The following is a 288358-nucleotide window of genomic DNA, read 5'->3' as shown; positions in this document are numbered from 1 at the left end:
GAAATCAAAGATATGATTTCTACATCGTAAACTGCAATGTACTGCATTGTCGTACTGTACGTTGAACAATCATACTTTAAAACACATCTGTAAGCCGTTTTCAAAAAACTAATTTCCTTTCTCTATGGTGTGCACTAAAAGTGCAACTGTTAAATTGCCACTAATGAAGAGGAGACCGAGTGGTACATCATCAATGTCTGGTTCAACAGAATGTTCTACCTGAAGACAAGAACAGAGAACTGTTACTCTTAACTTCCAAAGGAGGACAGCTAATAAGTGACATATATTTACATCTATTCTATTCCAAACCATTCTATCCCATACAATAACTACAATTATAAAAAATAATATATTAAAAACCTGGAACTAGAACCAGGATGAGATCTGAATGGCAAGTGAGATTGTTGGTAACCAAACAGTGCAACACTTACATCCCATGTCTTGAAAAAGTTGGAGTTGCAGATAGGTGGGGAGAGCACGGAGGATGGCAGCTCGTCATACATGGATGTCTACGTTTTCCTTCATTGTGAGAATAAGAGACTTGAGTATGAGAATCTTGATTTAACAGGGAATATAATCCGCACAGCCACACGATACTATGCATCACCCTAAAATGTCCGTAAATACAACCAAAATATTTCAAAATCCACTGCAGTTTCTATATCAGGCATCAAGAAGTGTAACCAACTGACCTGGTCATATATCCTAAAGAGCTGACTCAGTACTTCAGACCACTGTGCGAGCAGCTTTCTTTCTGAACAAGCTCTGAAGACGGGGAGCATGCTGGTCCAACACGTCCAATAAGTGGTTCTTCAGGTTGACATAGTAAATTTTATCAGATCTGCACAAATTAATAAGTGATTAAGCCAAGGTATATGTACACAGTGTACATTTGTGATCCTGTAGAAAAAAAAACTTGTACTGCAAAATAACATTTTATGTAAAGTTTAGAGTGTAAACCTGACACTAAAAAAGAACCAAAAATAGAGTCAGTTTACTCACCCTTCAGCCATCCAACATGTAGGTTACTTACTTTCTTCAGTAGAACACTAAAAACTTATTCTTTAGTTTAACCTGTGGTCCTTGGTGATTTATAAAATGCAAGTCAACGGGTGCTACCACTTTGTGAGTCAAAAAGCAGATATAGACAACAGATTATAACATTACCAGGAAAACAAGAGTCTGAAGCTCAAGATTTCTGTCTCACAGGTATTAATTTTGTGTTGCTTGTTTATGTTTTTTGACTCGTAAAGTGATGGCACCCGTTGACCTGCATTTTATGAATCACCAAGGACCATTAGTTCAGCTAAAAATCATCTTCAGTGTTCTACTGAAGAAAGAATGTCACCTACATCTAGCATGGCCCAAGAGAGAGTAAATTAACGGCAAATGTTCAGTTTTGGGTCAACTATTCCTTTAACTATAAAACATTTTCAAGTGGACTAAGAAAAATATTTTTTACCTGTGACTCCATTTTAAAGGCAGGCCAGCGTTTCAGGATCTCACCAAAAGGTTAGGTTATCAGTGATGACCTCTTTGTGCTGTCTTCATTAACTCCTTTTAACAAAGATAGCAACAAATAATTTTTAATAAACTTGTGCACCAAATAATATGAATTCACTTTTTTTTTATTATGCAATGAAAGTGTATTAAATCAAAAATTGGACATAAACATACCAAACTTGCCAGCTGCTTCACTTTTTGCCTGAAAAGAGAGAGATTGAGAAGTTAGTCAGGTTGTAATATTTGCCAAAATACTAGGAAAAATATATGTGAATACACATGTAACTTAATAGGCATTATGCTCAGTCTGATCACATAAAACAGACCTTAAACGTTTAAATTTTTTATAGCCTACTGTACAATTAGCTTTTTGAAATGTTACATTTTAAGTAAGAACAACATAAATGTCTCTCCTAAATAACACAAGCTTTAACGTTTAGGTATGGCTTGAGCAAACTATTTTAATACATTTTATAAATATTCGTCCTTACAAAAATGTACAACATGTGGAACAAATTGCATCAAATTATTGTCAAACCTCTACTGTAGGGCTGTGCAATTAATTTAATTTCAATTTCAATTTCGATTTTTGCTCCCAACGATCACCAAAATAGTATAATCGAGTAAAAACGATTATTTTGCCATTTTCTGTCTTGAAGGAACGCTCTTATTTTGTCTTGTGTTCTGAATTACGCGCGCACGCGCACATCCGCCCTTCCCGATGCCGTAAACTCTCTCAGCTTGAATGTTTAAACTGATAAGACTTAAAAAGAAGTGAAAATGATAAACTTTAGTTACGATGCAATGCTGGCCCGATTGTACAAGTGACAATTCCATCATGTCCCGACTCATAAACGCGAATGTGTAGTTTCGACGCTTGCTTTGTCCAGCGCATTTTGAGAGACAGAGAGAGAGAGAGAGACGCATCACCGCTGAACACTCACGCGGTTTGTGAAATTGCGTCTTGGAGAAAGTTTTAAAATTATTGATTTGATTTTATAATCTGTGTGGATTCATTTAAGATACTCATACAATCTACATGCTAAAGTGAATCAATGTTTGTGGGGAATTTCCCGCATTATAAGTGGTAGACCTGCGGGAATTATTAAAATACTCATTGAAGTATTATCTGTTAGCCTACATTATTTATTTTAATAGTTCAAAAAGTACAATGTTCACATTTCGATTTTTAAGAATTGTTGAAAGGTGTCTTTGGTAACACTTTACAATAAGGTTCATTAATTGGCATTATAACTAACTTACCTTTGTTAAGAACTAATAATGAACAATAATTCTACAGCATCTTAGTTAATATTAATTTCACCATTTACTAATAGGTTATTAAAATGAAAGGTTGTATTTGTTAACATTAGTTAATGCACTGTAACTAACATGAACAAACAATGAACAGCTGTATTTTTATTAACTAGCATTAAAAAAGATTAATAAATACTGTAACAAATGTTTTTCTCATTGTTAGTTCATGTTAGTTAATACATTAACTATGTTAACTAATTAACATTATTGTAGAGTGTTACCGTGTCTTTTTAATAAATGCAACACGTTCCCAGTCATGTGAAATAATCGTGTTACATAATCGTGATTTCAATATTGACCAAAATAATCGTGATTATGATTTTTCCCATAATCGAGCAGCCCTACTCTACTGTTACTTTACGTGCATGTAGGCTATAAGTCACAGCCCGCCATTTTGAGGTCACTCAAATTGTTGCCCGAAAACTTGTTAATGTGTGCACAACCGATGCAAAAACACAGACTTTAATAACTAACAGTTAAATACAGTTGCTTTATCAAGTCAATCCACATTAATGTTACCTTTAGTGAGGAAGGATAAAATGACTCAAATCCTTATTCGCTTTGCAAATGCATAAAATACATTACGAAGACACAAAACTATTTGCAGAAAATAAAACAGGGAATTTACCAGATTAGTTCGCCCAAGGAGAAGAGGAATATAATGGAGGGCAGCACAATGAAGAAAAGCTTGTCACCAGCATGTTCAGAAAGCAGTTTCCTCACAGACAACACCGATCGAATTCAAATTCCCGATCGAAAAATATCATATCCAACGCTCTTTTTATTAAATACGAGCAAGGTTTTCGAGCGTTGCAAACTTATTTTCATCCGAGGCGAGCAGCAAAAACATGGCGTCTTCGCGAACTTGCAACTAGTTTAAGGAGGAGGAGCACGCACGTGCGTGACATCATACGGGATTATAGTAAAACTATTTGAGTGAACTGAAAAAAACAAATTAAAGAAATTGAGTGCTGTATACTTAAAATTTCACTTTCGTTCTAATTACACAGAAAATTAAAGGCGAATTAACTTTTTAATTATTTTGAGTAATTTGAACCCATTTTATTTATCAAAGTTGTACTGGTTTTACAGTGTACTGTAGGATCCACATTCGACCGTTCCAGACACGTCGGTGTGACCGCCACCTCGGAACGATTAACATGAGGTTGTTCATCACTCACACTAAAAAATCAATGAATCTTCACTGAAAATGTCACATTATTGACCAGCCTGTGGCTATAAAAACCACTAAACTATAAATTCCAGATGAAATGGGATAACTTTTTAGAGGTGAGAATGTAACTCATTACTCAATATACATATGCAGAATAATCACATTCATGAAAAAATATTGCAGATATAGATATGTGTGCATGTGGCTTATAACAGGCCATAGAAACAGACACTATGTGATGACTTATCAATGAAAGCCTATTTCAGCCATGGGCTTAATAACAGGTAATTGTGATTTTTATCTCGCAATTACAAGTGTATACTGTATCTCACAATTCTGAGTTTATAACTTGCAATTTTCACTGTTTCCCCCCTCAGAATTGTGAGATACAGTATACATTTACTCTGTTGACTTAAAATTGACTTTATTTCTCACAATTCTGAGTTTATAACTTGCAATTTTCACTGTTTTCCCCCTCAGAATTGTGAGAAATAAAGTCAATTTTAAGTCAACATAGTAAATAAAAAAAGCTGCAGTTACCTTTTTGATTTTTTTTATTCAGAAACAAGCTTCCATACTTATCCGTGTTTGACAAATTATAGTCTACCCTATACTAAATTTCTAAGTAACGTGATGTGTACCTTATGAATTTAAGCTTTCCATCGATAAAAAATGTCAAGCAGTGTTTATGTCCCAGTGCAACAGACCTCCATTGTACAAGAAAAGTACATTTTTAACATGATAGAACTGTTAGCAACAAATGTAAGCTCTAAGCACAGAACTCAAACTCACATTCTTTCACTTTCGGCATCTTGCACAAAACTTTTCTTTGGCTAAGTGGAAGGGGGATGTGATGACTGCTTATGTAAGTACAGTCTCGCTTGAGACTGAAGCTGAGAAGCAGGAGGCGAGTGCTGGAGGAGGGAGCCGCCATGCGTGCATTACTTCATCAGACCACACAGGCAAGTCCACACTGATACTTCCACAATTAGAGGCGGGAAACCGCGCTGTGGAGACGGCACGTACCTGAGGTAAGCTTAAGAAGGCGCTCAGACGTTACTGTAGCGCAGCGTGTAACGAGCCGGCGAGTCCCCCTTGCTCTCCGCTGGCCCGTCTCAAAGAGAGAGGGGATTAAATGCTTCAAGAGCAACAAACAAACTCTCCGTGGTGGAGAGGCACTGAAGCAGGATGAGTTAGAGCTCAGAGAGAGAGAGAGAGAGATCAGGAGTTCAGAATGAGTGCCTGAAGCATGAATAACCAAAATAAGTTACTGAAATAACATCTATATATAAAATATAGCATGCAATTCAGGTTCAAGGACAAAATCTTTAAAATTTCAGGTAGGGATGCACGATTAACGATTAATCGTAAAATTGACATTGTGATATGGCTCAGTGCAATTATCAAATCTCTCTCTCTCTCTCTCTCTCTCTCTCTCTCTCTCTCTCTCTCTCTCTCTCTCTCTCTCTCTCTTTAACTATCACATTTTTTTTTTTATAATCATAATAATTAAACAAAAATCACAGGACCCAGACACATTAAAAATGCACATTATAATAAACATTTAAAACATGCACCAATAAAAAGTGACTACTTTCCCCAATCTCACATTTATTAAAAAAAAATACCCTTGTCCTGAGAATAATGTTTTAACTTTTTTAGTTAAAATCAACTTTCATTGTTTAGTTGACTTTTAATATACAGTATGTCTGTGTGGTTTTATAGCCACTTGTTTATCCATCTAAACTAAAAATATAAAAAATATGATATTAGTGTTTTTGAAATGCTTGAAAGAAAAAAAAAAGAAAAAAAAAACGAATGCATTTAGAATAAATACCTAAATAAAGCCTTATATGTAGGCTATCAACTTTCCCATGTGTCATTCATATGTGTTTATTTTATGCTCTTCCATCTTAAACACTGATTCTGCTATGGCCTGATATGCTGTTCAGAAATATATCAGCCCCTATTTTAATCATAATATTTCTCAACCGTCTCAATATTGACATGCCCCGGTTTGGTTCAGTGATTTTCTTGCTCTGCTAGACATTAGCCCTGTCTCATAGCAGACTTTCTCCCTTGGCGACACTTTAACCATTACATTGCACTCTGGAATTAGGCCATATATGTATATATATATATATATATATATATATATTTGAGAGAATTTTGGCCACAATGTTTCAGAATTTTTAGTTCATGTTTCAGTAATCCCACAATACACTATGTTTTATCTTCACCTCTGTTCTCTCTTCCAATTGTAATGTATAACGTTTACACACATACACCAACAGTTCAATATCATTTATTTTCTATGGCATAAATTTGCACGGAAACTGGGTTTTTTTTCTAAAGAAAATGCAAACTGTTTTTGCAGTATTATCTTCTACATTCTGGGCCGCCCAAGTGGTCAAAGACCCCGAGATATTTCCCGTTGGATTCTCTGAGCTTGTTTATTGTAAAGCAGGAAGATGATTTACTGCTCCCTGGCCAAAACACACTAAGTAATGAAAGGTCTGTTAAATTTCCACCCGCTTATAATATTTCATAAAAGCCTTTGCTTATTAAAAAGACAAAGGGGAGGTGGGCTTTATTTTTCATAATCAGGCTGATCCCAAACCTGCAGGAATGCGATTAAATTTGTTTTCTGCATACTGTTCAAGGATTCCCACAGACATAACACACACAGAAAACAAAGGAACACACTCAGAAAAACTGCAAAACAGGGATGTATTACTGAGGTTAGACTATGTCACATCTGTTGGCACGGCATCATGTGTTTAATGCAACGTCCCCAAAGTATCAGTGTCCCAATAAAACAGCCCAGTGGTAAGTGATGCCGTAAGACTTGTGACCTTGACCAGATGGTAAGATTACTCAGGGATCCTGCGTAGACAAAATAACATATTCTGAAACAGACGAACGCACAAATGCACTTCATCATTCAGTAATGCAAGCGCTTTGCACAAATTTAGCCCTGCAATCAAAGTGTTTAGAGTTGCAATAGATCAAAGCTTTCTTTTTTTGGATTGAACAATCAATGTTTGGGGTGCAGAAACAGCACAATGAAAAAAAACCTCGCCTCAAGAAGCTTTGTCAAATCACTCTTGTTAAATCTTAGAAATGTAGACCCTTACAGGAGATTATGCGGGACGTGGTACAAGGATCTTTCCTATTGTATGTATTCCCAGGGTGACACATGTGTAGGTGAAAAGACACAAGCGCTGTACTTCACATGGTTCAGCACTCTTAACTTCCAGATGGCTGTGGAAATGATGCTATTGTACACCTGCTATAAAGAGAGTGCAGTCTGGCTTAAAACTACAAGAAAATGTTGGATGTTTTTTCTTTTTCTTTTTCATTTATTCTTTTTCACAAGAAAACTTTGGTTTTGGTTTCCAAGGTTGCATAGAAAGATAAAATAGATAAAAAAAATAGCAATGATACGTTATCACTATTTCAGTACATGTCTCAGATGACAACCTGACATTTATAATATTTAAAGGAGAATTCCGGTCAATTTTAACATTGAGCAAATTTTTTTGTAAATTTGGAGTGCTGTCAGTACAGAGAACAACGACAAAAATCAGTGTTGCCTACACCGTGTTATCCTCTTTTTAAAATGTGCACCCTGTTGACTTCAATGGGGCAAGTTTAAAACCTGCTTTTAGCCTCTAAACATCCTTGATGTGTCATTACAAGTGCACAGGTCATGTGAGTGATTCCTTCAGAGTGAACACGGTGAATCTGACTGCAGTAGATGTGCAAGATATGAATAAAAGTGATGTTAATTCAGCCAGCGCACAAACCTGTATTTTCTTCCTGTTTTCGGTCGAAGTCCACAGTAATCGATTGTCGAGTTCACGCGCGTGATCATAGGTAACTAAACCTATGCGCGTGAACTCGACAATGTAAATGTAAGATGTAAATTGTGAGTTATATATATCAGTCACCTGAGGCTGTTTATTTGTTGATTTAGTATTGATAACGAGGTACCAGAGGCTCGTATTCGGCCGAAGCCAAATTTCCCATGTGATCCACGTTCAAACCCTGAGTGATAAGTATCATTATCATCTGACCTCTTCTAAAGAATAAGGCCTATCGCAGAACTTAAGATCTGTCACAGCTGTTTTTTGGGTTGTCAAGTTACACAAATTAAATTTGGCTTGGGCATATGGTGGATATGGACGAGGACATTGTGAGAACAGTCTTAACCTTACTCATTTTGTCAGTAATTAAGGGAATGGGCTTAAATCAAACAGTCTGTGCAAATTCTTACCATCTGTAGAGCAAAGTTTCCTCAAACAGACATTTGTAGTCATTTATTGATAGCTGGTTGCATTTTTGTTTGGTGATTGAGTACTTCACGGTGAGTGTGTGTAGTGTGTGTGTGTGTGTGTGTGTGTGTGTGTGTGTGTGTGTGTATAGAAGCTCAATTTCACTGTTAGATGGAGTCATTAGGAAGGAGGTCTGAAATCTAGAGGAACACCACTCATCTTCCAGATGGAACTTCCTGCTCACGTCTCCGGCAAAGTCAGACGGATCACCCTGGTGAGGGCGTCACATGCATTCTGAATCATAAGTGTAGCACAATCATACTCTAAAATGTACGAATGCTGTTTTGACAAATAACAGATTCACAATAGCTTTTCACGTTGTGCATTTGAACGGCGGTGTGTTTGCATCATCAACACGTGTGTGGCTTCCGGCTGCTGTTTACCAGGCAGAACTTGATTTTACCATGTGCAACATGTTCCTGGATCAACACCTTCAACCTGGAACAACATTGCAATCAGCCAATCAGATTTGAGGGACGTTTACAGTTTATGTCAAGTTTAGGCTTAAAACCAGGGTTAGATGCTTCTACATCAGTGTTATTCACCTATCATTTCCTTCTGATTTTAGGGATAAGTTATGGTATAGGGATAGGTTTATGGGGAAGGGATATGGTTAGGTCTACATTTTCGGATAGGTATGTTGTTCCAGGATCAACAAAATATGCAAAATACGCGTCTTAACTGCAAAACCAGGACGTGCGTTTACCAGTGTGACAGTTGATATGTGAGTCATGAGCATTTGCTATAGTCTGTGCACAAATGTGTTTTTCTTATGTATTCTAGAGATTATACAGTATAGCGGGAACTGGATGAATTATCTCACTCAAACACATCCTATAGACCTCATGCGCCAGAGACACAAGCGCTGCCATGTTCAGAATGTTGTCTTTGAGCTTCTGTTTTTGCAGTAGCTCTGTATATTTATATGGCATCGCTGTCGAAGAGTAATTAGCTGGTGAAGTGGATTTACCTATTGTGGAGTTTACGAAAGTTTCATGAGCATTGAAGCGGATGTAATAACACATGTCAGTAAACCGGGTTTTAAAAAGATTTTAAAATGAGTGGTTCATTCATAAATCTTTAAGATCTTACCGTCATGCTGTGGAAATACAAAACTGAAGACAGAACACAACGAGTGGGAAAAAGGGCGAGCTACAGAAGGTCTATGTAATGTACACACAATATAAACATAATAAGCTCACATTTGTGCAGTCAGATTAAGTAAATATGCTTAAAGTATACAGTATGCTAGTCCAAATGTGCAGCATACTCTTTAAATTACTAAATGTTTATACTTTTTAAACATTATACATTGCATACATTTCTGAAATGTGTTTTAAATTCAACACAAAATATTTGTTTTGCATTCCATTTAAGTCAGAGTAAAATGGACATGACTATAATGTCAATTTAAAAAAGACAGAAACGGTGATTAAAAAAATCTGCAAAAGCTAACACTCTTTTTCCGAGCACGTACATGTGATAATGTGTAGACCATTTGAGTGAGAACGTATGACTTGGAGACAAACTGATGGAAAATGATCCTCTCTTCAGTCTCTCTCTGTCTCTGTCTTCTTCAGTCCCCCAGCGAGAGCCCTGGAGAGAGAGGCAAGAATCTGTTTGGCTGTGATAAAGAGCTGATCAGCGGCTCCCCAGAGCCCAGGCAGCGCTGGACCCCTCACACCAGCATTACGCTCATGCAACCTGGCACTGAGGAGACGGAGAAAGACACACAGAGACATGGAGAGGTGGAGCCACTGGGAAGAAGCAGGAAACACATGGGAGAAAAGTAGCAGGGATGAGGACGATGATGACAGGAATAGAGTAAAAGAGTTTAGATGACATAAAAAGAGTAGACGAAAAACAAGCTCAATGACTCTGGCTCACTTACAAAATGAGGTAGGAAGAACGACAGAAAGCCAATACTGTAGTTGATGCACCTTAACTGTTGGCCAGAGTTAAAAGAGTTCAGTTCTGTTGCGAAATACAAAGGCCGTGCTAAAGAAATCCTCTTCAATTGCTTGACTCCCAGTCATAAAAACAAAAAGCTTCACATATATTTCTTATGAAAACCAATGTGAGCACATGCAGCTGGACTCTGAAAAAGCAAAAATAAAAGATAGATAATTTGATTGATTTTTTTTTTTGGTCATTAAATAATTCCCATATTTCCATTTGTGTTAAAACAAGTGGTAAAAAGCCGTATCCCGGTGTTCTATGGGTGTAGGGATAATTAGACTAAAAATTAGAATAAAACAAGAATAAAAATGAATCAAGCTAGCGCACTCGAGAATTTAAGTAAATATAAATAAAAAGCCTTTATTTAGTCATGGCTTAGGCAATTAAAATCAGCGTACAGATAACTGTACACCGACACATTGTAGCTAATAAGCCTTCATCAGGTTGAATAGCAAACACAGAGTCCAAAACAAAAATTAGTTAGTCATGTGACAATCACCTGATTATGTAATGTAGAATAGTCACAAGAGAGAATTAATTGTTAGATAATTAATGATGTAGAGAGGACAGATCTCACCAAAACATAATTAAGCCCAACATAATATGTTTTTTTTTTTTTTTTTTTTTTTTAAAGTGTATAACAAATCAGAATCAACAATTATTAGGTGTATTCCAAAACATACATTTTTATTATATTTAAAAATGGGTGACATTTCTTTCCCCAGGACATTATTAAAATGCATGACAATGAATTCTAAAATACATTTTATTATTAAGCAAAGTGTCTCCCACATTAAGCTAACTGCAAAACCCAATCTCTATAATTTACCATGACATATAGTGAATAAAATCCATCTGAAATATTTTTTTTGTGTGTTGCATTGTCGTGTGACTTCATATCCAATCTATGCTTTAATGTTTAAAATATCTAATATGTTAGGTAAAATACACATTTCAGTCGTGTCCCCGGGTTTTCACTCAGTCCTGTAACCCTAAAACACCCCCCCCCCCCCCCCCCCCAAAAAAGTAAGTCCTCTCATTTTAATTTCTGACTGAGAAGGTCAATCTCAACATACTGTCCTGTTACCTAAATTATTTATTAGGTATTATTTGTTTATTTAAAAAAAATATTATCTTTGCGTCACTAGAATTTGCTCAGTGTCCTCATGGTACTAGCATGTATTATGTGGCCATATGTCATGTTTTTGATAATTTTTGCTTAACTCAATCCTGTTACTTTCAGTTCTATTACTCATAAAAATAACAGGAGTGAGTTAAAGTAACAGGACTGAGTAGAATCCTCTGTTTTGTTGATTTATTACTGTGAATATTAGTTGATATAATACTATTCACTTGATTTACAAGTTTTTTCAGTTGCAATTACTTAGATTGTAGACATTAGTATTAGTTTTACAATTTGAATGCCATACTTCCTGGGAGCCAGTCCACCACGACGTGACTTACAATTTTTGTCTTCGTCTTTCTTATAGGTTCTCTCCATCTTCTACAAAATATATTATACAGGTGCCAGAAACTCCCACCCATGGAGCAAGACACATCCGCAACCCTCAATGTCTAGTTGTGTAGACATGGTAATCTAAATTGTCAGAGCAGCGGTCACACAAGATACAATAAATAATATATTTTGATTGAGACCTGATCCCCATCTGGGCCCTTGGATCCAGAGATGCCTGTGGTTTAAACTAAAGCCTGTAACTGTTTGCTTCTTCTGTTTTGGCTGCGCTCGGATGCATGTGAGCGACACATGTGCAATACAATTGCTTTCTGAAGTCGTGTCATGTACAGGATATTCGCTCGGAAGGATAGCAGAAGAAAAGTATTCATGCAAAGTTTAGAAGAACCAAAACAAAAATGATGGAGAATGAAATGCTGCTTTGTTTACTGTCCTTGAAAAAGTCTTTTGTTTTGTGTTGCTCTTTTCACTCTTTTCTTTGACTACTGCACAATACATCACAACTGCGTATTGCCACCTAGTGAACTCTTCTGTGTCAACATTCACCTTGTGCATGCACTGTTGTACACACACTGTCTGCGCAGACACTACATGTACATTTGGGCTGCACAGTGTGCGCTGACGTCCACGGACACTTCTGATGACAAAATGAAGTCGCACGGACTGTTGCGGACAGCCAAAGTATACTATGGGCTTTAACACACATTTAGCATTTAACACACATGCTCCAGACATGTTGAGCTTGTCCCACTTATTGTCATGTCCCACTTTGTCCCGCATAGTATTACCCAGAAAAACACAAAACACATTCATGGTGTGACAAAATAATAATGGTGAAACATTAAAATACAATCAAGTGATGTGTCACACAGGGATGTCTGAGTTTTCACCATTAATTAAAAGGTGAACCATATTGTTTTACTTTCAACAATTGTTATGTGCAATGGATATTATGAGCAAATATATTGAACACCTAAAGCTTAGAAATGAATGGTATTAAAAACCAAGTCAAGCATATCTGACTTCAAAGCTACTAACCCAGTACATAATTTATACTTAGTCAATACATCAGGTGAGCTTTTTTTTTTATGCTTTTACAGTATACAGTTCACATCTTTGGATATTGATCCTACAGTTTAACTGCTGCTTGTTCCAGGTGACTTCACATGCACCCACTAGCAAATGTGCAAAAAGCACACCTTTACTAAAGGAGAATCAAAAAGCTATGTTCACCTACATATGCAGGGGGGACACAGCGGTCACACAAGAAACAAGAAATGTTATATTTTGATCAAGACCTGATCCCCATCTGGGCCCTTGGATCCAAAGCTGCTTGTGGTTTAAACTAAAGCCTGTTTCTGTTAGCTTCTGCTGTTTTGTCACAGTCCTAGAGAGTCAACACATTGTTTTTCGCTACAGAACCAAATAATTATTTGCGTAATTTTGCAGTTGTTGTCCAGAAAGCAGCTGATATATGGTTAACCTTCTGTCTAACATAGTACATCATATTTTTGGCTTATTGTAATGCATCTCAGAAACGCATGCACACACATATACACTGCGGTTGCCCACAGAGATTATGGCTCAATATCACAGAGTGCTTGATCTCTAGATTCAGACACTGCTGTTTTTCGTTTCCCTAGTGAGAACTGTCCGAGTTGCCTCACCATGGGGCATATCAATTACCGGCTATAGTGTAAGCAAAATCGATACAGCTGAATACATAAGTACAAATCTTTCCCTTGACCATGAGAGGTCTTTGCGCTCTAAGGCAATAATACAGACTACTAGGGTTAGGTGCCATATGTTTTATTGACGAGGGCCACATAACCCATATTTGAGAGCAACAATCCCAAGACTCCGATTCTAAGAAGTTAGACATTACATGGATCTCTGAAATACCTGCAGCTTTACGTGATCAATAATTTTGACTAAGTTGTCCCTTGCAACCTTGCAAGTCTCTATCTTTACGCATAATAAAGTACATTCTTACTTTGTAAAAGTTCCGTCAGGCGCTTCATATATAGAACTTTTAGGGATTCCCACCATGGGATGATTTGATAGAATTAGTTTTAATTAAATTGTTAAATTTATTTTTCATTCTAAATAAATTGTATGAATTAAACAGCTTGTAAACATATTTGATCAGTAGAATAAATACATAACCCATTATACATTAAATAATAATGCAACCATTTAAGATATTTCTCCTTTATAGAACCTTTTTGGTTGAGTCAAGAACCCTATGGTTCCCTTTTTTCTGAGAGTGTAATTTCAACTCAAATCAATATTTAATGGCCATTTATTTGGCCATTTATATATATATATATACTGTATATATATATATATATATATATATATATATATATATATATATATATATATATATATATATATATATATATATGCAAATTTAAAGTTTTAAAAGTCATAATATAACATACATTTTAAGTTCTTCTTCTAATTCTAATTCTAGATATAATCTAAATTCAAATTCTAAATCGACCTATTCACGTAATGAAATATTTAATTCCACAACTCATGGTTCATGGATGTAGCTTTGGCTTATAACCTTGAAGAAATGTCCAGTCGATACATGAGGTTACAAACCTAACCCCATTGATCTGTGTCTACTTCATAGATGGCTGAAATGCTACTGATATCCTATTTCATGAATTATTTCTGAATCTATCGTTCCATCTGGATGGTTCACACACTGAACTTCTGATTTAGTTGATCAGTGTATATTTTCCTTGATTCAGATTTGCAAAAGTTATATCATGCATGGCTGCTTTTTATATTCAAGGTCAAGAAACAAATAGCCATAATCTCTGCTGTTTTTATGGCAACCACAGCTTTACTTGACTGTCTGACTTTGTTTTATAACTGTCTAGAACTCTGCCAGTGCGTGTGTGTGTGTTTGTGTGTGTGTGCGTGTGTGTGTGCGCGTGTGTGTTTTCTTATGACTTAGAAGAAATATTACATATTACTTTGTGGCAAACCATCGAGAGCAGCATTATTACTCAAGTGTCCACATTTAATAGATAAAGTTTTATATTTAGCAGAACTGTGAGACACGCTAAGGTCCAGAGCAATGAGCTATAAGAGACATATCCCAAAGCTAATTATTGATTTGAGAGCAAAAAGAAACACAGAAAGAGAAGGAACGAAATAATAATAATAATAAAAAAATGTGTCTGATTTTCTTGCTCTCTGTTTTAAAGTCAATTTTACTGATGTTTAATGAAAAATAACATTTTTATTTTCAATCAGTTGCTCAGCAAATTTCACTTATGTTATGTTGAAAGTTATGGTAATTCTCAGTGAACTTTTCAGAACCTTTCTTTTTCTTTTTTCTTTTACATCTCCGTGGTCATCTCTGAAAAGTGGCATTGGGAATGTTAATGAGATCCATTTTCCTGAGCAGAATCACTGAACCAACAAGCATGAATCATTTCATTAAACTACTGGCAACTTAATGACTCAAGTTAACAGCTGATATCATTGTGATTATGGCACTTATTGATATACTCTATGGAACGTGTCGGGAACACCACTGTCACACATCTCCGGGGCTTCTTTCACTCTTTTCTTTCTTTAAACACACTTACAAAATGAGGCTAACAAGGTCCTTAATTCAATTTCATCCAATGCCTGAGCCAACAGACAGCAATAATCATCAGCGGAATACAGTCAGATCTTAATTTAAAATACTATGGAAATGGCAACGTGGAAGTCACACTGACAGTTTAACAATTAAAAGAGTGAGATTAATATTTTACAGATTAAAATTATATGAAGTGATACTTTCTCAAAAAAAAAAAAAAAAAAAAAAAAAAAATTCAGTAGAACCATGATAATAATTTCTAATCACCCTGATTGCACATGTCCAAAAAAAAAAAAAAAAAAACAGTGATTTTATGCTTGTTCTGTTGGCTGTGATTGATTACAACTAGGGTAGTGTGTGTGTGTGTGTGTGTGTGTGTGTGTGTGTGTGTGTGTGTGTGTGTGTGTGTGTGTGTGTGTGTGTGACAGTCAATACTTCAATAATTTAGATCAACTCCTCAGAGCACTAGTTGTTTCAATTGTGAATGAAGTAGATCAAACAAGTAATGATATATACACATCATGGCATCAATCCTGATTCTCAAGGTGAGAGGTTTGTACAGGTCATCTCTGAAGAAGGTTCATTGGAAAAGCGTGACTACATCCTGGCTACATTTCTGCAAAACCGTGCCTATACATAAATTCACTGCATTTCCCAAATGAAATGAACAACAGACGCAGTAAAACACCAACCACATTTTATTTATATTTTTTTTTTCAAACAAATGATTATTACAGGGGCTGCAGATTATTGATTATTAAAAACTTCATTTTTGCACAATTCCTTGCACATTACTATCTTAGCATCCCAAAACACTTTTACCATAGTGCATGATTTGTAAACTAATACATTTTGACGTTTGCATCAAATAACCAACTTCATATATTTGGCTTTTCTGACATATAATCTTTCTCGGTAGCTCACCTGGTCCAGCATTGCACTTGTGATGCGGAGCGCTCAGGTACGAGTCCTGTGACGATAAAAGATCTCAAATACTATAGAAGCAAGCTAAAATGGCATGGTTGCTTCAGCAAATGAGTCTTTGTTTCATGTTTATTTTTATTAAGGCTACAATATGTATTTTTTTTTCGCCGCTAGGGGTCGCTAACCTCTCACAATAACAAAGGTGTAGGTTGATGACGCATAAGCGGAATAATGGAACTTGCCATCATGCCAATGGATCTAATAATGTTTATGGATGTGTGAATACATTCATGTTTTTTAACATGACTGTGATATGAAGCAGGGCGCGATTGCTAATGAGAGACAGATATCAGCGCCACGAGTCCCGCTGACATTTAATTCTACCGAACTACTCGAAAGTGCTGAATAATACTCACACAGGTCAGTTTATTTGACGAATTAAACCTGTGAGGTAACGCAGCGCTGTTTCACTTGCTCTACACTATCACAGTAAACTGCATTTGAGTGTGTTGAAAGTTATAATGTTATTCTATGTGTTAGTTTGTCTGTATGAGACTAGCATTCAGCTAGATAAACATTAGAATAACATACTGATCATATTCGAACATTTCATCATGCTGAGCTACATAACATTGATTCGTTTTATGTATATTTGCTCACCTGTCTAATAAAGTATATCTGTCAAGTCCAAGTTAGCCGCGGACGCTAGAGATCCGAGATGCGCATCTCGAAAACGCCACACTGATATTGATCCTTGTTTTAGTTCTCCTTTTGTCCCAAAGTCTGCTTGCCATGGTCCATAATGTTTGAACGAAACAGCGTGAGCATGCCGCTAGATGTAACGCAGTTGTCCACGTCTGTCGCCATGGTTACTATGGCAGTACAAACGGAAACCAGGGATAACGCGAATATTACGTCACTGACAGGCGACAAGTGGGATAGGTTGACTATTATTTAATGACCATTATTTCAAATTGGAATTTCTCTGAAATTAAAAATATTTTGAGGATATTGTAAGTACACAACTGCAGGATATATATTTCCTTACAAAAATCTTACATATTGTAGCTTTAACACTATCAGTTTTAGGGTCATGTTTAGTCTAGGTGGTACGCTAGAGCATTAGCCTTTCAGAACCCATCACCGGACATTTCATTTCCGAATTAACCAGCATAATACAATGTCAACTTGGTCAAATTTATCCGTTTCGGAGAACACTGCAATGTCATAAACAGGCTATTTATCGCCAATCATTTCACTTTTAAACTGTGCTACAAGCAATATGATTTCACAAAAATGCACCTGCGGGTACTTTTTTTTTCTTCCGTGACACTGTTTAATAAACTAACATCTGCAATGGAGAGCAAATGATATTGCACATAGTGCCTCTTGTGGATGTGTCACCTGAAAAAAATGCAGCGAAATGTTCCCGGAGCGACGTATTTCAGGTTTTGCAGAAACGTAGTCACGTATGTCCAATAAGCCTGGGTTGGAAGAACATGCACCACTCAGAAGCGCTGGGGAAATCAGGAAATCAACTCAACTGATGCTATCAGTTTGCTAAGTGAAGGCTGACATTTGAATGCTAGACAATTAATCTCATCAGCAAACGTGGGGCTGCGGAGCTACTATGCACACTGATGAGCCGTCCCCTTTTCTCTTAGTCCGTTTTGAATAGTTTTCGGAGGGGTGATTTAGCTTGCTAATCATGATGAGGTAGCTTTCTCACAGTTCTGACCTAATTGGCAAGAACCCCCAGTGCTGTAGCAGCCGTCGAATGAAGCACAATGCCGCCATTGTGTTCCTCTGAAGCCTTGGGTTTGTTGTCATTCAGCAGAACTGGGCAATTCTCACGTCTGGGACGGAGCACAAAAAAAATTCCCATCCATCCCTGTCCAAGCGTCTGCACCCACTCGGATTGTGGAGCCGAGGGATCGCAGTGGAGCACACGGGCAACTAAGCATTCTGTTTGTATTTATGCACAATGTACGCTCTGAATGCAGGCCTAATTAGGGCTCAGAAGGATCCTTGCTGGGACGGGATCTTAAACAGGAGCAAGCGGTTTGCTAGTATCGCACACAGCATGATTTTGAACAAGATGAGATGATTTTTATAAATAGATGCTCGAGCTGAATGCTTATCTCTTTGCTGATTCTGCCACTTTTAGTTCAGTCTATAGCCCTAAATAGACCGACTAAGGAGCATATCGTTGCAAGACGTTTGGAAGTGTTCTACTGCGAAGTTGGAGAAAGAAAAGCTGCTTTTCAAATGAGATCAAATGGAGTAGGGAAAAAAGTTGCCGAAAAAGAAAAAGAAAAGAGTAACTCCGAATTTTATGAAACTTATCCAAACTGACCAGTGAGACTTCATTTATTAGCAATCATAATAGCAGTAGCTACAGTATTTTGTCAACACTTTGCAATAAGGCTCCATTTGTGAACATTAGTTAACATGAGCTACAGTACAATGAAACATGTTCACACATTTATTCACATAATCTTTTTTTAATGTTAATTTCATGCTAAATTAATATTCAGTGGGGAACTATTATGCCCTTTTACAAATTCTTGATTTTGTTTTTGAGGTCTAGGTTTTAAATATGATAAAACACATTATTTTGTTTTACAAATTTTACATTGTTGGAGCTCCTCTCTTCCCAGTCTGTTCGTATCGCTATATCTCACTTTATATTCAGTTGCATTGAACAGACGACTATTAAAAACAATAAAATTCACCTCCCTATCTAAGGTTTATTCAGGAATGTTAGTATGCAAACAGGTGAAAATCTACTCCTAAACAAACAAGTTATAAGAGAAGAGTTTAGGTTTGTGTTGATGACAACTATAATTAAAGTGGAAAGACATTGAATGATATTGCATAGTTCATCATCATACATGGTCAAAATGCACAATATCCAAAATCAACCCTTTTATTAGTATTAGCATTCAAAAACAATGATATTCAGTGATACAATAGATTGACTGATTCATTTAAATTAAATGTCCTTGGTTTTAATTTAAGAAATCTGGTCAACGTATACTTCACTGCTCAGCAATATGAGTGTTCCCATGTAAATGAATAATTCAATGCTAAGCATAAATACAAAGTGAACAAAAATACTGTTTATTGAATATCACAAAAGTGAAACTATTGTGCAGTGAAGAGTTATCAACAAATTAAATGCAGTTTTTCTTTCCCCCGGTGTTAGCCCGACTAAAGATGGATGGATTAATATTGAGTTTCGGCTCCTGCTGTGTTCAATAAGTCACCTCCACAGGCTGACCGGGTCATTCTTCCATAGACAGAGCGCATTTCAGGTCTTCACAGCACTGAAATCTCTTTAGATTTACGATTTCATGGTTATAATGTGTAAAGAAGTGTGAGTGTTTATGTGAGTCTGAATGCAAATTATTTTGCTTGCTTGTAAATTTAGATTCTCGTTTCTTCAGGGTCATCAGTTTACTACCGCATGAGAAACCCTTTTTATATAGGTTTTTAACTCATTATAAAACAGTGTGAGTGACTGCTTTTAATCCTTTCACATACAATGTATTTATAAAACACATTGATACACTGCAAAAAAATAATTTTCTTAAACAAGATAAACTGACTTGAGAAACAAAATTACAAAAATATATTAAGACTTACATTTATTTTTCGTATCCCAGTAGCTTTTTTCCCTTCTTTTTTTTAGCATAAACCTAATTACTTTAATTTAGATTGGTGCTTACAATGAGAAAGAATAACAAACTTAATTGAATTTATATGCACTCTGATAAATATTAATATGGCAAATTTGTTTAAGGATGTCTAGATATTACTGAAAACAACACCAAACTATTGGTTAAGATGTATTTATTTATTTATTTTCTGGCACGTTAACCAAATATAACCCAATACTGCATATAGTTATGCCCCATTTATTTCCGCCCCAGTGGATGAAATCTTATACATGCTTATGCAGAGCATGCATCTAAATGTGTGCAGAATCTGCAATGCTTTGAGACTCAGTGATAATGTCTTCAGATATCCGAGTAGACACATCATTATGGTGAACTGTGATCTTCCCTTCTCATCAGAATTCCTCACATGTCACTCACTGATATGCAGTAATGACTGATTTGATCAGAGCTCAGTGGGAACCTATTCGGTAATGAGGACGAAAGCTAATTATGAGACCCTCAGGTTTCATCCTGCTGGGACGCTGAGGTTACCGCTGACCTGTGAGGAGAGGTAAGGGGGCACGCAGTTTCTTTTGGTAACTGACCTTAGTCAAGGTAGATGTCATATTGATGATAATGAGGATAGTATGATTCATTTGATAGGTCATACTCTTTAGGAATACCTTAATACATTATTTTTGTTATTTATTATTATTCATGTCAACTAACTCTCATTAATTTGCAACTACACTTCAGATAACTCTCGTTATAGTTTTAGTAGACTGTTAGGTTAGGGTTACGGTTAGTAGAATAAGTTGACATGTACTTGCAAAGTTACTCAGTAGAATCCGTTGAGGAGCATCAACAAAGTTTTAGCAGATATTAAGCTTTCAGCAATGTTGGGGGTAACGCATTACAAGTAATGCAAGTTACATAATCTGGGCTGCGTTCTCCGAAACTACCTTAACGCTACGTCGTTCTTAAGTTGTACCTTAAGAAGTACCTTATCGTTAATACGTGGTTTCCGAAACGTTCTTAGTTAAGTACACCTTCTGTAAGTCATACTTTCGTAAGGTTGGTCTGGACCACTCTTAGCTTTACCTTATCACTGTTGCAGGTCTATATGAATATAATTCTGAAGTTTTAATACACCCAGACAGTGTTCAGTTAGGCTAATTCAAGTGTTTTCATGCAAAGAATAAAATTGTCATTACAATGATTGTTGTTAGAATTTTAATTATATTATTATATAATACAATTTTATAAATGTATTTTAATTAAAGAGCGCTTTTAAAGGCCAGTGAAATAGGCTACTGTCAGTCAAGTCCTATTCGGACGCTAATATTGTTTCTCATGGGCTCGTACAGTATTTTAAACATTTACAGGGGTAAGTCTGTGATTTTAGTGCCGTCCGAATCCACATCAGTGTTTTTTCTCACCCAACCCGCGTAAAAATCCCTGGCCAAATTAATACCTACTGTTTTTTGACAAACAGGTCGTGTGGTGATTTAATTGCCGTCTGAATCCACATCTCTGAGTTTACAAAAAGAGATTCAAAATCCACTGTTTAAATCCTTTTTGATCACTGCCGATCACCGTACGTGACGTACACTTTTATTTACTGAAATGCTGGAAAGTATTTATAAGAACAATATTTCATCGCAGCTCCACCTCAGCAAACAAAAATGGGAAAGAGAAGAAAGCACATAAAAAATTAAAATGGTTATTATGGCAGCAATATATGATAGCCTACAATTTTAAAATATGTAGGCAAGGCTAATATAGGCTAGTATAGTTTGGATTATTTTTTTAAATATCCCATGAGTCCTAATAAATGCAATTTAAACTATTTCTGAAGTGCTTATTTTATAAAAAAAAAAAAAACACCGCTTTCTCATATAAACAGCCCCTGCACGAGAGAATAATTGATTCTCGAGCCATCGATATAAACATTCAGCACCATCGCCACGGACAGCTCCGGGTAACGTCGCACGTAAGAAGGTATATCTTAAGCAGCTTCCTAAGGTATAGTTCGGGGAACACACCTAGAAATGGTATACCTTCAGTTAAGTTATACCTTAAGAGTCTTCGTAGCGCGCTAAGAGACAACGTTATCGGAGAACGCACCCCAGATTACTTTTTAGTGACTATTAAAGTAACACATTACTTTTAAATTTACAACAAAATAACATAAGAGTTACTTTTTCAAATAAGTTACTTTGCTGTCCTATGTATTGACAGACATATTCATACATTTTTACATACACTGTAAATACAGTTTTATTATTCTAAATGAATGTTATTTTACATTTTAGCACGCATGTTGTAGTGCTCTTGCAGTTAATAAATTGTTCATGAAATACATGTACAGCAAGCTCAAGCCTTTGAATGCAGTGTTCTTTTTTTTCTGGACAGAGACTTGGCCTAGTTGTGGGATAGAATGATTGTCAAGGGAGCCTCAATCTGATGCTGTGATTTATGTTGAAGGCTGAAACGCTTCTTCCTTTGCGTTGTCACTTTCATAATTCAATCGAATGTATGCGTTTATTCTAGACTACAGCAATAATACATTTTTTATTAACATATATCAAAGCAAATACTATGAGATAAAGTGAATTGGAAATGTTCCCAGAGCCTGTTTCCATTAAGACAAATGCATGGATCAGATTACGAACAGGATCTCTAATGTAGATTTGTTCCAGCGGCTGCTATGATTGGATCTGACCAAATACTGGAAATCACATTGGAACCCAAACAACTCAGCCAAATTGCTTTGCCTCCTCAACAAAACAAAGTAAATTGTTTAGAGGATAATTTATGCGTCACATTACCCCTTTAAAGAGTTATCAATATGCATACTCCATCTGAGTGTGCATGCTTCTCAGTGGGTTGGATAAATTTCTGCTCTCTTTGTTGCGTTCCTCACTGTTAAATGGGCTCACGGTGAATTAGACTACCTGCAGGTTGAATCAGGGGTTGACACAGCATCACCTTCTAGTGTTGTGCATCCTGCAAACCATTTAAAGTGCTCACATCAAATCAAATTTCCAGTTATCTTTCGATATAAAACAGTTCACTGTATTATGAAAACATGCTGCAACTTTCAGAATTCAAAGCCTCCTATCTAATGAAAAAAGACCACATGGATTCATAAACAACCGAGCTTCTACCAGGCCGGTGCTGTATTATTTGTAACTGATAAGGCATTTTGAGTATGAGAAAGGGTGTATTACAAAAAAAAAAAAAAAAAAAAAAAAACTTTTATTTGTCAGGTGTTATTTGTCACACACTAGAAGATTTGTTTGGACCGTGAGATCACGGAGACATGGAGGAGAAAAACAAATGGAGGACGATAGACGTCGTCAGCTAGTTCACTGTGTGAGTTTTGTTTTACGGGAAGAAACACAAAGGAGGGGAAAAAAAGAATATGGGTGATCTTCTTTCTCTACACTCCACTCTCATGGCATGTTTGTGGCTGCCAAGTTTCAGTTATAGAAGTCCACAACGTCTGGTTGGTGAAGCTTGCTCGCTCTCATTGGCTATCACAGGTATAACGTCAGCGGCAGCCCGATCAAGAGTCGGAACAATCAAACGTGTTTGATATTTACGATTTGGGATCGTGTGGGCTCTGACGCGATTGGTAGCATTACAAATATTGTAATGACACCACACAGTTGTGGATTTTTTGGAGAAAAACCGGCCAGGGGTGCGTTTCCCGAAAGCATCGTTGGCCAACTATGGTCGCAAGTTCATCGCAATGTCCATTGAACTCTATTGGTAACGACGGAACTTAGTAACGACCATAGTTGGCCAACGATGCTTTCGGGAAACCCACCCCAGATCATTGGTGGTTGAAAATCGGGCCCAAAATCTGGCTAAAAAAAGTTTGGTTCTCCCTGTGCCCGTTTGCCAGTGTTCTTGATCCTTCCCAGCAAACACAGAACGTTGGCACAACGTACCCGACCTTCTAACAACGTTTTAACAACATGGCCAAAAGGTTAAGGCTTAAGGTTTTGCCAAGGGTGTCTTGACAACCACTGGATTCGTCACTGCCCTAAAGTGCGAAAATCAGCCTTGTAAATTTCAACCTCCCGTTGGTCTCATTCATTGTGTTGTCTCATTCTTCATCGAGCGAGCAAGGATACATGAGTATTGCGTTTAATTTAGCCTACCTCAGCAAAATAAGATACGTAATTATTCAAACACAACTTCATTTTCTAATGTGACTAATGTAGCCTCGCTCGCACTGTTTAGTTTTTCATTTGGTCTGCTATTTAGTCTCATTTGTTTCTTTGCTCCTCTGGATTTGTGGATGTTTCCTGGACTGATTCCGTCACCGACCTTTATCGACGCCCGGCTTTCGACTACGCTCCCCTGTCTGCCATGTACAGAACCAGGTTTTGTTCATTAAAAGTTCTGATCTGCCTTTGCTTTTTATGTTTTATGTATTATACTTAAAATAAATTTGTAAATTCTTCTATCTAGTTTTTTTTTTTTTTTTTCTCACAAATGTAGCCTATGACTTTTGGAAGCGCAATTTGATTTGCAGTTTTAATAAAGTTGAATTAACGTAACCTTCTGTCATTTTTACTCTTCAAAGTGTACACTTGCAGGTGTTGATTATAATTAGGCTAATTTACTGATAGCCCCATTAACTAATAAGGATAAAAAATATTTAAAAAGTATAGAATTATCTAACATCTGACTAATTAAAAATGAACCTCAAATCATAAAATGCTAAATGGGGGATATCTAGGCCTATCTAGCATAAAAAAGAAAAAAAGAAAAAATGGTCAGAACGTCGTTTCTCAGTTGCTGAATGTCGCGCAACAACGTTGCTACAGCCCTGTCGCATCTTACAATTCTACGTTGTTACAATGTTGCGAGCACGTAGACAGCGACGTTGCCATAGCAGAAATGCAACGTGCCACAGATGTTGCCACAACGTAAATGTTTTTGCTGGGTTGTTTGTTTCTACATTACTGATTACCTTCACCTGACGTTCATTTAGTTGCCTCATTACTCCCTATGTATTTAAACCCTTGGATTCAGTTTTTGGTTCTGTGTTGTTTATGATTGTGTTTCTCTAGTATATTCCTTTGAGTCTCCAGCATGTTCCCTGTTAGCTTATTATTAAAGACTGTTTCTGTTTCTACTCTTGCGTCTTGCGATTCACCACTACAGCCACTGTAACATCACACAGCATCACAGCAGTGCTTTCTTAAAGTGTCATGAAACCCCCGTTTTAGCACTAGTCCTTCACACCTCAGATTTTAAAAAGACTCTAGGGTCTTAAATACTATGTAATGATAGCAAGAACAATCCATATTTCTTCAGCAAATGCATGGATCAGATTAGAAATGTAGATTTGTTCCAACAGCTGCTATGATTAGATTTGACCAGTACTGGTGAATCACACTGAAACCCAAACAATTAAACCCAAATTGCTTTGCTTCCTCTACAAAACAAAGTAAACTGTTTAGAGGATAATTTATGCGTCACATTCCTTCCTACAAAGAGTTATCAATATGCATCCTCCTTCAGAGTGTGCGTGCTTCTCAGTGGGCTGTATGAATTTCAGCTCTCTTTGTTACATAACTGTTTAAATATTAGTTCTGGGATCATTTTCATAATTCAGCCTGCCATTCTAATGCCTGCAGAGTCTATTCTACACTGACAACTAAAGCAAAGACTCAAACTGGGCCAAGTGAAGAGGAGGAGAAGAGGAAAATAAGGGTGAGAGTAAAATAAATGGTGCGGAATATGAGGAAATGGATGTGATTATTTCACTTATTGGAAGGAAATTGAAAATTGCATCATGCAGCGGGATTGTCTACAAAGTTTTGCGAGGCGCACGTTTTCTCTCTGTGTGCGGAGTGTTTGAGAGATGGAGAAAGGCTTTACTAAACAAACAAACAAACAAACATAAAAAATGACACCTAATATTCCCAATTATGTTTAGCATGAAACAGTTTCAATAAATAACTAAATAAGCCACAGTCTAAGATGAATCAATAGCAATATCAGTCATGATAGCTAAACTGTCAATAAAATATGAGTCACAATGTATTTGTAAATTAGTTGCTGTATAATGAGCCGCAGGGCAGCCCACATTCTTATTTGTTAAAAAGTTATTATTTTGTATATATAAGCAGAAAACTATTTTGTGAATGTGCAGATAAGCATGTTTTAGGTGACATGGATAATTGAATGAGCAGCGGTGGGTGTCTGCTATACTGGACGAATTACCAACATACTGTAACATATAAAAGTGTCGTTTCATATAAAACTTAGCATTGCAACCAAATGCAACATAGTTGAGTTAGTTTTCCTAAGAGGATAATATAATTTACTACTATGAATATTCACACCCAGTGTGTGTCCTTGAATAAAGCTGCAAAGAAGCCGACTAAAGCAGGTGCTATATACAGTATAAGGAACATATAGTGCTGTAGTTTCCTGTTAGACGGCTGTCTGTTGTGCGACTGATGACAGTGTTAGCAGCTTTGCCAAAATGCATAATGGTAATGGGCACCTAATGCAATGCAGTGTGTGCTTTATATGAGGAAATGGATTGGAAGTGGAGGGGAGGGTTTTATCAGAGGCATGTAGGGAGGAACGGGGATGAGCTCCATTCATCACACGGTGTCAGATGTCTGTTCACTCTGTTGTCTAGAGCAACACCCACACACACACACATCGTTACGAGGACATTTCATAGGTGTAATGATTTTTAAACCGTACAAACTGTATATTCTATCCCCTAAACCTATGCCCATCACAGAAAACATTCTGCATTTTTACATTTTTAATAAAACATTGTTTAGAATGTTTTTTAGGGCATTTTAATTCATTTGACTGAGGAAATGTCCTCATACAACGTTTATACTTTGTAATACCGGTGTAATACCCATGTCATTATACAAATTTGTGTCCTCATAAATCACACACACACACAGGGATTCATATCTTTATGAGGACATTTCATAGGCATAATGATTTTTATACTGTACAAACTGTATGTTCTCTCTCCTTACACTAACCCTACCCCTCGCACTAAACTTTCTGTATTTTTACATTTTCCAAAACATCGTGATTTGTCCAAAATAATGTCCTGTTTGTGAGGTATACCTGAACCGCACACACACAATGCATTTCATTTCAAAATAGTAAACTTTAAATAGTAATACTTCTCACACATAACAACAAAACTGTATTAACAACTATAGTTATTTAAAATACATTTTTTTTAATTTTTTTTCACAAATATTTTGAATGTTTTTATTTTATTTTTGTGGCACTAGCAACGCCAAAATCATCCTTTCAATTCCCAGCGAAATCAAAATTCTGGGATGGAAAAGCCAGAAGAGGAGGGCTGGATGGAACAAAGTATTCACTTTGCAGGCATGTTCATTATCCTAAATGAGAAATTGTCACAAATTAAATTAAAAATTAAAATCCCAGTTTAATCAGCATTTCCAACAACTGAATTTAGTGTTGCGAGTCAAATAGACCAAAACATTCAAAAGACGCATATACAAAAATGCAAACATAATTCCAGTAAATAAATAAACAGTAAATATAAAGTAATAGTAAGTCCAACAAACAAACTGTAACGACTGGTCCACTGAAGGCAAGTTGAGGTGAGAACCCAAACGCAACTCATTCACAATAAAACATCAAACAAAAACATGGCAAGGCATGAAAACTCAGGAACACAAACATAGACTTAGGAAACAAGACTATCGGAGACTGGGCATGGAACAAACAGTACTCAAGTACTCAGGACACAGGGCAAACATGAGGGCTGAAATACATACAGGACTAACGACGAGACAAGGGACACCTGTGAACATTTAAACCAATGACAACACAAGGCAGGATCACATGACTAAAACGGGGGATCACATGACAGACCAGAACCCAGGAACAAGAAACAAACACCCAAAACGTGACACAAACAACCAAATAAACAAATACATGCATACATACATACATACATATGTTAATAAAATTATAGTAATATGATATCCTACCACAAATGCTTTTCACGATCCAATCAAATCTTTCAGTTTTGTTCAATATCTGTTTAACTTGAAACTATATTACAAATATGAATGGATCCAAACATGCTTCTAAATGTTCTCGTCTCATTTATTTTCAACTTAACTTGTTAAAATAATGTTTTAAATATTGACGTCTAATTCCAAGGATGCATGTAAAGTAAATATAATTTGATTCTATCTGTTATTTATGCGCACCAGACGCAATCCTGAGATAAAACTGGAAGGAGGGAAATCAATAAGCATCGTGCTGCAGTCCTGAATGATGGAAAGTGCATGAGAAAAGCTTCTATTGTGTTTTATTACTAGGATGAGAATATGTAAGATCCAGCCCTGTAGCTCAAGGGAATTGCTTGTGTGCAGTTTCAACTCAGATCAGATGAAGTCAGGATCTCCTCAACAAATTGAAACTACTCTCAATGATTATAAACCGATAAAATAATTCCGATCGGCTGCGCCAGAATCAAATCAACTTGACCCCTGTGGCGAACCATATTGATCTCTAGGCTGGAGGAGAGGAAATGAACCCTGGCCACACAAGACAAAGGATTTATATTAGTATTAATGCACTCCTGCTTAATTAGACCTCACATTTCCAAATGTCTTCAGGAGCTCCTTCTTTATGGTTTGTGGTTCTGTACATTCAGTTCCAACAAAATGATTAGTAAATGAGAAATGCAGTACAATATGAAACAGAAAGTCAGCTTAGTCTCTGTTAAAAAGGTCAAATTGAAAATTTATTTAAAGAATCTACTTTAAAACATGCACCAAGTTCTTATAATTGCACCCTTAGTACTTGTGTTGAATTCATATGGTTTTGGAAAACTTTTATACTATTTGCACTTGAATGTCTCTAAATGTCACGTGGTTTAACCATCAAGGGAAAAGTAATAGCATACTGTACGTGCTTAACAGACTGAATATATGTGAATACACACATCATTGTTTTTATTTGCTATTTTTTTTAAGTATTAATAACAAAATTAAAAAGTATTATGTATATTCTTACTACTAATTTTATTACTATTTATTTAATGTTATTTAATTAATTTATTTTGTTTTTATTCATTCATGCATTCATTCATTCATTCATTCATTCACTCATTCATTCATTCATTCACTCATTCATTCATTCACTCATTCATTCATTCAATAATGCATAATTAATTATTAATTCATAAAATCATTCGTATCAACGTTTTTTGAATAGTTGCACCACATGACATTTACAACTTGAACAGGACATATGTATCACCCACACTTTTTTTGCTCCCTCAAAATTCTAAAAGTTTGTTTTAATACTGAAATTAAAACATGCTCATTATAGAAGAGATGTATTTAAGTGATTCTATGCATTAATAGCATTTTTCCCCAGCATTTTTGATTGGCTACAGAGGATAAGCGTTTTGGATGGATAGACGTATCTTTGAATTATTTAACAGCAATGTCATTAGCTATGTTCCCATTCACAGTTACAAATTTGACTTATGTAAAAAATTGGAATATTGCATAAAACATTTGCGGATAAACTTTATCCGATAAAGTGTTTCCTTCCCATGTGCTCAAGAGAACAAAACTGTCACTTCCTGGATTTTGGCGCAAAATGAAATTGAGGAACTGTGGCTCTTTATTCCTACATCATAAATGACTTGCGCCTCAGAGCGCACAGACGAAACACAATAAACGCTGTTGTGTTTGGGTGCTGGTGTTTGGGAACGCAATCGTGTGAGACGCTTCTGGAGGGAATTAAACCAAATCATTCTGATTACAGACTTTGGCTCAGATGTTTCAGAACCACCAAACCAACATTTGAGATGCTGTGATACGATTGGTCCGCTGGTTAGTCCAGTTATACAATCACATCCTCTGTTGAGGCAAAGTCATGTGAGTTTTTTGTTTTGCGCATCAAGGAATTTATTTGGTAAATGTGTTTCCATCGTAGTTTATGTGCATGTCTTCTTAACGGATAAAAAAAATGTATCTGACTCAGTTGAGTGCATACATTTTTTATGTGCATTTTTAGAATTCAGGAGCATCTTGGCTTTTCCATCCAGAGTTTTTATTTTTTTTCTACTTTTTTATTTTTATGCGATATACTGTACCAAAATGCACATAAAAATAGGTGGATGGAAACGTAGCTATTGAACCAAAAGGCTATCAATGCATTATATATGCGATTTTAAGTTGAGTCAGTGGTTGAGAAAAACTCTCTTCTTGCTTGTACATCCTGCAAAAGATTTAAACTGCTCAGTCAGAAATACCTACAGTAATTTACTTCAGGCAAGTATTGCGGGAGTCCACATATTTATAATTCACTGAACCGTGTAAAAGAAAATAAAAGCCCATATAAGTTATAAGCTAAAGGTTAATGAATAGAAGCAGGCATAAGAGGTGTGAGGGGCTCTGCCATTTTCAAAGGATGTGGGTAGAGAACCGACTCTTTATGGGTAGAGGCTTGAATTGAAGCAATTTTTCTTTTTTTAAACCTAACCTTTGGGCTTCTCGGTTAAGCTTGGTTAATTATATAGCTGTCATACTTTTAAGAAGCCAATAATTCTGAAGATCAGTTCACAGGTCATTGATTCCTGACAGCTTTAGCCAGCGGAGTTCACTTGCATGCATTTCAACTGCCTTCTCCATCAGTATGTTCCCTATAATGAATCACTTTGAGAGAGGAGGAATATTCTACAGTAAGACTAGTCTCAACCTCAGACAGAACGCCCACAGACCGCCAACAGCCCACTCACTGATCATCTGATGCATAGGGCACCCAAAAAAATGACAAGTGCTGCCTGAAATCGCAAGATCCAACCTGACTGGCTGTCTTTAAGGCAACTACCTTGTTAATTATAGAAATGTAAGTGATAAAACCAAATACAACAACAACAACAAAAACCTCGATAATTAAAGTAATAATAAAAGTAATACTAATAATAGAGGTCAATAGAATTGTTTTTTTATTATTTTTATTTTTTGTAAGCCTGTTCAGGGTTGGGATTTGAGATCTAATCATTGGATTAGCCAAATATAGGTGGAGTCATGGGTTCGGAGGTCTGAGTTGGAGCTGGGGGATCCTCTGGGAACCGAACAGCCCAAGCAGAGCAGGGGAGCCAGGCAAAGCCAGAAGAGGAGGGCTGGATGGAACAAAGTATTCACGAAGGAGGGATTGGGAGGTTGGGCGGGACCAGAAGAGGCGAAGGAGGTTGGCGGCTGGCTGGAACCAGAAGGAGGTTAGCTGCTGAGCAGAACCAGTGGAGATGAAGGAGCTCAGCTGCTGAGCAGAACCAATGGAGACGAACTGGACTGGAGACTGAGTGGAACCAGCGGGGGGCGGAACGTCCAGGGGAGTGATCAGGAGTGGGGAGTCCATAAGGGCGGGCGAGACTGGCGGAGAAGGAGATACATCAGGGGTTGGAGAGAGTCTGGGAACCAATTCCAGGCAGTCCAACTCCACCAAAATTCCCGCTCGGACGGACATGGGTGCCAGCTCTCGCTCCTGGTCAGTCTCTGCTACTGGCTCGGGCTCCGGGACGAGTGTGGCTGCAGGCTCTAGCCGGTGGGTGTGGGCTCTGGGCCTGTAGTGGGCTCTGGTTCTGGGTCCATGGAGAGAGTGGATGTGGACATCAACAGTGGGTTAGCAAACTCCAAGCAGAGGGGGGTGGCTTCCTTCCATGTAAGATTCCCAATATCTGGTGAATCCAAAGAGCCATAATAGTTTGCTCCCAAGCAAAAAAAATTACTTTAGTGTGGCATCATCTAGGTAGGAGAACTTGGCCAACTCACAGAACCGGCAGAGTATTCAAACAAGTAACATTATAATGAATGAAAGAAGCACATAAACAAATAAATAAATAAAAACTAGTATGATTTATAAGCTGTTTTCTTAATGGGGAACAAAAAATGTCCACACAAGGACAAGAATTTCAGATATTGCCATCTTTATGGGGACATTTTGTCTCCATAACGTAGGGTTTACCAGGACAACGCACGCACGCGCGCACACACACACACACACACACACACACAGAAAACAACCCTGGCTCATTAGAAGAAAAAAAAAAATGGAAAAACACTCTTGGATGGCAATATTTTTGCTAGATATTTCTTGCACTTTCTTGCGCAGTGTCCAGTGAGTTGCACGTAAAGTGCGTTCAGTTTTTAACAGATGGACATGAATCATATGGAGCTGCTTACGTGATGCAAACACCAAAATGTATTAGTTTACAAATTCTGCACTATGGTAAAAGTCTTTTCCATTTCACAACAGGCACAATGCAAGGAACAATACAAAGCTAGAAACTGAAGTGGATTGTCTGTCTATTGTGTGTACATTTTTGGAGTTTTGCAAAATTGTAGGTAGAGGCATGTTTTTATGTTGCTTATGTTGGAGAGAAAAAAAAAGTGATTGGTCACTTAACATGTCATGGTCACTACCTGTCTAAGTGGGCAGTTCCTTTCCAGAATAAGCTGCAAAGTGGACTAGACTTCAAGTGGCGAGTTAAAAGAATGACTATGCATGCCTCAAGCAAGAATTCAAACAGAAATTCAGAGTGGGATGCATGTCATGTTTGGCCATAGATAATAGAAGATCCTTCCTACATGACTGGATTGTTAAGGGAAGTCTTTGAAGATAACAACGGCTTCCTGGTGTCCTTTAGTGAACTAAGCGCAAACTGTCCTGCTGAAGAAGTTGAGATTCAGTGTTTGAAGCACAGCGGTTTGTTCTAGGCAGGAGGAATGGATGTCATCAGAGCTTTTGTTGTTGTTGTTTTCTTTTCCCTTCATTCTCCAGTATCTCTTCGCTCCACATTAGCATCCAAAGCGAACATTTCCAAGGAATAAGCATTCCTAAATTAACCTTCTCGCCCGGTTTTCCTCTTAAAGCAGGTGAAATCTGTTAAGACCTTAAAAAAAAAAAAAAAAAAAAAAATTTTGTTTGCGAATTTCTAAAGCAGGGGCTATGCAAGGCGTAATCCCTCTTATTCCCGGCAGGATGAGATGTGACATTTAGATAACACATTAAGCTCAGCGGGTCGCTGCATTGCCTGGGCTCTCAGTGCATGGATGTCATAAACAATGACCATTATATTTCACCAGTGCCAACGAACTGAAGAGACTGTTCCTACATATTCTCAACCTCCTTGGAGTAAGCCTGGTGCTTTCTGTTTTATTTAAGAAGAGATGAAGATCCCAAAGGAGCAGAATGTTTTAAGAATCTCTGATTAATGAAACATTGATCATAAATTTTGTACGGGAACAGGAAGACTTGTCACTTTCTATTTAGACCCAAGAGGAGGAGAGGAGAGGGCGGGGGAGGACAGGAACGAAGGATAGAAGGTTGAGCTGGTAAAAAGGGGGGACGTTGGGGGTGGATGTCAGGGGAGGTTTGGAAGGAAGAGATGTGGGCCTTTGGAATTCATAAGATGTTGACTCCGGGAAGAGAAGAGCTTTGAAGCTTTGAGGGGCCTTTATTTTGCAGCAATCTGGGTTTTCTTCTTCTTTTTCGCCCCCGAGTTTGAGGACGCCAGGTGTGGATGTCTTTGCACCTCCTGTCACTGACACTGGACACTGCAATGTAACAGGAACTAATAACACAGTTCTTAGAAGTCTTTCACATGGGTAGTCAAGTGGACACACATTGAGAGAAAGCGCAGCACACAGAAAACTTGATGAAGGGTTTGCTGGGGTTATGAAAAGCTTTCTATGGAGCTTTTGCTTTGTGCGACTGCCAACTAACACTGGTACACTCAGCGGCCATACAAAGAGTATTTATATCAAATCTGAATGTATAGCTATATATATCTACAGTGACTATTGATACAAACCATGCATGCATTATTTTTTTTCAATAACATTGATATTTCATTCATTATGCCCACAGATTTTTTTGACCATTAATTATTAAAAGACTGCATGGAATATGTGCATTTATTTGTCACACTACAGGACCATTTAAAATGAACTACTGAATGTGTTTTAAACCCAATTATACTTCCCTTTATAAATTAGTTTCAATTTTAACCTAAAATCTTGATGTTAAATAGTCCATTGACACGTTGTGTAAACTAGCCATATTTAACTTTAACTTTTATATTTTCCAGATATATAAATATGTATTCAGAATTACAACTATTATATATTCAGATTTCATAGAATTATTTAGGGTGGAAAGTTTAAGTTACATTATTATGAAAAAAAAAAAAAAAAACATTAACCCTTAAACGCATACCTCAGGTCTTTAGTGACCTGGGACGTCATTCACTACACTCTCCCTCATTCATTTTTTAAAGTTAGACATCAACTTAGTATTCCCCAAGCTATTCATTATAAACAATATAAGAATATAACAAGAAAAAAAAAAAAAGAAAAAAAAAAAATATATATATATATATATATTTTTTTTTTTTTTTTTTTGTGTAAAAAATGTATGAGGTCGCTAGCGACACGAGGTATGTAATAGTGTACTTTTATTCTTTTTTCAACTTTTTTATTGAATATCTCTGGTGACTCAATAAGTGCAAATCACCTTTATTCTTCAAGGTGGCAATGTCTGATTCACAATGATGCTGTGATTTCACTCATAATTATCGCAGGTATAACACAAAAGAATACACAAGTATCATCAGCAAAACTTGAAACGGCTCAGTGATTTACAGAATATGTAATAATGAAACATTCATGCATTTAAGTCACCACAATCAATTATACCATCTGGCCTGAAATAAGGAATTATCTAACCATCAAAGCAATTTAACTTTGAAGTGCCTCCTTCATATTTCCATGTGTTCTGCAGATGCTGCTACAGACAATGTGCCTCCCGAACCACAATTGCCAAGAGCAGGCAGCACAGAATGAATGAGGTGCTGCTGAAAGACAGCTGGACAGAATAGAACATTTGTATCTGATATAATCTTTATTTCTCAGCAAATGTTGATATGTAAGGGTAAAAAAAAAAAAAAAAAAAAAAATCACCTTTTTTCCAGTCCACAATTCATTTTACAAAAGATTGTGTCAAACCCTGGACTTTTTGTATTGCTAGCCAATGTTGCATAAGCACTATTGTTGGTATTTGATTTATTTTTAAATATATCTTATGGGATTTTTTTTTTCTTTTTCTGAGAAACAATAACATTTTGCTTGCAATGACAGCCCTGAGCTTTCTGGTGTTTTAGCACAACACAAATATTGAAAGAAAGACACTGGGAGCAGGAGACCTGCACAGTATTGATGCCTTTGGGCAAAACACTTGTGTTTTGAATGGGTCTGGAAGGAGGAGAGAAGAATCCAATAAAGTAAACATGGCAGCTGCGAGTGCTGTGAACTTCGAGTGATTTCACAGCACCAGAGATTTGACAGTGTTGGCACCATTGAGTGACTGTTGATAACATAGCAGCAGCTTTGAGCGAGCAACAAAACTAGCAAACGCCAGCTCAGAATACTAATTCAGAGCACAGACACAGAGCAGAGCACAACAGTGTTCTCCATGTTTCAGCACACACACACACACACACACACTTTTCCTCTACTGTATCCTCCTTATCCTGTATGTCACTGATTGAGGCTTGTGTAGTTGTTTTTGGCCCTAGCAAAACGTGAATGCATACATCAACACACACAGACAAAGTAGTTGAAAGTCGACTCATGTCCGTAGCAGAGTTTTACCCCCGAGGCAATTTTAAATCTATTGACGCACTAAGCGCTAATGAAAAAAAAAAAAAAATAAAAAAAATAAAAATAAAGAGAGAGAGCAAGAGGATTGAGTTGAAGAGGGAAGGAAGCAGAGGAGCATAGACAAAAAATAAATAAATAAATAAATAGAGAGAGCGAAAAACTGGGAGTAGAGGGTCTAGTTCTAGTTTCGTCAGCAGTGACTCCTGATGCAAGCGCCTTTGAGACAGGGCGCAAGCCCGGAGCTACTTTTGATGAAGTAAGATAGCCATCAAATGACTTCCAGTGACTGGCAGGGAAATGGAAATAGAAGCAACCAGCTGGTGTGGGGTATTGTTGGGCAAATCTACCTCTTGCCATCCGCGATCTCTGCCTCTTCCGTCCAACCTCTGGGACACTAGAACAAAGGCATGGCAGCACCGATACCAAAGGTCACTCCCTTCCAATGCCAGTTCAGCAATTTGGCATGGGTTTGCTTATCCATTCTGCATCAGCACCAGACCCTACATGGCGTCAGAAACATAGGGCAGCCATTTCCATAGTCCCAGCTGCACTTCTGAGCCTGTGCAAAGTGGATCAGTCTTGCCTAGTTGGGTGCATAACATCAAAAGACCAAGGTCAGGAAATTGCATTTCACCCTTTTTACCAAAGCACAACTACCAACATCCACTTTGCAGGGAGATAAGAGAAACTGCACTCACTTACATCAAGGTCATGAGTTCAATTCCCAGGGAATGCATTAAAGAAAACTCCAGGTCACATCACATAAGTTAGAAAAAAAGCATAGGATCTTGCAACTTAACTGACTGTCAATAAGATGATGCACAGATATTGAAGTGAGTCGGTATTCGCTTGCTGCTTCTGATACTGTGGTAAGACTGGTCTTTTTGTGTCTTTTAATCTTATTATCCTTAGTACTCTTGATATCCTGACTTGGAAGCTATGCACTGACTACCCAACGATCCGCTAGTCTATCACATCACTAATCCAATGTTTTATTACTAAGCAACACAGCCAGACACTGACCCTCATAACACTGTTCTCGTTGTATCAAAAGAATAAAATAATGTGGCTGGGATTTGTTTTCTTATTCAGAAGCCCAGCTTAATTTACACAACAGAGGCGGCGATGCTGGATCTGGCATTGATTTCTTTTGATTTATCTATCCAGAGCATTACTCGGAGTTCGTGTTCATCGAGCCCTGCACATGCTCACCTACTGTTTGTGAAGGAAGGGCTCTGATCCCTAATGAAACACCAGCAAATCAGCGTCCTCAGTTTCTCCCCAAACGTTCATTTAGGGATTTACAGGCTCGATAACATCAAGCCTCAGTCTTCGTTTGTTAAAAGAATGCTTTTCTGTTCTCTTGCAACACCAAGTTCGCTTCAGGTCCTCGACTACAGTGCTGGAAGCAAGTGCACAATCAGTCCGCAAGACGGGACTTTCTGTCGATGGAGGAAAATGTAACTTCTACCTGTCAAACAAAGTGCGGGTGCAATTGGATCCAAGCTACAGGGCCAGATTTACTAAACAGGGCACGTTAGCGTGAGAGCACAATTCCACAAAAGTGCCAATGCTCTGCGCGTGATCTACTGATGACATGCAAATTAAAGAACACAGACAGATCATTTCCGTGACCAACGCAATCTACCAAGAACAGCGCAAAATACTGTCTGGTTTAAGACATGCTTTTTTATTGTTAAATAATGGCACAAATATCAGTAAATCACGTTGCGTGATTAATTTAAATACCCTCAACCCATAATTTTTGCATCTGAAAGGGAAATTCCTACAAATGCAATAAGGTCAGCCACAAAAATAACCCTGTCCACGCATTTTCAGCGGTCGTTTTTCACTTCATGCCTTTAGTAAATCCTGTTTTTTAATGCCAAAAGAGGGAGTGCGGTGGCGCAAGCTGTTAGTAAATCTGGCCCACGGAAATTTAGCCTACTTAAGGAGGTGATGCATATTGTATTGCAACAGGTTGACACCTGATTAAAACTCTGGACGGAACTGGAGACATTAGGGAGAATTACTGCAAGGCTTTTTGATTAGCAGTCACATCTCGTCAGGAGGCACAAATGCGTTTTAGATAAGGAAGCATTGCTGCGGCCATATCAGAGAATCTAAGCAGCACTTTTGCTGTGTGTGCAAAACTGCTGACAAACTGGGATCTGATTTAAGCAGCATTGACATTTTAGTGGAGCAATAAAAAATAGGCATTTTTAGAGATTTGCAAGTTGGATCCAACAATGGTAGTGCAGGGGAAGATGCCAGACATGCACTACCCATACCCATACCAGACCTGGCTACAGTTCCATCTCAATTAGACCATGAGAAAGGCACAGAAATGGAATTGTTCCCTCAAAACATAACATTTGTGACCATTTACCCACATTGTTTCAAGCATTTATGCTTTTCCATGGATCACGACACCATCAAAAGCTGTCAGGCTCCAAAAGGTAGAGAAAAGCACCATCAAAGTATCATAAAAGTAGTTCATATAACTTCCAAATCTTTGGTTGCCACATGATATATTTATGTGATGAACAAGCCAAAATCTAAATCAAATATGGTGTTTGGCACGGTCCGTCCATCCATCTTTCAAACCGCTTGTCACATCAACGACAATAACCTGAAACATAATTTGTTCTCAGGTGTCTCTGAAATGTCATGATATAAAACCTAAGCCATTTTTGATTTGAGATCTGGGGACAGAAATGTTACCAGTGAATAATGACTTTGGTCTTTTCTTCTTACAAAAATGTTGTGTACAAGTCGTATAGACTTTTTTTCTGGTGCTTTTAGTGCTTTTTTGTAATTTTTGGAGTTCGCAAGTGCATTGTCACTATGACCTCTTGTTGTATGAAAAAAAAAAAATAATAATAACAAGGAAAAAATAGAATGGTTCTCGAACGACCTGAAAATTCACATTCTTGTTAGAATTGTTATTTTAAAATGTAACTGACTATGGCATGCACAGGCATGTACAGGCAAAAATAAAACATTACAATGTACAGTGTTTGGAAAGTTAGGGAAAAAAAGGGTTTTAAAAGTAATGCATTACAATATTGCATTATTCCATAAAAAAGTTGCAAATTGCATTACTTAATTACTTGTTATGGAAAGTAATGTGTTACATTATTTTGTGCTACTTTTTATTTCCTGGGCTGGGCTTTCTGGTTTCTTTAACAAAATAATAAATAAAACAATAAAAAAAAACAATTATAAGCTCTTTCACACCAAAAGTGAAATGAATAAAGCTCAGGCTGAAAGAAATGCAAATGCACGCCTGTAAAATAGTTGTACATTTTAAAGTAATGCATTACTTTAGTTAATTGGAAAAAAAAAAAAAAATCTGATTACGTTAACCCCAACGCTATATGAGGATAACATACACAGGTTAAGCCTTATTTCTAAGTCTGGATAAAGATAAAATAAAACCCTTTTAAAATTAATAAGGTTTATTTTGTTTGTTTGTTTGTTTTCCCCAATACATGTTGTCTGATCTTTACAAAGGTCTGCACCTGGAAATGAGAACCTCCTCTACTTTAACAAGCTTTTCCTGATCCAACCTCACCGTGTGACACAGAAGTGAATGTTAAGACTACAGAAATATATGTCTCTGTGTTCAGGTAGTATAAATAGGAAACAAAGTTTGCAAAGAAACAGAAAAGATCTTTTCATCTTTCTGAATCACAAGCAGTGCACTGGTTTTACTTATGTTCAAAGATAAAACTTTACGTCTTCTGTGACTGCCAGACTACTTTCCATAAGACTTGCATGCTCATGTTTCTAGACAAAACATTCACTATTCTCACTGGCTTCTCTCAATAATTTGACTGCTAATTTGGTAAGCATATGAAACCAAGATTTGTTTGCTTGTGTCCATGTGTGTTTGGCTTGCATTAGCATAATTAATGCTTATGTTTTGCATAGACTCATGCAGGCTGCGCTGTATCCCTTAGACACATTGGCTATGTTGGAATCAGCAGAATTATTCACATCATACAGATATGAGAATTCATGAGATCCCATCTGGTTATGAAGATGTCCTACTTCTAATAGTAGATCCAACACGAGTACATTAAATAAATAGTTTCCAAAAAATTAAAATGCATTATTTACTCACCCTCATGTCATTCCAAGACTTGGAATACACTGTATATATATATATATATATATATATATATATATATATATATATATATATATATATATATATATATATATATATATATGATATATAACTGTCAAAAGAGATGCACATTCTTCACAATTTCTCCTTTTTGTATTCTACAGAAAAATAATAACAGTATACAGGCTTAGAATTGCTTGAGGGTTAGTATTGCAAAATAAAACCTGTTCTCAAAGTTTTATCTGATCTGAGTCCAGGCATTTAAGATTCTCAAGCTCAACTAAAGTAGTCTTTGATTGAACCTCTGGTCCTGCTTGAAGTCTAAAAGTGATTGTTCTATAGCCTTGATCCAGTATCAGAGAGTATCAGTCAATTTACCTCAGGACTCTTTTCTGTTTTACCCTTCATGCCGGGTTCAGACTACATAACGTTCTTGTAGATAATATTTATGATAGTCACCAGGTGCATCTGAAATCGCGTACTGTCTGAGTATTACATTTGAATTTGAACTTACTTTGCGACTGTTAAAAAAGTATGTTCAATATAATATGAATGTGGGTAGTGTGAATGTAATCCGGACGTACTACATCCTCCATGTTGTCGCTGTCACGTGACCTACCAGCATCAGTTACATCACTTCACTGTCATTCACAAACCTCCTCCTGTGGCCTCATGGTATACTAAAAGTGTCCATTGAATGCACACTTCAGAATCTCGCCGGGAGTAGGTCATCTGGAGACTTTTCGCCTACTGTTTTTCAAATACTATGTATTCACATTTGCAATTCGTATTCTATATAGTAGGGAAGTATTTGATTTCGGATGCACAATTTTGACTCCTACATTCTTGTTCTGTCGTGGACAAGAAACATGTCAGACTACTTGATGGTTGCTGATGATTGGTGATGATTGGTTGTTGACTTCCAGAAACAAGAGTTTAAACAAACTACCGAAGCGCCTTGTTAGCTTAATGCTAATTCCAGTGCTCATCGGGTTGCTGAAGAGCCTCCGCTATAGTTCGTCAGCATTTATCTTGTCGTGTTACTCCCTCAAGGAAACATCATAAAGGCAGGAGTATTTGTAGGAGTGTTTATGATTTGTTTAGTCTATTTCACTGTAGTGAACATTCGTGGTTTTTAAAATATAGTCTTTACTAGAATCATGCACTATGTTCCAAATATTTTGAAGCCTTAAAATATCTTTGTGTGAGAGACTGATTGATTGGTTGATTGGTTGGTTGGTTGGTTGATTGATTGATTGATTGATTGATTGGTTTTTATTAAATACACAAACTATAAAAAATGCAAAAGTAAAAATCATGTGCACATGAATCTCATTCTAAAGCCGTTTCTACACTGTAAGCCTGGTTAACGTTTGCTCTTCATTTATTTTATGATTGAATGTGCAATTTGAGAAATCATTAGATGAGCTTTGGTTTTTGTTTAAGGTCTGCTTGGATCAAAAGCATATTTTGCTAATTTTTGTCTTCTTCCGGTCGTGTCTTTTTGTCTCTACGTAACATTTCCACCTCACTGCTGAGCGTCATCTATAATTTGTGTCACAGCGATTCTTCCATGCTTAAGCGAACATTAAATGTGTTTGTATTTAAGTGTGGTGAGTGATGAGGGTCATTAGGTGAGTCTGATGAATGGTGCCATCCTCTGGTGCCACTCTGGCCATTGGATTGACAGTTCAGGATCAGAGATTTAGCCAGTGAACCCTGAATCGATTTGATTCAACTGCTCTATTCCCCACAGCACTAGGGTTACACATCCCACAAAGCAACTGTGAGGGTGAGATTGCGGTGAGAGGACACACATGAGATAGTGTGTGTATGTCAGGACACAAAAAGGGGAACAAAGGTTTTCATTCCCTTTTTCTTTTGCTGTGTGCAAATAGTATAAATGTTAAACTGAAGCGTGTAAATAAATAGGCATTTAATCTAAATGAGACGGCACAAAAATCTATCCTTACACTAAACATTCATTAAAACAAACTATGCAATGGGTTTCTCAATTATATATTTTTTAACTAAATATTGTATTAATAGCTAATTAATGTATTATAAATTATGATTGATTTATTATAATATTATTCATTATTACATGTAGGCCAACATATGGGGAAAAAAGTCCCAGTGTTGACTATAAAGGGGGGAATTTTAATCTTTCTTCTAAAATAAATCAAACTGTGATTTGAAAAACATAACTGTTTAACAATTTAAAATTGATCAAATACAAATTCTGATTTCAAAATAATATATATAAAAAAATTGAATTATGGTGTAGGCCACTCAAAACACTTACAAATATAGCATAAATATTCACCAGCTACTATGCAGCTCAGTACAGATCAGGATACTGACTGCGTGGACCAGCCATGTTTACTGTGCTGCCACTAATATTAATAGCCAGAACAAGGTTGTCTTTGCACTTTATTTTCCTTAATTAAGGAAATCAAAAAACTTAGACGGCATAAGTAATTAACATTTCAGGAGTCAGTGCCTGGTCATCACAAAAAATTTCCAATAAACACCAGCCATCCTTGTTCCCTGACAAGCTCGCATTGTTTCCAAAGCACCAGAGACAGGAGGCTTTGTTCCATAGTTATTGGCTTCTTATTAATTAAAGCGCTGGCGGTGTTTAGCTGACCGGGAATGAGAGAGGGAGACGGAGGAGAGAGTATGTGTGTGTGTGTGTGCTTTTTTCTCAGGAAAAGAGTCACTTATAAACACCAGTACAGCTCTCGGCAGCCTCTGTTCTCAGATGGGATGTCTGAAGCAGGAGTTCACGGTGATGGACTGGCCCGTGGGAGTCCATTAACAGGTCAGGAGGTGGTGAAAGGAGCATGGGCTAAATTCATTAGCACTCTGCAGCTTCCATCCGAGTGTATCGAACGCTGGAACGGAGAGCAATGCTGCAGATGTGTGTGTCTGTATGTGTGTGTGTGTGTGTGCTTCCACCATTTGTCATCGGATTGGTTCTTAATTCAAGCAGATTTGTCATCCTATGTCTTTTATTCTCATTCCTTTCATTGTCTTGCCCTCTAGCTTTCACATTAAAACACATTGCATGCCATTTTAGCACATTTTTTAATTATATATTGATTAGCTCAGTTTTTCAGCACTGTCCAACCTGATCTCACGGGAATACGTAACTATGTTACGAAGTGCCATTTTTTTTTTTTTTTTTTTTTTTTATGAATTTGCACGATGTGAATCGTACAAAAATGTACAATTAATAGAAATAAAGAAAAAAAAAGCATGAAGGTCCATCCCTAACCGCACCCCGAAACATACCCATCAGTGGAGCATCAGCAGATCGTATGAAAACGTACAAATGAGATTGTACAAATTCATAGGAATTAGCCAACAAATTGCCAACACATAAAATAGTTACGAATTGCCAAGGGATTGTGTTGTATTGACTGCCCTAGGGCTGCACGATTTGGGGAAACAAATCTAATTAAACCATTTTTCTGATTATATATATGTGACTATATATCAATATTACTACAAAATAAATAATAATAATAATTTAATTGTACATGACAACCCGAAAATGACCAAACTAATATTTTTTGGCTGTCTTAATTTTTTTTTTTTTTTTTTAAATATACACCATCAAACCTTTAGTTTGACCTTTAAGCTTCTCTTGTGTTGTTTTGTTGCTTTTCATTACAAGTATGTGAAGATGGTGGACTCATGTAGTGTTCCCAAATGCACATTAAAACGAGCCAAACTCAGAGCAGATGCAGAGATGGAGTTTGTGTGGAGAAGTATTTACTGTGAACTGAGTTGATCTGAGACACTGAAAACACGGGGAGATCGTGAACTGCTCATGTACAGTATATGAACACAGGGCTGTGCTTTACTTTGAAACAGGCAGTGCATATTGAGGGAAAGTTTTATCTTGATTAATCATGCAGCCCTATTCTTTAATACACTGATTGGCATTTGTTATGAGATTGGCTAAAAACACCAAGGACTTGCGAGCACAGATTTCTTTCCCGTGAGGATGTATTTCCTATTGAAACTAGACGTTCAGACTGCACGTAACGAAGGACTCTTTTTGAAAAAGAAAAACAGCCTTCAGTTCATGTCACAGCCATGAATGATGATTAGCCACTGCCAGCATTTGATTGGACAAACATTTGGACGCACCCATGAAGTCAAGATGAGTCATCAATAATTTAGGTCTGCTTTCCCAAAACAACTTTCCTGAATTTTAAATGTGCATATAAAGGTTTATTTCGTCAGATGTGGGAGTTCACTAGCATATTGATTGGCCTCAAAGCTAATAGACATGGAATAAAATCTCATTTTCATGGGATTTTTATACTGTATTTACAACAGTATTTACTCCTTCAGGTGTTTTGAAAGGCAAGTATTAGTTTTGTATTGGTTTTAGTTCTTTTAGTTCTTTTTTTTTTTTTCTCCCTGCCCTTAAACCTGATTACTTGGGTGACAACACCACCTGATGCAATAAAGCCAATATAATCCATATATTATCAAGAGATTGACCTGGGAAACAACTTTAAATCGTTATGGATTCAGTCATACTGTATCAGTATGTAAGAAAAAAAATACTCTAAACATCTAATCAATTATTTTACCACAGCATACCTCGTTATTTAGAACAACACAGTCTGACGCCTCTGTTTTTCACGATAAGATAATGAGCTTATGAGTATGATGATTAATGAAAGTTAAATGAAACACCTCATTACAATGGCAATTAATCACAATCCTTATATCAGTATGTGAGATAATCACGCCAGAACAATGTGTACTTAAGAATTACCAGCAAGTTAAGTTAAATTTCCCCCAATAGTGTTACTGAACAATATTTTTATATTTTTTGATAACAACTTTTAGTGGTCATAGGATAACAAAGTGTTTTTTTTTTTTTGTTGTTGTTTTTTTTTTTACACCAAAAACAATATCTGAGCTTTTTGTCTGATGGGTTGTTGATTATTTCCCTGTTCAAAGCCTTCATACACGAGGAGACAATTTGGAGCAAATTCATTCATCATTAGCAAAGATATACAATAATTATCCATATTTTATGCTGTAAATCAGAAGAGGGTTAATAAACTTCTTACATTGGGGTATGTGACCTGTAGGTCTCACAAATTAAGCCCCTTTGGGTTCGAGGAACTATGTGTGAACTCTTTGTGCTTTGTTGTTGACCCAATTAGTGTGGTTTAGCCTTTAACTTTTTCACCCTTTGAAACATAGTACACAAAGGGGGGTGAGAGAAAACATCAGTCTTTTGCTGGTACACAGACGGATACGGGGTCTCGTAGGAAAACAGGAAATTACAGCACAGAATGCTTTAGAAAATATGGACAACATTTTCCTGTCACCCCTGATTGAACCCTATTTGAACACTGAAATAAACTCAGTTTTATCACTTATTTTGGCCGTTCTAGAGGACCTTGACTTGTCTTTTCATTTACATGATGTACAAAACTTTGCACAATTGTACGATTTTAGAAGACTGTGAATCATACTCACATCTGACAGCTTGATGAGTTATGAGAGTCGTTTATGAATTATGCATAAGTTAACTTATGCATACATTAGCAAGCAAACACTGACAGAGTCAACACTGAACACGGATTACTAAAAAAGGAAAAGTTGACCAGTCGTTGCTTTATGCAGTAGCATAAGTTCTTCTGACCGTAACATCAATAGCAAAGTAACTTTACACTAAAGAGGCCGATGCTTGGAAATTATATAATCTACCATTAACAAATGTAATCTTTGGCCTGTTTTGCAAAATACAGTATGTCTGAGTCTCCATTCGCTGTGGAACCAAAACAAGTTAAACGTGAATCTTCATTTGATGGTGGACTGGGTGGTAAGAGGCTGTATGTGCATGTTGAAGGAGACAGTTCAAGTGTTGTTTGCATCCAATGAAGAGTATGTTTTTGTTCAATTTTAAAATTACAGTTAATTAGAGGCTGCACTTGTGTTTGGAAATATCGGCGAGAACATCACTTACCCTGCATCCTCTGTGTCTTCCAGTCATTGATTTAGCAGAGCCCAATTAGTGGGAAGGCCTTTGAAAATTCATAACTTGGCAAGAATGGATTTTTCAGTCAGCCGGTTTCCAATGAAGCGCTCACAATATAGCACATCATTACAGAGTATTGAACGACGTCAAAGTGTTTTTTAAATTAGTCTTCTGTTCTACTTTAGTAGATTAACGCTTAGTGCGTTTTCCTGAATTATAAATCCTCTGACATACATATTTTGCAACTGGCAAACTTTAATGAATATTTTGGATTCAATTCAAGTTAAGCTGAGACAACAGCATTTGTGGCACAAGTCAATCCATGCCTTGTTTTCTAAAAAAGCAAAAATCGACAAAAATCGAGATTACGACAATGGAAGTGAATGGGGCCAATTTTTGGAGGATTTAAAACCAGAAATGTGAAGTTTATAAATTAATGGAAAACACATGAATTATTCAAGTTGAACAAGTTAACAGTTGTGTATTATTTGAGCTGTACAGCTTTCATTTATATAGCCATTTTAAAGTTTTAGGGTTTGTGACAAATCAATCTTCCCCGGGTGTTTTATTGACAGTCGCTCTGACCAATAATAATGCAGAATCCGCCATTATGTCCAACAAACAAACAAACAAACCAGACAGGAGAGTTAGCAGATTAACGTCAGTAAACTTTGGTGTGTATTGACATCTTTCTGCGGTTGAAGCAACATAACTTCTTATGTTTATTCGTGTTTATTTCATTTGAGATGATCGGTTCACGTCGCTTGAATTAAAGCGCGACAGCGATCTGTCACCACACATTAAAGAGCCACAAAACGGTATCTATTCACCGCACCTGCACTTCATCATCAACGCACACTATATAAAGACACTTCCCCTGCACTTCATTGTCTGGTCTCGTCCTTACATGACGTACATACTCCTCTACTCACCTGAAGATCACTTACCTGAACTTCACCCTCGAATCTCCAATCGCCCATCATCCGTCCTCTGTCTCCAGTCATCAGTCTGCCGTGTCCTGTCCCGCCATCTGCAAACAGACAATCTAAGTTATCATCCAGCTAAGTTCATCATCCTGTTCTGATTCACCACTACTCACCCGTCTCATCTGCTGTTCCACTCCGTGCCTCTGTTCAATAAACATCTATTTCACTATTTACCTGTCTGCCGCTCTCTGTACCGTGACAATGCCACAAAGCTGTCGATTAAGCTTAATTTGTACAAAACTTGGTCTATTAATTTTAAGCTGTGACTGTTTGCTTGGTCATACGTGTAGTTACTTTCCTCTTTAATTTCAGTTATTGTAATAGAGTGTGATATGTAGTTTCAGTGGCAAGCACTCTTTGGGCCCTATTTTAACAATTTTTGTGGGCGGGTCTTGTGCGCTGTTGCTATTATACCAGCGCGATAAATTACTCTTGCGCCCGACGCAAATCTAAATTGGGTTGGTCTGAAGTAGCAACATTACTCATACAGTAGGTGTGGTTTGTGCATAACGTGAAATAAACCAATCAGAGCGTCATCTCACATTCCCTTTAAGAGCAGGCGCGCTTGCTCCATGGCGGATTGCTATTATAACGGCGGATTTGCCATTTGACGTTCTAGTCAGGGCCGTAAAACACAGAGAAGTGACATTGGGGATGGAGAAACACACCCACATTTGCTTCGGTTAAACAGGCGCATAATAATTTGGGTAAATGTGTAAGCTAGATTTATGCCTATTTTTTCACATCTTCATGGACACAACAATGATTTCCCTCATGTGGAATATTTTTCATTGTAATTATGTATGGTTTGCAAAAATGGCAACTGCTGCGTCTGTGTAGATGAGAGAAGCAAAGTGTATGCGCGTTGTGCACACGCTACATTGGCCAAGCATGCGCCCTTAAAATAGCATCTGAACGCGCCACTGACTTTAGACTAGGTTTTGTTTTCTGGAACTGCAAAATAGCATCAGGGAACATTTGCGCCGGAACGCGCCTCCTCTTTTTGCTGAACCGCCTCGGGAGCGCAAGTTCCTTATTTACCAACGTGTGTCTGTAGGAATAGGAATGATACATGCGTCGGGGTGTACAAAGTCAATTGTGCTGGGTGCAAGATAGAGCCCTTTCACTTCCTCTTGTGATTTTCCTACCTCAGCATAGTGCAATATAAAGCTGCCTAATGACTATGAAATGAGCTCGGCGTACCTGCATCTCTGAAGAATCTTCGGTCAATTGACAGTTGTCTCAAGCAGAAAAAAAAGGAAATCTATAAAAGCATAGCCATGATTTGTATGCACACCGAATAAAGGACAACAAAAAGAAGGTATCGAGCATGCAGCATTAAGCTGAGCTTTAGACATTTTTACATCAAACACTTTAAAATCTTGCACAGTAAATACTAGTATAAGCAAATATACACTTGATAAAAACTGCATTCTGTACTGACATAAAGATTTGGTTAATTTTGGGAACTACAGTGGATCTCTGTTCCTCTTGTTGATCCTGTTCCACAAACTCAAACATTAAAGCTGAAGTGTCTATCGTTCAATGTGTAAATAATGGAAAATCACGTTTCAGGGTGGGGGGCGGGGGGGTGGTTAATGGGGCCATACTAACCAGCTAAACCTTGACCAGTTCGACCAAGCGACATTTGCTCAACCTCAGGTGTCGGTTAGGGGCGGGGCTATCTTTTTTGACCAATGGCAGGCAGTGTTTGGGAAACCTGTTTAAAAACATTCATTATTTTTTAGCAGTTTGTTGATGCTTACGCTGCAGAATTCACACAATTAAACTTTAAATTAAAAAGTGGATTATTTTGATTCCAATAAAAGGCCAGTCTACTAAATGCAATATTGTTACTACTTAATGTCTTCTCTGCTGTGGTTCTGTCCATTTGTTTATTCTCCAGAGCACTTTGTAAATTAACCAGTGACCTTGGCCAACGAAGCACCATCCTGAAAAACCAATCTGACCTGAAAAATGTTGAAAATGTGCAAAAAGAGAGAAGTTTTTTGCCCACACCTTGGAAATAGGTGTGGAACAGGGAGGCCTCCGAGAAAATCTGCCACTGCCGTGACCTTCTTACATTAGGCAAGGCAAGCTGAGACAGGGAGGAGGCAGAGGGCATCGCTTATCTCACTTCATTCTCCAAAAGTGGCCTTTCTCACCTTCTGTGCTTCGGGGAAAGTAAAGAGCAGTCTGGATGCTTTGCACTGTAAATAACTTCCCACACTACAGGATGACAACAGATATAGAAGCGCCTCAGGATGAAATAAATACCCTTGGGTCCTCTAGGACAGTTGAGGCAAATACGCCCCAGCCAGACTTACCATGTAATGAATGGAGAAAGATACTTACCAGAAGTGTATTACCAAAGTAGCTCCCTTCCCTTTAAAAGGGTTTTCTACTGAAAACTCTCACCTGATGGACTCGGAATTACATTTACTAAAAAACGAGTGCCCTTAAAGTAAGCCGTGTGTGAGATCAGATACTGCAGTGAAATTATAATTTAATCTTGTGGTAATACTTGTAAAAAGCACCAAGACAGCCTATATCCTTTTTTTCCTCTGTCAGTAGATGACCTTTTTACTGTATGACGTACTATATGAATAAAGGCAAAACTATAAGAAAGCCATTCTCCAAAGTTTACTAGTTACCAATGCCATTGGAAAATGCTCTATTAGCAATCAGCCACAATTACTTTATTATTTGCTTATTTTACAAGGAGAAACATACTGAGGTTCCTTCACACTATACTTATACATTTTGGCTTCAGCAAAAACATGAATCCTTAGATGCGTCACAAAACATGACACACATCTTATAATTAATGAGTAGCCAAAAGTATGTTGAAAGATGGTGACAGTCTACCAATATTGGAATGCTTCCCAAATCCTCTCAGGTAAAACAGATAAAAGTGCAGGTCTGGGCAAACATCAAGAGCCTTCAAAACGCAGCTGATTAAAAGCAACACTTTAAATCCCTGGTTCTTCTTCTTTTTCATTGCACGTCCTTTCCCTTGTTCACCCTTGCTTTAAAATAGCTGTGGAAATGGTCAGATTCGGGGGCTTTTGGTCAAGCTCTCAGGAGACCGACAAAGAAAAGAATCTTCCAGCCGCTGCATGTAACATTTCAGAATTTAACCTCCTCAAATGATGGTTCAAGGTGGATTATAGTACATTATTATTAGGAGGAAACTGATTTTCAATTTAAATGTAAATCAGGGCCTTTTTTCAATTATTAAAGTACTGTGCTACTTATGGCTGAGGAGAAAAATGTAATGGGCCACAAACTTTGAGAGGATCCCTTAAAATGAAGGCAAGCCTGAGAGACGCTACAAAGAAAGGGCAAGTTATATAAAGAAGCGTCAGAGAGAGAGAGCTCTTGCTTCAATACAGTGTGTAATATTTGAACAGGTGCAAATAAACAAAGTAAACGTAGGCTACATTTAAAACCATGTTTTAATAATCTTGCTATAAGTCATGCTACACTTATTTTGAAGTGCTAACTAACGTATAGCATACATTGCAAACAGTAGTCTAAAAGTTCACTTTCGAAAGGCTAAGGCAGATGGTAAAACTCATTTACTCGCAGTAAATTTCATGAGTTCGGAGGATGTTCTAAAAACTTGCATTGTCCCCAGTATCAGTTCAAATCTAATTATAAGCGCCAGTGCATATTGGAGGCTAATTGAAGTGTCACTCAGTAGACCAGTGAAACCCCCCCCCCCACACACACACACCGTCAGACAGAGGAAGGAGAATTGTCTGTTTGAATACGTACCCCTCTCGGTCTGGTGAGATGGTCTTTGATTGCTTACAGCAGGGAGTCTTAACCTCAGAAAGCACAGCGTGGTGGAGACATCATCTCTCAGATTATGAATAGAAATGAATTAGCAAAGTTCCTCAGCAGTGATCAGAGGAACTCCTCCACACAAAGTCTTTAGGGTAGAGATACCGAATTATGTGCAGTTGACAGAATATAATTAAAGGAAGATGGTAATTAAAAAAAGTTGGTGGTTTGTATAAGTTTGTACACTTTAAAAAAGTGAAATGACCTTTTCATTTATATAAAGAGCATTTTTATTTTTTTTCTAATCAAAAATCATGGTTTCATGGTTATAAAACCTGTTTTGTTCAGTTTGTCCACAGAAAAATAAATAATTAAAAGAAACAATGTTGTTTACATGTTTCTGCCAGTTACCAGATTGCTGATGTGCAGATCACAAAACAAAAAATATGATGCATATTTAAAAAAATGCATCCCAATAAACATTGAGGTCTTTAATTAAGTCAACTAAATTCAACATTTATTATGGACCATTCTAAAAAGAAGTGCTTATTTTGACCTACATTAAGTAACATTTTGGCTTCTCTGCTAAAGTAAATGTTTTTGATTAATATCTTCTGAATTAAACCATAAATATAATTTGAGAAAAAACTAATTAATTTAGCATTTATTATTTTTATTTATTTTTTTTTTGGAAGTTGGTCCAAAGCATTTATTTCCCAGTGCATGACACATGGGTAAACGTGAGTTCATCAAGTACAACATCTTCATCTAGATCTTCATCAACATCCTCATCCCCATCTGGATCCACATTTCAATCAACCAATCAGATTTGAGGGACAAATTTACAGTTTGTGTCAAGTTTGGGCTTACAACCAGGGTTATCATTTACCTCTGATTGTAAGGATAAGTTTGAGGTAGGGTTAGTTTTAGAGGTATGGTAAATTTTTGGACAGAAATGTTGCTCCAGGATCAACAAAACTTGTCTTACTTGGCAAAATCATGGTGACCATGAGGCATATGGTAATTTGAGACCAGGGAGTGAACTTTCTCTCCTGAAAATCATGAAAAGCCCATCTGTTATTCACATATGACATCTATGTTTTTTTTTTTGTTTTTTTTTTTTTTTTACGATTGATTATCTTAACCAAATCATTTTGAGAATGATTCGCATATGAAGGAGTTCACATGTGTTACATGTGTTAGACCAGGGGTCGGCAACCTTTTTGTCATAAAGTGCCACCATTAAGTGTCCAGGTACGCATGGACGGAGTTTCCACATGCATCACAGTCATTTTAATATGTGTGGATTACTATACTTGGTTGAAATTTATAGCATTGACTATGAACAGCAGAAACAAGCTGTAAGCTTTCAGTCTGTAACTTATGTGCGCTGATGCGCAGTGGTCGCAATAAGGGTTTGTTAGAGCTGCACGCTTTTATTGACTTGCGCAGTTTAATTCTCACACTTTAATAGTATTTATAACTCCTAACTTAATAAAACAAGCTGTTACTACGAGGAATCATTACATCAAAATGTAGATCTGTATGCAGGTGGGAGCTACTTTATCTGAATGAAATGCATACACCTCTCTCGCGTTCGCTTGCGTGCCAGCGATTAACCCTCACTGGCATGTGTGCCTTAGGTTGCCGACCCCTGTGTACTATGGTAGGCTAAATAAAACTCATCCTCAGTGCTCAGTGAGAGTAAACTGGGCTTCACACAGCTGGTGGCATTTCTTTCTTCCACAGAAGTGCCTCAGACAGAAGATGAGACCAAAACAACATGAAAAACTGCAAGTAAGAAAATAATATTTGTTGGTTGTATGTGGCTCTGCAGACAGAGCAAATGAAGACATTCCAGTGGAGGGCAGAAGGGTCTTTTGGGCCATTAATCAGTCCGGAGACAAAAGCACGCGCTGTACCTCGGGTCTGTCTCACCACCACATGGCGCTGACCCAAATAAAGCCCTCATTGATCCAAAAGAGCCCCCTGTAATCCCTCAGGATTACAGTCAGCCGAAAGTAACCAATATATTTGCAAACAGAAAGCCACTTACATTAAGGTCATTTTCTCCAGGAGGAAGGAGAATAAATGGATGGAGATGAATACTTAGACATTGTGGTGGAGGACTAAAGGCAGACACACACACTCACTGAGAAACAGAAAGACCATAAACACACACACACACACACACACACAATATCACAGAGCGAAGCAGCACAGGAAGAAAAGGAACACAATTCATTTGAAATAAAACATATTTTGTAACATTATAAATGTCTTTACCTTCATTACTCTCTTCAGTTCTTGCAAAAAAAAAAAAAAAAAAAAAAAACCCTTTTGAGTAATAGTTTATGGGACCTACCAGGCTGGATAATGCTGGTTTGGTGCTGGTCTTGTCAGCGTAACAAAACAACCGTGCCAAACGTACATCATCTGGAGAAGCTGTTGATCATGTTCTTTTGTAATGAAGCTAGTTGACCAAGAAAGTTGCTGGTTAAGATATATAAAAAGCCTGATGGGGACACCAGCATACAACATAACATTTAACACCAGATCAAGTGAATCCATGCCATTTCAAAGACCATGTCACTTTTGACCTCCTATGAAGTATAGTGTCATTGGACACTGTGTTAGACGTTTGTTCTGCACTGTTGTTTCAAGTTGGATTTTTACATCCTTCTTTACGTGGACATCTATAGTCCAGACCTCATGGTACCAGGCATTTAAAATGAGCTGGATAGCAGAAAACCCTTACAGACGTCTTTTTGCATTAATTAATAACATAAAACATTTTAGGCATCACTGAACTCAAGCAATGCACAAGTTCTTAGCATCATGGGTAAATTAATGCTTGAGGCCCAAAAGTTGAAAAGTAAAAACTTGAACTGAACCCTCTTATGGTCGATCAAATGCTTTGATCAAATCTGATTGCATCTTGTACATTTCAGGGCAGTATTACTCAGGCTTTTATAACAGAGCTTAAATGGCAAAATACGAAACAGTTCTAGTGTGTTTTAATAACTTACATCAACAATGAGAGTCCACATAGTCAAGGTCATTTACTTCTCCTTCAGCAATGACACTCATTCTGTGGTTACTCTCAAATATTCATAAACTTCATATTGGGAATGCTAAGACGGAGCTCTTTCCCAGCATCATAATGGGATTGTTCACACCTGCCCGCAAAAAGCAGCGGTGTCCTTCAGACGAGAAGAGAGGTTTTTTCTCTGAAAATGTGATTAACATAGCCAGGCGAAACAACAAAGGCATAATCCACACAATAAGGACACATGCAGGAAGAGAGTAATATTATTTCCCTGTGTATACGTTCCAAAATAAACAACTGTGAAAACGGGGGGAAATAATAAACTGTCAAGATGCACGATGCCGCCAACTGCTTAATATCTTTCAAAGATTGAGACGACTGTTTCCGCTTCAGCCTAATCTGGAAAAGACTCGGGACATTTCTTTATTACAAATGTAAAAATAATAATGTTATTATTATTTCTGGTGCAAGGTGGCTCAAAGAGAAATGAATGTTTATTCTAAAATAATACATGTATTGGTGCCTCACAGAAACAAATGGCATTACATTATACAGTATCGAGCACAAAGCCCTGTTCACACTAACTGTGAGATTTTAGCTGGTGGTTGTGCACAATTAAAAATAATTGTGTTGAACAGCAGAATTTGTGGTGAAAAACTACCCACTGATGCTGTACAAAAAAGTCCACCAATCAGAGAGTCGAAACAAGAAGAGCGTGCCAAAACATGTTTTGAACATATAGTAAAATTTGAATATTGCAATGAAAGCAGCATTTCCATCCCATGTGTTCAAGAGAGCTTCTTGGAAAATTTGTACAAAATATCTATAATAAAAAAGTTGCTGCATTTGAGGAACTGTAGCTGCGTTTCCATTACCTTTCAAATTGCGCAAATTGAAATTGCGAATTGAAAATACGCCCAATGGAAACACGTCAATTTCGCAAAAACTCCCATTTATCGCAAAAAAGTTTTTACGCTCAAATGAGGGGGTTTTTCAGGCAATTCGAAAAAGAAAAATTTGGCAAAACTGCAATGGAAACAGTTTTTGCGCATTTACAGGTCACCTGACGTAGATGACGAGGTGTGTTTGGAAAGAATACGAGACAGAGCTCTTTATTGAATTCATATAAGACAAAAGACTTACAGGAATAATGGATTCTAAACCTCAAATAAATGCCACAACCAAGACCTCGAAGCAGATATGAGGGAGAAACACCCAGAAACTCCTCATATGTGCCGCTCACAAGTATAATAAGGGTCGTTCCCTACCATTAATGCTTGAAAACACACATACGTCTCCTTCGATTAATAATAATGGCCAGTGCAGTGGCTGGGATATAGTACAGAAACCTACCGACGTCCGTTGCCATGGTTTTTGGAATGATTTTACTTCTCGCGAGAGGAAAAACAAAGTTTTAGTCGCATAACATCAGTTAATGGAAACGCTGTCATTTCGCAATAGTATTTTGTCGTCATGAGAAAAAATCGCAAAAGGTTTGCGCAAATCTGTAATGGAAACGCGCCTTGTGGCTCTTTATTCCTACATCATAAATGACTTGCGCCTCAGAGCGCGCAGACGAAACACAATAAACGCTGTTGTGTTTGGGTGCTGGTGTTTGGGAACGCAATCGTGTGAGACGCTTCTGGAGGGAATTAAACCAAATCATTCTGATCACAGACTTTGGCTCAGATGTTTCAGAACCACCAAACCAACATTTGAGATGCTGTGATATGATTGGTCCGCTGGTTAGTCCAGTTATCCAATCACATCCTCTGTTGAGGCAAAGTCACATGAGTTTTTTGTTGCGCAATGAAGGATTTATTCGGTAAATGTGTTACCATCGTAGTTTATTTGCATGCCTTCTTATCAGATAAAAAATGTATCACCTCAATTGAGTGCATACGTTTTAATGCAAATTTTTAGAATTTATTTGCATCTTGGCTTTTCCATTCACCTATTTGTATGCAATATCCCAAAATCCACATAAAATTAGGTGAATGGAAGCATAGCTACTGTCCAGAGTTACTAATTATCTTACAAACTATGATTACGCTGAAATTGTCGGTAACACTGTATTTCGATGGTCAACTTTAGACATTCTACTAACTATAAGCTCATTAGACATAATGAACATTACAACTATATAGACATTATAACTATATAGTCAGTAGAGTATTAGTAGACTGTCTGCTTAATATCTGACAACACTTTATTTTGATGCTCCTCAACAGATATTCTACTGATTTAAGTAACTTACATGTCAATTGTTTTACTACATGTCAACAGTCTACTAATGTTCTAAAGAGAGTTGGTTGACATGCAGATGCAAATAGCTAAAATAGACCATCGAAATAAAGTGTAATCAAATCTTCAACTTCACTCATGTCTGAAGCTTATTTTGGTGGCTCATTATATAGACACATTTTCACAGTAATACCGTCCAGTGCCTGAACGCATTGAAGTTTTAATGAAAAGTAAGAACACATATTTTTTTTCTTCCCCAAGTTCTATTTTTTCTTTTGTAAATGATTGTTTGGGCTTCTTTCTACCACTGTCTGTTATAAAATGCAAATTAAATGTTGAAAAAAGAGAAAACGTTAAAAAAAGAGTGTGCCTGTTTATTACAGATTGTGAGATGACATACATTCCATTGTCAGAATGACATATTTGAAAACAAAAGATACTTTGTATAAAATCATGAACAAGCTAGTTACTCATGCTGGTGATCCCAAAAGGCCGTGTCAGATAATTCTAATGGGATGCCCTCATTGTTCTTATATAGGCCAGTAAAGTCTATATAACACACATAAAAAAAAAAAAAACTAAAAAAACATATACATATACATACTTTGCCATGATATCAGCAAATAACAAGCTGCAATTAGTCCACAGATGACTGCAAGTGTGATTTTAGTCAAGCAAGATGAAGAGAGGAGGAGAAATTGCTTTAAAAAATGTGTTTCAAGTAAATGCTTTGATGCCAATGTGAAAAGGGACACAATTAAGTCCGTTAGAGCGTTTTGTGCTTAGCACACAGAACACATTATCCATCCAGCAACGAGGTTTATTATTTGATCTCTTCAGAAAATATATGACTAGCCTAATTGCATTTGTACAGATAAACATATACAATAATATAAAATAATAATCTCCTCATTTAGCCATATGCAAACAGACCTACTTTCCATCAATTATTTATTGACACTTTTTTTTTTTTTTAAAGCACAGATGTTTAGCACATTCTAAGAAAAGGCTATAATTTAAAAGGAAAGGGATTATATATTATTATTTTCCATCATGTAGACAAATGCCAAATTTGTAAGGAAAATGGTAGAAAATGCGTACATTTTAAGGGAAAATCGTAGAAAATATGTCGCTAGGGGTGTTGTTGGATTTGCCACATGAATTTTGTTCAGCAAATTCTGAGAATGCATTTATGGGTTCTTATGGAATGTGCAGCAAAGTTTGTATTGCTAACTTCCTAACTGTTTAGTTTCAAAAATAACTGGAGTCTACTAATGTAGCCAGCATTTCAGGAGTGAGGGGGACAGAAATACCAAGAGTAATACCAGTTTGTTTGTTTTTTCTCTTAACTCTTGCTTTTAATTGGCTAAGAAATCAATACACATCTGAACAATAACCAATCATTTGTATTCTATAATATATTTTCCTAAGTTGTCCTAATGACAATTTTATAATTGGTTTATGTACTACAAACACTTGTGCATTAAGTCATCATGGATTTTATACAATGAAAAAAAAAAAAAAAGAACATACATTTTAATCACATTAGGCAACAAATATATATTTTACAGTTTTTATATTGTAAAAAATGTTATACTTTATTCATGCATTTGATTGTTATGGAAATACCCTGAGATGGCTTGAAAAACAAACATAAACCACATATTGTCTTCACGTTTCATCAGTCAAAACATTTCTGCTTTTATTCAGCTACAGAAATATCTGCCTTTGTCCATATACAGTATGGGATTTCCTGGAACATCATAAGTTATTACTTCTATGAGACCGCTTTGGACTTTTTGCACCAGAACGCCCTCCAGCTTTGAATTTGAATTTAACATACATTGCATAAGAGAGTTTAGTGCTCCGTAATATCTTGTCTCTTTGAATTGTAAACTAGATTTATTCACATTGGCCCATGAAAACCTTTACGTGAACACGCCGGAATTTACGTTTTATAAAAAGTGTATTCTACGCCCAAAGTTGTTCCACTCTGTGCATCTGTGCTTCTAAAATGTTCAGTTAAAACGTTCACAACACTGGTAACACTTTACAATACGGTTCTGTTAGTTAACATTAGTTAACTGGTTAACATGAACTAATAATGAAAAAATACTTTGAACACTTTTGACATCTCAGTTAATGTTAAGTTCAGCATTTACTATTACATGATTTAAGTCAAAAGTTTGTAACTGTTAATAGTAGTAGACCTGAGTTATTATGAACTAACAAAGAGCAACTGTATTTGTATTAACCAATGTTAACTAACATTGATAAACTATGTAAAAACAAAAATAAATGAAGTTAATGCATTAACTAAAAGGACCTTATTGTAATGTGGTACTAGGCCACTTTTTGCATGTATTTACAGCTATATTTACCATGAGTGGGATTCAGGGCTCAAGGTGCAGTGGGGTTCAGAAATCCAGCATACAGACTGCTCTCTTTGCATTTTCAATTGGGACTGACGGCAAAATATTTCTGAAGTGAATATTAATGTATGTTAATATCAAGCTGAATCATCAAATTTGACTATGTTTTGCTTTGATGGCATACCGTGCAAACATCAGCATTTTCAGGATTCCTACCCACTTCGAGTATAACCTATAACACATGCACACATACACAGACCATCTTTTTATTGACTTATGTATTTATTTATTTATTTATTTATTTGAAGCTGCAACCACTTTAACCTCATTCTAAATATATTTCTAGAAGGTTTGTTTATTTACAGTTGTTTTTTTGTTGATTATTTTCTTCAAATTCCATTTAAAATGTATTAGACCAATAAAGTCTTCCCACTCAGCGAGTTCATTTTGAAAATATATTCTATGATTTTGCAGGAAAGAAGCAGCATTCATTTACACCTGCCAAATGCCTTATGTCATATCCACATAAAAAAAAAAAAAAAAAAAAGCTCTCATTTCCCCACTTCAACAAGATTATCTTATCTTTTGCACACCATTAACCAGAGAAACTTTAAGACAGAGTAATCACATCTTACTGCAAAAATCAAATTAGCAGCACCTCTAACAGGATATGGCTCACTGGGAACCAAGCATGCGTTTAATACATCGCTCCACCTGTGGGGAGTTACTTCCTACCTGGTCTGTGTGCAGTTTGTGCAAGCTGGTCAGTCATGCAGGTTCTAGACAATCCAATGATTCAATTCTGCTGGAAGAGTGCCTGTTGAGGAAAATAAATGTGCTGCGATGAAGTTAATATAGGGGAAGTTTATCATGGAGACACCATCGCTGGAATTTGCATGCAAAATAAGGCATCTGATACATATGCAATGCAGTTGAACCAGCATTGAAGGACTTTTCCTAGTCCAAAGGGGCAGAGTAAAAACAAATGATGTAAAAGCCCTTTGACCTTTGTGTCAGGCTTTGTCCAGTTGCATTCTGCTGACAGTGCCATTAGTTTGCGTATAGGTGGATCAGGGAAAAGGCAAATCTATACAACCTTTGCATGCTCAGGGCCTGTTTTGTCTCCATTTGTCCCCATGGCTGAATGGAAATGTTAGTCAAATTAAGCTAAATACCGACAAACTTAGTTAAAGGCCACCTGCAATTGTAGTTTTAAGACGTCCCTTAAAGAGTTATCTGATGTTTACTTCCATAATTGTCGAAATATCCAAAATACATTCATTTAGGTTTGCAAACATATCAATAGATGAAAAATGCATAATACCGACTCCAAGCGGAAGCTCATATTTCAAATTTATATTGGATCTTATTGTAATACTTCTAAATGAAACTGTACAAATGAACTCTTTTTGAAAAAAGTTACCAGCCACCGCCAGGATTTTTGATCATTTTCAGAAAACTTTCAGGGCCCCCAGAATATTTTGTCATATGAATAACTGAACATGCAATATATCAAAAGTGTTTATCAAGAGTGCATGAATCAAAATGAATGCACTCTTTTTTTGTGAAAGGCTACGTCCAGATCAGATTCAGAACGATGATCAAAAGAGATGGAGTAGATCGGGTCCATCAACACCCCCAAAGCTTCACAGTCCTTTTGCTCGTCCTGGGTCGACATTTCATTGGGTTTTTATTTATATGCTGTTTAATGTTTGATGGTCGTGTTATTTTACATGTTTCTACCGCTCGTTTCTGCTTCTTCTTCGCCTGTGTTTTGATCTGGAGATTCAGTACTCTTTCAGAAGATGTCCAACAGCGCCCCCTACAGTATAACAGTGAAAACATGAATTGCCGCAAGTTTCCGTCAATGGTGGGGCACTATTTTTCTTTTCAGCAAATGGTATTGCGAAGAACACTGAAATTGTTGAGTTAAGTTCCTTTCTACATTGAAATTCCAACAGCCACATAAATGTGTCAAAAGGAAATATACAAGCTCTACATGTGGAGTTTCTTTAAACCAAAAGCTCTGCGCAAAGCCGCAAGAGATTGATCTCAATGCTAGCTGAAGTGTTTTCACATGGGGAAGGAAAGGCAATCAATCTCATTTATGCTGAACTTTCTCACGCCTTCATCTCAACGCTTACATTGTTCCCTCTCTCTACACTCACTGACTTAATGACTGAGAGCTGCAAAGTGACCTTTTGAAACCTACACCCTTAAAAATTACCTGGAACAAAGTAAGCATTAATCTATAAGAAAGAACAGAGCGAGTGAGGAAAGGAAAGTGCGAGTCAGAAGTGTAATTCTGAGCAGGTGAGGTGGACGACCCGGAGGTGTCAATCACATAGTCTCAAAGAAATAATATAAATGCTGAGCTTGTTTATTGCAGAGAAACAAACGTCAGAGCGACGCAAACTAATAAATATGGATTCCAGATTTTCCACAGAGCATGAAAGCCATGACGAATACATGAAATAGATTGAATAAAGTGGTTGGGAAGTGCCATCTGAGCCTTGGCTTGTGGCTCCCGTACCTGACGGTCCAAATGGTAATGCTGTCTTTCTATTAGATGTTAAATGAAGTGAAGCCTGTTGCGAAACCTTCCACACCAGAAGGAAAGATTTAAATATGACTGACAGGCCAGTCACACATTGAGTCAAATAAAAAGTGACATGTCTGTTTATGTAGCTTGCGCCTACATATCCATTATGTACCGCAGAAGCCAGTGTGTGTGTGTTGTGGTGATTTCCATTTGTGTCTACAATGTTCAATTAGTTATCATTGGTAAATGCCATTTTTGCAGCTTTTTAATCTAGTATAATGTTGATGCATAACTATTCTGTTTGTTGTTAAATAATGTTTCTTCACAATACATTTATACTAACTCTTTCCCCGCCATTGATGGAATTTTCCATCAATTATGACTCAACACGTTTGCAATTTAGCATTGCATCTCAGGATTGTTATTGTTATTTCAATTATTTCAAGGTTTTAGCCCATTTATTGATAGCAAAAGTATAAAGATGACAGGAGAGTAATGGGGGTGGCAAGACGCAGGCTAGATTGAAACCTGCATCTCCCAAATGAGCACAATAGCTCAATGGTTCTGGAGCAAACACCAGGCTCCAAGATTCAATGCAATTCAAATCAAGGCTCCTGTAATATCTCAACTTTGCATGATTTGTATCACTACATGTTGATTTCACAGTCAAACCAAAGATGTTCCATGAAGTTCATGTGCATCATATGTATGCACTTCTGCATTTTTCTTTTAATTGGATGGTTATTCTTTTGAATATGAGTGTAACTATCCAGCAAGTTTAAACCCCTCTCCACCAAATGGATGATTGACAGGCGAGCAAGGCACTCCTGGGATGTTGCCCAGGACACATCAGAATGTGTTAGCGTTTACACATCAAATGTGATGCCGTCACATGCATTTTTGACTACCCTTGAGTGTGGTTTGCGTGATTGGATAACATCTCTATTTAGTAGTGTCCACTTGTAATAACATCACCCGAGGCAGATGTTAATATCAGTTTTTAAACGATGTCCATGTTACGCTTCCTATCCATATCGTAATTTGCAAAAGCTTGCTTCTCTATGCCATTATATAGTGTGCTGTTATATTGAATCAATGACCGAGGTCAAGAGAGGACGCATTAGCATTGACCTTCAGCCCTCACAGTCTTGCTGGATAAATATATATTCGGGATGTTTACTGGTTTGTATTCGTCCTGAACAGTAGTGTGTGGGCGTTACTGTTCGGTGCATGCAGTCGCACGATGAATACATTTAGGGCTCTTTCACACCTACCTTGTTTGGTCCAGATTTTTGGACTTTTCAGTTTGATCCGAATCAAAATTACAGGTGTGAAACCTCCCCCGGACCACGGTCCGCACCAAACAGATGAAATTTGGTCAGACGAAAAGAGGTAGTCTCGGTCCGGATCAAACTGAACAAAGGTTTGGTTCGTTTCTAGTGTGAAAGCATTACACATGTGGTTTGGACTATCAGACCATTTACAGGAAGTTTCGGTGCTTCCCGCAGGATTGCTCGTAGTCTTCTCCTCCTTTCCTGCCGGCGACGACAAAATGTTCGCATAACGAGGATGTTCATTTGGCGAATTTGAACTAGCCTCGAGTATAGTTGGCGCTGCAGGGAGTAATGCCGTAATAATAACAGTATAGTGGCAACGATATGCGTCTGTTCATTCATTCTTGTCCAAGTTTCCCGCCGAATTGACAACACGCTGACGTCAGACGCTCGTCCGTTTACAAACCAATCAATGTCAAGATGCAGCCCATATAGATGATGACGACAGGACGCAAGTATGTCATGTAACGTTCTTTAGTGCGCTCGCATAATTGCAATGCGAAACCAAACCAAACCTTACCGAATGTATAAAATGTATCAAAACATGAACTTTGGTTCGGACCTTGGTGCGGACTCTCAAACCAGTCTACCAGTAAAAAGCGCAGAAGAAGAGACAATCACTCAATGTGTTTACATCTCTCAGCCAGTGTTTTAACTGTGGAAATATATCAATAAAACAGCTTGAGAATAATATCTCACATGGTATTACATTTTGCTCATTTGCATTTAGTGTTGACAGCAGGTTCACTAGAGGAATGAACTCCAGAGAGAAGCATTTGGTATGTGCACTATATTCGCCTATTCATTATATTTACTTAACCTGTTAGTAATGTCTTGATTATTTAATGTATGTTTAAATAAATTTGTCAAGAAAATAAGTTATGACAGCATACAGTTTACAACCTGTGTAAATTATTATATTTAAAAAAAAATGAATTGGAGTAGAACATTAATTTTATAATTAGATTTTGAAGTTAATATAAAACCTGCCTTATGTGAAATTTACAGTACATGTTTTCTATTTTTTTTCTTTCTTTTTTTTTTTTTTTGATTGTTAAAAAAATCAAAGTGTTGATTGTTATATTTAAGAATAAAACAACTAAATTTAATAATTTGGGCTCTGTTGTTAATTGTAAACTTTAATATTAAAGTAATGTGTAATTAAGGGCTCCCCATAAAGTGAACATCATTAGCTAAGATAATGTAGTTTTTTTTTTTTGTTTGTTTGTTTTTTTATCATTAAGAACATTTTAATTATAATTATAATTTATTTAAACACATATAAACATAAAAAAAAAAAAAAAGTTTTTAGTTTTTTTCCCCCCTGCTGTACCGAACATGACTTCAATACCGAGGTACATACCGAACCGTCATGTTTGTGTACCATTACACCCCTAACACATATGTATTTGTATACTGTAGCTTGTAAAACAAGTGGTTAAATGTATATGTATGAGAACACGTGCTCCATGTGCACACACAATCCCGGTTTTCAGCTAAACAGAATTAGACACAGGGAACCGTTCTACTTGTTTTAGTTTAGTTATTCTAAAATACCACTGAAAGACTTCAAAAGAGAGGAATTTTGGTGATTAAACGTATTCTCATGAAATATTGATCCTCGGCTTTTTGTGCTTCAGTCAGATGGAGCAATCCATGGGCATTTTCTGGTCTGAAACCTGCTGAAATAAAATAATTGATTGTTAAAGCTAACAAGATCGTAAGACTCAAAACTGCAGTAAAGCTTACAAAATAAACGTTCAACTTGACTCAAGCAGCACATCTTTTACTTAACTGCCAGGTTGTCATCGCCTTGCATATTTCATGAGTGTATCAAAAAGAAAGATTGTTTTATAAAACAAGATTGTTTAAAAGATAGAACATACCCTGTAGAACCACTTTTATAATTGGCTAAACACACACACACACACACACACACACTTAGTTTCACTTAGTGGCTGCCATAAACTAAGATTATTACCACTAAATAATTCACACAAACTATGTTGTCTATTCCTTGACCATTTTGTTCTTTTCCTGTTGTTTTACTGAGTAAATGCACCAGGCCTTCTTTTCTATAGAAGAGAAGAGAGGGAGTAGAAGGGAAATGCATCATGCAATATTTAATGTGTAAAACAGTCTTGTTAGCAAGCCGTGCATTAGTGAGATTAACAACTTCTACATTAGTGGGCAATAAATGATGAGTCTGAATTCTGTTTTACTCATTTAGAAAAGAGGAGCTATAAGGTTACATCTCTGTGTTCTTTTAGACTAGTGCAAACAGACACTTGACTCTGCAAGTCTGGTTCAACTTGAAATCTTTTATTCTGGCCAGAACTCGCACTTAGACAGAACGAGATGATTGACATGCAAAGCAACCAATCACAGCTCATTTGATTATTAGACATGTGGATGGTCCCTTTTCACTCAGTATGTTCTTTCTTTCTTTCTTTCTTTCTTTCTTTCTTTCTTTCTTTCTTTCTTTCTTTCTTTCTTTCCCAGTTCCCAAAGGTTAGCTCTGATTCCCAGCCTCTTGCTAGACCAGCGCTGCTCCGCTTGATCGGGTGGGCGGGCCTTGTGTGCAGCCGGCCCCCTCCTCCACTGAGAGAAAGAGCAAGGGAGGAGGAGGGAGGAGTGAGAAAGAGAGAGAGGCAGACAGACTCTGTGAGCCGGAGAATGGAAGAGCAGTGTGTGTGAGAGCGCCAGAGAGAGAGAGAGAGAGAGAGAGAGAGAGCATGAGTACTCTGAGTTTATGAGAGCGCCTGCACACGCAACATCAGAACAGAGTCACTTCAGTTACCGTAGGACAACACAGCAGATTGTTATCACAGCACACTGAGAAAGAGAGCGAACAAGGGAACACAAGAAGAAAGAGATTGACAGAGAGCCTTTCTTCATTAAGAGAGCACATCGGGGGACTGACAATAGCAGCCAGCCAGAAGAGTGGTGCGCCGGTGTGTGTGTGTGTGCGTGAACTTTCCCAGCCTGACTTCCGCTCGGTGCCCAAGAGGTCACCACCCCTGCGAAGTGCCGAGATGATCCCGGAGGTCTTTCTGATATTGTGGCTGACGGGTCACGGTAAGCTGCCTGGTCTCCTCGTCTCTGCTGTGTTGTGTCCTGTGTCCGTGTTGCGAGATGGGAATCTCTGGGAGTTGAACTGGAGTCTTGAGCTCGGAGGTTTCGGCTGTGAAACCCAGAGTTTGTGTCTAACAGTTTGAAGTGCATGGCATCTTGTTTGTCTGTCATACAAGTTTCATTGAACACCCAGATCTCGGTTGCTTGTGAGGTCAGGCTATTGACCGAAGGCACGTCAAAGGATGTTCAACTCGCGCACCGGCGAGCAAACACATCGCACTTGATTATTCTTAGACGGTCTCTGAGTCTGTAAACAGTCGGGCTTAGCATCGGCTGACGGATGTTTCCGCTGCTTGCCGCCAGGTGGTTGTCTTTGAAAAACAATTGGATCGAATTGGAGACTGCCGCGGAGACCCCTCAGAGCGTTTGCCGGCTCTCTCGTACGCGTCCTCCGCGAGCAGCTGAAAGGGGAGGCAGTGACTCGCCAGCGCTAGATAGATTGAGTTGATTGTCTTCCTCTGCAGCGACCGGTGACCCAGAAAAGGAAGTTCAAATAAATCCGAAAGCCCCGGGACTTTATTTGAAGCCCCTTGTGCGGGAAACTACCAGCACTGGCTGCATCACAAAGAGTTTGCTTGGGTTTAGAAAACACAAAGTCCTCGGACTCATCTTAGGCTGCAGAGTTTCAGTTATTTTTAAGGACAACTAGAGAATTTCTTCTGCGTCTCTCTCTCTCTCTCTCTCCCTCAAAGTCTCTTTTTCGCCCTTCACGGTTATCACACAGCGTACGCAAATCAAAGCCGAGCCGAGTTAGCAGAGCAAACTTAATGACCTGCTTATCACTCAACTTGTTTCCTCACTCCAACCCTCATTAAATTGTTGCAAATACTGTACCCTTCACTCACGATCTGATGGCAAGAGCAGCATGTTCACATAACCCACAGTGTTAATACATAACTTCACACATGAAAACAGGGAGAGAGAGTGGAACTGCTTTGAGGATGACAGTGGGAGTGAAGTATGGGGCGCTCCGTTTCTTGTTTAGTAGATCATGCCTCGGGAGGCTGTCAGCTTTATGATCTAGTTTTATGGCAGTGTTAGCTATGTGTCCAGCGAATAGGCTTTTTTTTTTTTTTTTTTTTTTTTCATTGTGGATGGTTTTAGAAGATGGGGGAACACTAGCGTTCATCATTTGATGACATCTTTCATGAAAACACTTAAGATCCTCATGCTATTCTTGTCAGAAAGTTGGCATAACAAACTGTCCATGTATCAAACATGTTAAATTATTATGATGAATTGATTTTTTTTTTTTTAATGAATTTATGAAAAAGAAGATCATTACCCTTTGCAATCATCATTAAAAAGATCATAATTGTGGAGGTCTTAATGCAACATGCTAACAATACACAGTTACCGCCAATAGAAATGCAGTCAGACAGTCTGTCTGATCTCCTTCCCGTCTAACTCTTTAAAGCTCTCAGCACATAAAGCATCACGCACCAGGCAAAGTCGGCTTGTTTTGCTTTGCTGTGCAGTTGAGCTGAGCTAGGTATTGTGGTTGTAAAAAATAAAAGCAAAACAGGCAGGTAAACAAGATAACAACAGGCGTTCTTGTCGCCCCGCTCTGCCCCTGGGGATGGCAGGTTCCCCAAAGCTAGATTGTGTTCTACACATTATTGCTGTTTATGGAACTAACCAGTGTCAGCAGAAATAAATATATTAGAAAAAGTCCTGGAGAAAAACAAGTCTTTTATTTAGGGGAGAAAAAGAAAGATGAGGAGAAACGTATGTGTGTGTGAGAGGTTGACAAAAAGTCCAATAGCGGCGCTTGGAGCTTAGAAAGTCTGTATTGAGTTTTTGTCAAGAGTTGAGGGTATATGTAGGGCACTTTCCCTCCCTCACACACACACACACACCAGGTGACAAGCCCTAACTGATGGCACACAGTCGGGCAGAAGCTCACCCTTGTGCAGCACAGAAAGCTGTCGCACCACAGGCAAACCTTCTGTCCAAGAGCTTCTCTCTCTTTTTTTTCTCGCTCTCTTAGTCATAGTTTGTTCATTTTCTGAGAGACAGCACTTTTTCTAGCTTCTCTATCTGTCCACTTTTGTTCCATTTCTCTTTTCTAACACGTCCCTCGGATGAAAATGTTGCTTCTCGCCACGTCTGTTTTCCTTCACTGGCCGTGTCAGGAGGGGAATCAGGGTTTTTCATAGAATTTTCGTGGAAAAGCACGTTTCATCACCGAAAAGTCCTCTACTTAATCAGTATTTTTGTCTCATTTCTCATTAAAAATATGCAAAAATCCTTAGAACAAGATGAAATTGCTTGAAAATCAAAATTGCTTGAGATGATAAGACTTGTTTTTGGGAGAATATATCTTGAATTGGGTTAATTTATCTTACCCCACTGGCATTCATTTCTTGTTTTAATCATAAACCTCATAAATATGTTATTATATTTATGCTTAAAACAAGAAAAAGAAAATTGCCAGTGGGTTAAGAAAAGAATCTAAACTTAATTCTAGATATATTTTCTGAAAACATGACTTATTATCTTGTGAAACAATGCTATATCCGTCAATTAAAATAGTTCAAAGGGTTTTTGGATTATTTAACTGGAAAACAAGACAACAAATATAGAATTTCTTGCATCTGGCCGTTTGTTCTCCATCCATTCCTCGGATGAAATTATCAATATCTGTTTTCACTGCCCTTGTCAGAAGGGAAATCAGGGTTTCTTCATGTAATTTCTGTGAAATTGCACTTTTCATCTCCATTATTTTACATGAAATATAAGTAAATATTTCTAGAAGATAAATTACTTGATCAAAATGTTGTGAGGCTAGTTTTGAAAGAATACTTTGAATTGAGTTTATCTCACACCATTTGCATTGTTTTAATCATAAACCTCCAGAAATGATATTAGATATATGTTTAGAAAACAACAACTATTTCCAGTGGGTTAAGAAAAAAGTATATATGTATATATATATATATATATATATATACTGTATATACACATATATACATACACACACACACACACACAATGGAATTCTCTTGCATCTGTCCACTTTTATTCCATCCGATACTTTTCTCAGTAACTGTATTCTGTCACTGCCTGTGTCACAAGGGAAATCAGTGTGTTTTTAATGGCATTTCAGCAAAACATCATAAAAAAGGTCTTTTAATATACGCTCGTCTCACCCATCCAATACTCTGTTGCAGGACTCAACATTATAGAGTGTCTCATTACACATTATTCAGCTTTCCTCTTCCCCTGTCGTGCTCGAGTCCACTGGGGGCAGTGTAACATAGATCTGAGGACCGTCTATGTCTATCCACATTCCTCTTGTCCTCCATCACTCTCTCTCCCCCCCGTCATCCTCTCCTAACCGCTGCCGTCTTGTTCTGATAGATGAGGCAAATGCTCTTCAGGAGCGTCTGGTGTTAAGTCCCCACGCAGCCAAGGGCGTAAGCTGTGTCTTAACCCTAGAAAGCAGGTCTTAGTGTGTCCTCTCTCTCTCTCTCTCTCTCTCTCTCTCTCTCTCTCTCTCTCTCTCTCTCTCACTAAGCCGCACCTCACCAGGCTGGTAATTAAAATGTCACTTTTGGCTGTTTTCAGGACAAATCTCGGCTGCCTTATACACGCATAAAAGGAATCTCAGTGTGTTTCATTTTAAAATGTGGAACAATTTTTCCCTGGTCAGACTTTGCAAATCATCACAAATCCTTTTTCAACATGGATGTGGACCAAATCCGATCAAATGTAATGGATTTTTACATCTCAGTAATATTTCAGGTTTAATTAATTTCAAATTTCTACATGACATTCCGGTTTCTTCTTTGGCGGACCATTTTTTTTTTTAATCCTTGGATTAAGCCGTTTTGTGTGCCAGCGATGGTTAACATAAACGACATAAACGCATAGTCATCACGGACAGTAAACACGTATCAGTATTCTTCTGTCCTTCTTGCTGTCATTCTTTATCGACAACCAAAGCTAAAGAGCTGACAGCGGCTCTGCCTACGGATACATGTGTGAGTCGCTGAGCTGTGACCACCTACTGTTATTTTGTCTGTGACGTCCGACCCCTTTAATGTGCTCCACAAGGCGGTAACACCTTCCCTGGCCACATTAGCCCACTCCCACTCTCAAGTGAACACTGACGACTGCATTTCTCAGAGAGAGGGAGGTTATTTTCTAGAAGTAATAGTACAGTATTTTGGATGGAAATAGAGATGGAACACATTTTTTATTTCATACATTCTTGTTTTTTTCATTTTTTTCATTTAAGGTTTCACTGATCAGAAAGGGTATTAGATTGTAGGGGTTTCACGAATATGGAACAACTGTTAAAATAGAGGAATTTAAAAAATGCAGGCCATGTCTGAAGTGAATATAATTGTATTTAAATTATGGTAGTTATTATAATATCATAGTAGTTGACATTAAAGGTCAGGATTTTCTTTAATATATATATATATATGTTTGTGTGTAATAAGCATGTACAACTGGAAAAGTTATGGAAAAGTAACAACAAATCTTTGGTTCAAAAGAGTGGAAGAAAATCCAAAGTCTAATAAAAATGATCTGCTGTAGAATATGTGTATTTTCCTCCTCTTCTTCTTCTTCTTCTTTTTTTTTTCCGTTTAAAACAGAATTCTTTGGAAATCGAGAGAGATTTTTCTTTCTTCAGTTGGGTTGTTTGTATCTCCTCAGATTCAGGTCAAGAGAAGATGGCCGTTAATTTGGCCTTGATTCTTGAAATCCATTGAGAGCAGCTTTGCTGACAAGCTCTGTGCATAAACAAGATGTGTTTACTGGACTTTATTAAGATGAACCAATGAAATCTGTGCTTTTAACCACAGTAGCAGAAACCAATCCCGCCACCCCCCACCCTTCATCTCCATCATCCTCTCCCACACCCCTGACCTGCGCCCACCCTGTGCCCTCCGTGCTTATGAAACCATCCCTGCGGAAATCTCAGGGCCATAGAGCTGAATTGCTGGATTTATCCAAATTGGTGCACTTTTTGAGGAATGGGCATTATGTGGGATTACATGTCTGCTGAGCGTGATGTTGAGTAATTTAACCAGATGCTGCGGCGATCATGAGGTCACCTGTGGGGCTTCCACTCAGCTCTTTCTGTTTATTCCGTAAGGATGAGCAGAGAGCCGGAGGGGGCCAAAAGGGACGGGAAACGTATCTCTCCATAGACCTATGTTAGGCAGAGAGAGCTTCAGAAGGGAACGGAGGGTCATCCTCCCAGGAAAACCACAAGGATTTTGCTACAGATTATGGCCGAGATTAATGGCGTCTAAATTGCGATCTAATACATGGAATCAACAGCAGGAGAGATCTTGTCCCTGCTTTAGCTGGCTATACTCTGTACTGAGACTACTCACATTGAAATAAAGAAATCACATTTTATATCATTATTTTGAGAGGTAAACTAAACTTGTGGTTGGGTCAGTGGGTCAAACTTTGTGGGTCAACCCTAAAAAGTACATCTTTATATGTCATTTAATTTATTTGAAATATGTTTAAAATGTACTGACACATTTACTGACAAGCATTTTTGGTAAGCTAAAATATACTTTCATGTAATTTCTATTGAACCTTGTATGTCATGTATTTGTAATTGATATTTGTAAAAATGAAAATGCAATATATTACATTTAAAATACGTGATTAAAGTAAAACTTTTAATATCATTACAAAGTGCACTTCTAAAAAAGTGTAAGAAATATAGTCACGTAAGTTTGTATTATTATTATTATAATATTATATTATCCGCAAATACAGATATTGTAAAAATATACTTTTAATTAAGTGAACATTTAATGTAATTAAATTAAGTGCAATACTTAGCACTTAAGTATTGCTGGTTAGCATGACTGCCTTTGAGATGAACGGGAATGCTAACGGATCAAGCCTTTAATCTGTAATATAGACCTCTTTGTTTGGAAAAGGCAAAAATAGTTTTTTTTAAAATAATATCTCAGGCTATAAATCCCAGGTTCTCCCTCTCATATCTTCTATAGTGTATCCTGTGCTGGCTTGGTGGTAAATAAGAGTAAAAGGCTGACAGGAATGTCTAGACTCACAGAGGTGTGTAGTGTGGCAGTGTGGAGGAATTGGGTTGCCAATCTGACAATGGCTTGCAATCGCTTTGTTGGAAGTTTCTGGATGGCGCAATATTACACCTGAATAAATCTGACGGACTCAGTCTTTGTCTCGATCCCTCACTCTCCAGCCATGCCAGTCTGGCAGGTTCACTTCAGTGTTTTACACAGACAGTTGAGTGACATGCCAGCTTTTTGTGTGTATATGTGAGTAAATGTGTGTGGTGGTAGTGGTGGTGGGCTGGCGTGCAACACCAGATACAGTAGTGAGCCCTAGCAATATAAATGCTAATCAGTCTTTAAACGTGTACACCGGAAATCATAGAAAGACAAGGGAATTGAATGCAAGGTGTGTACCTGATATTTCACTTATCAAACAGCACTGTCACATTGCAAAAAACATGTACAATAGTGCCTATAAGATGACCGATGTGGCATGCTATCTGTGTAGATTATTGATGGACATTGTACTTTGGTTTTGATCTGTTCCAGACAAATGTTCTATTCGCAAAACAACATTAAAAGTGAAAATGTGCAGTGGAATCTTTAAAAGTTAAAGCAAGTTTCTGAAAGCTTTCGTCACTTTTTTGGGTCTGTTTGCAGGAATACTAATAGCTGCTATCTTATGTCTAGTTCCTCCAAGCAGAACTCAAATAAGTTTTCAGCTCTCAGCCATGCTAATGCTGCTAATTAGCGTGCCAAAGGAGGGATTACAACCCAGACAGCAGAAGAGACAGCAGCTATGCCTCTTTTTCTTGTTCTCTCTCTCTCTCTCTCTCTCTCTCTCTCTCTCTCTCTCCTTATTTTTGACTATTTCCTCACTTTGCATTTGTCTATATGGGCGTTATTTCATATTTCTGGCAGGCAAATTAGAATGTTGGTCAATGGAAATGGAGGAATGTTTGATGCTTGTGTCAGAGGAATCGTTCTGTTTGGAGCATGATGTGAATCCCTAAAATAAATGTTCTGTAGTCCTGACTGCATTATGCTTACAACCTACAGAGGGAGCTGTGGAGTGAATCCAGTTAGCTAAAACACACACACACACACACACACACACACACACACACACACACACACACACATATATATATATATATATATATAATACTTGTGATGATGTTTTTACAGTTGTTAGTATCGTGTATCGTGTATATCATCAGTCTGTGAAAAGGGACCATAGAAAATGTTACAAAAAAATTATTACATGAATGTTGCAAACTGACACTTGGACTTGAGGTCATTTATTCATTGACAATACATGTGACCAGTAAGTAATCTTCTGCCCATCTCACTAAAGACATTCAGCCTTGAATGTGAGAACACGCATTCACCTCAAACATCCTATCAAACGTATACGTTTATGTTTCATTTGAACTCGCAAAGAACATGGATGAGTCGATACATGATCTTTTGAACTATCTGGTTATTGACTTCTCCCATAGAGCAAAAGAGGTTTTTTTTTTTTTCTCTTTCCAATGCTGAATTCAGTGAAGGGACTTGGCTCTCCAAACACCTACGTGTCCTTCATTCTTTTATTTCCCAGCTTTCAGCCTCTGTGTTCTCAGCATTGTTGTGCTGAATATTTTTCACCTCAGATTCTGCTTTGTGCTTTGAGTGTCAGAGTGATTCCATGTGAGAGAGTGCAAACAATGTTAGCCACGCTGTAATTAGCCAATGCTTTTTTGTGCATTATGGGCTCTCCTATTTGTTTATACGTATTTACAGTGGTATCCTGCGAGCGTCGACTTCAAAGGGAGTTTAATAGTGTGCAGTTATTCCATGCCAGTACGTCGCCTGAAAAAATGCTAATGTGCCATCAGGGTGGCTAAATGATTTGCCATCCTTTCAAACATGCTGGCAGGGGTTTCAATCTGGCCGGCCTCCCTGGCCAGTTGACAGTGGTCTCGGCTCGGTCTCCTGAGGACATTAGTGCGAATCAGAGAGTCGGCCAGGAGGCACTAGCGTGCTGTGCCACCACTTGGCCACGACCCAGCTCCCCACAGCCCTGCCCTTGCCCGCCCGGGAGAGAAACCTACCTCTCCATTTAGGAATCACCACTTAGAATGGATTTAATCAACTCCTCGATGGCTCTTTTGGAGCTTGGCTGAACAGAAAGGGGTTAAAGGCCATGGCCTAGCAGCGTGTCGTCACCTGCATCTAGGCCAAAAAGTTGAGCTTAAAACACCACAGACGATAGCCAATGCACCTTTATGAGAGAAATAAAAAAAGAAATAAAAAAATGTGAAGGGAAAGTATGGTAAACTCGGAATTGTCCTCTACGTTTTAAGTTCCTCTCCCATCCAAGTTAGTGCACACACATTAGGAGTAATGAGTAGTGAATACACACATTGCAAACCGTGGACACACACACCTGGTTAGGTGCCTTGCTCAAGGGCACCTCAGTCATTTACTGCCTGTATTGAGAATAAAACCCGCAACCTTCGAATTACCAGTCTGACTCTCTAACCATTAGGCCACGACTGCTCCATAACTGTCTATATCAGCTGGTGGCAGTAGTCTATATCCGTCATTTAAAAAAGGAAACCGAAACTAGGACTGCAAATATACAAACCATAAACAAAAGCAGCTCTCGCTTACCATTTTTAATATGAATCACCCGGATCAGTTGGTCCTCACTTTCTTCATTCCAGATGCTATGTCATTAAGAAAATGTTTGCTCATGTAAGATGATAAAACAGCCTTCTCTTTGTGCACTCTTGTTGTTTGTTCTCTTTCATCCCTTCCGCTATTCTTCTCATGTACTGATTCGCTGAGCTGAACAGCCAATCAGAGTGATCTGTCTCACCGACTGCCCGATGGCTATTCAAAATCCTCAATCGGCCAAACAAACACAGACGGTGTGGTGTCTGTCAGGAGTTAGTCAGCAGCAATAAAGCACACGAGACAGGAGTTGAGAACTTCCTCCATCTTGTTTACTCATCACTTCCGTTCTCTACACACTTTACGTCATTACACAACAGTTCAAAATAGTAGTCATAACATAATTCACTCATGAACACAACAGACGGGCTCTGACACACAGCAAAAACTAACATGACAGACGCTCTGCAACGGCCTGCTGTTGGCTGACGGCCGACTTGGTGTGTCTCTTATTGGAAATGGGGGCTGGAGGTGAGGTGAGGGTCTACAGTAAAGCCAGTGATAAAGGTGCTTATATTCAGAGATTGGATTAAGAGCAGAGTGCCCCTAAAAGAGAGTGCAGTTTATTGAACCCCTTATCTTAAGTGATAATGTTACCATGAAGAGCAGTATAATAGCAGCAAAGTGGACTGCAGCCATATAAAAGATATAGGTCTGAGGCAGAGAGAGAGAGATATGATAGCCTGTAAGTGTGTACGGTCCACACATTATGCACCCAAGCCCGGAGGACTGCTGGGTTAGGGTGTTTTTATGAGGATGTTGAGAGAGAAAGGATGTAGGGTCACAGGAAGCTCCCCATCAATGATTAAGACTTCAGTTTAAATCACATTTCCTCGAACGAGAGTGAAAGAGGAGCCACGTCACACTGCCAACATCAAATTTAAGGCACAACCACTGGCATTCAGCACCTACGCTTCCAATCTCTTCCAATCAGATTTACGTTTTCTCCCATCTCCTGCCGCCAGTGAATGAATGATGTCCAGTGTGTTTACAAGGTCACTTTTTGTTCCTTGGTGATAAAATAAACTCTCATCCTTCACCAGAACACTGGGACTACTGTGCAATACTCAGAAGGACATCTCAAGACATCACTACTGGAAGTACTTGACAAACCAGTCTGTTTTAATGTTGTACTACCCATTCTCCCTTGGGTTAATTGTTTCTACTTGTATTATTCACATTTGTATGACACATTGGGGAAAAAAGGAAAAACATATATTTTCATATATATACCATTAAACCTTTTTATATTGCCATTTCTTGCATGAGTATGAATACTGTGGATAATATGTGATAGTAAATGCATATGGCCGACTACTTTCCATCTGTAAGCTTTTCTCTGGACTGGGAAGGAGATGGGGGTAAAAAAAAGAAAACTAAAAAGCTGTCTTTTAGGTGAAAAAGAACGCACTGTTTTGAGATGTTTAGGAAAGTAAAGCATTCCTGTTTTTCAGCAAGACTCAGGGGGATTTATTCCCATTCACATCCTGTGTTATCTAATTGTTGTCTGATTAGGAACATCAACTCACAATACCTCAGAAGGTAAACAAAGTTATTGCCTCAGAAAGCTGGAAATGCTCAAAAGGAATGGGATTGTTGCTACAAACGAAAGGTAACTGTAAACTGCCTAGGTAATCCTTACCGCCGACATGCCTGTCTGTTTGTGTGCCAGTTCATCGTATGGTATTTGTATTACTAAGATTTATTTTTTTTCTCTCATATTCAATCTTAATACAAAAAAGCCTGAGAGACTGTATAAGCAGGGCTTGACATTAACACCCGTCAACCTTCCAACCTGCCAAATGCGGGTGGATTTCAGCAGTGGTGTGCGACGCAGTCACTCCTACTAGACACTTTGGCGGCTTGAATTCTATATAATATATACATTTTTAAATTGCAGTCTTTAAAAAGGCATCTGAAATAATACAACTATATAGTGTCTTAAATAAACTAAGTGAAATATCTGAATCGCTTCCAATACTCATTTTCCTCAGAATGGATGCACGTGCCAGCTGTTCTTTCTCGCTCTCTCATCTGTCCGACCGCGAGTGACACACAAACCTGCCTCCACTCCCTCACTTGTTTTATTTGCTCTGGATGAATATTGTTGGTGGTACAGGGCTTGTGTTTGGGTATGGGATTGCGCGTATTGCTCATAAACAGTCAAATTCACACAAAATAATGTCTTGGCGAGTATTCTTGGCGAGTCTACTGTGTTTTAAGTGAAAGGAAACAGTTGAAAGAAAACACATCTTTGTGCTGATATTGAGAATTTGTAAAGACCTTATATAAGGAAAGAAGTACTTTCATAACACAAAGCTTGTCTATCTCTAATGTTTTGATGGACTGTCTGGCTGTAGTATATTGGAAGGTCTGGATTGGCTCAAAGACATCTCAGGTTTCATCTATGGACAAAGCAACTGTTAATGGTTTGTGATATAACATATTTGTCCATCTAGTCAAGCCATTCCACCCTTTCTCTCTGAAATGCCATCTGAATCTATTTAAATCTATGTATACTCCTATTTATAGCTTTATTATATAAAGAGCTTGGGTTCCACTTTATTTGGATAGTCCACTTTAGGCATTCTACAAACTATAAGTAACTTTGCAACTACATGTCAACTAACTCTCATTAGAGTATTAGTAGACTGTTAGGTTATGGTTAGGTGTTAGGGTTCGCGTTAGTAGAATAAGTTGACTTGTAGTTGTCAAGTTACTTATAGTCAGTAGAATGTCAGTTGGGGGAGCATCAAAATAAAGTGTTAGCAGATATTAAGCATACAGTCTACAAATACTCTAATGACAGTTAGTTGACGTGTAGTTGCAAAGTTACTTATAGTTAGTAGAATGTCTAAAGTGGGCTATCCAAATAAAGTGTTACCAGAGCTTGACATAGAATTTACATTGATACTTAATTATCAGTTCCAACCGAATATATGGCATATAAAAACACATATATCGCCTTAGGCACGACCAACAACTATGTGCTTCTCTATTATATTGTGTTAAACGAATCAGACCTTTCTGCCTCTCAGGCAGAATATACTATACATACACAGATAAAGACACACACTTTTGAAGTGCTAGAGAGCACATTGAAGTGTCAGAGACAAAAGCGACTTTCAGGCCTTCTGCCTCCTGCGTTTGAAGGTTGCCAAACAAGTGACTTTCATCTTGTAAACCAGCAGACAAGGCCAACAAAGGCAGAGAACACTTCTAGCATCATGGATGTGGGATGAGAGGGGAAAAGAGAAGGAAAACGAATGAGAGAGACAGACAGAATTATGGGGTCTTTTCATGCCTGAGCCCTTTATGGTGTCCTCAGTGAAAATGCCATCTACTTCATAGTCCTTTCCATCACCTCTGTCTCGCTCATCATTCTGCCTCCGCTGAGGTGAAAATGGAAAAACCGACTCCATCAAAGGCCTCGGGTGCAATTAAGGGGGCAAGAGAACCGGCCACGTGCAGGACAGGGGCGGCACCCTGATGTTCCTCAGCTCTAATGAGAGGTGATGATGAATAGAAAATATGAGCAAACCGAGCCTCAATTCTCTCAACTGAGAAAGTAAAGCACTCAGACTTTGAAACATGTATTCCTTGTAATTTGATGTCTGGCTGTCAGAGTCTTGGCCTAGCGGTTATTGCAATGCGGGCGGCATGAGTTTGAGTGATGATTGCATCATTTCCTGTCCTCCCTCTGTTGTACCAGTCAATAAAAAGTGAGAAAAGGGTGTTTTTATCTGTTGCAATGTCTTTTTTGTGACACGCAACAATTTGACTTGGTTTTCAATGCCTCGCCCATTGATCCAAAATCCTGCTCCATTGAGCTGGATATTAAACATCAAACATGTTCATACCGGATTCGATTGTGTTACATCAAGTAGAAATACTTCAGTGTCAACAGACCAATCACTTGTCACCTGAAAAATTGTATAGGACAATCCTGAATTGATTATCCTTTTGGATATAACCAAGTGAAAATCCTTAAACCAGAGAGCAAAGAGATAAACAAAATAAACAAGGAAGATCAACAGTTTTAGATTTAGCTTTTGAAAGACGTAGGTTTGCGGAGGGATGAGGCAACAAAGAGATGAAAGTAGGCAAGAGGAAAACAGAGAGAGAAAGAGAGATGGACTGGTATCTATGGCTGGTGGAATTCTCTGAGCTGAATTAATGATGTGGCAACAGAAGAGCCAGGCCCAGTGGAGACCTGAACCAGATTTCAACCTGAGGTCCCTGGAGCTGGGAGCCACTCAGCACGACAGAGGAATGGGCCACGGCGTCATAAACTAGCCCTGAGCGGGACCGCCGGGACCCTTTTCATCCCTGCGCTTGCTCTAGTGCTCCCCTGCTCCAAAATTATGTAGGACATGGATGGGGACATAGCAGAGTGTGTGTGTGTTTGGGTAGCTGGCATTTATCTTAGCTAGAGGTGACTCTGTTCCAAAGCCTAGTGAACTGCTTTGTTGTCTACGGTCTATATAGGCAGCATCCGGACTGGATTAGAACCTTAAAGGGACAGTTCACCCAAAAAATAAAATTCTATCAGCATTTACCTGCACTAAAGTTGTTCCAAACCTTTATGGATTTCTTTCCTCTGCTGAACACAACGATATTTTGAACAATGTTTGTAATCAAACAGTTTATGGGACCCCCATTTGTCAATGGGACTCATCAACTATTTGATGTACACACATATTGGGTAAATAATCTCAGCTAGAAATGGCTCTATTGCAAAACCTAGTGAGTTGCTAACATAGCCAGCTGCCTTCAAAGAGTGAAACCTCATAAGTGACTGAGACTCATCTCACAATTAGTTTTGCATTAGCATGTGGATAAAGCTAATAACTTCCAACCCACTCTCATGAGAACTGTTTTACAAGGTGGAGCTTCTGCATGAATTCGTACAATGTGATTTGTGTGGAAACATACGATAAAAAGTAAGAATGAAGGTACATCCCTAAAATCTAACCGTCAGTGGCCTGTAAGCAGATCGTACGAGAACATATAATGAGATTATTCAAATACTAGAGCCACCATTCACAGCAACATGAGTGAACCATCTTGGGAATTATACAGTCTTTGGTCTCAGCCACCATATTATTATTTATGATTTACCTTTATTTTACCAGGAAGTCTCATTGAGATTAAAATCTCTTTTACAAGAGAGACTTGGCCAAGGTAGCAGTCATACAGTTAGATAACATGTTAAAATACAACAAATACAAAATAAAAATAAATATTAGAACATAGTATCCTCTCAACAAAAACAATCACAAGCCTTTTTAATATTTGTATTAGTATTATTATTATAACTGAGAACAGTGCATTCTGGGATTGAAACATACAATGCAGTTTTATAATTGGGCTGAAAGAAGGAATAGAATTATTCTGCCAATTTTTTATTCCACATCAGATATGCACCTATAGTGTCTTATAAAATGCAGTCTAGGCAGGCAGCTCACCTCACAAACGAGGCAGAATGTTCCATCACTGTAAAAAAAAAAGTTCTCATAAATTAGTACAATAGACCGCAGTGAGACAGGGGGATATAGCATGGGGAAGTGAGAGATGAAAAGATCGGGTGTTGGAGACTCGACTATCACAGAAGCAAATTAACCACTTTGTGCAAGGGAAATGCATTTTTGTTCCCGACAATGCTTATAATGAAAATGGAGCAAAAATCAGTCCACATAACTCATCTCCTGCTTTCCTCCGCAAACATCCCTCGCTCAGAGGAAGGCACGCTCCACTAGTATGACTGCGGCTGGAGAAAGCCTGCGAGCATATGTCATTAAAATGCTTAGACAAGTGGAAGAGAGCAGGGGAGATGGCAGTGAAAGGGAGGGCAGAAGACATTACGTCGGTGAGGGGCTGTCAGACAGAATCAGTCTCCAGACCTCCTGCAGTATTTACAGGTCAGAAGAGGAGAGGGACCCCCACATGTGCAACACAAGCTTCTCCTAAGATGAGAGAGAGAGACAGATAGAACAGGGGAGGACAGGAAAAGAGCTGGCCAACTTGCCACTGACAGGTGTGAGTATTGTTGTCTCTAATTGAATGAGAGACGGGCTGCGGGTGAAACGGGTCAGAGATACACCTGTCGCTCGCTGCCAGTGTCGACGGGTCAAGCGCTTTAGCTGTGAACGCCGGACAATTAGGCGCAAATAATTGTTCACCTAAATGCAATGACTAAGGGGTCTCCAGGGGTCTGTTTTAATATTTAATGACCTTACATTTACTGCAGCGCAGCTGCGTGTAATTGAACGCACTGTGTTTTGGAACAACAGATCATGGATCCAACGGGATGGGATGCACAATGACAAGGATATTTTAAGGACATATTAACGTCTTCTAAAACAATATCAGCTCACTCGACGGAAAACGCTATTGTCTGTAGCTCAGTTGTTTCTCCTGCAATTCCTTTGTAAAAAAATAAAAGTAGACACAAATGAGACAGTTGTTGGCATACAGTATGAGTACAGAGCTATCAGATGAATAGCAGGAGAAACACTTCTGATCAAGAAAAGGAAAATCCATCATCATGTATTGCAAAATAAAAGTCATCTTCCAGCTAAATATAATGTATGATCAAATGTTGTAACATAAACAAAATCAGAAATATGCATATGCAAAACGGTTCCAACTAGTACAGTTGAATATTTTTATCTTAGAAGAATTTGGTGAAAAATGTAGAGATCACTGACTTTTGACTGCAGACCATATCTTGGCAAATCCAAGCACAGTTTGAGACGTGGATTCCTCTGAAACTCTAGTAGAGTTGCATGTAAGATTACTGAGTTCCTTTTTCCTCAGGAGAAACATCTGATGCAAAATACCTCAGCAAGTCTTTTGTCTGGGAAAATCAAGAGATTATTTGTGATTTTACAATGGGCAATAATGTGTCATGTGACTGTACTTTAGTTGTAGGCTGCGGTTTTAAGCCTTTCACATGACTTGCGTCAGGATTGTATGCTAAAAAAAAGCATCACGAGTGCTTTGACCTCAACAGCAAAAGTCCAGATAGCATCATTTGGTTGCATGAAAACGAGAAGTGTACATAGTAAACGGAGAAAGCACGTATTTGAGCTTTAGGCAAGTGCTTTGATACATCACAGAGAGAAAAACAGGACTCGCTGGGTGGGTTTACGGAACTTTTCCGTCTCTGGATGCTCTTTTTGAATTTCAATTACTGGAAATAATCCAGACTGTAAAACAACCAACTCCACAGCAAATAACCTTTAAAAGACCTTTATGTGAGAACTGATGGTGGAACAATTGAAGATATTCCCAATAAATCTCTGCTTACTGAAACATTTCTTATATTTGCATTAACGCTATGTTAAATTGAGAGGAACGAAGAGCGAGGGGTGATAAAAGAGAGAGTGAATGAGCTGATGGCAAGGAGCAGAAACAGGGTTTGTACGCGTGTGTATGACAAGGCTCTCTGCGGAAACACAACACGAGGAAAGGTGCCACTGTGAGTTTGTCACAGACAGCGTAAACTTGCGGAGTGAGGGAGAAAAGAAAAGAGGGAGAGAGAGAGATTTTCCCGGGGCTCTGAGACACTGTCATTCTGATTAAGTCACGCAGAGCAGAAAAGGAGAGCTGGGAAATCAAATCAGTGCAACACCGCAGAACGCATGTGGCGAAACATGGAAAAAACAACCGCGGAAAGGGAGATAAAAGAATGAAACCAACACCACAGAGTCAGAGCACAGATATGGACTTCTGTCATATAGGAGGTCTTGCTGAGGTCTCTGCAGACTGTCGTTGTCTTGCCCTATAACCTGACTTTCACCTTCAGCTGTCAGACGCCTGTCTGACACTTTCAAAATACATGAAAAGACTTCCCAGAAATGTAATGGTGGATAAAGCGCTATTGAATCTCCTTGCACATTTCTGGTTAAATTAAGTAACTATATGGATATGATACAAGGTATATATCTTGTTGGATGTAAATTACTCACAATTCAGACTATGTAAATCTGAAATGTACATTTTACAGATTTCATTTTTCCAGGCATAAAAGCCAATATCTGCTGTGTGAGAAAAAAAACAAAAATGCAGAATTTCATTATTGAACAAGTTTCCAAAATCAGCTTATTGGCTTTTGCTACCACATTAACAAACCAAATGATTAAAATATTATTTGAAAAATATTTACTTTGTATTAAGTTAACAGTGATTTTTTTTTTTTTTTTTTTTTTTTACATATTAGAGTTAATAAATCATGTGAAAAAAAAAATAAAAAAATCAATTGATTTTAAATGTATCGTGCTGTTTCAAAGCAGTTTATTTAGCAGTTAATTTGTCTTACAACTTTTTGTGTTAAAAATATTTAATAAGTCAATATTAATATCTTTAGTTAAAACCTAAGCCCTAATATATACATGGACCCAAAATTCCAGCTCTTGTCAACTAGAATGTGAAGTTTTTAAGCTGAAACGGGGTTTGTGAGGGTGCTAATGGCCTCAAGCAAAGATCAAAATACTTCTCTTTCAAATCTTGGACTCATGAATCCGGGCAGCAATGCTTTGTGATCGCTTCAGGTAATGTCGCAGTTTACATAGGGACGGTTGTTGTAGAACATTGAGCCTTTCTGAAGAACAGTAGCACTTTGATATATTCTTTGAGGCAGACACACACAGCGAGCATTCAAATTGAGCTGTTTTAAGTCGAACTCGTGCGACTTTGATGGTGAATATTTCCTCCGGCTTTTGACGTTAACACGATATATTTAGATCAGAACAGACACGTCTTTTGTCTTTATACCGTATTCTTTGTGTGAGACAAGAGGCAGTAATGGATAAAAATTTTATAAAAGAGCTACACACGCAAACAAACTGAAAAAAAAATAAATAAATAACCCATTCATCAGTTGTTCTCCTCTGTAGGGACACATTTTGTTCTTGTCTCTTTATTGGACAAGAAGATATGGGACGAAGAAGCTTCCCACAAGAAAGATACATCTCAAATCAGATCTATTTAATGCCTCGATTGTTTCTCCCAGTGATGAGATTACATGGAGAGTAAAGAGATGCTCCTGCTTCTCAGATTTCTCTCATGAAAGAAAAAAAATAATAATCTTACGTTTGTCTCCTCAAGAGTTTCAGAGAAAGTCTCGTGACTCAAACAGAAAACACCTCACTACTTTTTTTTTTCTTTCTTTAAATGTCTTAGTTGTTTCTCCTAATCAGCAATGAGATTAAATGGAAACAAAAGGAGACGTTTGCTGAAGTTTTCTGCTTCTGAGATTTTTCATTATAGAAAAGACACAAATAAATCTCATGTTTGTGTCTTCAAGAGTTTCAGAGAAAGTCAATGTCTCAAACTGTGCTCAGGTTTTTCTAGATACCAAAGAGAGACATTTATGGTGTGTCTTTTGTTGAATTTTCTGCTTCTCATATGTTTCAAATGAGGCCTTAGCTACGTCTTCAATTAAAAGTGACCTATCCGTATTGCATGTTAACAAATATGGAGACATTTGTGTTTATTTGCACAAAAATAGCTCTAAAATGGTCCGATATTCTGAGCTATGAAAGAGCAACATTTGAGATTCTCTTTGGGTTGCTATGAAAATAACGCTTTCACATCGGTTCAGCATCCTGGCGTACTTATGATAAGTAATGACCCACTGGACAAATCTGCTGGCAGAGAGGATGAGTGGGAGCTAGAAAATCAATATGGAATTTAAATGTATATTTTATATCTCATCTGGAATGCACACATACTCTGCGGAAGCATCTACAAACCAAGAAATGACTGTTAAATTCCTTCCAAACCTCTTCAGTGCAGGTGTAGTCTTCAGGGGGACAGATATCACCACTTTCTGTCTTATTCTTTCTAAAGGCCTTCCTTGACAACCTCCTCATCATAACCCTCAAACAAAATGCTTCCGATGGCTTGTAACTAGCAGTGAGCATCAAGCCTGATGCCAAAGCTAGGGTCAGAGAAAATACCTCGAGGCTGGATATCTGTGTCACAGTGACCAGAGATGGCGCTGGGTGGTTGAAACAAGGTCGGTGACATCTTAATGTGTTTGTTTGTGTTGTCTGTGTTCAAGAGGGAGCCAGCAGTCAACAAGAGGGTCACCGGAGGACATGAGACACGAGGAGACGGCCACCTCTGTCATGTTCTTGCTTATTACAGGTTGCCTTGTGAATAAACACCAAACTCTAGTGCTGTAAACTAACCAACATGGGACCAATTAAGGATTCGACTGCTTTAAAAAGACCATTCCTGAAATTTTATGAGTCAGATATATCATACTGTGATCACTGGCTTAATATTATTGAAATCTAGGAATATTTTTTTAATTGTTCAGAATGCCGGAGTAAATGTAAAAATCATGCAACCGTGTTCACTGACAAAGATTCTTTGCGTGCCATTTGTTTGATGACTAAGGCTCACCTTTGTTTATTACTGCCCTTGGATAGTTATCAGGCGGATTACTCAGATGCCTGACTGGAAACTTCAGGCTTTAGATGAAAGAACATCTTTTTTTTTTTTTTTTTTTTGGGAGGAATTCAGAACATTTTTAATGCATTCACTTGATAAAAAGGCCCCAAGGCCCCATTTGTCTCCCCTGGAATGTGGTGAAAGAAGTGTAAAAACCTTCACTGTACTGTTCCTTAGCCTTTGTTAAGGAACAGTACATTTTCTATAAAAGGTATATAGCCCTGTCATGCCAGTAGACACGTAGAGTTACAAAAAAACATGATTAATCAAATTAAATCAAGCATAACTCTTGAGAGAGAAAAAAAAAAGTACACTTTAGCATTCTTAAGTACAAAAAGTATGCTTATTACAGAAATAATAATTATGGCAGTATGAACTGAATGTAAAGTTTTCAATAGCATGTTATTTGTAATTAAATAGAAATGTATTATATTTTAAATTTCTATTAAATACAGTTAGGGCCAGATTAAATAAATAGGGTAAATTAACGTGAGAGCGCTATAATCCCACAAAAGTTCTGTGCGTAATCTACTGACGACTCGCAAATTAAAGAACACAGACACAGCCAGATCATTTCCATAATGACCAAAACAATCTACCAAGAGCAGCGCAAATTAGCGTCCGGTTTAAGACATTCTTTTTTGGCCGTTAAATAATGGCGCAAATACCATCAAACTGACAAGCGCAAATCATTGCAACTCATTTAAATACTCTCCTTCCAGAAATATTGTGCCTGAAAGGGAAACTTCTACAAATGCATATGCAACAAGGTCAGCCGCAAAAATTGCTGTATCCACACCTTTCAGCGCAAATTTCTTTAATCTTTAATAAATCCTGACTGTAGCTTTATAACGACAAAAGAGAGTTTGCGCTGGTGCAAGCTGTTAGTAAATCTGGCCCTTAGTCAAACATAAAAAGTGTTGACCCATTTAATTAGGACCTAAGTACATCTTGATGTGTATTTTAAAATAGACCTTAATATCATTTCTATTGTATGTCACATTTTAATTATATTTCCAATCATGTAATGATGAAGTTGCAATATTAACTGTAAATGCAATATCCAATAACACATTATAGTACAGTTAAAATTATAATCAAGTACTTTACATGTGCTTTAGTTAGTTTTTTCAGTTTGTGTACTTTTTAAAACATTAGAAAAGATTATTAAAACATTATGACTTAAAATGTGCTTTAAAGTAAAACTATGCATTTTTAAGTACAATCAACTTGGATGATTAAGTCATTTCAACTTAAACTGTGTTGAATCTTGTATAACGTATATAATGTATAAATGTTGAACATTGCTTAACTTATCTTGATGGGTTAAAGCAATGTAAAAACATAAGTTGTCAACTTTTTGCACCAAATCATTTCACATTTCCAGAAACAAAATGATTGCAGTACTCCATTGTTCTGTTCCCCAATCGCAACGTAACATCCTCCTTCTGTCCTGCTATTACTGATATGTCGAATATTTCAGCTTTATAGATTCATCACAAGACCCCGTATCCGTCCATCCTGCCAGAGACAGGTTATAATCCCATTTTATCACAAGCACACAGACAAACTCGTACAAGCACACACTACTGTGAAAGTTGCAGCCCCTGTAAGGAGATGCCTGTCAAGACGACGGTCCACACATCAATCAAACGAGTGTCACTGCAACTCTGTCCTGCGCTCGAATCTCGAGATCAGAGGAGCCAAGCATAGCCGGGCCTGAGTATGGAGCTAAGTTAAAGCTTGTTTGTGGTCTGTCATTCTGTGTCAGACAGTGGAAAAATCTATTTACTTTCCACCTGTCATGGTTTTCAAACTAAGGGACTGTATAGCGTGTCGGTAAACAACGTGTCCAACATGTCAGAATGTGTTTATGTGGTATTCATCACTCACTACACAAAAGCAATGTTTCCTGTCAGCAGGGATAACATATCCACTCACTCATATTTGTGTTAATTAACCAGTTTAAATAAGCACGAGCATCATCTTATAAGATGTGTATATAAGATGTGATTAACATTTCCAGTTGCATTTGGTGATAATGTTCACTTGCCACTGCTTTCTAGTGATCATTAGGGATCATTTCTGGTGATCATTAAGTAAACAGCATTCACTGATGAGTTTCGAGATACCTTTGATGGCACCGACTGACCTGTACTTGTCCATTAGCCATCTGCTGCATGTCTTGAAGTTAGATACAAACAGGAAGAAAAGATGTGCTTTTCTATCACTTTTAACACATTCTTTTTGAAGGTGTCTACCTTATAGCTTTAAAATTAACCTCACACAGCTTTTAAAAAGAGATTAACAGAACCCATATATAGAAAGGACAGAGAGCAGATTAGCCTTGTTTTAACAGCCTCCAGTGGGAGGATTCAGTGCACATTAACATCACCAGCATTTCAGTATAGTACACTACCGGTCAAAAGTTTAGAATATTTATTTATAAAAAAAAAATAAAAAATGTTTTAGAAATAATTCTCGTACGCTCACCAAGGCTGCATTATGTAATATTGTGAAATATTATTACAATTTAAAATAACTGTGTTCTATTTCAATATAGAAAAAATACAATCCTGACAAAATGTGTGGAGATCACTCATCTATATAAATGTCTGGATTGCTCATGATGTCATAAAAAGATTGGTATTCCCTAGTATTCCCTCATATTCTATTGAATTAATAGGAAATCATCTGATTTTATATCTGAAATCTCTTTGTACATTCTTGTACATCCTAAACACTTAAATAGAGTTTGGAATTTCCCCTGCTTTTTAAAAGTTATGTTCATCTTCCTTGATGAATTGATTGATTCAGATTTGTGCTTTGTTAGGCATCAACAAAAAGACATCAGGAAATAATATACACACTTTACAACTTATTCAGAGAAATGACGCTGACTGCGTACGGATTTAAAGACATGAAGCTTTATTTCCAAGCATTTATAATGTCGCTCAGAGCAAGATGATGCATGGTAAACCTTTTGCCTAAAATCAGAGGGATATTATAGGTGAATTACACTTATGTAGAAGCACCTAAGCCTGGTTTTAAGCCTAAACTTGACACAAACTGTTAACTTCAAATCTGATTGGTTCAAATTCAAATTAAAAAACACTTGATCATATATCAACCAGTGATAGAAAATTGTCTTAGGTTAAAAGGCTCACATATACACAGTACAATCACACTGTGATGGATTTTTTTAATAATAATAATAATAATAAAAAAAATAGTAAACTGTATATAACATCTAACATTTGAACAAAATGAAATGTACTGTTCGAAACCAAGGAGTCTATACTCCAACGAGTCTACAGTCGACTTCAGCTGAGTCTAATCCTGTACCCTAGCGCGTCTACACAGCGACGTCGGCTGGGTGCTAATACCTGTTCTTCCCCTAACTAGCTTACTTCCTGCGCAGGAATAATCGACAAACAGACTTCAGCAAATGTCCTCTAAATGCTTTAATCACGGTCGGAGGATCTCGAGCAGCTCTCAGAGAATCTCCCCCAAGAAGAAGCAAGGCCGGAGGATCTCAGACAAATTCCATTGAGAATCCCACCAGCTAACATGAATACAACAGTTTTTATAGAATAAGGGGTATGGCAAAATGACATGAAACTTTATATAATTTCCCATTTTTTATAATTTTTTATAATTTTTTATATTATTAAGTCAGTTTTCCTAAAAGTCGACTGCAGATGTTAGGGGACGTAGATTGTAGACGAGACCCAAGTACGTAGTTAGGTTTAGGTAAATATCTACCACAACACACATCACAAAACACAATTAATCCAAAGAAAGTACCTTACTAATATTTAAATAAATAAACAAAGGCTTAAATACAAAATACTAATAAATATATTTGGCCTTATTTAAAATAGAAATTGCAGAAGGAATAAAAGAGTTCCTGTAAGCTTTCTTGTTGGCCAAAGGAGCTCTAAAGCAGCAACCTGATGGCAATAACTGAAAAGAGGGGTACAGAGGATGAGAGGGGTCAGTAACGATGGAGACTGCTTTCCTCTTCACTGCACAGTTATAGAGATCCACAAGTTGAATATGCAGGGCCCTGATTATTTTAGATGCCTGTTTGATTACTCTGGATAATATTTTCTAGTTTTCAGCAGAAAGAAACCAGGATGCAATATTAAAGGTCATAACTGATTCAACAAGAGAATAATACACTGCTGTCAAGATAGTCTGTCTTACATTAAAACCCTTCAACCTTCTCAAAAGAAATAAGCATTGATTGGAATGTTGTTCCAGGGTCAACAAAGATGTTGAACCAGGAACATGTTGTACTTGAAATCAGGTTCTGCATCTAAGCTGAGAGAAAATGTGTGCATATACAGTAGTTAAATAATTATACATTTTTAAAAAAGTGCTCTGGAATTCACAGTGGAAGTATTTCATTCAATCCAGAGGATAGAGCAGCCTATAACTACTGGTCTGGGATCAGTTTGGTGGCATTTTTTGACCTTGTTTTGGAGTGCAATATTGTATGTGACAGACTCATTCATTAGCTCTTGGCAAGACCAGAAAAAAACATCTAGGTGTCCTGTATTTTTCCTAAATTGTACTATTATATGGGTAGAGTGAGTATTGCAAGTATAAAAGGACATGACCTTTGGCTAATGTGACATGGACTTAATGTAAGTCTAGATAAAGAATAAAAAACAGGACATAACTAGGTGATGAATTTGCAGAGGCTAGAAAGGTGATAAAATAGAGGAAAGGAAATATGCGACAGACAAAGAGAGAGAAAACGAGATGGCCGAATGCAATGGCTGCTGGCTGGATTGCAGGGGGATTGGAGTTTGATTCAGTGTCCAAGATGAACACGCCATCCCGGGGAAATGAAACAGGATGACGAAGATCGGTGACAATGCAGCGGGATAATCACGCTCAAATCACAGCCATCTGCTCTCAATCTCCCGTGCCATCCATGCGCAAGACAACCGTCAATCCCATAATCCCTACAATCTGTGGCGGGCCGTCATAATCCATACACCAACCATTACTGAAGAGCACCCCCCAACACTACCACCACCTATCAAGCACTTAACCCAAATCCCCCTCATCCAGCCCACCAGAACCTCAAAGACTGTTATCCCATTACTTTTACGCATATCTTCCCATGTTGATTATACTGGATGTGGGATCAGAATCCCTATTCATGCATGTTGTTAGTTGATGATTTGTAATCTGTTGTAAATAGGATATTGAACTAACAACGTAGGGTGAATTATAATAAACGTTACGTTACCAACAGTTAGTACGATGAGTGTTGTTGTTTTCATCGGCTGCTCTTGTTTACATAGTTCAGATGTGTACAAATTTGAACTACCAATTCATAATTTACAGCAATCTTAAGAATAGTAAGTTACAAAAAGTAAAGTGCTTCATTAGTCAACAATCCTCTAGAATCCTGCAGTGTCCTTGGAATAGGCTCATGCAGGTATTCAACGTATTTGTAGTTAAAATATGACCAAATGTTCTATTTAGTGAGTCACACACTGAGTAATTCTCATCCTGATCAATTCAACAGATTCAATGTGACTCGCAACTCAAGAGTCCAAATCATTTCGACATCAAATGGCACGTCAAGGATTCAGTTTAGTTTGATTCCCTGTCATACTTCCTAAATGAATGTGGAAGACATTCCTTTCAAATTGCAACATGCAAGATCTAATTTAGTCACGGAGGGTTTCTCTCAGGGATTCTTTCTGCTAGTGCTGTTGCTTCGGATTGGATTGGAGATCAGAATAAGAGAAATGCTCCAGGACACCAGTCTGATGAATCCAATCAGCGAACAAGACCCCCAACTTATTATTAACCAGAGCCTACTGTGGGATGTTGTGACCGAGGGTAAGGTCAATGACCGATCTCCTCTACTACACCCAGCTTACAAAATAAACCACTAAAACCTGAGAAAATGGAAGAGAGAGAAAAAAAAGCAATTTTCTTTGGCTCTGCACCAGCAGAGAGGTTTGAGGCAGAAGCCTGGAGAATGATTTCAAGGACAACAAAACAATTTTGCCTTCACCTTTGGTCCTTTGGTATCTTAGCATCTGAATTCACTGTTGTTTCTTTCTTGTTTGTTTGTCTTTTTGATGTCACAGCCATACAATACAAGACTTTTCGCACTTGGCACTGGATGAATAGTGTCAGACCCTCCCCTTTCAAAATGGCATGTTTTAAGTGAGACTTTCTTCTCGCTAAAAACACTCTCATGCCAAATCTCTTCACAGTTGGATCTCTTTGTTGTTTCTCCAGGGACCTGGAGGCAGTTTGATGGCCTGGCGGGCAGCTCGAGGCCAGGGCTCTGGAGTTTTGCATGTGTGAGAGGCTTTCAGGGAATGCTTTGTATGCCCAGTCCTTCATTTTCTCTACCAGAAGCCCTTTTCATCAGCTGCTCTTGTTTACATTTGTTCATAATTAAGTTCATTTGTTCACTGAAGCAGTCAGATTCATTTTGACAGTTTATTGCAAAATATAGCTATTCTTCCCTGCAACCCATTCAATGAAGAACAGCTCACTATAATGGCCATTGTTTAAGCTGTTAGACCCTGATATATCAAATGTCTGTGTGTTTAAAAATGTGCAATGTGCACACACACACACATGGTACAATTACCTTATAAAATCTCCTTTAAATATGTGTATGTCCAACCTTTTTGCATATGTGGCTATTTGTGCAATAGTTCTTAGTAAATCATGCATGATAATCCCACAAGCACACACGCAATTTGTTCACTTGCAGAAGCAAATTAGTACTGTTTCAATCAGAGCCTTAGTTTAATGCATGCTTCCTTTAACCAGTCACCATGCTGAGTCTAGGGAGCTTGTTTGTTCAAGCTTTTAACACCTAACTGATGTAAAAGTATTGATTTTTTATTTTTTTTTGAAGCATAACGGGCTTGTTGCATCATGAGAGTCCTACAGTAGCTTACTTTGAACATGTTTGTTTAATGTTATCTCTGATTCATATGACATATATTATTCATGATGTTGGTTTGACAGTTGACACATAATAGTTTGATGTATACCCATCTGAATGCTTATCAAGAACTCTAATGCTCATTAATTGTGTTAGATGAAAGTAAGTTGACTAAAGGAACGATTGCAAAACTTTTTCTGAAGAAAGGATTTTTTCACTAAAGTGATCTTGATCCTGTCCTTGACTCATAATATACTGGATGAATGCTGTTCATCATTTCTTCTTGTCTTTTTCAGTATGGACTGTTGGACGGAATAAATCTATGCATTCTGGGTAATTGTTCTCAGGGGGTTTAAAAGCTATGAGAAAAAAAGGAATTACAATGCCTCATCTTCATTCAGGGCAAAACAAAGTTGAAGACGATGTCCCATAAGCTCTTGTAAAGAACTCGTCCTTTCCTGACAAAGCAGTGAGAGAGAAACCATTCTTTTCATCGACCTCATGTATGGCAGAGAAGTGAAAGAGACTGGAGCCTATGTTTTTAACAGAAGTAGCCCAGGAGGTTTGAACTTAAGTGGGATTAACGGAATGAGCCATATTTGTTTACGGATGTCCCGATTCTCCTTTTGTATGCTTAGAGTGTTTGTCTTGGAGAGAGCATTAATGCTCCTAGACGAAGCTCAACTAAAGACATTTATTTATGTATTGACACAGCACTTAATTCCTCACGTTGCACACCTTCACGCTGAAGTTTCAAGAGTCGAATCATCCACACTCCAGGGTTTAGGAAAACACAACCATTTTGGACTGATCTGGATCAGTGCCTGTTTTGCTCATTCAAGCCCATTTATATGTGTGTTTGCTTGCTTACTTTATCAGGCATTCATTTATTTCACTCATTTTTGTTCGTTTTATTTAGTTAATTCTAAAATATTTTTATTTAATTTTCCTTTTCATTTACGTTAATGCTAATAACACAGCACGTCTTGTGTTCCCAGATGGGAGCTGTGAAATGAAAAGCTGAGGGGAGATAAACAACAAATGACACCCAAACGACCTTAATATAACAATATGAGATTAAACAGACACTGCGCTAATCAACTAAAGGTCCAAATGACTATAAACAGTGCGGCTCTTTGACACCGATCTGAAAAACAGATCAACAACAGCGAGTTGTTATTTGACATCTCCCTTCCAGGGTTTGATGTGGCCAGATGCTGTGCACCTCTTAAACCAATCCACCACTCTGAGCTGGATGAAAGGATCAGACCCACTTAACTGCTATATGTAAAAGATGGCAGAGCCCCAGCCTGCATTTTTGGCCTGGATTTACTGGTGTAGTTATAGCCAGCCACATGATTATGTGTGGCTTTTTTTTTTATGATAAGCAGCTTGGGCTCCACAAATGGGAAGAGAGGATGAACGTAAGTGCTAACGTCCCTCTGATAAATGTATTATTTTATTTTCTACTGCCTCTGGCTAATGCAGAGGCTATAATGCTTTTTAGTAAGCCTTGCAGGAGAGAACGAGAGGCTTCGAGTGTGAATGGAGTGCAGGGTTGGAACCGGCAGCTTTTAGCTGACTTTCAATCGTTCACTAATCAGATAGCAGACATGCATCTTCAGAGGAGACAACATTGCAAGAGAAGAGTCTTGATGGCAGGGTAAAGAAGGCTAAATCTGCATGAATCCTTGAGTAGTGAGATTTGAGACCAAATTTATGTGAGAGACCTTATGCGTATCAAAGGAAAAATGACTGAAGCAGCACTTTAGAAGCAAGCTGACGGCGGCAAACTCTAATTCTGCCAATAAATGTACACAAGTGAGGGAGAGAGAAGGTTTACGGCTCTTTCTTCAGGGCGGCTTAATGGACACTAAAAGTGATGGCATGCGTCAGTAGGACCCAGAATGGAATGCTCTTGTGCAAATTATCTCATATACTGCAATTAGCTAAAACATGTTTTCCATCTTTAATCTACTTTTGTTGGACATTTTCCCTGCTTTGATCCAAAGATCTTAAAATATTTAATTTAGATGCTGACTGAGAAGCTTATTTTGCTTTTGAAAAAGATGCCATTTCAAACAATCTCTGAAAAATAATTTCCAGTCATTTTCTGGGGGCTTGTCTGTAATCGTAGATCAGAGATTATGCGGAAATGAATGCTCCGATACTGTGCTACATCCCTGAAAAGACCATCAAAGGAACATAGCGGATGAGATTACACCGCAAATACCCCCAAGGTAACGTCCTGAAATGACGGGGCTGGCCGCATCGCTCAACAGATATGTCCATGTGATGTAGGAGGGAAGAAGTGGCATGTGTTTAAGAGACTGTCATCGCTGAGTGAAGAGAACGAATGAATTCACAGTAGGAAATGGGATTGCGGTGATAGTAATAACACTTGACAGATACTGGAGCGAGACAGCATACTTATCTCAGTATTATGTGAAAAGGAGTCATTTTCAAAGATTTGAGTGCAGATTTGGAGTGTGTGTTGTGTGTTGCTGGTATGTGATTGGAAAAGCACTGTAGTTTTATGTAACAAATCATCGCTGGCCCTACACTACTCTCAATGCTAATGGCCGTTTGAGACCTAAGAGCTATCAGCTAACTCTGGTTTCTCAGGCCGGCTGATAAACTCTCTAAATGTCCACCGCTGATCTACAATTTCCCTTCATCTTATCATCTCTAACACACGGAGGTAAAACACAGAGACAGATTCCATCAGTTTTAAGAGCTTTGGTGAGGTTTTTAGAGCAGAGAAAAAAGATCATCGATTTTTTGTTTCAGATTGGTTTGAAATTCTTTGGTGGTTAAATAATATTATACTTTTAAAAAAGGCTGAAAACCTGGCTATTAAAACCATTGTTGTTGGTGCCACGGTCTAGTGGTACTTCCCAAATCTTTCCAAATCTAAAATAACATTTTAAGAAATAATCCAAATTTTTTTTTACCAGTGAGACTACCATGGAACAAAAAAGGAGATGGTTTGAAGAATGTTCACGGTGTTCTTTGCCATAGAATGTAAGTGAAAGCCGACCAGTGGCTGTCACCATTAAGTTTACCATTAAAAGTAGGCAATACACTATTTTCCAAATCTTCTGAATCTTTATGACAGCTCTGTGTGAGGAACCGGATGTAAATTAAGTTACAAATCATTTACCTCTGCCTGACATCTTACATAGTCAATGGAATGTACACATGCTTTAGGCTCATTCTACTCTCTCCTTTGTCTCTTTCTGTGGGTCTGGGACCGCCATTAGAGGCAGCGTCAGCCTCATCAGAGAGGAGTGCGTTGGCGAGATGTATAATCTAGCCTCCTTGCACGTTGCATGTGCCTCATTAGTGAGTGGGTGGACCCTTTGATTACATATTACAGTTAATTATCATTCAATTAAACAAGGTCAACAGGCTTGATAACCTGTTCATCAGCCTCTCAGGGAATTGTGTTTTAAGGTGCTCATCAGAACCAAAACAGGAAGCATGTGCTTGGCAGATCTCTGTGCTTCAGGCTGTTATAACAACCACAATGCAGCCAGGTACAAAGCTGGTACAGTTTGATAAAGACATCTCATACCCATGTCTTCATTAGAGTAGTCGAGTTGTCTGACAAGCCGTGTTCATGAAGCTACTTTGAAAATGTATTTTGTCAAGCCACTCACAAAAACAAGTAGTTCAAAAATTGTCACGCTGCCCCTTTAAAAATGGAGCTACACTACAAATTACTAACAAAAATTTAAAAAACTAAAGAAGTGCAAAATTTCTCCTTCATTGGTGGGACCAAATGGAATTGCAATGTTTGTTTCAACGGGGTAAGACATCATTGGCTTTATAAGTAGGATTTTTTGTTCACTAGTTGTATTCAACTTGAAAATTCATTGTAATTCATTATGTAATAAAAATATTAATAAACTTAATTTTACAATAAAACAAAAACATAAATAGCATTCGAACACAATGAAAACAGCTATATTTTACTTCATAAAATGCATGGGTTAAACATTTAATCATTTAAATTTATTTGATTGGTGAATTGATTGAAATTAATGAACCAGTTTACTAAAATTAACTAGATGCCCCAACACTACATTTGAGAGAGAGGAAATAGCATGTATGTGTCTTGCCTCAACTCAATCTACTGTACAGTTAAACTGTGGTATGTGATATAAGTTTATAAAATGATTGCAAAGCTACATTCTGTCTTGTTAGTAAAAGAAGATTGAGTCTGAAAAAGCAAAACTATTTTGAAAATAGCTTAACTACTGTCACGCAAGAAATGTAGTTCAGTTAGCAGTGTTGATACTTCTAGTCAGTGTTCTAGTTAGGTTGTCTGTGCCTCACCGGTCTACATTTGCTCGCCAGTGAAGACTGAACAGCACAGGAGATTACATTCGCTGCATATCTGTTTACAAATTCCTAATGATGAGAGAAATGACTTGGTAAATAACAAAGACATCCAGCAGATTGGCTTTCAGGGGATACTCTCCCCTGTTCTCCTGTGTAACTGCTGCTCTCAATTAAGACACCGATTGTTTTCACTGGATTGAGGCGCATGATTAGTCAGCCTATCAGTGAATGGAAAGAAGGGTGTATGTGTGTGGGAGTGGAAAATGGTTTGAAACCGGAAGCTAATGGAGGTCAAGTTAAAGGAGACTCTAATGTGTTTCTTTTGTAATCTTATACAGTACCTCAACTAAGCGTACATGCGCACACACACCCTGCTATCACAGAGTATCTTTGCAGACATTATTTATCTGGGTCAGTGCCTCAGCTCTTACAAGTAGCTTTCAAGTCACCCTAAAATTCATACTTTTGCAGACAAATCATGACTCAGGTTCACACTAGCCCCTTTTCCCACAACAGATTGCCAGCTCTGAGAGCTGGAGCTCAATCTGGAAGCATTCAGAGGCAGTTCTGGACAGGGAATATTGGCTTCAGACTGGTCTCAAATCAGAGGTAAATCAAAAAACAACAACTTGAACAAAACTAGATTTGTATGTGTGAATTGATTGCTATTAAATTTTAGTCTGAATGTCGCATCTAGAATAATTCAAAATTCCACAAAGATGCCAATTCAAACTTGTAAGACTGAGATCATGATTTGCCATATTTATTTAGGACCAGGTTTTGTAGCCACAAAGTCAGTTACATGTACAACATCGCTCGGATGTCAAGTCGGTGAAAACTGACTGTTTCTGAAAGCGCTTTTCAGATCAAAGATCCAGAGCAGCACCAGTTCTAGGATAAGGTAAACTGGCAGCTGACTGAAATGCACATATTTATACACATGTACATGCACATGGATTGTTTCATGAAGTAGCCGAGTCAGTCTGTGGTTCAGAATGCTGTGATCTCTTTGATTTCTTCTAACTCACACAACTAGAGAGAGAGAGAGAGAGAGAGAGAGAGAGAGAGAGAGATTTTCCTAAAAGCAGAGTGTATATCAAAGATAGTACCAGAGGATGGACAAATGGATCCGTTCCCACAGTTTTTTTTCCACATGAGATGTGCTCCATCTAACCTCTCTCTGCCAGACAGGAAACATTGTTGAACCTGGAGTCTACAAAATGTATGAACAGCCTCACCGCCTCAGCCCTGAGTTTGGTATTCTGATGGTTTGGCAGGTGAACAGTAATTGGACTGTAATGAACAGTCTTGTGCTGCCTAATGGGATATTGTTCTGCTTCACCTGCTAAACATTCAAACAGAATATCATAAGAGCCATACCTACGGTATTCGGTATTCAGTACCAGGAGGTATAGATTTACAGTTTTCCTCTCTTTCTTTCATACAGCCCTCTCCACTTTACCAATCTGCCAGACAACTGATGAAAGAGCTCTCTCTCTCTCTCTCTCTCTCTCTCTCTCTCTCTCTCTCTCTCTCTCTCTCTCTCTCTCTCTCTCTCTCTCTCTCTCTCTCTCTCTCTCTCTCTCTCTCTCTCTCTCTCTCTCCTTTCTGCAAAGATTAAACAGAGGCACTCAGCATGAAATTAGGAATCGATTATTGCAAGTCCTATGTGCTTGGTTAACCTTCTTCAACACTGTGTGTGTGTAATTCTTTAAGGGCGCAAACACTGCGCCCCAGGTTACCCATTAATTCCTTTAAATCCGAGCAGGTGACACCTCTGTTTAAAGATTTACCGTGATTGTACCGGAGACCCCAAAGACTTTGTGAGCACAAGAACTGACAGAGGTGAAACTGTTCTCCTTTTTAAATCAACATTAAGGGTATCTGTTCTCTCTCTCTGCCCGTAAGTGACTATGAGCTCCGTAAGATAAATGAAAGAAGACGACAGGAGAATCTCCAATGACCCTGACCGGATCATCATAGGAAAGAGATCTCTTTAAAGCCAATTGTTTCTCCTAGAGCAAGGGCGTCCCTTAGTGCTCCTGGAGTTCCACCTTCCAGTAGAGTTTAGCTTTGGTCTGGTCCAACATGAGAGTTTCGGGTATGTTTATTTGAAGAAACATGATACTTAGGTTAAACACAACTGAGAAGTCTTGCATTTAGTCTCCTGTGCTATGAAAGAGCAACCTCTTTGCAGTAAATCCCTCCAGTTAGAGTTCAGACGAATACCAGTACACTGTTACAGTCTCAAAACGAGCAGGTTACTTAATCCGGATGCTCTTCCCCTAATCGTTGTTAACAAAGTGTGGAAAAGCTGTATGAAAAGCCCATCTTAGGCATCGTCGTAATCTACTGAAGGCGGTAACAGCATGCAAGCTCTAAGTATGTCACAATCAAATAAGTGTTAAAGACTCATCTTGGTTCAGGATGTAAGTGGTGTATGTGATACCTCAACCTGCATCTGCCAGTTTTCCCATTTCTAATGTAGCAGGGCAGCGCATGCTCTTAACACGTCAAGCTATTTCCAACTTCAAAGCAATTGCTCAGGCTTCAGAAACAACATTGTGTGGCACGAAGCCAATATACTTTGCAATAAGTGGAGTCTTTGAAATGACCCTGAGGAAAGAGGGAAAAAGCTGTGACGAATAAAGAAAGAAGAGAGAATGGAATGGGTTTCAGGGAGGTTCGGTGTGGGCAAACCCCTTGAAAAGGAATTTCATCCCTCTTTGGAAAAGAAGTGCTTTAATGAACAGCATTGTAAAGGAAGGACAGCCTGTGCATGTGTGTTTCTCAAGCACCTTGAATCAGCCTCAGCAAGGAATCTTGGGGAATAAAGGGTGAAGTACAGATCCTGGAAGAGTTCAGAATAGGTTATAAGCCAAAACAGCTCAGCAAAGCAAAGCCAGCATTTGGGGGTGCTGATAATCAGCTTACGGCCTTTATTTTAAAAAAAGCAGATAACAACCGAGGGGTTACATCTGATTACAGACAAGAGGTGGCAGACAGTGTGTGGGGTGGGGTGTCGCTATGGGGTGTGAGGTTTAGTGCTGGCAAGCAAAATGAAACCTTCACATTTCCTACAGTAGTTAACTCTTTCATGTCTTTCTACTCTTGACAATGCCAACCCATGGGGATAACCAATAGTGGGTAAAGATCTCAGAATCTTGTAACTAAAACATTGCATGTTTCTAAAAAGAGCAAACCTCAAACCATCATCATTGTACTCTTGGCCTGGAATCGTAACGCCATATTGCATGAGGGGTATCTGTCGGGTCACCTGATATGGCAATGCTGTATAAAAAACTGCAGAAAACAAAGTTTACTTTGGGTTTTAGTTTAGATGAAAAAGCTGCTAGACTTCAATTCAGATACAAGTGTGGTTAAGATGTTGTGCTCTTGAAGGCAGTTGCATTGTTAATTTTCTATATGTGTAACACCAGGTACTAATCAAGTAAAATGCAAGTAGTTCCAGCGACGAGCGAAATCACTTAATGGAAAACTGCTGCACATAACTCCAAAACTTGATACTTGATGTGTGGTATGTGTTAATTTTAGACCAATACAATCCAAATGGACAGGGCTACCACCGAAGTTATTAACACAATGATTCGTTGCTCATCACGGGGTTGACTGGCAAGAACACAAACAAAGAAGAGAGGGGTTAAGTTGATTTATCCTGTTGAATCTGGTCAGGAAATGAAGTCATGCTCTACAGTTGTGTTTGATGGAACTGTAGAGTTTAGTTTATCGAATGGTCAGACCGAGAGGCCAGTTGGCGGACTAGATTAAACCAGCTAAGACTAGCAAACTACGGTAGGCTGTGTTAAGCCCAGATTTAGTAAATAATCTCTATCAAGTTGCATACAAATAAAGCAAGAACCCATCTCCATGCAAATCTCACACGCTCTCCCATGACTCTCCCATCTCCACGCCAGCTTCAGTGAGACACTCAGATAATATTCAGATGATATGAAATGAAGCGGGCTGTTTCCTCCCAGGCAACTTTCGCTTGTTATTTATGGCGAAGGGAAGACCAATCAGATGTGTGTTACGTAAAACTTCATTGTGAGCTATCTTACAGTCTCACTCTCTTTTTTTATCACGCTATCACACTCTCTTTTCTCTCTCTCCCTCTCACAGCCTTTCTCCATGTAACTTGCGAGTTGTATCAGAAGGCCCTGCAGTCTCTTTCTTTCTCTCACTAGGAATGGAATGGCCAGCCTTTTTCTGTTCTTTCCTTGATAGAGTAATTCCTCCCGTGCACGACCCTGATATTTGTCAGCTGAAAGGCTGCAGCGGATTCTGTCTGTCAGTCGCTGTGACAGCAGCGCATGCTTATTTGCCCTGCTATTTTGAGCAGTGATTGACAGCTGGACAGGCTTGACATTCTCAGCCGTGCGGCGGAGCCTGTTATTATGCGAACATTAACATTCCGATAAACACATGGTCCACCATTGAAAAAATAATTACACACCATCATTCTTCTGTCTCAGAGTGGTAAGAATATGCGCGCATGTCTGAGTTTGGGGTGGATTTCTATGCGTGCAAGTACTTTTTTTGTTGCCGTTTTACTGCAGCCCCGTGATTCTTGGTTAGCCAAGAGGCTGAGCATTTGCACTTTTTCCTTCCATATGGATTTATGCGGATTTATCCCCCGCCCCTCCCCCGCAAGTGTGATGCCATTTGTACAAAAGCAGCTGATAATAACTCTATGAGATCAATTTGTACATAATTTAAAGGACTGTAATGCTGCCTTAGTATGACTGATAACTTTAATAAAGTGAGCACCCTTTCCCAGGCTTGCTGAATGCGGTTCTATCTCAGTGGAGATCGTAAACCCAGCCCACTGTTTTGCTTTTCAAAGAGAAAGAGAGGTTTTGAAAGCGCACAGAGCCGGAGATATAAAACGTAGCGATGCGCAGAGGCTAAGGAAATAAAAGCGTATTCAAAACCAGGAAATACCACCGAGATAGTGAGAATGAACCAATGTGCTGAGACCTTGGGTAAATGGATTCTCAGAGGCTTCATAAAGGTAATCTCAGTGCGCACAGAATGGAGTTTAAAGGAGTCACTGAAGCCCATACTGCTAAAATTCAATTTCTATTCCTGCACTGATATCATTTACCATTTGTGATAATGGGCTGAATAAGTTAATGAAGTTTGGAGACTATGAGAATCACCTGTTCTGCATCTTTTCAGAGCAGAAGCTTTCTTAAGGTCAGCTATTTATCTTGATAAATGAAAACACTGAATTAAGTGCTAACAAAATAATGTTCGGGAAAAAAAATACCTCTTAAAATTATAGTTTACCTATAGGTAAACTATTTTTTTCATACAATTCTCCATTTTTAGTATGAAAATGCTGTCATAATTTGCTCACCCTAATCCAATCTTTCTGGAACATTAACCCATTCAGACCCTGCGTCCATTACAATGGACATCACATGTCAACCCCCCTTTTTTTTACTTCTGGAGCATTTCACCTAGTTTAAAGCCTGCAGTCCATTAGATTGGACGCTTGTCATCCAATCAAATGGTAGTAAAGCTCTGCATGTAGTAATTATAGAAAAAAACACTACTTTGAAGAGAAGCATGTCAGCACTTCACTCCAAACACAGAAGCAAGCAACATTTTCTGTGGTTTTATTTACTTTTTTTGATATGTTTGCCAGTATTTCATAGTTTGTATGTAAAATAGAAAGATTGAACTTATTAATTAAAGTTAAAAATCGATTGTAGAATTTCACATTTTAAATCAGGATTTTTTCAAATGTGTCTGTCCATTAGAATGGACAGTGGGTTCAAAAGCCTGTTACTGAAATCACATTCCAGTAATTGAAGTCCAGTAATGCTGATTGAAATTTCTTATATAAAAATCTTTATCACAGTACCGATAAATTTTTTTTTTACTTTTTCATATGCAGAATATATAGTTCTTGAAGTGCTTGAACATATAGCTGATGGAAGTATCTCAGATGTTGACTTTATGTGGAGTGATGATGAGGAAGATGGAGATGTAAGAAAAATATCCGTATTTAAAACTTTATAAAGTAAAATGACTAGCTTCCGGCCAAACGAAACATAGGATTTGACATAAATCGAAAGCGTAACTTGAAAATGAATTATTTTTTCTTACACGAACGCATCGCTTCGCTTCAATAGGCCTTTATTAACCCCCAAGAGCCATGGAGCACTTTTATCATGGATGGATGCACTTTTATGGACTTTCAAAACAGAAACAACCATTCACTGCCATTATAAAGCTTGGAAGCCAGGACATTTTTTAATATAACTACAATTGTATTCGTCTGAAAGAAGAACGATGTCATATACACCTAGGATGGATTGAGGGTGAGTAAATCATGGGCCAATTTAAATTTTTGGGTGAACTATCCCTTTATGGGTATAGTACACCCAAAAATGATATTTGTCATCACTTACTCATCCTCATGTTGTTCCAAATCTGTATGAGTTTCTTTATTCTGCTGAACACAAAAGAAGATATTTTGAAGAATGTCGGTAACTAGACAGTTGACAGTATAGCCATTGATTTCCATATTTTTTCCTACTATAGCCTATATTTCCTAATAACTACATATTATATTATTGTGATATAATATTATCATTATTAGTAATTATTTTGAAAATTATAATAACATTTATCAGTAATTTCTCAATATAGATATTACAACACCGTATAATTAATTACAGCAAAAGCAGATCAAATTACAAAATACAGTACAAATACAGTAAAGTACTATTTGGTAGTTTACAGTACTGATCTTGTGTACTGTAAAGTGAATGTGAACTGTACTGTGAAGTCAAAATACATGCATCATGCATGGCAACTGTGCTGCCAGTAATGTACTGTAGAAATACAAGAAAATCGCTAACAGAGAAATTGTTTCAAGGATGCACACAGGAAATTACTCTAACGTGAATTCGTTGATTGATTCCTAGGTTTATTTTGTTATGAATAAACAAATGTGCGATCTATAAAGCAAAAACCTTACAATTAAAGTTGAAATGTTGTAATGTTCAAGTTTTTGATCTAAAAAAGAAAGATTTGCAAAGAAAATGACTCTAACATGACCATATTGATTGATTCTAAGATATTTAGTTTATTACAAACAATGTGCAGTCTGTAAAACAAAAACCTCAAAATTAAAGTTGAAATGGTATAATGTTGAAAGGTTTTTGACCTTGAGAAAAAGCTTTAAGTATATACTAACAATTTTTATGTTTATTATTTAATTTTATGTTGGTACATTTTTGTGAAGTACACCTGTTTTGACGTGACGTCCATTGAAATGGACAAAAAAAATTACAATTAAAGCAAAACATTTTTTTAATTTTTTTATTTGGTCTCATTTATAGAAGCCTCATGAGCTGGGAAAATGTACTTTTATATTTTTCAGAAACCTAAAACATAATTCAGGTCTGAACGGGTTAAATAATATATTTTGAAGAATGAGTTAGTTAGTTTGTTTGTTTATTTATCTGCCCATATGAAGAAAGTCAATGTTTATGGAACTCACCATTCATCAAAATATCATCTTTTGAGTTCCACAGAAGAAACAATGTCACGCAGGTTTGGAAGGACATGAAGGTGAGTAAACAACGCCAGTTTCCATTTTGCTTTTAACAACTTGAAAAGTATCCTCATTCTCAACTGTCATTTTTATGAGTTTGTTCTTCCAAATGAGTTTAGCAAAGAATGAATGGCCTACCATCCATCAGAAAGGTGACTGACTCAAATGGCCGCGTAAAAAAAACTCTGCTCAGCATCTTGCGATAGCGGCTTGTGCGTCTGTATGCAAGAGCGGACGCAAGACAACAGCTCCGTATCGCTCTCCATTAGCATCAATGATGTGGCAAATGTCCTGCCGTCAGCAAGACTACCTGTATCTTATGGCCCTGCTGAGAGAATGAAGCTAACAAAAAGAAAGAAGAAAAAGTTGCAAGCAAAGCAAGAGGAGTCAGCTTACAGTTAAAAAATTGGAAAAGAGTACAATGCAGTGAAATGGAACAATATTAAACCTCTGAGGAGAGGTGACTGACCGGCACTGTTTGTGTTTCAGTGTGTTTGTCATTTCTGCTGAGAGTCAGCTCTCCTCCTTCTCGCTTGTATCCCCACGGTCCTCCGAAATCTCTTTCTTCATCCGTCCACCTTTCCAGGGGTATTCCATTCTTTACCTCCAGCTCCTTCATCAGCCTGACAGGCGGTACGCTGTCCTGAGGGATCGCTCACGGTGAACTGCTCTCCACAATGGCAACCATTCAGTCATTCAAGGTGTGCATCAAAGGCGGTCAACACTATCTACTCTCTAAGTTCGTCAGAACGCAGCCTGTGTTTTGTTGCCACAAAAATTGCCATCACGTTTAATGGATGATGCCTCGGCTGCTTACTAAGGAAGACAGTCTGCGCTACCAGTCACTTTTAGCACCTTTCTTTCGCGACGAGTGTTCAATTATTTAATCTTACTGTGGCCTTCAGATGCACGTTAGTCTTGCTTCTTTTGTCTGCCTTCAGAAATGGCCTTGTCTCTTTAAATACTCAAAACACAAGCCGAACTGTCACCCCTGCTTTTGCTTTTGAGAATTGGACTGGATTCAGACCCCGAGAGCTCGGTGTGTGTCAGCTAAAAGCAGTCGTTGATGTTCCCTGTGTGTGTGCTTTCTTCACAGCCTCGCTCTTACGGCAGTAAAAGCAGAGTGAGGGAAGGAAAGAAGAGAGATTGTCCGCTGTTTGTTGATGAGTGCTGTGGGAGATGATGATGGTGTTTGGAGGGACTGGTAATTGACAAAATGAAGCTCAAGCTGATTTAATTAGAGAGAGTGAGAGAGAGAGAGCTGGAGAAAAAAGAGATGGAGCTTAAAAAGAGCAGGAGAGAGAGGCAGATAGGATACATGCTGGCAGAAGCTAAAACCAAGCCAAAGGTAATTAATCAGTAGGAACTGTCCCCAAATGGGGCTGCATCCCTTAGAAATGCATATTCGGTGTTTAATAGCTAGTAATTGATTCGTAGCCTTTGAATCGTGCAGGTCCCATGAGTACAAGCACCTCTAGGAGGAGCAGCGGTGTCGTGAGATAATCGCCATTTTGAATCAGATTCAAAGAGTGCATGTGCCTGTTTACTGTATATGTGAAGATAAAGCCCTTGAGGGCAATTAAAAGCTTGGAACACTTCTATCTACAATCTTATATTAGTTTATCATATTTTATCCCCACAGAATGTTGTTTATAAGAGAAGCATTTCTAATCTAAACGGCAAACATTCCTGAAAAAATAGATTCAACACTGTTGGCAAGGGGATGTGAGGTTTCCTTGAGCCAAACCTGGCTGGGTTCTTGAGCACCTCTCCTGCTGGACTCTGACCTGGATTACTGAGCTGGCAGAGAGATAGACCGACTCTGTCAGCCAAAAGGCTGTGTCTGTGTGCTTATATATAGCTCGCTCCTTTGTCCGTCTGCCCCAAAATTACCCACGACAGGCCTCCCCTGGGCTCGAGCTCTGCCCACTCTTCATCTCCCATTTTCTCACAGGTCGGCCGGTGACCTTTCCGAGGCGTCCACCCCGCGTGTCCTTTCGGAGGTGCCGAATTCTGACCTTTCTGGGCCTTTTAGCCGCAGCAGGTAATCAATTAGTGCCCAGCCAGATTATCAGAGCGAAAGGTGAATGCTTGCGAGCCAGAGGTCCTGCAAATGTTTCCACTTTAATGATTAGCTCCCACTTGGGTATCCTCACCAGGATGAAAGAGGACGGTTATGATACTCGGGAACTATAAGGAGAGTGTGTCCTTGAATTTTAAAGGATTAATTCATTCAGAAATGAAAAGTTTCTCATCATTACCTCCGAACCCCATATGTGGAGCACAAAAGACAATTTTTAAGCAGAATATCTAAGCTGCTCTTCTATATGAAACAAAAGTGAATGCGGTCAAAAAACAATAAAACAAATATAAAAGTGGTCGACATAGTAGACGTTTTGCCAATGGATACATTTTATATGAGTTTGTGTATAAGTGTGAAATGGACATTTTCACTGTCTGCTGCCTTTGACGTCACAGTGGCCGATTTCAAACCACATGCTTTTCAGGGGGTCTTGTACCAGCAGCGAAAGTGCCATAGAGATGATTGCGAATGCAAACAGACAGCTTTCTCCAGGCATCATAGATTCACTTGGCTTAAAGATAACTAGTAGTGTCTACGTTGGTGTTTTGCATTGGCTGTAATGTTTCATTTTCTCCTTTTCAGTCTGTAAGCTCTCATCTCATAATTTCTAGACTGTAAGCAAGCTCACAGTAAAAGCTTAATTCATTCTGCCAATTTAGAAAAAGTCTTTTTTATTTTTAATAAAAGGCAGAGGGGGAGAAAAAGATATTGAGCATGCGAGACAAAATGATTTTTACTTAATGTCAAGTCCCTCTTGATGAGCTTAAGTGGTAGAAAGCGAGGCAGCAAGTGAGCGATGAGGAAAAGATATAGCACCCCTCTTTCCATGTTGTTGTCTCTGGAATGATGAAAAACTGACCTCAGGTGAAAGACCTCATCGTGCTCCCCTCTGAGCCCAAACCTTTTAAGCGAGACACCGTCTTTCGACCCTGAGCCATTCTAATGCACTGAGGGACAGATTTCACTCTAATTGCTGCAAATCACTTTCATTAGGGAGGTGCATATGTGTGTGTGTGTGTGTGTGTGTGTTGTCAGAGAATGACTCATTCAGATGCATGTTTTGGCAGAGGGCTCTGCAAAAGCCATCTTCAGTTTCTATTCTTATTTTTCTAGAACACAGGGCAGGAATCGAAAGAGCAGCAGTCTACATTACGAATCCTCTGCTTCACACAGGCAGACAAATACACACACACACACACACACACACACACACAGGGTAAAGCTCGACATCTTTACAAACACACAGCAGGTACAGACAATGACTAGAACATATATAACTTTGCACCCTCACATTTGCGAGTTGGATACTTCCAGTCCTGGATGTTGATTGGTCAATTGCTTCAGTCATGCTAAAATACATACTTTATAAACAGCTATAAAACACCCAAAAGCCCAAAAATTAATTTGGTCATTAAAAGGTTTCAATTAAAAATGATGTCCATAATTTTTAATAAAAGTATAAATAAAATGATATATTATAATATGTAAAACACTCAAGAGAAAATATGGTGTGTATGTGAATATGTAAATTTAATAATGGCACATCATTGTGCCTTGCAAGGCTTTTTAGTTGGGTGTACATTCACAATATATATATTTTTTTTTTTTGAATGACATTATTTATTAATATTTAATATAAAGTACCTATTCACAAATAGCAGGGCTTTAAGCGTATTCATGTTTGTATGAAATGGTTACCTCTCACCCCACGTGGCTTAATTAACACATGCATACATGGCAAAGTGTAATCAATGTTTAAACGTAATTAAAATATTCTCTGAAGGTTTATTACCCCGTTGTTCCTGCATTATTGGTCTCCATGCAACTCTGGTAAGCAAGATTTTCAATATTTCTGCTAGTTAACTGATGTATACATGATAGAGCATTTGTCCATTATTGATTTTGCTGAAGCACACTATGCTTTGGGATGATGAAGCCAAAGAACTCATCGATACATTGATAACAGCCTTGCTGAGCAGAGCACAGAGATTCAGTTTCTATCATCTACACACACATTTCTTCACCGCACTATTGACTAGTCTCTCCTTAAACACGGGCCTCAGCGAGTAAAGGTTTTAAACACAAACAATCGCATGTACTAAAAAAATGTGTAGTTTTGCAAGGTGACCGAACTACTGCAGTGTACAAAATGCAGTGTTGGACTGCTACATAACTACATAAATGTATTAATGCTACTACTTAGCTACTTTTGCCAACAAGTGCCGATGTAAACGGATAATCAGTCTCATCAGTTAACCCTGGGTCATTCTAAACCAATAAATGGAATTCCTGTTATCTTGATTCACGTTTCACATTGCTCATAATTTAACAATTAATCCTGGTTATGCTGCTCTTTCACGCTGTACTTTCCTAAACCCTGGGTTAACGTACTTATTTGCATATCTATGGTGTCAGTGTCACTGATTGGACGAGCGGCGCAGGCCATATGCTTATTGCACATAAGGGCTCTAGCATTACGCATCCTCATATTATATATTGGCGAATTTGGCGACTGTACTATCAAGTTTATCCTGACTAAAAAGGTAAGAATAAAATGGCATCTTCTTCATTCCAATTATCGTGTTTTCTCTCGCCGTTTGACATTTTCCCCGTATATTCAACGTGCAGTGTTTCCGTGCCTGTCGAAAGCAAATGAATATGAGGCACGCCATTGGTTGTCGGTTCCCAAGCATCTAATCATTACATTCTAACACTGCAACATTTCACACTATACAAGGCTTAACACCGCAAAAGCAGTGCTGACTGGAGCAGGGCTCTATAAAATGGTGCTAACCCTGCTCACCTGGGGTTAAAAGCAGGGTTTAGAATGACGATAACCCAGGTGAAACCTAGGTGAAAATACCTATTTTGTTCTGACTTTACAGTCAGACAAACTCGGAATAGTATCTCTCTTACTTTGAAAGTTATATTCACAAAGATTGTAGTCGGTGCAGCATTTTGTGTCTTTTCATTATTAGCACAACCTGCTGTTCATCACTTTGTTTTTGACTGTTAACCTTTTTTCAGTTTTATTGTAAAAATGCATCTGTTCAAGTTTAACGCCCTCACCTCGATTGAAATTCTGTCATAAAAAAAAAAAAAACATTCATTATTTTTAATGAGAAAAATATTGCAGAAATATTTGAACTTTTGATTAATTTGTGTTATATATTTTAAGACACTATGAAAGTACAGCTTTTATAGCTACAGCCTACTCATAATTTATAGTCAAAAAATAAAATAAAAATAGAATTAGCTATGCTGACACAATTTAAGATTAATGTAGCTAACTAGTTTTTCAAAAAGAGCATTGACTCTAGTTAAGTGTAAATTATGAGAAGCTTGTATCTTTACAAGCTGCAGTTTCAAAGTAGCTAACAAAAGGTTAGTGGGGCTTGTTTCTCTCCTTGTGTCTATAGTTAGCATCCCCCTCTTTCGTAAGCGTGTGCTCGCTCACTCCATCACAGTGATGAATCTGCCTGGATTCTCAAGGAGACCACGTCCACCTTCACAGGCGCATGCAGATAGTTTACCTGCGCCAGGCTGTTTGTGTTTTAGGGTGATGTGGTCTGACAGGTTGATTAAAGCAGGTTAGAGGATCCACTGCTACTGTCACTCAAAGCCTTGACATTTCTGTGACGGAGGGGTCAGGAACAGAGAGAAAGGCATGAGGGTATGGGTATTGTACCAAATACAAGTATGCATACTCATTCATTGAAACTATGGTTGTGAAAATACAAATAGTTAGGTTTACAGAGTAAAAGCCTTTTGTTGTTGTTTGTCTTTAAAGTGGCATTGAAAGAAAATGTTTTCATGCATTGCATTTTTGATTTCTTTCTCCAAAACCACAACACAAGAGTGCTGATCAATGACTAACTTTCCTTAGATTATCAAAGCAATGCTTCAAATTATGTCTTCATTTAGCATGTTTAAACAGCCTCATCTCATGAAAATGCGTCTCTAGCTGAACCGCTATAAAGCCAAAACAATCTCTGTTACCTTAAATTATACGTTTATCTCTGTAAAGCTGCTTTGAAACAAGCTACATTGTTAAAAGCGCTATATAAATGAAGATGACTTGACTCTATTGCACGCATTGTGTTTATCGTGCAATTTATACGCGAAAATGAGTTTTTAAGTGCAAGTTTTCGCATGCATTTGATACGCACTTTATTGCGTGTAATACACACGCACCCCACACGACTAATCCTAACCAAACGTATAATACACACGTACCCTACACCACTACTAAACCTACCCATACATATCATATGCACGTAAAAACTCATGTTGGCGTATAAATTGCACGATAAACACAATGCGTGCTATAGAGACGCATTTAGTGTGACCGGCTTGGTTTAAAATAAATGTCAACAGGTCACGGCTCATAGCTCATGATTGGGAAACAAACTGGAAAAAAAAAAACTTTTTAATAACTCATAATGCAGAGGTCAGCTAAAAGGCAGCTTTGCTCGTGCTTTCAATTAGCCAACAACCTGAAGTAATCCACTCAGTGAAAACAAGATTTGGGCTGTTGTTGTGTTGGGGCTGAGAAACGAATTTGTTGTCGATTACAGAAGCCTGATGTACTGCTCTTGTAGTGGTTGACCTTGGGTGTAATGATTGTCTCTACCACTTTCGACCACAACCGTGCCGTACAGATCCATACTCGCACTGCCACGGAGGGTAAAAGACTGAGTTTGTGTGTATGCATGCAGTCTCTCAAAGTCCAAAAGGTGAAATAAAGTCTCTGGATCTATGGTGAAAGTCATTCCCTCCCTCCCTTTCTCTCTACCCTCCATTTTTTCGGTTTGTGCCATATCTCAAATGCAGCACATTGTCACTCCATTTGGAAAGAATGGTTTCGAACGCAGCTTTATTATTAAGGTGGTAGCATCTGGTCTGATAATGAAGGTTTATTTCTTTTCACACCCGCAACCCTATCTTCCTGCATGACCAAATGAATTGTGCTGTTATGACTGCAGCCCAAGATACAAGCCATGGCTTTAAAATCCTCAATATAACTTTAAAAGAATGAGTCCAATTAAAAGTGACAAGCCAGCCTACTTTATAGTCTGCAATGGCCTGTTTATGAGTAAAGTTAATCCAAGCATAATAAAGAGGCAGCACAAGATCCATAAAAAAACAACAATTGTTCTACTAAGGCCATGTGCAAACTGCAATGTTTTGGGAGTGATAACTGAATTCATTTGTAGAAGTGAATACTCTATCATTCCACATGTACAATAGAGCACGTGCTCTTACCAGACCTCAACAATATTTTTGGTATCTCACAGCAAACAGTTTACCCTTCAGAGAAATAGATAATTTTACCCCTTAAAATGTTTTTATGTGTCAAAAATGACTGGAGGAAGCCACTGTGTTTTCTGTTAGAGGTGTCTCCACCAGACTTAACCAGCAAGATTAATCTTGGCCGCTGCTGGCTAAATGGGTGCCCTAAGCAGAACTGTATTGTTGTGTCACCCCAACTCAGCCCACAACTACAGTGGGGTCAAAATAGAACTTTAATGAGCTTTAAAAAACACTCTCGAGCATTCAGAAATTCAAATAATAATTTACTAAGAAGAAAACACTGTAGGCATTGGCCCCATTAGAGCTGCAGATTTATTATTGATCTCAATTCAAACAGCCATGTGATCTTATTCCTTAATGACAACGTTTTAGATGTGTTTGACAAGTATGATCCAGGATTGCCAGGTCTGTGCAAAAAAAGTAGCCCAAAAAGGCCATCGGCTTTTCTTCATCGGGCGGCCTAATTCGCCACTGGATTTGTGCGTCTGAATGATGTTTTGGGGGTGTTGGAGCGTCAAAATCATACTTGCGTACGATGTATTTGTCATTCAAGAGATTTGTTCAAAAATCTGATAATAATAATGCATCAAGTGAAGTATTTATAATTCAATCATTTATTCACCATTTAAAAAAAAAAAAAAAAAAAAAAAAAATATATATATATATATATATATATACACATATATATATTAATTTAAATGAATTAGACATTTTTTAAATAGACTTCTGAAATTAACATACATGTAATTTTTTTGGATGTCTATTCAGAATTGTGATTTCTATAAAAAACAAATTGTGATTGTCAGTTTCTCCAGAATCGTGTAGCTCTATGCCCTATTAATAACTCACCGCACCGTAGATGAAATATATATAAATATATGTATCATATAATTACTACAAACATCTTCACCACAAATGCCGAGCATATTAAAATACTTGAAATTGTATGACATAAATTAGGCTACATTAGTATCAATTTAGACAGATGCGTTGGTGGTGGTCAAATTATTCATGGCGTTAAAAACGTTTAATTAATCTCACCCCTTAACTTCAAATGCCAAAAATATAAAGTTTCAAAGGTTTGTAAACATACATGAAAGTGATGCACGGATTTGTCTTGTTTTTTTTTTTCTTGGTTTTTTTTCGCTTCTGCTGAAACAACAGCAACTTGCTTTTCAATGCTTGGAAACCAGCTAGTAGGCAAATGAGCTTGTGTTTTCAGCTGGGTTCTAAAGTCTATCGACATATTTCAAGTGTGTGGGCTTTTGTCAGATCCTTCAGGCAAGTAAGCTTCATTTTCTGGTATATACAGCCTTGCGGGTGCATGTGGGGTTAATATGAGGAAGACCTCACGTCAGACCATAGCCATCATTAGTGTTGCCCCTACAGAGTTTCCCATTAACATGATGCTAAAGGCCCCATCATGTTATTCTCTTCTTTAATGTCCATTGATCATACCCCCTACGATGTCCAGACGAGAAGAAAATAATCAGTTTTATGTTAACCCTGAGGCTAAAAAGGAAATGGTGCCTCAAAGGAGAGAAAGAGGGTGAGAGACAGAAAAACCAAGACTAACACTGAAGGAGCTGTATGACTTGATATGTATGCTGAAGATATTAAATGGACTAATCTTTTGGCTTTCCTTGCTTGGAGATATTGGCTGTAAGTGAGCGAGTGTGAACGTGTGTGTACTGAGAAAGAGATCATAAGTATGTGGACACCCTTGTTCAAATAACAGGTTTGGCTATTCCGATAATTCCAATGAGAAATGTTAATATTACTCCATGCAAGGACATTCTAGAGAATTATTTGATCATAACAGTTTCTTTTCTGATCCAGCGTGACAATGCCCTTGGTTTAATACAAAGCCCAGGCCCCAACAACGTTGGGAGGAATAGCAACGCTGATTGTAAGCTAGACACCATTACTTGCGCTTCTGCACCTACAAAATCCCTGCATTCAGGATTCATCATCTAGTGGAAAACCTTCCCCTGAAGAAAAGAATATGTTAGGAAGCAAAGGGAAGGATTAATCCAGATGGGTTTAAAAATACATTTCTAAAAATCACATTTGCGTATGGGTGTCCACATATTGGTGTATTTAGAAGCTAGTAATGGATGGGTGAATGACAAAGTCTGTACCCTCTCTCCATATCTAAAAGGTGTTTTTCAATAGACATCACAGAAATGCACTCCACAACACACATTTGCATGCATATATATATATATATATATATATATATATATATATATATATATATATATATATATGCATGCAAATGTGTAAATCTTTTTGTGTGTGTATATATATATATATATATATATATATATATATATATATATATATATATATATATATATATATATATATATATATATATATATGTGGGCACATAAGCCCACAAGGGGACAGTGAACTGCACAGAACCGCCGTGCAATAGAAATTCATAGATTGAGATATCACTTGGTTAAGTTAGTTTAAAAAAAAAAAAAAAAGAAGGTAAAAAGGGCTGAGGAAAACGGGTGCATCTTGTGGTGTCTATTGCACACTTACATCAAAAAGATGGTTCCCGTGCCTCGTCGTCATTCATTTAACATATGGTACAAAAAAAAAACAAACACTGGGACATGAAAGATTTCTTTGAGATGTAGGCACACAGATCCCACGCCTTGTAACTTTCCTGCTTTCTAAGGGGATTTAAACTTGTATTCATATCGCTTCGTACTTGCGCAAATTTTGTTCTTTTTTTTCTGATTTCGATTTTCATGGTTTCCGCCTAAGCCGGGCCTGAGCGCACAGCTCTCCGCGCTGAGGAAGGAAATCCCTGAAACTCTGTGAAGAGGAAAGAGAGAGTGGGATTAAGGCGTCCACACTCATTTCTTTCCTCTAGCCTTAACCAGACTTCTCCTGGTTGGTGCAGAGCAGCTAGGGATTGGGCAGGGTTAGGACAGAACCTCCGCTAGATTTCCATGTATTAGTCCGGGAGAATTTTTTTTTCCGTTCCTCAACGACTCAAAGGGGGGGGACTTGTGGAACGAGGGAATGCTTTCCTCCCTAGCATGAGCCTCGGGTCGGCTTATCAGGGCAAACAGATGCAGAGTGCTCACGGGACCTCATCAAGTCAGCTCTGGGAGAGGCCTACCTGCTGGCACTACGCCATTACCATGCTGCATCCAACTTCCCAAAACCCTCCCCACTCTCAGGCCATGGGACACGCAACCCAATTACCTAACTCAAAAAAACCTACTGAGCGAAGGTTGAAATTATGTGAAGCTCCGGAGAGAACAGCAGTAGCGGGTTTATTTATTAATATCCGTTTATAAATTTGCTTGCATTTTTAAAGGTGACATCGCAGAAATGTGTCAATGATACAGTGGGAGGCAGCTCACGGTGGTTTGAGATATGAAGGGAGTTTTCTCTGTCACATACTTCTTGAAATAGCTTTGGCAGATGAAATATAAGATGGCTCGGAGTGTGAATGCCGTAGGGGATACATTATGATTAGAGGGAGAAGATCTCATGTGAATTTGGAGCCGTGAGGCTGAAAAACAGATTTTGTGCATTGCGGTGTGTGTACGTGTATACTGTATGCATGTGTGTGTCCTTTCGAAAGTCGCCCTCTATCATTCTCTAGGAATAGGGTGCACAGAATCGAATCAGTTTCACAGGGTCTCCGGGTTGTGAGTTGCTTGTGATGGAAGATGGGAAAATTGGCTGTTCCTCGACCTTTAGAAGTTCAAAGATTTCTCCGCTTATTTTGACCATCGCCTTGATATCCATTTTTAATCAGGACATCAAACGAAGGAGCTGATTATGTTTCTGATCACATTTCAAGGCAGATTTGTTTAGCGGTAGGCCAGCAGAATTGTCCCTATTTCACACACACACACACACTCACACACAGCACAAAAACTAATTACATTTCATCCAGAATACAGGGTTTTTTGAGTCACAGAAGAAATGTGAATTAGTTTGAATATACATAAAAATGCATTCAACCAACAATAGCCCAACAAGTGTTTTCGGATCAAGCAATTTCATATTAAACAAATTTGCTGACATCTCCCAGCATGCACTGCAGCATGCATCAAATATGCAGTAGCTGTTATAAGACTTATGATGTACTGTTTGCTATCTTAATATTGTTGTCATCACTGTTATTTGTGCAGTGGTGATGTTAAGAGCTCAAATGTTTGTTGATGTTTGCTGTAAAGGTTGTAAGCCTTAAATGCATGAATGTTTCGCCAATCATTTTTACATGTTCAGGTCTTTAGCGACCCGGATCTATATCTAACATGGATAGATTTCTACTCGTCGCGATAATATAAAACTCTCCTGATATTAGAGTAACAATTACTGAATAAAGCATATTTTGTTACCCTTTGGAGCTTGGAAGGGTTCAGTTTGAGCAGATGTTTTATACCATCATCACTGTCCTCGTCAGAGCTCATTTCCCAGTACATTCAGCATCTGGCTCATATTCGTGATCTCAAACATATTCTCAATCATTTTCAACATCTTTAAAATCAATATATTGATCGCTGACAGCTTCTTCACCAGATCCACCATCAAGTGACAATGACACTAATATTTGACTGTGTTCAGTACTTGCTCTGCTGTAAATCGCAGAGCCATTTCAAGTTTTGCTGATGATACTTCCTATTCTTTTGTTTTCTGCCCGCGGTAACTATGAGTGAAACGTCACTTCATCATTGTGTATCAGACATTGCTAAAGGTGAACTGCAGTTATTCAGTCATCAAAGATTCAGTTATTGTTGTGCAGAAAAAATGATATACTTGCAATCTTACAAAAAAAAAAAAAATGAATGGGAAAACAGGCATTCTTTATATATGTATATATATATATATATATATATATATATATATATATATATATATATATATATATTTTGTTTTTTTCTTCTTGTTTATAATGAATTGATTCAGGAATACTAAGAGGACTGATGTCTAACTTTAAATAAAATGAATGAGGAGGAGGTAGTGAATGATGTCCCAGGTCACTAAAGACTCGAGGTATGTGTTTAAGGGTTAATTGTTTAATTGTTGAAGTTTGTGTGCATCTGTAGATAACAATTATACATGTTATCTTACACATTTACACATACATGGTGTATCTATTTTGTTTCTTAGAGATAATTTGTCAATCAATCATTACATTTAAATTGACTCAATGAAGCACAGATATTAAGACAGTTGGTAACAGAATTGCATTATGTTGCCTTTGACTTTTGAAATAAGAGTATGTCTTTACTCTATCTCTTTAAATAATCTGACTGCAATTATCTTCCGTGTTACCTGAGGTTTAAGCAAACATAGCCTAGCTAAGAATAAAGGACAGAGGAAAATATTGTTTATATGTTACTTGTGTGTAATATTTGCCTCTCTAATAGGTGCTAATTGTGCAAATGGTGGAACTTTTTTTTTCTCCCTGTACTTTATAAAAAATGCTTCGCCGTTAGATGTGCAAACCTTCTTTTAATTAAAACAGAGGTATCAAGGAAATCTTTTCCCATTAAGCTGCAGAATGCAAGTAATTGGCCCATAGATTGCGACATACTGATTAATGGCATTAGTGCTATTTCGGAACAGCTACATCCACGAACAACGGCACATTTGCAGGAGGCTTTTTGTCACTGAGGGCTTGTTAAAACATTTGTGGTGTGTGTACAGTGGAGGTTTGAAGTGTGAACACATCCTGAAGCCTCCTGGATGGGAGGATGGAGGCATGACAGACATGAAGAAGAGCATGAAGAAGAAGCAAGAACTGTACTTGAGAAGGGTTCTGGGGAGGAGGTGTCAGATTTGATTTATTAAGTGCAGCTCTTTCTCTGACTGCTGCTAACTTGTCAGTCGCCACATAATGGATGGTACTCACACCTCACTGCGCAGTGATTGGCTTTTTTCCCTGGACATGGAGAGCAAGGTGCACCTCTCTAATCCCTATCTATTCTCTTTTTTAATTAATTCATTATTCTCTCATGCCGCCCCGTTCAAAGCTCAGATGGGGTGGTGCTTGATAAAAGATCTTTGGCTCTGTGGCCTATTCTTTACTCTCTGTCTGCCATGCATCTTCCTCTAGTTTCATCCTCTCTTCTCAACTCCATTATTCTCACAGATACGTTGGTTATGTTGGCTGACTATGGGACGTCAAGCCGTCGAGAAGCATCTGTCTTTTGCAATACCAACCTTGAGACTCTATCACAAGTAACCCAGTGAATTCCCTGTTTTACTGAAATAAAACAGCTCAGTGTAATTGCTTTTTGTCGTCTGCTTCTTTAGAGCCTGATGGATTCTGATTTTTTATTGTTCATCAACTAGAAAAAAAAAAAAAAAAAAAAAAAAAAAAATTCTGAAAGTGATTCCAATGATATTGTTTCTTTGTGCCATTATCATTATAGTTGTGGTTTGGACTCTGCTATTCTTTTCTATATATTAAGATTTTCAGATCTATATTGTTATCGTTATAGTTATTGTCCTTGTTGTGAACGGGCCTTGCTGATCAATACCAGCTACATTTTATGGCATAACCATGAAGCAGGTAAAAGAGTCGTCAGTGTCCTGGTGTTTAGTGGATCAAGGCCATCGCAACTTTTGTCAAAATTTTTGTTGATGATACCCTTGTGAAAAAGAAGAACATTTTAGCATAAAAAAGTACTTATAATGAAATAATGTACCTTAAGGGGTCCTATTATGCCATTTCACATTATTTTTCACATATTTTACATTATTACAGCTCCTCTCTCCCCAGTCTTGCTCGAACACACCATTTCGATGAAGCCCCTCCTTCCGAAATATGAAATGTGCTGCGATTGGTTAGCTGGCCCAGTGTTGTTGTGATTGGCATTGCTTAGCGCGTGTTCGGAACATGTCCTGCCCCTCCATAACTGCAAGTTCTTGTCGAGTGTAAATATTAATGTTATTTCAAACCAATTCGACCATGATTTCATGCACAGACTTTGCAAGCACGGATTTCACAGGACGTTTCGGAGTGCTATGTTTTTTTATAATTTTCTTATACATTATATATACAATGTTATCCACCATTTAATTGTGATATTTGACGGAAAACTAAGGTAATTCAAACGCTAATCAATCGCAGAGCCATGGTTAATTTTCCTAAGGAGCGCCGAACCATCTTACAAAAGCGAGAGCTTACAAAAGCAACAGAAAACAAGCTGTTCTCCATAAAGTGTGCAGCGCACAGATAAACGTTGGGGTTATAATGTTCAGGAACAGTGATTAAAATCATTTTTAACCACTCTAAGTTCGTCAGTGTTTGGGAGATGAAACAAATGAGTTTTGGAAACGTGGAAAAAAACCCGGCATCTATTTGACATAACGACAATTGTCTTCTTTAATGCAACTCAGCCTCACCCCCTTTTTTTGCGTATCCCGTGGGCACGGATTATGTAAATGTGTAACATTATGACTTCATAAGACACGGGAAAACTGCGTTGTAGTCCAAACGAGCCATTCATTGTAGTTCTTGAAAAGATAAAATATCTCCCTTTGGAGTGGACTTTGAGCATTGTGACCTTGCAGATCTTTTTTATGCTCAAACAGCAACATTACACACTAATAACTAAAGTTGAAAAAGTGGAAAAGCATAATAGGACCCCTTTAAAAATATATACTTAAGAATGGATTGTTTCAGACACTTGATTGCATGTAAACTGCAATTAAATGAAAATGACTAGTAAAGTTCAGCTAATTGCATTTAATATAAATTTAAAGTGCTATTTTTGAAGATGCACTTTATTTTTTATCACAAAGCGCCCTTTTAAAACTGCACTAATGTGAAATATAGTCAAGTGTCCTCTCTTTAAGTGCTCTTAAATGGCCTTTTATATCTGCAAATACAGTTTTGTTTGAAATATACTTTTAAGATTTGAAGTACACTAAACAGTGCGCATCCAATATAATTAAATACATTTATTTTTCACAAAGATTCACAACATAGGGAACTAGGGAGTAGAATGAGACACAGCCTCAAAAGAGACAAGATCCACATTGATGGAAAGATAGACAACGTGCAATGGTAGGAAAAAAAAAAAAGACTGTTTGAAAAGTGTTCGGAAAAGAAGAAGAGACAATTCAGACAGAGAGATGACTCTTTTATTCAGCACATCCCACAGGAACGACAGGACCCAACAGACATCACAAGAGGATATCTAACATCACTCATCGCTAATCCTGAGGGACTAGTATCATATTCAGAGTGAATGCTACAGCTCAATAAGGGTGACTTGAACAGATACGTGTACACTACAAAATATGTCATTTTTTTATTACACAAATGTAAAGCCACCTAAAATGCCGAAAAGGCTACACTATTCTGTTGTCATGCTACTGAAAGATGCAAACTTAGTAGCATCACTTTTAGTGTAGTTCCACCTCACACGCACTTGGGTCATGTGAATTGTCAAAGCCCTCACTCGTATGCTGTCGCTCTGCCAAGCCACGCGAATAATAGCACAGAGCTAATAACAGTGAGGCTGAGAGAGGAGGACGTTTAACCGGGCGGTTTGAGACGTGTTAGCTGATGTTGCGTAGTTGGGATGGCAGGCGTCGGCGTTATGGAGTTGAGGCTGATGAAGTTTGACACAGCGGCAGATTTCAGGAAAGGTTTGCCCCACGGAGGCAGCAGCAGTGTGGCTCGCCTGAGGCTCAGACCTTCCCTGCTACCCTCGTCTTCCTCTGTCACACGGGATTAAGGAAGCCTTCCTCTGCATGGGAGAGGACAGGATACAGAGATGTTAGCACAGCACACTGACTTATTGTTCAGCTTTGACCTGCCTCTAGGACAGGGACCTTTCCTCCATGGTGTTCTTTTCTCTAGTCGATCTTATGTTGGAGTTTGTGTGTATTTAAAGACCAATTATATCCAACTAGAGTTTATTTTCTCTGATGCAATACTCATTCGTTTCTCAGCATGAAAGCAAATTCATCATCAGTTATCGCACCTAGATTATAATGGCTATATAATGGAAATAGTGATGTGATATATGTAAGCAACATCAGCATTTAATGACATTTTATATTATATAAAAATGCTGCACACCCATTCAAATAAATCATTTTTGAACTGATTAAGTAAATTGGTTTTTGAACTGTTCACATATACCAACTGGCTAAAATGAGCCCTAAAGAGTGTTTTATCATTTCATTTTTTTCAGACTACACTGTTACTTTACTTTTATTTTCAACTGAATCAAATTTGTGAATCTTTTTTTTTTTTTTTTTTTGAAAGATCCACATGAACTGTCCGAACGAACTGGTCAGCAATGTTTGTGCCGCTGTATATTGACTAAAACCATTCATTCTGTGTGTGAAACTTGTGTCTCAGAAGTGAGCGAGACTGCCTGTGATTTATGGGCTCAGTAAATCTCATCACATCCGAGTTGTTTTAGGTGCTTGGGTAGGGTTGAGTGGCATTTGAAAACATCAAACTATTAAAATGTGGCAGGCATTATTTATGCTCCTGTGCCTGGTCCAGAAAGATTGAGAGAGAGTTTTAAAGAGACAGAAAGACGTGAAAAGATACGAAGAGAAGGGCATTTCACGGGAGAGAGTCTTATCGATTTGAATAAGCCAACCTGTGAGCTAATGGGGTGCGTCATTTTGTTTTCCCCCGTTGTGCTGACAATCCATCACCTGTCCGTCAGTTGGAGAGAAGGGCCGTGTGCCATTGTTTGGGTGATTTATAGAGAGCATCACAGACGGGGCAGTTTGTCATTCACAGGAATCCGACGATCACAGTCTACAACACTATAGCATCCGGATCCACGCTAGAAGTAGGACGGATGGAGAGAATGTTGAGCGACAAAGGGAAATTAAGAAAGGCGGAAAATAAGCATGCAATGGGAGCTGTAGGCAGAAGATCCACATTACTGTCTCTCCCATCATAGTCTATCCTTTGAAAGCACTTCCTCGACTACATTTGGTTCTTCCAACATCTTCTCAATACAAATCCAGGTGGAGGAGGATGATCCGGTCAGCTGTCACCCTCCATCCATCTAGGAGCTTTCTGAACTCAGTGCCTTGAGCAGAGCTGGTGAGATTGGCTCTGACTCGACCCTCCCTGGACGTCACCACTCAGCACCAGAACATCTCGTCACAGTGACAGCTTCTGTCCTCGGGCCATCTGCCTTCACAGTGGCTACCATGTTCACAAATTTTGCACATCAAGAGAAATCAAATGCATTTATACAATACTATTGTCAAATCAATTACATTTTCATGCTACAGGCAGCACTTGTTCTTAGTTTTTTTTTTCTTTTCTTTTTTTCATAATCTTTTTACATAAAGTAGCCGCAAAAGGTTTGAATGCCATAGCATTAGACAAAATATCAATGCAAGTCTCATCTGTGCTCTACGACTCCTAGAGATTTTCTCAGAACTGATTTTATTTCGTCATGACTTTTAAAGGGATATTTCACAGCTGGAAAGATGAATGTGTATTTAAGTTGGGTCATTTATGTAGTAGAAATGTGACATTATTTTAGAAGTTGGTGTCTTCTAGACTGACGAAAGTCAGAAAATGTATTTTTGGCTCATGTGGATGAAAGACAACAACTCCCAGAATGCACTTGCTTCGTTGCCCTACAAGGCCACTCCCAAGCCACGCCCACCGGTTACAGAGGGCAGTATCGGAAGAAATGATACAACTAGGCTACTAGTCGACTCGAAACTGAAAAGATGCCATTTTATCGTGAGATCCCACTCCCTATGGTTGAAGACATGTTGAACGAGCTCCTACTACTGGCTGTAGTCTCTCGCCTCTGGACAAAAAAGCCTCTGATGACGCAAAATTACGATTTTTGCATCATCTGAGGTTTTTTTCCAGACACACAATACAGAAATCTCTCGTCTCAGGGGGATATGAGGGAGGGAAGCACAGTCATTCGGAAATACTACCGGGTTTCTACTGATACAAAGCTTAATGCTAATCGGTGAAGTATCCCTTTAATTCAACAATTACTCATTAGTTGATGCACATTTTTTTTTTTTATCATTTGAAACCTAACAAACTTTTTGTGTGTGTGTGTGTGAAATATTTTGCTTAAAATGTTTTTGTGCTAGATTTCTTTAAAATAAATCTTGCTTTTTTATATATATTTTGTGATATATTCCATCCATGACGCCACATATTCTACAGTACATTCATTAAACAATGACAAAAATATTGGTGTAAATGATATACACATAACAGTTTTAAACAAAAAGTAATTGTGACATACATGTGAAATGAGAACATTTTAAAATAGGTGAGACATACAGTAGTCTATAACAAAATCTCACAACTGTGAATATTTCTTGCAAATCATACATGACACCTACTGTATATCATCATTTATAAATAGTATTAGCTTGTGTTATTTTTTTGTATTTAAAGCTACACTGTGTGATTTTTACCCCCATCTAGCGGTGAAATTGTATATGACTACCCAGTGAATATTAGTTTCTGTTCCTCTCAATTCCGAGGGCGTTTTAACTCCTACGGTGGCCGTATTATTCCAAGATTAACATGGCTTCCAGTTATCACTTCGTCCATGACAATAATAAACAATACGTCTAAAATGAATAAAACTACAGGACAGATGTCAGGAGGTAAACGTCACCCTTGGAATCGGCTATCCCAGCATAATCAGATTAGGCTAACGTTACAATGTGTACAAAGTAAAAGCAATTAAAAACAACTAAAATTTACAGTGTCCTTTTTTTTATATAGCTTAAAAAATTGCGCCTTTAAAACTATTCATCACCTGTGATCCGTCGTAGCACAGATTTATGTTACAAGGTAAACAATACTTTTTCACCATTGACGCGAGGATGAAGTTATACTAGAGGTCGTTCTGGCGTTATGCACAACTATGCTATGGTTAGACAAGCAACTATAAAACTTCGAATTTACACAAATGAATTACAACAGGCTGAATTACCTGTCGAGAAGAAAGCAGGCAACCTCAGCGTCCGTTTTAAAATCTTTTCTCCTCATGAGCTCTTTACATCTGGGAAAAGTTACTCCAATATTGACTATGGTCTTGCTGATTTGCCTGTCGCGTTGACGTTTTAATTCTCTCTTTCAAATGTGAGCACGCACACACGCACGCACACACACACACACACACCACACTATCTTTCAAATCTGCCGGCACTCGCGAGCTCGCGAGTAATCTCCCCCTCGCATTCGTCACGGTGTCACTGAGTGAAAAACGCAAAAGGCGAAGCTTGAATTTACAGGCATGTCCCTCTTTGGCTAATGTAGTTTCAAGATGGAGGGGCAACATGGCTACCGGCATTCGAACCCCTCACCCGTATGTACTTTCAATGGCAGATTATAAACTTAAGAGAATACTTTATTACTTGAAAGAAGTAAATATACATTATTGAGCACATATATTTTTGAAAGAACTAAGTGTTTTTTGCTAAGAATCAACTAAAAAAGTTACACAGTGTAGCTTTAAAGTTTTCTCCACTTGAACAGATGCATGTGACAATTAACAACTCCAATGTCTACATGAGTTAGCAAATGAAGTGATTCTAATTCTGGCAACATGAACCGAGGCACTACCAATCCTCGCTAGTTTCCCTGTTTCTGTGTGCTGAGGGCTTCAGCAAGTATATTTAAATCTCCAAACTCAAATGCAAACTCAATGCGAATGCAAATGTTCTCAGGAAGTGCAGTGAGTGATGCGTCCAATTTTTATGCATTTCTCCTCCTGTCAAGCCCCAGGTGAACCAGCGCACACACACATACACACACTGGCTGGCAGCGCAGAATGGTGTAAGTGTGGGTGTCTGGAAGAGGTGCCAACAGATGCTACAGCCTCACACATTCAAATCATCCATCTTGTTTTTTTTATTTTTTATTTATTTTATTGCCATCTCTCTCACTTCTCCGCGAACCTCCGACACCCTCATCAGGAATCCTTCTCTGAGCTGGGAGCCTTTCACAGCATAGTAACGCACCTGTTTGCTCTTACAGTTTTATCCTGTCAGATTTACTGCCGTTTCGGATGGATCAGGTCCAAGTGAGATGCTGTGCTGCTTCACTGATCAGGAAAGTATTAATGCAGAATATAGTGCATAGAGCCATATAGGACATGGCCAGGATCACCTGAACACGGTGAACATATGCTTATATGATATTTCAGTCTACACACTCAGACTGATCAGTGTATCTAGCATGACAAAAAGTCTGTTTCAATTAAATATAAATATAGACAACACAGCTACAGTAGTATCTGCTTTAAGCTTTTGTTGAATATTTTCGTTATGTTACGAAGGATTTTAATGCCAAGTTCAATTATACACTGACCTATAGTGTATAATAATGAATCAGAGTGGATTTCAACACCACTGTACTAGGCATTCCTTTGAAAAATCACTGATGTCCACTAGAGGGCCAGTTGAGAGCGAGTCAGACTAAACCTTCTGCATTGAGAGAAGGGTGACCACTAAAACCACATTTTCAAACTCACTCTGCCATCCCTATCTTGCTCTACGTCAAATATGGTTTGTGTATGTGAGAACTGGGAAAATCCTTGGTTTTTTTATGCCTCAATTAGAGTTGTTATAAAAAAATTAAAATTAAAAAAACCTGGCAGCATGAATCTCACCTAACAGGCATTTCAGCATGAAAAAACATCTCTTGAAACCTGATGCCATTTGATTTGAAAGGCGAATTTGGCTTGATACGGTTTCCTTTTACCCCTCACTGACTTGGTATTTACTCACAGGCAGCTATTTAATTAACGGGAGGCAGCCGAGTGCTTGCCAGGCAAATGTGCTGTTCCCTTGAGACTGGGCTCCAAACCTGTCTGGAACTATTTGTCCAGAAACATGTGTTCTGTGTCAGCCTGGCGCATGCCCCGTTAAGCCATTACTGGAGCAGTTTCACAGCCAATGCCAACACCTCCAGCATTGGGGACGGTAACTGACAACAGTGTGTGATAATGGCATTTCTTCTCGGTACCAAAAGCCTCCGTAATGTTTAATGTTAAAAAAGTGATGTTAGGTTGATTGCTCTGGGATGAGAGTGTGTATAACTGTTGTGGAACAGACTGAGAGATGAGAAGCGCTCGAGACAGGTGAGAATTGCTCTGTGGGTTGGACGGGTCAGATTGTTTACATGCTCTTCTCGATACTCCCATGAGGCTTTGCGGCGAGACCCAGCTGAGTGTTCCATTAGCGCAGGGCCGCACTGAGACACAGGAGCGCTGATCAAAATAACACTTATTAATCAGGAGAGATCACACACGTTGTCCTTGAAAAAGGGCTTGCTCTCTTGTTCTCGCTTACTCTTCCTTTCTTTTTCTTCCCTCTCCATGTGTCTAATCTGGTGCAATTTTTCATCCAGGTAATTCACCACCTGTCCTCCCTCCAATGCTCCCCGCCTCTCTCTCTCTCCTGCCCCTTCTATCACACGCACACACACACACACACACACACACACACACACACACACACACAGAGAGAGAGAGAGAGAGAGAGAGAGAGAGAGACTCAGGTGCATGTTCGACTTTTCTATATTGCTTTGACCTCTTGCCTTCAACTTCTGTACACCATTAGAGAAACCATAACTTCATCATTACCAGTGGGGTTGAATGGGCTGCCCTGATTTTGTACAGAGTTTGCCTTAGGCCAAAATCAGGGGCAAAAAGCTATAAAAGTTTAACTTCACATTAGCTGAGATGGAACAAAATAGTGTATCACTGAAATTCAGTTGGAACCACAATGGAACCACAATGGACCCAGTTTATTTTTTTATTGCACATGCCCGGTCATATGGTGTTTGACTGAATGGGTTTCAGTTGCCTTCAACCTCCTGTCTCCATTCTGATATGTGACGGCCACTTTTCTCAGTCTAATTTTCGAGAAGCAAAAAATCAGTCAGTAAAAAGAAGGGGGAAACTCTTGCATCAGAAGTTGAAAACTGTAAACAAATAAAAAAAAGTTGAGAAAACTCAAAAACATGAGGCAACAAGCTTTAGAACTTTGAGTAGCCTATACTCAGGGGGAGGGTGGAAGTTGTGTCATAAACTTGATTAAAGTTGATCTGCACTTTCATAACACATAACATAACTTCTATAAAGTTGCGTTTGTTCTAATAGCAATTGCAGGAAAACAAAATTCTGGTACACAATGCCCACTTTTCACAATCCAGTCAATTCCAAGTGCATTAAATCCAGCCGCACACTTCATTTCTTCCTCACAAAATATCATGTTTCACTCAAAAAAAAAAAAAAAAAAAAAGAGATTGCAAAGGACGTTTTACATTGACTTTAATAGTCTTATTTAGTATTATGTCATCCAACCAAACATCCAATCAACTTCCTACCTCTACTCCTTTTTCTCCCAACCTGATGATTTATACTTAGGATCTAGGGGGCCAGAGGGATCAGCAGGGAGTGTGCCAGAAGAGCTAGCGATAGCAGCTAATTAGCAGCAGCTGCTGATGGGAGCGTGGTGTGGACGCTGCCAGAGGAGGCTTGACAAAATTGTTATCAAATGCAATTAGAGGAAGACAGGCAGGTTTTTCTGAGACAAAGAACCCCAGGCTAGCTCTGAAAATAGCATATGTGTGAATGTGTGCATACACACCTGTGAAGAGCTTCGAGTGTATTTTATCTCAGGTAGCCTATATAAACTGTTAGCATAAAGAACTTGTGGGTTTTTCAATTTGTTTCGGAAATCTGGCACGTTTTCGCCCTTAATTTGGTGATTGCCGGCCTGTATGAAAACAGCAACCATAGCATGCTCAGATTCACACCAAAATAATCAGTGCAATAAATGAGGTGGTCTCGGCCGGTTGGAAATGAACTCCAGAGTGGTAAGTACTTAGTGGTTAGCTTGTGGTGAGAAACAACCCAAACCCACAAGCCAACAAACAAAGCTCTATATAGCAACAGCAAGAAGAACATTTTTGAGAATTAAGATATAAATCTAAAATTATTCATGTTTTTGCAGCACTGATGACAAGCATTCGTTTCATACCCACATCATTTCTGCTTTTGTGGAATTGGTTGTCAGACCGCTGATGCTTATGCTGTGTGGAGAGTCATTTACTGTACATGCGCTAAATAATAACTCGCTGACTATTTCTGGACGACTAGTTGACAAACACAAGTCCAAGTTTTGAGCAGATATCCCCATAAACACATGGATCAGTCGTCCCTGCATTAGCAGATGGCTGAGTAGGAAGTAAGGCCTGGTGCTTAGCCAGCCGTAGACTTATGACCATCACTAAAACTCCCTAGAACTTTCCATTCTCTCTCAGTCTTACCCCGCTGTGCAGTTACAAAGGATAGTCAGACTGTAACGATGGAGAAAACTTTAAAGGTGAGAGGAGCAGGAAAGCACAGCAAGGAGTCGGCCAACTGCTCCGCATGTTTCTCACCTAAGCTCCTTAAAAAGTTAAGAAAAAAGCTGCCAAAGCACTGCTATATTGACAACCCTAACACTGATGTGAAAGACGAGGTTTAATTTCCAGAAGAGATGTAAGCAAGGGTTGCTAGCTGTTACACCAGCTAACCCCACCATTGATGGCCAGGTGTGAGTTTTGTTTATTTGTGCATGCATGCCTAGCATCTGTGCACGTCACTGGAGTAGGCACACATGCGTCTGCCTTACTGCGGACAACTTGAGTGCGACCATGTGTTCATGTCTATGTGAATGTTGGTGTGTGTGTTTAAGTTTTCACAGGAGCTTGTGCGTCCCAGGTGAGACGCCGGCTGCTGTTGTGGCCCTGTGAGACTGGGTGGGTGTTGCTGGGTCTGGCAGAGGCAGGAGAGTAGCAGCAGATGTGAATTGTCAAGCCTTGTGTTTGGTTCATTAGCTGCTCTTCCACTTGCACCAAACACAGCTGTCACTTGGCCCACAGAGCAGGGGTGTGTGGCTGTGTGTGTGTGTGTATGCATCCTGAAAACCTATATATCAACCCACAATAATTAATTTGCATCACTGAACACACAGCCCCACTATTGAATTCCTCTAAACACACATTGTTGGCAATGTTCAATAAACTGTCTTATTACATAGTCTTGTGAACTGGTCCATATCTTGACCCACAGATCTCTACAGCCCTAGAATTAAACATGGGTGAGCGTTGAATTGAATGTACTATATGCATACATACATTGTATTTGGCGTATTTATAATTGTATTAATATTAATGCATGAGTATGTTTTTGGTTTCACTAAATTATGTACAATGCTTAGAACATGAAGAATCTTTGTTTTATGGATTTTTACATTTATTTCCACTAGAATCAAGACAAAAATACTGATTTGTAAAATATTTTTTGCAGTGCAATATATACGCCTCTCGTTGAATGGAGACCTTTGGCTTTCTATTGTCTTTGAGTGTTTGAAAATTGTTTGAGAGCAGAAGAGAGAGAGAGAGAGAGAGCTAAAAACCTTTTGGGACGGCGCAAACTCACTGGTGTAAGAATGGAAGCCTGCACTCTAGTGTTGTTAATGAAATCCCTCCTGCCTAATTATGTGAAAAAGCACAATATGTTTGGGATGCGCTCAGCGCAGCTCCTGACAGGCACTAAAGAGCCATCGACAGCTAAAGAGCAACAGTATAAGCACGCAGAGAGAAAGAAAGCAAGTGGGAAAAAAGCAGTCAAAGAGAGGGAGGAAGAATAAGTTATCAGGCCATTTTACTGAAAAAAAAAGCTACTATACACACGTCTTAATGAGGCCGCCGCTGTAGAACATAGCAACGCACTCAAGTAGAGGTAGGTCAGTCAGAGCTAAACACTCCAAAACACGCAATCAATGCATCTATGTCTAATTACCTTCTCCTCCTAAAAGACTACTTGAACCTCTTACAAGAGGGTAGGTAAGGTAAGTTTATTTCAGATACACCGGAACCCACAGAAAGCCTATTATCAGTTATCTTCTAGTGAGAAAATTCACATTCTGAAGAGGCAAATGCACTCTGCCTCCTCTATTGGTCTCGTATATTTGTGGTGCATACACAGGGTGATCTAACCCATGAAACCCAAATTTCCAATCAAATGTAGAGAAAAGGAGTGGTAAATTGGAGGGAGAAATTGGAGAAATCAAAAACACATCCAAAGGAGAGAGAAAGGTAGATAAGAGGGAAACCACTGTACACAGCATCAATGAACAGGCGGACTTGCTGATAGAGGGCTATGCAATTGAAAATATCTAGTTTACACAAAACACTTCACATTGCTCTTGCAATAATGGTTTTCATATGAAGTAGTAATCTGCAGGTCATTAAAATGTGATTAGCCCTGAGTCTGATAGGGGGGCAACGTCCACGGAAGCACGTCGGGGACACCAAAACAATAGTGTTTACCTGTAATGAGACAGTCTCTGAATCCAGTGAAGAGAGAGATATGAACAAATAAACATGACGAGTTGTGTGACGTAGCATTCCAGAACGGGGTGAAGAAAAAGGGGGACTGGCAGTGCCAATTGTTGGCACTGGGGCTGGTGCCAGTGCCTGCTTCTGCCAATCGTTCCTCAGTGGCCCTGTGAGGAAAACTCATTGTGCTTCTTTCTGATTATGTTTGTTTACTAGCTTGTTTTTTGGCAATGCTGTCAACACCACAGAATGGTGTATGAAAATATTGTCATTAACATCATCCCAGGTCATCGTCATGGTGAGGAGAGCGAAGAAAGAGTGAGAAAGGAGAGGTGCGATTAGAAAGAAAGTGGATGAATAGAAAGAAAATGTTAGTGAACAGTAGCAATTGTATCACTTTCTTTCAAATTACACACCTTGCTGAGCTGACGTGGGAGTGTGCAGTGCTGGGGGCCGGTGCTTGGCCGCGCACTCAGAGAAGGTGCCATGCTCTTTGCTGGCTGCCAGTGAATCTGTTAATTAAGCATGCTAATGGTTGTAATTGCAGCCATTCATGAACCCAGAAGCTGAAGTAAGTGCTAGGTTCATTGTTGGTGGCAGAGTTCAGGCTGACTCAAAATGAAGAGCCTTCGTGTGTTCGGTGTGAGAGGGGTGTGATGTGAGTCACCGGGGGAGCAGCAGGAAAAGAAACTGGGACGTGAGAGAGCGGGTAGCAGACTGACTAAAATTATGCTCGCTTCAGGCGCTCAGCAGCTGCTCTTAGGCTGATACCCAGCTGTGTAAAAGTGGCCTGGCCCTGCCAGAGCAGTTAGGACAGAATACTGTGGTAAATCAAGAGCTTGTGTTGTGGAGGTTACACTACCGCAACTGCCCTCAAATGCTCCCCTCTGACTAGGAGCTGATGCACATGTACATCGCTGAAAACAGCATAATCAATTTTAAGCAACTTAAGAGTGTAAAGGTGAGTCTTACAAAAATATGTACAGGTCACAAGTCACCGCAAAATCAAAATGCATCTGACGGGTGACATTAGTGAAAAAGGTCAATCTGTCATTATTTAAGAATTTGTAAACTTCTGTGCTGGTGCTAGAATAGAAGCATCTATTGTAAGCACTTTTTTTTTTTTTTCTCCTACCACCAATTTTTTTTTATTATTTCTTGCCATCACTTACCCACATTCAATAAAAAAAATAAATAAAAAAAGTGTTGATAAAAAAAAGAATGCATGAAACTAAATTACTGTTTTTTTTTAAGCAGATGCTTTGTTATTTTGGTATATTCAGACAACAAAATATTATGGGGGCCATGAAAGTTTTGTGAAATGATCAAACATGCTGGCAGCAGCTGACAATTTTTTTTTTTTTGTGAAAATATCACCATATCACCCAGCACTAAAACACTCTAAATGTAAAAGGCATTACACATACTGTAACAGTATGACCTTCTGTAAATCTGCTTTGAAATGATGTGCATTGTGAAAAGTGCTTTGCAAATAAATTATTATTAATACTTTGGCAAATGTTGCTGAATAGTACAAGACAACCTCGTTGGTGGTGAAGGGTGCTAAGCAAGGAGCTGTCATAGGAAGCTACTGATGTAAGCTCAATAGCTTATCCATCAAGAGCAGACCTCCTCTAGATGATCCCTGTGCTTACAAACCACTGTGTGAGGCGACACCTGAAATCAGAATTTTTTTTTTTTTTTTTTAAGTCTACCTAGTGCCAGATTAGATTTTATCTAAGGTACAACCAATCAGTTTGATTTATTTCTCAAAAACACTGCTTTGATTCGTACAGTGCACCCCTGTAATTGGTCCGGCTGTTTACCCCTGCCTTATTTTCTGTTCATCTTCACAATCTAAGCTTATCGTTTTCTGTTTTGATCATTTGCCTCGTTTGTCTTGGCTGAGGACTTGAGAGCTAATCTATAACGGGCTGTGCCCTGGATCGGATTAATGAGGTATGCGTTATGCTAATGTCACTATGGCAGGTGCAAAGGTGTGGTCTCTTGCTGAAGACATATGTCAGGCAGTGTGTGTGTGTGTGTGTGAATGCTATTGCCACAAGGGCCTAGGCATTTTCTGTCATTAAGACCTTGATCAGGTAATGCACGGCTTCGGTATCATTTAATATTTTCAAACAAAAGGCCACACTAAAGAGAAGTGAATTGCTAATGTTAGCTTTCTTGTACCAATTCCTTGTGTATATAATGGACATATTATTAAAGGATCATGGATGCGAAAAATGGTGTCTAGTGTGCAGTATGTTGCCCACGACCTTCAAAGATGTCATATTGTGAGAATATTACTCAGTTAGCTTTCACTGCTAATGACACTAGTTCATTCTGCTTTAAAAAGCACTCAAGATTTCCCTCTTCTCTTACAAATACACAACCCTAGACATCAGCAGGATAGGCAGCAGAAGCCTGGTGTGTTTTATTGTGTTGTCCCTCCTCCTGCAGTGCATAAACACCTCAGCCCTGTGAAGTAGCCAAGGGGGAATTAGCCATCGACCTCGTAAATAACTTTCTCACCTCTAGTCAATAAGTAATTTCACGTTACCACACTATCGAACACAGTAATCACTGTGAAAAGTGACTGGAAAGGAGAAAGAGTCTCTGGTTTTGTGGTGTGGACCACTTTCAGCCACACATGCTTTCACTGACTACACACACATATACACCACCATATTGTGAGTTACGTTGTGAAGAAAGGAGACCTAATCTTGTTGATCTGTCCTGATGGCTGAGAATCTGACAGGTGTGGGTGTTTGTGCGTGTGTGCATGTGGCTGAATGTGGTGCCTTTGATAAAGATGTCAGATGTAGCTGATTATCTAACCTTTAGTAAGCTCTTCCTGAAACTCGAAGACAGAGAGAGAGAGACAGAGAGAGAAGGAGATATGTCAAACTGCAGGAGGAAGTGAGAGATGCTTCCAAGACAACAAACGGGAAAGGTGGTGCTCCTGTGACCAGCATCCATGACAGGAGATAAGCATAGATTAATTATTAGTGCATCATAGTAAAGGCAACCCCCGGTGGTCACGCAGCTCAGGTGTCAGGTGTAATATATGATTTTTATGTTTCGTTCATATGAGCTTCATTCATCATCCCCTTTCAGATCTGTAAATGAACTCTGGATGTGTGTCTATACACACTCACATACATTGAGACTGCAGAGCGGATTTTAAGTTATGGGAGTTTGGGGACATGTGTCATCTTGCAATGGTGTGCACTTGAGACAGCCATACAGAAGAATCATGACTTTTCTAGCAGTTTTCTCTTTAAGATCAGTATCTAATATTGAGCGCAAAATTGCTTTTCTAAAGCCTTTCTGACACTAGAAAAAAAGGTGATCACGAACATATTTTTTACAGTAGGTGGACACTGTGGGGAAAGCAGTGCATTAATCTGATCTGTGGGTTGCTGTTTAGCCACAGCTCACTGAGCTTCAGAACTGTACAATATAATGCAATAAAAGCAGGTTTGCTATGGTTTGGATGTGTAGCTCCTTTAAAGCGGGCATAAACAGAGTAATGAATCTAAGGGTTTGTACACTTCCTCCTCTTAGCGATTCATGTGGCAGATCTATCCTTGAAATAATTTGTCCTCGACACATGTCGATAGATTAGTGTGCATCTCCTAAAGCCCTCATCATTCTACATATTCTTCATGTCTGAGCTTCTAATGCCCCTTGAGACCAGACTTACATCACCTACACCTCAGTCTCACAATATAGAGCTGAGATGAGACCAAAATGAGAGGTGTGATCGACTTTCCTGTCTTCCGATCAGCCCTCTTGAGTCCTCAGACTGACTTGATGAGCAGTTCAGTATTGTCACTTGGCACAACGCTGCTGTCCAGGAGTCTCAGGAATGAGGGTGAGAAAATAGGGAATTCGTTCTATACACTTCTTCACATTTTTACCTCTCCAGACAAATTCCCTTGGCCATTTTGTCCGTAACAGAGGACAGACGGCAAAGCTATTCAGCGCCGCTTCTGGAGGGCTACCGTCCTCCGTAGTTTAGTTCCAAACCTGTTCTTACACACCTGCATGCGATTTGCAAGAAATTCTGAAGAAGAAAAAAGAGGTCCATAATACAATCTGTTAGCATTCCTATTCATCTCAATGGCTCAGCTGGTGTAGCATCCCGGGGCTGAAGGCATGGGAACAACCTGGATGGTTGCAAACACAGACACACACATTCCAATGGTCAATTTACTGTCTACAGCCGTATGCCCCATTCTTTGGATTGTGAGAGAAACCAGAGCCGCACAGCCGTGACTTAAACCGGGGACTTTCCTAATGTGATTCGACAGTGCTACACCCGTGCCACCTTCAGTGGTTCTCAACCCTCGACCTGGCGCTTGGTCTAAAGCTCTTAGGAACAGTAAATCTACAATAGCAACAATGTTAGGCTATCTTTTATCCCGCTTGGTGTCTCTATTTCTCGTTCTTCTGTCTCTCAGTAATGATGAAGAAGCAATATTGATGAAAAGCGATAACGATCCACTCTGGGACTACACAAACACGCCTGCACATCCGATGCCATCAACAACTCTCTCACATGCGCACCTCACCATTAATGCTAACGCTCACGCCTACGTTAGTGAATACACTCTAACACAAACATATGTACAGGCACACTGTGTCCAGAGACATAATAAATTGCATTCAGCTGCTCGCTACAGAACGGCGCTAAGGGGGTATTTTTTAAGCAACTAGGAATAGAGATAGCGATAGAGGAAGTGAAAGAAAGTGTGAGTGAGAAAGAGAACACACAAAGGCAGACTGCTTGAAAGCCCATTAGAGAAGGAAAAACACAAAAGCCTAGGAATAGCAGACAGGTTCCATTTTAGCCCGCTGCTCCTTGCGGCCTGCTCATTAAGGGCCCTGCGGGCAAAGGGTTTCACAGACAAGCATCAGACAAGGTGAAAAGAACCGGGCCTTAGCTACACAGCGGTAGGCCCTTCAAAAGTGAAGGGAGAAGCCATTAGTCTTCCCACAACCCTGGCTGTGAAGTGAACCCAACTGAAGCTGAAAGGCCCGTCACACTTTTAGACCTGAGCAACAAGCACAGGTGGTCACAACAAGCCGTCGGCTTTTGATTGGTCAGAGACTGAGGCCTGTCATAGCGCATGGGTGTTGTGTCCTTAAAACGAGGGACTGTCCAATCTGTTGCTATTTGCTTGCATGCACATTCCTCTCTGGAGTAATATGCATGAAGAAACACACGTTCGCTTCAGAAAATGTAAAGAAGTCTTGGTGTCTCTCTCTCTCTCTCTCTCTCTCTCTCTCTCTCTCTCTCTCTCTCTCTCTCTCTCTCTCTCTCTCTCTCTCTCTCTCTCTCTCTCTCAGCCTTGTGGTAGCTCGTTTGTCAAGTAAGCGTGCTTGCAAATGAAACCTGGCAGCCCTTCATTTTGATAGATGTGTGAACACAGGACAGTTGAATGTGTATCTGTGTGTCTGTTGGCAAGCACTCTGCTTCCGTAGAGTGTTACCATGATAAACACTGTGGTAAAATCATTGACCTCTTGTAGCTTTGCATGTATTCTATGAAAGCAGCAAGCCTTCTGACACAAACGCACAGAAATGGAAAAGACAGAAGCATGATCCACAAGTATGATACATCAATGTTCAATAAATAGTTTAACTCTAGGCTGTTTACGGCTGCCAAGCTATGTAGCAACTTAGCGCATTAATATAAAATGTATAGTCGCGGGTGTGTATTTATCATTTATAGCTGCTGTTAATGTTGTTGCTGTCGTTTAGTATTTTTGCCAGAGTCTCTTATTGTTCAATTTGCACAATATAATTGTTTGTTAATGGCAATTAAATGAGCAAGGAAAGAAAGAAAAAGAAAGGTGATGGCATGTACTTTGAAGCCAGCACAACTGTAACCAGGGCCGTAGCTAGAGGATTCGGGGCCCCCTGAAAAAACATTGATGTTGGCCCCCACCACCCTCCACTAATATCCAACGCATTCTCATCCTTGGGCGTCATATACTGACGCTTTTGACATTTCGTCGACATCGAACGCACATGGCACCCTTTAGCGTCAATATGACACGCACAGAGCTTTGTTCGGTTATGGGTAGGTTTAGGTCTGGGGTAGGATTAGGGTTAGACCGCTAGGAGGCGCTTCTGGCCCATATCTATCTGCGTCTCATATTGACGCTAAAGGGTGCCATGTGCGTTCGAAGTAGACGAGATGTCAAAAGCGTCAGTATATGACGCCCTAGGATGAGAACGGGCTGCTAATATCATATACTGTAAAGATGAGCATGGAGGCCCACATATAACAGCAGATGGTGATGTTGTTGTAAAACCTTTATTTTAAAAGTTAAATGTTCATATACAAATTACAACTAATAAAAAGTAACAAAAAGCAAGAAATTGTAAAATAATAATAATACCAATTTTATATTATTTTTCCCATCAGTCTGTTATAATTCATAAATCAAAAAGTAAACGTTTTAAAAATAAAATCATGTATTGTCTTATTTTTTTTTTATAAATATAATATGGAACTGTTCATATTATTAAGTAAAGCTAATACATGTATTCATCCAAGTGCACTGACTGCATAATTAATAAATACTTTAGATCGGCCTAAACCATTTTTAGGGAGGTAAGAGAAGCAGATATTTGAAGAAAAAAATAAATAACCAAATTGCATGTTTTTGTGTTTTTCATTTAAATCTCAGGCATACAACTAATATAAATATTAGAATTATTCATACAACAGGGGCCAATATAGGATAACTGCTGGATTTTGTGGGGCCCTCTGGGCAGCGGTGGCCCCTATAATTGTCACCACCTTTCACTCCACTAGCGACGGCCCTGCTTGCATCAGGCAGTCTGTGTGACAGATGTTGCAGTCCCCAAATACCTTTGGCTCATTAGTGCATCACAAACAGAAAGCATGCAAAAGATAACCAGCTTCTTATCACTGCGCACAACACTGACCTTTTCATGGCAGGAACGTGAGTGCATATGTGTTGCAAAATAGAAAGAAAAGAAAAAAAAGATACAATAGAGAGAGAGAGAGAGAGAGAGAGAGAGAGAGAGAGAGAGAGAGAGAGAGAGAGAGAGAGAGAGAGAACACAAAGATTTCTTTACATTTTCTAAAGCTAACGTGTGTTTGTTCATGCATATCACTCCACCATGAAAACTAGGGAAGAGGGGTAGTTACCAGGGTGCTGCGTGGTTTCTAAGATATTTTGACTGCTTTATGTGCAATATCGTGTGGTTGCTAAGGTGTTCACTGGCTTGCAGTTATTTGATTATATAGTCCCTAGATTTGGTCATGCTTCTACTTCTATGTCATTCTACTGTATATAATAATGCCCACCAGACTTATTAAATAGTTGTGCTCAGAAAAGAAACAGCACGTCTCCTTAACAAGCGTAGGTTTGAGGTATCATTAATATATGTAGCACAAAGGGTACAGCATAAGTTATGCTAAGTTTAGTACTTATGGTTAATAATTTCTCCTGATGAACTCCTTAACCCCAAGATCCAGTCAATATGCTAAATGTAGGTGCATACAATGCTTTAATTTTTTTTGTTGAAATGCTACACTGAACTAATGTGCATGAGGTTACATTGTGAATGTAAGTCACTGTCGGCAAACCTCCACTGAACATTGCTGTTAAACTGAAAGCTCCCAAGAGTATCCAGAGAATAGGTTCTGAGGTAAAAAAAATAAAAAAGTGTTTTTTGCAGAAAGGTTTCTACAAAGATAAAAACTAGGTGGGGAACATAACAGCCCTGGACTAATTTACCATACACACATGGAAACTCTGTTAACCACCATTGACTAATTAATGCTTCAGTGCATTCAGGTACTGGAGTGACTACGGTGACCGGGAGGGGACATGTTCGATTCACTTAGTTTTGTTGTGGCCACAACATATAAACTCGTGGGAATGTGATATTGCAACGCATTCTCATCCTAGGGCGTCATTTACTGACGCTTTTGACATTTCGTCTACATCGAACGCACATGGCACCCTTTAGCGTCAATATGACATGCACAGAGCTTTGTTCGGTTATGGGTAGGTTTAGGTCTGGGGTAGGGTTAGGGTTAGACCGCTAGGAGGCGCTTCTGGCCCATATCTATCTGCGTCTCATATTGATGCTAAAGGGTGCCATGTGCGATCGATGTAGACGAGATGTCAAAAGCGTCAGTATATGACGCCTTGGGATGAGAACGGGTTGGATATTAAGTCGTGGGAACGTCATTATGTCTCGTGGGCACGAGATTGTATGTTGAGAGAACGACATCCATTTCTTGTGGATACGAGTTTTATAACATGTAGGAACCAAATCTTCACATGTGACACGGGCTCTCCTTTTACCCCGGGCATAATTTACTTTATTATTTGTTAATTTAAGTTTCTCATAATTAGTTTTTGTTTATTGCCTTAAACAGGACTTTATTCGTGACCCGAGTATTTCATTCAAGCCAGCAATTCTCAGATGAAAAAGCCCATTCAACTTAAGAATGCGCTTCAGGTGTCTTTCACTTATAACGTACCCATGTCTTAATGCCAGAGAGTGCACTATATATTCATATGACATTCCTAATTCAAAGTAAAATGTTATTTCATCAGTCATCTTCATCTCCGACTGCTGTATGGCTATGGTTACAGTATTGACCGGTGTGGTTCCCTCAACATAACTACGAGAACTACATAACTGCGTAGCCACGAGAAACATGTCGTTCTCTCAAAATAGATTTCAGAACCTGACGATGCATGTGTATGTGCATGCATAATTTGAGGCTTATTTTTGCCCATTATTTTACCTGCACATGAAATTAATCAAATAGACACAAAACAAAGAAAATACAACCATGAGCAAAGCATGTTTTATGTTTCTATTCAGCTGAAATGTCCAATTAGTAGACTGAAAACAGGTGTAGCTCGTTCCATTAGTGCAGCACTGTCAGCGCTGTGTCCGCAGCCTTCAAAGAATATTCACAACCGCATCCCCGTCCATCTCTTTTGTCACCAAGTCTGTATTTTCTGTGTCTTTCTTTTGCTTTTCTTGTCTATATAAGTTTTATTGACTGAATGGAGCTGAGTGACACAAGGAGCAAAATGTGACTTTAACTACAGGGAAAGATTCCTCATCATACAGATCAGCACTGAGTCACCAATCATTATTTTTTAGATGCCGTTTCTGACAGGATGATGTGCTTACCTGCGGGCACGCTGAGCTGAAATGTAAATGTTCTGCACTATTCTGAACACTGAAAGCCATGGACTTATTGGTAGTGAAACCTATGACTAAGAAAAACCAATGTAATATATATATATACATGCAAGTTTGTGAAAGAACAGAAACTAAACTTAAACTACAATTTAAAAATGCATTACAGTATGGACAAACTTGCAGTAAATTTTGCTTTACCTCATATATTTTTTAATAAATGCTTGATAGTATGTTTTAATTTAATATCCAAAGTATGATTTATGGCTGTTATTGTATAGAAAAAAATGCAGGTAAATCTAAAAACATAAAGTACATCAAATACAAGTCTCTGTAAAATGTTGAAATGGCCACACAAATGAAATTACAGTCTGGATGAGCTGAACCAAACAGCCTTAAATTAAAATTGAATGCTATAAACTTTGCGAACTCTGGTGACAAAATAATAATGTATGCACCATTACAACTAACTGATGCATAAGCTGATATTAACAATCAAAATACAAAAGAAAAACAAAACTAGTTCCTGAAGTAACTCCACCTCCACAGCAGCCCTGAGGGGTTAATAACTGCCGGTGTGATGATGACTGCCTACATTTCCACTTGTGAAGCGAGCATATAAAGACAAATTGTGGCAGGAAATAAACAAACCCCAACTGGCTGTTGAGGAAGGATCGTTCTGATTACATCTGTAAGTGCATGAAGGGTTTTAAAAGTATAGACCGTAGCTCGCCCGCCCTCTCTTTTTACCCACTTATCCATCAAAATGACAAACGCTAGATTAGTACACAGCATAATGACAAATCAGACTGAAAAAAAAAAAAAAAAAAAACGAGTTTCAAGAGCTTGGCCACATTTCCCTCATGACATAGCTTTGTTTCTGTTCTAGGGCCAAGGGGCATTTTATAAATATAGTTGATGAGAGCCATTAACTGGGGCCCACAGGACTTCAGTGGCCCCGGACTGATCGCTTTCAACACACAGAGGGATTTTCTGATAAGAGTGATGTTGTGTGAAGAGCAGATTGCGTAAGTATCCATGTTTTATGGAGTGGTGCTGCCCTAGTTGTTCCTATGGTAATTGAAAATGGTATCAGGAAACAGACCCATTCTTTGTGAGTCACTTTCATTTATCCAGAGGGGAAGAAAAGGGTCTGCGCAGCGTAACTACACTTGTGTATATTGAGGTCATTTATTTATTTAAGTTTATTTGAATAGGGACAAGTATGTTACATAAACTCATGTTACATACTACAACATTTTAGCCAAAGCTAATTCTCAATGTTCGTCCCTAATGGGCCTTTACATAAAATCAAACAATACATTGGTAAAATAAACATAATAATAATACAGTGTAACACACTAATGCAATGAACGGTCAGTGGTCGCAATTCTGACCACTAATTAAAGAGTCTTTAAGTTTATATTTGAAGAGAACCCAGTTTGACACTCCTTTCAGTTCAGTGGTTAAACAATTCCAGGCTTTAGTGCCTTGTACAGAGAAAGCTGATTGTCCAAATGAAGTTTTACATTTCGGGATCTGACAGTTCCGGTTCTGAGCTCCTCTAGTCCTTGAACCCACAGCGCTAAGAGAAACTATGCATTCACTCAAGACCTGTGGGGCTTGCTGATTTAAACATTTATGCATCAGCTTCAACAGAGAAAATTTTATAAAATTTGCAAAAGATAAAATATTTAAATTCTTCAGACTAACACAATGATGTGCCCTAATGGGTTTCCTATCTAAGACTTTAACCGCTCTGTTATAAATCATTTGAAGTGGCTTAACTGTAGATACAGTAGCTTGTGACCATGAGCAGATGCAGTAACTCATATGCGAGAAGATCATGGCGTGCATGAAAGTGTGAGCAGCATGGAACGGCAGGTAATCCCTGATCAATCTGAATGTATAAAGATTTGCTTTGACTACTCGACAGATTTTTTTTATATGACTGTCAAATTGAAGATGAGAGTCTAGTACAAGGGGAGTCTAGTCTAGTCAAGGAGAGTCTAGTCATGACACTGGAATGGAACCTGCAAGAGAAATGCCCAAACAGAGTAAATCATAAAGCCTTCAGAATGTTCTCCACAACACCTCAGGACATTATGGAACTGGGACAATAGAAGATCGACTCAATCAATAAACGCAGATCTGTGACTGGGATAAATCAGTATGCTTGAAATTAGGTTGCTGTACCAAGAACCAACTGGTTCTGCCACTATTAGTTGATGCATGTATGTTTACACAACAATGATGTACTAAAAACAGAAAAGTTTTACCCTTGCTTTTTTCGCGCACAGACGACAATGTTGTCAAAACAATCCCCGCTCACAAGAAAAAACGACTAAAATCACTGTATTCTGCTGCCAGACCAGTAGATGGCAATGTCACTTTGTAAAGAAACATTACACTCCTATAGACTGAAGAAGTATTATGCATGCGTATGACGACACCGTTCACGTTTTTGTTGTTTACACGGAGACGATAACAGTATCGTTTTCAAAAAACGTGCACCCCAGAACGCCATTGTCATGTAAATAAACGGGCAAAACACAAAGTTTTCTGTTTTTAGTTGAAAATGGCGTAATTTAAACGACCCCTTAAAGGAGAACTCCGGTCAATTTTAACATTGAGCTCATTTTTTTGTAAATTTGGAGTGCTGTCAGTACAGAGAACAACGACAAAAATCGGTGTTGCCTACACCGTGTTATCCTCTTTTTAAAATTTGCACCCTGTTGACTTCAATGGGGCAAGTTTAAAACCTGCTTTTAGCCTCTTAACATCCTTGATGTGTCATTACAAGTGCCCAGCCAATGTGAGTGATTCCTTCATAGTGAACACGCAGTGAATCTGACTGCAGTAGAAGTGCAAGATATGAATAAAAATAAAGTTAATTCGGCCAGCGCTCATACCGGTATTTATTTCCTGTTTTCGGTCGAAGTCCATAGTAGTCGATTGTCGAGTTCACGCGCGTGATCATAGGTAGCTAAGCAACAGTGGAGAACTCGACAATCGACTACTGTGGACTTCGACCGAAAACAGGAAATGAATACAGGTATGAGCGCTGGCTGAATTAACTTTATTTTTATTCATATATTTCACATCTACTGTAGTCAGATTCACCGTGTTCACTCTGAAGGAATCACTCACATGGCTGGGCACTTGTAATGACACATCAAGGATGTTAAGAGGCTAAAAGCAGGTTTTAAACTTGCCCCATTGAAGTCAACAGGGTGCAAATTTTAAAAAGAGGATAACACGGTGTAGGCAACACCGATTTTTGTCGTTGTTCTCTGTACTGACAGCACTCCAAATTTACAAAAAAATGAGCTCAATGTTAAAATTGACCGGAGTTCTCCTTTAATCTGATGAAAACAGGAGAGAAATTTATTTGTATGAAACTGTATTTGCGTGCAAAAATAATTAGAATTGTGAAAAAGCGCAAAACACATTATTAATGAACCACGGTGGAGTTTAAATGGAGCATTCATGTTCAAGTAATAATTCATACAAACTACCCTGAAAACAACCAAGTATAATCCAATGGCTGACTGAAACTATAAGCGACTTTTTTTGCACCATTTATGACACTGAAAGCAGCATGAATCTGTTGGTGGAGACACACAAGCTTTTGTATCTCAGTTGCATGGACATTCTAATGCTGCACAGCACTGACTAGTCGACTAGATAAAATATAGTGTCACAGCCTATCAAATCCTGGGTCTAATATGTTCTTTGGTCATATTAGCACAAGCTGCATCTTAATAAAATTTCAGAGAGGCATAAAGCGTCACTTCGAGTCATTGAGCATGTCACACCTGCTCGAGAGATGGGATGAAACACTGCTTTTGAATTGTGTTTTTGCCTCATCTAAAATAGAGAGTACATAAGAAGGAGACAGAGAGGACTACATTTGTCCCAGAGATGAAGGGTCCTTGAGTGTACCTGAAAGCACTAAAGAAGGCATGTGAGAAAAAAACAAACAAAAAAAAAAACCAAGAATATTCTTCAAAGATGTTGGATTTTCTTTAGTAAGTGAAAAATACATGAACAGAGGCCGGTGAATCAAGACTTTGTACCACATACATATAAGGCAGACTGTCTGAGCAGCACTGCCTAAATGAAGGTTATTTCATGTCTGCTCATTTTGTCTGTTTCAAAATAGATGAGGAATGTTTGCGCGTGCATCCATGTTGTGGTGTTGCACGGAAGAACGTGCTCCTGCTTTCTCCTTCAGCAACGGCAGCTTGTGAGAATAGCAGACGGTAGCGTGTGTCTTGTGCTCGCGGCTGTAGCATTATTACCCAGGGTGCCACAGCACAAGGATTAGTCAGGGAGGGGCGTCACTTTAAAGCTCCGCTAATGAGTTGAATCTTCTTAATGTGTTCTCCCCCTTAATTCCAGTCTGGATAAGTGAGGCTTTTACTCAGCTGTGCTCACACATTAACGTAGCGTTTCGGTTTGACTTCTGTCTAAAAAATGTTCCTTCTCTAATTATGAAGCTTTTGACTCCAGGCATAAAACTTACCTTGAAAGGTGCTGTTGGAAAATGTAGTTGTTTTGCTAAAGGGGTCAAGGTTTGGCTGGTTATCATGGCCTAGTTAACCCCTGCTGTTATATGTTGCATCGACACCATCTGGAAACTAAAATAATGTTTATCCATAGAGTGCAGGAGGGATGTTTTAATTTTTGCTGGCCCAAATCCCAGAAGCGAGTTAGCATTCTTGCACTTCCGGTTCCATCGGTTTGAGGTTCAGTGGGTGTTTTGATGGGTTTTTGGTTAAATGCCTGAAATAAAATCTGTGGTGAACTCAAACTCAAGACACTTTCACATTTTATTCTACAACATAAAATGCACTTTTTCTTGCACTGAAAGATGTGGCTGCCAAGTCACTTACTTTCTGCAATAATCACAAAGCCAATAGAAAAATCCCATTGGGTTTTTGTCAAGAGAACCAAAAATATGCCATCACTGCAGCGCTCTATTGACGCTTTGTACGCTTTGTTTTGGAAGCAACATCTAAATAATACATATTTCTTCTAGTTTTACCATTGACCTTAAAAGCATGAAACTGACTTACATTTCTCTTTGTCTGCTAGATCAGGATAGCGGCTAGTGTTTCTTATTGAATCATTTCTGATTGGATGAAAGGTGCAGGATATTCGCCTGGCTCTAATTGCTGTTTTTGAGTTGTGGATTGTCACAATCAGGTATAATTTCTCAGGACATCTATTTCAGTGATATCTGTCAGATATTAGGGAATTGTAGGCATGCTATTAAAAAAAGTCCTTACTAACCTGAGAACAATGTGCCCTAAATTACAGCACGGCTCTAACAAAGTTCTTTGGTGTTCTGGATATGCCCGTCTGGGTTTGCTGAGTGCGTCTCATTGGTCACATGAAGCTGAAACTCTGCACTCCTGCTATTTCTTTTAAGTGCCGTGTATCATTAACGTGAGCAGTCTCAAAAGCAGCGTATTTTTCTATCTATTAGAGAAGAAGAGCTGGCACAGCTGCAGAGGTGCTGACTCTTTCTAACTCTCATCCAATGTAGCCTTCAGAGATATCAAACGCAGCAGGCACACACGCGCCAGCACAGACAGAAAGCATATGTGCATAGTGCCCCCTGCCTCTCCATCTCTGCCTGGCGAATGCTCTGGGCAGCAGGCAGAGGGAGGACGTAAGACTGTCAATTAGGGTTAAAAGGCGCAGTGCAGGAGGGTAGGAGCAATGGAGCATGGGTCCAGTCCAGCCGCAGCACCTGATGCCTAATAATGGAAATCGACGTGGCTGCTTTTTCATGCCGCCACTCTGGGCGAGATTCCAGCGCAGCAGAGGAAAGCCAGAGGGAGGATGTCTACAGCTGTAGGCTTTATCTCCCCTTGAAGCTTCTTTCAATAAAAACAATGAAATTCACCAAATTATTACTGCTATTATCATTTTAATAATATAGGACTGTTCACACCACTTGACACAAAAATCCGAGGAGAATTGCAGTCATATTAGGAAGACAATAACAAAAAAATATGACTCACATTATTTACAAACCTTTAAAGACAACATGGAATTAGCGTGGACCCTATTTGCTTACTTAATGTCGCTGGATTCATAAAACAAATTCATTTTATTCTTAGAAAATACTTGTTTTCATAGTCTTTCACCAAAAATAAAAAAGGCCATGTGGTATATATTAGTACAAGCATCTTTTGGGGCACTTCGCATAAACTCCTAAGACTAGTCTTACAAGTTAGACATCCCATTTTTTTTCACAAGTCAGTTACATAAAAACTGGTCTAATTTGATACTAAAAGGTAAGACTGATCGCCCTTTGACTGACCGCTAGTTGGTTGTACTAGTGCTTAAGACACAGTCTTAACATAATGGCCATGTTTATGCAACTGGCCCCAGGACAGAGATGGGTAATGTGCTGCATTACTCTAATGTTGAGTCTCAGTCTCGGCAGTTGGAGAGCTGTGTTTGACGGGCAAACACACTCTCCTTATTGTACTCAGCACTTCTCACCTTAGCAAATAGAGATAGAAAGGTAGAGCAGGGAACATGTGCCAATTTTTAACAGGCTTATTTGTCCATTCGTGACTGGGGTCTGTGTTTATTGAGATAGGCAGACATCCGAGCCTCTTAGTCAAACAGATAATATTGCTTCTCTCCACATAAACCTGGTCAGAGACATTTAGAGAGACAGACTAAGAATTCGGGCACCATGTCATTCGGTTGCTGTCATGCTATTTCTATATTTCTGCCTTTGACGTCACTGGTGAGGACACAGACCGTCTGTGCTTAAGGGTTTGAGACTGTGTTCGTTCTGTACTGGAATGATGTCATTTCCCTGCGGCTTTGGAGTTATTAGTCACATTTACAGCCCAGCTGATCAAACAGTCTCATGTGCAAAATAGATTGGATACTGATGGATGGATCTGACACAGCGTCGCTCTATACCTGATACAGGACACTCAAAAACACGCATTAAATGGATGACAATAGCAACACAAGCAAACATAAACATCTAAGCTTCCACACCATTCCATTCCAAGAAGATTTTTTTTATTTTACTGTGCATTTTAAAAGGTAGCAGGTACCACGGTAGCTATATTAATTCATATATGATAATTAAGACACACATAATCATATTCCTCTCAGCAAAGAGCAAAGGTTTCCCCTAGCTCCAATAAACATCTATGAGAATATTATGTAATAAATGCGCGCATTAATTCTATGATAATCAGGCGCCCATTTTCCCAAGGTTATATCCATGCCCTGTCTTCTTAGCTGCTGCAATTCTAATTGCTGCGGCTGCGGCGCACACGTTGGGCTCGGGGGACCGGTAGCTGATCCGGTAATGGGGACAGACGACTGTGTTCTCTGTGTGTCCAATGGCGCAATGAGAGATTCCGAAACGCTTCTTCACACCTCCATAATTCATCCCCTGCAGTGCCTATATATTTGTTTGTGTGCGGCGTGGACAATCAGCAGGTCCAGACAGAATCCATGGACACTTTCCAGATTTTCCGCACTGATTTTTGGAGGAAAATCTGTGAGATTCTGCCGAATGGATTTAAACATGAAGTCTATGTAATTTGGCCTCTAATGCAGATTCATTTTCCTCGCATCGGGTTGAACAGGAGGAAACGGGAAGACAGGAAATACTGTCAAATGGAGCCTGACTGCCAAATGCACAGCAGTCTGTTAAACTCACATCCCTCAACTGATCTGACAATCAGCACGGTGGATTCAGAGCATTAACGATAAATAACAAGCCATAGAGCAATTAAAGAACAATGGCATTTAAAGTAATGACATGCTCTTGGTCTAATTAAACACATAGTTAATTAACATTATGTCATTATCCATGGAACATTTGCATAAGTTTCAGAGGTTCAGCTGTGTGTGATGTTGTTTCGTGCAGCCTATCTCTATTTGATCTACTCTTTTATTTATTTATTTATTTATTTTTATACTGTATGTATGTGTGCCAATATAGTATGTATACAGTATGTATATACTTGGTTATCATTCATTCATTCATTCGATTCAATATTCAATATTTAATGTGGAACACCTCAATTAATATATTTGTGCATGCCATTTAGGGTCATGTTAACCTATTAAGTACGTAAGTGCAATAAAATAAAATAAAATATTTATCTTTCCAATTGGTTGTGCAGTCAATGCTGTAAAATAGCACCAAAGGTACACCATTGCAATTAATCTACCCCTAAAGTGTGTGTATCTTTGTACCTAAAGTGTAGATGCAGTACCTAAATGGTACAAATTAGTAGCTTTGGAAGATGTTTTCCCAGTGACAAGTTGCTCTTGTAAATGTACTATTGCAGACAGTGTAGAATGAGAAAGGACTGAAGACAAGGAATAGTGTAACGCAGAAAGGAAGGTAATTAAAGCAGCGGTTCATCCATGATTGGTTGCGGATGTGTAATGCGTTAATGGGAATACCCCAGTGTGTGTTTGTGAGTGTAACTGGCTGACTGGATGATGGTAATGCAACAGGGCAGAGTTGGCACTCCTCTGTCCAAACACATCCATCACATCCCATCATCCTGACACCACAACCTGCCAGCATCCTTTTCCTGTTCTTCGAAGAAGGCCGCACACACACACACACACACACTGTTGCTTATAATTCAAGAGCTTGTAAATATCTACCATTGTAAAAGCAATTTACCTTCTGTGAAGTATATTTGTTTTGTATGATCAATACTACCTGATCAATTTTTCGTTGAATAAAAATGATTCCTGCACAAACAACTTGGCCAAAATCACAAGATGCATCGAACCTGAATCCATTGCAGCCTGAAGCCCCAATAAAGAAAACCCGAAAGAGTTTATTTATGCTTTAGTTTGTTCTTGTTGATATGGTTGAAATCAAATAGCCAGTGCACTAATGTCATTCGCATCTCTGAACACAATTTCTTAGATGAATTCAACCGTGAGTATGCTCTGTAAACAACCATGGGAAAAACATCACAGATATGAAGAAAAAGAAACAAGGGGTTCAAGTAGAAACCAATGCGTTTGCGCTTTCCCAACCCTTTTGGACTTGATATATGTAGATATGAGCCCAGGGCTCCATTTGTGTTGTTCTAGCATTCTGTTTACACAAGCAATCCTTGCGGAGACAAACTTTATGTTTGGACATCAAAGATTTAAGCATAACTTTGTGTTGGGGCTTGTATTTTCCCAGTGAACAGTAATCTTAGTGAAGAAAGACATCTTTATAATTCATAATATTTTACTCGCTGTATTTAGTCTCCAATGCATTGTAGTCTGTGTTGACCTGAATCATTTTGTTAGACTTACCCTCTCAGTTCTCACAGCCTCCCAGAAATACACACCTGACCGTCTGTCTAAAGACTGCTTTTTGGAATTATGATAGATAATAAGAAATATGCTCTACTAGAGAAATGAGAAGAAACTCTATGACAAACAATGGTCGTACTGCACGTAGATGCAAAATCACAACATGCAATGATTTTGTTTGTGCTTGAGTCTTGGTATAACATTTTATAAGACTCCAAATCATATTGTTTCATTTTTGTCACAGTGTACTAAAGGACAAACAATACATTGTATTGCTGTGTTATGTTCGTTTAGACCACTTTAATAATAAGTGGTTATAAAGGAAAGTCTATGTAATGAAAAACAAAATAATAAAAAAAAAAGCCTGAAAAGAAAAACAAAAGCAAACTGTTTTGTGTGTGTCTGTGTGTCTGCACACACACACAAAAAAAGAACCTGAGGGGAGAACCTACATATGAGAGAAACACAACAATAGATCAATAGTGACTCATGCTAAGGGGTAAATGTTGCCATCCCGTGGGAGACAGGCCTAGCATACTGGGCAGGGGTGGACTAACTGTTCAACAGTTCCTCTACACAGCGGGAGCGCGGAAACAGCATTTTCCAGAGCATTGTTTCGGGTTTGCGCCAAGTCGTCAGTGGGGAGGTTTTAATTGTTGAGATAAACATCCGAATAGCTTTAGCTTTAAACTTTTAATGGCACCAACCCTGGTGCTTCTCGTTTCTGTAAAAACAAAGCACACAAAGGAATTTTTTTTTTTTTTACCTCAGGCTTAATTTACCTCAAAGTCTAAGAAAGGAAGGGAAATAAGGCTGTAGCTATGCATAAATACATGAACTTATGTATGAGGGTCTTCACTTTTCTCTGCTCTCTGTAGGTCAGAATCTGTATTCATAAATATAGTCAGAGAAAGAGAACTTCAGCGGAGGACTCATCTTCTTTCATTAAGAGTGTGGTGACCCTCTCTCAGGGGAACCTCTGCTAACAGCAAATGCAGCTTTAGCGTTGACAAGTTGAGGGTTGATTGACAGAGTGTAGAGAACAATTACCCGTTGAGGAATGACAATTATGGCGGCAGGATGGAGGCAGTAAACGCAATGTTATTGGTTTGTTTGTCTCTTTTTCTTCCCAAATCTCAATCACCTGAGCTTCAGCTTTAATCCTTGTCAAGAACAGGCCCGACAGTTCTTCCCTTTGTGGGCCTCTGAGGTAGGCGGAGTTTATTTGCCCTGTGATTACACGGTATTCGAGGCAGTCTGTGACAGTCTGAAACACCTGTGACAGTTCTTTTGGATTATCTTGTGGGGATGGGAATTGCAAGGCATTTAATGATTTTGGTTTCCGCTTCCACTTAATGATCCAATACTACAAAGGCTACTTTAACAATTCATTTTGTATATTTGAAAAATAAATATTTGGATATAAGAAGTGCAATTACTATAGCACTTTGGCAGTCTATAGTCAAATGATGAGATCAATTTAAATATCAGCAAAACAGAAATCAGAAAAAAAGTTTGCAAAATATGTTTACATAGATATTAAAATTACTTTACTTTTTAGTAAAATGGTTTAAATGTGTCTACTTGACTATTGGGAAGAAAAAAAAAAAAACATTTTAATGCATGATTTGAAAGTTCAATGTATCCATTGATTACAACTGTGTGCATGTTTAACCACGGTAACACATTGATTTAATTCTCCGAAGTACATAACACATAAACAGTTTGGCTAATTTCAAACTGAACATGATCAAATTAAGGCAGTGGCTATTTGCACTGTGTAAATACTGTAGCATTTAATTTAATAAATACTTTTAAATAGTGGCAGATAGGCCTACTATTTGCACCTCAGTGTTGTTGTACATTGAACGGTATGCAATAATAACATATAGTGTAAATGATACTATTCATTCAAATTAATAAATGGAAGTCGCCTTATTGAGACAATAAAGCCCTCCCTTAACCTACACCTACCCCTAATCCTAACCGAATAACACTTTACTATTAAACACACGTTAGACACTTGTTTTCCACTTTTCAAATATTTCCTTTCCGATCTGATATGTGATGTGAAAAGGGGGTAGAGCGTGTTTGGGAAAAGGTGGATTCAAATGAAAAAAAATCAATGCGCCTCACCCCAGACGTCAGTGGGCGGAGTTAGTGTAAATAGACACTCCATAAAATATGACTTGCAGATTTCAGTAAGAGCTCTGGCTGATTCACAATCGTTTTAGATTTGTTAAAAATAACTAAATCACACAAGTATTTTTCTTATCTGGGAGCAGTCAATTTTTGATTCACCAAAAAATAACCGCATCATAAGAGTCATTTGTTCTGGGATCGGTCTAATAATCACACTGTAGATTTAACGGTGACCGAGAATTAGTAAGCGTATTTTAGTGTCCTGTTCAAATACAGTTCTGAATAAGAAACATTTTCAGTTCTCAAGCCTGCTTACTAGATATGCTAATGTCTTTGATATTTCTTGTTTTAGGAAGGATTTTGATGGTTATTATATGCCAGGCCATCCTGGTGTGTCCAATTGTTGCGTGTGGCCTCTCGAAACAGCTGGACGGCAATGTGGCCGCACTCCAAGAGCATAAGATGGCACCAGCAGATGGCCAATTAGACCTCATAATGCCTAATTGTAAATGATGAGACAGGTGTCAAATTAGGCATACCTGCAAATTATTGGGTGTGCTCGGTAAGCATTTTTTGAAAGAGCTCTCAACAGGGAAAGGCTCTGGGCAGTCTTTTCTCTGTCTCTCGGCGAGACTGTAATGTTAATTTTCTCTGAGCTCGAGCGGTTCTGAAGAGGACAGTTTGAGTGGATGGATGGTGTCCGTTCGAGGTTGTGATAACATTCATGACTCACCCAAGGTCTGCGAGGCGCCATGAAGGACACAAGACGTCTCGTCTTCATCACACTCACCTCGTGTCTGTCAGGCTCAGACGCCGGGGGCACTTTCACTTAGTCAGGGACGTTTCGGGCGGTTGTCCTTCCATCTCTACATGTCCCTGTGACACTTTGTCTGAGATACAATTAGACTGGCCTGTACTTCAAGAGTCATCATGTCCTCTCCGATTAATTACAGCAAATCCCTTATCCTCAAAGGGTACACAGCCGTCTTGTGACTCCAGACATAGGTACGGACATGGACGGGACGCACAGTCTGTCATTAAGTTACAGCTGCCCCCTGTCTACCCTTGTCCATCTGACGTCTCCAAGCTCCCCATTCTCTTCCAGAGATGGCCAAATTAAGGACAATGGGCTGGTAAATGACCTGTTCCAGCCGTCTTTTACAATCTGTGACAATGAATATTAAGAATCCACCAGGCACCACGACAACAAGAGTGCACGGCTATATTGTTTTACAATGGCAGCACGCTAACCTCAGTAACCCCATTACTGGCTGTCGGTTGTAAAACAGGCGATTGGATGCATTACGGTTCCACTGCTTCTCTCCGCTACCAATTAGGGCTTTTTGACCCACCGGTTGAGCAATCTGTCACAGTTGTGCCGCTTTTCGACTTCAGCCTCCATGAAATAACAGAGAGAGCGACAGACCCACCCACCACAGTCAGCTAAAAGAAGCTGGAGAGCTTTACAAATGCGTATTACTCACACAAAGTGGCAAAGGGTGGGAACATAAAAGCTGAACTTTGCAGGAGACTTCTTGGTCTTTTTGGATGGGTGTTAAGCGTCGCCTGCCTACGCAATGTAAACACTGTCTGACTGCTGTGTTATTTAATGTGTGCATGTTTGAAAGTAGCATAGAAAAGGCTCGTCTCAGTGGTCTAGTTGGGGAAGAAGCGGGGTTTAAGGTGGAATCTACATGGGGAAAAGAGCCTGTATGTACCTTCCAGAGAATTTGGGAACTTTCGAGCATGGAAATGGATGAGCTTTCCTCTCAAGGCCCAGGGATTATTTGAACACCTCTCAGAGGAATGGCCCACTCTGGGCCTCACTGGACCTGCTGTTTCCAGCATATGGAGGTAAAATGATGTCAGAGGGGCAGCAAATGGTCTGTACTCATCGGAGTATTTGTGCCATAACATTCTGGCTCAGACATTTAATCAGGGCAGATCAGGTTGGATGGAACAGAGAAAAGGAAATCAGCGGAATATTTCAATAAGGAAATTATCGATTGATAATCTTCAGTTCTATAAGACTTACATTCGTAAAACCAGCACCTGCAAACAGCATACACAAGCTATTTGTAAAATGTTTACCTGGTGCCATTTGTTTTCCTGATATTCACTATTATATCTTCATAACTGAAAAAAAAAAAAAAAAAGGATTTCGCTGTTATTAAAGTATGAGATTTTCGACTATGCTCACTTTGGCTCTCTTATGCAAATAGATGAACATTTGCTTGTATGCCTCCTCCCAGGATGCCGAGGGGCAGACATTAGCATCCTTGTCAGTTTCTGGGCATGCTATCATAAAACAGACATTGATAACTATGAATGGAGCTCTGTCTCACGGCCCCCTAAGCTATAACCGGGTTATGAAAACACACTACAGAACATTAAGCCATTATTTTTATTCTTGAATCCAGCGGACTACCTCATTTGAAGCCTAGTCTTTTTCAAGCTTATCTCGAGCATTTCATTAGCATGCCAAACATTGTGGATCTGTGCTGGCCAGGGTTTTCACGCATACATTAATTGTGTGTGTGTGTGTGTGTGTGTGTGTGTGTGTGTGTGTGTGTGTGTGTGTGTGTGTGTGTGTGTGTGTGTGTGTGTGTGAGTTTGAGAGAGAAAGGGGATGAAGGAGGGTCCAGCAGCAGGAGAGATTTTGGTGTTACCTGTGAGGCGAGCAGATGATGCCACTACGGGAGGCTTTGAGTTTGTTTTTTTTGTATGTGTGACACAGATCCTTTTCTACACACATTGACTGATTCATAGCCAAGTATACATATAAATGAGAAAGAAGAGAGAGAGGGGGGAGGAGGGGGAGGGTGGGTGTGGATGCACTACAAAAATCTGAAGGTGGAAATATGAAAAATGAGCTGCTTTAAAAAAAATCAAGAAAAAAAAAAAAAGAAACATCTAAAGCAGGTAAACAGACCTCAGTCTTAGATGATGAGAAGAAGAAAAAGTGGGAAAGAAAGTTTCCGTTTAAAAAAAGCTCTCCTGTCGTCACTCTAGTCAGACTCATTTTTGCTAATCCTTTTTATCCTGTTCTTTTTAGTGTGTTTCAATGAATCCGAATAAATTAATGAATAAACAAAAACAATGTAATTTAAAATCTATAATAGAAACATTTTACAATAAATTTGGTAACACTGGCTAATGAGTTATGCATTTTGAATAAAAAATTAACAATATTTTAATCTGGATTTATTGATGCTGTACAGTAAATGTTAAATTCTACACGAACATTTTTAAAAAATACTTGTGTGTGTGTGTGTGTGTGTGTGTGTGTGTGTGTGTGTGTGGCTGTATAAATGTACATTACTGAACAAACATGAATTAACAATGAACATTATTACATTTATAAAAGATGAATAAATTCTTGTTCATTTTAAGTTCATGATACCCAATGCTTTAAGAAAAGTTTAGGAAGTGTTAACAACATATTCTGCATTTACAGCAAACCATAAAACACAATTGGCCTGAATTCATCCCTACTAAAAATAAAGCAAATTTAAGAGAGAGAATGTTTTTTTATATAAAAATAAGCACTGCTTCATATGGGTGTTAACAAAACTGACATATAATTCATCTCATGTCAGGCATGTCTGAAACTCATAGTTGTTGACTCTAGATCTGCCTGGACGATAAAGTCCAATTAATGAATGATTTGATCCGATTTTCAGTTAAGTCGATGTGAAAAAATGTTACAAATTGCACATTGCTTCCTCATTCATACACATCCTCAAAGGCTGCGACTGCAGACTCCATCAAGAGGTTAAACAGGCAGAGCCAAATCTGAAGTGTCAATGAGAGGCCCGTGGAAGGAAATTTAATTTGTTTCCCATAAGTCAGGCTTCATTAGCTCTTTGTGACTCTCAGTCCGCTGCATGCAAAAGCAGCCTCGCCGTAAATCAGCAATCTGACCTAATAAAGTGTCCCTCTCCTGAGGGAAAGAGAGCCTGTCTCAGACACATGTGTGCTCACCTGCGACTTAGAAGGCCAGACTCTTAATTGTCTTCCCAGTAATTGGTCAAGACAGGTCAGGTTAGCCAGTTTTGTGTCGGCAAAAGACTACTCAACCACACATAATAACAGCGCTAGTGTCCTTCTGTAGAGTTATTATTTTTTTTCCCTGCTAGTCTATCCCATCTATCTATGTTTTCAGCCATTGAACTGATCTGCATAAGGATGATATGTAGGTGTAGTTTACCACAGATTGATGTGCTTCAGCTCCGTACGGGGCAGATCTCCTCCTGGGCTGTGTGCTGTGTGTTAAATGGTGTGTCACGGTTAGGCGCGATTCTCTTCATTCTCGCTCTGCTTCGCCGCTATAGTGGCATGACACCACGAGGCGGGACCCGGCCTCTGGCTCTTGTGTACTTGTGTTGGAGTCAGCACTATACCCCAAAGGGTTGAAATGCTTTCTGTAGCCATCCTTTCTTCAATCCACTCGCTCCAGCAATCCCAGAAGGTTATAGACTTGCACCAGCGCTATCTGGTTTAGTAGCTGCCCTTTGTGTGTGTGTCTATGAGACAGACACTGAGAAATAGACAAAAGAAAGTGTTCTTTGCTCCATTGCTTGGCACGAGGAGTGTGGAAAGGCTGCCGTGCTGTTTTCTGGTTGGCTCCATAGTGTGTTCGGTTGCCTGCATAATCACCCCAATGGAGAACAAAAAAAGCCTCCAAGTTTTTATTTTTATTTTTTAGCATATAAACCAAATGCTTTCTCCTTTGAAGTATTGAAACAACGGTCAAAGTTCACCTGAGGTGCATGTATTAGTTAAACCAATATCTGTGGAGCCCTACAGTTGGTCTTTACACTAGACTTCTGGCTCATTTCAGATAATTGTCAGGTTTATAGATCTGATTGCATCTTTCTTATGTGTTAGTCTGAGCAAATGGAGATTTGCCTTAATGAGGCCTGGCCGCCTTTAATGCCCTGGGTCATGGCTGACATTTCATCATTTGTGTTTCTAATTACTGATTTACACAGCCACTAATGGCTTCTGAGGATCTATACAGACTATAGTTATGTGTAAATGTGCCCCAGGTTTCCTCTCTACCAACTGTGCTTTTCTTCACTATATTGTGCAATTATATAGTGTACATCTAAATAGTATGAGACTTTGACAATAGATACATTTTTTCATGATAATGTTAGTGACCCACACTCATAAACGACAATGTAAACCAGGGGTGCCCAATCCTGCTACTGCCGATCGACTGTCCTGCACAGTTCATCTCTAACCCTAATCAAACACACCTGAAGCAACTAATTAAGGTCTTCAGGATCACTTGAAAATTAAAGGCAGGTGTGTTTGATTAGGGTTGGAGATGAACTGTGTAGGACAGTCGATCGGCAGGAGCAGGATAGGGCACCCCTGATGTAAACTATGCTGAAGGAATATAGCCAATCATAACAAGGGTCATTTACATTAGAAACAATCACACACACACACACACACACAAAATATAATTTAATTTAAAGCTGGATTACAGTTTGTGGTGGAAGAAAATTTTACTAAGAAAAAAAAAAAAAAAAAAAAAACAATACTACAAAATTGTTTGGCTCCTTTAGTTCACATAAAAAATAAAATAAAAATAAAACCTGTCATCAATAACTCACCTTCATGTTGTTCCAAACCTGTATGACTATCTTTCTTCTGCAGAAAATGTATGTTTTTGTGGGTCATGTGTGGGTCAATTGAGTATACAATTTCAATATAATAATTCAATTCAGTGCTTTTGTCATTTGATTTCTCCCAAACATCACAATAACTTTGTTTTATTTTATTTTTTTCATTCACATGTAACAGTAGAAAGAAAGTCGTTTACTGTACGTTTGGACTGACATGATTTTCATTTTGGGGTGAACTATCCCTTTAAAGGGATACTTCAGGATTTAGCATTAAGCTTTGTATTAGTAGAAAACCTGTAGTATTTTCGAATTACCGTGCTTTCCTCCCTCATATCCCCCTGAGACGAGAGATTTATGTATTTTTTGTCTGGAAAAAATCCTCCGATGACGGCGTCATCGGAGGATCTTTTGGCCAGAGGCTAAAGACTACAGCCAGTAGTAGGGTCTGTCCCGCATGTTTTCAACCCGCCCATAGAGGGTGGGATCTCACTCACAGTATGTACACATAGTGTCAGCCGTCTTTTTTTTGGAAGCTAAGCTAGCTGGCTCTTGTTCTGTGGAGAAAGCTGAGTAGTAGGGGTTACCATCCTCTTTTTCCCGGACATGTCCGGCCGTCGAGATCATCCAAAATGTCCGGGATTCGGCTTTTGCTTTCTGCAGTCGCCATTCATTGTTTACATGCACACCTTTTGTTTCAATCTAACTGAATTCATTCCGATTGGTGAATCTGAATGTAGTTTTTACATGAACGCTAAACAAGTGATCGGTTGATATGCGTTTTAACATTGCTAAGAAAATTCCCGCTCCTCCGTGAGAGATACGAGACCAGTGCGTCTCACAGGTGTTGCTCATCAGTGATCACGCCACCGGCCTCGCGCCGTTCTCCCGCGCCCCTCAGTCTCGTCCTGCTCGCCACAGTAAACATAATGAATGGCGACTGTAGAACACAAAAGCCGAATCCCGGACATTTTGGGCGATCTCGAAATCCCGGGCAAACTCGTCACGGAGTCTCACTACTAGCCAAGCCTTGTTGTTTTAAACTGCGTGCTCTTACCGGTAGGCGTGGCTTGGGAGTGACCTCGTAGGGCAGTGAAGCAGGTGCATTCTGGGAGTTGTTGTCTTTCATCCACATAAGCCAAAAATACATTTTCTGGATTTTCTCAGTCTAGAAAGCTCAAAATTCAAAAATAATTTCACATTTCTTCTACTTAAATGACCTATTTTAAATACACATTCATCTTTCCAGAGGTGAAGTACCCCTTTAAGTCCTTTTAGTCCCTCTGTCTCACTGCATCGCTCTGTGTATGCTTTGGTCTCTTAGCCTGTTGTTGTCTTTTTTTCCCAGCATGCTTTATTTATGGAGAATTTTCATTGCTGGCATGATGCCCGAGCAAATTGTCACTTTAGAAGCGCTGACGCGTCTGTGTTGCTCTGTCTCCCGTCTCGACTCCATGTCACTCAAACGCTCCGCCAGCACTGCTGCACGAAACCTTTTAGGAGCCATTTACTTGGAAATAACACAACACAGTCTGGCAGGCAAGAGTCTAAACGTTGTGTCTTTTGCAAATCTCTGAGAATTATGCTGGGAAATTATGCTTCGATGTAAACTTAACAAATTGAAACCATTGATTGCAAATGACACAGAAATGAACAAATTCATTTAGTCAATTTGTAGCAGTTTGCTGCAGGCTGAGAGCTTGAGATTGTGGGTATAAATTCAAATTTCCTATTAAGCGCATCCCGGATCGTGGCTGAGATTTCTGCCCGTTGATAAACACAGACACAAATGTGGTTCAATTCAATAGAATGCAATTAGCCAGACGCAAGAAGTGAGTGTGCGTTATTGAATTTGTGTTGCTTGGTGAAACTTCTGAGAAGATAAATAGTAGTTTCCAACTTTAGAACGCAGGGCAGGAGTCTTCTAGGGAGAAGAAGAAAAACAAAACGTGTGTTTTGATATGTGCAGCCTCACTTTCTATAAGAATAAAATCCTGTTTCTATTTCTTTTTAGTTTCTGAGTCTATATAATAGAATAGTTCAGTAAATCAAATGTATCTCATTATTTGCTTGCCCTCATGTTGTTCCAAACCCACGTGGCTTTCTTTCTTCTGTGCAACACAAAAGGTGAAATTTGGAGGAACTGTCTGGTTGTATATGACTAAGCATATGACTAAGTAAACGCATATAATACACGCACATGAATCATTATTTTCAGAAACTGACCGGCTGCAGGGGTTCTTTCGGTTATTTATTCATTTATTTATTTATGCATGCACCATATGATGTTTTGGGCGGAAAGCAATGAAACAGTTGTGTGATTTATTACCTAATAAACATGTCTAAAAGATAATGCAAAATGACGTACAGAAGAAAGAAAGTCATTAAGATTTGTAACAACATTAGTGTGAGTAAATAGGTGTTTTGGGCAAACTATTCCTTTAATCGAATACTCTGCAAAATCCATTTCCTCATGCCTGCCACGCATCGCATTAAGGCCATCATAAACAATATCCCTCTTCACCCCACTCGAGCGCACGCACACACTCATGCATAAACATACAGAAAGTCAGTAGGCATTTCCTAATTACGGCGAGACAACTGTATCCCAGACTTGTCAGACTCGCTAGTGGGCCAATGTAGGGGAAGAGAAGACAGTGTGTGTGTGTCTGTGTGTACGTATACTGATGCATCTCTGCGTTGCGGCGTCAGCACGCTGGGTGAAGGTTAACCAGACTTGACATTAATGGTAGCCATAATGAAAAGCTCAGGCTCTAATTAAGCCCCTCACTGAATGAAGACAGGCACGAGGCACTCGCATTACCCAGGAGCACTCTCTTCCCTCCTCTCCATCTCTCTTCCTCATCTGTCTTAGACACACGGTCTGACGAACGCAAGTCTTCCTCTTAATGACTAAAGTGAGTCTGCTGTGTGGAGTTTTCTGTGCTAACACACGCTCCAGAAACAAGCCTTTGATAATGTAAACTTGACTGTCAGCTCACTCTCCTCAGGCATCAAACCAGCGCTGAACCCTCCCTTTGCCAGTTCCTTTCTTTGTTCTGCAAAGACCAGCCTGTCGGTTCTTTAATGGACTCCAAAGAGAAATCTGTGTTCTTTAAGATGTCATTAGGCAGTAAATGAGATCTGAGTGGCATTAACAGCATTAGTGAGGTAAGAGTTTCAGAAGAAAGACTGACAATCACTCCCGGGATGAAGCATCTCTGTGGTCTCTCTCTATTTCCAAAAGGCCCATTAGGGGCTGATTAAAAAGGGTGTTGTGCTGTCCCTTTAAATAAGGAGATATAATCTTTACACACACGCATTGGACATACTCTGCCAAAAATCATTTTACAATTTTTTTTTTTTCATCTTCAGTAAATATTTTAAAAACCTTACGCTACATTTTACTTGCGCATAAAAAGATAAAAATATTTTGAATTAAGCTTATTTTTCCTTTTTCTTTTTTTAACACATTGACATTTAAAACAAAACAAAAAAATGTTTAAAGTGTACACTTAAAATAATGAGGAAAAAATAAAGCTTGCTAATAGGCTAAGAAAATAAACCTTCATTTTATATTTGACAATACAGCAAGACCTTTGGTTTTGACAATGGCACATTCAAATTAAATAAACACATTTTATAGGCCTAGAATTATTCATAATCAGCTGCATTTTAAAGCAGAACCCAATTCTGTGATCCTAGATCTTATGTTCCAATAAAACATTTTGCATAAATATATGCATATGCATGGTGAATGAAAGAGATCCAGCGAGAGAAAATTGGTGAAAGGTGAAGATGCTGCTTATCATAAAACATAAAAAAATAAAATAAATCCTGCTTATCTCAGATCCAACAAAGCGACTTTTCAGGCTTCAAAGGTCTATGACAGCCGTATTACAGCATTCTGTACACCCATATGTATATATATAATATATACCCACCCATTGTACAGTATATATAATATAAACTAACTGGACAAAACCTTTGAAAGAGGATTGCCCACTTCACAACCCCACTGTCATGTCCATGCTCAGCCATTCTCGGTAAGGGATGAATGAGGCATGATCTTATGATCCTGTAGATGTATGAAGGCCAAATTAATGTTTGTCCTTGGAGATTGTTTGTATGCTGTCATATCATTAAAGCAAACAAGGCCGCAATATGAGTTCTCACCTAAGACTATGGCACAAGAGACAATATCACATTCTGTGTATTGATATGTGTTTGTTCCTTTGCCACTTAAAAGTGTCTGAAGTAATGTGATAATGTGATTTTAACATAGGCCTAAATATAGGCTACAGTTTGTCTATTCAGTTACGGGGGCAGTTTGTGTATATGTTTGATGAGTCAATCTTTTCTCACCTTACTTTCACGGGCTGTGAAATTGAATTCACCAATAATCGGTTTTGCTGTACTTTTGCTAAACAACCGAACTCGCTAGAGTCCACACTATTGGGAATCTGTGTTGCACGTTTGGCACATTTGTCAGAAGGAAACCTTTAGAGTCTAGAGCTTTATCCACCAAAGAAAATGTGAGGTATGAACTGAAACAACATATAGTCAGTTTGAAATGGTGAAAGAAATTCAGAAGTTTTATTACTTTAGTATATTTCTAATACACTCCAATGCACCTACTATACTAATAAACTTGTCCTATTAACGGTACTTTAATGGTCCGTTGCACTTTGGAAATGTGAAATGTGGACTGTCAGAATATTATGAATTATTAAACGAATTATTAAAATGATCCTGACCAGTCCTCAAAAATTACACAAAAAGTAAAAATGTCAAATAAATTCAGAAACGTTAACTGCATGAAAAGAAACAATGTAAAATGTATTAAAATAATTTCAATTAATGCGTCACATTTAAAACCTCAAATAATTTCATGACGTTGTACATCAGGAGCAGTTGTGCAGTACATTGAGAGTTGTTACGGATGGTTTTACTCCATCCGCACGCACTGAAACACAAGCAGTATGGTGTATATCTGCGTGGTGGCGCAACTGGTAAAGCAAGTGAGCTGGTGTGGCAGCGCCCCGTGTTCGAATCCAGTCCGTAGTGTACATTTGTCTGTTCCCATTGTCTCACTGATGTGCTCTGGATAAGTGAGTTACTGCTATATTGGGGGTCAGTAAGAGGCAAATGCTTAAGCTGTGCCATTATTTACAAAGATTACTTTATTGTATTTGAAGCACACAAATAAGCCATTAACACACTTGCTGAATGTCATTGCAATGTGTTTTAAAATCACTAAAAGTATGACCTAAATTTGTTATCAGTATAATATTACTGTATGTTCAACACTCTTACAGTGTAATTAAATTGCAATTGTAATGTCACCAAATACATTTGAAGTTTATGGTGAGTGAATTCTGCATTTCAAAACTTAAATACAAGAATAGATATTTCAAGTGTAGAAATTCCTGCATTATGTTCTGTATTCTATTCTTCTGTTTTCAGTCAAGTCAAGTCATCTTTATTTATATAGTGCTTTTAACAATGTAGATTGTTCCAAAGCGGCTTTACAGTGACAATAGGGAATTAAAGTATACTAAGTGTTTTAAGTATACTTGGAATAGTTCCACTTTGGCACAAACAAGTATATTTAATACAACTTTAGTTGAGCCTCAGCACTGCTTTTGGACAACTAAAATGCATTTAGTACAAATTGGAATTAATAGTTCCAATTACTTTAAGTATACCAATTTATAGTTTTTCAGACATATGTAAAGTAAATACGAATAAATTGTGCTTGAGTATACTTTTTTCTTTTTTTTTTTCACTAGGGGTGACATTTGATCTAATCATTTGTTTTGGTTAAATCCACCAAGCCCAGCTTGTGAATACTAGGATTTCTCACCTAATTAGCCCATATTTTGGAATCTCTAAACGTGTAAAAGAAGATTATCACCCCAGTGATTGTAAATCCTTTAAAGAGTAACAATGTCTGTAGCAGAAACTTCTCTGTCCTGTCTTTTAATTGGCATTTCAACAACCTTCAGCTTTCTTTTGAAATATTGTGCGATAACTGGCTTACAAGTTATCCCTGTATAATGGATTTCTTATTAACATCTCATAACGCGTTGATGCATCGGCCATGAAGCTCTAATGGGAGAAATGGAAGTGTGTTAAATTGCATTTCTGCAAGAAAAAGGTGAAGAGGCAAGAAGAATGTGCATCCAACATACGGGCATTGTATAAAATGAACAGTTGCATTGCATTGCCGCTGCATTTGACACCTCCATCTGATGTATGGGGCGATTCAAGATTAATGCTCCGCGGAGCCTCGTTTATATTGGGTACAGCTGTGTATGTGTGTTCCTCACAAGCGTGCATGCTGGGATATGATGCCCTTTGCGCCCAGTGTCAAACAGCCATCAGCAATAGCGTGCGTCACTCCATTAACCTTCAGTCAAATGAATCTACCACACACTCGCCTTCCCAACAGCCTCTGCGGGGCCACGTCTGTGCACGCTGACAGGGGACGGCACAACATCCCACCCACAGGCCAATGTATCTGCGCTACACGTACTCGGTGTATGACTGATTGAGTTAGGAGTGCAGCATTCTGCCACGGCTCTGAACAACCATAGGGTGCTTCCTCTAACTCCCAATCTGGTCTGACCATGTTAATGTGATTCTATCGAGGCCCACGCTGTTTCCAGCTGTTGGCGTGCTCCCACTCACCATAGCGGCTTCCCCGCAAGATCTCACTTTTTCTTCCTTTCTCCCTCTGTGAGGATTCAATGCTCTGTGGTTCTGCACAAACAAACAAGGCCTGATGCACAGGGAACAGGATGTGAGATCCTCATTTCCACACTCTTTACACAGCGGGCTGTAGCCTCCAACTCAATAGCCTGGAAAAGAGAGAGGTTTAAATCACTGCTGTTTCTTCGAGGCACTGCTGGGATCGAGATGTTTGCGTTTTTAGAAATATAAATGGGTTTGTGTGTAATGTGCGAATGAGATTGTTTAGCGTCTGTGTGCAAGATCATTTCCTAAGTTTGCATGTTGGACGTAAATGTGATCTGCCAACTTTAAATGCGAATTTAAACTAACTTCAATTTCTCTTCTCTTGTTTTTCTTTCATGCTTATCCATTGGTTATCTTCCGAACACAACAGGTGAGTAAATGTTCATTTCTAAGCATTTAAATCTGGAGTTAATTGACTAATTGTCATGCAACTCTTGAGTTTTGGTTAATTTCTTGAAGGTGTTGTGAGTGATCTCAGCTGTTTTGCCATCTGTCTTCTCACTAAACCTCACCCCCAAAACAGCAACGTTGTGTCAGCCCAGATCCGGGTCACATCTGGTACATGTGGATTCAACGCGTACCAGATGTGGGCCGGATCTGGGCCGACACTATGTTGCTGTCCTGTCCACCAAGCCACATCAGCCAATCCGATGTCAGCAAAACCGAACGAGCAAAATTACTGTTTGTATAGTTTTCTTATTGGCTTAAAAGGTGCATGCCTCTCTTTCTCAAGTCGCATGTCAGTGATGTCTGACTGCTAGTAAGAATTGTATTTACAAATGGAAACAGCACTTGTTTGCAAAGATTCTATGTTATCTGTTTCAACTAATATATACTAACAAGCTAAAAAGAGAAAGAAGGGCAGCACTAAACTGGATGGGGGAAAAAAAAAGACCCACAGGAATCAAAAAGGCACATCAGAGCAGCAGTTTAGAAATGAACGCACTATTTCACTCCAATTAATCATGCCTCATCTGTAATTAAAATCTCGAGAATATCTGGCCACTGCAAGAACTTTGCTGTCTTATCAACAACCAGTTAGCGCCGAGAATAGAGGCCTGTTTTCTTCACAGAGCATCCCTTTTAGGCAGACAGACCTCTGCCAGGGAACAGCCAATACATTTTTTGTCCATATGCAAACACAGTATAAAAGCTTTTCTTACTCATTTTGAGGTTTTGATGCTAATTAATTCAGATCTATTGTTGTAGGAGTGTATGGTATGCTAATCATCATGACAAATGTGTCAAAACAGCCTTCCCCGCCTAATCAGGTTAGCAGTTCTTACCTGGTTTAAGCTGGTCTCCCAGTCAGTGAGACCTATAATATTTTGTTTTCCATTTTAAAATGAACACGCAGTCATTAAAACCCCAGCTGTTGCAGTGGCATGAAAATATTTGAATGTGAGAACAGAATAAAACAGAGTCTCACAAGCACACGCAGACTACCTTTTTCTTTTTTCTTTCTCTGACTCAACTGGCTGTCTCTCTCTCTCCCTTTCCTCTCTAAAAGACATAAAAAACACATACCCTTCACAAGGCCAAGGTGGCTTTTACAATGAGTTGCAGCGGGCAGACAGCTTAATTTTACACTTCTGTCCCTGTGCGGCAGGCTCTTGTTGGCTAAGGGTAAGCTGTGTTAATTGGAGGCTGAGCGGTGTGGTTATGGCACCTCCTGTCAGACTGGCAAGGGCTGGTTGGGTCACTAGCAAAGGTGGGGACAGGTCGGCTGCAGTTGTGACATTTTAATTACCAGAGAAAGGCTAGTCCAGTGGTGTCAGGTGTGAAAGAGAGAATCGAGTAGGAGTACAATGTTGAAGAACTTTTTTTTTTCCCCCGGTCTTTTCTAACATCGCACATAAAATCACATTTAAAAAGGCACAAAAAAAAAAAAAAAAAAAAAATCTGAGTTGTATTTACAGCCCATAAAAGGATTGTGCTACAGCTCTGTAATGCCAACCCAAAGGTCATGCTGGCATATCAGAGTGAGTTCAAATGGTGAAAAGTTTTTAATCATTCTTGAATTCAGTAAACTGTAAAATAAGCTAACCATTTCAAACTGGTCAGAGCCCTAGATGATACCACATGTGCTTCTGAAACGTGTGATGAAATGTGGTGCTCATGTGGATGATGCTGGTTTGAGTTTTGCCTGCAGCCTCTCTCATTATCCTTATTAATCCTTTGTTGCACTCTAAAATATCCATCCAATACAAGAGGCAAACATCCCAATAGCAAAACAAACAACCTCAAAGAAAACAAATGTTATGCCCAATACACACTATACGATTTTGGGCAGATGACCAATTGTGGTGATTTCTGTAGTCGTTGCTCCTAAACGGTTGTCGTACGTCATACAGTGAGAGAGGTTCAAATTCACGGTCTTACGACCAAAGATAGCCTGCGATAATTTTCTGACAGTGTCATCTCAGTTAAAAACAGTTCAAATTAAGGTCAGAGTTGTTACATTTACTCATACAGAAGGCACAGAGGGATCACATATGTGTGGTGATGTTAAACAAACCCTGCAGGAAAATCTAGAGGTCTGTAACTCAGAGGAGTAACCAGAGTTTTCTGTCCCCTTCTCTTAAATCATTGTGACAGTGTGGTCACAGGTATAGTCCTTCCATCCTCAGGCTAGCTCACATTCACACCCAGGCCTGGCTCAGTCTGGTCAACTGTCAAGAGAGCTGTAGACACGGTGCCAGGGGACAGAAGGGGCTGAGATGGTGTGAGCACGGCTGCAGGGATGTGCTGGTTAAAAGGTCATGCCGTAAGAGCGGCCCCCGTGTCCTAATGCGACTCCAGCTGACCTTTATAAAATAACGTTAGCCTGAATGCAGAACATTAATACAAGAGCGAATATCACCACCCACCTCAGTCTACTCTCACAGGGACGAGATACGCCTTGTCGCACCCCAAAGAGTCAGTGCTGGGTAGTAACTGGTTACATGTGATCTGGATCACGTAATCTGATTCCAAAAATGAAGTGTTTGTAATTAGATTTTCAAATTCTCATTATAAGATTAGTCAACATGTTATTCCATTTGTTCACTTTAGATTAGTATTAGTAGATGCATTTATTAGTCTGCTTGATATCTACTAACAGTTTAATTTGATGCACTCTTAAAAAAATAAAGGTTCTATTCGCAGCGATGCCATAGAATAACTATTTTTAGTTCCCCAAATTACTTTTCATAAAACAACTTTTTTTTTTTTTTTCTTAGCATGAAGAACATTTAAAAAATCTAAAGAAACTTTTTTCACTATAAAGAACACTGGAACCTTTATTTTTAGGAGTGCGTGGATTAAACTCAACGATAATGGAGATTCCCAGAATCTCTGTACATAAAAGTAGGCAAGCCAAGCACTTGGAAGGGTTTTCAATACTCGTGTAATGTGGTTTGAACCCGAGCCTTCGCTGTTATAATGAAGTACGGGAGCCCTCCGGAGAGGAAATCTGATGGCGTATTGTTTCATCTGTTTTCCACCAAGCAACTCACCTAATTTCACTTCTTGGCATCCCAATATTCCCAACACGCTCTTATTAAAGCCCTGCCATTCGGCAAACATGGCTTCCCACTCTAATGGCAGCTCCCCACGCTTCCCCCGCTCTCTTCAAATCAGCGTCGATGCCGTGGGGGTCACGGGCAGGGACTGCTGGTAATGAGATTGGAGCAGCGCAGCCGTTCTTTGTTGCGCAGGTTTCTCACTGTTGTTCAGACTTTAATTATCGCTAGTTGTGGCTGAGGGAGACGGCTGCTACACCCCTGTGGCCCGCTGAAGAATGCGGAAAGGCCTCCGTCTGAGCGAGGTACAAGCCGATCTCCGCACAACCCAGAATGCCTTAACTACCACACAATAGTTACTCAGAAACCAAACGAGTACTTTTATAACAAGTTGCTGCCAATTTGTGAACAATGGGCGAAGCCGATAATCCCAGTTTGTGTGCACGCGTGAAGTTCGGCTATTGAGAGTTACTGTTTGGTTTCTGCGGACAACGGCGGATGATAGCACAGCAGAGCGCCACGAGGCAAAGACAGTAGATGTGTTCAAAGCACAACTATTTTTTGAAGCGGAGCTATCGCCTGAAGTGTAGCTCATGGCAACAAAAGTTCAAGAGCCTGAAAGAAAATGGGTTGGGAAAAATAATCCAAAAGGGAGAAGTTTCCTGAAGACTACACCTACAGAGCAATGGGAATCATAGAGCTCTGCTGGTCCCCGTCTAGCAGAGCAGAGGATACAGATAGAGGGAAGATGCTTACTCCCATCAAAACACAGTCTATGTTTCTTTTTTCTGTCTTTTTTTTCTTTATTACTACAGATGTTATATTGACTGTTACATCAATTCACATAGTTTTATTTATAGAGTCCTTCATGTATGGTTTTCACGCTGTGTTCAAGAGCAGTGAAATGCCTTCACCTGTACAATATGTGACAACTTTCCTGATTCCTACTGTGAAATAATCAGGCTGATTTATTCACTTTCACACTTATCCATTGGGTATTTTTTTAAAAGCTTCCTTTTAAAATAAAATTTTAATCAGATGTTTGAAGCTTACAAAACAGTGGTAGGGTCAAGAGTACAAAGAACAGGAGTAGGTGAAAGCAGTTTTTCTATTTCTTTTAAGTTATCCAGATTTGTAATATTTAAATTCGTATTTGACAACTTTATTTTGATGGTCCCCTTTAGACAGTTTGTTGACTATTAGTAGCACCTACATATCAACTAAGAATATTGGTCGACTGTCTTCTTTTAATATCTGCTAACACTTTATTGTGATGCTCCTCAACAGACATTCTGGAGGATGCCTTTACCACTCTACAGATAAAGCGTCTTGGGGAAAACTCAATTCGCGTATCTACCCTGAATTGATCAAATAAAATTAAATTCTGTATCAAAATTATAAGGAAACACCAGTACTTTGTTTAGGCTTGGTTTGTAGGGAATTCCAAACCTGCGCACATATATTCAAACGCACATAACTATAGAACCAATTCTTAATGCGCATGTGAACGCCATCAGCGTTTCTCACAGGTTCGCGTTTAAAGTCTGTGTAGAGAGAATGGTGTCGTCTTAGCGGCCCCTAATTTAATAACAATTGATCGTTGTGACGGAAGCGAATCAATCAAAACTAACTTTAGTTGGAAAATAACTTTATTAAAGAACCGCTATAAAGCCAAAACAATCTCTGTTACCTTAAATTATACGTTTATCTCTGTAAAGCTGCTTTGAAACAATCTACATTGTTAAAAGCGCTATATAAATGAAGAAGACTTGACTTGACTTGACATTCTGTGAAGCGACCTCTTAGCAAACTCTTATTCTACTAACTCTACCCCTACTCCTAAAAGTCTACTAATACTCAATTAATAATTTGTTAATTGACATGTAGGTACAACATTACTTATAGTCAACAGAATGTCTAAATAAAATAAAATAAAATAAAGTGTAACGTTTCCTCAGGACAGTCCCCATGTTTTGTGACTGGAGCTGTTTTATGCAAAATGTCAGCATTTATGCAAAGACAAATAATATCGCATGTTTGTTTAAATATATATAGCAATTCATTGCATAGCGGTCACTGCACAGATGTATTCTGATGTCATCATTTGTAGACAGTATATGACGCAGTATGATATGCCATGGTTCACCGCAGTAGTGTACTATATTTACTATGGCTACAATGCACAGAACCTGAATTGTCTCCCTTTATGAATTCATAGATAATAGGTTTTGGAATTGTCAATGATGAACAAGAAACGTTTTTTATTTCAGAAATCTTGTCACCTAAATGTCTGAAGTTTAATTTCTTTTTTAAACTGGAAGCCGAAGCCTACGTTGTGCAGTGTGCTTTATGAAGCTTTTACACACTCGCTGTAGTTTAAGTTTAAACTCTAAATTTGCAGTGTTCAATACTGCACAGCTGTGCACTGTTTAAAGTGTTTGGGAATGCACTGTAAAGGATATAAAATATGAATAGCTGCATTTTCAGCCTACTCATTCTCTCGCTGTCTCTCTTCTATCTCGTTTCTGCTGTGCTTTTATACTGGCGTTTATTTATCTGAAGGCAGATGTGATTTTATGTTCTTTTACGAGGCACAAAAAATGTGGCACTTTGAAATGCAAATGTGCGTTTGATCAAGTGGCATTTGGGAAACTTGTGTAATGATACGTTGCTTGTAACTTGCCGATTGTGGCAGTTTGAATCAATGCAATTTTACTGTGAGCCTGCTTGGTTTCTACAATGGGTTGCTGGTAATTATTTTAGACAATCGATCCTGAATTTTTTTTAGAGAACTAATAATTTCACTTGCACTTCTTTTGAGCTGCACACTTGCTTAACAAGAAAGAAAGTGCGTACCGGATCAAACTAAATCTGGATTTGAGCATTAAAAAAACAAAATTGATAGACAAACAAACTGCTATATCGGTTTAAGAGGTGATACTGTATAACTGTGCACTGAATACATCTCTGCATATTCATGACACACATAGCCCTTCGCGAAAATGCACACCAATATATTTGAATTCACTATTCAGTTGTGAGACCCATCTTCTCTTCATATGAGCTTAGAAAGCGGATACTAGATACTGCAGAGTCAAAGTAATGACCCCCTCAGTCACGTAAGAAGGATTCCCTTCACATCTGTCTTAACAGACAGCTCGCCCTGGAAGTGTGCCGTAACACCTTTCTGCCTTTAGTACAGCAATTTCATGTTCTCGATCACCCACAGCTCTCTGACAGAGACTCTTCTGTTCTGTGGCTCAGTAATAACACCATGCTCTGTGGCAGGGTGCCACTGACGGCCCCGCTCTTGCGAGTTGTCCTCGGAGCTGGAAGCTTTTTTTAGGAGGTGTTGTGTAGAAGGGTGCATGTTAGGGGCAGTGCTTCATTAAACTCAGATACTGCATCAGCACATGTTGGAAGTGGAACTCTTTATCACCGTCTGCTAATGGCCATCTCTGCCAGAGCCATTAGAGCAACATGAAAGAGGCGGCACTGAACTCTGACCCCATCCATTGGATCCCTATGATTGCATGAAAGTCTTGCCCATTATTCAAGATCGACAAAGGCTTTAAGAGGTGATCCTAGTAAGGAGTCTCTGGATAGCATTTGCATTTCTCAGCTTCTCTGTGTGCTTGCTGACATACAGTAGCAGACGTCAGTAACACGGTGACACCTTGTAATGCGCCTCTTTGTCCGATGCACCAAGAGAGCCTGCCGTCTAAACACGGTTCTTATCTTAATGCCATGCTAGAGAACGTAATCCCTCCGACGACATTGAGACCTGCTGAAGGAGGCAATCCAAGAGCAGTTATTGTCACAAAGCGCAAAAGGGAGAGCAAGAAATAATTGGACTAAATGAAATTTGTATTTACAAGGCTGTGAAGAAATAAATAAGGATTATTATTGTGCGGTGTCATTACTTTCAGGGCCACACACATCACAAGACCTCCCCTGAATTAAACCAATTTTTTTGTGCAATGATTTGAGCATTTATTGGAAATCGGCTGTCAGTGACGTCAGCAACCTGTGTAGCAGGGCCGTCTGTGCACTACATGCCTGCTCCGTAATCCTGCCCTGATTGTATTAATGCCACTGCATTTTCTGTAGCCGGAGCTGTGATTTAACCTGGTGCTCTGGTTGACGCACACGCTCCTCAGAAATCAAGGCTAAGTGGAGGATTCATCAGAGACCGACCGGGACCACACGCATCTTCTTCCCGTCACGTCGGCGAGGACTGATTGGGACAAATCCTTTTCTCCCTCCGGTGTCAGGTCCCATTCACTGATCTGAATGCTTCTGGAAGAGAGACAAATGTTTTGATTAGAGGTCTCTCAATGTCACCAGACTGGCAGTTTAAAATGAGACGTTCCCATCACTGCAGAAACAGCCGACGGTGGGAGGAGCAGACAGATGCGTGTCTGAGTGATTTGAAGAGGTCTCGTCTAGAGCTGCGAAAAGTTGAGAGATTGTTGTAATGGACGCATCTCTACTCACTTACAGTTTTTTTTAGTGCACAACAGAACACATAGAAACTTGAAAATACAAGTGTGAACAATGCAAGCTCTTTGGACCCAAGTAAAGGCACACAGAACAAATTTCAGCTGAATTGGAACGCCTATAATTCATAAAATAAAACAAATACTGTTTATTAAAGGTGCATTCATTAATTATGTTGCTAAAAGACGTTTATCTTTGACTATAGGTCATGTGATTTAAAAATGACTGGCTTCATCAGGTGACTCATTTGATTAGCTTTCAGTTGCAGTTCTACCAGAAAGACTCGGGAGATAAAATGATATAACAAGAGTAAATTTATTAATAGCTCAGCAAGCATAGTCTTTGGCGTAGGCCCCGTCCTTAGAAAGCAATGCGAGGGTAACGCAATCTGCAAATCCCGCCTGAAGATGAAGGCAGGGGCGCAGCCGACCCCCTGGAGGTAAAGGAAGGGACCATCCTGGTGGTGGTGGGGAGGATGGAGGGAAAGGACCATCTTGGAGGTGGTTGGGGAGGATGGAGGTAATTGGCGCCGTCAGTATCTGCGAACTCAGACGGATGTAAGTACCATTCTTTTATACTGAGAGTGTTAACACATGATTGGTTAGAAGTGAGTTAATTCATGACGCGCTGATTGAGTCTTCCTGGCAGAACTTAACGCTAAGCTTACATTTTTAACACATTTTAGCTGTATGTTTTAAAACATATTACACTTTCCTTGAAAATGTAACAGACACAAAATAGACAAGTCCTACTTATCATTTGCATTTAATGCAATGTCTACAATGTCATTAACAATACAAAAGTCATCACTTGGTACGCACCAAGTGTTTTCTATAATGAGGATTTTGTGTGTGCCATCAGACCAGCAGCTTTCTTTTCATTTCCCATCTTCTCTTTCTGGAACAAGCTGTCAATTACTCTGTCTTACTGTCGTTTGATCAGATGAAGACGCTGGGATTGGAATCCTATTACTTCCACTGCTGCCTGTATTAGTCGTTTTATTTCACTAGGCCGACATTAGAAGCAGAGGGTTCGCATGCTTTCAATCCCAGCCAATCAGTCACAGGAGTCAGACGGCATAGAGTCGGCCACACAAAAGCTTATTATCATTCCGCACATGGATCCTAATGGACGCGGTCCTGAGGCACTCCGTACCACCGTACAGATGGATTGACTCGGGTCTTCTCCGGTAAGCTTTGTTCCTATGAAGAGGTGTCTCAAAGAGTGAAATTTATTTTGATTTGTAATGTTTCATGGACTTTTTCAAGGGCCATCTTTAGCACTTTCTCGCTGTCTTCTTCTCTCCCCATCTTTTCCGCTTCTTTTTTTTTTTTTTGGATGTCTGCCTTGGGCTCTTTTTAGTGTCTTTTCAGTTCTCTCTGAGAGAATCGCTCTGATATCAAAGTGGCTAAGCCTCCGTCTCACCTTCAGGTTGTTCCTGCTAAAGAGTTGTCCTCACAGCTGTTCAGAAACAACTCAAACGCTGGCAGACAAGTGTTTGGGTTTCACACAAACGACAGCAAAAAAAAGTAAATATGCACAAGTTGTCTGCTTTGTGCATTATGAATTTGCTGCATTCAGCACCAGATTCACTAAATCATTTTTTCAATGTCCCTTCTAGATTTCCTAAAAACCACTTAATATTAGTCATTCGCTTATAAAACTGGTTAAACAGGAAAGGTGAAGGTAATGGCTCCTTATTCATACAACTATATCCGGAGAGATTAAACAGTGATAAACAATATTCTGAGTCATTAAGCTGTGGATCTCACAGTAATGACAAGACAACATAGTTCCCATCTTTATCTCACTGTTTGTCGACGCTGCAAATTGTTTTTGTGAGAATTTCTCCCTATTCTTTTTCCACTTTTTCTTTCATCTTCCCTGCTGAGAGATGGATTGTCATCTTCCGGCACTCTCAATATATGAGCAACGTAAGCAGACCCCCATTCATTCATCCCACGCTGCTCAGTTATAAATCAAACAACACACCTGTGGGCCGTGCCTTCTTTCCCCAGCAGATGTTTTGGGAGTTTGAATATCTGGTTGCTTTACCACAGACACTTTCTAATAACAATGTTTTAAACTGATTAATTTCAAAGATAAAATGGCCTCCCTGGCGTTAAAAAGACGCCATGATGGACTGCATTAGCATGGATTTGTTGAGAGGCAACTTAAGAGCCATCATCAACACTTACACTTAATTGCTGACACTATTCATCTCGTCGATTTCCCTATGCAGCTCTTCTTCTCTACTGTAACAATTAAATGAAGGCAAAAAAAGATTACACTTCTCTGCTCAGAGTGGCTGGGGATCAGTGAGGCCTGGTTTACACACCACATCTTAATTTCCCTTAGTAATGATGAAGGGAATACTGAAACACTCACTCTCCTTTTTGATGATTCACACCTCACTGAAACAACACGCTTTGTAAGTGACAGTTCGGACAAGCTCAAGACAAGAAATCCGGAACTTCTTCGCATGAGCTTACGTTTCCAGTCCCCCAAATTTGCATGCACATGTAAGGAAATCAGTGGAACGAAATGTTGCCGACTTAAGCATCTTATTGTTAAATGTAATGTAAACGTCACTCCCCTAGCCTCAAGAGCGACTGATGCTAGAGATTGCGGTCTTTAGCGCCCTTATTAGCTTGCCTGCCTCCCACGCTGGACACCCCGGTTTGAATCCTGCTCGGATCGGGTCGAGAAGGACTGGTTACATTTGGTGCCGTGACCTGGATGGGAGTGAGGTTTAGGAGGTGAGTGTAATGTAGGCCAGTATGAGCTGTGCGTGTAAACCTCACTGATCTCAATGAGTTTATAGAGGCTACGTTATTTAGCGTCCTTGTTTGCGTGCCCACATCACACGCCGAAGACGCCGGTTCAAGGCCCGCTCGGACTGGGTTGAGTAGGACCAGTTACATAAAGTTGCCAACTTCAGCAAATTTTTCTCCTTTCAGCCCCTATACGGGCACATCTTTCTCTTTGTCCACTTGGTTCAGTGAGTGGCAGAAAGGAGCAGTACATTTAGCTGTCATATGTACGCTGTGCCAGGGTGTAAAACCCGCCATCTACACCACTCTTACTAGACAAGAAGTTGCATCATTTCCATAGCCTCAGCTCTTTACTTCAGTGTTTATGTCAGATTTCTGTGGCGCAGCTGTCGGAGTCCCTAAATAAACCAGACATTTAAGATAAATCCTTCTGCTTTCTTGTTTTCCATTGGAATATTTAAGTTTTGTTGTAAATGTGTCTGTTACACAGATTTCATCTCTTAGGATCATACAACTGTTAATAAAACAAATCCAACTGCCAATTTATTAAAATAAAGCATCTGGTTACATTGTAATAGATAAAAAAAATATTAAAATATACTAAAAATATTAAAATATCACTTTCCCAACCACATCAACTACCCTTTAGGGCTTTTATTTCATACAGCTTTGATCTATCTTTATATTTAATCTTCATCAAAGCAATGGGGATACATTGTTCAAAGTTCAGTTCTGTGAACATCAAACATGGTCTTTTATCTCGTTAACTGGGAGTGAAGAAAGTGTCATTCATTTGTGAGCAGGTCAAATTTGCTTTTTGAACTCTCTTTTTTTCCACATTGCAACATAAAACCATATTTTACAGTAAATGGGTTTTATGTTAACATCATTCCACTAACTTCCATTATATACAGTAGGCCTGTGCTTTGCCTAGCGGATCTGAATGTACAAATATTTTACTTGTACAATGAGCTACCTTGGAAACAAAAATAGATGCTTTATTTTATAAAAGGTCACTTAATATTTTTCTTCATACCAAACTATACGTATTGCAATGAAATGAAACTGACCCACTAGAAAGCAAAAATAAAGGCCAGCTGCTTTGCTGCTAGAAACACCAAATTCAGCTTTACAATCAAGAGTGAACAAACCAGGATTAATAAAAGTGCGGATGCCATTTGACACTATGCCATTCTCTGGTTATGAAGCCTAGAAGCAGTCTTTGGAGAGATTTGATGAGATCAGGAGGTAAGAAAAACCAAAAAGAAAGAAAGAAAAAAGATTCAATAAAGGCTTATGATAGTTGATGCCACTGTGAATGCCCCCATGTCTGTTTCAGAATGGCTTATGGGAAAAGCACAACACCCCCAGGCCTCTTCTAACTGCCATTTATAATTTTTAGAGCCCATCATCACAGGCGATCCATCTTTATTTCACACCGCAGCTGTCCTGATGTGTCTAATGCCTTGTGCAACTGGGGTATAAATATGCTGGCTTCATTGCTGATGTTTATTCCTTCTGCTCTATGTGTTTGAGGGAGAGACGACAAATCTTCATTAGAACGTGAGCCATCGCTCTGAAGCCAGGCCGGCCCCATCATGTGTTGGCTTATTTGTTTTTACTCGAGAATGCATGACAGGAAATGAGTTTGTACATTCAGATTGGGGGAAAGATGAGCACAATCCCCCTCCCAATCCCCACTGACACAAACAGATACAAGCAAGCGCACACACACACACACACACACACCGAAGCCCCGTCTTACATTATCCACTCTCGGTATACAATGTTTATTTGACTATTAATCTGTGGTAGCCAGCTGAGCCTGAAGGATCTTGTGTGTACATGCTGATAAAGCGTGCCAAGTTGTTATGGGGGAGACTTATGCATCCAGAACTTGAAATTTCATCTCTACGATTCATCTAATGATTCGCAGGAGGACAAGGGGCTCATCCAGGTCTTTTAAGCTCTCTCGTAAACTACACCCACCTCTCTGTAATTCAAAGGGACGAAATCTGCACGACATTCATAGCCTGTGAAGTCGGACTATGAAGCCCATGCTTTCAAGCAGGTTGTTCCACACTTAGCAATTTTCCTCGTAATGATTTCTCCTGGTTTTTACCATCATGTAAAGGGCCCTAATGGGCATCCTTTTCAAAACACTTCTGCGCTATCAAATGCAATTTACACGTTCCAGAAACGTCAGCGGACGTATGGAGATGAAAGCAATTACCATCTGCTTTTACTGTCAGCACCATTTGGATTTCTGAGCAGCTCACTTCCGTCATGTTCAGGTGCAAGTGCAATAGGCCTTCATTTAAAACGTTTGGCAAATCAAACAAGTTTTTATTCTTAATCTCATGTCCATCTCCTCTGATTCCTAACAAAGGCACTAGCTTTTAATAAAGCAGAACAGCAATTTACTGCTGCAATATTTAAGTTTTAGTTGCGTTTTACGCAATTCTATGTGTTTTTGACCTTGGCAGGAATGTTCTTCCATCTTGAAATGCCATCTTTCTACATAAGCGCAGAGTCAAAATTATTTTTGCTAATCACAGAATGAGCATCTTATTGGAATCGGATCTGTAGTGGTGGCAGTGACCCAGCCATAAACCCTCACCTTCTCTGAAATGAATGAGCTCTTATCGACCAATTCATTTAGCACTGACCCCAAATGCAATATGAATTATGCATTCATCAATCTGGAATGATCGCTGGCAGATTTTCACAGAGTGGGTGTGAAGTCAAAGTGTGTAAGAAGTATTGAATGTGCATGTGACACTTACTGTAGGCGCTACATTGAGAAGACGATTAACGAAGATGACAACTCTGTGCGTCATCGTAAGAATCATTATTAATAGTTGGATACTAAAACGCTTCGCTTCAAAGAAAAGTTCACCCAGAAATAAATTCAGCCATCATTTACTCGCCCCCATGTCATTCCAAATCAATTTGTTGATTTTTGCTGTGGAGACCAACATAACAGTTTTTTTCAAAGATCTGATATTTACCATGCAGTGTTCATTCTGACAAAGTATGTTAAGCTAAAAAAAAAGCACCACAAATGTAGTTTGTACTATGAGTTTTCTAAAGTCATAATGCAACTTGTCATGAAAATAAGACTCAAAAAAAAAAAGAAAAAAAAAAAGAACTTAAGCACCAGATCATGAAATAAATAATTCTTTTGAATCAGTTGTTTTGAATCTGGTTCACTAAATGGATTAATCCATTTTTTTCAAAACTATACTGACAACTCACTGACTCAATGATCCGGTAACAGCAGTTCTCATGTTAACCGCTCACTGAGAAGATTATTATTGAATAACGATAAACAGTTTGCTCTGTTCTTCAAACAAAGGTATCAAATGACTTCAGTAGAGTTGTAATATAGTGCATGAGTAGTATGGACCACTTTTATGGTGCTTTTATGGGGGGGGCTTTACACACAACAAACGTTAACTATAAAAATAACATAACGATAACTACATTAGCATCCACACCAACGAATGAGAGCGCTCTGTTTATTATAAGTACAGTTTTGTAGTTAAAGCATTTAAAATCAACCTCAAACAGCTCAAACCTGCTGTTCTATGTTTTCTTTGAAAAATAAATATATCCTAACTGTGGGCAATAATAGCTCAAGCTTTCAAAGCACAGTTCAGCTGATTAATTGTTGATCCTCTCCACAGTCTTTCTGTTGCACTGTCCAATTAGTGATTGCACAGCAGATAATTAAGAGCGTCACTCAGGCCCTGCACCTTGGATCTGAATGCCGTGCGCAGATTAGCGAGAGCCACGAGTGATTGGCGGTTACCGTCTAAGGCCAGAAGCACAACTCTGGCCCCCGCGGGGAAGGACGCAGGCATAAATCTAACCTGTCAATCACATAAAGCTCTTCCTCGCAAACACATCCAGGTCAAGGTTGGGAGAGTGATTTAAGAGAGATGAATAAAGAAGCGCTGGGTGGCAGTAAATAAAAATACATGACAGGATAATGTGCATACGGTTTGAGATTAATGAAATGTAAGGAGGCTCTGGATCTGTAGAATATGAGGGGTTAAGTCTATAAGCCACGTATATGACGTTTAGATTGATGATATGTTTTCATTCATGTCTTGTGTGTGATGTATAGTCTTATTCAAGGCTTAAAACACACTTTACATTTTTTCACTATACACTGAAATAAATAAGTAAATAGTCTTATTTTCCAGTAAAAATAACAAAAGACATAAATTCCTTTTTGAAGCATAAATCTTAAAACTTAAAAAAGTTGTGTTAATCATGCTTAAAAATGGAAACAGCAATTACTCATACTGTAGTGTTATTATTTTACAAATTTGAACCTAAAATATTTTTAATCAACATTTAGGTTATTTTGGTTATACATTTGAAAGCCTGTTTTCATATATTTATTCCTTTCGGGCTAGCAACAGTAATCCCGAGTATAATATTTTGGTAACAATTTACAATAAGGTTCATTAGTTAACATTAGTTAACAACCTTAGTTAACATGAACTAAGAATGAACAATACTTCTACAGCATTTATTAATCGTAGTTATTATTCATTTCAACACTTACAAATACAAAGGTTGTTGTTAACATTAGTCAATGCACTGAGAACTAACATGAACAAACAATGAACAGCTAACGTTACAGTAACAAAGATTCATAAATACTGTAACAAATGTATTGCTCATTGTTAGTTAATGTTAGTAAAAACATCAACTAATGTTAACTAATGAACGTTATTGTGAAGTGTTACCAATATTTTCTTATAATCCCTGAGGTGAGAGGTTTATTAACATTTAGAAAACTGAGGCACTGGTCAAACGGAAGTGGTTCACAGGTCAAAACCATTGGCTCATCCACGAGTCTCTTTAAGCTTAAAGTGATTGGTTTTATTCCAGCAGGACGATGCTGGAATAAACGCAGGATTCAGCGGCTACAGCTATGGAGATGCGGGGCGTTGATTGATCTGGCCATCAGCTCCGGCCCAATAGGCAGAATTCAATTAAGCATCATTTGGCTCAGACACCATTTGTGTTTGCATTCGTCTGGGTCCCCAGGTCTGGATTAGCTGAGCTCCAGCAGGGCTGTCCCTGTTATTATGCCTTCAAATAACAGTGAGTCTGAGCCAGCAGGTACATACTGAAACCGTGTCTGCCGCTGGTCTAATTTGTCTATCTGTCTTCCATGATGGGCTTTTCATCTTTGAGCCAAATGACACAAAGCCTACAAATGCAGTGTGTACGGCGATTTTCTAATTTCAGCCAGGTTCAGTGTGACAGCACAGAGAGAAAACACAATGATGGGGAGATTTATTCATTTCTATCCTTCTCTAATTAGTCTAGGGGCAATACGGCACACTGTCCCGGTAGTAAACAGCCAGGATTAGGAAGCGGTCTTCTCGTGCCACTGCCTAAATGAAGGCTTCCAGTGCAACACATGCCCGTGGGCGCTGATGGATGGAGGGGGGAGCTTTACCATGCTGTGCATCCATATGAGCTATATATGGAGATATGGATGGGAAGTCAGTCCCTGTTGGTGGAGGCCGTGACTACTGCAGCTTTATGCAGGCTTAATACTGTTTCTCCATTGACGGCATTCAGTTGTTTACAGTGAATCTAAAACACACAGCACAACCAGTGTAGTCTAATTCCGATTAATTACTTTAATGAGCCGTAAAATTACTTTTACTACTTTTTAGTAAATCCCAAAAATATTCCGTGCAACCACTCTAATCCAATTCTTGAATTAGTGACTTTTATGAATTGGTTATTTTTAGTGAATCAAAAATATACAGCTCAAACAGTGTAGTCTGAAACCTGAAAAAAAAAAATAAATACTTGGCAACACTTTTGTTTGGGGACCAAATCTTACTAGCCTGCATATTGCTAGGATATTTGCTGCTTATTAGTACTTATAAAGCACATATTAATGCCTTATTCTGCATGACCATATTCTACATCCCTAATCCTACCCAATACCTAAACTTAACATCCTTACTAACTATTAATAAGCTGTAATTATGAGTTTATTTATTTAAAGTTGTAGTTAATAGTGAATATGTGTTTCCTAAACTAAAGTGTGACCAAATACTTTAATGAGCCAGTTATTTTAAGAGAATCATAAAGCATAAAATGTAACCACTGTAATCTGATTCTTGAACGAATTAGTTTTACGAAACATTTATGTTTAGTAAATCACAAACATACAGTGTAATCACTGCAAACCGATTCCGGAACAAATGATTCTTATAAGCCTGTTTGAGTTAGTGAATCTGAAATGTACAACAAAGGCAGCACTGTCCAACCAGTTCCTGATAAAATTACTCTTATGATCCAGTTATTTTTAGTGAATCAAAAACATGCAGTGCTACCAGTGTTGTCCAACCAATTCCAGATTAAATGAATCTTATAAACCGGTTTGTTTTAGTGAATCAAATAGATGCAGCTTACAAATAACACTGGGATAAAGATACACATTACACATTTTTGCCAGTAGTATTTTATATTATAAATTAAAATATACACTGTTTGTTTGTTTAGTAATGTTGTTTAATATATAGTTACGTCATTTATGCCGTATCAAAAAGGACTGTGACAGTCTGTGTGACAGTCCTTTTGCAAGAATTGTTTTAATTGATATCATATTTATCTCAATGGAATTGCATTTATTTATTGCCAAATATTCATTCCTTAAAAGTACTAAAAGAATCGTAAACAAAACAGTTTGAGAACCGGAGTCGTTGAATTCCTATTCCTAATTACAGAGTATCTTAATGGAGACAAACATCTGTGGCTGCAACATTAGCCAAAGACTCTCACCGATGCAATACTCCACTGGTGCATCCTCTAAACACACACACACACACACACGCACACACACACACACACTCTTCCTCGCTAGAAGGAAATGGGAATATGGGAAATGGATGGAGAGAGGTAATATTCTCTGATTAGGAGTGTGTGTGTGTGCGTGTGTGTGTGTGTGTGTGTGTGTGTGTGTGTGTGTGTGTGTGTGTGTGTTCCCATCCAAGGTGCTGTAGAGCCACTGATTAGTCTCTTCGAGTGGCTATGCCATACTGCCCTGAGAGTAATTTTTGTCATGATTCACAGAGGGTGAGTTTTGAGAGCGTCGGGCCGTCACATCTCTGTTATTGCCAGATGAAATAGAGCAGGGGTTTGTGGACTGCCAGTGCTGTTGGAGGGTAAACAAATTACCACAGAGTGAAATGAAAACATTACAGAGACCATAATGATCTCTGGCTCATCAGTTTGAGTCTGTCTATTCCCCTCACTTAAACAAGCATACCCATAATCCAATCCGTCTAAAGGGACTGCTGAACCTTGTCAAGGTGTGAAGAACAAGTGCATACAGAAGAAGGAGAGTGAGAATGAGGGAGGATGCTGATGGGTTTGGCTAAACAGATTTACTTTTTAGTCTGGGAAAACATGCATAGAATAAGGGGAGATGGATGGATGGATGGGGAGATGGATGGATGGATGGATGGATGGATGGATGGATGGATGGATGGATGGATGGATGGATGGATGGACGGACAGAAGGATGGATGGATGGACAGCTGGATGGATGGATGGATGGATGGATGGATGGATGGATGGATGGATGGATGGATGGACGGACGGATGGATGGACAGAAGGATGGATGGATGGACGGATGGATGGACGGACGGACGGATGGATGGATGGACAGAAGGATGGATGGATGGACAGCTGGATGGATGGATGGATGGATGGATGGATGGATGGATGGATGGATGGATGGATTCATTACTCTCCCATGTGCAACAGCTCACATACATACACAAGCAGCAATTATCTTCATAATTATCCAATTACAACAGATATTTAATTGCATAAATGATTTTTCAGACAGCATTTTTGATAGTCAACTAACCTGCAAGGTAATAATAACACCCCTGCTGTGGCATCATGCCATCTGTTCCACATCATCATTATAACAGCCAACAGTAAATCAACTCAATCTTGATGCATTGACACTCAGATAATGTTGTTTTGGTGGTTAAGGGGATATGACAGTTGTTGTTTTTTTTTTTTTTTACATTCTTAACGGCATATCACAAATATTACATGAGGCATAAATGCAAATTAACTCCCTGCTGGGGAATAACAATCGACCTCGCTGCTATTTTCTTAAAGGGATAGCACTCTTTATGGCCTTATGATGTAAATGGGTGGCAATCCATTCACACTGTTAAAGTGTGGTATTAATAATAGTGCCTGGTTAAATGCCGCTGTTATACATTTTCCAAGTTTGTCAAAATCCAACTGTCAGGTTTGATAAATCTAAACGCATCACTACTTTATTTCTCCGCAATTTTTTTTTTAAAAGTGTCCTACAAATGTTATCTGTGGAAAACAAAATATACTCTACAAGGACAAAATAACTTTTTTAATTGGATTCCTGACAAATTTAGTCTAAAAAAAAAACAAAAAAAAAAAACTAAATAGCCTTTTCAAGCTATTGCGTCATTTTCTAGCACTTACTTTGCATTTAAGAAAGTAATGATATTCACACATTAATTCAACATTAAATAGTTTCATCACCATATTTTCATAAAAAAAAAAGTGCTTAATATAACATTATATATCCTAAATGTTTTACTGACAGAAGGGTTGTTGATTAGCTATATGTTCTGCAATCACATGCTCAGAGTTTGTCTCCTTTTATGAGAAGACATACATGTACATGAAAAACTATCATTTATAATTTATCACCCGTTCTCTGACCGTCTGACACATAAAAAAAAAAAAAAACCTCTCAATCTAGTGAGGCAGGGGTCAGCCGAAAATCCCTTAGACGTGAAATATTTACTTTAAGTATAGATTTTGAGTTAATATTTCACTAACGTATATTATTTTATCTTTTTTAGTACGTGTTTTATCTTGATTTTGTATCTGGACTCTAAAGTCCACTCTTTTTACATTTACATTTTTCTCAGTAACATGTTACATGTACATGTGTCTCAGTCCACATTACATTCACATAGTGTTGTAGGAACCCAATTAAATGTATTAATAATAATAATACATTTATAAATGAATAATTGCACTATAAAATAAAAAAATATATATTTGTAAATTATAATAATAGACTACTAAGTTACAATACTAATTATGTCTTAATTTCTTCAACATTCAAACCCTTGAGCGCTTCTCTCTCTAACACGCAGAGAATCAGACTATACAGTTATTTAATTAAATCACAGCCCCATTCAGTTTAATTTTACATTAGATGTAATTCATTATTAGCTCTTATGAACTCACAAACCCCCTGCAGTTCCCTCACGAACCCCCAGGAGTTTGTGAATTCCCGGTAGGCTTTACTCTGACTGACTGACTTTACGCAACATCAGGAAGTCTGGCTGGAGAAACTCCTACCATTCGAAGCGACATGACCTCCATTGAGCACTTGAAGACATTCCCGACCCAACCACGCATGATGTAGCCTGGAAGGGCGAGGATGAAATTTGATGCAATTTGTTAAAAAACAAAATAGGGCACTGCTGTCCAGACACTCCATTCACTCAGAACTTGTTAACCTGAATTGTGTAGTTGTACCTGCAAATGAAGAGATTCAGGTTTAAAAGCATTCAGGTCTAACACGCCATGGTCAATTTGAAGTGTGTGTACGCAGCTGGAGGGAGGAGAGCCCCTCAAGGCACTGCCTGCAGTCGTAACAGACCCCACTGACAGATCCGCCCGGATTCATGCCCGGAATATCAACACACACATGCTACACCTGACCAGCTCATACATCTCAAAAGACTGCATCTTACCAGGATTATTCTCTAAATAAAGCATTTATAAAGAGGATTAGTGTCACTCCCACCCACTCCGGTACTTCGAACATTAGCATTAATCGTTCATAATCAGCAAGAACAGTTTTTGTTCGATTGTCTTTCTCTCAACCAGGTTTGCTTTAGAGGACTCATAGGGTGTTATAAAGCAGTAGAATCTGTTTCCTCCGCTTCACTCTCCTCCACGCACGGCTGGCTGTGCAGCTGGCAGCCTCGAACGGCGAGAAGACGAGGGAGAAGAGGAAGGGTCTGCTCTGAGGACGGCTACATGAGCATCGAAGCGGAATACTGCCAGATGCGACCGAAGTGTCGCTGAGAAACGCCTGTGAATTCCTCCACCGTAATGGGTGAACTTAAGCCCCTCAGTTCAACCCTCCCTATTCATCACCCATTCTTCTACATCCTCCTCTTCACTGACCTACATATGTTTCCCTGCCGCTTGAGGTGGTTTGGAGGAAATAAAGCAGGCCGGTGTTTTGCTGTCCGAGTGGATGAACCAGGTGGTGCAGTGCTGCAAATAGATCACTAGGAAGGATATGTTAACCTCCCTGACCAGACTTCCCACTCCCATTAGTGAAAACACTGATAGTTATGGTAGCAGACCCCTTTTTTTTATTACTTGAGATAGAAAAAGACAGTTAATGGTAGACCATGCAGTGCAATGTTTCTGAAATTGAACACTTTACAAAATAAGGTACCATTAGTAAATTTTAGTTATTCCATTTGTTACAATATATTGATATTTGTTAAAGGGGTCATATAATGCCATTTTTGTACAAGCTAATATGATTCTTTAGGGTCTAAATTAAAAGTTTGTAATATACTTTAATTAAAAATTCTCATTAGTATTGTAAGAAAACACTAATTTTACCTGGTCAAAAACAGCTCTGTTTTCAGCACGCCGTTTCAGTGCATGTGTCTTTAAATGATAATGAGCTTTGCTCACCCCGCCCCTCTGTTCTGTGGGTACACCGTATCTAACACAATAACCACGTGTTATTCGTTATAAACGTGTGATTATGAATTATATTGAGAACGTCGTACATAGAAAACATGCAGTAATGTACCCTGAGTGTAAACCTTAGACGCATTCATTGTGAAGCCTGCAGCAAGGTTTGCAAATTTCGCAAAGATTAATATAAATACTAATATAAAGGTTAATAAAACATTACACTCACATCTTCTGGAGGTTCAGCAGTAACACGTTGGTACCGATCCGTTTTTTCTCGTTTGTAAAGCTGTCTGGTGTGAAATGATTCGCGTAAACATGAAAGCATGGACGATCGTGGGGAATCCCCGTGAGGGAATCCCCGCGTCAATCCTTTGGGCATATCGCTTCAAAAACAAAACTCAGCCACTGCATCTTCAACGGCTCAGATTTAGGAACATCCAAATGACTGCTGTGTTCCTTATTACATCTAAGAACAGAACACCACAATCGCTTAGACGCCATTCTACTCCAGCATATCAACAATGGCGGACTACTATGACGACGGCTGTCACAGCTCGCTCAGGGCGGGTCTTGTGTTGAAACACGGCTGTCAATCACAATCGCGGGAGGGGCGTACGATCTTATGACGTCACAATATCGAACGGCTTGATTTCATAGATGGTCAAACATATATGGAGATTAAAACAAAACCACTGGATGGATTTTAATCATGATAGGATGGTTGTGTACAGGCACTGCCAACAGACATTTCAATGCAATCAACTTGTAAAAGTGCATGTACCATTATATGACCCCTTTAACATTTGCTTATAAAAATACAACTGTCCTTTGTTATTAGTACATTATTATTACGGTTTACAAATCTGAGGGCACAGATTGGAAATTTGGGGTATGATTTATTAATCTGTGCGTATTTTGTTAAACTGAGGGAACAATTTAAGAATCTGTGAGTGAGGTTTATAAACTGAGGGGATGAACTGATGTAGTACAGTATAGTAGGGCTGTTCAATTGGGGAAAAAAAAAAACAGACATTATGATTAGGGATGCACCATTATTAAAGTTTTGACAGACAGGATAATTTATTTTCATGTTATTGCCAATAACGGATAAAGTGCAAGTTTCTGCAAGTCAGTTTAGCCATTGTGACATTATAATGTACAAAACGAAAATGGATATTCTTTTTGAGGTTTTGCCAAAGACTAAATTATGTTAATCAACATTAATAATTGTGATCACAACATCAAAGGCATTAATTGACATTTATGATTTGTCATTGCCATCCACTTTGAATATTGCCACATACTATATAACAGCATGCTCACAATACAACTAAACATTAACATGAATGCAGTTCAAAGCACATTTAAACTATCAAAAACCAAATGTAGATCTCTCCTTTACTCAGTCGTCAACATAGTATTACTTGTGTCCATGAATTAGTCAGTTCAAAGAGAAACACATACTTTAAAATTGCCTGTTTTTGAACATTTCCGAACAGTTATGTTCCGACTACTAAAACAGGCATTTCTTAACCAAAGAGCAGGCTATGCCACTACTGTTAGGACTAAAGGATTCAGAGCACTAACAGTAAGCATTGTTGGCTAACAATTAAATATGCTAGAACTAACCCCATAATGAACTCTCTGCTATAAATACTTTGGGTGAGGAAACTTCTTGTCTCTGTCTCATGCAGTGGCAAATCACTATTTTCCACCTCTCTGGCATCTCTAAAATGAAAGCACGTCTGTGATTGTGGATTAAAGACAGAGGTCATGGGATTCATAAAAAAAGCAATCTCTACATTTTTACTTTGTTATTCTAATTAGCCATATTAAAAATAATCAGCGTTCATCATAATAATTAGCAATGTGTTGGAATCTAAGACCAGAGAGGGTCAATCTTCTCCTAATCAAACTCATTTGTGCAGTGGGTATTTGAGGGAAGTTAAGATGTCGGAGGTTAACAAGTGCACTGAGCGCAATAACAGCACAGGGGTCAGTCGGCTACTGCACAGAATGGACGATACGATAATGCACATCTCGCAGTGGAAGAGACAGCAAAAAAGAAAGAAGAACAATGAAGCATTCATCTACACTCAGTATTCCTATAATGTGACAAGACAAGCAGAAACCTGATGTCTCTCGGCAGCCTGGAAGCGGGTCTGCTGCGATTCACAGTTCCTACATCTATTCTACAGTCTCTGCAAGCGAACCTGAGTAATCAACAGAGGACCTTCACAGCAAACACACACACAAACACACTCATACAAATAAACCAGCTTACAGCGCAGAATGAGAAACGCTGAACTGTCCAGGCAAGCCTGCTAGCCTTCAAAGATGAACAGCCCAATATATTTACAAGAATTCATAGTGCATCTTTGCAGTTGTTGATTTAATAATGGCTTGTTGGAGCAGCAGACGTTGGGTTTCGCCAGGGAGAATTTGTATAAATCAATCTGTGGTCTCATGTTTAGCTTTTAACAAGCCATTCATCACATTTTACTGGAGGCAGGACAGAGGTATGACTGATTTGTTTACTAATCCATGGAATTCACAGCATTAAAGACATCCTTCTGGATTCTGGCAATTAATTATTTCCTCCCTGTGTGTTTAATTTAACATTAATCTAGAAAATGTCATGTTTTATAGGTATTAGCACATTTCTTACAGATTCGCACACAGATGTGTTCCTAGCAGAGAATTTGCATATAGACTCCAACTGTTTTCAAATAAAGGTAATTGCTTACTACAGAGTACGGGCTGACCCTAACTCCAATAGGGATGTGCAAAATTACATATTTTCATATGCGTCTGAATGAGTCAGTCTCAACCTTGTATAATTAGCTTCATGTCCACAACACACCGATCAGAAGTGTGCATTCACATACGGCAGGTTCTTGTGTTCATTAACTGCTCGACAGAGCGGAAAAGAAAATGTTCTCATTTTAAAAGATTAACTTTTTTATTTGACATGCAAAGGTAAAGCAAAAAAAAAAAAAAAAAGAGAAGAAAATAAAAATATCCATTACTAAACTCTAGCATTGCCTCTTATTATAACAGATAACAGATCACTCTAAATTGTAATGTAGACTCATGTATTTGAAATGATGTGTATTGTGAAAAGTGCTATACAAATCTGAATTGAATATTAAAATTTGGTGGGGGGAAAAGCAAAGCTTATTTTATTAATGTATTGGATTTTTTTATAAACCACTTTACTATTTGTATACTGTTTTTGGCCCTGTATTTGGGAATATTAATCATATTTTGTGAATAATATGGAGCAACATAATATTACCATCTTATTCCATCTCTGTACAGTGGCACCGGCCCTAGTACTTTTTTTTTTTTTTTTATTGTAAGGGATCAACATCCTCCAAAGGCTGTTTTGTCATATATTTTGCTTATTTCTGGGGACATTTCTTTTTAGTAAAGTATAACTAAGTTAGAAACACACACACACATACAGTACATCAAGAAACAGAGGGTGGTATCCACAGAAATGAGTATTGATTAAGACGTACACTGAGATTTAAAGTGGAATGAGAAATATGAGCCATCTTCTTCAATTGTAGATAGGCACACATCAGGGACAGCTGCAGAGTTCAGCATGACTGCCAGTGTGACTCCCATTATTATCAGTACTGCCAGCAAGAAACTCGTCATCTCTCCGGTGAGACAACTCATTGCAATATTGATAGCTGATGTCAACCATTGTATTTTTGAAAGTGCGTGTTTGTGACTACACATGCAATATGTACCACTGGAGTTTGAAATACAAGACATTTGTCTTCTAACTAGATTCCCTTTGGAGACAGAAATCTTTGGGGCCAATGCTAACCAGTCAAACCTGGACCGCCCGAGTGACAGGTGCTGGTATCTTTGTGCCCACCGGTGGAAAGATGCAGGAATACAGCAGCTATTTTCCTTCTCTTACTCCTTCTCGTATCCGTGAATCCTTTCTTTAAGAGGTGTCTTGCGTTATTGCTGACAGCCTTCTCAGACCACTCATCTCTAATGGAGTTTAACTTCATTTGCTTCATGTACTTTTCTATGTGTGAAAGATGCAATGTTGACAGGCTGAAGAGAGGCCTTTAGTGCACTTCAACATTGCGTGTTAATCACACTTGAGTACTTAAGAGTTATTCAATGCATACATTTTTCAAATGAGGTCATGTAACATTAACCATTTCATAATGGATCTGATGTGTTTAAGACACCTCAGTATGAGACAAGAGCTGCACAAGTACAAGGCTGTAGTTCAAACATTAATGTTTAACTCTTTCTTTCTGTCTCGTTTGTTTCAGGAGTGAATGCCGTGTTCTCACAGCAGCCTCAGGACTTGGTAGTTGTGGCTGGTCAGCCTGTGACGCTACCCTGCTCCATCCCTGGATACCATGGTGTTGTGCTGTGGATCAAAGATGGCCTCGCTTTGGGCGTCGGAAGAGATCTTGCAGGTAATAAAGTCACTAGGAGTTTAGTGTTATTTAACAAACTCTACTGAAAATGTTACCAGTTTATGTTATGATTTTGATGATAATCTACCCATCAAGCTTCTTACGTAGTTTTAACAATCAACAATATAAAATAAAGAACGTCATGGTAGATTTTCTTAACCATTCATCTTCACTTGTAAGACCATCCTGCTTGATTAACTTAAACATCTTCACAAAAACGACCATGCTGGTCTTTGAGCCCTAGTCGACCAACTTAACTAGCTTAACAAAAAAAGCTTAACCAGGTACATACAAACGACAGGTGACAAGCTTCACCGTCTCCTCAAGAAAGACCAACTTAACTAGCCTCACCAGAAAGACCACGCTGGTAGCTTAAACATCACGTTGCTAACCACTTCACAGGAAAGGCTGTGCTAATCAAGCAACTTTACTAACTTAACAAGAACGGTCATGCTGGATCATGATCCTTACCAAGTTTACATGAAACAATGCCAGTTGACAAGCTTCACTGTCCCCAAAAGATGCATGTTCTGATTTGTGTGTGGAACAACAATCCTGTCCGAAAATTTTATCATAACCCTACCCCTAAACCTAACCATACCCATAACTTATGCCTAAAATCAGATGGAAATTATAGGTGAATTATACTGATGTAGAATCACCTAACCCTGGTTGTAAGCCTAAACTTGACACATACTGTAAATCTATCCTTCAAATATGATTGGTTGATTGGAATGTTGATCCAGGAACATATTGCACTTGGTGAAATCAGGTTCTGCTTGCTTAACCATCATTACAGGAAAGATCATGCCAGTCGACCATCCAAACCTACTAAGCGTCATCTGCTACACTAGCACTAACCTGCATAAGCCAGTCAGTGTCAGCATGAACATTCATAACAGTCGTTCTATGGTCAAATAAGCTTGTTTTAAAATGCGAACAATTTACCCTAGTGACTGAGCGAGAGGCAAACGTGTCCACAGCTCCAGCTAATTTTATTGAATTTTACACTTCAACTAGCAGCCGGTCTTCATCTGCCGCTCAAATAACCAAATTGGTTTTTAAACAAGGCTTTTGTAATTAAATCTGACTTTGGTACACAAGTTTAAGCCAGAGGGTGTGATTGCTTTTTAAAAACTGTTGAATTGGTGTCAGGCGCAGAAGGACAAGAGCAACTAAAATATAACCTCTTAAGTACTTGTAACTGTTAATAGCTTGTGAAGTGTGAGGCTCTTCTAGACTAGCAAAGTGCTGCTTGTTTGGTTAATTGTTTAAGCTAACAACCATTGGATTCTCATTCCTTCCACCTACAGAAGTTGAACATCATGAACTTATTCATAGTCAGGTTGATCAGAAACAGTTGGTGCCTCTTTATGACATTTACATTGGATTTCCTGGATTACAGCGCATGGAATCCATGTTTGGAAAGAGCAGGTGTGAGCATCACTTTGAAAAGTGTAGATTAACTAAGGCCTAGAGACTCTAGCATGATTCCCTAAACTCGATGGGTCGCATAAAGGGGAACTCAACCTTTTACTCCATTTTTCTATCACAGATGCAGCTCTGCCAAGCGTCCTGGGATATTTCCAGTGCAAAGCATGACGTAAAGCCCAGTTGGCCTCTTTAAAAACAGTTGCTGGGCTTATCCTTACAATTAAATATGTATTCCGCTAGAGATCACAGGTCTTTTTGCCTCTGACCTTTGGTGGCTGCTGCTCTGTGCCTTTTTGGCACTGATAGTGGCCTTTAATTAGACCCCAATAGGCAACTGAGCCCTGATAAATCCATTCCGCTCCCGAGTTTGTCATTATCAGGCTCCTGGGAGCTGGGCCCTGGCAGTGTAAACACTGGGAGAAGAGCTTTAAAAGTGGTCAAAGAGGAAGAGAGGGTGAATTGAAGCCGGGGTGGGGGTTGGGAGGTGAGAAGAGGTTCTGCGCTTGCGGGACTCACGATTATGAGAAGAGAGACAGAGAGCGGCACTTAACGGCACATCAGCTGCAGTTTAACAGTCACGGCCGGGAGCCGAGGGCCGACCCAATCCGAGGCGAGCCAGCCCCATCTAGCTCTTTATGCGGATCAATGGCGGGCCAGCGCTCAGAGGGCCATGAAGAATTTCAATGAAGTCCTGCGCTCTCTCCGTCTCTCTTTTTTTTATGGCATGTAATTTTTTTCGAGTTGCCGAGAGCCCGTGCTTTAGACAAAAGAGCACTTTAAAAGCAAGCTTCGGGTACAAGGGCGGAGGTGCATTGCTTTTACATGAATGACACTTTACAGAATAAAACTGCACAGCTGCTCCTTTTATCAGTCTTGCCTGCGTCAACAAGTAACACTGCGTCCAATAAAGAAAATTGACACATCTACGACTACGTACTCCAAGCTAGCAGCTGCACACATAAAAAAAGAGGCGACTACAACAGCTCAAAGCTCCACATTTCAATATCAGCCTACTCAGCTATTCATGGAAGAGGCTTCTCTCATTCAGTGCTGTTTCAATTTGGGAGAACATTGATTAAAATGAGAAATCGCAAACAATATGTTTAATAAATCAGCAGACAAAAGAGGCTGATTCGTATCGGTCCCCACATTCTTCGTCCTTTTGCTCCTGCTTCTAATTAAAGACATCAGTTCAATGCTGCCACAAACAAACAAATAAAAGTCATGAATATGCATTGTGTGGATTGCTGGTGTAAACGTGAATATCCAAACATAACCAGACAGGGAGACTGCACAAGCATGCTTGGACATAAAGAGCACAGCAGAATGCTGATTCCGATTTTGATGCATTGTTTTATTTACACTTGGCACATCAGTAATCCAAACAGTAGCTTTCGGATTTGTGCTGCTCACTTCAAAGCCAACGTTTTGTGGGAGAGCAAAAAAAAAAAAAAAAAAAAAAATCCATAGAAAGCAACACTCAAAGAGCAATGTCAAATGTCCTTATCTACTAAGATTTTTACAACATCAAAATTTCAGTAGCTGATACTAATCCAGTTTTGCTGCCACGTTATTAGTAAAGAAATCTCTCATATATTTTTTAAAATGTAATTAAAAAAATAAAATCATTTTAAACAAATAAATAAATACATATAATTCAAATTCAAATGCTTAAATCAAATAAACAAATAAAATAAAATGGTCTCCACAAAATGATTAGACATCATGTAGAAATCAAACCATACATACACAAATACACATGTAAAGTTTGAAAGCAGCGACATGACAGTCAGAGATCTTGCGGGTACCAAGTCAGTATTGAAACTTAAAAGAGCTTGTCTCATTAAATTTAGTTATTGTTTTTTTTCAATAGTCCACAACTACATGTCAACTAACTCTCATTAATTTGCATGTACATGTAAACAGTATTAGTAGATTGTTAGATTAGTAGAGTTCAGGTTAGTAGAATGATTTGACATGTATTTGCAAAGTTAGTCAGTTAGTTTGTTGGGGAGCATCAAAATAAAGTGATAGCAGATATTAAGCAGACAGTCTACTAATAATCTAATGAATACGCTAGTTGATGTGCGGACGATCAAAATAAAATTTTACCTTAAATCTTTTTAAAATCTAGAATCTAAATACTCAAGTACCATCCCTGCTATCTACAAAATATATCCATATTTTGGTTCCTTGAATCTATTTTGGTTCCCAGAATCAAACCTAATGGAGGAAAATAACAGTCATGTATGTAATTATCACATTCTCTCTCAATCATTTGCTCTGTTTGAGCCGACAGGCAGATACACTCACTTGTTCCCTCGAACCATTAATCACTGCGTCACGTCTCCATTCACGGCCCTTTCCCCCTTCCATCGATCCGACATACAGACTAATCCTTTCCTGTCCTGATGGATTCATTAACTCTAATAGGGCTATTTTATATTGTTTGCTTTGGTTGACGTGGGTTGTCTTAGGGATTCATTGTGATCAATGACAGAATTATTCCATTCTTCTCTCTGACATCCTCTGTTGTGCATTTCTTGGGTGAACCATGCATGATTTATATAATGATATATTAATCTAAGAGGTGTCCAGATGAGAGATGAAATGTGCATCATGCCGAACATACTGATAGAATACACAAATCTGGGTTCATAAAGAACTGCATTTGTATGGGCCAAGCTCAGATAATGATGCAGGTGGGTGGATTGAATCTCTAGATCACAGTTAATCATTGTTTGTTATTTGACTGGCGTCAGCTTGCATAAAGACTAGCTAGGATTGCTCCTTCACTTTATTACAGGATCACTGTAGGAAGTAAATCCCTGCTGATTTCAAACTCACACATTCAAAGCCTACTTGCTTTATTGAGGGTTTGTGTGTGTGTGTGTGACTTTTAAGTGTGCCCCACTCAGTGAACAATTATATTATGATATGACGTATGTAAAATAAGAGCCTGCCTGGGTCAGAGCAATGCATTGCGGTAGAGTCCATGTTGCTAAGTAGCGTTTGCAAATGACTGTGTATTCATATTGCTTGATAAAGGAAGCAGTAATGTCTTCAGAAGCCAGTGCATATATTCTGCATCCATCTGAGAAATAAGACCTCAAGATTTGCAGCTAGGCATTAAGTGGCAATAGATGCCGCCTGCAACAAACCCATCAATCTCTCATCAGGAATAAACACAGTATCGAACCAAGTCAATGGCCATTAAAATGACTCCGTAAGCTTCATTTGCTTTGACTGGCGGACACCATAAACAGTGCTTGATTTGGCTATGTTCACATTACAGGCCTTAAATTGTAACCTGGCAGTTGCCAAGGTTAATTGTATTGCCCAGAGGTTGACTTAATGGAGTTTTCAGTACGAGTCTGAACGATTTATCAGACTGCCACTGACAATTGTAACATACAGTAAGAGTACAATTAAAGGGGTCATGAACTGGATTGTTTTATTATTTTATAATGTTGCCTGGGGTGCCCTTATAATGTTAGTATGATTTTTACATCAAAAATTGTCATAATTTATAAATAAAAGCCATTTTTCCAAGCCTGATTTCAGCTTCAGATTTGAACGCTCTGTTTTAAGGGGCGTGTCTGCTGTGAGACTGCAGTGCAAACGCCCACTGCTGTGATTGGCTGACATGCTTGCATATGAAATAGCTAGTATTATATGAACTCTCTCGAAAACTTTTACTACGTTTTTACTATTACAGCTAACGAGATTAACAAATCGTGAAAAGTATCAATTAAAGCATTATATTTAAATCTATTCCATCACATGAAAGGTTGCAGCATGATGAGCACTGACTGAGCAGATGACAGACAGTCTGTTGATCGCGTGAATAAAGATCTTATCGCGTGAATAAAGATCTTATCATTGCAACGCAATTTTTGCACTCTCACAAATGCTTACAAATCACAATGCAAACACGATGTGAATACACAGTAAGAGCTTCTTTGTGTAGTGTAACAGTGTCATTATTTCATCACTAGTTTGGTAAGTGTCCAGATAAGCTCTCGCGGCTCGCGCTGTGCTGTTTTAACACAGTCTCACCCCAAAACGTCACATACTGACGGGTCTTGACCATACGGCAACATACGACGAAAAGGGTACCCCTAAAACGTCCACATGTGACGATTCGGGTTATGGGTAGGTTTAGGTATGCGTTAGGGTACCGCTAGGAGGCGCTGCTGGTGCGCTTATGTCTTCGTCTCATATGGACGTTTTAGGGGTACCCTTTTCGTCGTATGTTGCCGTATGGTCAAGACCCGTCAGTACATGACGTTTTGGGGTGAGACCGGGCTGGCTGTTTGATTGACAGCTTGGGCGATTGAATAGGGATCGTTCTTTGATCGCTTTCTGTATATATTTTAATAACAGTTTAAAAAAGATTATTTTCATAATACTACGAGAAATTATGTGAAGTTGATCGTTTAGTCACTGATGCATAAACAGTATTGAACGATTTTAAGAGAAATATCTGAACTTGAATAATTACACAGAAATCACTGATCGCAGATCAGGCATTAGAGTACACATGGTTACTTACATGTTGCTGGCAGATCCGTGTCGGGAAATTGTGATTGACTGATTTAATAAAGTTTAACCATGCTGGAATCCGAAGGAAGCTTATGCAGACTGTCTTCTTCCACAAACAGGCACGCACAATATTTAGTAAACAGCATGTTTATTGCTTGGAAGTAGCTCGATCCGGTAGCAATTATCATGTCGTCCTATGTTATTTAGCATGTTTGGGCGAATCGGTGGGCGGGGCTAAACAGGCCGTGTTGAAGTAGGCGTTGATCTTCTTTTGTGGAGGCGGTGTTTTATCCTCTTTGACGTCATAGTTCCCCACTTTGAAAAACGAGTCGTTTGCTGAGCCTGATGTCTATAAAAGCTTTTATTGGACTAACAAGGTAGTTTTCAGTTCTGAAACTTACAGGATATTATTATAGTATGATAATCTCTTATATGTCAAAAGCTCAAGGAAATTTTGATTTCTCAGTTCATCACCCCTTTAACATGGGATAGGATAACTATTATTTTGTATTTTGAGTGAATTTGATGAGAAATTTCTGATTGCAGACTTTTGGGATCACGGTATGATCTTCTGAATCTCTCAAGTAGACATCCAGCATGAGATTATTTTGAGAGCAGGAGATTTAAACGAAAGTCTCTGTTTGCTCTCCATTTAATCTCTGTGACATCTAAAATAAACAACAGAGATATTAAACATATCATTTGGGGTTTTTATTTCCAGTTTATTTGATGAGTTTCCAGTTTATTTGATGAGAGATGAGTTTATCTCAACACAAAGTCTCCAAACAGAAAACAAATTAGGTCAAAAATAGGTGAATAACTGGCCACTTATATCATGTAGTGTCAACATAGGCTGTTCCTTTTACATAACATATCTCATCATCTTTTTGGTAAGACAACTTTCCAATGTAGTCCAGCTGATTTGGGCACAGTCTGTTTTTGATGGCTTATTAAATGTTTGTTTTTTGGTTCATCCTGCCCATTTTCTGTCTCCCACTCACTTAGAGAAATTAAAAGCTGTATGTGGGCAGATAAAACACATTGCACCATAATCGTCTGCTGCTCTCTCCTCAATAGGGGAAATGAGAGACACTTCATGGTCTATTAAAAGTGAATGGGATCCAATGAGGCAACAGGCAATAATTGGCATTTTCTGGCACAGTGATTTCAACAGGCAGGCTCAAGGACTTAAAAGCCATTAGTCCAGTCCAGTCTATTTTTCACTCCTTTCTTCAGCAATATGTTAAAGCACATCCCTCTTTCAAGCCTCATTGCTGTAGATTACAGTGATGGCTGCAGTAATAGCCCCGTGGTAGAGTTTGGGAATAGGTTGGACTGCATACCACACAGCACTCGAAAAGATATAGGTGATATCGGGATGCCCTTTCAAATTGACAATGGGTGATACATCTCTAAACAAGTGGATTCAGTTATATAAACCCAATCAACCACAAAAATACATGCTGTTTTTAATCCTTTCAGTTTGAAACACATATGCTTTTCGGAGCCAACAACACTTAAAATAGAAAATGGACTTGCTGGTGTTGAGTGCCCTGAGAGCAAGAGGGTGCATGACGATTATGTCACAGAGAATTCTCTGGAGCGAACATGAATCATATCGATGGATGCTGTAAAAATCAATATTCTGCCACAGGTCATTCACTGGCAAAGATTCAAATGGCTGCTCTGTGGAGACTGGAAGCAGGAACTTGAAGCGAGATCACTTCTGAAGGTGTAAATTTAGCCACATAAAAAGCAATATTGAATTAAATTGAGGGGAAAATGCACAGCGCTCCGTTCTGTAGAGAAATACGCTGAGATCAGCTTCTGATGCTATTAAATCCGTATCACCCATCAGCCATCAATTACTGTCTTGACTTGGAAAGAGAGGCTGCACTAACAGCAATGACAGCACTTTTTAGGGGTCTCATTGGAAATTGCAGATCTCTCATAATTAGAAGTATTTGCCTCCTGAGAGACATTAAATACATTCACACGGAGAGCTTGTGAAATGTACCGTAAAGTATGACACAATCAAACGTCTCCTCCCCAATTTACATTTCCTATAGTGACAAACCAAGCTTCTGCGTTCGCTCCTTATGCAAATTCCCAGGAAATAGTCTGCTGATGGGTTTTAAAGGCCCTCGGATCTGCTTGCTGTTGTAAAACAGTCAGTTTTCCCTGAAATACAACCTGCTGAATTTATTATTAAACCGCAAATCACCGTTCCTCTGCATCAGTAGAACACATCTCAATCTTCTTGGCTCTGTGTGCTGCTTACTAAGTACTACACCTACAGCAGGACGCCTGAGGAGCAGCTGAACATATTATAGCAAAACCAGCAGATTGCCTCACCTCAATCAACCATCATCTCACCTCAATCATCAGTGCGGCTCACTTCAACCAGCACAAAGTCTCACTCCAACCAGCACAAAATCACACCCCAACCTTCAGAAAGTCTCACCCTAACCGGCAGAAAGTCTCACCCAACCGGCAGAAAGATTCACACATCTGCTCATCTTTCGTTTATTTTAGAAAGGTCACAAATGTGCAGATTCTTGTCTCACATTGGGTGTTTTTATTGTCCTGAGGGAAACAAGTCATCAATATTTTAACTTTGCAGAAGAAGGGGTTGAAAGCCCTTGGTTTGGACTTGAGCGTAAGAAATAGGCTACAAGAAATGACTATTTTCAATGTTTTCCACACATCCATGAATGCAGACGAAATCTCCTGTATCTCAGATACAAATAATATACAATAAATTCAACTGATGTCCTTTGATATCGCAGTGGTTGCTAACAAACAGCCACTGTTGCATCAGCCTCCAACACTTACTCCCTGTGGCATTCGAGGATTACCTTACACTGTCATGAAAAACTCTTTAATTTAGGTGCTCGGTTAGTGCGACTCTGAAACTGACAAGCTACAATTTCCCTGGATTTTATCTACCTCGAAACGTTTAAAAACACACAAAATGCATTTTTAAAGCAGTCACTGCTGGTCTTGGGGCATTAACCAGTCAACTTCCCTGTTTTCCAGGTTATCCTCGCTATGCTGTGGTTGGGGATCATGGAACTGGCGAGCACCACCTGCGAATCCAGAGGGTGGAGCTGATGGATGATGCTGTGTTTGAGTGCCAGGCCATCCAGGCCGCCATGAGGTCCCGTCCCGCTCGACTTACTGTCCTAGGTTAGTCACAACTGCGGGTAAAAATGAAGACTGACGAAGAAGTCCTGCCAATAGCTTAGTTGCATACTTTTATCAAAAGCTTATTTGCAAAAATGTCCCTTTCTTAACATTCAGTTACATTTTCTAATTTATTTTATTACTAATTGTCTTCCAAATAGCATCCTCAAATTAAATCAAAATATGCACATAGACTGATTACAGTGATCTCAAACTATCCTTGAGAATGAGATCAGCAAAAAATAATGTACAGTATTAAAAATAGATTTTTCACTGACCAAACTCCCCTGCAGTACCATAAGTTCTCACTTTTAATTTCCTGCTGCAAATCCCACTGTCTTCATTATTAAACCAGAGAGGTCATTGAATCTTAATTAAGTTTTATTGGGTTATTATTCAGCGTTGCTGTATCTGCGATATTGGGCAGCAACAGTGTTATCTGTGCTGAGGTTGTAATCAACCACCTGGTAGGTTATATGCTAAAAAAAAAAAAAAAGAAAAAAAAAAAGACCACCCACACCCACACCCACCAAGTTATAGCTCTTCCCCGCACCAGTGGGCAAAACTGTGGGTTACTGAGAAAGCACTGAGTGGGCTTAAGATTGGGGAGGTGTTATATAAGTGGTGGGGTAAGCCATGGAGCACATGTGCTCGCAAGCCGGAATGTGATTTGCTTTATTGATCTCCACTAATGAAAAGTTAAAATAATGACCTGCATGGGAGGATGTAGTGAGGGAAATTAGAGGAAGAAAGAAGACAAATTACGTGGTCTGCGGTTTCTCTCTGCTGCTCCCCTCTACAAATGACTTATTTGCACTTAGCATAGACAAAATAGTCGCCTAAATCCCACTGCTACAAGTATCACAACCACCTTATGACCGGAACATCATTCACCACTGTCAACTTGCAAATATGTTTGATTGGTGAATTGACTGGAGGAAATGATTTGAAAGCGATGATGCACAGGCTGTTTTGTTTATCATTATTCTCTCCTGCTGTGGTCATTATTAATTGGGCCTTAATTAGTTCTGCTTTAGAACTGCCTCAATGGGCACTGATAACGCTAATTATCCCCCACAAACTTAAAACCAAGAACCTCAAGTTCATCCCCGTCTAGTTTAATTTCCTGTCAAGTTGGACACCAGGGGGCTAGTGGCTTTGTGATCATTGTGGCTATTCAATGATTTATTTCATGGGCCTAGACAAGGATCATGTCATTGTATGGTTGCACTTTATGTGTACAGTACATGCACTTTCATTGTACTTAAAGTGTACCTACCCACAAAAGTACTGAGAAGTTTAAGATATCTACATGGGTTATGTTAAGGTTTAGGGGTAGGTTCTTGGTTAGTACCTAATTAGTGTCATTACTACAATAAGTAGATAGTATGTTTATGCGAAACAGGACTGTAAATTAAAGTGCTAGCCATTGTATTATGAAAACATACTGTAACCTCCGGAACTCAAAATATCCTCCCCAATAAAAAGGACAAACAAACTAAGCTGGAAAAACTCATTCTTAACTTCCAAGACTTTTAGATGTCAGTCAAAAGAATATATTTGAACAACAATATGTAGACATCAGTAATGTGGCTTAAAGAAACTAAGAAAAAAATAGAAAAAAAAATAGTGATACAATAAAAATATGTCTTTCAAATTATATGCTGTTCCTGGGTGTGTAGCACCTGCAACTCTGCAGATCCTCCTGACAGATCTAAATGTTAATAATGAGTGGCTGAAAATAATAAGAAAATTAAAATAAAACATGACTATCTAAGCAGTAGCTATCCACTTAAGCCTCAATAGAAAAAAAATAGGTGACCAGATCTTCTAACCTGTGCTTGTAATATATGCAAGCTCTGTAGCAGAGTGATCTCTTGGCTGTCTTTTACAATGTCAAGAAGCCTGGTCTGAGCAGTAGTGATGACAGGAATGGGAGTGTGACTCCCGCTCTTCCCAGTATTTCTTACCTGACAGCTGAAGTGGTCCCTCAACCCCTCGCTTCATGACTCAGCCTTCCCTCGCACACCGCCTGAAGGCTGAGGTTAGGGCAGGTGTACTCTCTACAGACATCCACATATAGCCTGGATCAGCCAATCCCGATAGAGGCTTTGATATCTGATCAAGCGTTTGAAAGTGGAGAAAACTGAATCCCAACTGTGAATTATCCTGAATACAAAATTTCTGAACCACTGATGGTTGCTTGCTAGAAAAACTTGGGCAAAGCTTAAAAAAAAAAAAGAAAAACAAACTTTCCTTCATCAAAGAAAAAAACACATCATCATGTCCGCCATGACACGAGATGGTAAAATCTGCTCACTATAGCCAGATTCCTGAATTTTGAACTCTACCTTTGCAGAACTCTGGGATTTAGTGGGTTAACCTCAAGAGGTCACTTTTTCAGAATTATTACTTTAGCAGTTTCTACCTTGCCCTGTGGGCTAATTATATACTCTCTAAAACATCGCCATCCTTGTCTTCTTACGTGTCCACTCAACATTAATCTCAGGCCATGTGAAAATGGACAGCAGAGTAATGAAGGGACAGAGATCGTCTCTGGCCTTATGAAATTATCAAAAGGTTACTCACCGCCACCATACTCTTAAAGATTTTGAATCTCAATTGTGCTCTTTCTAATGGTTCTCATTGCTCTTCCCTACAATAAAAAGTATGCAAAGTGATAGCATAAGCAGTCAGATGATCTCATATTCTGTTATCTTACAAGTGCTCATTAGAAAATATTTGCTTTTCTAGGGATTAAATCCTTGGAAGATGCAAGGGCTAAATCTACCCCACTCATTTATCCTTCCCTTTCGCAAAAAGGAATAATTATGATTTCACAACTAATGGAAGATCAAGTGTCCTTGCGGGAAAAATAAATAGGTGAAGACACTTGGAATGTGTATAACTTCGCATTTGGAAGTCTCAAAGTCTTAGCCTATCATTTGATAAACAGCTTCAAGGCATGGAGATTATTAACTTTTAATTGCAAATCACAAGATGCGAGATGTTTTGAAAACGTCCTGCTTATAGTCTTATGAAGATAAACAAAGGTCATCAATTCGACTCCAGATTTCATTTCCACAGAAGTGCAATGCTCTGAACACCACCGAACTTCATTTAATCTCTTTTTTCACAAGACAGGATGCTTTTAAATTGACTTATTATGAATCAAATGCAAACAAACATGCCAAACCTAGATTTACAATTTGTCACTCCTTAGAGCCACAAACAATTCTTATAAACTTTGAGTTGGAAATGTTGACCTGAATTGCAAGTAAAATAATTTAAGAAAGAAACTGACAACAATAAAGTCCCGTTACTGAAAGCGAATGCAACTATTTTGGACCAACAGTTGCTGGCAAACATTCAGAGCTTTCCAAATCCCATAAACCCAGTCTGTGTTTGCTAAAAGATGATTCTTACTAAATCAAATATTAGAGACAAAATAGCTGGTTTATGTACCATTGTGTTTGAACTATTGCACATGTAACTGTGCACAACATTGATGCAGATGTTATTTAAATGGACGATTAGCTTTGCTTGCAATTCCACCCTGCTGGGCTCTGACCCTAAGACACATCTGCAAACACACTCCTATAGCCTGAATGACAGACGAGACTCTGTACAGATGTTCTGTTACTTACAAACGTCAAGCTGTCAGCGTTTCTGTGGTGTAATTCACTTTGACATGTTGAGTAAGAAACGCTTTTGAGCTTCGATCAGCATCTAGGCTTGTTTCCCCTGGATCTATTAAGCTACATGCAAATCGCAATTTACTGTACACATACTTCTGGGATGGAAATGTTTTTCAACAAAATGAAACCATGAATACAAACAGTGAAAGGACATTTAAAAAATGTGATTTTGAAAAGACATTTCCTTTTAGTTATTATAGACTGTTATGTAGTTATTATAACTGATCCGTATGCTTTTTTGGTGCCTTCTGCCTGTTGGTGAAGTTCACTTTCTAGTGTCGCTGATTGACCAAACAAGCAGTTACTAACGTTGTTGGAACCCCAATAGCCGATTCCTGAGTGCACCTTATGATGGTATTTTTACTGCTTCATTGTCATCTCCACCCATCGTAACCACTTCACCGGCTTCCAACCACCACCTATTCACAATCTGACCCCACCATGCCTCTTCAACTAGAGGTACCCAACCGTTTCTCATAACAACTTCTTCTCTTTTCCAACCTACTGCATAGTCAGAGGCCATGACAATGCTCTCAGAAAACAAAATGAGTCTGCTTGTAGTGGTCACGCCAAAACCCAGCCCACGCTCACCGGCATTGCCCCAGCACCTCTATTTCCTGCACACTTTGATGCTTATTCAAAGGTATATCTTATTTTCTTTCCATCACCTTTGGTTTCCCAACCCCTGACTCCACTCTGCTATAACACTGGCAATCTGGCCGGGCATCACTCATGCATCGAACCGTTGAAACCGTACCCGTAAAGACTCTGCCAAATGGAGAGGAGTGAGAGAAATGGGGAGAGCAAGAGATGGAGAGTTAGAATATGGATCAGCGAGTGTTTACCGTTGAATTCTGCCTCCCGCAAAGCAACACATTAGTGACAGCGCTGTGAAGGGAGATTTGATTTGGGCCAGTGAGCCACGTATGTCACTTGTCTCCATTCCTGGCATGTTTTCGATTACACTTCCTCTTCTTTCTTGTTTCGTTGCCGATCCATCTATCACAGCCCGCAGCAGCCACGTGAGCAGGTGACTGGAGCCGTTGCTGAAACAGACGGGCCTCATTGTTGTGCCAGACACGTCAGGAGAGGCAAAACACCACCTCACCCATTCGGTTCCCAACAGATTGCTTTCCCCCCGTCCCAGAAGCTGGATTACAGGCCATATCACCTCACTCTTCCACAATCTTGTTTTTGATGTCAATAACTCAACCTGCGAAGCCACTGCTATAGAAGCCCACTGTAAATGAAGTGAAATTTCCTCCCCTGCAATTACTATTGCATCAAACCCACTCTGGAGAATAAAAGAGATCGCTCTCTTGCTCTCTCACATGCCCTTCCTTTTAGTTCCTGGAACTGAAACATCGCCCATCCAGTTGATTTAAAAAGCTTGTCGCTGACATCCAAGGTCCCCAGTTGATTGAGCCAATGTTTCAGTCCATTTGGTTAATTGCAAATCCATTTGCCTGCATGCTATTTATTGTTTTCTTCAGACACATGCTACAAGTTAAAAGTCTTGTCACCTTGAGCCAGGTCTTGTCTCTGGCTATAGATCATTTATTGTTTAATAATGTTTTTTGAAAATATGCTGGTCTTATATGTTGTTAAACAACAACAACAAAACTACTTTCACAGTGAAATTGCTCCTCTGTTCAGTGGTATTTTTGCTCTCTCAACTCTCAGTTCAGTACAGTAGTAAATTACAAATTCATACAACCAATAAATCAGTGCACATTAAAGGGATAGATTGCCTTTGTTCCAAGATTCTCTTTCTTCTGTGCAGCAAAAAAAAAAAAAGGTCCTTCCCACACAATGACAGTAAATGAAGGCACAAACACATAAAACATTGTGATTTCTACAAGATTTCTCAAGCCATATGATAGCTTTGTGTGATGGAAAGACCATCATTTAGGTCATTTTTTGCTTGGAAATCTCTTCCGATGAAACTCAGTTGCATATGCCACATTGCATATGTTGTTGCAGGTTTTACATCAACGATTTGACGTGTTCGTTTCTCATATAAATCCATCATATGGCTTCAGAAGACCTAGAACATTTGTCGTACTAGTTTTAATGTAGTTCTATGCTGCTTTTTTGTCATTTTTGAAGCTTCACAGAATCTGTCTTCAGTCACCTAGGAAAATCTCAAATTATTAGTGCTTCAAGGAAAGAAATGATGGTGAGTAAATGACAGAATTTAACTGTAAAAGCAACTGAGAGATCGCTAACAGGCAATATATCAGGACATGCAGGACAGAAAGACAGAATTATGGATTGAGGTTTTCCCAGCCAAGTGGAGGGTGGAAGAATTGCAGCCCACTGGCCAGTAATTAAAAAGGAGCGATCAATCCGCGCTGCTGACTGACTCATGAGAAATCTATCGAGTGACTGCGGTAAAGCGCTAATTTGAAGCCATTAGAGGATGCAGAGTTTGCAAACAGGCCGGTAATGATGATGGCTTGCATGGCTACAGGGTTGCCCTTTGTACTGCTGTCAGACTAAGAGTGTCTGGGAGAGTTAAAATTAGGTAAGGAATGTCTGACAAAAACCTCAGCGCCACAGCCCGAAATAACAGCTCCTTCCTTTAATGACCAGTGCCATTTGTAGTGCATGGGCACAGCCGTCGGTAGAGACAGGCCTATGGCAGAGGAACAGTGAACGGCTCTGGGATGCTGAGGTCTGCGAAGAGCGAAGAGAAGAGCAACATGTTCCTGAATCGACATCTTTGTTGACCCTGGAAGAACATTCCAATCAACCAATCAAATTCAAGGAACATGTTTACAGTTTATATCAAATTTAGGCTTAAAACCAGGGTTAGATGCTTCTACATCAGTGTTATTCACCCATCATTTATATCTGATGTTAGGGATTATTTATGGGTAGGGTTAGTTTTAGGGGTAGGGATAAAGTTAGGACCAGAGGTGTAAAGTCCTCCTCAGTATTTTGTTTCAATCACCTGGATTTGCTAATTAGCACAGTTTTTCAGGCAGGAGATAGAACTAATTAGTCAAATCAGCTGGATGAGTTCATGGGTGGAATTAACATATTGCAGGACTTTTACTTTCTGACCCCTGGACTTTACACCTCTGGTTAGGACAACATTTTCAGATAGGAATGTTGTTCCAGTATCAACAAAAAATGATGACCCTGGAATGCAGCCTTAACTCTGCAAAATCGACTTGTCTTGATTCCCAAAGCTGTCTTTTAGAAAATGATTTTTATTTATTTTTTTTGTCTCCATATAAGGAGCTCAAATACCCCCTTTGAGATGGACAATCTTTCTTTTAGTAATTGTGCAAGATTATATTCATAGCAAAATCTACCAGAAAAATAGTACTAAGATATTCTTTAATCATTTTTTTTTCTGCTAAAAGCAGTCAAGTGGAGCTGAGATTTAGCTGATATGATTTTAAAAAAGTGTTTCTCCATCTTTGCCCTGCTCTGCTATGATCAGCCACACTCAGAAAGTTACTAATAAAAAGTCACTTAATCCAAATGCCCTTAAACACATTAAATTAAATGTTTCTAGCAAGGACATCTAACTCAGAAATACAATTTTCATTTGTTCTGTCACATTTAAAATGGATCCGCATGAGAAAGCTAATAAATATCTGCTATAACCATCTTCGCAGGTCAAGAAAGAGTCAAGACTGCCTGTAAAAAGCCTGAAGTGGAGCAATTCTGTGCATTTTTATCTACTGAGAGATCTGTACTTGAGCCTGCAATGGAAAAATAAGAGCTCCAACTGGCTAACAAGATAGCTGTTAGATCTGAAGTTTGCAAAATTGCAAAAATAAAATGTAGCCTATTTCATTTAATTGTTATTATGACCAGATTCTCACCTTAGCATCAGTCCTCATTCTAGTATTTGTCTTTTTAGTTTTGGGGGAGGGAATAAGGAGGGTGTGGTTGGTATAAGGGCAATTCTACAAAGTTGGAAATGTCTTGAAAAAACGTGTTTTCCACAAATGTTTTATGTATGCAAATTATATAATAGCCAAGGTACATATTTCTAGTTAATTATCATATTGTATTTTCAGAAAGTTTTGGAATATTTTTCCTCTCCCCAAATTTGTCACTACCAAAACACAATAATTAATAATTTAATAAGAAGGCTTATATTGACCTATTAATATTTTGTTTGCATCTACCTTGTAAATATATGTTTTGCTATTTAAAAAAAAAAAAAAAAAAAAAATCAAAGGTATATCAATAACAATTACAATTTTAACAATATTTCAAGTGTAATTTATAAGATTTGTTGTATTTTGAACCCAATCTTTCTTTGTAAAAGGCATTAAGATAATCATATGATTTCAATGTTAAGGATTCATTAGTTTGAATGTACATTGAATCAAACACTATAATAACATATTAGTTGATTATTCGGTATACTTTATTTTAGACAAAGCCATCCATGTTTCGGTCGTGACGGCACATTTTCGGTAGTGACAGTAATGTTTTGGTGGTGACCATCACATTAAAGAATTTTAACTCGCATAATAAAACACTACTAAAACATACTAAGATACTAATGATTTGCATAACTGTACAAAAAAAAAAAAAAAATTATTTCCCCCAAATAAATGATTATGTGTTCCCTTTTGTCACTACCAAAACAATTACGGCATGTTTCGGTCATGACTGTTTCAGCAGTGACAATTTAAGATACGTTTGAGCCTAGTTCAAAGATGCTAACCAGCACATGGTTACCTAGTACAGTTCTGAACAGTTGCACACACATAAAAACTAAATTTTATAGAATTACACCCAAAAAAGTTTGCTTAATTGCTGAAAAAAGGTGTTTGGTAGTGACATCCCTTAAAGTTGCACACAGATTTTTAGACTTTTGAACACATTTTCCTCAATATGATGGTACCTATCTATAATGAAAGAGAGGCTATGAGAGAGAGAGACACAGGAATCTTTCCTAATGTAGGGGTGTAGTTAAAATCAGCTAATGGACTAAAACACACAGTGTTTTGGTAGTGACATGGAAATGCGGGACACATTTTTTTACATAAAGTTTCATGATTTAAAAATAAAATATAAAACTTTTTAAAAGAAATCCAAAATATATTTTTTAAAACAACAATGGAATAAATGTAAAAAAAAATAAAAAAATATTTCAATATCATTTTCACATGTTGAATTTAAATGATTTTATATATATTAAGCTTACTTATCTATTGAATCCCACAATAATATTTACAATATAATAGAAGGATCTTAGTAAACATCTAAAATTTGAATACTTAAATGCTTTTTAAATGTGTTTTTTGGTTGTCGGACAGCAGTTTGCACCAGTTCTGTAGAATGGCACATAAACATCTGAATGTACAGGTATAAGTCAGTATAGCTTTTCATTTCACAAATTCGGATGTGCATTTTGGGATACTGCATTAAAACAAATGCTGGATTACATGCACATACATGCTCCCTTGATTAGATTTATGAACTCACTTGATTTAAAACATGTCCATACAGTGGAAAAGCTGTGTAAATCCCTAAATACGCATCAAGATGTCAAATGACTGATTTGCTCAAACATGTTGCTCTCGTCATTCTGAAATGCAGAGATTGTTACAAAACATCAAGTAATTTATTGCATTTAATAAAGAGCCACTGTTGCTACAACTTTTGCTACAACAATTTTCCCATAAGGGGCCATTTTGTTTTGTTTTTTAGCAAATGGAATGGAAACAGTTTAGTAGTGATATTTCCATTTTTAATTAAATTGCACTCGTAACTTGGATAGAAACCTAGCTTCTGTGGCTCAGTAGTGCCAGATCTAGCATACCCTAACCTACAACACATCACCCATCAACTATATCAGAGAACTGAGGCTCGCTCAGAAGAAACCTGCTGTAAATTGAAATGCCCAGTCAACACTGTCAGTCCTATTGATGTTTCAGTTTTACCTTACCCAGGAAGGATCACACACGGGGTCACATCGTACAACCTGACCATCAACGTTCACACAGAACATTAAAAAACTGCACAGCGTACATGTGGCTTTTTCATCCTCAGATTTTCTACAGATCCAGATCTTTAAACTTTCATCTGTGGGAATAATTTATATTGTTTGTGTGCACAGCTGAACAAACTCATTGAATAGTTTTAATAGAGTAAGCAAAGATTGAACAGCTTTCTTTTTTCAGCCCAATTAAAGACCTCAGCGCCGTACAATTCTGAACAACCTCTTCTTGACTGTAATTATCTTTCTCTTTGCAGTGACCTCCTCTTATTGTGTCCTTTTCTCTTTCTTTCTCTCTCTATACTTCTCTCCGCCAGCTGCTTACTAACTGTGATTTTCTCTTGCCCCAGATCTGTTCAGTAATGAGCATGCAGGGCAATCAATAATTCACTGGAGTTTGAATAAAATCCAGGATGATCAGGTTTGGGTGTGTGTTAAACAGAGAGAGTAATCAGTGCCATTCATGAAGTTGTTTTCTGCTGGTCTTAACGGCCCTCACACAATGTCTCCTGGCTGCTCTTAGATTGCCTCTACGCCCCCTCAGTCCTCACTCGCTTTTTCGCTTCCATGCTGCCATTACGTACGCTCCACATACACACTCGGCTGAGTCACACTGCGATGATGATTTCCACATACAGTACATACAAATCACACCTGCTCTCTTTAAATGCCGATTAAATGAAACCACTCTACTATGATCAAACCTTGTTCCTTGATGCTTGGCCCACAACGTTGTTCAGAATACCGTATGACAGGGTTCACCAATCTCGGTCCTGGAGGGCCGCTGTCCTGCAGAGTTTAGCTCCAACCCCAATTAAACACGCCTGAACCAGCTAATCAAGGTCTCACTAGGCATACTAGAAACTTTCAAACAGGTGTGTTGGAGCTGGTTGGAGCTAAACTCTGCAGGACAGCGGCCCTCCAGGACCAAGATTGGTGAACCCTGCCGTAAGATGTAAGAAAGTAGTTTTTCAGTTGCAGCTTTTCTCTCCATGTGTACTTGATATGAAATGATCTAAATTAAACAACCCAGGCTTATTACAAATAATTAGCAAAATTGACATTACAGTACATTGTTACTTTAATGTTTAGTGACAGTAAAAACTCAAGTGGGTGGCACTAAAACACGTTCAGATTTCTCAGAAACAGATAAACGTTACTATGACTGCAGTTTGAAAATGAAACTGGTTGGTGGCGTTAAAATTAAATAGCCTATTGACGCCAAGGGCGTTTTTAACGATCTAAGCGCATGGTCTAAAGCGCACGACGCAAGTTCACTTAGGGCGTGTCCGAATCCACTTTTGCTAGTTTAACAACGGGAAAAATGGTCGGCGTGCCAGGCGCATGGTCTAAAAGGGTTGTCTCTATTCTCATAATGAGTAATGGGTGTGTTTTGGGATTTACGTGCGTTAAACCAATCAGAGTCTCATCTCCCATTCCCTTTAAATGCCAGTTGCGCTCACGCCATGACAGATTCGCTATTTACATGACGGAATTTGATAGTGGAAAGACCGAACGCGTCTCCAGAGTGCAAACAGATCTGCTCGTGCGCGAGGTAAAAGTGTGCAAGCAGAACATCTACGAGACAAGCCGGATTCTACCATATCTTTATGTACACAATAATTACTTTTATATTGTAATCCTTTTCTTTTAAATATTTGGCATGTTTGTGTGCTGCTGTGCGTCCCTGTGTTTTATAAGCAGAGTGTGCTATTTAAACAATGTGGCTCGGACGTGAAAATGATAACTGTGTCAGACTGAAACTAGCAAAAAACACTTTCATTGCGCTTGTCGTAAAGATAGGGCCCAATACCTATAAACCTAACCGAGAGCAAACACAATGCCCTACAATGTCAGAAAAGCCAAACATATTGAGCTGGTATCTATTAGTTGGTAGCTATGTATATATTATGTGATGAAAACGTGAAAATGTATTAGTTTACAAACCATACACAATGGCAAATATGTTTTCAGGTCATAACAGTACTGTGCAAGGAACTGCATACAATGAGTCTTCATTAATTGATAATCTGCACCGTTATCATAATTTGTGTGAAAAGCAATAAGCGTTGTTGTTTTACTTCCTCTTGTGTTTATTTCAGGTAGACACTTTTGATTTTTTTGGAGTTTTGAAAGAATATAGGTAGAGGCATGTTTTCCAATGAGCCTAGGTTGCAATTAATGTGCAGGTACTGGAAGTGACTCACTAACCTTTATATGTTGTGTAAGTCTAGCGTTTCCCAGAAGAAAATCGTACAGCTCAGGGCTTCACGTTGAAGTTCATATCGAAATCTCAAAATCTTGAGTGCAGACCTGGTATCTTGGCAGATCTCCCAACATTATTTTCCTTTTCCTTCTTGTGTAGTTCCACCTGAAGACCCAGTCATCACCGGAGGACCTGTGGTGAGCCTGAGAGCTGGCGACCCCCTCAATCTGACATGTCACGCGGACAATGCCAAACCCGCGGCCTCAATCATCTGGATCCGAAATGGGGAGGTGCTGAATGGAGCCATGTACAATAAGGTAAGGATTGAGGGATGTGTACTTATCATGATAAGTTGAAACATATATGATTTGCCACTGGTTTACCACATCAAAGGTAGGTAAGAAATTCAAAGTCCACCACAGGAATAAAATTGGTCTGATATAGCCATAACTTCAGCACTTTGTACAACTTTGCACATTGAATATATCAACGTAGAATCTCGAGACACAACATAAGTATGTGATTTCGAGACCACGACATATTATCACGTTCCCACAAGTTAATATGACATTTCCACAAATTAAAATATTGTGGCCTCGACAAAACTAAGTGAAACGAACATGTCCCCTTCTGCTCACTGTAACTGCAGTTGTTTTAAAATAAACAGATTAGAGTCAGATAATTTCTTTTGTATTTTGATGTTCTTCCAAGAGTAACAGGTTGTCGAAGAAGAAATAAATGTAGGGTGGAGACTTGGTTCTATTCATTGGTTGTTGATTGGATGTTGTAATGTCAGCAAGGTACTCAAATGTAAAGGCAAAAGTTCATAGTTATGACATTTTGATAAAAAATTGTAAGGCCCCTTTCTTTCTTTCTTTCTTGCTTTCTTGCTTTCTTTCTTTCTTTCTTTCTTTCTTTCTTTCTTTCTTTCTTTCTTTCTTTCTTTCTTTCTTTCTTTCTTTCTTTCTTTCTTTCTTTCTTTCTTTTAAATGAAACCTATACATGGATGAATCGTACACGGCAGATCTATGACTTTACATTTAATCTATTCCTTCCCCAAAATAAAGGTACAGCATTGTATACAGCAAGTTTATGCATCTATCAATACGTTTTACATTTAGTTTCGTTATATTCTTTTTGAGGCACTATATATATACAGGCGGCTTTCTTCCATTTCATATGAAATGACCACTTGTAGTGAGAGCCATCTGTGGTCATGATTGCTTGCACCATCTGCACTCCTTCGCTTTAGCCTTTAGCTCCGTTTGATTGGAAGAAAATCCCTGGAAATCCAGCCTCTAACTGAAATGACAGAGACATGTTTGTCCTCCTTACCCTGCGAAATGTGTCAACACAAACAAACAGATGGCAAGATAAGGCAAAGCCATATTGTTTCCCCCGAATATTTTTTTCTTTGAACATTCCTCTTATAAAAAGGTCCCCCTCTCCTATAATTCTGATGTTTGATTATTAAATGTGATCAAGCCCCAATCCTTGTGTCATAATGCTGTTAATAATCCCCTCCACTGCAATCAAAACTAATAATATTTCAGCTCAACTTGCTTTTCCGATCTTCTGCTGGGGTCAGCACCCGAGTAATCAGCACAGCCATACAAATAAAGAGCAAGATCCTCTTGGCAAATGCTAACGCTACCCCCTCTTTCTAGCTGAACTGATTATTGGCTGTTTCTAAAGAGCAGATAAACACCATTGATTTAGCTGGTGTAAGTGAATGCCATATTGCCCATCAGCACACTCGCTAAGGGAGGCATCACTAATCGAAGGACGAGTGCTCGTTTCTTTTGCGGTTGGTGTGGTGACGGGTGTGAGGGACAGGGCATTGTGATGGATGTAGGCAGTTGAGCTTTCTAATATCTCTATTCATGCTATTAAAAAGCAATGCAGTCAATTAAGACACAATCACTTGGTCTGAATAATGGAGAATGGGACGAGCGGAAACATTCTCATACTCCCCCTTCATCAGGCTCATAATCGAGACAAATGAAGGCCAATGTCTGTATGAAGTATGCAGCGAATATGTCTTTCTATAGGACTGGCATTTCTGCTATCGGAGAGACTTAATAATTCAAATGATTATGTGTCATTCTTCCATTACTAGTTTTATAATGGCCTCTGAATGTCATTACTTGATGAGCTGCAGTAAAACACAGATAGAGGTGTTGTAGATAAGGCGATAAGGCACAACAAAGGCACACGGATGGAATAGAGGAAATCTAAATCAGGTCAGCGATTTGAAGACTTTGCCTAGTGTGCACATTTTTAAAGGGTCTATATGTAAGAACATTAATGTATTACTCGCTTTTTTATTGGCAATGTGAGAACAGCTTGCAATGAAAATTAAAAAACGAGACCTTCCCCAACTTCCTAGGTTATCTATGAAAGCCTGATTGACTGATTTGTATGTGAAGGACTCAGAATCAGTTTTTGCCGGAAAAAAATAAAATGATGTGACGTTGACCTCTCTCTTCCGTTCTATGACACTTGAAATTCATTTTTATACAAAGTTCAGGATAATGCCGAAATAGCCATTCTGTTCAATGCCACTGTGTCATGCAAAGAAAAACTATAGTCTCACATAACCAGATCTATGTATATTCTCAAGTATACTTTATAATCAAACTGTCATAAGTGTAATTTTAATTACCATTTCTGTCGACATGATGCCGGTGTCACCGCTGTCATTTATGTTGTGTTTATTTTGTTACTGAGAGGAAAACGAGCAGCACATATTTATATATATATATTCATCTAAACGTTTCTCTCAGCAGTGTGGACAGCGTCAGGTTGTTCGTTATATATTGCTGCAAAGGAATTTCCAAATTATTTTTTACTTCCAAGCAAATAATAAGAAAGAACTTCGCTGTGAGTATATCGGGGCATTAAATCACAGTCAGTCTCTTATATGTAAAGTGTGCATTAGTGTGCATGAGCAATAAGTTGCTGGGTGCAGTTCACTTAATGGCTGCCAGTGCAACTAATAACAAGGGTTTCTGAATTCTACATAAAGCCCCTTTAAATGATTGTTTTTATTTTTTTTACGATGCACAGTTTTGCATCTTGTCTTGCCCAATCCAAAAGTTTGCAATTAAGACCTTTTGTTTTGCCTTCCTTTGAGGGGGGGTTCAAAACTTAATTGGGTGGATCACACCTCCTCAAACCTCCTTGTAAATCATTTAGCAATGGCTACAATAGGATGACAGGCATAGCAAAAAAATAAATAAAAATTAGAGAATATACCTGTATATACACACTATTTCTTTCACCCTCCTCCACAACTGCTCAAAACCTCCCCTTTCCCGTAAATTAAATTTTTCCCCTAAGACTTCATCCCTGCTTAGATTTCTGTATAATTAGTGAAGGCTTTTAAATAGTAATGCTCACCATGAGAGAATATTTCAAAATTTCAGATAGAGTTCTAATTAACTTTAGTATCAAACTGAAAGTGGCAAAATGTTTCACGCTGCTGAAGCCGGTTGCACACAGCGCAGCTCCACAGAAACACAAGCCCGACCGTCGCCTTCACGCCTCTTCTGCTAATGCTTGAAGCATCAGTCTCTGCCTCCACCCCACCACTTCTCTTCCCTCCCCACCGCACCCTCCTCTTAATTAACCTTCTTGCGGTTTTGCCACTGAAATTAAAAGTGGGAGAGGAGAGAAGTAAAAAGGCATCTAATTAATTGCACCGTAAAATGGTGGAAATTAATCAGAACTGGAGGTGCAAGATTAAATTAGTTAATCAAAGAATGGCTTTTAACCCCAGGAACAGAGACAGAACTATACACTCTTTTTGAGGGAGATGGAAAAACAAAGCCGCAGAACACTTATCTCTCTTAAAGTGAAATTAATATGTGGTAATAGGCGGCGAAATGTGTGGCCGTGCTGGTCTTCAATTATTGTGGCTGATTCGACACACCTTCCAGCGACGGTTCTCGTTTGAAAACGCGTTAAGGGACTTTGCAATGACATGCTAATGTTGCCTAAATTATAGTATTAGTGTGCCTTGAGGTCTAATCAGCAAATCGCTGCTGCTTTTTTCCAGACGTCAACCTTAATTTCACACAATTTTTGTCTGCACACTTCAAAAGGATGTTTACTGACATTTGCTAACCTTTAAACAGAGTGAACGGCTAGATGAGGCCAACACAGACACTATATTTTCAGATTTTGACATTTGACAAGGGACAGACCCATTTGACATGCACATGCAGCTGAGGCATTGTGCCTTAAAACACATCTAGTTTTGACACTTCTAATTCTGTCTCAAGCCTCATTCTTATGCTGTATTCTCCACTTCTGATGTCCACCCTTCACTTCCTGTAGGAAGAACTGACACGCTCCAGGCTGCGCCACCAGAAATTATCTATTTGTAATTTGGAGCTATTTTTGGCCCGGTCCTGGTTAAGTGTTGAGTCCTTGGCTGTTCCAGGCCCCATTCAAGATTAATGACTTCAGACAGGCCCTGAGCAATGAGGGAAACAATCCGGACTGTGTCAGGCAGGATATTACATTGACACATCCTGCGGCTGACAGCTTGTGTCTTTCAGCCAGTGAGGTGAGCACCTAGTCTGCTGGAGCAACAGTCGTCACGCTCACTGCTCGACTCTCTGACAAACACTATATGCAGTACAGTATAGAACGGCCAAAATTTGGTGAAACCCCTTCAGTAGAACCATATAAAGGGGAGGGGAGGGGAGGGTGAAGTATTAATATACTGTAGCTAGTTTTAACATAGGTAGTGTTACCCATAAATGTTTTAGGCTCAATGGAATGATGCAAATGTGCCTCCACCAACAAACTCAAATTCTCTGCAGTTATCAGCTGAAAATTCCACTAGTGGCTGTAAAGAACTTTTGCATGGTTTCTTGTACTGTAATGATCTCAAAACACTTTTACCATAGTGCATCACATAACCAGCATAACCATATGTACAGCTTTTCTGATGTAGTAAACTTGCTCGGTAGCTCACCTGGTACAGCGTTGCATGTGATACAAAGCACTCAAGTTCGAGACCCATGAAACATGAGTCACAATAAAAGAGCTCAAGCCTCGTAGAAGCAAGGTAAAACACCATGGAGTTTTTAATCACACGTTTTATTTTGTAAACACTAGGTTAGGTTTAGGGTCAGGTTTAGTGTAGGTGGTACCAAGTTTCAAACACAACAACGCATTATCCTTTTAGTGCTTCTCACCAGACATTTAATTTTCGAACTGTCATGATATGTACAATAACCATTTTAGTAAAACATTCACCTGTTTCTGATCAAACTGAATGCATAGTGCCACTCACTGGACATATCACTTTGAAAATGTCACAAAATCTGCAAGAAGCAATGTGATATAATTTTGCAGAAAATGTCGCCACATGAACCTATATTAAAGGCCAAAAGAGGCAGACCAAGCAGACAACACAAGTTCAAACTGTCTCAAAACAGCAAAGATAAAACAGAAGCTAGCATCGCACAGAGAAGCACTTTCATTGAGAAAAGTGCCTACAATAATAAACTCATAACAACATGTGACAGAAGCAACAAAACAACAGCTTGACAAATGAAATAGCAAGTGCACCTGCTTTTTGTAAACCTCACAATAAACAAATACTTAATGCGCACAACTAACAATTGTGATCAATCAAGGTGAAACACAAAGAATAACTAATGAGCCAACAAAACATCAAAATGTTAAAACAGTTCTGCCGGTAACAAATACACTTACACATTCACACTTGCCTATAGCTTGAACAAATGCATTTCAATTGGCAAGGCAGACATGCCAATGTAATCTCATGTAAAATTGCTGTATCCTATGAAGAACAGTGCTGTGTGATGATTTTGTTACAAAAAAAAACACAGTAAATCATGGTAGAAGCTCCATTTTGGTCATCCAAGTTTCCAACTTTCAATTTCAAAATGGCTGCCGCATGAACATTACTTTAATCTTTGAGGTTTTCCTACATGAGTCTCAACTTCAAATTCAAAATGGCTGCCGTGTGGAATGGAGGGTGGAGAGAGGACAGGATATGATGGCTAGTAGAGGAAGTGCATAATCTTGACATATTTCAAGGTGAATTGGAATATTTATTTTTAATTCCTAGTACACTTAGAAATGTACTACTGTATGTATTTTACTAAAGATTATTTGACTACCCAAAAATGCTTTTTCAGTCGTGAGAAAGGTGAGAAATGTATGGTTTTGCTCACAGATTCTTCATCAAGGCCTTTGTGGCACCTGTAATAACACATTTTTAGTGTGTCTTTTAGCACATTTTTGGTGTGTCTTTATGCTTCCCTTTCTCCCCCTCTCTTCTCCTCTCACACTCTTTCACTTTTTTTCTCTCTGTTGGTGGGATTGTGAGGTTTCATTGCTATATTTCAAATGGGTAGCAAAAAGAAAAAAATGAGTTAGTAATTACTACTATTAGCAAGCTCCCTATCACTGGCCTCTGCAATGACATGACTAATTATTAGCGAGTGACTATTATGGTTCAAAAGTACATTATTCTTCTTGATTCCTTGGGAGAGCCGATGACATTAATACATGGTCTTATAGAGACACAGATTGGGTCTTGACTGGCCACCCACGCAAGTCAGTGCTTTTGGCATTAAAAGGCCACAAGCTTCTGTGGGGGTTTGGCTGAAGGGACATTTTGCTGGAACACTCACATGCTGGCAATTGCACTTTCATGAAACAATGTGCACAGCCAGATTTTGGGATGTGTGTGTATGTGTATGTATGTATATGTATGTATATATTATATGTTATATGTATATGTTTGTACAAAAATGTGTGTCGGCATTGTGTGTACACAACCACCCTATACTGGTGAAAATCCACCCACTCTTTTTTTTTTATTCCCATAAATCATAAGCAGTGTCTCAAAATAAGCTGATTGCAGTTTCTATGCAATGTGACGTCACAAACGCACCCACGACTGCTGACAGACTCCGCCCTATTAGCATAGACTCCGCCCACAGTGAGCTGAACACAGTCCGCCATGTTTATCTCCTCGCCAGAGCATTTAACAGCAGTATTCAAGTAAGAAATGTATTATTATTAAAACTAAAAAGTTATTCAGTCAAGAGCAGTGAGTGATTTTCTGTTTTTTGTGTCATATTAACAGCATAAACAGCTACTGTAGGTACTGTATATTACGCTTGAATGCACAGATCTAATATACACATGTGATTTCTTGCTGTTCATGTTCACATACATAACCAACTGGGTTTATGTGAACTTTGTGTGTTTTTGACATGTATTTGGAAGTTTAAGCGCAATAAGACGTGGAAGAGAACTTAGTTTAATACTCACGGTTATGCGTGCTTCGGGTGTGTGTGCTCAGAAAACCATATATCAGAAGTTTAGACTGATATGGCTTTAAAACGCATGCAGATAATACACTTTCATGATGAAGAAGAACTGCAATGTCACGTGAGCTTGACCGCGATAGAGATGATGATCAAAACCAAACTGGGCTACTTTCCCAAAAGCATAATAAGTCGATTGTAGAACAATTGCCACCAATGGTCTCTACGACCAAATTAGGCTTACAGTGCTTTTTGGAAACACAGCCCAGATGTTTTAGTTTTTGGCAGAGTATCTGAGGCAGGAGCTGTAAAGGCTCCGCCCCCTCTTCTGGAAAGCGGGGCGGGGAGCAGCAGCTCATTTGCATTTAAAGATACATGCACGAAAACAGCATGTTTTACCTTCCACTCAAAAATGGGCATTTACAACATGGTATAATAAATGATCTGTGGGATATTTAGAGCTGAAACTTCACAGACACATTCTGGGGACAACTGAGACTTATATTACATCTTGTAAAAATGAATTTGACCTTGACCTTGGAACCAGCAGCTTTGAGAGTCGAAGAAAAAGAGAATTAATGAGAAAGACATAGTAAGAGATGAAGAAATAGTGAATATCATGGTGCATCTCTCATGTCTGCAACACAAGCCAGGAAGAAGGCCTGCTGCAATGGCCAATTTATTCTAGTGAGTGACTGTTGTGTTGGCCATGCTGGTTAGCATCTCTCTTTCTCTGCCTCTCCGTGAGTCATTGCTATGTGACAGAGAGTGTGGATTCTGTCGAGCGCTTCCAGATGGAGCTCTACGCTGGGCAGGCAAGGCCTAGCACAGAATATGACCACTGGAAAAGAAGATTGATTTCTTCTGTGGTGTACAACATGCCACGCACCAAAGCTTCACTCTCAAACTGCACAAAGGAGCCCACAGACATGCTGTTTTCTCCCAAAAAACAATCGGTCCATGTGCAGAGACACCATGAGCACAGTCCTGTTTGTCTCCATTTCCTGTGGACAGCTGGGGGGAAAATAATTTTTATTTTTTCATCCCAGCCTTGGGATTGATTTTGAATGATGTTGTTTTGTGCTGTATTTCACCCTCAACACCCATGACTGCAACTGAAAAAAATCCCCAGTTTAGCTTTTCCTTAACTTTCCATACAATAACATCAATAAACAAAAATAATTGATTTTAAATGATTTAATTATTAAATCATTTGTTTTATAAAAAGTTGTATAATTACTATACAAATTAAATAAATAAATGTGTAATTATTTCATAAATAAATAAAGGCACTGAAATGTTGTTCTGTACTCGTCAATGGGGTTCTATCTGGAATCCTAGTGTTCTTGACAACATTTTTAAGAACCCTCCATGTTTAAAAAGGTTCTATACAAGGAGAAATGTTTTCAATGATTGCTTATACTTTTTTTTATGTTTTATGGGTTATTTCAATTTAAAAAATTAAAAGGTATGTTTAATGAGCTGTTCAATTCTTATTCTCAAATAAAATATGAATTAAAACTAAATCCATAGAATGATCCCATGATGGAAACCCCTAAAAGGTTGCGTTTAAGAGTGTGGATCGTTCCTAACTACTTCATTCTCTTCATGTAGGCTTTTGTTCGAGATGGGCGAAGGGAGAGCACCGTAAGCACCCTCTACATTTCAGCCTCCAACATCGAATCTGGACAAAAGATCATCTGCCGGGCGTCTAACAAGGCCGTGCCCAATGGGAAAGAGACCAGTGTCACTATTGACATCCAACGTAAGTGATGCCGCACTCCTTTTTATTGTACTTGCAAGAAGTCAGTTTTACTGAATTAAAAGCTCTAAATACATTGTGATACTAATCTAAGGGCACTTAATTTTTCACTATTAATGGGATGGCTGTCTGCTGGAGTCTCATAATTAATTTAGATTCGCTCGTTCTGAGAGAGATATCAAGACGAGCCATCGTTTGCGTTGTAAAAATGACACCAATTTGTGAATCGTCTAGCGGTGAATGCAGTTTTTCTGATATTGTTCACAATTTAAATTTAGAAAGCACAAAAACTCACATCACAAACCACGTGGAAATTTTCTTTCAGAAAAGAACAAATTCACTTTGACTTTAAATTGTTTACATCTCACCAACTCGTTCTAGTTCCTTCTGGCTGGCCGTTTAAGTCTCTTCTCTGGAAGTTTCAGAGAACAATGCGGTTCTACTTGCATAGCGCAAACCCTCATCAGTGATGTTAACTATGACTAATAAAGCAGAACATGCTATTTAGAGACTCATTGCCGGTGACAGCTCCATTGTGCGACTTCATGCGTGACATAAGAAGTACTTCGTAGCACAAAAGGGAGCTGGGTTGCAGGGTGAGGCGTTGTGGAGCAAAGAAGGCATTAAAGATGATTAGCATTTGTGGTGCACCAGCTTAGATCTGTGCTTGGATGTGTTTATGCAAGGCAGTGGACATATATGTATGGTTAAGAATGATTGGCCAACAAAAAGCTCCTTTCACCAATGAGAAACCTTTCAGCACGCCCCATCTTTTGGCATGCCCATTTATCCGACCTGCAGATATCCCTCTCCAGATCTGCTCCCCATTCCACCATCTGTGTTTTAATTAAACCACACGAGAAATCAGACCTACTGTAATTGAACTCCGGCACAGCGCTGACAAATTTGTCAAGTCTCTGCACTCTCTAATTTCATTACACCACTCTCACCACCTCTCCTTGGAAAGATGGAAATATTTCAAATGTATCACAGAGGCGAGCCGTCTTGTTGCAAAATTCTACGCGGTTGAAAGGAACATCCCTGGGAGAGAGGCAGGTGAATGTGCAACGGGAGTCGTGCAAAGAGGATAATGAGGTTTTCAGAATTACATGCAGCCCAGTCCGCTTTTGAATGACTAAATGAATACCCGTCTGAGTGGGATACATTTACATCACCCTCCTGAGCTGGAGCTCTGCAAAGTATCAGACATTAAGTCAGAAGAAGGGAACAAATAAAGACGGTGAATAGTAAGCAATGACGGCAAGCTCCCCCTCTGAGGATCAAACACTAGCAGGTGTTTCATGAATAAGTTATGATGGTATCAGCAGGTGGGACAAAGCTAAGGATGCAAACCCGATGCAGGAGGGTACGAGTGTTTCCACAGGGGCATCCTCCAGGCCACAGGGGGGGTGTGTAGCCATGCAAATCAGTTAATATTGATGAAGGACAGCTGTCTGCTGATGCACAGCACAAATTATTCAGGGTAGAATTGAGCACCTCGCACACTACTGCAACATGCCCAACCGCTAAACTCACGAGATCATTCCAGTGGAAAATAGCGTTTAAGCGTTTAATATGAATGATTGAAGCCAATGGGTAACTACGTGGAAAAGTGTGTTCTCACAAGCATTCCCTCAGCTGTTCGATTATGAGTACGTTTAAGGCCAAAGTAACTTGTGTGTGCACCAAAACAGTATTTTTTACTAAAACAAGTTATATTAAATGTGCACTTGTAGTGTGTTTTCAATCTTAAAAGTATATTTTAAATAAAACAGATAATATAATATTAATAATTATACACTTTAATGACTGTTTCTTTACAAACTTAAGTACACTTTTAAAAAGTGCATTTTATAATGTCAAATTTTACTTTAAATTACATTTTGTTTTAATCATCTTTTGTCGTGCTTTAAAGGACACTTATTTCATGTGTTGACTAACATTTTAAAGCACATGTACTTGATTATAATTTTAACTGCAGTGTGTAATTCAATATTTCATGTAAATATATTTTCAATGTTCTAAATTGTGAATTCCTTATTACTGTACATGTGAAATAAGAAATATATTTAAATGCATGAAATACAATGTTCAATAGAAATTAAAGTACATTTTTCTTTACCATAAATGCTTATCAGTACATTCAGCAGTACACTAAACCATATTTCAAAGACAATAGAATTATGAAATTACATATAAATATGTGCCTTTTGAGTTTAACCTTTAAGTTTACATTTAAGATTACATTTAAACTATAATGCATTTTCATTCAATTGCAAATAACTTAATTAAGTGTCTAAAAAACATTACAATCAGTTAAGAATATTAATTTAAAGTTTATTACTTCAAAATGTTCATCACGTTGTCATTGTCACGTGACCAACAGCGTCAGTAGCATCGCTTCACTGCCCTTCACAACCCCTCTCTTGTGGCCTCATGGGATCGTAAAGTGTCCATTGGATGTCCATTTCAGAATCTTGACTGAAGTAGCAGGTTATCTGTGTACTTTTTGCCTGCTGGTTTATGAATACTATGAATTCTGACTTACTACACCTTTCACATACTGTTTTTCGCCTACTTTATAGTACGCATATTTGGACGCAGGGATTGAAAGAATCACTTAACGCTCAAAAAGACACCCGTCACTCGTCGCCACTCACCGCCAACAGAAAGAGCCATCAAGTAAATCAGTTAATGAATCTTTTCGGTGAACTAAATCAAATTATTTGAGTCAATGGTATGCATCAGATCCCCTCTACTAGCTCTTATGGCTTTTCTAAGAAAATAAACAATTATAGATAAAGAACATATTTGCCATACTCCCTGAAAATCACATTAAGCAAAGTGTAGGCGAGGACAGCAACGCAGTGCCCAGACTCCGCTTTAGCAAGAGTAATGAGAATGAAAAAGAAAAATCAATATGCTTTATTTTACTTTTTTGTCCATGTGTATGTGTGTAGCTGGATCGATGTTGTGAGTGCAGTGCAGTGAACATGTTGCCATGTACCCTACACAGGCAGAAAGACAGAGAATCAATGGGTGACCCCAGGTGAACGACAGATATTCTTCCCGTCTGCCTGTTTAAAGGGAGTGACACAAGGTTAAGATGAGAACCTTGAAGGAAGGAGGGAAGACTTTGATAAATTACTTTAGCCAAATGAAAGACACTTACTAAGACATTAAGGGTCGTGACACAGCAAGCTGATGGCTGCCGTTTTCCAGCGCTAGAGTTGGTGAGCGTCTGTCGGGCTGGTTTTTGTGGTGTGTTCCACACGTCATCTAGACGTTCTCTCGTCTGCGGCTTTTCACCCATTCATTATGTTAAAACTGCATCTATAGATATAGATTCATTGCAATCTATATCTTTTATTTCGAATATATATAAATGCCCTTTATATATTTTAGTTTGTCAAGAGATTTAAAGCACCATTTGTAAGTAGTGTGCATGTGTGTACGTGCTCTAGTAAATAACAACAAGCCTGTGATTGAATCTGGAAATGAAGCAAAATAACTGCAAAAAATGAGAATTAATCATCAGATGCCATGTCCGTAATTTATAGCAAAATAATCTAGCATTAATCTCAAACGGATTCATTAAAATAAGTTATTACTCCACCACCTGCGTGACGTCATTAACCAGCGTGGTTGAACAACAATACGGTTTCAGGAAACAGTCATGACTAGCTAGTTGATTTCCTTAACGATGCATTGTGCTATTATAGTTAACACCAAGTTACATCGTGACCCCTGATTGGCTGTTCAGTTTAGCGAGCAAATCAGTGCACGAGAATAAATGCGAAAGCGTACAAAGAAGTCAAGGCTGTTCTAATTTTGAACCATCTTACATGAGCTTTCCACTGTGCAAATATTTTCATAACAACATGAGGCGCCTGGAATAAATCAATTGGTCAACATGATTTATATTCAAAATGGCAAGTGCTGCTTTGTTTAATGGTTTGTATATACAGTATACAGTCCTAGTTTTGTTCTCCTTTTTGATGAATGATGAATATAGACTACAGGTGCTGGTCATAAAATTAGAATATCATCAAAAAGTTGATTTATTTCAAGAATTTAACTTAACAGGTGAAACTAATTATATAGACTCATTACATGCAAAGTGAGATATTTCAAGCCTTTATTTGTTATAATTTTGATGATTATGGCTTACAGCTCATAAAACCCACGAAATCAAAATCCCAGAAAATTAGAATATTACATGAAATCACACAGTAATTACACAGTGATACCATGGTCATTGAAGCAGGTTTTGGTTATTTTTGCAGTGTGGGCATGTGCAAATCCTGCTGGAGAATGAAGGAAGCATGAAGTGCTCTGAAAATGTCCTGCTAGACGGCTGCGTTGACTCTGGATTTAATAAAGCACAGTGGACCAAAGTCCTCTTTTCTGATGAGAGCAAATTGTGCATCTCATTTGGAAACCAAGGTCCCAGAGTCTGGAGGAAGAATGGAGAGGCACACAATCCAAGATGCTTGAAGTCCAGTGTGAAGTTTCCACAGTCTGTGTTGGTTTGGGGAGCCATGTCATCGGCTGGTGTTGGTCCACTGTACTGTCCACTCAACGCAGCCGTCTACCAGGACATTTCCAGAGCACTTCATGCTTCCTTCAGCAGACAAGCTTTATGGAGATGCTGACTTCATTTTCCAGCAGGATTTGCACCGGCCCACACTGCCAAAATAACCAAAACCTGGTTCAATGACCATGGTATCACTGTGTAATTACTGTGTGATTTCATGTGATATTCTAATTTTCAGGGATTTTGATTTCGTAGGTTTCATAAGCTGTAAGCCATAATCATCAATATTATAACAAATAAAGGCTTGAAATATCTCACTTTGCATGTAATGAGTCTATATAATATATTAGTTTCACCTGTTAAGTTAAATTCTTGAAATAAATCAACTTTTTGATGATATTCTAATTTTATGACCAGCACCTGTATACCTGTTATTTCCTTACACGCAGGCACAGAAAGCACATTGGCAGTCATCTGGTAAAGTTGCACCAGCCGTTCGTAAGTTCTTTCTTATATTGGAACGTAGAGTCCACACTAGAGGCTGAGTAACTACTAGCTGGTTGTAACTAACTCTGCACTTTATTCGGTTGCACCGTTTGGTCTGAAGGCAGAACATAGCTACAGTAGTAGGTCGTAAAGTAACTCTCCGTAAAGGAATGCGTAGTCACATATATGACGTTTACCCTCAATGTTTAGATAGCAGCCTTCAAATCAGTGAGCGGAAGTTGTGTTGGAATGCATTGAATGTCAGTTCATCCTTCATTCTAACTTCTTTTGCCTCACGTGACTAATGGTAAAAATAAGTTTCCATTAAATACGACCCTACTTAATCATGAATAGGATAAGTGTTTTTATAACATTCAGGAACTTTATTTGAAACAGTTGAAAAAAAAAAAGAAAAAAAAAAAAAACACAAGAAATGACGTATCGATTATATGACTGATTTTATTGGACATTCACAACACAGATCGATGCACACAACGGCGCACTGTTTAGGACGGGTTCGTGTTGAAGAGCAGCTAACAAAGTTAATCTTTTCACATAATGTTCTCGCTCTTAAAATGTAAGCGAGTGTAAATGTCAGTGTTATCATATACTGTATGTCTAAAGAATTGAAGTCTGTCAGGCAAAACAAGAGCTTATTGATTCAGTTCAGTCAGTCTCCTATTTTATTTAGATCACTCCTCTCCTCCAACTGTTACTCCTGTTTGGAGGCTTCCATAAATATTAAGTTTATACATAGAGTTAAAGTTCAACTAAGTTGAAAGGTAGTGCCCATTTACGTCAAAACTAGGCTAAGTTGTAACTTATGCACAGCTGGTGCAGCCGGCCCCTGTAGTCTTTGTGGTGTTCAAGCGCAGCTTTTCGGCTCAGACGCTGCCGACGCGAGGAGACAACATCGACTTTTGTCGCCCCTAGTTCTCTGATGTCAGCTTGGTGTGTCACAGCTTTAAGACTGACAACTCCACTGGATAAAAAAAAGAAGAAAAAATCAAACCCATGAAGGATGTGTGTGCGTTTCATCACGTCCATCTTCTAATATGCCCACTCTAGCTTTTGTCAGCCCTCATTCAGAGTCCACTTATTGACCACTTGGTTCGATGTGATAATGTCATCAGCAACAAAAGTAATTAAAGGCTTTCTGGATTGTTCCTCTGCTCAGATAATTCTCATTCTGATCAGCGCAGGCCTCTGAGACAGCCGCTCGTTTTCAGTCAAAATGAGGCCTAAATGAGACGAGTCCAAACATTATCCACTGCATTACTTCACGACTTAAACCTGTCCAGTTCAATGCATTTCCCTGACTTTATTTTCCTGTAATCATTTAAATGCAGGAATTAGATTTACACTTCAGAAATTTTGCTAAACATAAGCCCTCCTAGGATAATTTGACCCGAGGTTAAGCGAATTAGCATCTAAATATGAAATTTACTAAAAAAAAAATCTAATTTCTTTTAAAATGAGAAAAATCCAAACTTCACATTGCATTGGCCTTAGAGGGTCACATCATTTGACAGCAAAACCCGCTGATCCCGCAACACAAATCCATGTGTCTCATTTGAAATGAAAAGAAGCCTAAATGGAAAAATGGTCAGAAAAATATTCTGGAAAAATATAGTACAGTTTTTTTTTTTTTTTTTTTTTTTTTACAGTATTTACAGTATTTTCTGAAGGGGGGAATGTACAACACAACCTCTTCACGGCATTTAGTTTAATTTAAGATTTTTAAGGATTTCATTTAACGGCATGCCTTAAACAGAATTAGATGCACAGATGGGCTATAATTAGATTAGCGAAAAAATAACACATTTTGTGTGCATGAATATATGCTTTAGCAATACATTATTCATGTAGAGAGCTTGACAGATAACTCCACAGGGCAAAAACCGCACAATGTTTACATGTGTTGCACAAAACTCTCGATCAAGAGCACTACATCAGTGTAAGCTATAGTGTACTGCATGTTTTTGGTGCTAAAATGCATTGATTATAGTGTATATACAACAGTGACTCACCGCAAAGAGCCTTTGAAAGTACTAGCCTCAGTCTCCAATATAGACGCATGAACTGTGTTTGGAGAGAGAACAAAAGTTGCTGTGAGATCTCAGTGTCAGTGAAGCCCACACTGTGGCACAGATTCAGTTGAGTTATAAAGAGATTAAATCGCCCTCCTCCTGCTGATACGAGGCTATCGGCCCTCTCTGAGAACAGCTGGCCACAGTGACCCAGAGAGAATGGAAATCAAGCTTTAAGAAAGACAGAAGCCATTTTCTTTGGCACCTTCCTCCCAACTCTGGGGAAGTTGGCCGATTGTTCAAAACCACCATCTGCTCTTTGCTTTGAACTTCCGATCAAAAGCTGTCATCTCACCACTGTCCACCCCCCACCCCCCCACCACCACCATTTTATTTTATATAATTATTTTTTTTAGATCACTCCTCTCCTCCAATCCCATTGTTTTGTGGGCTGTCATTGTTGCCTTCGTGCTCTCCCTGTTGATGAAGCGGAGGAATTATCGGAGCTGAATATTGATGGCTTGCCGCGTGTGTCTCAGGCCAGAGAGACTCATGCATTTATACATCAAAGTGACAAACAGACTACTTTATTAAGACACTGTCTGTCGATAGATTTGCGGGTCACGAGGGTCTTTGTGAGCTTCTGCCAGTCTGCCTCTCGAGCCGGGGCCTTTGAGAGGAGCTAGTCATTCCTCCAGGGATGAACGTCCATCTAAAAATGCTTATTTCATTATTTAAAACAGAAAGTTAATGTCACACTTCAGTTTTGTTGTAAGTAGAGGACACTTTTGATGGCTTTCATCTCCCTCAAGGGTTACTCTCAAAAGACTTGAACTGACATCAAAGGCAATCATGATATGCTTCAAAACAGCTAAGGAGCAAAATGAATGTTAATATCAAAAATAATGAAAATAAATCAATACGCCACTGAAGGCTATTCGGTAGAGTGATTTTATCACAGGTAAGGAGTGCCTGAAACCACCTTAATCATGGTAAATTCACTGTAATGCACGGAATCTGGTGACTTCTTACTACGCACTTTTGAAAGCTTTTAGAACAATCAATTTACAAGACCTGAACTTATTGCATAATAATAGTTTTGAGAACAGATTTTTAAACACAAATATCTTATCTTATCTTATCTTATCTTATCTTATCTTATCTTATCTTATCTTATGATAGGAGAATATGTAGCTCATACTTGAGGAGGAAAAGCACATCTCAATTTTATTCAGAAGCCCAAACTAGGCAAAACAATATGTAAATTGATTGCGGATTTTTAAAGTAAGATTAAATTCTTATCACTTGTAATCAATCAATGAGATCTTTGTAACACTATAAAGCAGACTACACTGTAAAAAAATAAATGAAGTACAATCAACTTGGATGTTTAAGTCATTTCAACTTAAATAGCATTAAACTGACTTTAAAAAAATGAGTTGAATCTTGTATAACTTATATAAAAAAGTTGAAAATGGCTTAACTTATTTTGATGAGTTAAAGCAATGTAAAGACATACAGTATGTTGTTATACTTTATTGATCACATCATTTTTTTATAGGGGACTTTCATAAAATCAGTTGTCACTGATATATATCTGCCAAAAATATATCTTAGTAAGACGATATTTTAAATGCTTAATTTTATTATCAAAGCATTGTCATGTTTGGATTACACAAATAATGCAATGTAATACAATGTTAATTGAGAGATGAACAAATAAACATTCCTCAATAGCCTGATGTATAATATTTGATGCTTACATTTGATGATACATACAGATGATTTGTATAAAAAAAATATGTATGGATAATCAAGTAAGTTGCTTCAGTCCAGTAAGTTTTCATCTTCAAATATTAGAAGTTAATCTTAAATGTACTTTACTAAAATCAGATTCCACAACAAAAAGACATGTGTACCATGATCTGAATGCCTTTTACTTGCTAAAACAGCATAAAGTATCAATCAGACGACAGAAGGCATGCAGTACATTTAGAGGCCATAAAATATATTGCCTATCAAATATAATACAGTAGGCTTTATATGGTTAATATTATTCAGCCTACAGTTAGGCTAATGGCTAATTTATGTCAACTTAGTGAATTAATATGCAATCTGCGGTCAATATTTAGAGGGAGAACTCTCCGTTTTATGATATGTACCAACCCATAAACCAGCCTGAACGCCCCTACTTCTGATATCCACCTACCTGCATGCCCAATTAGCCAGAGTAAACGCTTTACACGTATCCTGCTGGTACCCGGGCAGCACACAGCACTAATCAGTTTGTCCTGCTCGCGCCGGTGTGTCCCGCGGGCTCAAGAATGACGGTTAGTGTTGTGCAGCCTGTGAACAACCTGGCACAGGTGTGTGTGGTCAAAAAAGGCAGATGGGAAAAAAGGGCAGCACCTGCACCAACCGCCGGGATGCCACTCTGCCCAGCTGTGCTCCTGTGGGCCACACACTGTACTTCAGGAGACACACACACTTCACACTGCAGCAGTGCCCCGATGGCACTCCAGCTGAGGCAGTCCTGTTCTCTTTTGGTCCACTGATCTGTGTTGTTGTAACACAGCCGTGGCAGCGCAGACTAAATTAGAGTAACTTGAGTGTAATAGAACACGTATGTAGAATAGCTGGCTCTCAAGTGCATGACGATCCGGTTTGCCTTTCTCTCTCTACTCATCTATCTTTATCTCTCCCGCCTGTGCTCCCTGTGGATGCTGAATCGCTGATGTGTGCTGCTTAGCTTCTGCGCTTGCCACTGTCCGTTCTTGGTAAAAGCACAACAATTAGGTCTCTTTTTTTTTGCATCCCTGGAGATCCATAAATCTGTTTTTGTTGTGCAGTGCAAAATACAGCTTGGCATTAGAGGCATATGAGGGACATCTACTGCATCTAATTGTAATATTTTGAATTTAAATATGCTAAACAAAGATTGGGATAGTTCACCCAAAACTGAAAAACATATCATCACGTACTCACCCCCATGTGTTTCCGAACCCATAACACTTTCGTTCATATTTAAAACAAAAATGAAAATATTTGAATGAAATCTGAGATATTTTTGTCCCTCCATTGACAGATACACTACTACCACTTTACGAACTACCAGTTTTTTTCATTTTTGTGCATTAATATTATGTACTGTGGTAAAAAAAGAAAGAACATTTAAAGTAGGCAAAGTGTTAATGAAAATGAAAAAGGTATTATGCTATTGCTTGCATAATCTGTTTGTTATTCATATCCCAGTTTAAATGTCATTATGCAGTGCTATTTTTTGTTTTAGCTGTAATGATTGAATGATAAACTGTTTTTCCACTTAGTTCTCGTTTGCAAAGATTAGAAGGTATACCTCTCTTTAGTCGACACACGGTGCTTTAGTTAGTGCTTTGTTCCCTGATTTTCACATCTTTTGATGATCCGCAGTTAATACTCTCACAATTATTTCCGACGCTCCTACGTGACCAGATAATAGCTGAAGCAAATCTTCACCTATTGTTTTAAAATTACTGAGCATTTTTGTGGAAAAAGTGTTTTTTTTTTTATTAATAGTAAAAGTTTCTTTTATTACTTTTGTCTTCTTGCAGACTTGCCGTTGGTGAATCTCTCTGTGGAGCCTCAACCAGTCCTGGAGGGAAACCTGGTGAAGTTTCATTGCTCAGCAAAAGCTAATCCGCCAGTCACCCAATACAAGTAAGACGCCAAATCATTACTGTAGGTGCTTCATAATAACACACCCTGTGATGAGGATCAAACAGAACTAACTATAATTCACATTTATCTTCTGACTGGCACATCACTGTGTTGCATCACAGAGAAACGCTCTGGCATTTAGTTGCAAATATTTTTAGAGCCGTCTCAAAACTGAAATCCACTATCCTGGCTGGCATCGGTTCGGTATGTCTAAGCCAAGACAAGGATCAGGGCGCCACATCAGGCATTCAAATCAAAGCAGGGATCTGATACACTGATCCAATATCCAAGAATAATGTTTCCTGTCCTCTCCAAACAGATGAGAAAGAGGTTGGAATACAAGTTATTTATTTCCGTGAGATGTAGCCTCGGCCTCGCGGAGGGCCAATAGCGAGACGATTAGTTAGAACGTTTCTGTGTGGGTTTTAAAACGAGGTGAAAAATAAGAGCAGTAGAATCAGTAGTGAAGGGAATTGCACAGCGGTGATTCGAGATGTACTGAGGAATAGAATGGATGTGTGATACAGTTGTACATGTAGGTGGGCAAACCGAGTTGTTTCTAGCCTTTTTTTTAAATGACAGAGGCTGGAATCAGACATGCCTGTGTTTGATTACCCATCAGGCCAGAGGAGAGCCTTGGCAGAATGAACACACTTTGGCCGTTTTGTTTTTCACACCTGAGCTTCAGTGAGATGACCAGAAAAGGCATAACTTACCTATTTACATTGAAATAATGTCATAATAGTATGGCAGAGTCTAACAATTCAGGCCAGAAATATTTACAGACTGTATAGACTTCAGCACGTCAACCATGGTATCTTGTTTTTCCACCTACATTGTTTTACATACATGTTATTTTCTCTTCATGGATATGCATATTGCTGCTAGAATCTTAATTATAAACGACAGGACCAATAACATGAGCTTAAGCTGTAATGCTCTTCATTTAGTATAGGCTTTATTGCTCTTTACATATGTTTCAGGTCCTGACAATGTTTTTCCAGAACTTATAAACTCTAGCTTTAGTCAGTGCAGTTGTCCATGGACATTTTGTATTTTTCTTGAAACTAAGTCCTTTATCTGATAGATTTCTTTGTTCCTTTATCCCTGTGAGGTATGTGGCATTGGATGTTGATAATATAATATATGTAGGAGTAATATTCATCCTCAATTCAGCTCGAGGAAACAAAAGATAGCTGGCGGATGAGGGACAGAGGGAAGGAGAGGGAAGAGGGAAGGAAAGAGACTGCGAAGCTGTAAAAGAAAACAAACAAAACACCAGGCAGAGCACATATTTTATTTAGGCATTTTATTGTTTTATTTTTCTTCAGAACAATGTTGTAATAGCGTCAGGTTTTATGTGAGGTTTTCTTTTCTTCTATTCAATAAATACATGTTTTCACAAAGTTAACTTTCAGTAAACATTGTTAGGATGTTTCCTTGGTAAGCATCAGTGATGCGCGGGTCCAGCCTGATCTCACGGCAATTCGTACGAATTCATACGACCTCACTCGTATGAATTAGTACGATTTTTGCTAAATCGTACATATTGTACGAATTGCCCAATTCGTATGAATTCATACGAATGACCTACCCCTGACCCCGCCCCTAAACCTACCCATCACGTGGGTTTAGACAAATCGTACAAATTCGTATGAATTAGCCAACTTTTTATCACTCGTTCGAATTCGTACGAATTGGTCGTGAGATAGCGTTGGCGGGTCAATGTATAAACACCCCCGCACCCGACCGACGTTTTCAACTAACCCGCCCGCAACTCGCAAAAAAAAAATAATATTGTACCCGACCCGCTTCCTGACCCGCGTTTAAAAGTAGTAAATGCTCATCGTAGCGTCATTGGGCCATATACGTAGGAACTAGGGGTGCTGTATGATATAGCCTAGTGTTATGTAATAAAGGCTTGATTTATTCATTTATTTCGTTTCATTTTCTTAACAATTAAGATGCTGCATGTGTTTATCCAGTCTAATGTGCGTCTCTTCCCCGACTTTCCCAACAAAAATCCCGCCCCCTCTCAGAAAATACATAAAACTGACATTACTGAGCTATATGCGTTTAAAAGTAGCCTATTAAAATGGTACAATGGCAGTGCTCAGTTCAACGTGTTGGGAAATCAGGCATTTTGTCCCGCGTCAGCATTTATTCAAAAGTTAATAACGCTCAACATTCAAAAGGTAGGCTAAATAAGAATTTCCCACTTGTATTAGTAGGCTTAGGCTATTTCGCCACGTGGATGCCCAATTGAAGCTCTCACAAGCACAACATTTGTGTATTTGCGGAGCTTCCACTCCCCAGTCTTCACCTTTTCACTTGCCTCCATCTCTACCTGCAGACTGAGCTCGTGCGTCATAAAACTGTAGGCCTATGTATTTCATATAAAATTGTGTCTAGTACTATATAAATTACAAAGGTTTAATTGGCATCTTTATTTCAAACGATCTGACCGACCGCGACCCGAATATCATTAAAAATATTTTTGGAAGACTCGTAACCGCGGGTGACCATCCAATCTGGTACACTGAAAAAAATTGTTTTATAATCAAATTTTCACTCAGAAATTGCTGGTAAATTTGACAAATAATTACAAAAAAATGGCAAGTAACACATTGAAAGACTGAAAAAGTATTTTTATGTAAAAAAATACTCCAATAATCTTTGTTTTATGTGTCTGGATTGCCATCGTGGTGTAACGCCATACAGTCTCAATAAACTATGCCACTTTGCTGTAGTCTGCTGCATCTTTCATAGCCTGCAAGTTAGGATGCTGCATTGTGCAAATTGCATTTACCACATCATTTTTTACAGATAAATAGATTTTACAGAATTTGCACAGTTAATTTAGTGAATCGGGTGGTGAAACAGCACTGACAGTACATGAAAATATTTTTCATTATTGTAATATTTGCTAATATTTCGAGTATGTGAGCTGTGCGGAGCAAGGAATGATTTTGCTTGAAGCAAGGAGTCGGAGCGTCAGTGTTTTCTTTCACTCCAGGGTTTCTGAAAGCACTCCATCACGAGCATAACATGTTAACGGCCCATGAATTCCACACGTTATATTATTAGCGATCAGAATTTGTGAAATATTCTTTCTAATTATATGATGCTATCCGTCTCAGGACAGTGCACTGATTTCCTCTTTCTCACGTCCGTGTCTACGGGCCCCGTAGCAAGTGCTGACATTGATCTGAGGGAATTTAGTGGCATCTCACTTGTGAATTTAATAAATGTCTTGATTGACGCTCGCTTTGATGACTTTCACTGTGGGAGAGCAATAAAAATATCAGAGCCAGAGAGTGTTAGAATTAATGATAGCCTTCTGAGGAGGATTCATGTACCATGCTCCATTGAAATGTCCCTGACATTAACGTGGGGTAATTTTGTCGGCCATTGATTAAGGGACTAAAGACGTAGAAATGCTATTATTGTGGTGTCACCATAATGTGGTGTGGGGAGGAGTGGTCATGTGCACTGAGATGGATCATTACCACTCTGGTTCATTTTATGATATGGGAGTCAGGAAAGATGTGGACTTCATTTGCCCCAAAACAGTGTCTTAAGTTTGAACATGACATATTTTGTCAGTGGCTCTTTTATATATGTATAAAAAAAGGGGTATTCTGCTACTTGCAAAATGGTGCTTTATATTGAAACCATGTTGTGATATATTATGGAACTAATATGTTTCAGATTAGTTTATGTTTTTAGTTTCTACTATTTGTGTTGTATTAATGTTGTATTGTCCATTTTTTTAAACCTTTTTCATATTTAATAATAATATTTAGTTAGTTATTTTTTTATTCATTTGCCATTATTTCACTATCTCTGACAATGTTTGACAAAAGAAAAAAAAAATTAAAAAAAAATTAAAAAAAAATGGAAAACAGTAAACATGTCCTTTGATCTAACAAACAAACAGATTTACTCCCCAATTATCACAATAAGAATTATGTTTGGTGTGTTGTGCTTGTTAGTTGTCTGTTTTGGGGATCGTTACTGTAAGCCATGTTGTGCGTCTCTGCAGTGATGTCTTTGACATAGCTGATGAAGAGGTTTTCATGGTGGGTTGCTTGCTTTGCTTATCAAGCGTTTGATGTGCACACACAGATACGGGCCGTTTCGTTGTTTGTTTTCCATGGCCGTGCTCCCCAGCGACTCTTAGAAGCAGCCAGACATGATTCATCAACCAGGGAACAGCACATGGAAAACTAACCAACAGCAACAGATGCAGCCGATATCTCAAAACAGAAAATTAAACTCCGGGCATCTGTCCTGCTGGCTGCTAGATTGGCCAATATGAGTCCATGTCGTGATGGTATCATAATGGAGTGAACAGCTGCAGCTTGATTGTAACCTAGAAAGTGTGTGTGGCGTTATCAGACTGGGAGAGAAGGATGGAGAAGACAGCCTCATCATCTCCGGCACCTGTCAGCATACAGATGAATTTTGAAACTTTTTGAGTTTTGCGCAGTATGAAAACTGAATTTTGAGTTTTGCCCAGTATGAAAACTGCAACATTAGATCTATCAAATCCAATCTGTGTTGCTGTTTACCACACAATTATTCTACCCTTGTGAAAAAAAGTGTGTTTAGATGTACTGAATGTATATGTAAAAAAGAATTATTTTCAGATATAACATTAATAAAATAAAAGGCCACTTAAGTATACTTAAAGAGAGTACATTTTCATGACTAAAATATATAATATAGGCATTTTTGGGTGAACTATCCCTTTAAGTCCTGCTCTTTAACTAATTGCATTTAATATCAATTTTGCATTTTCATTTAATTGTAAATAAATGAATTAAGTGTCCAAAAACATTACATTCAGTTCACACTTACTGTAAGTATATTATTTTGAAGTATATTATTTCCATAATAAGTACTGTTTTCTGTACTTATTTTCCCCAAGGGTATGCCTCTCCTACCAATCAAAAAAGATCCTACAAACAAACACAAGAAGCGCTTTATTGTTGTTGTTGTTGCTGTAGTCGTTAGTGGGGTTTTTTTAGAGCATTGACTTACAGGAATGCCAAACATTAGATTCCTCCTGATACTGTACCCTTCTACTCCAGAATAATAAAGGAGTCTTTGAGTTTTCCAAAGTTTACACAGGCACTCAGTTGGGTCATGTTTGTTCTGTTTTGAAGACCCTGGCCGAAGCCCAGCGGAGCCACTGTGCTCACGGATGTTTTGGCTCTTTCAATGTGCAGCGCTGAATCCTTCAGCTCTGGCAAAGCTAACCCACCATTTGGGTCTTCTCTACCGGCCAAACCTCCCAGTCTGCCACCCCATAGGATTAAAACCAACATGCAGTCCTGCTTTGCTCTACATTGCCATTTTGTGTTGTCAGAATACTAGTTTGAATTATTGGTAGAGCTGTAAATGGATAAAAATGACTGAATTAAATATGCAATTTGTCACTGATTAAATTTAATTAATAACATTATTTGCATAGGCTATATTGTTTTTTTTATTTCCAAGTGAGACTTTGCATTATTGTGGAAGATGGAGAAATCATTAAATAGACATTACAAAAACTAAATGTAGAAGTTACAATGGATCTATAGATATTTTTACAAAAACATGTTCTGAGTGAAGAGCCAAAAAGAAGTACACTTAGCATTCTTATAGCACACAAGCTTGAATGTAAACTGTTAGTATTACAACGACACAATTCTGGTAAACATGAGAAAGATTTAAGAGGCTTGTATGGGCAGCGCTCCATAAATATTGTGTGTCATAATAGTTGCTTTCCCCTTTTCTGACTTGAGGAAATTGCATTTAAATGAATAGGAAAGATGTGCTGTTGTCATAAGGGACCACAGCCAAGATCGAATAAACAGAAAAAAAAAAAAAAAAAAACATTGTATGAATACAAGTTTATAATGAAAGATGCACGTAGCTAACGCACAAATATAAGCTAGTTACTTAAAAGATGATAATCATCCTCCTAGGCTCCTGTAATAAACAGGCTATTTAAAGCTGAATTAAATTATGGCATAGTCAATCTTCTCATCTAATTACAAAGCAGCAGCTTCAAAAGCTTCAAGTGTAATTTATACGTTACTGCAAGAAAGAAAAACTCTGGTAGACGTATAGCAGGTGACTGCTTCTGTAATTGCCCATACATATAACGTTTCACAGTGATGCATATTCCCTTTCCCTAGAACAATTTCGTCGAGGAAGGAGACGACAAGCGCAGCCGTCTGCAATGATTTGAATATTTTTGGAAGCACAGGTGTGCCTGTGCAGATTTAGCAGACTGTGTTCTAAGCTGCTTATGTTAACAACATGGCACAGTGCTTCTCAAGCACACTAGCTAGGCCAATTACAACTGCTCTCCCTCCTTACTTTAATTTAGTCAAGAGGGAGACTGTTATGATTTAAATGACACTCTATCAGGCCCCACAGATGGCATGAGTTAGTTGCAGAGGTAATGAATTGTGCGCTCACTCCCACAGAGCAGGTGAATAGTGAAGTTTTGGCACCGTTCTACCAGTGCCGGCTGCTTTGAGTGTACTGAGATGTAAAACTGGCTTGGTAAAGCGATACTTCTCAACAGCGAGGAGTTAACTGGCATTGAATATACTCGTTTATTGAAATATGTACCCTAGTGTCAGGCTGTGACACCCATTCTCCATTAGCTTTGGCTTGTACAAATGTGTCCCATCTTAGTCGCCAACAGGGAACCACAAACTAGACCAAGCAAGTGACATAGATATGCATTACTTTGTCAGTTTGGGAGAAACTAAGTCCATTCCTCTTACATAAACGAATAGTTCCTCATGCAGAGCGCTGACAATTGCTTAACATCTAGTCTCATTGGTACAGTATATGGGGTTTGTGTCATGTGGAGAGAGGCTCGGGATTTGTTTTTGCCAGTCTGGCTCCATTCAGTGTTGTTAACTTGGTATCCAGACAAAAAAAAAACTTGCTGAGGCAAGATAAATCTCACTTCAATGATTTGTCATATAACAGTGTTGTAATTTCCTCAAACAAAACCAGGATACATCGGCTCCCACAGAGGGTGGTTGTCTTTCTTTCTGTCGCTCTCTATCCACCTACAGACAGACAGCTATCATGTCTCATTAATGACTATGATAGAAGCGAATGGATTAGACACCAGGTTTTCCTGTTATTGCCATGGTAACCTCTAAATTGTGTTTCTCTTTTCCTGTGATAGCGTACATCTGGCAGGGACTTGTGATGATGGCTTTCTGTTCCATTAAAGGAAAAAAAATAGGCTTAAAAGGGGTTAAAAATATAATACCACTTTTACAAATGAGTTTAAGGACATATCAAATTATCTTAGATAGCAAGGCTTTGAATTTATAAATGTATAAATGTGGGTTTCAAGTGTAAGGGAATTTAAGACTGAAGTTTGATGTAATGACTTAAAATGGTTTTACCAAATTACGACATATTCGTAATCTTTTGCTGGACCTGGAACAACATTCTGATAAAACATATCCCTAACCCAGTTCTTAACCCTTAACGACCTATCCAATTATAAAGGAAATGCTAGATTGATAAGAATGTTTCACCAAACCCAGCTCTAAACATAAGCCTTAAATCTGACTAGTTTACAGAAGGTTTGTTCCAGGACAAATAAGGACAGGGGTGTCCGATCCTGGTTCCTGAGAGTTTAGCTACAACCTGTCCCAACGCTGGACTTTTAAAGTAATCCTGAAGGCCTTAATTGGCTGTTTCATGTCTATTGAGTGGAGCTAAACTCTAAACAGGAGCAGGATTGGTCACCCCTAAATAAGGACGTTGATCAAGGAACATTTACATGTTTTGCAAAATTGCAAAAGTTTTACCTATAGAGGTACAACAGCTTGTCACTGGGGCAGTACCCTTAAAAGAACAAAGTTGTACCCTATCTAGCCCTAAAAGGAGCATATAAGAGAAGAAATGTGTAACCTTAAGGCACTAAGAACCTTTTTTAGGCAGGGTAAATAATATTTCCCTTTGAGGATCGAGTGACAAGCTGTTGTAGCCCTAATATAATGTTTGCAAAGTGTACAGATTAAAGGAGAACTCCGGTCAATTTGAACATTGAGCTCATTTTTCTGTAAATTTGGAGTGCTGTCAGTACAGAGAACAACGACAAAAATCGGTGTTGCCTACACCGTGTTATCCTCTTTTTAAAATGTGCACCCTGTTGACTTCAATGGGGCAAGTTTTAAACCTGCTTTTAGCCTCTTAACATCCTTGATGTGTCATTACAAGTTCCCAGCCAATGTGGGTGATTCCTTCAGAACACGCGTGAATCTGACTGCAGTAGATGTGCAAGATATGAATAAAAATGATGTTATTTCAGCCAGCGCACATACCTGTATTTACATCCTGTTTTCGGATGAAGTCCAGAGTAGTCGATTGTCGAGTTCGGGCTCATGATCGTACGTACTAAACCTATGCGCGTGAACTCGACAATTGATTACTGTGGACTTCAACCGAAAACAGGATGTAAATACAGGTATGTGCGCTGGCTGAATATACATCACTTTTATTCATACACTCTCAGAAAAAAAGGTACAAAAGCTGTCACTGGGACAGTACCCTTCAAAAGGGTTCTAATATGTACCATTCAGGTACTAATATGTACACGTTTGGTACCAATATGTACCTTTGAGGGACTTATATGCACTCTTTAGGTACAAAGGTGTACCTTTTGAAAAGGTACCGCCACAGTGACAGCTTTTGTACCTTTTTTTCTGAGAGTGTATCTTGCACATCTACTGCAGTCAGATTCACCCGCGTTCACTCTGAAGGAATCACTCACATGACCTGTGCACTTGTAATGACACATCAAGGATGTTAAGAGGCTAAAAGCAGGTTTAAAACTTGCCCCATTGAAGTCAACAGGGTGCAAATTTTAAAAAGAGGATAACACGGTGTAGGCAACACCGATTTTTGTCGTTGTTCTCTGTACTGACAGCACTCCAAATTTACACAAAAATGAGCTCAATGTTAAAATTGACCGGAGTTCTCCTTTAAAGGGATACTTCACCGATTAGCATTAAGCTGTGTATCAGTAGAAACCCGGTAGTATTTTCGAATGACTGTGTTTCCCTCTCTCATGTCCTCCTGAGACGAGAGATTTCTGTATTGTGTGTCTGGAAAAAATCATCATTTTGCGTCATCAGAGGCTTTTTTGTCCAGAGGCGAGAGACTACAGCCAGTAGTAGGAGCTCGTTCCGCATGTGTTCAACCCGCCCATAGGGGGATCTCACGATAAAACAGTGTCTTTTCAGTTTCGAGTCGACTAGTAGCCTAGCTATATCATTTCTTCCGATACTGCCCTCTGTAACCGGTGGGCGTGGCTTGGGAGTGTCCTCGTAGGGTAGCGAAGCAAGTGCATTCTGGGAGTTGTTGTCTTTCATCCACATGAGCCAAAAATACATTTTCTGGCTTTTCTCAGTCTAGAAAGCTCCAACTTCTAAAATAATTTCCCATTTCTACTACATAAATGACCCAATTTAAATACACATTCATCTTTCCAGCGGTGAAATATCCCTTTAATGACATCCTGCAACATTTTGTCATTCAATGCTAAATGAAATATATGAAACCATCAAGTACACTGACTTTTGTGTGGTTCATCATTAACTTTTGTTTAGTACTAATACTTGTAATAATCACTTTCTACTGCTTGTAGGTGGGCAAAAGGAGGAAGCGTGATAAAGGAGGTTTCAGGAGACACTTATGAGGTCGTAGTGGACCACTCGTTTTTCACAGAGCCAGTTTCCTGTGAGGTCACTAACCCACTCGGGAGCACCAACATTAGTCGAAACGTGGATGTCTACTGTGAGTTCTTTCTGTTTGTTCATAACAGAGGTGTCCAAACCATCCTGGAGGACCACGTTTCTGCAGAGACTTTCCACTTTCTCCAACATACATGCACACTTCTGGTAATCCTAAACACCTCGATTAGCAGGTCCAGGTGTGTTAAATTAGCATTGGATCAAAACTCTGCAGGAATTTGACCCACCGTGAGCAGGATTGGACACCTCTAAGAGACTATAATTCTCAGCTTCCTTCAATCTCATATTAAAACAAGCTTGCAAATGTGACCTCTCTGAGTAGATCTTATAACCTGGTCTGTTTTTCTCCAGTTGGACCTCGGATGGCTGCAGAGCCCCAGTCTTTACAGGTTGACCTAGGATCAGATGCTGTGTTTAACTGTGCCTGGACCGGAAATCCCTCTTTAACTATTGTATGGATGAAAAGGGGCTCTGGGGTGGTAAGTTGCTAGACATTGTTGTTGGACATTGCCCTTTAACCCTACTGCAAGATCAATCTTTTGAAGCAAGCACACAGTTCTCTTACAGCAACCATCCCATTTTTCATTCTAGCTACATTAATAGAACATTGATGTTCAGACAACATCTCATCTTTGTAAAGAAGAAGAGATCAAGCAGACATGAAAAATCTAGTTTTTAGCTTTTCATCCATTCATTTTAAAGTTCAATATGATATCATTGATATAAAAACCTTTTGATCTATTAATACATTGGCTTTTATTCCTGAACAGCTCAGGAACTGAATAGAAAAAAAAAAAAAAAAAATCATTGAATTTTTAAAAAAAGACGTTAATATTTCAAGGACATGATGGCACATAGTGTTTACAGCTGTACCCCGATGGCAAACGTCAGGATTTTTAAGTTTCCATGCAATCCCATTGCATGCAGACGGATAGTGCCTCAGTTTGGGATACGTCCGTTTGCTGGCACAGACATTGGGGGAAACCGACCGGTCTTATTTCTCTCCCGGTTGACTGTCACCTACCATCTCCCATGTTCACATGGTCCTCCTCATCTGACCCAAATTGGATTTTAATAATTGAGAAGAAGGCCCTTTTCTAAGCTTAGCTGCCCATCCGTCCTGATTCGTTTTGACTCTGGCCAGCTCCCTTTGCACTCCTTTTTAACGTTTTGATCTTTGACTTTTGACTGCAGGTGCTAAGCAATGAGAACATCCTGACACTGAAATCCGTCAGGCAAGAGGATGCTGGGAAGTATGTGTGCCGTGCGGTGGTGCCTCGCGTTGGAGCGGCCGAGAAGGAAGTCTCTCTCACCGTAAATGGTAAGTTTGACTCTCTTCTAAAAGGTGCATGGCTAATGAGAGTTTGACTAGCAGGTATAAGGTGTGTCACTTTGTGTTTGACGGTTGCAAACATCCCCGTTTGGAACATGTGTAAGTAAATAAGGTGCAAGCAATTGAAAATCCAGGTGACAGCTAAATGAATTAGACCTATTTTGGCATTCATATTGACTCTGAGACAGAAGTTTGATGTTTACTCTTCGGTCTGCTGTTTCTATGGACTAATGCTGATTATATTCAGTAAGAATTGCATGAGGAGCTGTTTCTTAGGCTGTGACAGGCTAATGAACACAGGAGAATAGCGGGAGACTGGCTACTCTCAGATAAATGACTTCATTACGGCCGCTTGAAATTCAGGCGGCATGCATTAGCCGCACAACAGCTTTCATTCGCAAAATCCAACACGTCTTTTAAAAGCTCCTTTCTCTCCGAAGCTATTTGCCATGGGCTACGGCTTTGACGTGAGAGGAAAATAAGAGAAGTTCAGCCAAAGTGACAATTGTGTTTGCATTGAATGATTCCTCTGCAAGTTTAGAATCACTAATGCAGTTTGGTGCTGTGAAATGAAAGAAAATCAATAAAGAACTGTTATGACTGATAGTATTAATATGCAAAGTGAGACATTCATTCTAGACCTACAGAGAATGCAGGAAATTATAGAAATTACAGATGACATCCACTTTCATCAAGTACATTCTGTTCTTTATGGGGACAGTGAAGAGTACCTCTTCTTTGCATTCATTCTTGACTAGAGAGTTCTGGATTGCATGGAATCCTTAATAAATGCAGTCATGTTGTTTGTTTTTCTGGTAGTAGAAAGATATCTGGAGGTTTATGAAAAGATCAAACACTGTGCCATCATGTTTCACAGTAGTATTAAAACATTTAAGCCCACAGGCAACTAAAGTTGCCGAAGGCTCTGCCACTCTTTTACCATCTGTGAATATTTTTTTGAGTTGACTATAGCGTCTATAAAGAACAGGTATAAAAGTAAGGAACCTTAGCAAGAGATTTTGACAATATACTGTGTTTAACCCTTAAAATAAAAATAAAAATACTGAATAGAATGACTGTCCATTCAAATGGAATCGAATTGTGCATTGAATTCAATAGAATTTTCAGACATCACTTTTGAATCAAAATAATCGAATCACAGTCGACCTGAAGATTCACACCCCTGGTCTGGCACTATATTAGTATGTCACTTTTTTACAATCAGATCAATTCTCAATGGTTAAAATCAAATTCTCCTCTGCTTATTTTTTCTCTCAAAAATCCACCACATTACAGAAGTGAAATGAAGCAAATTTGGTTTCACATTCTATGAGAATGTGTTAACAATTATGCAAATAATGCTTAAGACACATCTGCGAAAAAAAAAAAAAAAACATTAATTTGTTTGTTGATGCCGTGTATATGTAGTATCTACACTGTAAAAAATGATCATGATTTTAACAGTAAAAGACTGTAAAAATGCTACAGTGAAAAACTGTTAATTGGTTAACAGAAAGTTGCCTTACTATATACGGTAAATAACTCTGATAGATCTAATGGTACATTTAATGTCGTTTTACTGTAAAATACAGTTAAATTTACATTTTTGGAAGTAAAAAACAAGTCATTGTATAATTTACAGTGAAAAAACGTAAATTGACATTCCCACAATTCCCTGCATGACACTTCACATTTGATGTATTTTTGTTGAAATAACTATGTTTCGTCATAGTTTTCTTTTTTTTTTTTTATAATCAGTTATGTACATTAGGGTTTTATGTTACATTTAATGTTGTTAAATTAATGTTTATTGTATTTTTAAAATGTCATGTGTGTTACCATGATGGTGCTTAATGTTTGTGTGAATTACTTTGTGCACCTTCTATATATTTTAATATTAACTTGTGGAAGTACTACTTGTTATGAGCTTTGATTAATCATGTGACTCTCATTACTGCTGTGATTGTTGGTTTGTCAGTGTAATGCTATGGTACAAAACAGATATTAATAAAAAAAATTTTTTTTTTTTTTTTTTTACAGTGTAGCAGTGATGTAAATATCACTGAATCCCAATGTTGAATTCACATGTTTAAAATGTAAAATTTACATGTAACTCCGTAAGTATTGTTCAAGTACAGTATTGTTCTGGTAACCACAGCTGGCAGTTTTTTTCCGTAAAAACAACGGGATTTTTTTTACAGTGTAAGATTACCTTCTCTGAATTGCTATTTTATTAATTACCCATTTACCTTGTTTATTATTATTTTTTTTGCATCATTTTACACCTCTTGACCTGGATCTGTCTTAAAAAAAGCTAGACTTTTTTGATTCTTTTCAATAAGTGAGCCCTTTCGCTCTAAAAGCCTCAAGAGGACTCCAAGCTGTGTTCCAACTCATTTCTGGAAGTGAACACGAGTGCTGGATGTTAGACTCGAGCACCTATAGCGCAGTCTTTGATGTGGCAACATGTGGCGCAGGCTCTCTTGTTGCACGGAGCTGATTGTTTCAAGTTATGGTGCATTTGGGAGATGAAGCCGATCATTTCACATCTTCCTCATCAACATGTGCTCCTGACGAGTGAGTGAAATTCAAGAGCATTGACGTGAAGAATGATTGATGACCAGAGCTTTGTGTTTCAAAGGCTTGATCAGTAAGAGAAAAATAAAAGGGAGAAAGCAAGTGAGAGGGGAACTAGAGCTCAAATAAGAAACAATTGACCTATGCTAGGTTGACCCTCACTGAGTCACATAGAAACTAATTAATGCTAACAATTAAATGCACATGTTTAGAATTCGTCAATATATGTTTCCTCCCAGTTGCCTGTCACTGGAACCCAGAGCTCCTACTGAGACTCAGAATATAGACAAGAGAGTTCCAGCGTTCTCTCAGGGCCAATGTAATTTAATTATAATCAAATAGCTAGCAGGGGACACCGTTTGCAGAAAACACGCTAATGGATGCACATTGCTTTCTGCTTTTTGTTCCCTAGATCCTCAGATAGGGATCTCATTTATCCATGTGTATTTTGAGCCTTAATGGGATTTAATATCTGGATGTGTCCTTATGTTCATTTATTTGTGATGTTGCTTGTGGATATGGCTTGCGGATTCAATTTGTTTGTTTTGTTATATATACACTACTGTTCAAATAAATGATTTTTTTTTTTTTTCTGCTCACCAAGGCTGCATTTAAAAAAAAAAATGTAAAAAAAAACAGTAATATTGTGAAATATTACAAATGTAAAGATAATTTTTCTATAATATTATATTTTAAAATGTATATTTTTTTTTCTGCATCATTACTTCAGTCTTCAGTGTCACATCATTTTCACTTCAGAAATCATTCTACTATGCTGATTTGCTGCTCTAGAAACACGTATGTTGCAAACTCTTTTTGCGGGTTTTTTTTTTTTTTTTTTTTTTAGCGCAATTTTACGGACAAAATTGCGATTGTTAACTCATGATTTCTGTTCTGTCTGTGCGCACCAATCTTGCACTTCTATCTCCTCCTCAACCAGACCACCTAGAGACTTCGGGTTTTCGGCATTATGTTAAGGAAGGTCTAATCTCGGGAACGCACAAAAAAAAAAAAAAAAAAAAAACATAAAAAGATTTACTATCTCTTAGTGTTGTGATCCCATGACGTCAGAAAATTGCGCTAAAACACTCACTGAGTTTTTATTACTTGTTTAGTTTAACCTGGACACTTTTTTTCCAAAATTCTTTGATCAACAGAAAGTTCAAAAGAACAGCTTTTATTTCAAATATAAATATGTTGTAATATTATAAATGTTTTTACTGTCACTACTACTTTTACTGGTCAATTGAATGTGTCCTTTCTGCATACAAGTATCAATTACTTAAAAATAAATAAATAAATAAAAAAACGTAGTGTGGCAGCAATAACTGTTCTCTACATTGATAATAATTAGAAATGTTTCTTGCATGCAAAATCAGCATATTATAATGATTTCAGAACTGAAGACTGGAATAATGACACTGAAACATTACATTTTAAATTTTAATAATATTTCACAATATGACTATTTTTACTGTATTTCTTGATCAAATAAATGCAGCCTTGGTTAGCAGAAGAGACTCCTTAAAGAATCCTAAAGATTCCAGGCTTATAAACAGTAGTGCACAGTAAGAATAAGAAATTGTTTTATTTTGACAAGGCATCTGTTTTCTTGCTGCTAAATGTTAACATCATGCAGGGGAAAATGTTTGTAATATGCAGGAGTATCAATGCGACAATCAACTCACTCATGCGACAATTTCTGACACAGTTGTCCATGCGTAATTGTATCGTTGTATGTGAACAGATACAAATCCTATTTCACAGTGAGATCATTAACCTTTCCTCTTTTAGTCTTGATTGCACTGCAGAGACAGATCACACAAGCTCCACTGACTCGCTCATATAATGTCACCAATTGTGGAATCTGTGAAAGTGTGAAATTCCTTAATAGATGGATGGTTGAAAACGTGTGCTTTGCCATGGGGTGAAGGCACAATCTAGTGGAGGTGAAGTGCCTTAGGGAACATTGTATGCTATAACAAAAATGAGGTTGAAAGGAATAAGGGGGAAGTAATTTCTAGGCACTTCTGTGAGTTCAGGGAAGACATTTAAAAATAGGGAGTTGTGTGCCCAAGGTCAGTGTGCAGGTAAGAGGAGTCCAGGTCCTGCATTTATTTGCTGGATCTGCGGGCAAGAGGACACACGGATCGTGCACTATTCACGGAACTGGGTTCAGCCCTCTTGGAGTGCTGTAATGAAAATATATGGCAGCGGAAATGAGGCGAAACAAACCAGACTCAACCTTTCACATGCTACAATCTGCGAATCACCTCTTACTGCACACAGGTTCATGCACTCTTTCATCAAGCACTTGCAGTTAGCTGCAATCTGAGAGTACAGTAATTGGTGGGATGTTTTTTTTTTTGTTTTAATCACATTGTTTACATGTGTAGTTTTCAATGGCATACTCATTATTGGGTTAATGGAACATATTTGTGCATGAAAGCGTTCATGTATGTATGCCAGGAAGATTACATTATGTTTCCAGGGAAAAGTACATTAACTCGGCTTAGAAATGGGACATATGCGTCTCTGTGGAAGGTTGCTACTTCTGGTTTGTGTGCATGAGTGCACTGGTGCACATTTGATGACCAAAAAAACACAGGGAAATATATACTTGTCTAAGTGTATGTGTGTGCACAAGAGTGTTTACACACATAGAAAAGAAAAAAAAAATGGAGAAAAAGGAAGCTGAAATGGGCCCATTTTAGTGTCCTTCCTTTTGGAAATATTTTTCTTTTCCATCTCCTGATATCCATACCCCAGGAAAATTAGTATTCCACTCCCATGCCAACTTGCAGATATATAGGAGAAGAGAGAAATCACCAAAGATTAATGATTTGGCAAATGAAAGCTAGTGAAATAAATGGTGACAGTGGTGCAGAGATAAATGTGTTGTGCTTAGCGCAAGGTTAATAACTAAAGTGTAAAAAACAATAATCGCACTGTGGAATGGTACAAACTTTTGTTAACACTTTAGATTAGGGAACACATATTCACTGTTAAGATATGCGTTCCCTGAAGTGTTACCAAACTTTTTTTTTTTGCAATGAGCTGATTTTTTTTTGCATAAATTGTAAAATGGTTAAATTAATGCATCAGATAAGATTAGGTTGCTCACAACTCCTGAATATGAAGCATGAGAGACCAATGGGACAATGCTCAGTATGTCAGCTGTAGTAATGGAACGTCATCATTAAACGTTTGGGATAGGACTCTGTGGGATGACGACACTTTACACGACACCACCCCATGATGATCCGTACATTATGACTCTTGTACGCCTCCTACTGTCACAAACCTATTCCCTGCAATCCAATACTCTCTCTCTCTCTCTCTCTCTCTCTCTCTCTCTCTCTCTCTCTCTCTCTCTCTCTCATGCTATAAATTTGGCATTAAAAGGAAAGAGCAGCATTGTATTGGGTTTGAATGGGCAGAATCTTAAAGGAGTCTCCTGTGGGCTGGTCTATTTAAGAGCTGTGTTAAGGGTGAGGCAGTGAGGGTCTGGTCTTCATTTTCAATCTTGAAAAGAACTGATTTATGGCAGGCCTCATGTCTCCCGAGGAGATAAGACTCAGCGTGCCAACTGCAAGTTTATTTCTATAGGCAGCAATCGGAAGAGTGCCAATGGTGGAAAAATGTTATTTTGAAGAGATAACGGCACCCAGAGAGTCTCTTCATGTTCAGTTTTAACCCTGGGGTCTTGAACTTTGAACTCTGGCTTATGCTACACTTCACCCTCTTTTTCCAAAATAGCACAAAACAAGCAAGGCACTGATGTAAAGGGTAAACCATGTCCAGTCTCTCTCTCTCTCTCTCTCTCTCTCTCTCTCAGCCTCCAGCCTTCCCACTCCCCACGGAGTTCCTTAAACCCAGCATTCTGAGGATAAGTGATAAGCTATCTAATTATATTCCTCATTTACAGCCTGATCCATGGGCTGATTCTTCTGAGCCACCGAGCGCTGGCCTTACCTCTGTCAGCAGGGAATGATCTGAATGGATTTACCTTACGCCTGCAACTACACACACACTCCAGCCTTTAACGCATCCTATCGTGTGGATTGTGATTTTTGTAGTCGAAGGGTAGCATGCACATAGCATGCGTACATTACAAGCGGGAAGGTATCGCTGCAGGACTGATGTCTAATGAAGGGGTGTGAAGTGTAACATTCCTCTCCACCAGCCTGATATTCCCCTCACTAAAGCACTCCATCTGCCTCATGCTCATCTAGATGCTAATTTATTCTAATAAGAGCCAGTTAATAAACTGCAATTACGAATCAGCCGAGAGACACCGCCGCAGATGATTGGCAGATGCATGATTGGTGGATTGGTGTGTGCATGTGTACGCAAGTGCAGTTTTTGGCAGGGTCGGTAATCCATTAAGCAGGGAAGTTACTCCAAATCTATCCTAGAGAAACAGTGTTTACCCTTTACATCAGTGCCTTGCTTGTTTTGTGCAATTTTGGAAAAAGAGGGTGAGCTGTAGCATAAGCCAGAGTTCAAAGTTCAAGACCCCAGGGTTAAAACTGAACATGAAGAGACTCTCTGGGGGCCGTTATCTCTTCAAAATAACATTTTTCCACCATTGGCACTCTTCCGATTGCTGCCTATAGAAATAAACTCGCAGTTGGCACGCTGAGTCTTATCTCCTCGGGAGACATGAGGCCTGCCATAAATCAGTTCTTTTCAAGATTGAAAATGAAGACCAGACCCTCACTGCCTCACCCTTAACACAGCTCTTAAATAGACCAGCCCACAGGAGACTCCTTTAAGATTCTGCCCATTCAAACCCAATACAATGCTGCTCTTTCCTTTTAATGCCAAATTTATAGCATGCCATTGCAAGGCCTCAGTATCGCACACTTGATTGGCAGATCCTACAGATGAGATCTTCAGCCTCCTCGGTTAAAGTTTTACACCTCTCTCGAAGCGTGGGCCAGCAGAATTTGTCGATCTTGGAACTGGTAATGTGCATGTCAGCCTTGGTACGTGCTTCTGTAAATCTCCAGGGCAAATTCAACAGTATCTGTGTCTTATTCACATCCCAGCTGCAGTCCAACTGTACAAATGAGGGTCATTATGCAATGCACCAGATTCACAAATGTCAAGACGGCTTGACCGACGCATCTGAAGATGTGCTATTGCTGCACACAGAAAGTGGGTGGTAAACAGAATTTAATTTAAAAGTGAGGTTTGTGTACATTTTCTAGTGAATGAAGAATGTTATAACTTGGCAAACATGCAGACTCAGAGTATATTCAAGTGCACTTTTAGCATTTTTAAAGAGCCGGTTCAAGTGTCTGGAGTGATACTTGAGAGTCACAGTGAAACATGCCAAATTGATGTAGTCTGATGCATCTTCCACATCCAAACAACCTACAGGTATTTATAATATCTCTAACTGTAGGGGTAGAGATATTATGCTGTAATCTTGTACTTTAGGAACAGGTTATACAGAAAATATATGTAACATAAATCGATAGATGGATAAATTATTAGCAAATATTGTTTAAAGCGATGCATCTGTTTTAACCTAGACACGCTGGTGTCTTCTCTAGTGTCCTCCAGTCATAAGCAGTTTTGAAGAGATTCCTAGGACTCTCTCGCAAACAGGGAACTGTTAGCTCACAGTTCTGAGTATGTGACGAGTGACTATGTGTGTCTTTTCTCTCCTCAGGACCTCCGACCATCTCCAGCACTCAGACACATCAGGCTCCACACGGGGAAAAGGGACAGATCAAATGTTTCATCCGCAGCACGCCACCCCCAGACCGCATCGTGAGTTCCTCTCCTTCCAGTGACTCAGCTCAGACAGGACTGCAGCTGTTGAGTGGGCGCTTGCTGTTGTCACATGGCTTGTGTGACTCCATTAGACTCAGTAAACACAGTCCAATAATGCATAACGCACTCATGAGTTACGATCTGTTTAATAAATGAAATTGCATCTCAAATCATTTGTTTCCTCTATATGAGTGAACGGGTATTAGACATGGCAGGCTTACAGCCCTAATTTCTCATTTAATGCATTCTTATGCCCTGTTACCACAGATCCAATTAGGATTTACCACTCTTAGATGAACTGTCTCCTCTCCGGGCCAATTTTTGATTCATTACTCACTCTGTGCATGTGTGTGTGTGTGTTTGTGGCCGTGTGCATGGAAGTGCATAGGTAATCTCTGCACGATGTTTACTCGTGTGGCTTTGCTTTTATTGCCATGCTATTTCTAAATGTCAGTTGAATGGGAAAGACTGCTCCTGTGGTCTGGAACAACCAGTAATAACTTTAGAAGTGTAATACCGCCCATAAAGCAGGTGAAAGCAAATGCAAGTCTCTCTTTGCAAGCTGAAAAGACCAGCTTGCACCACTAGGCTGATTCAGGCTGGTTAATGTTGCTTAGTGCTAGTATAACTGGTAGAGTCATGCTATTTACCTGAAGGAAAAAAGAAACGAAAAAATGGTTGTGAAGCTAAAAAGAGGGTCTTGCATCTTCAAAATTGTAACACTTTGCAACAAGATTTAATTTGTTTACATTATTTAACATTAACTAACTAATTGGTTAATGTTGTATCTGTTAATGCACTGTGAACTAAAATGAACATGGACATTTTTTTAAATAATTTTAACATTAATGAAGGTTAATAAATGGCGTAAAAAATACATTGTAAACAAATGAGGCATTATTTTGAAGTTTGAATATTTACTTGAGAAATGAAAGTCAGATAATAAGACTTTTCTATCATTTTTGTACCCCATCTGACCCATTTTTCAGATTTTAATTATAAAGTTGCCATCCACCTTTCAAACTTTCAGCCAGAATATTTTGTCTATCTACAGAAAGACAAAGCCTTTTTTGAGAGATAATATATATACATATATATATATATATTTTATTTAAGCTTCATGCACTCTTTTTTTCTCAACACTTGAATGTGGGTAAGTTTCATAAAAATAAAAATAAACATTTTGAAAATTGATTTTTTTGTCAAAAACTACAGCTGGATCGGATTCAGAACGATGATCAAAACATAGATGGAGTAGATTGAGTCCATCATAATTCACAGTCCTGTACCTCGTCGTGGGTCGACATTTCATTCTGTAACAATTGGCGTTTTTGATTTATATACTGTTTAATGTTTGATGATCGTGCTTCTATTGCTTGTTTCAAATGCTTGTTTGATTCAGAGATTCTGTACTCTTTCAGAAGATGTGTAATAGCACCCCCTACCATATAACAGTAAAAATATGTATTGCCATAAAAATCCGTCAATGGTGGGAAAGAGTTAAGCATAAACCTCAATAAAATTTGTTAGATGTATGCCTAAACTGTTGGTCTTTTCAATATGGTTTCTTCTGTTGTTCATCAGGCCTGGTCCTGGAAGGAGACTGTCCTGGAGTCGGGGACGTCAGGTCGCTACACGGTGGAGACCGTAAGCACTGAGGACGGAGTGCTGTCCACGCTCACCATGAGTAACATCGTACCTGCCGACTTTCAGACCATCTACAACTGCACCGCCTGGAACAGCTTTGGCTCGGATACGGAGATCATTCGCCTCAAGGAACAAGGTGGGATCCAAGGTCCGCCAGGTTCCACCTTCTTTTCTTTAAAACATGTCTGCGGTAGAATAGTGATGAAGTGTTTCATAACCATGGTGTTTGAAAACACTGGAATAGACCAAAAACATTCAGTATTTTCTCCATTACTTTCCATTTATCACTTTATACATTATGTATCACTTTATATGAGATTAGCAAGTCACATCAACATCATATTAATATCTTTTTCCTAATTTACCAATTTTAGATTACTTTTCATTCAGCAATCGGCAAATTATTATTTCATGGCAACAGCAAAAGTAATTGCACTTTTAACTGCAACTTTAATAAATATTGTAAATTTATTAACAACACTTAGCACTATTTAATTTGCAGCCTTGCTACAGTTTATTATTTCTCTCTTGTGCATTTCTTACAATGTATCTCGCTAGCGATTTCATGGTTTGGATTTATTTGCATACATTTTAGACCTATTTTGTCTCACTTGATCTTTGAAGTGATTGTTTTTTTCGAAAAGTGCCTTTCATGCAGTGTGTAATATAGCTGTTTGTGAATGCAAAAGGTCTGCAAAGTTTTAAAGATCAAAGTGCACAATAGAGTTATCGTCTCCTAAAAGGAAGAATCGATTCTGAACTGCCGAAGCGAGTCATCAGTAATCGTAACAATGTAACAAATTTGCATAATGCCAGCCTACGCTCTTCATTGGCTGCCCACGAACAACATCTGATTTTCCCCGCTCTCAAACACTGTAGTTGTAGCTGAGGTTTGGAAGTGTTTGGTTCGTGTTGTCGACTTGTCGAGAACACACTGTTTTTAGCGCTGCACAGGATATCCACTTTCCATGCACTTCAAAAGATTGAGACTCGCGCTTCATTTGATAACGTCACCATCGTTACTTTTCGTATCACTATCAGCGCTGAGGAAACCTCCGGAGCTGAAATTCAGAAATGGTAATGAGTGTTTAGTTTCCAACCCGCGCTGTAAGCGGTCGACCAATCACAGCAGACTGAGCCATCTGACCAATCAGAGCAGAGAAGGCTCTCAGAAAGGAGGGGTTTAGAGAGACTGAATCTTCGAATGAACCGTTTTCAGACTCTTTGAGAAATGAGGTGATGTGCAATGTATATAATGAGAAAACTAAAGTCGGACCTTGGATGCATGTAAACCTATTGTAGGAGACCTTTAAAACCTTTAAAATAGCATAATAAGGGCACTTTAATGAACTAATTTCCACCACAAAATGAGAATTTGGCCATTGTTTTTGTTTTGTTTGTTTTCCAGTGGAATGTAGAAGAAATTTTACAAAATGTGCTGGTTGCTCTTTTCCGTGAAATTACAATGAATGGTTACCAAAAAAGCAGGCAAATGCATCAAAAGTATCATTATACAACTCTTCAAAAGTCTTCTAAAGCCATACGATATCTTTGTGTAACAAACATTTTTGGGTAAACTATTCCTTTAATGAAAAATGCATTTCTGGGTTTTTAGTACTTGCATGCAGTAATGCAGACATTAAATATGCAAATTGGTAAGTACGCAGGGGTCATAATGCTTAATTTACTGCGAGACAGTAATTAGCATTGTACAGCTTATTGTCTGACTCTCATTATCATTTGGCCATAAAATCTGGTTATCATTTGGTATAAATATACCAACAAAAGTACAAATAAAACAGTTGATTTGGCTCTAATTAGCCAAAGCACAGCATATCAAACACTCGTGGGATTGCTGGAATTCACATTACACCCACGTCCAATCAGAGTATGTAAATGATCCAAGGTGAATGATAAAATCCGATGCAGAGTTCACATTCAAGACGTTAAGTGCGTGCCATGATGTGCTAAACATATGCGATAATTGGCATGTCTGCAAATTGTTACGCCTGGTTTTCATGTAAACTGAGGATACCTGTGCTTTCACTAGGTGATGGCAGTGTTAATTGCCTTTGAATAGATGCCTTGAAGGTGCAAATGTCTCTTTGACACATTTGATTCTCATTTGTTCCGTGCTGGTGCGGGTCTTGAAATACAGTATGTTCAGGAGTGAGAGGTGGTGTTTGCGTTGCTGGATCCACCAGTCCTGCCCATGCTGTGTTATTGTAGAAGGCTCTGTTTTGTTTTCCAACAGAATCCCTCCCTGTTGCTGTGATCATCGGCGTGGCAGTTGGCGCTTTCGTTGCATTCATCGTCCTCATGGGAACCATCGGAGCGTTCTGCTGTACACGCTCTCAGAGAAGTATGTACCTCTCAGCCAATTGGCTTCCAGCATGTCCATCACCAGAACAAGTGTTCCTCAGTCAGACAAAGGGCAGGTTGTTAAGGTGTTCATGTCACTTCACAGAAACCAAGCCTTTATTTCAACAGTATATATTCCTTTTAGTTGAGTGTTTGTGTAGGGTTGGGTGGTATGACGGTATAGACCAGAAATGCAAAATTCTGCAATGCTGTTTTAAAAAAAAAAAAAAAAAAAGAAAGAAAATTTTAGTATTATTCCAATGTAGACAACATCTTTGATTATAATGTGGGGGATTTAGCTTAAGTGTGCCATGTGTTTTTGGTGTCGCTAACTGTACATTAGTAAGGTTTAATTGTAGGTTGCTTACAGTGATCTAGAAACATTGCAACATAATTTGCATTAATTGAAATATTTAACTTAAGTGCTTTTATTCAAACACATGTGAGGCTGTGTACATTAATCAGTCAGTCATACTTATTATGTATTTTTTGTTATTTACGTGTGCATTTTAGTGCATGATTTTTATGTTGATTAAGGGGTGTAATATGTCATGAATAAAATTTAAAAATGTCAGTCGTAATGCTGTAACTATATGTTATTATATGTCAATGTTACTACCTAAATATCATCATTTTACATCATGATTCTCAAAATCTTACATTCATTTTTTTATGTGGCAGTAAAAAGCTTTTTTCTTACAAATCTTTTTGCTACTCATGAGGCTTTTGTCATACCGCCCACCCTTATCTCTGTGTTTCTTATTTGTTGTCCTTTTACCGCATCCATTCTCTCACATGATCAAAAGAGAAAACAGCTCATCCATGTGCAGGTTAGCGTCAGACAGCGAAAAATGAGCTTGCAGTTTATGATTGTTGGTGGCATTTCTAGCGTTGAGCATGTTGTTGTTGTATGCCACAGAAGACGCTCACCTGGTTATGCCTACACTGCCCACCTCCATCTGTGCTCAGCAGAGAGAACTTGCAAGCAAAATTAAGACAGAAAGTAAGACCTGTTACCTGACCGTCACCAATTATCTATAAACACTGTTCTTCAATGCGTCAAGATGAGCTGTGTGATTCTAATGTGATGTATAATGGTTCCTCTTGGGTTCCTCTTATCTTGGTTCTGTGGTGTTATGCTGCCTTCAAGTCCTCCTACAGAAGATTTAGGATGTTGTAATTATGACGGAATGTGGTTTTATTTGGAATAAAATGGATTAAAAACAGTTACATTGGTTAACTGCGTTAGGTAGCATGAACTAACAATGGAAAAATATTATAAATCATTTATTAATTTTAGTTAATGTTATTTTTAACATTTACTAATACATTATTAAATCAAAAGTTGTATCTCTTCGTTTTATTTCCTGAGCTAACTTGACCTAACAATGTTACAACTAATATTAACAAAGATTAATAAATACTGCAACAAATGTATTGCTCATTGTTAGATCATGTTACTTAATGCATTAACTAATGTTAACTAATGGAACCTTGTTGAAACGTTCACAACATTTCTCTCTATTTAATTCACTTTCTGACAAATCAGGAAACTATTTACACGCTAGCCCATCAAAATGAAGAACATTATATATATATATATATATATATATATATATATATATATATATATATATATATATATATATGCTTTGATGCTTATCATATTTTTATTTGATATATGATGCTTTAGTTTAATGTCATAGTAATAGTGAGTATTAACTCACTATTAACTACAACTTCAAACTCAAAAAACAATAATTATAGTTAGTAAGGTAGTTGTTAATTGTAGGTATCGGGTAGGATTAAGGGATGAACACCCTAGCAACTCCCTAGCAACCATCCAGAATAACCCAGCTACCACCTAGCAACCACCCAGAACACCTTAGCAACCCACTAGAAACACCCTAGCAACTTTTTAACTTTAAACTACTTCAAACTTTAAACTACTTCAAACTTTAAACTACTTTAAACTTCAAACTACTTTAAACTTTAAACTACTTTAAACTTTAAACTAAATTCAACTTCAAACTACTTTAATCTTCAAACTACTTTAAACTTCAAACTTTCTGGTCCAAACTTTCTCAAGCCAACTTAAAGTTCTCAAGCCAACTTAAAGAACTTTTTAATCTAGTGATATAGTATGTGCTTTATAAGTAATAATAAACAGCCAATTTCTTAGTAATATGCGTGCTATTAAGCAACTAGTTAATAGTGAGAATTGGACCCTAAACTAAAGTGTTACCATAATAAATTACATAATGAATTATCAAATTAGTATAATAATCAATTATTATATAAAAACATTTATTATAATATAATATATGCTAATTATCAAAACTATAAATGTATAAATTCTTATATATCATTACTGACATGCCCCAATGTCAGAAAGTTGGGATTCATCTTAGTTTGTAAATATGACTTGAAGGCAGCATTTGTGTTTAGGGACTCTTGTTAAGGCAATGTGAAGTGGCATGGAGATAGATATTTTTAAAAAATATATATATTTCACATCAGTACATTACACAAAATGGCACGACTGCAGTAACATATGTAACTTTCCTCTCAGACCTCAAAGGTGTGGTATCAGCCAAGAACGACATTCGAGTGGAAATTGTACACAAAGATCACAACGCAGCCAGAGAAAACGAGGAACACTCCGCAATGAAGCAACTCATGGTGAGTCACATTCTGAAGTAAACATCCCGCTTGCCATTACCCCATCAGCACCCCCAAATCAACAAGCTAGCTCATTATACTAGTCCCTGTCACGTCCTTAGCTAATGAATGCTAATCATCCCCACCCCAACACTAATAGCGTCTATCTCCCTTGCCACTGCTAACGTCAAACCCATGAATAATGCAGCATAAGTGTGAGAACCCTGCTGGCCTGGATGCCTATATTTAGCCCCTAGCCTGCATTTCCTGGGAGGACATGGACATAGATGTAATCATAGAGATGCCAGTGATCAAGTGTTTGTCAAAAAAACATGCTGCCCCCTTCTTTGGAAATTTCACTCATTGCCACACAAGCCTCAAAGGCCTAGAATCAGAGCTTTGTTTGAGTTAAGGATGCAAAACTTATGACAAAGCAAGACAACGAATTTGGACACCTCCCAAATATGGTGTTGCATTGCAAATTTCGGCTAATGACATGCAGAATATTCACAGGAAATTGCCCCAGTTGAAGTAGCTTTCCTTTTGGAATTTGGAAGTGTTTTGGAGTACCAAAGCTGCACAGTGATTTGCGGGAAAGGGAGAGGGTAACCCAGATATTAACGTGAGGATGGGTCTGTTGTTTGCTGCAGATTGAACGGGGAGAGTTTCAGCAAGAGTCTGTTCTGAAGCAACTTGAGGTTCTTCAGGAAGAGGAGAAAGAGTATCAGCACATCAAGGTATGTCTCCATGGGATTTGGAGGAAGTGATGTAAGAAAGAGAGGAGTTGCATTCCATTGCAAAAAAAAAGGTTCTCAAGTTTGAGGGCCAGATTTACTAACTGCTTGTGGCAGTGCAAACCCTCTTAGGGTGTTTAAAAAAATACTGTCTGGATTTACTAAAGACACGCAGTGAAAAAATAGCACTGAAAAGGTGTGGACAGGGTTATATTTGTGGATAGCCTTACTGTACATGAATTTGTAGGAGTTTCCCTTTCAGACGCAAAAATTATAAGAGGAGAGTATGTTAATGAATCATACGAGGTGATTTACTAGGGTTTGCGCTAGTTAATTTACTGGTATTTGCATCATTATTTAACACCCAATAAGCATGTCTTAACCCATTTTGCACCTGTGTTTAGTAGATTTTTTTTAAACGTTTTCAACTTCTTCCGCAAGCAACGCCAGTGACGCAACACTTCCGAACCCACAATTCAGTTCGGCAATGCATGACGTCACCCATTCAAAGTAAATGAGAAGCGTTAACACCGACGCCCCGTGTGAATGCATCGTCACCGACTGCGTGTCCACACAAAACATGACATTAAAGCACGCAGCCAAAGAAAAAGAAGATTGTTGTCTTGTGCTGTGTAGAAAGAACGAAGCCGATATAAACATGAACCGTGCATAAAAAAAAAGCATACGGCCCAAGCGAACCCAAAGCCACACACTCACACAACAAGTCTAAAGCGCACAAGAATGTGTGAATTCTCATCCCATGTGAAGTGACAGAACCGTGACATGGCATCACTGTGAAAACACCCTTTTGGAACCTTTATTTTTAAGAGTGTATGTGCTTAAATAGATTGAATAAATAAAAAAGATAATCTTCATATTCATTTTCAAATTATGGTTCTTACTCATAAATAATATTTCATACTTTGTTGATCTGCAATGGTAATTACATTTCTCTACACAATTGCTGATAATTATGATCTTTATTTGATTTATAAATAAATAAGCCATTAAGGTCATTCTCCATCATTTTCTCGAACAAGAGCTCTGCAAGGGGTCTGTTGTGTGGGAGCACTGCTGCACTGCTAACACTTAAGAAGTCACACAGAACAAAATAAAGCAGTTTTAATGTGAAACTGAAGGAATGTGATAACTGCATTAAAAAAAAAGGATGCTAAGGCTTTATAAGGCTGAGTGTTCATCATTAATGCCAGGAAATTGCTTAGAAAATTGATATTTAAAATTTTGTTCAGACAAAACCAATATTTAAGGAAAAAACTAATTAAAGTCTTATACGCAATTAAATCCTTTAAGCATTTGCACTGATCATCGAGAATGTTAAGTAAGATACTAATTTAGCTAAATTTTGTGTGAGCACAAAGAATAACTATTGTAATTATAGTTTGATTAACATATGATCCCACCGTTAAGCAGACAGCAGTTCCTGACAAGAGTAGCATAGCTTTTGTTCTCTCGTTTGTACTTATTTCCGTGTGCAAACGCAGTGTTCCTAAAGTCTGCTTCATGGCCTCCTCTACCTGCTCCCAGCGGGACTGATTCCCTCCCTACATGTAGATGAGTGTGTAAAATAAGCAGTGTGAACAGATATGGAGTGCACACAATCCCTGTTGCCTGATAAAACCGCGTCTGACAACGCCTTTCTCGTGTTGTCATAGAGAAGTCACCTACCGGTGATTATCGTCTCTCCCCCGCGGGATCTGGCCTGCACACCCGCTCAAAATGGCAACCACGTCCACTTTTGGCGCCTGTTTTGCTTCTTAGCAACTGTACTGATAAAGCACCACGACAACGACAGCAGCCATGGTATCAAGTTCCTTCGCTTTGATTTTTTCTTTCCATGACAGATTGAAAAGCCCTGATTCCGAAGTCCAATTAAAGCTGAAAAGTACAGACTGACAACCAGTTTGTGTATCAAGGTTTTGTCTAATTAGCCTGTAATGATGTTTTGAGGGTACTGCTAAAGATGGTCACTTTACTCCAGTGACTGATCCAAACCTATTTGTATTACCTCTGTTTGAAGTGCTGTATGCATGTTTCTTGCCTTTTTAATGCTCTGAAACAGAAGTGAGGGCACTACAGAAAGAAAGAGAATAGATGCATCACACAAGCAAATTGTCAAGAAATGTAGCTTCAGTTTACAGTGTTAGATGATGGTCGAAATAAAGGAGAAGCATTTAGAATAAAACGTTACACTGCAATCAAAGACATTCCGATTTTGACGGTTAAATTAGTAAAAGAAGAGTTAGTCAAAAAAATACAATATTTTTTTGCCAAGGTTGCATGAGAAACTCTTCATTTTGATGGTCCACTTTAGACATTCTTCTAACTATAAGTAAGTTTGCAACGACATGTCAACTAGCAGTCCTTAGAGTATTAGTAGACTGTCTGCTTAATATCTGCTGACACTTTATTTTGATGCTCCCCAACTGACTATAAGTAACTTTGCAAGTCTACGTCAACTAACTCGCATTAATTTGCAAACTACATGTCAATGTTGACATGCTGCAAAGTTACTTATAGTTAGTAGAATATCTAAAGTGGATTATCAAAATAAAGTGTAACCCAAAATTCATATTTGAAACACAAATTAAACTAACCTCATCATTGTTAACTGAATAGGGCTACAGTATACTTACAGGGTATAATAGTATTAAGACTTCTGTCAGGACCACTATCGTCAAAGATGATTAGCAGTTCTGTTCTTACTGGACGAGAGGAGGAGCTGGGGATGGAGGAGGGTAATTAGCTCCTGAGCAACACGATAAAGCTGCTTGGACCTTTATATAGGAATTCTGTGAAAGGCGTCGTATTCCTGTAGACGGGTATCAGCTAATGTGAGCCTGACTGACGTGACCTGGCAGAACTAGCGCTATGCTTGATTTTTCGAAAATTTGACTACGGTACAAGTATAATTAAGATCGCATTCCCAAAAGCTGACATAGAGTGGGGTCTTCAAAAATTTTGGATATTGTACAAAATGTTTGAGTATAAGATCATTTTTGACACACTTAAGGGGCGTTCACACTGACAGTGATTGAATTGCTGGAGGTTACCAACTCTAAGTGCATTTGGTTTCTAGTAGTCATTCACGCTTAACTGTATGCAGCTGTGCAAGACAGTATTGCTTTGATCCCTCTTTGCATTAAGTTGAGCTCAGTGTCAATTGTACAGATAATGGCAACTCTTGAAAATGAATGGCTTCGCTGTTAGTGCAAAAGCTCTTTACAACTATTTATTCACTGTTGCCTAGAGTCATTTCGTTTAACTCCTTTCATTCAATGACATGTTTGTTAATGCATTGTTCCTCAAAGGATCCCACTAATGGATACTACAGTGTGAACACCTTTAAGGAGCATCATGGCACCCCAACCACGCTGGCAGGAAACCAGACCACAGAGCTCCGGCGAGACCCTGCCACAGCCACCACCGGCAAACAGAGGGTTCCCACAGGAATGTCTTTCACCAACATCTACTCTACCTTGGGTGCTGGACCCAACCGCCTGTACGACTACAGCCAGCGGTTCGTGCTGGGCATGGGCAGCAGTTCCATCGAGCTTTGCGAGCGAGAATTCCAGCGAGGATCGATGAGTGACTCCAGCTCTTTCCTGGACACACAGTGCGACAGCAGCGTCAGCAGTTACAGCAAGCAGGACGGCTATGTGCAGTTCGACAAGGACAGCAAGGCCTCGGCCTCCTCCTCGTCCCATTACTCTCAATCATCGTCCCAGAACTCAGACCTCACGCGGCCCCTGCAGAAACGCATGCAGACCCATGTCTGACAGCAGGAGATGGACAGAAGACAGAGGAATCCAGCGATGGGTTTGGCCAAAGGGGATTACCCCCCACCCCCCCAGACAAGAATCAGGAAGCAGTTCAAGCACATCTAGCACGCCAGTTTAATTTTACCCTTTTAACATTCTTTGATATATGTGGATATTCATCATTTGTCCAAATCTTATTTACAGCTCTGAAAAGCCTTACCGTTTTCAGATCCTTGTCATGAGCTCATGGACTACCCTTCCCAATGCCCTTAATGTCTGGGCCAAAAACTTTCTCCAAACAACCGTGTGCCACAGTGACGTCACTTGCCAACACAGAAAGACACAAGAAACAAAACCAGTGTCCTTGCTGTAGTTCCAGTAACATTGAAACAGCTCTGAATGAACGACCTCGGACCTCGGAGAATGCATAGAAACATTGCTCAGATGAGGAGAGTCGATGAAGGCTACACTCCTTACCACTCCTCGTCACCATTAGAGGACAATGCTCTGTTGCTCCTGTACATTCAAGCACAACTGTCAAAGTTGTATGTAAGATTTCTCAATGCCTCTACCACAGCTAGCTAAACAAAAGAAAAAATATAAAAGGACAAAAAACAACAAAAAAAAAAACATATATGAACTGATTTAAAAACTATTGTCAGTCAGTATCTTTGGATTCTGGCCCTTCTGACAAAAGTTTGTCTGACATACCAATGTGAGAATCTCAGATAGAAAATGGCCATGAGCTGTTGGTTTACCATTCAGAGATAAGATATTTGTGTACTTTGTTGTTCTTTCTTTCTGAACATTCTTTATTTTCAGTGTTTTAATAACTTGATTTCAAAATTCATTGGACGTGCACTGGGAACTAAGTGGATTATGTAGTCTTGTCTACTTGAGAGCATTCAGGTGGACTATTTAAGGTGTGTGGCCATTTGAGCCTGAGAGTGTTTTTTTTTATTTATTTTTTTAAATACTATTCTTTCCGAATAGGGTTGATCTGGTTTGGTGTGAATAATGCGCAGAAGATGGGAACAATGATGCTTAGGTTTTAAAAAGATGCACTATGTCCTGTGTCCTGTTGTGTGAAGTCAAATTATAATGCTAAAAAATCTTCCTTTCGATTCATAAAAAAAAAAAAAAAAAAAAAAATCGCCTGAGCTTGTTACACATGTTCTAGATATATTTTCAAATCGCTTGTTTCTTGCAATACACAAATTTAGTTTACAAATCGAGATCCAAGTACTTTACATTTTGCTCCAGGTTGAATCTTCTGTCTGCTCTTCATGTGGCTGCCATTGGACTGTACAGCATTGAGTACTCTCACTGTTATAAGTGAGCAATTTGTGTTCATGTTTTTTGAGTGTGGGCTTTCATACTTAATGTAAATGTGTGTTGTTGTTGTTTTTTCCCAATGTTTTACTCTACGGAACTGAAATTGCAACCTATGGCACTACTGATAACTCAAGCACTTCACTCAAAACACTTGCAAGGTAATATCACCCTTAGTCCCGAATCAAGGTACTGAAATAAAGCTAACAGAAATTGAGCTAGGATCGCATGCTACATAGAATGTGTAGAGAGATGCAAACTGAAGCCAAAGCTGTGGTGTATGCCAAGCTGGAAACTAGAGGCATTTGGCCAAATACTGTATAGTTACTAAACCACAGGCGAGAGTAGAAGATCCAAACAGATGTATTTCTGGCTGTTTTGAAAGTACAAATCATCCAGTGCTCTTCACAAAAGTATTATGCCACAATTCATTAGAAATGGATATAATTGCTTTCATTATCTGCTCTATTTCTTAATTCATTCAGCATTTTGGTTATCGCTATACTGGGGAGAAATATTCAGACTACCAAAAAAAAAAAAAAAGGGTCAAAATTATGGCAGCATGTTTTTCTAGTACTAGACAAGAGCACAGCATTATCTATGTGGTGTTACATTAAGTGGCATAATTGTATGAAATTGCCACTGACTCCTTATAACAAGGTTGAGGCTCATCCCAGTATGTGCGCCAACTGTGCTCACATCCACTGATATCAACACCTCTCTCCCTGCCAAAGCTTTCCTGGGTTATGGCACTCTGAATCCTTACCAAGCCCTATGACTGCACAAACAGATTGGGCATGAAAGCTATCAGTGTGTTTTGCTTATCAAAGCTTCTGACACTCCACTCTTTTATCTCCTCATCAAGTTATCTCCCATTCCCCCTCTCTCATAAAGATATAAATGACCAGAGGCAATCTCTCATATAAACAAGGAAATGAACTGTGGTTCTCACTCTTGAAATGCAAAGATCCCGATTTTGACCCAAAGGAACCAATTTGATTTGTACAGACCTGACAGTTCCTCCCTTCAACCCGAATTCAAGAAACACTGCAAGGCGTGACGCCGCTGAGTCAGTCGGTGCTGTAAGCACTTTACGTATGATTATGTTTGTGGCATTTCAATGGGTTTCATACATGAGTGCTGTTGGATGAGTCTAATTTTACAAATGGATTGGTGCCCATTGTGGGGCTTAAACAGGAAAAGGCCTGTTTCAGTGCTGATAATATAGCTCAGTCTTCCCTACACTGTATATAAATCCTTCATGCTCTCTGTGTGTACATTTGCAGTTATTTTGCTTTGTTCTTTAGTCAATTTCATTCGAAAAGGGCAGAAAGCAAATCGCACCATTGATGCTGTACAAACGATCAATCTTTAATTTAGAAATTTCCTCTCAGTTGATGGCGATGCCAGTGCTATACCCATAGGCAGAGAAGTGTTTAAAATCAAATATCTATATGTTACTTTACTTTGCCTATCTTTCTCTGTTGATAGCTGGGCACAAAATGTTTCCCGCAAGGTGAAATGAAAAAATACAGACCTAAAGAAATCTTGCAACACACAACAATCAAACTTGCAACGTGCAATGAATTTAGATCCAGGGTTTTCACACCTTTTGACCGTTTCGGAGAAATCGTTTTATTGACATTGGCCAGAAACTGCACTTTGTGAGTGAAATGAAATACTTTAAAGCTGAGCATAACAAGAAATAATAGGTTCAGCAAAGAATATATTTGTGGGAACCCTGCAAATATGAAAAAGTCCAAACAAATTATAGCCTAATTATAAAATTACTTTCTCTAACCATGGCATTAGTTTGGGGTGTGGCTACCAGTTAATTTGTCCAATAACAGATGAGAGAGAGAGGAAACCTGTTAGTAAACCATCATTTTTGCAATTCTGTTTAGTGACACTGCATGCAAAGAAACTACACACTACGACTTAATATTAATGCATTTAATTAAATGCTGAACAACCTTATCCAAGACATACTTTGAATAATGGGCAGCTACCTTTTGCCACTGCATTAACTTCCACTTTACAATGCTAATAGAGCCATATGGGTATTAATTATTTGACATTAGCATTTGCGTTAACAATTTATACCATATGGACTAGTTGTTTCAGTCTTAAAACATGGGAAAAGAGCCACAAAATCTCCCAAAACAGGTCACCATTCATGTAAAGAAGCTGCAAGCACGTGCTAAAATGAACATGGCGCTTGTAAGCAAATATTGGATTATGGCTGTTGCTCTGTTTGAGTAGCTCTCCGTACTCTTTTGTAGCCTGTGTACTTTTCTTATCGCCCAGCCCTGGTGAGTTTCAATCCCTTCTCCCACTGGACCCCAAGTCTTGCCTGACTCAGGCACCAGATGGTCATGCACTTACAACCAAACCAAACAGATGAACAAATATCGCTCTGAATGATAGGACAGGGTCATTGCCAGTTTCAGACAGCAGACCACATTTATGGGTTTTACATTTCTCCCCTGACATTTCAGCACAGCCAGGCGGGCTACTGGCTGATGGAATGTTATGAATTCCCCCTCTCTCGCCAATACTGTTTTATATAGGCCTCTCTATTATGACGATCCCAGAGCGAGTTTTGTTTGAGGATGGTCACAGTATAGGCTGCATAGGCATATTATTGTGTAAGCACTGCGGAGGCATTGCAATGATGATTTGTAAAATGTACAGTACGTAAGAGAGCGGATTATGTTCAGTGATGGGCAGCTCTCTACGAATGTTTGTGTCAGTTGTGTTTTCTTTTTTTACATGTCTTAAGCACTTTCTACATCAGATTTTTATTTCAAATTTGATTTCCACAAGACAATATCTAGTTAGTCTTTAAGTGACATGCTACTGCCGTAACAAAGATGGTGTGTGTACACAGAGGTCGAGAAAATCAATCCAGCAGTTCTGAAGTTATTATACTGTAATGTACAGGAGTTATGAAAGAAGGTTAACCACTATTTTCTTGCAGTGACTCTCTCTATCAGTAAAAGCATTAAAAAGATGTACTTTACCTGTAATGGTCTGTGATCTTATGATGCTTTGGCTCTGTATATTTCTGAAAGAAAATTGAAAATCATTTCAAAAAGAGTTGTGCTTGATGTCGTTATTTAAACCTCTATGTGTGTTTTTGCTTGTGTGTGTGTGTGTGTGTGTGTGTGGGGGGTGTGGGGGGGCTGTATCAAAGTCTATATAAATCAAAGAAAGTCTATATAAATCAAAAGGCAAATGGATTATATCAAATCTGTATTTAACAAGTAAAACTTCCCATCCCATTTTAATGAAAGTGCATTTCAAATGCTGAAAATAATGTCACATATTTATTTTGTTTGGATATTAAGCCTATTATATTTTCTATCTCCCCTAAATGGTTCTTGCATTGTATTATTTGCATGTAGCAATGCTTTTCCTCTTTTTTCTTCATTTAGAGGGTGTATTATGTGCTCTCTCTATCTCTCTGCATCATCGTCAATATTAACATTCAGATTTTGACGATTCAGTTGTGTAGCCTACTAGCCTTGTTAGTAGTTGGACAGATGGACAAATTAACCTGGTGTAGTTTTTATGTTTCATTATTAATTTCTTTTGAGAAAACGATTACTCAGTAAGACCTTTGTGATGAAGATTTCATTTTTATGTTGTATGCAAAGAATGATCATGAATGATCTGAAATTCCTGTAATCAGATTACAGTTACTGACTTAATCTGACATTCAAAACAAGATGTACACCCACCTCTTCTGCGACATCTGAAATTGCATGAGCCTTTTAATAAGCCCATATGACATCACCACTCTCTTGCAGTATGGAGACAATGTAAATTGTGCCAAGCACTAAAGAAGCAATTTTTGGAAACCCCAGGAGACGTCATCTCAGGTAAAATGGTTTGCAAATGTAGACTACACTGTGCTTTCAGAGATGTTTTCAATTTATTTTCTGTTCTTTTGTTTGGAAAAAATAATACCTAAACTCGTAGGATCCTGTTACACTGGATCAGACTACAGTACATTACAATCCAAATTGCACTCAAGAAGCATTGGGATTGGATCACTAAAAACATTCAGAAGTTGCCAGTGCATTAAAATAAAAATCCGGAAATTATAAAACATAATGCACTCGTCTGCAAAGGCAAAATGCAGTAATTGGCACTGAACTAAAGGATCTAAACATGGCTTTTAAAGGAGTCATGCAGACTTGCAATATTGTTTATTAAAAAAAAAAAAAAAAAGAGATGTATAAAACAAATATTTTATTGAATTTGAATTGTACAAATATGAATACATTTAAAATAAACATATAAACATTTTACATAATTTCTATTCATAACAGTATTCATAACAAACAAACAAACAAATTAATAAATAAATAAAGTATTGTAGTAGTCCAGATTCCAAAAATCAATAGTGTGAAATGAATATGGACTGTGAAATTTACAACTAAAATAGTTCAAAATGAGATCTGAGCTCACTTTTAGGGCCATGGACCACGCATCTTCAGTTCAGTTCAGTTTTAGTTGCTTAAATTAGAGTAAAGAGGACTCAAATGTGAAAACTTTCAATATCTAAATGAGGAAATGCAAGTTGTTTTGTATATCTTTCTCCCACACTTCTGCTGAAAATGACTTTGCCTGATAATTGGATTTCAAATTTAATTTGACCAAAAGCACACATTAACTGCAGAAGTCTGAGACTGTAGACTTATGACACACCATTATAAAAATATCTGTAGAGGCCCCTGAATATGAGGACTTTCATATAAGATGTAGCTGCATGTTCAATCATTTTTCATTTGCTAATAATAAGTTAACTTATGATTATCTTTTTTGTGTTTCAGCCAAAAGGGTTTTTGATTGAATATTTTAACCAAACACTTTTCAATCATAATAAAACCTGGACATAACCTGGCCTGATATTCCATAGGTAATGAAAAATCTGTATTTAAAGGTTCATGAAACCCTAAACTAAATCTTCTGAGATTTTACCATGTGTAAATGTGTGTTAAACATCATAAGACAATGTGACCATCCGTTTGTTTTGATAGTAAGAGAAAACTTAATTTTAATCTTTTTTTGTGCTATTTCTAACTTCTGGGTTTAAATTCATCTTCATGTCAATGTCACAGGACGTGCCGTTTTCTTTTACTATAGTACATCGACGACTCATCTGTGTCTCATAATTATTCATGAGACTGCATGTCCTTATCCTATGAAAAGACACCTTGGTTAATTATTCACAACAGCATACGTTGATTTCCTATGATAGGTGCTTCAAACTGAGATCGCATGCAAGTAAGAGATGCAATGTAATGGGTCAAAATGTGCGTTTGTTTTTGCTTTGTAAGAATTTCTGCATTGCATAAGTTCTCTTCAATAGATCCTGAGTCTTCGACACAAATGTGATTCATCCATTGTGTGCATTCGTCCATTGATCTGATTCGTCCATTCATGTGAGTGTTACCGGTCTTTATGCCCCCCTTAACCAATCAAACAGCTTATAAAAATAAGCATCAAATGGTATTAAAGCTGCAACAGCGCGTTCATATATATTTCCAATGCACGGTATAAATGTGAAAGGCTGTGCATTTTTTTGTGGATCAAATTATAGCTGTCACGGGATATGTATGTATTTGTGTAATATAAAGTGAGCTTACAAAACCATGTGTATGTTGGGTAAAGGTAAATTGCAGTGTGCATTTGTGGGAAGCTTTGATGCTTTCATCTCAGATAGAACCAAATAAAACTCTGAATCAATAGCCAGGGGTGTGTTTCCCGAACAACGACGCCACTCGCTGCTTAACTATACCATAGTACGATGCATCGTTGAAGAAATCAACTAGCGAGTCGCGACTGTTTCCTGAAACCATATTGTCGCAAAGTGGTCGTTCAACCACGTTAGTTTATGACGTCACGCACGTGGTGGAGTAATAACTTCTTTTAATGAATCTGTTTGAGATCGAATTAACGCCAGATGTTTAGCTATAAATTACAGACATGACATCTGAGGACTATTTCTCATTTTTCTCAGTTATTTTGCTTTATTTCCAGATTCAATCACAGGCTCGTTCTTACATATTAGAGCACGTTCACACATGCGCACTCTTCAAAAACGGTGCTTTAAATCTCTTGACAAACTAAAAGACGTAAATGACATTTGTATGTATTCTAAATAAAAGACAGGTTGTACTGAATGTCAGCTTGCTTATTTTGCTAAAGATAAGGATTTATTGAGTCCACATGTCATGCAAACTAGAAACTCTTCTTCTAACCACAGGTCTAGAGCTGTCGTTCCAACCACACAACTCTGCGATGCTGTTTGCGAATGTTCGTTGGAACGATGGTTTCGGGAAACACAGACTCATTGAACTATGCTGATAACGACGGAACTTGCGAACATAGTTGGCTAACGATGCTTTTGGGAAACACACCCCAGAACAGGGAAGACAGAACCAAAACACAGTGACACTAAACCGACATCGAACTGCACGTTACACACGCACTTTTGTAGCATATTTTTCAAAACTGTGGTGAGAACTGACTGGTGCTGAAACAGTGGGTTTCATGACCCTTTAAAGTCAAGCGTGTGTGTTTCAGTGCACTATAACTGCAAAAGTATTGACTGTTTTCAGACAAGTCTCCCGAACATCCCGACGTTTTAATAGCACTACGGCGCCAAAGCGTTTATACTTTTTGACAAAATCAACCTATGAAACGATTCAGTTGTCTGTTCACATTAAGCTGAAAGGGAAAACAAGTCACGTATCATCAGTAAGAATGTCTCACTAAGAGCATGTTACTGAAGCAAACAGCCATAAAACCCTCCGATTCGTTGTCATTTATTCAAACACAGCTGTTTCAGCAAAAGCTTAAGGATGCTAAACATCTGTCTTGGTAATATATGAATTTTAGATTAGGGCTCCTCCCAGAAAAACTGCACACAAAAGAGGCAATTTAGTGCCTCCATTTTCAGCTGCTTGCAAAAGAATCAGCAGTTTTTTCCCCATTTAGTTTTCCATCTTAACTACACGGTGTGAAACCGAACATGATTTCTAAATCACGTTTTCCTACAATGGGTCTTGGTTTTAAAGGGGGTACTGAAAATCGAATGTCTTAGTCACTAGCGTCCTCAGGACTGAGGATTAAATGTTGGGCACAGAGAAATCCCTCCCTCTTGATTGCTGGCAGTCGCCCGTCAGAATCCAACAGAGCATCTTAAATGGATTATTGATCTGATGACCTTTCTTTAGTTTAAGGTTTTCTCTTGTTTGCTTCGGTAATGTTGACTAAACTCACACTATAGACAGTGTGATTGATCAAACACTAGCTTCCAATATTAGACTGTTAATAACCTCCTCGTGTTTGTCTAATTTAGACAGGTGACGCAGGAAAGGAGGGATGCAAACTCTCATGAACCTTAATTCCTTCTGCAATAATCCTCCACTGGCCCTGGAACCTCAGGACTTATGAAACATTATGATCGTAATGGTTTTGTTGAGTTTTGGAGGGGACTGTATTGAACTGATCCCATTATGTTGGTGTTTACTTCCAAATTGATTCACGAGACATTTTCAAGAACATAATAAAACATTGTCCTTGACATCTGAAATTAGAAAACTAAATAAAGTCAATTTTTTTTTTTTGTTGTTGTTGTTGACATTTTTAGACAAGAAAAAAACATCATGTGTGACTTGACAAGCACTGATTCTTACTGAGAAAAATGTAATTATTTTGTTTAATTAAATGATTTAATTCTTACTCTGCAACTTTTTCCATTATTTGCAAAGAAAAAACAGAAAAAAGAATGTGTACTTATTCATCAAATATTTTGAAATCAATTATTATTAGTATTACTTTATATTTATTAAGGCCAAATAAGATTAAGAACGTACTGAAAGAACAATATGTTTTTTAACTGACTTTCAGCTATTTAAGTATTTACAAAATATATATATATATATTAATTGAATCACTTATTTTAACCACTGTATGTAGTAGCCACTTTGTTTTTTCTATTGTTGCTTTTTTTTTATGTATCTATTTTCTAAAAACAAACTGTTCATTTGTATTTTTGTATTATTTGTGATGAAGCTGACATGGTTGTGACTGAGAAAATATTACTACAGTTCCCCAAAAACTATAAAACTCAAATTAGCCTTTATGCACGGATGTAATATGAATATGGCTTTTATATTGCTTGATTTTTAAATATTTTTGGCATTCAATTTTACAAACCGACTTAAAATGAGGAAACATTACAAGGAAATAATCAAGAGTCAACCCAATTAACAACATTGCAATGTTGATGTAAAAGTAAAAGAGTTGGAAAAAAGGAGAGAGAAAGTGTCTCATGGAAGCCCGGGAAATATTGCCCGGGTAATGAACTGCAACAATCGACGTAACAAACAGCTCTTCAACTGGATTTGCTTGTAATTTAGCATTTGTGAATGTATTGACATTTCCTAAATGTCGGTGGAGAGAGGGTTGGGGAGGACGTTTGCAATTTCCATGAGGAAGAGTTCCAGATTGCAAAGTAAAGTGTGCTGCATACAATTATCATTTGCTAATTAAGGTTGCGTTTGCAATTCAACTAAGAAAGCTTCTTTCAAAATGTTGGCTTCTCTAAATTGCTTTTTCACTTGAAGAGTGAAATGAAATGAAATTTCAGAGGAAGAGTAGATCCTTTGAACGCCTTGATTTGAGCGAGTCCAGAAGTGATGCGGTTCAGGAACGCTTCGGCTCAATGATTACGACAAAGAGAATGGTGATGAATGGATCGGCAGGATAGAATTGTCACATCAGGGGTGATCAAAACAAGCCTTTAGATTCTCTCAACTTCAACACTGAAGTGTGATTCAACAAGTTCTGTGTGAAAGAAATAACAACATAGTCTTGGATCTGAGCTGTAAGGTCCTCTGAAGTTTTCTGAACACATCAAATCTGAAACAAAGGCTAAATTACTCTTAAATTACCCCTCCTTTTAGCACCTTTGTGATGTGGAAGAAATCTTACCTCCCTTTCTCATAATCACCTTCTCTGAACACCACTACGATTGAAAGTCTCTTGTCTGAGATGCTGCAAGAAAACAAATAAAAAGTAATTGTAGCGTATATGTGTTTATCACAGCGTGACATTCACACAACAGCTCCATGACGCCTTGATTGAAGTTTATATTGGTTGCTGGAAGAGTTTTTGTGTGAGTAAATAAGTAAGAATGTGTACAGATGCAGAGAAAACAGTGCTTTGCTTTTTACTTAGTCCAATGTAACTCATTTTGCACTTTCATTTGATGTTTGCACGGTTTCACGGTTACACAGCTTACACTAAGTTGGGACTATAATCGATCTGTAAAAACAGCTCACTTGTAGAATTGTTCTTCATTTCTATTCAGACATGACCAAAACTGTGAGAATGCAATGAGCTGAAAGGAGGTGAAAACACTGCCTGTTTGTATCAGAGTTACTTCAATATATATATATATATTTTTTTTTTTTTCTGAAATAATAAAAAAAAAAAAAGATTGATTTACACACTTACAGCTCATTTTTCATAATACTTGTATTGCCAAGTATAGTTTTGTGGCTTTTAGAGCAGGGTAATTATAGATAACTAAAGCTAAAACTGAAATTAATTAAATAAATATTACATGTTAATTATATAGTAGGTACAATTTTACAATAAGGTTAACATTAGTTAATGTATTTACTAGAGGTGGGCATAGATTAATTTTTTTAATCTAGATTAATCTAGATTAATTTTGAAATTAATCTAGATTAATCTAGATTAAAATGGCTCATTTGAATTCTGCCGAAGGCATTCAGAATATGTGTGCTACCCAAATAATGACTATAAAAGTAAGTCTTTGAGAACGGGTTTCTCCAGCCAGGTGGCGCATTAGACCAGGGGCTCATCTCCTGTTTCCAAAATGCATCACAAACTGCTTGAGAAAGCTGTTCTACTCATAGACTGTAAAAGGTTACTACTGTACTGTTACCGTACGTAGGCAACATTAGGTAGGCCTATGTTATTATCAACTACTATAGGCTATCAATTAGGGATGGGCGATATGGCCTAAAATCCATATTGTGATATACATTGCAGCCTCTTGCGATAACGATATTATAATAAAACCATTTCAGAACAGGTTACACAGACCCTGCTAAACAACTGCTAAATTTTTTTTTTTTTTTTTTGAAAGGGTGTATGTAGTTTTGAGAACATATATTGTGCAAAACTGTAAGTATACAACATAATTTTGCAGATAAATAAAATTTAAGTACACTAGCTGCTGAGGCTTTTAGGTCTAATGTTTATTATGGCTTGGAGCTTATGAAACCCCAAATTTAAAATGAGAATATTGTCTAACTGATGTCTTTTCAGTTAAAAAGAAACACAACAACGATTCTTAAAATCGGGCGCTTTTAATAAAAAGAGATTATGTGCTACACCACTCACTAAGATATATTGGGAATAATACGCGCGCGCTGGTATTCAGTGATATGTTTCGTTTTGAATTTGAGGTGGTAGAACGGATTAGTCGTGTGTTAACTTACCGAACTGTGACCCCACACAGTCTACGTCGGACGGCTTAAATCCGAACCAAGTCCAAATAATGGATGTTGCACGGATCTTTTACACCAGCTTTCACTTTCAGCCGTGTTTACTTAAGATGACGACGAATGTGATGCGTTGCAGCCGGGTGTTCCTCGCGGCCGCGGGTAGATTGCGTCATCATAGCTTGTGTAGCTTGAGCCAGCTCCCAACCCAACTTGGAGAATAGATTAACGGCGATATTTTTTTTATCGCGCGATAAGAGTCTCGCGTTAACGCAGCGCGTTAACGCCGATAACGGCCCACCACTAGTATTTACTAACATGAACTAATAATGGGCAATACATTTGTTACAGTATTTATTACTACTATTTTTTAAAATTAGTTAACTAATGTTAACTAATGAATCCTTATTGTAAAGTGTTACCGTATGTAGTAGTATAGTATAGTATAGTATAGTATAGTATAGTATAGTATAGTATAGAGAGGTCAGCAACAGTCCAAACAAGGAAGATTATGACATCACACGCCTAATGTCCATCTCCTCTCACAGAGGCCAGTGCAGTGATATTTCCAATCATTAAAATCATCATAACCAAATAATAAAATGAGCTCAGGCATGAAGCCAAAGGTGTTCGATTGAATGATCTTTGTAGATACTCTCAAGGGTTTCTGCACATACACACACACACACACACACACACACACACTATAGGCCACGTTTTCACCCCTCAGTGGTGGCAGATGAGGTCTGCCTGCCCACATGACTACTCTCCTACAGCTGTCTTACCCTGGCACTTCCACACCCGACGGGCACAGCCTAGCGAGAGGAGACGTGCAGGGTTACAAAAGGTCACAGATGCAGGAGCACAGCCGAGGTTTCACAGACAGACGGGGGATTTCACTGAAGATGGAGGAAGGGAAGACCGCTGTGAGGCCGCAGGGTGAGTCTGGAGTTCAGAAGGGGCCGATGAACAGTTTAATAATGTCTTAATTGCGCCCCGGAACGATGTTATCGACTTATCGACACTGAGGCTGGAGAGGTGTGGCTGAGTCAGTGGACAGGACAGCATGAGACCAGAATGCATGAGTCAAAGCTGACAAACAGAATAACCTTTAACGGCGAACCTGCTCAACATCAGCATGTGTAGATGTTCAAACAAAGATATCAACACCACAGCATCAAACGCTAATGCTGTGGGACATGAACAGCTGCTCCCAGAGGGACTGGGATGTTTTCTACAGCAGCTGAGCACAGGGATTTCATTCCTTTTGTTGGTTTTGTGTACTGAGTGGAAAAGACTCATTTACTGTTGTATAGTTAGTGCTTAAAGTGGTACTCACATTGATGATGCAAACAAACCACAATTGAGACTCAGAAAGATATAATGTTAGAGGTTGAACTATGTTTCTAGGGAAAGATATGGGATACAAAGTTGATTCTTATTTCCAAATTATGGTGATAACGGACAAACAATCAATGTTGCAATACCATACTTTGTCTAAATAAATGAAAAAAAAAAAAAAAATCATACAATGACAGCAAATTTAATCTAAATGTACTGTAAAAAATAATGTTTCATGAATTGTTTTGTGACTCATAAAGTTGCTAGGAATACATGTTAAATCAAAAAATAAAACCAAAATTGCAATATGGCTTATATATATTATGTTATTTAATATAATATTAATAATTAATATTATTAGTATTGTTATTTTTTGTCATTTTGATATAAAAGTTTACCTACAAATAAGCATGGCAAACTGTTTTTTTGTTTGTTTTTTTAATCATATTTAAAAATAAGATTTTAAGTAAATCAAAAAATATATATATATAAAAAATAAATAATCTGAATTACGTTTTTTTCCACCAATTCATGTGGCCCTAAAGTTGTAGTTTAAATTTCACTGAAAACCTTCCCAATGTGACAATTTACCCCGTAGCAGAGTTGTAGTATTCGAGACCAGACCCGGTCTCAAGTCTAACTCATGATTTTTATACTTTCATGGCCTTGGTCTTGTCATGAACTCAGCAATGATAAAGCCCAATTATATAGTATATTATAAATCCTCAGTACTCATCTTGCTGGATAAGTCTGCTGCTTTCGACACAGTTAACCAGATCCTCCTATCAACCCTCAAGATGAAAGGCATCTCAGGAACAGCACTCCAATGGTTCAAGTCTTACCTCTCAGATAGGTCCTTCAGGGTATTATGGAGGGGTGAGGTGTCTACGTCGCAATGTCTAACTACTGGGGTGCCTCAAGGCTCGGTGCTTGGGCCACTTCTATTCTCCATCCACACGTCATCACTAGAATCTGTCATTCAGAAACATGGCTTTTCCTATCACTGCTATGCTGATGACACACAACTCTACCTCTCATTCCAACCAGACGATCCAACGGTAGATACTCGCATCTCGGGTTGCCTGACAGACATTTCTTGCTGGATGAAGTTCCACCACCTTCAACTCAACCTTAAACAGACAGAGCTGCTTGTGGTCTCGACCAACCCAGAACTTCATCACAACTTCTCCATTCAGCTGGGTTCGTCAACCATAACTCCATTCAGGACAGCCAGGAGTTGTGATTGACGAACAGTTAAACTTCACAGACCATATTGCTAGAACTGCCCGGTCCTACAGATATGCATTAACATTAGAAGGAGCAGGCCCTTCTATCAGAGTATGCTACACAACTCCTTGTCCAAGCGTTTGTTCTATCCAGACTGGACTATTGTAATGCTCTCCTGGCAGGCCTTCCAGCATCAACTGTCAAACCTCTGCAACTGATCCAGATGCTGCAGCAAGAGTTGTCTTTAACGAGCTGAAAAGAGCGCACGTCACACCTCTCCTCAAAAAATTGCACTGGTTGCCAATTGCCGCTCACATCAAATTCAAGGCACTGATGTTTGTCTACAGAGAAAAAAAAAAAAAACACTGGCTCTGCACCCCTATATTGTTACTCATTACTTCAGACCTACGTGCCATTCAGAAACTAGATATCTGCAAGTGAGTGACGCCTTGTGTTGCCATCTCAAAGAGGCACAAAATCACTTTCACGGAACTTTACCTCGACTGTTCCAAGCTGGTGGAATGACCTGCCTAACTCAACCCGAGCTGCTGAGGCCGGAACTATCTTCAAGAATCTATTAAAGATGCATCTATTTTGCCAACATTTGACTCTTAATACTAACACTTATTATTCTATATCTATTATAAAAATCCTTCCTACGTGTGCTGCGCTGGTCTAGCTGAGACTACGACATTTGCATATTGTTGCCCTATTGACTGCTTCTATTGCTCTCTTCATTTGTAAGTCGCTTTGGATAAAAGCGTCTGCTAAATGATTAAATGTAAATATATTCAAGTCCAAGCTGAGACTTAAGAAGGTCTAGTCAAGATACTCGAATTAACTGATTTCAACTACAACACTCACCCAAATAGTGTGGCAACATATGGCCCACAATTAGGATTATTATCATTGATAGGTCATGAATAGTCTAAATGAAGCGTGAAAGGAAGTGAAAACATTTAATCTGAATTCAAACGAAATGTGTCAACAACTCTTTGTTCAGTTCATCAGCAGGCTACAACAGACCTGAAGCTGGTGCACAGTTGAGAATTGTCATTACTTAACAGTGGATGCTGCTCACCTCTGTGGCTCTTGAGATATCAGCATCTCTCTCTCTCTCTCTCTGCAACGTGTTTTAGTCCTGCTGCTTTCAAGGTTCAGTGACTGTAGGGGCCTTAAATGTGACTGATGTGTGGAGGAGCCTTTCAAAGCAGTGTTAAAACTCGTGCTTGAGAGGCCAGTGACACACAGAGACAGACACTCTTAATACCACATCACACAAACGCATAAATATATATATATATATATATATATATATATTATTCCAGACAGTTGTTCTTGGCCTTGAGGTAAAAGCTTAGTATGTGTCATCATTGCCCTCATGTGGCCAGTACTGTTTTGATATAAACTAATTTATGGAGACTTCAGATACTTAGAGGTGATACAAGCCATTTTTTTATTGTTTACATTTTCAGTCAATTATGAAAGCTTGTTTCCGCCACAGAATAAAAAATAAAAAGGGTAATTGCGGCTTTTTATCTCACAATTCGTACTTTTTCTTCTCGACTGCGAGAGGTTTTTTTTCTCAGAATTGCGTGATATAAACTCGCAATTGCAAGTTAAAAAGTCAGAATTGCAAGATAAAAAGTCACAAAAACTTTTAAATTGTTTTATTCCGTGGCAAACAAGCTTCCATAGTCAATAGCTTAAAGGCACAGTTCTTAAAAAGAAACACAAAAGGAGAACCATCTCCATGCATTTGACACATCATAGTGAGCACATGAGAAAAGCACACAAACACACCAAAAAGCACAATAAAGCAGCCCATTCGACTTGTGCGGTATATTCCAGGTTTTCAAAGTCATACAATACTTTTCTGTTAGGAATAGGCTGAAATTTTAATCATTATTCACTGATTATTTTCTCCTTCATTGAACTGTTTGACTAGAGATCCACTGCCAGCTCACAAAGTCAGTGAGTTGAACTCAGGAACTGGATCGTTCTTTTGAGATGATTCTTTTCAATGGACCAGTTGATCAAAAACATTCCGTTAAGTATTCCAAAATAGTTATATTAAATGTATTAAAGGGATAGTTCTCCCAAAAAATGACAAATGTGCATTACTTACCCTCAAACCAAGCGGCAACATTCTGATCTGAAAAATGAAGCCTACCCGGAAGTGCGAAAAACTGCAATACATCGAAAATCCGCTAGAGGCAGGTCCCAAAAAGGAGCAAATGTCCATAGCCCCCATGTTAAAATGTCCGTTTTCACAGCATAAATTCATGTTTTTACAGGTTGGTCCCATGGACTTTTATTGTATTTTTCGATAGCTTCCGAGTGCCTGACAAATGTGAGGGGGGTGAATTTTTTTCTAACTCGTTAGTTTAGATCGTATTTAGATATAAAATGTATGACAATAAGGGCGTGGTTAACTTTGATTGACAGCTTGATTGACAGCTGACAAGGCAGCGCCACGGAGAATGACAACATAAGAAGCGCCATTTTTTAATACAGTTGACATATAATACTACTGTTTCTGTATCATGAAATGTAGTTTTAAGAGTTTTTCAGGCGAGAATGTAGTTGTTTAAAGCTCAAATCTGTGGTTTATTTAAAGATTTATGAAAATTTTATCCAGTTGATCCAGCGATGACCGGGCGCTCGGCATTCATGTACCCCGCCTGGAGCAGCCTTTCCTCGGCTAGGTTTGCCGCCAATGCCGCGGACTCTGGCGTCTCTGTAGTGGTTAAACATGAGATATAATTCGTCTTGTGTATATCTAATGGGCGATTTTTGGTCTCGTGAATCTATAATTTTTTCCCTGGGCAATCGTTTTGGCTGAGGGGAAGTTTCATAACTTTATAAGCTATTTAACTTTACCGTTGTATGGTTAGACTAGAGCGCTGACTTTGTATGTTTGACTGAATTGTTTGCTTTATTTGTATAGCTTCTTATACCTTTTACTTATACTTTTATAATGGCTAATATTGATAAAACTGAAATTTAACAAAAAGAGACTGGGTTGAGTTTTGTCATTTTAAATTTTAATACAACGAAGATGATCTGTAATGTTGTTTACTGCAAAATCTGTTGTTTAGAACAAATGCACATATTGCCTGGACCATAAAATGTTTAATATTTTTATATTATATTTAAAATGAAAAGAGGCAGGTTTGTGTTTTATATTTTGTTTTTTCATAAATAGGCAAACGTTATGTGCAGTTGAATATAATCAATATGCGTTGCCTGAACCACATTTGTGTGGCTATAATGTTTAAGATTTCTTTAAATGAAAACGAAAAGAGTTAGTATGGTGTTTTATAACATATTTCGTTGCCTAAAATATACACAGAGATAACCGGAGTAGCAGAGCGAGCTGAGTGACGCACGCTGGGTCAGAAGGTGGGCGGGGTTAGGATTTCCCAAGATTGTCCAAGATGGCGCCGCCCATACCCCCCATAAACGGCTTCAAAACCGTTCTTCAGAAAGTCTATGGGTGACGTCACAGACGCTTTGTCCATATTTTTTACAGTCTATGCCTCAAACCCAATGAAACAGAAGAGTTTCTGTCTTCAGCTGAACACAAAAGAAGAAGTTTTACAGAATGTTGGTAACCAGACAGTTGATGGCACACATTGACTTCCATAGTAGGTGCAGGAAGGGTTATGACCCCTCCTACTTGTTATGATTTGGCCAATGGCCTGGCATCCGGTGCGTATAAGAGCATGGGTTACCGGTTCCTTAGTGTGCGTCACTATCCGGGGCCGTGACGTTACCCAGGCGCCCTGCTGCGTTTTGTTGGAGTGCAGTGTCAGGTGTTGCTCGTAAAAAGATCGCTGAAGCTGCTTATTCACTGGCAGTGCTGTTTGCCAGTCTGTGTGCTTTCTGGAGAGTTTAGTATGGACATTTGAGACAGGTAAGGGAGGCATTTGTATGCGACTGTGTCTTGTAAATGAAGTTTTGCTCTGGCTGAGCGGGTAATCTGACTAATCTCTGTTTAACGTAGTGTAAGACCTATCTGCGCTTTCTGCTAACGAGTTTGTCGGAGACATTTGACTCCATCTACCGCATAGTTCGGGGATAGTAATCCCGGGACAGCATGTTTTGTGAGTATACTGCTCGAGCGTGAAGCCAAGGGAGAGGGAATCGTGGTGTAACACCTTTTTGTTTTGTTTTTAGGCACGTGATAAGGACAGTAGCGGCGTCCTGCATGAGAATTATCTGCCCGTTGCTTCATCATAAACTGCTGTTTGCTCTGCTCCTCATCGGCTGCTGTTCTGTTTTATCTGTTCTGTTTTATCTGTTTTGTGTTTTGTTTTGTGTTTTGTTTTGTGTTGTGTTCCGTCTCGAGGGAACCGTCTCGAGGGAACCGACTCGAGTGAACTGACGCCACGGTCTCGAGTGAACCGTCTCGAGTGAATCGTCTTGAGTGAACTGTTTTCAGTAAATTCTGTTCTCAGTGATATGTTTGAGTTTCTCCTCGTTGTTTATCCTGTTTATTTCTTTAACTGATTTATCTTTTTTTGAATTTGTATGTTTATTTTGGTTTGATTATTGTATTAGTGAATTATCATTTTGTTCTTTTTGCATATCACTGTTTGATGTCTTTTTCTTTTGTTTGTTGGCAGGGCCTGGGCACCCGGGGGCAGACGAGTGACCATTTAGGTGGTGACGTCCTCACTGTGTGTCGTGGTCTTCTCTGACATGAGTCGTTGAGTGTGTATTAGTGTGTGTGCACTGTGTATAGAGTACTTTTCATAAGGGTGATATCTCGAGACTGCCTCTGCGGGTAAGCCCAGGTTCCTCTACTGCTAACGATAGAATTAAACAATTGAGATGAGTGTGATTGCTGGTCAATGCCTCTTTTAACTATGAATGTTGCTTAAATAAAATACTTTTGTACGATTACTTATGTCTCTGACTCAACGGTGATTGGGACCTGTGTGTGCCTTAGCTTAGAGGTTATATTAAATTCTTGGGGTGAAATTCCCCAGGTGGCGTAGTCGGAAATTACAGCAATTTGAGTCAAACCACGCCCGCTCTGCCACATAGGGGGAAAAAAAAATAATATATATATATATATGCTATGGAAGTCGATGGCTACCATCAACTGTCTGGTTACCAACATTCTTTAAAATATCTTCTTTTGTGATCAACAGAAGAGAGAAACTCATACAGGTTTAGAACAACGTGTGAACTATCCCTTTAAAATTGTGTTTTGGAGGTCTCCTACAACAGGTTTACATGCATCAAAGGTCTGCTGTGATTGGTCTACTCTGCTCTGATTGGTCAGATGGCCCAGTATGTTGCGATTGGTCTATTCTGCTTTGATTGGTCAGATGGCCCAGTCTGCTGTGATTGGTCTCTGCTCTGATTGGTCAGATGGCTCAGTCTGCTGTGATTGGTCTACTCTGCTCTGATTGGTCAGATGGCGCAGTCTGCTGTGATTGGTCTCTGCTCTGATTGGTCAGATGGCTCAGTCTGCTGTGATTGGTCTACTCTGCTCTGATTGGTCAGATGGCTCAGTCTGCTGTGATTGGTCTACTCTGCTCTGATTGGTCAGATGGCTCAGTCTGCTGTGATTGGTCTACTCTGCTCTGATTGGTCAGATGGCCCAGTATTTTGCGATTGGTCTACTCTGCTCTGATTGGTCAGATGGCCCAGTCTGCTGTGATTGGTCTACCGCTTACAGCGCGTAAACACCCATTATCATAACTAAATTTAAGTTCAGGAGGCATCCTCAGTCCTCAGCGATTGTACACACTGTAAAGACAGTAACGATGATGTTGATTTTACCATATCAATCCGATGATGAAACATTGGAAGAACTAGTTATTCAACCAGAGCCTCCATCGCAAGGACGACTTGAGCAGGACGTTTCTCAGTGACACGCTACTCAGTTTGACATACATTATTAGATGTTGCATCTGTAATTCTTGACCATCTGCATTAACAAGTGTATATCCATCAACAAACCAATATATTTATATTTATATTGTATATTTCGAATTTATTGCGGTGCACATGAGGGAACTGTATCATTAACTGTATAAATAACGGTGCATACGTTAGCCGAGCACTAACTTGAATGACTGATGTATCATTAAAGTTTGCAAAACAAATCTTGCTCCATCCTTTATCTTTACTCAAAGTAGTAAAAACGACAGACAATCTGCATTAATGGACACAGTTTTAGGTAAAAGTGGCCCACAGCTGATTAGCAGAACTATTTCAGTAAGACAATAATAAAGTGAGTTAGCCAGTTAGCCGGAAACTTAAACAATATAAAACACAAAACTACGTATTTTGAACACCCAGTAGAAAATATATACATCAATAATTATTCATACTTACAGTTGTGATTCTGAGGAGCAAGCTGGTCCAAATAAACTGGGTACTGACCCAACTTTCCAGAGCAAGTGTTTTGCGAATCCCACGTTGAGTTCAGAGATTTGAGAAGCAGTCGTCAGTAAAATGACGTGTTTGTGGACGGGTCAAGTTGTTAGTGGGCGGACAACCTACAACATAGGTGGGCATTATGCAAATGTCTTATCTAGTGGTCTAGAACTGTAACACAGTGGGATTCTAATTGCAGATGACTCGTAAAGGTGGTTCATAGTTGATTCTCTCTTTTGGGAGACAATAACTTTTTTTTTTATTGTGCACTTTTGACTTTAACGTTTACATTGACAAACAGCTATATTACACACTGCATGAAAGGGAATATTCAAAAAACATAATAGGGGCACTTTAATCAAGGGAAAAAAAATGAAAAAAAAAATACTAATTGTGGATATCCCACAGCACAATATTGGTTCAATTACCAGGAAGTGGAAGCTACATCAAACCACCCAGATCGACTAGTCAAGGTCATCCCTCAAAACCTTCTGTGCGCACTAAGAAGAAGACTTATGAGTGAAGCCACATGGAAGAGTGACACAAATGAGGCCATTACTCAGAAAGAACTATTAAAACATGTCTGGAGTTTCCGAAAATGCTTGGAAGTCGGTTGCGGGAGAAGATTTTTGTGGTGATTTGAGACCGGAATGGAGCTTTTAAACTAAATTTCAAAGTGATATGTGAGCAACAAATCTAAAATCATACCTAATGAAGTATTGCTGCAGGGAAGTATGGGGCGGCGTTGAAGCACCATGCTGAGGATCTGCTTTTCATCAGCAGGGACCAGCAGTATTCTTAAAATAAAAGGAAGCCTGGAAGAATACACAAGGAAATTGCCTGCTGCAAGACAACCTTATTTTATTCTGCCAAAAACTGAAGCTTGAGAGAAGTTTATCAGTATATGCATTGCATGTGGCAGAACTGGCAAAGTAATGAAAGGTTGAGTGCTGGGTGTAAAAACCCAATATCTCATTCCCTTTGTCTGAAGAAAAGGACAACTTCTCATTTCTATGTCCACAAAATGTTCCTATCAGTCTTTTGCTATATTCACACAGTTGGTTGTCGGGATGGACAACTGTATTCACCAACAAATGTGACTGTTTATCTGTACTCTAGCATGCAAATTGTATGTCAGTTTGATTGTAAAATGCGTTTTTTAGTCTTGTATTTAACCGAACTGTGCACAAACACATTTATCACTCTAAAACAGTTTTCTGCTACTGTAAGCGTTGTTTCTAACATCTCGCATCTTCATTTACACTTTCTAAAAGGATTTCATTTTGCTGCATTGAGGCAGTAACCAAACCAGTCTCAACACAAGGTCTGCCTCCGTCAAGATTGATGTGTGGGAATAAAAGTCCGCCTTCCATCTGTGTTGCCCATGTCTGAACTATATTTGCCATTTTGACCTTTGGTGAAATGGATTTGTCAGCCTGACCTGAAATCTCATCAATAGCGCTGCACCGACTAAAGCGGGGGCTGCTCACATTCTATTTGAGCGTCCATTTTTTTTCCCGTTTACAGAGCACAAAGGTAAAAATGGTGAAATTTATACTGGAGTTCAGTCAATACGCAGTAATATCCATCTCTTGTTATTCAGCCTGTAAACTGAATTGTATCAGATCAAAATCTGCAACTACAAACAAGTAAACAAATGTCTGCATTTCATGTGAATTTAAATTTAATATCTCAGTAACCCATGATGAAATTACTCATGGCAGACTGCAAATTATGTTTGTTTTTGTTTTTATAGCAATTTTTTTTACATGTAATTAAATGTGCTATTTGTTGTTTCTTTAAATATTTTTTTCAATGTTCTAGCAATTTCTGAGTGTTAATTGTTTCAAGAGTAAATCCTGCACCATTTTCTTTTCAGTGTGGGAAAGGCTGCTATATCAGCAAGCGCAACCTAAACAAAAATATCTCTGAGTATACCTTTGAAAGAGCTTACCATTCAGCTTCTTATCACAAGTTACTTGCTCTCAAATAGCAAACTCAAACAAAATCTAAAGTTGATCAGGTTTTATTGTACTTTTGTACAATGACAAAATGTAGTTTTCTTGGGAGAAAATCCAATATCCCACAAGAGACACCATCAAAGTCTAACCTTGTGACTCATTCAGTCCAGAATGAACTGAAGCCAATACTGAAAGGTGAGGAGGGAGCTCCAAAAAATTCAATACAGCAAAAGGACTCTCTGATCTCCTGAGAGAAAGTGAATGAGAAGAAAGCAAACGAGATCGAGTAAAAGAGGGAGAGGTTCTGAAATAGGGTTCCCTGTCTGTGTGTGTGTGCCTGCATGTGCGGACTTGGTCGAGGCTGACATTGTGCCTCAATCAGGCATTATGCCATGACTGCTGTGTGGTGTTTTTTTTTTGCTTCTATAAAGTTTGTCATGGTGTGATTCACCTCATAGCTTGTTGGCTTGGTTCATGGCTTATGACACTTTAACAAAGACTTTTTATGAATCCCTATGACAAAAAATTAATGGAAAAAAATACTTTCGGAACCAACACCGCTGAAAAAAATGGGCAGGCACTTAGGCATTATATTAGGTGACACAAACAAACCCGATTATTATTTTTTTCTCAAGAATTGCCAACCCGATCTCAAGGCAATTCATACGTATTTTTGCTAAATTGTACAAATTTTACGAGTTGCCCAATTCGTATGAATTCATATGAATGACCTGCCCCTAAACCTACGCGTCACTGGGGTTTAGACAAATCGTAAAAATGTGTACGAATTCGCCACCTTGTAAAATGCGTATGAATTGGTCGTGAGATAGCGTTGGAATTGCATAAAGCCAGCTAGTCGGACTGGAACTGCTGATTTTTGCCTGCAATATGCATCAGACGGTCAGTAAACGGACTGTGGGTGTCTGTAAGTGTGCCGTCTCAGACCGAGACTGTTAGCATGTATCAGCTGAAGAGTGATCATTTGTTGACATTTCCCTCAAGTTTTCATGCCCACATGAGAGTTTCTCTCTAAAAACAAATCAGACCGGCTGCGTGTTTGGCTTTTTACGGAACATGAGATAAATATCTCCATTCTATCAAGCATGAGTCATGTCATTTGCCAGCAGAAAAGTAATTTTTCTGACCTTTATGTTTTTCACAGACACACTGCATTCCTTCTCTCTCTATCTATCTTGCTGGGATGCTGTTGGATCCATTGTGTAGTATTTAGTTGAGTATGGTTAGTGCCGTTTCCTGATTCAACCTTCTTCTGCCTATCAATTTATTTAGCTGATTCTGCGCCACTGAAAAAAAAATAGCACGCAGAAGGCTTACAAGTGCAATACAAAGAAAAGGCATCTCCAATCCGTCGTTCTTCGTTACTGAATTCATATGTGGCCATATTCAGGCCTGATCTATAAACCTTGTCACACACACATATTGGGATTTATAAACGATACAGCATATGTACTCTTTTACTGTGTGATCGAAGCGGGGCCGGTGCCCCGGGGGGTGTGAGGGGATTTTAATGATGAAACAGAATAGACTATTTTTAAAAAGTGGCAAGTGCTTAGGATTTGTAGGATAGGCTACTGTAGCAAGGTTACATCATCACTCCCTTTCGTTACTTCAGACGCCCCTTCTTCAATGCTCTGCTGGATCGAAGTGATGAAGAAAACAGAATGCTTTCCATTTTCAAATTATATTAAATATACCATATTCTCACGAATGGATTTAGGCACACAAATTATATTAAATCATTATCCAGAAGTTTCAAGAAAATCATGGCTTTGTGGCTACTGTATGCATTTCAATCACAATGACCGTTAAATGTGCTAGTATTACAGTAAGTAATGTCTCTGCTTACTATATGTGCAAAAAAACACAAATGGCTGAGAACGGATGCTGAAATCTGATAATACCCTAGCATTACAATTTAAGCTACTTATGTATTTCTTTCTTCTAGCTACCTTTTCAGCACAAGTGTACAATGTATCTGGTTGCCATGTGAACTTTATGCGCTCACTGCTGCTCTTTTGTTATAAAAGCTCTTGAATATTATATAGCCTATGGAGTTACAATCATTTTTGGTGTTCTCATGAATAAGCAGACAAAAAGCAACACATTGCCCAACACTTTTTGATACAAAATTACACCAATGCTCATGTGCAGTTCACGCAAAGGAATGGACGGAACAGACATAAGAAATTGTGTCATCATCTCTTCATCTCAGATCATCTGAGTCTCGCACTCACTTTTCCTCACCTTCACCCAATGAATAAAAATAATGTTGGCTCTCAGTAGAATCCTCTTTGCAAGGTCAGCGTGCATGTCTCACTGTAGGTTAGAGGAGGGTAATCGATACCTGAGAAGAGGAGTTGAGCTGCCTAACTCTCTCACAAGGATGTACAGGCCAGAAGTTATTTGCTGTGGAATAAAAGTGATACACTTAAACAAATGCACTACTTAAAAATCCGTTGCTGTCTCAGAAAAACATCAAAGACAGAATGAAGTTTTGGGCTGAATATGGGAAGTTTGATTCAGAGTGGTTCAGAAGAGCTGTGTGGAAACACAAGTTGCATGGTGATACTCCAGATCGTCGTCTTCGAAAATCTGGTGAGATATGGTTAAGACCACTAAATATTTTGACATTTTGGCTTGGCCCATTTTTTTTCCCTAGGAGTGTGTATAAGTCAACACTAAGTCTGTCTAAGTCAACACAAGCACCAGGGAATTTCTATTTAAAGTGACACCTGTACAATCACAATTACTATCACAATGCTAACACTCTTATATCGTGGGATATTTGTAAATGGTGTATTTTTTTAAAGCATTGGATTCCTGAAGGCTACAGTAATGTGCCAGTAAAAATGTCGTGACCTGAAACATTTGTTTTATCATTCTGTGATGTTTGTATTTATGTGGGATGCCTGACAGTTGCCTTGAGCTGTTACTTTGTGCAGCAACAATAATAAGAAGAGAAATGTCATGACCATGGAATTGTCTATGAATGTTTGTGCACGCATATTTTGGGATGTGTAACTATACAGTGGTATGCATAATGTGTTTTTATAAATGAGTAAAATCAATACAACATGTCACATTCTGAACTCCCATTAGCAATGCAATGAAAAACGAACAGTTGCTTAAAGTTCAAATATAATCCAATACTTGTATATATTTTTTTAAGTATTCATTATGCATTGCAAGCAGTTGTGTACAGTGGGCTTCTGAAATGAGGAGGCAAAGTCCTCTCTCTTCATTTGTTTGTGGTTTCTAAGACTAAAAACATTTATATTCCAGTCCTTTTTGATGTTTACACAGCTTCCAGGTTAAATGTGTAGGGAATAGCACGAACAAATACATTTCGAAACTTTTTTTCCATTAAGATGACTAAGAAAATATGGCCTAAATATCCTAAATTAACCCTATATATACAGGTGCTGGTCATACAATTAGAATATCATCAAAGAGTTGATTTATTTCAGTAATTCCGTTAAAAAAGTGAAACTTGTATATTATATAGACTCATTACATGCAAAGTGAGATATCTCAAGCCTTTATTTGTTATAATTTTGATGATTATGGCTTACAGCTTATGAAAACCACAAAATCAAAATCTCAGAAAATTAGAATATTACATGAAATCACACAGTAATTACACAGTAATCCCATGGTCATTGAAGCAGGTTTTGGTTATTTTGGCAGTGTGGGCAAATGCAAATTACATTTATCCATAATAAATTAAAGTTTCACTTCTGTACCTCTCACAATCAATATTTATACAGAATCTGATGACTTCTACTACTAATATTAACTGAGAAACAGTTAGTGTGATGCTAAAAGGCTGAATTGTGTCTGAGATTGCTGCACTGTTAAAATAAAATCAGCGAAACTGAGAAGCGGAATTCAAATTGAATGCGGAAGAGCGGCGGAGAATGCCGAGTGAACGCGGAAAAAAGTGAAACTCACGTGCAGATGCACGCAGAACGAGAGTGCAGAGAAAGTGAAAGACGCGATTGTTTCAGTGAGTTAACGACGCGGTTTCAAGGCACGAGTAATTTCTGCATGAAAATGACATATGCAGAAAAGTTAAAAGGCTGCATAGAGTAACGCACAAGACGGGAAACGCATCAGCAATCGGTCATCTCAGGGACACTGATGGTATGACAACATCTCTCTTTAATTGTGTGAAGGACTGATTGTCACTTAAATCTGTATTATTTGACTAATATAATGTACAATATAGAGGAGAACAGTGAATTATGTCATGCTGTGGTTGTTATTTAAGTGCATGGTGCACAGTTCTCGTGTGTTCATAAAAAATGCAACTTTGTGTATTCTGAAGATACCACGTGACAGATACCACGTTTGTTTAACTAGTTTGTGTAAAATGATAATACCATGTATTGATAAGTAAAGAAAGAAAGCTTAATTATGTAAATGAACAAATATTGGGACAGTTTTATGTGATAAAAAAAACTTTATTTACATTGTATTTGTTCGCAATAATCAGAAGTAATGATGTATCTTTTTCTTTTCTTTGTTTTCTTTTTGTCTTTAAGGTTATCAACCTTAATGAATCCAATTGAGGCACACTGTTCAATTACTGTCTAACCTGCCAGAATTTACAAATACAAGAGCTGAAAAGTGATTTGGAGTTGTTCCCTGTGTCCCCTGTGGTTGGCTGATGCTCTTTTCGAGTTAGAAGCAGATACTGATGCACAAAATTCCCAGATAACTCGACAGTTAGTAGTAATTCATTAAATAAGCTATGGTAAATATGTTGTTACTGTATGTGTATTGTAATAGTTATTCATTTTGATTATTTATAAAAGATGTTAAAATGCATCCCATCATGCCCTGTTTCAAGTCAGATGTCATTCGGTCAGCACAGCGTTGCATGAAGATAAACCTACCTATTGCCTCTCCTCACCTACAGTAGTGTTTTGATCATTGTTTTCCCTTTATTTGCACTGTGCTTTAAGAGAAAACAAGAGAGCAAAAATACTTTTCAGCTTATGTGAAAAGATGCCCCTTCTTTCTCATTCTATGTGAGACAAAGTGAGTTTGCCCACGCCTCAACCTGAAGCTTGAACTTCTCCCTCCATAGCACAGCACATCTTTTCAGTCCTTTGTGACCTAGTTCACCCTTTTTTTTTCAATTTCAGACAAAAATAAAGACTCACAAAAAAGGAAAAAAAATGCAGCAGAAGGCTTGAAAAGAAACATATTAGCTGCTCACCCGAAATCCTTATTTTGTGTGACCCCATAGAAACTACACATAGAGACACATAGAGACTTCTTTAGCGTTGCCCCAAAAGTTTGCCATGAATAAATGTTAATAAATTGGGGTTTTCCTCATCCATGGATGGATTACTCTGCCCTCCTACCTGATTACATCAGTGACACCTGTTGCCGATTTCCCTTTTCCCCTTTAAAAAGACGCAAGATGGATGGCAGAGTGCGCGGCCTATTTGATTGCTTTTGATATTCGTTTGGTTATGTTTTCTTTTTGCATGCATCATTACACCACAGCACATTACATTTCCATGCATTCATCTAACATGACACTACTGACACCTGACTGCTACATTACACAGTTTTTGTATAGTTTTTCCTTTTGTTAATAAATAACTTTCTTTCAAAATCTGGCTTTCTCGTGTGTCCCAATTTTTGTTGCGTCCCTTTTGAGCCAAGGGGCGTAACAAATGGGGGCTCGTCCAGGTCATAGTA

General features: G+C 38.6%; 1 protein-coding gene and 1 long non-coding RNA gene across 8 annotated transcripts; one reads left to right on the top strand and one right to left on the bottom strand.

The window, feature by feature from the left end:
• Nucleotides 1-1468: 1468 nt before the first annotated feature.
• On the bottom strand, nt 1469-3685 carry LOC307160543. Its single transcript, XR_013821561.1, has 3 exons — nt 3449-3685; nt 1678-1705; nt 1469-1557 (listed from the first exon to the last, which is right to left on the bottom strand). It is a non-coding gene; the product is annotated as an uncharacterized lncRNA (long non-coding RNA).
• Nucleotides 3686-64719: 61034 nt separating this feature from the next.
• kirrel3b (kirre like nephrin family adhesion molecule 3b) lies at nt 64720-264224 on the top strand. Of its 7 annotated transcripts, none has more exons than XM_079873355.1 (17): nt 64720-65239; nt 188108-188257; nt 197276-197425; nt 209463-209620; nt 218240-218390; nt 229031-229136; nt 238822-238970; nt 239279-239406; nt 240122-240248; nt 248521-248621; nt 250209-250407; nt 252526-252633; nt 253439-253462; nt 253552-253635; nt 255205-255314; nt 255944-256030; nt 259357-264224. In XM_079873355.1, the coding sequence occupies exons 1-17, from the start codon at nt 65197-65199 to the stop codon at nt 259822-259824; spliced, it is 2343 nt and encodes a 780-aa protein (XP_079729481.1). In that variant the 5' UTR covers nt 64720-65196; the 3' UTR covers nt 259825-264224. The 7 variants fall into 7 exon arrangements, with proteins under 7 accessions (XP_079729481.1, XP_079729480.1, XP_079729484.1 ...); XM_079873354.1 differs by having other exon boundaries at nt 250209-250419; XM_079873358.1 differs by lacking the exon at nt 253439-253462.
• Nucleotides 264225-288358: the final 24134 nt, after the last annotated feature.

The sequence above is a fragment of the Squalius cephalus genome (assembly GCF_949319135.1).
Source record: "Squalius cephalus genome assembly, chromosome: 6".
NCBI classification, from domain to species: domain Eukaryota; kingdom Metazoa; phylum Chordata; class Actinopteri; order Cypriniformes; family Leuciscidae; genus Squalius; species Squalius cephalus.
This window is presented reverse-complemented; position numbering and strand designations above follow the sequence as displayed.

Excerpts from the sequence above, each read along its gene's own strand:
- kirrel3b (XM_079873354.1), top strand. The coding sequence starts at position 65,197 with ATGATCCCGGAGGTCTTTCTGATATTGTGGCTGACGGGTCACG. Across the intron at positions 252,634-253,438 it reads CTGTACACGCTCTCAGAGAA|AGAAAACAGCTCATCCATGT; the intron begins GTATGTACCTCT and ends CATGATCAAAAG. Across the intron at positions 255,315-255,943 it reads CCGCAATGAAGCAACTCATG|ATTGAACGGGGAGAGTTTCA; the intron begins GTGAGTCACATT and ends TGTTTGCTGCAG.